The following is a 240,834-nucleotide window of genomic DNA, read 5'->3' as shown; positions in this document are numbered from 1 at the left end:
ATAATTACACTCTTTCCTGGTCCAACTTAACTAGAGTGTAATTTCACTCTTCCCTGGTCCAACTTAACTAGAATGTAATTTCACTCTTCCCTGGTCCAACTTAACTAGAATGTAATTTCACTCTTCCCTGGTCTAACTTAAAACTAGAGTGTAATTTCACTCTTCCCTGGTATAACTTAAGTAGGGTGCAATTTCACTCTTCCCTTGTCTAACTTAACTAGAGTGTAATTTCACTCTTCCCTTGTCCAACTTAACTAGAGTGTAATTTCACTCTTCCCTGGTCCAACTTAACTAGAATGTAATTTCACTCTTCCCTGGTCCAACTTAACTAGAATGTAATTTAACTCTTCCCTGGTTCAACTTAACTAGAGTGTAATTTCACTCTTCCCTGGTCCAACTTAACTAGAGTGTAATTTCACTCTTCCCTGGTCCAAATTAACTAGAGCGTAATTTCACTCTTCTCTGGTCTAACTTAACTAGAGTGTAATTTCACTCTTCCCTGGTCCAACTTAACTAGAGTGTAATTTCACTCTTCTCTGGTCCAACTTAACTAGAGTGTAATTTTACTCTTCCCTGGTCCAACATAACTAGAGTGTAATTTCACTCTTCCCTGGTCCAAATTAACTTGAGGATAATTTCACTCTTCCCTGGTCTAACTTAACTAGAGTGTAATTTCACTCTTTCCTGGTCCAACTTAACTAGAGTGTAATTTCACTCTTCCCTGGTTTAACTTAACTAGAGTGTAATTTCACTCTTCCCTGGTCCAACTTAACTAGAGCATAATTTCACTCTTTCCTGGTCCAACTTAACTAGAGCGTAATTTCACTCTTCCCTGGTCCAACTTAACTAGAGCATAATTTCACTCTTTCCTGGTCCAACTTAACTAGAGCGTAATTTCACTCTTCCCTGGTCCAACTTAACTAGAATGTAATTTCACTCTTCCCTGGTCCAACTTAACTAGAGTGTAATTTCACTCTTCCCTGGTCCAACTTAACTAGAGCATAATTTCACTCTTCCCTGGTCCAACTTAAAACTAGAGTGTAATTTCACTCTTCCCTTGTATAACTTTAAACTAGTGTGTAATTTCACTCTTCCCTTGTCTAACTTTAAACTAGTGTGTAATTTCACTCTTCCCTGGTATAACTTTAAACTAGTGTGTGATTTTACTCTTCCCTTGTCTAACTTTAAAGAAGGTGGCACTATAGCCTGGTGATTAGCATTCTTGCCTTACAATCCTAGGGGTAGGTCTATCAACGAGTGATCTAGTGCATGGAACAAACAACTGTTTTCTCTACCACTTTTGGCTTGAACAGAGCTTAGTTCAATTTGCGATGATCTAGAACCTACAGATATTGTGTCATTTGTTTATAATTTGCCAAAAATGAGGGATCAAGTGAGAAAGCACAACCCAATGTCGTTGCATGGGCACAATAAACATGACATAAAAACTGTCTCAAGTTACTACTAGGGTACATTATATACAGCATCATCTGCATCAAGTATTGGTCATCTTTGAAATAAATAAACTATTTGTAAAGAAAAACACTATTATATCTGTACAGAAGAATAGACAACATATTATTTAGACCTACTATTTGTATCACATCATCACATTCTGTTCACCTTATGGCTGCCTGCTGTAGTTGATTACTGTACGCTCATAACACAGTTTCCGATGTGATTTTAATGTGATATTGAGCTGCATACAGAAAGTAATATCTATTCTAAAACTTATTTGTTATAAGTATCTGTTTTCATCTTCACCGAAGCAGGAATAATCTAATTATTCGTACAGCGTTTCATATTTTATAGCTGCTATTTTTCTTGTATCATGTTTCGTCCTGTTCCCAATGGTATTAATACATACGGTACATTGTTACTAAAAATATTTTTAAGATCTACATAATTTATACATAAAGCACAGGATAATATAATGCCATCTCTCAACCATTTTTAAGTAGAAATTAAACGTGGGAAACACACACACACAACTTTCATATTCTAACCAAAATTTAAGAAAAGTTCTTTTTACTTCCAAAATTGTGTGTAGGCCCTACAATACATAGTGTGTAAAATGTGTGAGCACGGTAGAATGAAAATGTCTACCAATACATATTCCTAATCTGCAAAAGAATAATTTCAGATTATTAACATCATCTGATTAAACATAATAAATTAAACACATTTGTATGGCCTACAACATTTGCAATGTAACCTTCATTGCTAATGAATTAATATAATTTACAACATCAGCTGCCCTTACATCTTTCTGAAGTAACTGATTAAATTTATAGAGTTCCTATCCCATGGAGAAAACAAACATCATGTATGGTCTCAATGTTGTATATGCCTACTACTACTGTACATTGCTTATTCATAAGTCATTTGATAATAAAAACAAAGAAATGTTTATCCTTTTACATTGCCTATTTCTTGAGGCTTATTATTGAATTAAATTTCATCTTAAGTTATACAGAGTTTCATAAAAAATGCTTTCAATATAAATACAGTATCATGCTTTTTTTGTTCATCCCATTAAGGATCATTTCTGTTTAATTAAACAAAAGTATTCAATATGCAAATATGACCTATAATTATATAATTTATTTATTAATCAGGAATTAAATATAAGAAAATAAATAATAGAGAAATATAGCGGTAGTTTGGGGCCATAAAGGGTAAATGATTGGGGACAAATGCAATAGGTGTTGTTCGTTGAAGCTTATAATACTCACCTACGAATTCCAAGGAGCCAGGTTCAAATCTTGTAAAAGTACTACAATATGTTGTCAAACATTACAAACAACTTCACTCTCAAGATATTTTATGAGATTTCAGTTTAAGTAGAGGATCTTGTAAGATTGTCCTACATGTACAATTACCACCTGTCAGGGAATTGATTAAAATCATTATTGGTAATGTCATTTGGCAATGTGCCTAGACAACAATAAAATAATGGAAAATATATTCAAAATGAGGTGATTTATTGGTGTATGGTAATAGGATATTAGGCATACATACATTGGGATAATTCAGCAATTATTCACTCTTATCATAATCTATACCTACGGTAGACTATTACAAGTAAATCTTCAAATGGTTTTATGAGATTTTATTCCCAATGTTGCTATCAATAATAAGTTGCCTCCAGGTACAATGTGACCCTCTCCTGAACTTAAAAGTTACATTTAATTCTGGCTTTCCAACAACCTTTTCTTCTCTTCTTTTTTTTTCATTATCAACAATGGATCCCTTATACAAGACTAAATAGCCAAATACTATGACACAACAAATAATAATTTGATTGTCTTGAATTGAATAAGAAAGTTTGCTTTTATTGTATACTTTAATTCTTTTAAACAGTGGAACCCTTTCTTCTAGAATAATTGCCTAAGGAGATAATCTATATACTGTACAGTATTTTGTCTTCACAATCGGTGCCGTAGCCACAATCAAAGGACAAAGCAACAGGGTTGTCAAAGACCATGTGAAGTGGTCAGGCTGAAACATTACCAATCGTTCTGGTGGCTACGGCCCTGTCAATTGAATCAATTCTCTGTTCCGAATAAAGATCAATATTTGTCTCACAAGAATAATTTCAGTTTATACAGTTAGTAGTAACAATTAGGTTCTCTGGTTCAATATAATGAAAATATTTATGAAAACGGTACTTAATTGGTTTTTTTTTCATTTCATCCCAACAGCTAGTTACTCATTAATTACAGGATAGATAAACTATTTTATAATTTATCATGTTTATTAAGTCTTAAATCGGAGACCATCTGGGAATATCGGGTGCTGTATGGAGCTGGGGTCCCATTAGGCATTTGAAATAAGCATTTCTGGCTTTGTTTGTATCAAACCTATTAGTGGCGGTAATTATCGCTGTTGGTTTTGATTGAATATAATAAAATAAAAATATTTTAGGAGTTGAAAGTTGTGAGTTACAACCCTGGCACTAGGTCATGATTGAACCCTGGACCTGACCTGGGGGTTGGAAGGCAAGCATTTACAAGCTACAGTAGGCCTACAGCTCTACTATGGTAGAATATAGCATAAAGGTCCCTTCATTTTGAGTATTTACGAGGAGTTGGGCTGATGGTTTACTTACAGCAAATTATTGTGCAATGATATTAAAGATGAGTGTCATGTTGATGATGTCACCGTAGCTAAACTCAGTTCGCACTAGGATGTACTGCAAGTAATAGACTATCCAAACTATCTCACATGTTTTTGTCAACTTGCTTGCATTGCACATCAGTGCAGTATCCAAATGGAAACCAAACTAAAGACAGATTTCTATTATTGCAATGAACTGAGGGAAAACTCATCTTTGTATAATTTATAATTTTGTATGTTGCAATTTTTGTATATTTCTGATGGTACATGCATGTAAAAGTTACCCACAATCTGGCCTTTGGCCACTAGTGGTAACTTGTTGCATGGTGGTTTTTGCCTCTTTTAATGTTTTATATGAAATAAAGAAAGAATGAATTTATTAGTAACTCATTATTCAGTGGGCCCTGCCTTACCCCGCCCAAAATCTCAGTCTTTTAAATTTGTAGTTTTTGTTGTTTAATATTAAAATAAATTCTAAATAAAGGCTGGTTTCAATATAAGAGTGGTATTGTATTATACTATCCTATATGTTATCACAGAAATTATCAATTTATATTACTTTAGTTAAATAACAAAAAAATTAATAGAAATGCATCATTTCTCCTATAATTCCTATCAAATCTTTAAATAAGATCCATACAAATCCAAACGATGCTATACAAAAATAATAGCCAATTTCTAAACCAAGTACTGTATTGCAAAATGTCAGTAAACCCGTATAAAGCAATTAAATTTAATATATTTCTTGTCCTCGATTTAAAAAACAGTATAATTTTATTTCTGCTACGAAAAATAAATCTTGTACTTATAAATGTCTCATAAATTAAGATGGCCACCAAGTTGGCGCTATTACTATCATCAGGATGTTTACATTCTGATTGGATTGTTTAATGTTTTTAGTTTGTTTAAGCCAATCTGAACATAAATTAGATTTTGTTAATTATTATTAATGTATACAATTGGTGTGGTCTCTTAATTAAATCCACTTTCATTAAAATGTTTATAATAAAATAGTGAGTATTTCTTAAAATGTAGCAGAATAAAAACTTGAACTTTACACCAAGCAAACAAACAAAATGTTGATTCTCCTCAAACTGCAATAATTATTCTAAAACTTTTTTATGTCTTTAGGCAATGTGGCCAAGGATTACCAATAGTGAATTAATCACTGTCCTATCAGATAGGTGGTAATCCCCCTGATACAGGGGCTATTTTGTAAACCAGTTCACCGGGGTAACCCCCTACATAATAAATAACAAAACATTTAGGCAGGACCAACTGAACTAACCAACAGACAGACTATCCAACAAGGTAGCAGAACCTTGATAATAAATGAAAAGATGTTTTTTGATAAATTATTTTCTCACTAATAATTAATTATGGTAATTATTTAAAAGGCTTATTATGTAAGGGGCCTTATTAATCATCATAGCTGATTGTTCCCTGCTTTTAACTGTTAATCCCCAAAGGTTGAGGGCATATTCTTGATAATTGTGTATGCAATTATTATTTCTACCATTATTGCTATTGTTAATAGTAATCCTGTATAATCCTCAGACTACAGTGGCAGATATTACTTGCACATGGTTCTAATTCGGCAAGAGATTTAAGACAGCTGCTACCAGATAAGTAAAAAACCTGCAAGCATAGTTTCAAAAAGTAAACAACAATTTTGTTTGCATGTTATGTCCGTGCATATTTTAACGTGTATGTGTGCACTGTGTGTGATAACACGGATAATCCAAACATCAAGATTAAAATCTAGTTTCCATTGTCATTGGTCCTCAACATCCCAAACAACCTTCAGATATCTGTCTATACAATACTACCACTTATATACTGAAAATTAAATAATTAATTCATAAACAGTAAAGAAGAGGAAATCTATATGAATAAAAAAGCCCTCCAAACTGAGATTCTAACCCAAAAATGTCTGCTGGATTGCAGACATCCAATAGTAGAAACGAACTGCAAAATTACAAAATATCAAACAGAACATTTACTAGATATTTAATTTAGTCATTTATTGTTAAAGCATGCAGACAATACCTGATTTGTATTTTAAAAGAAAGCGGTTTAACTTTCAACTCATGGAGAGTCCCCCAAGAACAATTATAAATAAAACAACGTAGATTTCATTGTTACTCTTCTTTTCTATGTTTAAAGTTGATGGTACATTAGTAATATAATAAAACTCCAAATTTGAATTTTAAAGAAACAATGCTTTAAACCGACACAATTAAAGAATTCATTAATCCAAGCAAACAATCAATGATGTTATGGCAATTATATATTATCTATACTATAAAAATATATTAATTTACCGTCATAGAAGAAATTCTAAACCGCCCGGTTAATCAATTAATTAAGAAACAATAAAGTAAATGAGGAAATCTGTGAGAATGAACAAAATCCGCCCCGATTTTAAATATAAAGTTCATCTTAAAATAGGACAGACATCAGTATCAATGATTTGATTAGCTTAAAGCTATTATAGTATATTGATGCATGTCATGAAGATGCATTACCGTACTCTATCTACTTTACATATATATTTTAAATGTAATATATCCAATGTCTATAAACATGATCTTAACTGATACTATGATAAAATTTACAACATAATGATTTGTACTGAAATTGTATTCGCTCATTTTCAGATTTTGTTTCCTTTGTCTTCAATATATCGTTGTCTACCTTTACGTTTTAATTTAATTTAAATTACCAGCAAAAAAAAACAGAACATTGATGAGGGAAAATTGAATGGTCATTGCAGAATCTTAAAAAAAGCACAGGCTACTATATTTAAACTATAAGTGAATAACAGCTTAAACAATTCTATTTTTATGCATTTTGAAATGTTGTTGATCCATATTTCATCCTAGTACTATACTTCATTCAAATAGAAAGCAACAAAAAACAGATTACATTGTACGAACATTACAAAAATTATGCTAATTATTAAGCATATCTTTGGTATTATGACGGAGCGAGGATGTTAGATTTGACATTTTGATTCCAAAATCCTACATGCATATTATGAAACCAATTAATATGATAAATGAGCCACATCAACCGTAAGGCAGTCAAACATTGCTGCACAATGATAACAAACATTCAAATTGAAAAAATATATTACTAATACACTATACAACAAACCTCCCAAGTCACCCGATAATCGCAAGAGATTCCATATATTTTGAACCATCCTCCCATGGAAATTTCCTGATAATTTTTGAGGAGGGAAAAAAACAATACATTCTTAAGGCTCTACTACTAGGCGCTAGATTGGTTTTTTTTAAATCGTAATTTATATATTTAGGCAAATTGCCAAGGATAACCATAAGCAAATTCATTCACTATCCTTCTTAAATGTGGCAATCCTGTTCACAAGACAAACATAAGATGCTCTACATAAACAAAGTCTTATTACGAGTAATACTGTTAATACAGTAGAATGGTAAAAAGACAACAAAACATCAGGATAGAGATTATCTATTAAAAGTGCATAGGGAATTCATATTTGTTTGATTCATCAGTGTCTGAAGAATTAAATTATGTTTTGTCACAACTGACGTGGCACTCCCAAAAAGTGTATATTTAAGGAAAACTTGACATCCATCTTACATCAATTAAAGATTATGTAAATTGCAGACCCTCAATTTGAAATCAAATGTAACAGACGTGAGATGTGTATCTGTCAGTTCACAATCAACTTGTTTTTATAGTGACCAGCTCAATCGTCTTGCTTGCGGTTAGTGAGCACATATCAATCATTAACGATATCTGGTGCGTGAAATTGACTGAAAAGAATTCAAGGTGAGGGATGTAGACAATAACAGCTGACAACAATGCTAATTGTATTTTACCAAATACAGTGCTAAATAGTTTGTATACCTCTATGTTTTGTATAAGAACAATCTAGTATATACAATGGATACTTACTTCGTGGGGATGCCAATACTTGATAGTTGTCAAAAAGTGTTTAGTTTTATTAATGCTCAGTATATTATAATGAACTTTCGCACAGCAAAAAAAAATGTAAACACTATTGTAGTATTGATAAGTAATTTGTTATGATTTAACAATGTACAAAAGATTCTTCATGGGGATGTCAATGCCTTGTATGTAAACTGTTTTTAAATAATGAACATTTCAACTGTAGAAAAAATTAATAATAGTAATACTGGGATGCTAAATAATTATTACGAAAAAGATTCTTTGTGGGGGTGTTCGTGGGGAGCATTTACAAAGTATAAAAGAGATTTCTTTATAAAGTTGCAAATAAATTTAAATGCAGAACCAGAAATAGGCCGTAAGCAGTAGCTAAAAAACGTTCAGTGTCTAGATTTTGAGAGTATTAATTCTTAGGCTCTTTTATATTTCAAGTGGAAATATACTGGAGTTGATTGCATAGCCTTGATTACATGTTATTACATTTTGTGAATTTTTACAATTTAGGAAAATTTAACTTCAATTTACATCTAAGATGAAGAAGTTGAACCGTAACTTATTTCATGCTTCAACACGATAAGAAAACTTTATAGTTCAAAACAGCGTACCATAACCTATTCTTTAGTAGCCTACATCAAGGTAAACTTCCGCTCATTTACACCATAATCAAAGTTCAATGTATTCAGAATGTCATGCATCATCTGGTACAACAACCTCACTTCTTTCATTATATTTAAGTATACTTGTGCTTTGATAGTTCAATGCTTTGCGGATAAAAGGCCGTCAATTCGTTGAATCCTAACCAAAAAAGTACATTTATACTTTATGTTTGTAGGGCCACTGTCCTTCTCAATTGTTTATTTCCGAAGCCATTGAGCTTCAAAGCCCCTCAAGCACTGTCGACAGTTACTACAGCTGGACCAGAACTAAAAATGAGACGACCTTCACAAGTTTGGGGTCTTAAATTGTGGTTGCACAGCAGTTGCAATCTTGAAGGGGGGTCTGGATAATTGATACACTGGAGAAATAACGCTAAAATGTCCTGGTGATTGACAGAGACCACCACTGCTTTCCAGCCTGAGTCCCTTTTTTCTGCTTTTAGATTAAATTTCTTCAATTAACAGAGAGGAAGTTATCAATTATAAACAATTGGAAAGTTAGCAATGGAATAATTGTCTAAATACTCTAGGGTTTTCTTGAATTGTTTTCCTATTATTCATTGCTTATACAGTACTAGTTATAGACCACCCACCTCCTTACACAACCATTCACACTTATAATATCAAAAGTTTAAATTTCTTCTGAAAAAAAAAATTAAAATACAGATAAACATAAGGTCCACTAAATTTGACTTTATTTTATCGGACCACGATGGAAACTACTTCTTTTTTTAGAATTAATTGGGTTGTCCTGAATTCATCAAATCCTTATTTTTTTCTCTGATGTTTTCATTTGACTGTTTTTTTTTGTATGATGTATGAGATGGATTCGAAATAAAAACAAACAAACAAGGCGACAATCAAAGAATGAACAAAGGTTCAAGTATGGCGTGCCAAGCAGTCATTTATTCTTGAAATAGAGATATTTCGGCCCTTCAGGAATAATGATACTACAGTACCATATTCAAAATATAGAATCACAACATTATGCTTGCCTAACTTTTTTCAGAGTTGCTTTTATACTGATATTTATTTAGGCCTCTGTATTTTCATTTTGGATTCATTTTCAAGAATATATTTTCTACTTTACTATACTGCTGAATTGACTACATGTTTACGATACAGTAGGCAGAACAATCCTTCACATTACAACTGCACTCCAAGTGGGCAATTAATAAGTAATCGCAGAATTACCTACTTTAGATCCAAATACATAGAGCACAAGAGACATTGAGGCAAGAAGTAAATAGTCTGAGAGAAGGTGTATTTTTCCTGGAGGGATTAGCTTATACATTAGGCAGCCAACCTCGACCTATATCTTACTAATTAACATTCCTAGTTGTGGTTAATATCCATGGCAAAACAACCAGTGAGCTGGTCCAAAAAAAATATGCCCACACATTAGTTTGAGCATTTCCTCATACTTACATTGGAAAACTTTATAACCCCATAATATCCAAATGACTTACGGTACGTATTTCCTTGTCTGGTAATATACCGTGTTGATCACCCTGTGTGCAGTGACAGCCTCTTAAATTTCAAACCTCTGGCAAATATTCATAGAGGTATATTACATCAGTAAGCCCAGGATTCTTCCCCTTTGGGACACCACTATTCAAGAGACACCTAAAGGAACACGCAATGGATGGACCCAAAGGTGTTCTCCTAAAGGTTCTACTGTATCATGCAACATCTAAACAGACCACTAGGGTTTAGTACGGAATTTTAGTGTTGATGGGTGAGGAGGCCTTCAATTTTCATAAATTTGATAGAACTGATAAATTGTGTCCCATCATAAAACAAAAGTTTACATGTTGGATAACTTTCACTATCTTCCTTCAAATATTAATTTCTATTAAATTCAAATAAGTCTTTATGCTTTGTTCTAATTAAATGAAACTACAACATGGATTGGTAAGCAGCATGTACAGTATATTAATATTAATAATAATGTAAACTTTTTATGCGCCTGTTCCAGAAAGAGAAAAGATGATAGTTCACTGACACAGAAAATTAATTCTTAGAATAGGCTGATAAATTCATCAAGCTACAAAATAATAATGCCTTTTCTTTTCCAAAAAAAAATGTTGATTAAAATACTCTAAATTAAAAAAATAATTTTTTCATACATGATTTAGTTGGATAAAGCTTTGTTCTTGCAATCTTGGAAAAAAGAACAGATTAGAAAATGAAGAATAGAGAGTTTGATTTATTGCTGTGACAACAGCGGGAATGAATCAAGATTAAGAAGATACAGCTACGGAATAATGAGCATTGTACGATCGCAACTCACGCTACTTTACTAGTAACGATTTGGCTTTGAATTACTTTTCTTACTGAAACTCTTTAACTGCCTGAGATAATCTGACGATTTTCATCAATAATATTAATTAATTTTTTAATAAAAATATCACATTTAGAAGTAAGATGCATTCCTGTAATATTTTATCTTTGTACATTACAGTAAACAACCAATAAACACTGCAGTTAAATGTGCCTTGCAGTCAAATAAACGCAGCAGTCATGAGTTGGTATAAAAGCACTGTCGTAAATGTTCAAGTTTCAGACATAGACATTTAACAAATATAATGTTAACAATTTTAATCACATCATTTATTCTGCTCTTTACTTTCTTTTGTAAATGCATAAACACGCTCATCAAGAAATACATTTTGTGTTGTTTTTTTATTAGAGTTGCTCAATAAAATGTGAATTATTATTGTTAATATTACTGTCTGTAACTTTGTATAGTCCCAAGGTACAAATTCAGGGGGTAAATACGGTATTACGGTATTATTGAAAACAGCACAACTTCCCAGACAAGGAAAGCCACACTGAAAATGTTGCATTGAATGAAAACACATACAAATTCTTCATTGCCCAATTTCTCGTTCTACCTGATCTCATAATAATAGCATATCCCAGCTGTGAATGAGTAATTTTAAAGGGTGTGTGTCTTACCCTACCACATTAGCCTACTTTTGACTCAATTTTGATCTTTGTACTCAAATAAAAATGATGTAACTCAAGAACAGGTGTGAAGTGGTGCTTAGCCGAGCTATTTTAGGAAATTGACTATTGTTGTCTGAAAAGATATTACCTACATTCACTTTCAGGTGTGTAAATGAGAACCTTCTCCAGACATATTGTTTGTTTTTTACATAATAGATAGGACTAAACAAATCTTGCTTTTTGTTGATCCACTGGTATTTGTTTTCTTAAACAATGAAACCATGGATAAATATTATTTCTCCATGATGAAACAAATAAACATTTGCATTAGAATATCATATATGTGTTGATTTGAAATTTCTGTAATTTAATCTTGCATAAATATGTGTACCTAAATGAAAGTTGAGGCCCACTGTGTGTGTATGCTAATTAACATTCTTTTCAGGGAAGTTTTCAAATGCGTAGTTTAAAACATTGCCAGTATAATTCTGGAAAGCTCTGATGCCTTATGTTTGTGGATGTGTGCAATAACCACATTGTATAATGTACAAACATCCAGAGTCCTTAACAAAAATACTTCTGATTGCAGTTCTTTGGTTTTTTTTAACTTCATGTGGTTTGTTATTATCCTTCAGTGACTGCGGTTTGACGTGCATTCAAGCATGATGAGTCAGCCAAAGCCTAATTAACCATTGTTTACATTTTCTAAATTTACTTTCAACTTAATTATCAGGGATAGGTTTCATCTTAACTTTAAATTAATTCTATAGAGTTTCATAAATCGGACAAATTGAAAACAACGATCCAACATAGATACGTGTTATACGCCCTTCAGCTGAATGTACGTGCTAGCCAATAGCTACCCCCCACTGTAGGTTCAACTATAGTTGTTTATCTGTCATTAGCAGGGCCTGTTTAAGATGTGGTCATTGCTACTGCAGGTTCACATAAAGTTGATGATGATCAACACAGAATGTGAATGAACCTAGAAATGTGTTTGTTCGCACTATTTAAATGACTACAGTAATGTTGAATTTGTAATAACCAAAATACAAACTTACCATTACTGTGTGATAGATCCTATTTGAATGCTGACATGTAGTTTTTTTTAAATTAAAAAATTACACATTCATTTTTGTAAACACAATTTATTTCATTATTGTTTAGTAGCTATGAAAGTGTAAATTTTCCAAAATGATATCTAAAATTGCCATTTTCTACACTTTATTTAGATAACACCTAAAACCAGGTCTAAGGTTATATAAAAGAACATTCATCTAGCATCCTCATCTTTGCAAAAGTACATATAATTGGGTCATATGTACTTTATTGCAAAGTACATATCTAACTAAATTATATTACTTAACCATAGTAAAATATCAGATGATCAGTTGTACAAATAAGAATAGCAGACAGTGCTCTTGCTGCTGCTGTAAGTTATATGGAATAACAACAAGTATGCCTAGTAATATTATCATCTTTTTTGTTCTCATCGTACCTCGTTTCTCATCTTTTTCTGTACTTTCCCTGTTTCTTTTACATCATATTTTTGTTTGTTTTTATAATTGCTATATCATTAACTACTTTTTTTTTTTTAATTGTGTGATTTTCTGACTTTTTAAAAAAATCACAATTTTTTATGTAACTTATAAATTAAAACATCAGTCAAAATGTAAATTTATATGACTAACAATGAAAAACCTGTGTATCTTTCTGGACTAGAGGCTTGGTAGCTGGTATGGGGCTACAGAAAATCCAGGGGAACACCACCCTATGAAAGACATTTTGTATTCATTAAAGAGAACATGATAGAATATAATTATAAAGTAATTATTAAATTCTTCTATGTCTATTTTAATCTCACTATACCTTATTGCCATTGGGTAGAAAAATGTCAAAATGTCGTTTAAAATGATTGGTGTTGACAGTTTTATTCAACTACGCGACAGTGTCAATCAACTTAGTGTGTACTTAGTTATAGAGATGTTGTTATTAATTTTCTAATGGCTAGTTGATGAGTAAAGTTAGAAGAGGGAGGTGCTAAGGTTAGACTTGTGGACTAGGTTTGCCTTGTTGAAATACCAATACATTCACTTTCAATGCATTTGGTTTAACTTCAGATTGAAATAGCATTATTAATATATCCCTACTGTATTTATGGGGACACTTTTCTGTGAAACAACCAATGTGCAATTTAGAATTTAACACCAAAAGCCAAACCCTCTGTGTATTCCAGACAATTCAATATTTTCTTTCTTATCTTGCCAATTTTCATAAATAAATTTACATTTTATAATCAATAAAGTTAATCTACGTCAAACCTAAAGTGAGATCTTAGTTATTATTTCTTCACAATCACATACTGTAGCATACTACAATATTTTACAATGAAGAGCTTTCCCTTTGCCAGTCACACAGGTGAAGGGACTGTTATGGTACACCACATTATTTAGATCAAGTAATTTACTAAATTACAAATACGAGCAGTTTCATTATCGGTCGATGATAGCATGTTATGTTTCCATAGCAATATGTCTCATCTTTCTCAATATAGCTCTAATTAGAGTGTCTCTAAGTCTTTGTCTTTGTTGCATTTTGCACATTTCCCAAGAAACTATTCAAATGCACATTGGAAAGCAAACGCAATCTGTTCAAACATTTCTACGATTCACAAAACTCATTTCCAAAAAAACCGATTTACAATCAATACTATACGTCTGGTCAATGTTTTGTTAAATTAGCAAATTATATGTTCAAATTCCAAAGACATTTATATTTAATTTCTTCCATATTGTGTAATGAACAAAAAAGAAGAGTGAAAGACAAAGAATGCATGATCTCAAGAGGAAAGGTCATTGTGGTGGGTATAGTGCATCTCCGTACCATATTATTTTTAAATATATTATACTGATCTATTCTAGTAAATATCTAATTACAGGGGACCTGGGGATTTCCCAGGGTATTCAACTTTCTTTGTTGGCAATTTTGTCACAGGGAAAGATTACATTGTTTTGTATGTCGTTAAATTATGTTAACAGTACATTGTGTTTTCATCAAAATGGAATATCCATTAAATATCCATTCTCAAACCCCCAAAAATGTTGCAAAAAGATTTTTAGTTTAAATATATATTAGAAGCAGAGAAATTTAAAGTTTTGGAAGACTTTGCTTGTTTTCAGAATCTGGTATCGGTTGACTCTTCAAGAACACTGCACAATGCTTATATATTATCAGATTAATACTAATTCGTCCATGGTTTAGTGAGCAAGAAAAACTATAAACCTATATTAATTAACTCCCGGACCCTGGTTTGTTTGGTGTTCTATATTTTTGTTACTGCATTATTAATATTCTATACAATTATGATCTACTGATTTAGGAATTAATGATTAAAACAAGCTGCATAAGACCTTCCAAATCCTGGTTTAAAAAGCACTATTTAATTGAAAAGCGATATTTAATATTTACACAATTTTAATCAAGTTCAGTGTTGCTATAGTCTATGGTAATTGACCAGCTATAAGACAGGTATACGAAGCAGCTGTACAAAAACCTTTGCCTGACAATTATCATTAAACCATTCAACCCTTACAAGATGATAATAAAACCTTACCCGTTCAAAAACTTGTCGTATTGTGTCCGAGAATTGATGCGGTAAATTGACACAAACGGTATGAAGCCAGCCAATCAGAGTGAAATATCTTTAATCAACTGTACAACTGGGAACGAAATAAAACATTGTATTAAATGAGATACAAATGGTTAATAGGGTTGAGTACAAAAGAGACAGTCATGTTTACATACATTAGTCTATTTTCTAAAATTCATGACATTTATTTCCTTAAATTCACTATATCATATTGTCATGGTTTCAAATTCTGTCCAGATTTTGTAGTCTACTCACCTTCCCCTCCTCTCCCCATCCACAGTACATTTTCAATGTTTTACTTACAATTTTTAGAAACATTCATCAATTTTAATGATAAAATTGCAAAAACTAGAATGCCAGAGGTTTCAAAGTTACCGATTGACTGGTGTGGGTAGTAGACAACGTCAACCATTGCATCAAAATGAACCTTTAATTTAAGGCAAGAAGTGAGCAGGTAGCCAAATACAGTTTAAACTCTCCCAATACCGAACATCTCTGGACTGACTTAATATGTCTGATTTTCTTGTCTGGTCTGGTGGTATTGAAAATGTGTTTTTAATGGTAAAAATGAATTTAGAACCTTTTGTACCTCAAGCAAAGTCTGGTTTTAGGAAAGTTTCTGGTTTTCAAAGAGTTCAGTTGGAAGTTTTGACTGTACTACTACAGTAGTACTGTTTCCTTCACTCAGTCAGGACTCCAGCCCATCCCCAGACAAGTCTGTAGGCCTACACCTTTGAGGTGACATGATTACTCTATATGGTAAAACAAGGGTTTAAAAACAACATCTTTGTAACAGACTTGTTTACAGCCATTTGTTGAAAGTTAATTGCTTATTCTAAGCCATATAATGTGAATAAAATCTTGGTACAAAGAAACCTAAAAACAAGCAGATTTAGTATGATTACCATATATCCCATTTAAGTTTGTTTATCGATTGTTAACAATAAGCAATCTAAATGATGATTTATTTCTACGGTAGACTTTACTAGAGTTCTGGATCGGAGAATGATAATAAAACTATAGAGGGCACTATTTCTGCATACCGATAATACACAGATGTACATTTTATGCTTTTCTTAAACATTCTTTTTTGCAGAATCAAGTGCGCATTCTGTTTGACAAATCCTTGATGTTTTTTTATTTATTCAGACTTAATTTTAGTAATTTAAGTACGAAATGAAATGACATAAGTATGATAAATAGAAGATAGAATGGATTTATATTAAAGCTCAAATAACTAATGTGTTATTCATTGCAGCTAAAAGATGAAAAACATCAAACAAAATACTCAAACATGCTTAGACAGATTACACTAAGTATCAATAATACTTAAGTTCTTTAACGTATCTTATTATCGGTTTTAATTTATCTTATTTCATCAAATTTATGCAGATAATAAATGTTTATGAGTAGTATAAGCAGAAAATGTCAGGAGTCAGTAAACAGTCAGAAAGTCTTTGAATGAATCAAAATACTCTCCCCATTCGCATTAGTGTTTTATTTTACATGAAATAGAACCATTTAATAAACCCATTAAATATTCCTTGTACCGTGCAATAGTGCCATTTGATACAAATCAGATCATAGTATGATGTACTCGGTGGGCATTTATAAGTTTAATCATTTCAGGAAGGACACTTAGAAACAAGAGTTGCCCTATGCTTTATTGTACTGTACAATATTATGTAATTATGCAATTTGATAAGCATTCCAAAATTCAAATGCTCTGCTGCCAAAAAGACTGACTCATAAATGTTTGCAATTGAAGGAAGCAGAGATGGATGGGAAATGTTTGCATCTACAACTCTTCTCTCAAAAGTCTACTTTTCTAAAAAAAAAATGCAAGGTAGAAAATAATAAGAGAAATATTGTGATTTGTGATAGCTAACAAACATATGTGAGTGCTTAACTATTTTTTAATTAACAGAATATTCAATATACTTTGCTTCAAGCAGATGGCCATTCTTAATTAAAACGAATAAATTCTGTTTATTTCTGTTTTCAATAACTACTGCATGACGTAAATACAATAGGATAAAATTAACTGCCGTGGGAATAATAAACAATTTGATATGTGCTTGACAAGATATTTGTAGACATTGAAAAATTGATATGGAAAAGCTAAGTGATATAATTTTTCATTAAAAACTACCTGACATGATGAAACAACAATAGCTTACAACACAATATCTAATTGCACCCATTTTCCTGGGACCCAAAAAAAGTGTTCTTAACTTTAAGAGGGATTGGCTGTAGTGTTACATATATTTCTACTTTTCACAAAGTACAGTATCCCCTAATAGAGTTATTACCATATCATCATGTATAATCCCTCTTTGCTTCTAATCACCCCCTACTTTATGTCTGATTTCACAAACGGGCATATATATCCGGGTATAGTTCCAGTATTGACTTTTGGTTTTTACAAGAAATGCTTATCAATCATTTTTTTCCTAAACCAGGCTTTGCCCAGGTATAGTCCCACCCGACCAAAGTCTGCCCAATTTCAGGTTTTAGTGGGGTGAGATTATACCAGACGATATATGATACATAGTGTACTGTATATACTGTAATTTATTACTAGGGTTCAGTCACTGTGTGCCATTCTTTTATGGGCCACCAGGTAAAATAATGTAAATAAATAAATCATTGTAAAATATGTCTGCTGCAAGAGAATGAGCAATGCAACAAGAATGTTATTACCTGTGTGGAGTGTAGGTCCCTGGTTACAGTGCACTTTATATTGAACATTTTTCCCAATGCATTTCAATTATAGGTACAGTACATGACTACAAATTACAATTATTTAAAATGCTTAAGAATTAGGCCAACAAACTTAAATTTCTACTCAGAACAAAAACCATATATCTGAAAAGCATGGCTTCTAAAATCCTGTGCTTCTGCTCAGTATTCAGTATTTATTGGTACTCACTTTAGAATCAGTGGCACACACCTTTCGGTGGTGCGTCCATACAAATATAAACAACAACATATAAAAGGTAAATGATGATAAAACTTACATAATTAACTTACATTGAAACCCCTCCCCCCCCCCAAAAAAAAAATAAATAAATAAATAAAAAAAAAACATAAACAAAAAACAAATGTACAGTAGTAATTGCACACTTGAATAGATACTTAAAAACAATTGTATAACGAGCAAATCAATATATCGAAGCAATAGGTCAGTAGTAAATAGGCCTACACATTAGGGCCTACTTACAAAATGTCTGACAGAAAAAAAAACTTATACATAGTAAATAAAATTAAAAAACAATTGAATAACAGTATAAAGATACAATAGGTCAACTACTGATAACTTTTATTATAGAGAAACTGATGGGTAGGGAGAGCATTATAGTTTAGACAATTCAACAATATGTAACACACAAAAAAAACATAAACTATAGCAACATTTTACCAACAAAATGTTTATTTTCTCTTTATGTTTTTTTTTTCAACAAAATTCTTGTTATTGAAATTGAATATTATACAAAGAATTGCATTGTCTATAGTTCAAATAATATTTGGTTTTTCCAGGGTAGAAATGATGCACAGTAGCTATTAAGGAATTAGAGGTGCATAACAGTATTATTAGGTTTCTTAATAGTAGGGTTTGTCAAATATTTAAAGAAAAAAGAGTAGACTAGAAGGAAGGCCTTTATAAGATTAGAATAGAAGATGATGTTTAGGCTATGCCCTCATCACCTTGCTAGATGATGAATGATTATACTTATGCCCATTTGTACATTTTGTTGATGATGAACTAATAGGTAAACCATTGATGTCTATCCTACCATCAAAATACTGTAAATGAAACCAAATCTATAAACATATTATGTACAACTGTCTCACCTGGGACAAGATCAATCATTTTCCAACAAATGCAGCCTAATTAGCTATGTACAGGTCATTCTGCTGTTAATTTAATTGCAAATCAATCAGTCAACAAATAGCTTTATGGATATATAAGGAAAAGTATTTATATGAAATGCATTATGGCCTCTCAATTAATAAACTGTAAAAATAAATGGTTATAGTATACTAAAAACCTAAATGATTGCTTGTTGAAATTCCATTTATAGTCAGTTATTATTATGCTGTACTGCCCAGTGAGTGGCAGATCCAGGATTTTGAAATGTAGTGCGTCCATGGCCTAAAAATTGTAAAATGAGGCATTGAATTTAACCTAATCGTTTGCATTCCAATTGTTAAAATTTAGAGGGGGAGACATCTCTCCCTCTTGAAAATGCATATGGCTGTAGTGTAATTCTTAGCTTCAATTTTTCTGGTTGAACTTGGAATTATAATATTTCAGCCTTTGTTCTTAATAGTTTATTTTTACCATGAAGGAAGTAAAACTGCAGTAGAAAGGGTTTAGTTGATGCATAAACCAAATAAAACTGGTGATTTGGCTTTCTTTACAGAATCAGAGCAATGATAATTCTGCAGCCTAATGGTTTATTTTACTGGCAGTAACCCTGCTGCTTGCACTCACTGCTGACCAGTTGACCAGGGTCCTACTTAGGGGAGTAACAAAACAAATCCCTAGTGAACCTAACAGCTTTACCTACAAACAAAATCACCTGTTTGAGGTTTATAAAAGGGTTAAATTGCACCCCTCAAGCAAGGTGGATAGCAGGTCAACCTGTAATAGCCTTTTTTACACTGTTTATCAACATTCTGAATTCCAGTGATGTATGATTGCTGGAATTCTGTAGGGATCAGTAAAAAAACTTTCTAGATGAACAAAAGATTGTTATGATAGTGTGTTTTTGTTAAGTAACTCAAAATAACCAGTTTCATTTTTAGTCGAAAACCCAGAGCATTTCTTCTTCACATTTTGCTCCCCAAATACATGTTTATGTCAAAAAAAGTTATTTAATATTAAGAAGTGAAACTAACAATCTTTTACCTTTCTTTTGCAACGCAACTTGTTTTTATCAGTATACTTGCAAAATGCATTTACAAATTTAAAGAAAGATTGATTGATTGATTGATTGATTCTTTTATTTTTCACACAACATTCATAAAAATATTAATAAAAAATTAAGTACAATAAAGTGTGAAAAACAGGGTAACCACAAGCAAGCAAATTATTTGCACTAATAATATTTGCCAATTTTTAAGAAGAATTTCTATTGTTATTTTATTAAGTATTTACTAAATTAAGAGTTGTGATGAACTGGTGTGTATCTGTGTAGTACATGTCTATTTGTTTTTTCATTGTGTTATATTGATATGGAAGTTATTTTCTGAACTAAAGTTGATCATCATAACAACTAAAATGATGCAGTATTGGAATGCAAAATCTGGTCATTATTATTCATTGTTTTCTACTACTAGAGTGCTTGATAATAATTTAGCCCATCAAGATGCTAAGTAGGTTTAAGATTCAAAAGCATTTAACCTTAATCTCCTCAAGAGAGGATCTTCAAGATTACTACCTGTTTCGAATCAAAGGATTATGTTATTGCATTTTAACCTTGAATTTGGTCATCAATTATCTAGTCTAAGTAATTTTTGTAAAAATGACAGTTTATTAGAAATTGATAAAAGCTCTCCCAGGGTTAAGATGCTGCATTAAATTCAAAGCTTTGTGAAATATTTATTCAAAATTTAAGTCTTCTGTAATTTATAAATCATAGAAAATATTTCAATCTTCATCAAATGAAATTGTCAACGGACATATACAGTAGGGTTATCGGCGAATGGTGGACAAAAGCATCAAATTGGGGGATCAAGGATTTTGAAATTGGCAGAAAGAGGCCCGGGCTTAGTATCATAATGTTAAAAATTTATTGGGAACAGGCAGGCTTTTCTCTTCCTCTCCTTGGATCTGTCTATATCAGTAGTGCCAAGATTGTTTTTGGCGGGGTGACATGGCGGACAAAAGCATCAAAGTGGTGGTCCAGGATTTTTAAATAGACAGTGCAGTGGGCTTAAAAAGTACTACAGTTTAAATATGTCCTATCTTTTGGATCGTAATGTTATAAATTGTTGCAAAGTGAGGACAGGCAGGCTTGGCTTCTTCCCTCTTCCCCTCTTTAAATCTGCCTATGAGTGGTGCCAGGATTTGCTGTTTTATTGGCCTGATAGACCAATATCACCTTAGTGTTACACCAATGCAAGTATCTGGATTTTCTTTCCCCTGCCAATAAATGCCTAAACGTAAGAAGTGTTTGAGAATTTCAAGCATTTAAATTAGATGAAAGAAAACAATATTCTACAAGAGAATTATCAATAATTAATGACAGATTAAGCAAGTGTTATTCATTACAGAATAAAGCTATTATACCCCAAATATTTGTACATTGTCCATAACAAATCAAAGGAATATAACTCTACTATATTTACTGTTTTCATCCACTTAATAACAATACATACAACAATGCAATTATATTGAAAATAACAAGCTCCCTATGTTTCACACCTTCGGGGCACGTAACCTGTTAAATTTGATATTCAACTTGGGAATAAATATATTTACACTTATAAAATGTGTCAATGTTTTCAAGCCTATTAAGAATGTATGGACAAAGAATGTTTGATAAATTCAGGGATATAAAAACCTGATATCTGAAAGCCATTAAACAAGTTATTCACTTTGCACATGCCTGGTGATTTAGAGAGGCCGTCCCCATCACTACCTACACCCACACTTAAGTTTTGTTCACACACACTAGAGTTAAGCATGCGTCCGAGTATCTTCTGGGTGCATACGGATTGCAAGATTGACTGTGTGGGATAGACAAAAGGGTGTAATCTACATGCATCATCCTCTTTTTGGTTGGTTTTCTCACACTTATCCTTAACCCACACACTAGTTTAAATATTTATTATATTTCCAAAACATGTTCTACTGTAAACCATATCGTCTTTCAATATTTATATTTTCAAGAAATAGTCTTAACCCTATGAAAATGTTGGGTTCACGTTGTTGTATCAAACCTGATATTCTGCATATAAATAGGCATACACTGGTGCAGTGATAATATGCCATCAAATGTAAAGATGCAAAATATGCCTACTCCATTTAAAATATAAAATATTGAAAACTTAGAGAAATAATATATGGAAGAGACAATGCTCGAAACTATGTGGCACTAAAAAGCACATGGTCATTGAAGTGAAGGATTATAGAAGCTGATAAATATTATTTTAAAATTGGTGATCCTTAAATTAGTCATTCCTCGTACCAGCAATAAAGAGTTAGCTAGAATCTTTTTAAAACTTGAGCAATCAAAATTATGAATATAAATGAACAATCAACTTGATCCAAGGTTTCAAATATGGCGTACAGTACCTGGGAAAAAGAATCTGTAACCAGTCAAAGAGAAGGACATCACGAGTGCTGTGAATTATCTTAGGAGTGTGATACATGGACAGTAAAGTCCTGAATTCAAACATATCTCACAATGGTTCTACAAAATCGTATAGAAGAAGCCTGTAGCCAGAAGGGTTTCAAGGGTTCCTAAAGTGCCCTTTTCAAAGTACTAGAAATTACCAGTTATAAAAGTATGGTTAAATAGGCCTCTGATGAACTTCATCAGTGTGTTGGATGTTGGACTACTGATCGTGAGATCGAGGTTCGAATCCTACTCTTACTGCATTGCTTGTATTCTTAGGCAAGACACTTTACTTGCGTTTGCCTCTCTCCACCCAGGTGTATAAATGGGTACCCGGTTAGATCAAGACACAATTTGTGCTGGTTACTAGCTGCAATATGGGAGTATGTTTCCAAAAAAATGACTGAGGTAATACTGTTCAGCGCTTAGAGTTTCACAACATTAGGCGCTATATAAATCCAGGATATTATTATTATTTTAAATTTTGCCTTTTTAGTGGAAAAAACGAACCTCACTGTAAAAATCATGGCTACAGGCTTGCTGTAAGACTTTAGATCTTTCTAATACCACAGCTTCCATTCCATCAAATTATTTAATTTATTTATTTATTTTAATATTAAGTTCAATTAACTCTTTTTGGGGGGATTAAAGGCCAAATTATTATATGGGATGAATTGTTATTTTTGACACACATGGACTTTTAATACGTTCAAGTGGGCTTAATTGAGTAGATCATAGAGATTAATGAAAATACCACCACTTCAGTGAATACAACACAGGGGATTAATACAGATTAAATCATACTAACTAGCCTGGTTACATGGCTTTGTGACAGGGATGTACGGTGGTGACATTGGCCTTAATATCAAAGTGCCGACAAAGACATGGATTATCAACCTAACCATCAAATTTGCTAGAAGAAAATTTAAATCAATATAATATTTTAAACTAAACTGGAAAAGAAATTTCAGTAATTTAATTTTCAATATTAAATTAGAACCCTTTCTACATGACCCTCCTATTCAGGGACACTTTCCTGTAAAACAAACATATATGTTTTGATAGTAGGGTCAAACCCTATTCAAGGGACGACAATCCTACTAAGATGACATTTTTTAGGGTCCCAAAGGTGTCCCCTTAATAGGGGTTTTACTATAACAGGTCTATATAGATCTTTTGAAATGTGAACAAATGGGAGAAAGGGGCGGACTATTGGGAAGAAACCTTACATCCCTTGTTCCCCTTCATGCCCACCCCCTCCCACCTCAACATTCTGGATCTACCCTGTTAATAGTTGCCATGCGTGAAACCAAAACTCCTAACACTGGCATTACATACGATTAATATAAATATTAGTCATTCTATAATAAAAATTTACTACCTATATTAACAGATCAAATAAAGATTTATAGTGAAATGAATATAAATAGTAAACATGATATCATCAATTGGTTACTAGCCAAACATTTATTGCAAGAAAAAGTATTAAAATTGTGCAATATTAGAATATTATACGAGTGTTGATTGCATTATGTATCGCATCAGTTCATATTGACATAATAATAAATACTGCCATGAGGTCTATATGCAATGTATTCATAAAACAGAAATACTGTATAATGTTTATACAATATGTTTTCAAATTGAATACAGTAGATCTGAATCCTTCTTTTGGAACATCCTTATTCAGACATAGGTAAATCACTGGTTACTTCAGTACTTTTATATTGTTGGAACAGGTCACAAATGGGCACATTTGGAGGAAAAGATAGTCTAAGGTTTTGAATAATATTGAAGGAGAAACCTGAAAATAGAGATTCAAGATTTCAGTTTCTATCAATTTCTTAATCTCTTGTTAGGGTCCGGACACCTCTATTTAGACATAGGTGAATTACTGGCTACTTCAGTATTTATGTCGGAACAAGTCACAACCAAATGGGCACTAACATAGCTTTAAGATAAGATAGTTTTTGAATAATATTGCAGGAAATGATAGGCGACAAACACTAAACAATATACAGACCCAAGATTTCAGTTTCTATCAATTTCAAAATTGTAAAATGAATTAGTCGACTGCAAGACTAGGCCGACCGTGGTAAGATTTAGCAGCAGAATTCTAGGCCAATGTCATTAAATGTTACTGCAACATTTAAATTCATCAAGAGTGAAATTTGACCTTTTCTAATGACCTAAAGCCAAACTTAATTGCTTTTAAGATGTACAAATCTTGACATATCATTTTAGGATGTGTATAATTCAAACAATTTATAGACTCTGTGGAAACAACATCTTCAGATTAGAAAAAAAAATATGTTGAGAATATTATGGAGAAATTAAAGTTTTATCAAATTCCATAAAATGCATATACAGTATAATCTTAAAACATGTCAATGCTCAAAAGCTCCAGATCCAACTTCCGATATCTGTTAATATAATAATCCAAGTCTCAGCTCAATTCTCTTTTCTTTTTTTTTTTTGCTTTATCTTTCATTTCTTTGCACATGGTTGTGGTTTAAGTGCATAGAGAAAAATGCGGCGCTATGTGTATTGCTACTATCATATACATAAAATAATGTATTTCTAAAAGTATTATTGCACACAAAAACTACAATCATCATCCATATTCATTTTTAGCAGATGTTCATATATTACAACAGTAGTTACAATTAAGTTCACTTCCTTACAAGAAGCTTTGCCTTTACAAATTTACAGATTTATGTGCATCAAATTCTAGAAGAAATACAGTGATGATACAGAGAACAATGTAGTTCATTGAGATAGGCAGGTGTTAGATGTGAGAAACGCCCTGAATGCTATAAAAAATGTCCAATGACTAAAGGATGGACCGTTCACTATTTCTTATACTGTATTTTATAGTATATCTTTCTGCTTTCCTAGTTTACTTTATGGAGGTTTCCTATTTATTTATTGTTGTTGTTGATATCTGATTGGTTAAAGATAAGGAAAGACCTTTACCTCATCAAACCTTTCCGGAGGTGTTATTAGACTTTCTACTCTTCTTTCCATTTCTACTTTTTATATATTATATTTGCTTTCCTGTTAGATGTGTATAAAATAGGAAATCTTGAACCTTCTACAAAATCAAAGAACATTCTATCAAAGGTAGTCATTTTCCTTAAATCAGTTATTCTAATAAACAATCTATTTGTTGTCATAGACCACTTTGTTTGTTGGATACATTACAATAGACTATCTGCAGCAATCCAAAACATAAAATTGGGCCTGTAGTAAAAAGCATAGGGAGAATTGCTATACTTGAGGGTGACAAACTATTGACAGCAGAAACCTAATGGAAGACCTCACTGTTTACTTGCTTTGGAGAAACGTGTAAAGAATTGATATGGTCTGGATACTGACAAACTGTCAATCTCCTGAATGCCAATGTTAGGATAAACCAAAACTCTCCTCAGGGATACGCTTACTCCACTGATACTGCAAGAACACCCGTCTTGAGGGCGCTATTACTGCATGGCTACTGTACCTGCAAGACAAAAAAGATATCAATCAAAAATATTGTTAATAACTCCACTCCCAAAGACTTGTAGTAAGACTGTTTGTGTGTTTGTCTTGTGAACACAATTGCCACCTTCAAGAAGAATTGTGAATGAACTTGCTTAGAGTTATCTTTGGCAATTTGATTAAATATAGAGAAGAGAAGAGAGCACCAGTGGATCTCATACTAGAGATCATTGTAATGAAAGTTATTCACAGATCTATTATTTCCATTTTACTGGGATAAATTCAAGATCAAGTTGCCTTGATATTGTGAGAGTTGATAAGAATATACTGTAGGTCTACTTACAGACTTTTTTATTTGGACTCGTCCAACTAACTGGTATAGTAAAATCCATTGGCTCTGCAAAACAAATAACAGAATTAGTAACAATTCTCTGAAATAAAAGAGTTTAGTTATTTTAAATGTTGTAATACGCATTTCATGTTATACAAAACTTAGAGAGAGAAACAGTAACATTTTTCAAAATAGCCTTTTATTTACAACAAAAAACAGAAACATTGTGTTCTCATGAACTAAAAACAATTTCTTTACAATTTATAAACTATAATATTTTGATTCGTAATAAACTCTTGATGTATAAAAACACTCATCATTTTTTAATCACATCACTTTATGATGATGTCATCACCATATTATGATGTCATCATGATCATCTTATTATGATGTCATCATCTGTAACCATTTCACATGCAAGAGATTCAATAAATCCCACAATGCAACTTAGCTAAAATGTTAATGCAAGTATAATTATTTACGGCCTAGTTCATGTCTAGCACAAAAATACCCTGGGTTTTTAATGTGTGTACCGTAAATGATCGAATAAGCATCACCATCAAATGAATTACCCTTTGGTATAAAACATTTCAATACAAACATTGTTACATGCTTAACACCATTTTAAATAATTAAACTTAAACTTAAATTTAGGCAAAAATTATGGACTAGGCTTGAGCACCATCAACATATGTGCAGAATTCCCACACCATGATTTTAATAAACTTTGAAACACATATTTAATCATTTACAGTACGGTACGGCAAACTGTTTCTGTAAGCTGGGTAATAAGTTGGTGTTTTTTTTTTGCATTTGCAGTTTAGCAATACCACTAATTTCTTTAACCAGAATAAGAATTGTCTATAAACAATGGCAATCAAATGACTCTGTATAGATAACATGCACATGGTCTATGTTGACCAAACTCTATTTAAGTATTTAAACTTTTCAATAATGTGATTTGACCAGGTTCTGAAATGATAGCTATAAACTATATAAACTTGATAAGCCTATGTATTTCAGTAACATTTTAAGTTGAAATAACATATTAATTAAAAATCAATTTCATAATGATCTTAATCTATATATTTCAATACAATTATATACATATTATATTTGTACAGAAAATGGCAGGAGATATACAAAGAGTAAAAACAATAAGACACTCAATAGTCTGCATACAGCATGGGGGCGCCCTTCTTACGTATAAATGAAACAACAATTCTCTAAAAATATACCATGCTCGCTTCTTTTATCAATTTTTCTAATTTCCACAAACATAATTTCCATATAAAAAAAGCTTAAATTTCTACAATAAAACTGTTTTTATTTTAAAATAGTATCCTTCCAAATACAATTTGAGAATTTTGCAAATAATACTGTATAAAAAAATAAAATAAATTTTGTTTAAAGATTATTATTGACAACACAATAATAACAGTTTAGTAGAGAAATAAAAAAGTAATATTAACAAAATTAATCTTACTGTATTTTAAATTGTGGTTTAACACTATCGTACACATGTACCGATGAATGTTGTAAAACAACAATAATGGAATGATCTTCGATGGGAGAGATAAATGAAAATCAAAGCTACCAACATTATTATCTTTCTCAATAAGCTGTACATAAAATACTATTCAAAACTCTTTATTAGATTTTAATGTTCTATATATAATATCTATTTTTTAAATATTTACATTATATATTTCTTATAAGCGGAGAACAAAACCATTGGAGGGCTATCCTTGGTTTCTAAAAATTAGCAAAAGTATTTAATTTGGCTTTTCACAATTCACACAATCACAAACAAAATACCTAGATACTATTTTATATGTGTTTGCAAAATGTATCCTATATCTAGGGTTACAAAGCCAAAATGTCATTAGTTTAAGTTTAAAACGGATAAACACAAAACTAGATCATCATGATTATTATTCAATAGATTGTCTTCCATGCAATATGCCTACGGACATAATATTCTTGTTGTTTAAATATATAGCTTTTGTATATTTTCAAATAAGAAAAGTTTTTTATATACGTTGTGCTATGCGACTTTAATATGTGCGGTATTAATGAAAATGTCAAGGCTTTTTTTTATATTATACTTAATATACTTGTGATACAGAAGTTATGACACATCACTTTAAAAGGCTGATGTGGTAACCTTGAAAACTCTACTAAATAAATGATTTTTATGCCATATTGACAGAAGATATATAAATATTTATACCAATCCAGTTGAATGATCATATACAGTAGAATCTCTATTAGGAGGACAACCTTTGGGACCCAACAAAGAGTCTCCTCCTTAACACAAGTGTCTTATGAATACTGTGATTGACATTTGGCTCTCATATCACATAAAAGTGTTCCCTAAATAAGGGGCGTAGCAAAGGAGAGGACTTCTACTCTATTTTCATTCATTTTCATAAAATATGACTTATAATCTACAATATGTAATAAAGTTAATAGAAACATTTTAATTGCACAGCACCAAGGACTTCAAAGCAATAGAGTGTAACGAACATCTATTATGGCTTAGCACTTTCTAACTGTGACACTGGTACCAAGTGACCATTGGTTGGATCATACGTTCCAGCAAAGTAATATGCATCTTCGACAACCTTTCCATTGTTCTCCTTAACCTTTTGATTGTATTCATCAACTGAGAGCACGTCACACTTGTGTGATATTGTTTGGACGTCATTCTCATCAACATGAGGGGATAGGTATAATGCCATCTAAAAATAAAGCAAAAGGAAAAATATTAGAAAATGCAATTTTGCTTTGACCAACAAACAAATATTCGTCCTTATGATAATTCAGAATTAAAGAAAAAATGTTGTGTGTGTCTAAGTAGCAAGGCAATCTAACAAGAGGATGTTGAGGTCCAGGGATCAAACAGTTTATCTGTGGCTGCGACACAATCAGTTATACGCCCCTTACAGAACCATGCGCCGCGGAGAATATGTACTATACATAGTACAGTACTGTTGGTATTTGTTGCAGCCAGACATAAGATCAAAGGACTGTTACAAGTTTCTATCTTGGCAAGGCGAGCTCAGTGTCCTGTTGTTAAATGCCTTGATAGTAGTAACATAAATGAAGGATAAAATAAAATAAAATCGATTTTGAGGTACCATAATATACATAAAAGAAAATAGAATTTAAATAAATGTAACGGAAAACAAAATTAAAGTTGTGTTGATACCTCGTGTGGGCTGCCTACCTTGCCATCATGAGGGCGGCGGCCTCCTTTAGTTTCTTCTGGATGATAAAACCACTTAACACGAACTACCATGTTACCTCCCCACGATTCCCATATACTTTCTATCCTACCAATGTAGGGCAAATGGGGGCGACCTGTAGACAGGAAAACTGCACACTCTCCAACCTGTCAGAAATAAAAAGTATTAATAACAGCAAATGCTTAGATCCCTGACAGCAGATGTTTGTGGATGACCTGTTAAATCAAACAGAACCTGTCCAAAATCCTTACAGAATCATTATCAGAACCCAGAATCTTGCAACTATTTGTTATCAGGAGCAGATCCAGGACGAGTGCTTAACATACAACATAGAATGATAGATACAGTATTATTAGCTTTAGGGCGAGCATGCACCCCTAATGCTACCTGTCCTTGGTTATTTCCATATGGTTTCAGCAGTACTTACTCTTATAACCTCCTCTCCACGTGAAATTGCTTTGTAAAACAGTTTCTTGGCTTTGCCTTTAATTCCGCGACGCTGGGTACTTTTTCCTGACCACTGCCAAAAGCGCCTGTGGAAGCCTATAGTAAAACAAAGAAATGTCTTAGAATGAATACACTGACCAAATAAATACATTGAAATATGTATGTTGCTTTGTAATTCGTCATTGTGTTGTGTCCTTGAGGGAAATCATACCTTCATTCTTCGATGAAGACTGCACTCTATAGTGGCGGCGTTTGCTCTCTGCTATCATGATTCTCATTTCTGGGTCTTCAGCACTACTGTCTGAGAAATTGTTATCGCTGTCAGTCTCTGGAAAGATCTCCATGTCAATATTGTCACCGTCTGTAACCGAGTCTACCGTGTCACTACTGTCCACAAACGGAGAAACAAATAACGAGTCAATGCTTGACGCTACGTTAGATTGTCCTGGTTTCTGCTTCTTTTCTTCTTTATTCTTATGTTTTTTAACATCATCGTTTCCCTGTTCATTCTCCATCTGTTTCTTAAGTTTAATTTTCTTACTTTTCTTTTTCAACTTCAATTTGGGACTCTTACCGCTATCGGATTCTGATTTGTTGTTAAAAAGCTTACGTCTTTTAGTATCATCCTTAAGTTTCCGGTGTTCTTTGTTTTTCTTCTTTTTGTGTAGCTTCTCAGTTGACTTTGTTTTCTTTTTCGGTGATTTCAAGGGAGACTTTTCTTTAATGAAAACATCATCATCGCCTTCACATTCAGAAAGAAGACGCATTTCACAATCACTTTTCTCTGAAAATGCAATTAACAATTGTTAATAACTTAAATATTATGAATAATGAATCTTCATAAATACAAAATAGCAAATGATTTAATAAAGAAATAAGAATCCTAATTCTATTCTATTCTATAATTACCTGTTTTGGTTGACTTTTGTTTTGTAAGAGATTTGCCAACTCCATTAGCTGAAATGCTTGAAGTCTTTCGTCGCCTTCTTCTTTCGTGAAGAACAGTTGATGGTTCGATGTCTAAAATTGGATAGTCAGGTGGTAGGAGTCTAATATCATCTATCAAGATCTTTCCAGAGTCTCCATCGTCAAACTCAACACTTACACTGTGTGTATTTACAGTAGGGTTTGGACTACCCTTGACGACTGTTCCAGGATATAAACACCTGTACTGCTGACTCCAGTACGCACAAATGCGAGAACCTTCAGGAAGATATCGAACAGACTTTGGTTTAGCATCTAGAATGGCTTCTTTCAGAATCTGCTCTTGTGAAAATACATGTGGTCTGTTTCCACGCTGGCCATCGATAATAACACCATAAACGTCTGGTGGTTGTATTGGTCTCACGTATCCTGGATAAAACAAGTTATCGATGGGAATCAGGACACGTAGACCATGGCAGAGTTCTTCTGGTGAAATGGCACAAGACCTTTGTGCCGCAGATGCAGGTTTTTCTCGTAATAAACTCAATGGTAAATTCTCACTGTCACTATCACAATTTTCTTCATCATCGTTGTCATCATCATCAGAATATATTTCTTTAACTTTAACAGGTGATTTCGTTTTTGTAGTCTCTTCATTATTCCCACTCCCTGACAACCGTTCCAACTTCTTACGCATCTTTAGAGGATCTGTTGTAAGAGCATCCAGTACATTAACCAGTTGTTCAGTAGGTAACCCCATCTCTAATTTGGTAGTAGAGGTTGACCCTTTGTGAGCCTCTGACTGCTTCCTGTTGACTGGACTGACATCTCTTGAAGCAACTGGACTAGTATCATTTAAAAATATCCTTTCACTTCTTCGTCTCTTTGACCAAACTTCTTCATCAAATAGAGGTTCATTCTTTTCTTCAGTTAAAGTTTGCTTTGAACTTTTGTGATCTTCAACTGACTTTGACTTTTTCTTCTTAGAATCTATCTTATCAGAGGATAATTTAGATCCATCTTTTCTTTTCTTCTTTTTCTTAACAACTGCATCTGTATAAATAAACAAATACAAATATTTTACAAACAAGTACAAAAAGATTACCTACTCGTTGCTAGTCTCACTAGTTGATTCTCACAAGACAAACATACACACAAAATGCAATGACCTACATACAGAGTCTTTGAGATTGTCTTTTTTGTCAAAAAGATACTGACACCAGACTGGATTTAAACTCAGAAGACTACATTTTACAAGGCAAACTTCATAGCCCCCACTACCATTCCAATAAGTAACCTTAATCAAGCACTTTATTTGTCATTTCTGATTGATGAAAACTATAGCTACCTTTACCATCAGTTGAATGTGAACGCTTCTTCTTTTTAGTTTTTGGTAGCTTTGGCTTTTCTGCTGGTAACGTTTCTACAGCCAAATTCTTTTTACTGCTTGTAAAGCAACCCACTTGTGCCAAAGTAAGAGACTCTTCTTGAGACACCTCTGAATCCGTATCAGTATCTCCTATTACACAAATAAAAGCATCCAAGTAAATAGAAGCAGTGGCATAACGCAAAAGGAACCCTCCAACACTGGGTCATTGCATTGAGGCTTAGCCAGTGAGCAAGAAACAATAATCATTTACTGTACAAACAATACTAATTGAAAATGCAAGTGACAAAAGGAGGAACCTCATCAAGGAAACAGCTGAAGGTGACTTCTCAGCGAAACAAGTAAGTTAGTTAATATAGATGAGAGAAATTCAATACAGTAGAACAACTTCTCAAGGGATATGTATTCATGGGACACCCTTCTTAAAGTGACAATTTCCTCTGAAACCATCAGCACATGGCTAACGCCTATTCAGGAGAGCACTTAGTTTTGTTCCAACGGTATCCCCTAAAATAGATGCTATATATGTACATTGAGAAAAGGCGCACACTAAATATAAAGTTTTTTTGCTGTTAAATAATCAAATTAAAACAATTTCTTACCATAAACTTGAGAATATTGCACTTCTGGTTTTTTAACTGGTATAGCCGAGATGTTGGACTTTGACAAAACATGATTGATGGCAGACTTCTGTACAGCTCTCTTAATCGCGTCTAAGACTACTTGATTGTCTTCTTTTACTTCTTGTGCTGTTGATGACGTTGTTGGTTCCACCGTCGTTTCCTTGGTGGAGTTACTCTTGTGCGGTAATCGTTTTGATTTGGCTAAAAGAGGATGGGAAAGAAATACACTAGGTAAACAAAATATAAGAGAAATGATAGTGAGAAATGGGCTTTGGAAAATAGGAACAACTATGTATGGAATGATTTAATAAGTGTCACCAACTTATCTCACCTTTCTCATGTGAATCTTTATAATGAAATTTATCTTTCTTTTTCTTTTTGGATTTTTGACATAAATTTGGTCCTACTGAAAAAGAAGAAGCAGGGTTAAACATCATTTATTTTTCATTTTTAAATTTGTTTTAGTAGTGTTAAATAGTAACAATACTTGGCTAATTTTTCTTCTTTAATTGCATGCGCAATATTGCCGAGACTGATTTCATGTGGTTAATGCTGATAAAGCTCTATAAGATCTTTAAAAATGATTCAGTATACACCTTTAGTAAATGTTTTTAGTTATATTACCTTTTTCTTTATCTTTAGTCAAAACCTTTTTCTTTGATTCACTTCCTGTTTTATTTAATTTGCTCTTCTTTTTCTATATAAAAACATGAAAGAGAGAATTTCATTGCTGTTATGAATCCAAAAAGTTGCTTAATGTGGAAATACAAACATTAAGACATCTGAAAAATCACCTACCAGTAATTTGGATTTGAAACATTGAGGTGCGAGGTCAAGGGACATTTGCAGTTCACGTTTGACGTCTTCAGCTGTTGAAAGGTATAGTTCAGTGGATTTTGACTTTTTTAGTCTGCAAAAAATAACAAAAATATAAAGGCTCTTCATGGAGGAGGAGTTTCTTTTTAAGTCTCGCACACTTTATTACAATATTAATAATACTGTATATATAATATTAATAGGAAAAAGTTGGCATTTACTCTGCAATCGGGAATGTGACAATTTTAGCTGCATGTTGTGAACTCGATCTTCTTTTCCTTGGTCGTCCTGGGCTCTTCTTGCTATCAACTTTCTTAATTCTAAAGACAATAGAACATCTTTGAATCTCATTTGTGTATGTAATGAGAGGACCAGTTTTAACAGTACTATACAATAATATGTGTTGGACATTTCATCACATTGCTTGTGTCCTTAGGCAAAACACTCACATTTGCCTCTCTCCACCCAGGTGTACAAATGGGTAACTGCTGGTAAGGTCAAACACAACTGTGCTAAGGCTGCATTATGGGAGTATGTTTCCATTCATGTTTAACCCAAAAATAATCAAGGTAATAAAGCACAAGGCATATGACATATTGTTATACTTCCTCATTCAGAAGTTTTGGTGAATTCTAGATCCAGGCCACGACCAAAGACGCAATATGCATAGGTCCCAAGTTGTTGCAAAGCAAAAAGCTCCCTAATATTAAAGTAGCTTTTATCAATTGCTGAAAAATCTTACTTTTTTAACTTTCTTCGTTGCAGTCTGTCCCATTCTTGTTTACGTTCTTTATATTTTCTTTGAATCTCAGCCATTTTCATCCTCATCTCGAGTTCATTTGGGTTCATGACTTCACTAGAGACATTCAGGTCATCATTGCCTAGTATTTCTATAAAATTATTAACAAATGTTAATTTCTAAAATGCATTCAATTATCAGTGAACGTTTGTAGACTAATTCAATACGTAAACCGGTTAGTCAATAAGTCAGCTGGGCATCAAGTAATCAAATCAAACAATCAATGTTATTAATTTTATAATAATACAATATTATTTGTTTATGATAAAATTACAATGAAATTAATCTCTGTATATGGTAATTGTTGTTTCTTACTTTCTTCCTCCTTTTTTAACTTTGCCATTCTCTGTTTGTAGAGTAGTTCATGGGCAGACTGTGAATCAGCTGAACTGACAGTATTACCAGTAAGCTTTTCAATTGGTTCTTCATCTTGAAAAGCTTCAGCACCTTTGGAGTTAAGAGAGAAAACTTTGCAAATAGAAAACATACAATGTTCATGGCTGATTGTTTTAATACAAGTTTCACACAACTGGTCAAAGGTCAAATAGTTTTGAGTTGAGTTCCAGGAAAGTATTTTTTTTTCACTTACTGTTCATTAACCAAGAAATTGTCTACAATATCTGAATATTTATACATCAACCATGTTAATTTTATCACAAGTTTAGTGGTCTGAAGTACGGTTCTCAATAAGTGTTTAAAATTGGAGATAGATACAATTGTTATACATAATCAAATAACATAATATTAATAATTTAAATATTTTCTTACAAAAATCAATAAACGCCTTTTGTTGTGCAACTGCACTTAAAAGTGCGATTCCTCCGAGAGAAGCCAACTGACTGGTGTTATCATTTGGTACATCTGGGGCAACCTCTGGTATGGGGACATCACTCACAGCGGCTGTTACCACATTTGTCGTGGTTTCAATATTTGGTATGCAAGCAGTAAGGTTAAGGAGGGCTTGCATAGCACACGTAACATCCTCAGATCTATCACAATCAATTTTGGTCGATTCTTGTGGAGCTACCTCTACAGGAGTTTCTTTATCAGATAAACTTTCTGAATTATTATTGTCTAATGATTTAAGTTTGTCCGATTCTGATTGATTCTCTGATTTCATGCTTAAATCTAAAGCTTGTCCAACTTGAACATTAGTTCCATCATGTACATGTGTGGACTCGGACAACGGAGATTTATGATCAGCTTGACTCAGTGAAGTATGGGTTGGTGTTCCGCCAACGTCAATGACTTCACAGTCAGAATTATCGCTCTGTTCTTTAGCAGACTTAATGTCCACCTCGACTTTGTCTTCATCCTCTGTAATAATCATTTCTGGTTCTAAATCCTTTACAGGAGTTTCTGTTGATGTCTGAACACTAATGCTTTTTACATCTGCCATGTTTTGGATACATGGTTTTCCTTTTGTCTCAGATTTAACAGAATGAGAAACTGATTTTGGAGAGGCAAGTTCGGATGCGCTGGAACCACGTGAAGAAGAAGGTTTTGGTCGATGTTTCTCATCAACAGAGATAGATGGTGATGGCACTGGTATAAATGCTCTAGTAGCTGGATCAAAGACATACTGGGTCGCTCCATGTCCTGGGTACATTGAAGGTAGGCCTAAGTGTCCAATGCCTGGTAAATAAGGATGACAATGCGTAACCTCTGCAGCTTGTTCTGGCCTATGCTCATAATCAGTTGCAAGATGGCTTCTTGATGTGTCACGTTTGTGCTGCTCTTGCCTTTCGTGAGCCTGCCTCACATACTCTAAATAGGCCTGTTGCTGGTGTTGTATAGCTACTTGGTATTCCCGATTTGCCTGTTCATGGCGTTCATGTTGTCTCATACCGTACATGTGCTGGTTCATCAGCAGAGAATGACTTGGATGTTGCATGTGTGGTGGAACAAGGTAAGGAAATGCTGTCAAAATACAATGTATAACAGTAATAATAAAAACATTAACCAGTATCAATGAAAATAAACATGGAATACACTTTATAAAATGTTTAGCTATCAAATTAATTATATTTTTTTTAACATACCACCGGCATCGATTGCTGGTACCCATAATAGCTGACCAGTCGTTGGATCTTTAGCAAGTTGCCATCCAGGTGGAGGAAGAGGAACTGGGCCCTGTGTTGAATCTCCACCAGATGGGTTGTAAGTGGCTGGGTGGGTGGATGGTAGTCCATAGGCACCCCCGGGAAGGTAGGTAGGCCGTGTAGCTGCCATTCTGGAGTACCAGTGGTGATCTGCTGTCAATGAAGGTGTTGAAGCATCTGATTTTACCAATGAACTTCGCCTATAATCCTCACCACCTTTCAGTTAGAAAAGAGGAGAGTTAAAAAATGTGATAGATGGACGTAAATGAATTAATTGTAAATCTTAACTAAAAATAATTTGTAAGAAATAATAAATAATTTTACCTGTTATAACTAAGTTTGATCCCAGTCTGTTGTTTGAGTGCGGTCTGAAAAAGTCAACATTATCATGCCGTAAACAGTCAAATTCATATAATAAAAATAAATTTTATTTAAGAATGTTCCTATTTACAAGGGTTAAAGAACCCCTGAGTAAAGTTGAGTAACTATACAACAGACAATCTTGTCAATATTTAAATCATTAGGGCATAGCTATTGATAGCTGGTGATAGGTATGGCAGGATATATACTTATTCATATAAGAAGAAAGGATAATTAATTTTATACACTTTGGTCAACAATACAATTGAGAACTTACTTAGAAGAAGGTCTTTCATTCTTTCTACTATCAGCACTGATTGAGTCAACACTGGATGGTCTTGATCCCAGAAGTAAGTTGTATTTTGCTGAAAATAGTAAAGTCAAATGTTTAGAGAATGTTTATTTCAAAGTAAATGATTGAAAAATATCACAAAAGAAATTGCAGAAGACTACTAGGCATTGGAGAGAATTTCTGTAACAAGCTACACCATGCCAAATAGAACAAAAAATGTATACCTCTAGATCGTGAGCTACCAGATTCAGAATCTTTGCTGCCATGCCTCTTCTGTGCAACAGCTATTCCAACAGGAGGTGGTGCCTTGCCACTGGGTGTAGACCTGCCTTGTTGTGAACATTCTAAGCTTTTTGGTCCAATTTTAACACCAGCAAACTCATTTTTTCTACTAGGATAGTCCTCCAGGATGTTTTTGGAAGTTTTGCTAGAGTTATCGTCACCAGACTGGTGGTGAATCCTGCCACTAACTTGTTTCGAGTTTTTAATGTGTTGGTCCTTTGGCGAGTGTTTGGTAACTTCTAGTGTTGTTGGCTCTTCAATCTTGTCAATTTTAACAGTTTGCTTTTCTGTCGATGCCGTTGGTTCTGTACAGAGATTTATAACATTGGCATGTGGACCAGTTTTTTCAACTTTTACAGAATGTTTTGACTGTTCATTCCCTGTCTGCTTTGGAAATAACTGTGAGTCACTTTTAGTATCATTTTTCTGTTCAACTTGGTTCAAACTATCTTTGGTTTCAGTAAACAAAGTCTTACAAGGATTTCCTTTTTCTCTTTTAACAGTTACCTTGTTTTGATCAACTCCAGAAACAAATGAATTAGGTTTTGGTTTGCCTTGTATTGAACCAGAGCCAAACGATGGAATGTAATCACCCATTGCAGGAATGAATGTTGTGGCATGCACCTTGGTTCCGTCTTTGACAACTCCGCGATGGGATTCTCGTTGGACAGTTAAACAACCTGTGCCATTAACGTAAAGAGGAAGACTTGTGAGGGAAGAAGATTGAGAGGGATTGGCTGTAGATAATTTATTTTGACCAGAAGAAACTAAAATGAATGAAAATAAAATAATTAAAATGATAATAAAACATCAAAGGAAAATAATAAAGAAGAACTTTTAAAAAGTTTTAAAAAGAAAACCATACAAAAATCCAACAAGACATTTACAAATTTGTTGTTGATAATTTAGCTAGTAATTGCTCTGATGATACCTCTATATTTCAAATATATACATCTGATAATATGGCAAACATATTTACCTGTATATTTTGAAGTTTTATAGCAAGCTGATGAGTTTGAGTTGTGTATGTGTTTTGATAAACACTCCATAGAAGAACATGTTGAAGTTGAAATACTTGATTTATCTTCTTTTACAGGATTTTGAGAAAGTTGTTTGTTAAGCACAGATTCAGGATTGAAACCAGCATCAACTGGTGATATAGTTGAAGCACAGAGCGTGGTCGGCAAAGGCTTATCACCTTTAGACGTTGGTATTACGGCTACAAATTTAATAGGTTCTGTCATAGCCACTGTTTCTTGCGTTGATGTATGTGACTTTTCATTTGTTGAAAGTTCAACAGAATTAACTGCTTCCTTTTGCTCACTGCAATCCTTTGCTACGTTTTCAACAAACTGCATATTCTTTTGAACCACTTCAGGAACATATTCTGAAATCTTATCTTTTTTCTGTACACAATCTTTGGCAAACATTTTCTTACTATCTATTGACACTTGTTTAACTATTTTTATATCTTCTGTTATATCTTTATGAATACAATCCATTTTTTCCATATTTTTATCATGTATCGTTTCTGATACAGTGATTGTTTCACCTTCTTTGGTTGTGCTTATATTCTCTATAATTTGGTTTGATACCTTATTTGCATCTTTTGAAACATTCGGTGCTTTCTGTTCAGTTTGAACAATTTCCCTCAGCTGCATATCGATGTGTTCGCTTACTTCTTGCGACGACTTAGTTTTTTCTTGACTTAATTTCAACTTTTGCTTTTGATTACCCTGTGCTTTTGAAGTGTTTTCTTTTGGTTCAGTTTTATCACTTTTCTTTTTATTACATTCATTTGCCTTTTTATTTCTCTGTTCAGTTTTACCGATATGTCCTTTAGTTTGCTCTTTGTGACGTTCATCTTTTGATTTGTCATCGTGGTGGTAAAATGGCAGGAGATCTCCATGTGACGGTGGTCGTATTAAGGACGGAAGATTGGACTCAGTTCCTTAAAAAGTGAAACAAAACACAGAAGAAAAATTAGTTTGAATACTTACTAAAATAGATTTAAAAAGAAAAAAGAAATGTTGCCTGTAAGTGGAAAGTCTTTCCTAAACAAAGTACTATAGGCCTCTTTCTGTTTTTAATTTTTTTGTGATCTTACCAATTCTTGCCGGAACATGTGCTAGAGAAGAAAGAGCATCTGGAGCTGGTGGGTGAAGTGCTGTCAGAGGAAGGTATGGATGGTAAAACGGTGGATGAAATGGGTGCAAACCTGAAATAAAATAGACACAGTATCCAAAGATAAACAAATCATCAAACAACAACAAATCACTTTTCTTTATAGATATTATTATCATAACATCAAAATTCTACAGCTACTATTCTTAACAGCATCAACATTATTACAATTAACCATGGTTACCGTCATCATCACAGCAGCATTTTTTAGTTTTCAACTCTATCATTTTCTTAAAGAAATTAAAGAAAACAAAAAACAAACCTTCTGGAGCATGAGGCCAATAGTGTGATGTCAGGGGTAAGGAATGTGGTGATGGTTGTCCAGACTCTGTTTGGTGGTTTTTAAATGCTTCAGGTGATCGACTATGCGGTAGAAAACTAGAAAGACATGATGCATAGCTACTACCTATAGACGTAAATTAAGAAAATTACTTGTAGTTTAGTGCAATGTTATTTTAAAGATAGTAGTGGTAATGTTTCAGTTTTATTATACGGACTGTCATATTCTGTGCTTGTTGAAGAGAAGAAGACACTCAATGGTGTTATCTTACCACATACAAAAAACGAAATGTCATTAAGTCATCTGAAACTTTTCTCAGTGGGCTTCAAACATTCTAACTTTTTTTTTAAATCAATGATTTTGCCATGTCTATGATTCTGCTTAAGTCAGTTTTTAAAATTATCTAACTTTTTTTTCTTAAATAGTGACGTCATTTTATAAGATAAAAACAACTAGTGTGATAAATAAACATTCAAACAACATAATAAAAATGCTATAGAATTGACTATGTTTGCAATAGTCCAAGTGAAATTTTGTGAGACTTTTAGAGTCAAGTATACCAACGAATAGAGGGCGCTAGCCTATTTAAAAAACACTATACCACCAGCTCACCAGCTTTATAACCGTTACAATTGGACAATGAATAGAGGGCGCTAGCCTATTTAAAAAACAATATACAGTACCAGCTTTATAATTAATTATAATATCTGGAATGAATTTTCAAACTCAACTATCAATAATAAACTGTATTATGTTTTAGTATCAACAGCTATTCCTCTACCTAATGAAGTAGAGCAGATTTTTGATAGATGTTGTAAACTTTATGTCAAGAGAGCTTGGAAGAAAAGATCAGAAATTAAGCATGTTCAATCTTTATAGTAGATTAAGACCTGTATTACTGAATATTACCAGTTAAATTGTTATTTTGGTGGAGACTTTAGTTAGTTAATGTTTATGAATTTTTTTTTTTTTTTTTACCATATTTGTTTAGTTAAGTTTATGAATTTGTAACTTTACTTAAGAACGCACCAATTGTCATTGATTTAGTGCCACCGATTTAAAGGTGTAAGTTCAAATAAATAAATAAATAACCATTACAATTAGATAGAGGGCGCTATATAAAAATATCTCTTTTGTGTCTCTACTGCTTATTGCTTATTGTTGATAAATTACTGAAAAAAATGACAATGCTGTGGGTATCAGTGGCTGGATGGATCTCAATGGAGATATATTCTGTGCTTGTTGAAGAGAAGAAGTAATAATATATGTATTATTTTTACAAAACGTCAACAATATCTGAATATCATCGACAGAAATAGAGTACAGTAACTCCGATCTGCACACTGCAAACATGCATCCATCACAGTGCGTTTTGCAAGTATGACATCTTAAGCTCAGGCATGCATCATGAATATTCATGATATATGCACGCCCTCTATAGTTCTGCCTTAACCTAATAGGAAATATAATGCGACCCGGAGTACCGATGATCTTATGCGTTTTTTTGTTTTGTTTTTTTTTTTAGTGTGTGTGTGTGTGTTTTTTTTCTCCCAAAAATGCGACCACGACTGTCGTAAGGATTATGATTGATCATACCAGATATTCTGATTCATGTAGCCTGCTGACAACCATTCAATTCAAGTCGTCCATTAAATGTCGCGATTAACACTGATCATCATTATATGAACTGACAAGTGACGAATCCTGTTTAAATAAAACACTGCAAGCCTGTCGTCATGTTGTAAAATAATGAATAGACTTTGATAAATCACATCCCCTTTTGGTGTTTATAGAAGACGGTGAGTCATTGGTTGTTTAAACACAGCATGTTTTTAAAGGGAAAATCTGGTTCGCCGTATGACAATAATTAAGAGGTATAGAGCAACTTTAAGTTATGTATAGGCCTACCCACCTGAACTTGCTCCTGGCAGAGTCTGCGGTGGAGCAGGGAAACATTTCCCTGGGCCTTGAAAATGTCCAGGTAAACCAGACATCTGACTTTGAACCGCTGCGGGATGCGTTGGTGGTAGAGGCGAAGAACGCATGCACCGATGAGACGAACCTAGGTTGTGGTATATTGCACCTAGGTGGTGCTGGAGACCTCCAGTTCCATGAGTTGATGGGGGTGCTGCCATGGACACAGGCGGATTAAAATGTGAATTTGGCCCCAGATAAACCCCCCTATCATCAAGTACTGGACGTGTGTCCATTTCTACACCTGCTACGTCCACATTGCTATTCTGAAAATAGAAAGCAACGGTAAATGAGAAGAGATTACGAATATAAATATCAGTATTGTTACTAACAATATTTTAATAACATAAAATTAACACATAAAATGAATGTAAACATCGCTAAGTATTAGTTTTATGAAACAAAAATGCACGGCAACGTCACTACTGCTGTATTTGTTTTTATTTAGATGTGTTTTGCAATAGGAAAGTTGATTTTCTTTCCTAATTCAGCTTAGTTTTCTGGATTTATTTGCAATATTTGACGCATTTCTTAATATAATATTAAAACCCCGTTTGCAGGAAAACTATACGAATAGCGATACAGTTGATTTCAAGTACAAATTAGGTCACACCCGGTCATTGACATAAGCCACAGTCTTATCCAATCAAAATGTGATTATCATTTCCCGTTTACACCGTCTGGTCTATATTTTTCTGAACGATTTTGAAAATAAATAAGACTATCAAAGAAATATTATTAACGATGAGAAAAATGAACGAAAAAAGGCCTAATATAGATTAGTGTAACATTTTAAGCGATTAAAAAAGATCTTCTTGCACGCGATAAACCACGTGTAGAGTTGATTGAAACACATTAAATATAATGGCCTCCGATGTGAAGGGATAAAAACTAGGATGCTGGAAAAGAATAAAAGTCTTCAATTCAAGTTTACCAAAATTTCGTTGACAATTGTAGTTATTTTTAAAATATTCTTAAAATAATGTTTGTTGCACAACTAAACACCAGCTTCAGAGATTATCTTTTCGTTCATCGAGTTAACTCATGGAGGTATCTCCATGGTTAACTTGTCGTTAGCGGGTTGAAATATGACGTATACGACATGTGTAAAAATTAAGTATAAAATAGTGTCAACGCTCGATAATTTCTATATGTTGACCTCTAGACAATTTTATACTCATACTGTCCTCTGTCGGATGGCGTACATATTTTAGTTACAAGAAATTATCGTTGTGCCTGGTCGACGTATGTTTAGGCCTAACTCGTTTATTGCTTATACTGTACTGTATTTTAAAAGAGACACATGGTTGATAAATTAATACGCCTACGGATATCGTTAATGGATGGATGTAAAATGCTGGTTATGACACCCAAATTGAACTTTCTCTTATGGCGTGCCAATTGACGTTTTTAGTTTGGAAAGAAATAAAGAGTCGCATGCAGGAAACAGAAAGATACATAAATTATGATTCAAAAACACGTCTTCTAAATTTTACGACATCTAAGTATAGTATTTCTCTTTCATTGATTTAATCAGTGAGATATAAATCTCCCTGGTTTAATTATAAGCCATTATTTCCTATTGTAAATCAGGGGGCATACACTCGTGATTGTTGTCATTTGTCCGCGTCTCATACTTATATATTGTATGATTTGATTTGAATTGAATTGAGGTCTACTTATTTCCTAATGTGACTCCGCAGGACACCCACTCTCGTGATTGTTGTCATCGAATGTGCTTTGGCGTCCCATACTTGTATTAATGTATGATTTAATGTGAACACTAATTGCCCTGTAACTCGGTAGGACACACACTCGTGATTGTCGTCATCGAATGTGCTTTGGCGTCCCGTACTTGTATTAATGTATGATTTAATAAAACACTTGTTTGCCTTGTAACTCTGTAGGCCACACAGTCGTCATTATTGTCATCAATGTAAATACACTTCAGTTGTGCCCGTATGCTGCCAATATGAAACAGAAGCAGAATGTCATATCGACTAGGCCTACTTATACGACTTTAACTTACTTATACACATTATTCACATTAGGCCTAGAAACAGTCCCAACATATTTGCTTCAGACTTGAACGCTATTCTTTATTCGTTCTTTTTTATGTTGGATAGATACTATACAGAACATATACGGTAATACTAATATATTACAAATTTCGACAGATTATTCTACAATTAATTATTACAAAATAATTCCACGATCATATGTGCGACAGTACATACGATCGACGTATACCCTATATACACAGTGCACACTGTATGCCTGCACTGGGATGGAAATATTAAACATAAAACCGTCATTTTGCCAAATGTGTAGATTTCCAAAACTTAAATTTAATATTGTTATCAATTTTGCTTCCTCATAAAGAGATAACAAGTAGCCTAGAGAAATGATGAACAGAACCAAATTTGTTCAGAAAATAAACTAATATATAAATTAGATTATATTTTGCAAATGGGTAAGCTCAAATAATTATTATTTAAGGAATGTGAGATAGATAAACGGAATAGAAATGTTATGTTATCGGTTTTTATCAATATTGATTCATTCGTAAAGAATGCAGAATAATCAAACATCATCACGCTCTGGTGAGGCGATTAATAATGTTTCTGTGTCAGGATATTTTTCATTTCTATGATCTTAAAGCAATGGCGTTTAGGCCTAAGTCCTTTCTTAACCATACCTTCAATTATAAGCCAGGGAAGAATGATACCCATAGGTTCGTTCCCGATACGAAGTGAATGGGCCATGACTCGCATTATTGTTTTAAAATAATAAATAATGTTTCAAACAAGTTCAGCCATAACATTCTTCTTATTTTCATCTTCTTTCCACATTTAAATGTTGTTGAAGTTGAAAGATACACACACAGGTTACTTAATGCAGTCTGGTGATTTCCAATATTAATTTAAATTATGTACAATCTGGTCGTTTTAAGATGAAAGTATATAATAGCAAATTCTTATCATTTCCGTTTTACTCAAAATTAGATACAACGTAATGTTCAAACATACAGTACGAATGATCCATTTATTATAAGATAATTGTCAACAGTCAAGTTAATTCCAAATTCATTTGAGTAATCCAAACAAATTGTCTGATTACTGATAATGAGATCTTTCGAGAAAGCGCTCTAAATAGAATATATCATTTGAATTTCTTAACTAAAAACAATGTGTTTATCTAAAGTTTTTAAAAACATATATTCAAGAAAAGTATACGATTAATTGAAAAAGATAATTATTCTTTTATACAAAAGAACTGATCGGGATCGCGAAGATCTGCGCGCTTTTTCAAGTTTAGAAGTTTTTAAACTGAAAATACAAAATCATTGTTGCGGTTATATTCAATAGTTTTGGGACTTAGTTCGAATGCAAATGACTAACTTACAGAAAAGGTACTAGATCATTTGACCATACTTTTATAATCCCGAACACCAAAGCTGGATAAATCGATACAGAATCGTTTCAACGTCTGCTTTAGTAAATGCCGCCTGTTCAAAATAAATTGAGCAGAAGCATTGCGAGCGGAAATACCAAAGTTGTTTCCTTTCTTACCGAGTGTTTCGATTTCGATTCAGAAATGAGCATCAAAATATAATGGTTTTAATATAATTCTAGTTATTCTGTCGGACGGATTATAATATTAACATATTATAGCATACTCATGTTTTACAATAATGTATAATATAAAATGAGTCATCAGTAATATCATAAATAAATATTAAATATTAGAAACTATGTTTCTATAATTACTTTACCATTTTCCACAATTCTTCACAATCATCAAATGATAACTGAATCCGACTATAAAATATTCATAACTACTAAACAATTTATAATCATAAAAGGATGCTTAAACTGAAATTAATAAGCACAGTAATCAACAATCGATTTGCAAGTGGGTTATTTATTTTCATTTACTTACAGTAAAACAGACTAAACATAATCATCTACAAAGAGTTTTCCAGTTTGCTCGTTATACACATTTTTGCTATTGTAGGTACCGTACTGTGTTGTACAGAGAAAATTGTAAACTACAACCTTGAACGGAGTGTTTATGCTTGTTAATACTCAATGTTATAATATTATTATATAAACAAAAAATGAATAATTATTAATTTTTTAGCTGTTCAAATTCCGAAAAGTACTTAATTATAAATAAACGGACAGCAACTTACCTTGTTTTAGCATGGACTGACTAATTCCTAAATTGTAGAAGTTCCTAAAATAAGAGAAACAAACATGTTAAACAGTGGCATACTGTACATTAATTAATTATAATAACATTAATTAAATTATTATGTATAGCTGACTTTACAGGTTACAAATATCAATAGTAAATGTATTGGTAGATAAAAATGGAAACAATCTAATAATAATATTAATAATTATTAATACCATTTTGAAGATAATCCTTCAGAATTCAAATTTCCAATTCAAACTACAGGTAACGCACATAGTTTCAAAATGTATTCAATTTATTAACAACATTGTGGAGATTGTTCTTAATATGACTGTTCGCTTTGAAGAAAATTCAGTAGTATATTTAACATTTCCAAATTTGTGTTAAAATTACATCTGAAGCAACATACATATTAACATGGAAAATTGTATTTTGTCGATTTGGTCATTGACATTGACTATACATGTGCTGCCGATAAACAACACAGACGTAGCCTACTTATTATACATTATAAATAATGCCTTGGTCACGAATACACACATCAAATAGTATAGAGTACTCAAAATGTACGCATAACTCGTATATTATTAAAGATGAGCCGAAATGGAATATCGTGACAAATGCATCATATATTTTGTGGCGCCTCGGCTGTAGATTTACACACAATACGATGCACTTGGGAGAGGTGAGGGTTTCCAATACGCTGAATACACAAGGCTGCAGATTTACATGTTTATGCTGACGTTAAAAACCTGCTGATCTAATTCGAATACAAAATATGTACTGTTTTAATACGCTAAAAATACTGCATAATTATTCGTCAGACAATCACGCGTTTAAACTCTGAAAAGGGGGCCGGCACTTTTTTCACGACGCGTCTAATCGTGCCATTTCTGTCCCTGTGTGACGCATATACGTGTTATAAGTATGATGTAGATGAACCGGTACGTAGGAATGTGGGGACGAGAGTGACTAGGCCTACTGACCGTACAAGGCCCCAGGTCACAGCTGGTATGACAAAAAACTTCCGTTAAGGGACGGGGCTCATCCGCGAGGGATGATTTAAGCATTTGATGGATCACGTATCTTATTTAACTAAAGTAGGTAAGTGGTGAGTAAGTTGTCGATTGTTAAATCTTTTCGCGCGTGCGCTATGCTCATATCTCTCAAAGATGAAAATAACATGTCACGACGTTGTATTGAGTGTTTTCTATTCCAAGTTAATAAAGAATTGTTGTACAACCTTTTGAAGTTTAATGTTCTGCAGATAGTATTATATACTAAAAAAATATGCCTACTTCAATAAATGACATAATTTTGGCTTAATCTCAAAATAAAGATGACGTAATTTGTATTCTATTCACGATCCCACATGTGATAATTCCCAATTGTCGACTTATAATATACAGTAGGTATTGTTCTCAATCTCCACTAACGATAATACATGATGAAAGTGGACTAATTACAATAAATGACGTTATCAGGCATAGGCCTAGACCTGTGAGGAAATATGAATGGAGACCATCTGAGTATTATACACAAGTAAAACCATGCAGTGAATTCCTTTTGACATCCGTTATCAGTGAAATCGAATCTAAATTGAATTTGTATGCGTTGATTGAGGAAAATAATGTTTTAGAAAATTGATTTCAAGTCAACGATTATAAAAATCAGAAATTGTGTTGTTTATTATTGATTCCCTTTGTAGGCCTATCTGGATTGGATGTGATTCCGAGCCGAGCGACCGTAACATTTTATACAACATTATATGTTGCTTCATGTGAACGTTATCTTTGTCGAAGAAAAGGTTTCTTAAAATAGGCCTATTAATGTTAATAATAAAATCTCTGTACAAAAACGAAAGGATGATCGTTTACTGTGGTTTTCCGATTATTATTTTATACAATTGAATCATATAAAGGCGCGTTGTCTCTTCCATTAACTTACTGGGGTACTTTAATTGGTCAAAACATGTCGAACAACCGATATAATATCTAGGTGATAAATTCCATGTCAAACATTGCCTCATTCAAGTACTATACTAACAAGGTAATTCAAAATGAAATCAGGAACTCTGAAGTTCAATCAAATAACCAAATCAACATGCGTTATCGTAAACTAGTAAACCGGCATTATTAGAAACATATTTTGTAATAAATAAACATACGTGATTCAATGGTCGTGATGGTTTATGAAAATTTCAGAGGTCCCCTGAGCATGCTCAGCTGTACGCTAATGTTTATTCATATCGCCAAGGGTACACGCTAACTGATTCGGAGGGAATCGAGCAGGCAAGTTCAAATATTGTGGTTATACAACAAAATTAATAACATTACAGTAAAGTCCTTTTAATTTCTCCAATAACAGACAGCCCCGCCTACCTGATGACACAAACGGGACTATGTCAACTATAAGCGTGTTTATAATTAGGATTATGAATACTACCTACAGTATAACGCCACTCCAAATTGTTTCTCTGGAGATATTGGTTATTGGTTAATTAATTGCCTTGTTAAGTTTTAAAAGAACATTTTCCATAACGTTGGCGTTCGGGTATTGCTTTGGCAAGCGAAATAAACGATAAATCAATTCTGTATGTATTGAAAATAGTACCGTACTGTGTATAGGCCTATACATACTTAGATATATTAGAAAGAAACTGAATGTAGGCCTACAAAATGTATCCATGAGTTACTTCAATTCACGTTGAGACACAGTACTGATGTTTAATCTAAGTATCCGAAATTATTAGGGCTTACCTATCCATTTTTAACATACAACTATTTCTGTCTTGTTATGTATTTTAAGCGGGTTTTTTCTAGCGTAATTATATATCTTTCTTGAATGTTCTTTTAATAATATTTTGCAAGCGTTCCACCATACGTAAGACCTACCTCAATGTTTAATGAATAAATAATTGAGTAGCAACTAACAACTGGCTTTCCATGGTGGTATCTACGCTTTATATTCATTGCATTATGATCATATAATCTTCAAACGTGTTCCGATACTAGCTTAGTCACGAACGTAATCTCAATAGGTAATTTCTTCTCTGCAATTGGTGTGTTTGAAATAACACGTTTTAAACTCTGTGGTATAGAGGTATGAACGCCAGGCTTGTGCTCTGGAGGTTGTAGGTTCGATCCGACCCCAGAGTTACTTGCGAAATGTACTCATAATTTCAATTACGTCAGAGTAGGATAAACATCTGACTAATTAACATTATGAGTGACTTATTCTTTATAATCGAATTTTGATCAACTTATTAAATACCGGTAATTAATAATAAAATGCTAAATGTATACGTATTTAATATTATAACGTAGTGTTATTATCAATATAATATTATATTATCGTTTTCCATTTTAAAAACCTTTATCATTACACATGCGGTTCTAGGTTCTGGCCCCCTTCAACTAGTTCGAATGTTTACACAAAATCCTCTTATTTTACATGTTACCTTTGAAATCTTAACACGAACCCTGTCACCCTACATTTAAAAGAAATGGTATACTAAGGCTCTGTGTTTGGAGCACTATTCTGTACACTTATTATTTTATTTATGATCAGAATTTGATTTTATAAATTGTTTATATGAAGACGAACGGAAACCGGTTTCAATAATGTATATTTGAACGTCATACAAATATAAATTGTTAAAGGCGATGGCCTTGTTTGACTTCCAGCCGTTTTTTCAATGTAAAGTATACAACAGTTCCATTTTAACTGATTCGTGTATGACGCAAATTGAGATCTCTGCTGTATTTGAAGAGAATTTAGCGTAGCGTTGTTTAATTTCGCATAAATACATAATAAATACATCTATGGTCGTTGGAGTAATCCATACAGTTGCATCGATAGTAATTTACTATATATACATTTTGTGTGTAAATTTCGTTTTAATAGCGGATATTATTAAGGCTTGTTAAACCATGGAGAAAAATCCTATCCTATCGGGATGTTGTGTATAGCTCCTAGCATCAAGTACAAACAGTCGATGAAAACAAAGGTTCCTAAGTACATTTTAGGTTTCATAATATTCTGGAATAGCGTATACTCTATTTTTTTTAAAGCATCATGACAAACAATTACAATAGGCCTACACAAAATAACATATCTTAATAACCTTTTAAAAAATATATAGGGCCTAAGTTAACCTAATCTAAATGTTGTGTTTTTTAAGAAACCAATGGCCCTCATTTCTAAACTTAAGTATATAGCCTAATATACTAATAATAAATATTTTCGTGCGTGAGAAGATTTTTATAAAGCTGAAAAAGGGTTCTATCACACGATTGATTAATAGTCTTTTTAATCAAACACCATGTGACCCACAATCGTCCAATCAAATTACAAAAATATATTTATTTAGGCGTGTTATAAAACACTTTAATCCTAAGTATATCAATCTTCGTTTCTAAAATAGATTTTATTTTTTATATTGCATTCTTAAATGGGCAAATGAGCCGAGTCTAATAACATCTGTAGGCAAATTTACTAGTGTTCAACATCCATGGAGACTGGAAGTAAACACATCCGCCTACAAAAGCTAACATTGAAAACGTGTGACATTACGTGTGTATGGTCTGCTTATTACGTCTTACTCGACGCATACACGAACGCATGTACAATATACATGAAATAATAGTTGTACTGTACAAAACATGTCAATAATTATTACCTGAAGCTTTGTCGGAGCCTGGGGTTACATGAATGATACAATACTGAACAACAATTGGATCTAAATGATTAAATGTGTTTACAACGAACAAACGCAAATAATTTAGCTGCTTCTACCGACAAGGATAAAACAGATTGACTATTATTATGATAAATACAATGCAATAAAAGTTGCATTGTTAACAAGACAATTGAAGATTGATGACAACGCATGGCTCCTCACAATCGTCTATTCGCGTTGGTAGTACGACGCATTTTGTCGACGGCCATTTGCCTCAATTTACATTACATCAAATTGTACGCTTTAATTCTCTTGGTTGTTCAAGGTATGGCACATGGCAATCACAAAGATTTTAATGACGATTTCCAGAACCGATAGCTAACGTTGGAAGAGATGTCCCAAGTCTGTAGTTAGTGTCTTTTATGTTTTTTCAGCGTTTCAATTAGTGTCTGAAACTAAGATTAAGTATTATACTATGAAACGTCAGATGTGCCAAAAAAGTTACATTTTAACCACTATTAAGTCAAAATGCAATCTAGAACATAGACTAGATATATCATCAGCTCAGTCACTAAACGCTACAAGGTTGACCATCCCAAAGTTTGTTGAATGCTGTGTCCAGACAGCCTACATTTCTTAGGTCCAGGAGGTCGTGAAATACAAGACGATATCACTGTCCCCGAGAGAAGCAAATCGGATGAAAATGAAGGCATTTATAGACACTATCTCTATCACCAAAAATGTATATCACAATTTTGAAGGCACGGAACATTCAAATCATACTTATATCATGACTACAAAATAAACTTCGACTTTTTAAAATCAATCATATTTTAAAGTATTCATAAAAATAGAAACACAACTACTGTAATTATGTGTTGAATAATATTAACAGGTGTGTTTTATTATCGTAATTATTATCAATTCACCTTTCGCTTCTCAATAATAACAACTTGGATATGTCGGTATATATTGCCTGGACCGCTTGTTACAGATATATGATAAAATAACACATTTAATAGGCTAGGTTTGTTGTTTATTTAAATTGCATATTTTCAGTGTACTATCAAGTTTGTCATATCCGTCCATGTAAACTGTTTATATTTTTAAACATACAGTGGCCTACTGAATATAAAAGCATGCACAGATACCTCCATTTTCACATACAGTAGACCTTATTATTTGCTCTATAGGCCTATTCATTACTCAAACATCCTTTGTAACAAGATGTCCAATCGCTATACACAATAAAACGTATACATATATATTTATATGCAGTGTCACAGAAGGTTTAAAATAACTTGTACTTATAGCATGGTACGGTCACGCACTGTACGCTAGGTTTTAAAAACTTTGACTTATTTGTATATATTATTTTCAATTGAAAAAATATATATTTCAGAGAATTGTTCATCAAATTATATTCGGGTAACATAACCTTTGACCGTTAACAAACACGTTCAATGAAAAACAGAGAATAAATATAAAATATTGAGACCTCATAAATATAACGAGCATTCGAATTGTTTAATAATCGAGGCTTCCGTTTTAGTTTTAAAATACCGATATTAGATTACTTGATATAATAGATTTCCTAATTACAATAATAACAACTACAGACTGCCATGGATATACAATATTAAATTTGAATTCACAAGGTAAAATATTGCATTCACAATTATGAAATGCCTCAGTGTATAAGACCCCGTATTGCGTCTGTAATTCCATTCTAAGATTATATACATTAATATCGTTAATGAAATATAAATCTTTTTACACTTGTCACGTACAGTGACAACAATATATGCATGTGCATATAATCCTTGAAATAGGAGGGGGAATAGGAATTGTGATAGGTGTTGAGAAGCCTTTAAATAATATATAACATAATATTTCAGGGCCTTCCAAAAAGATTCACCCACCCGGAGATTACGAAGCTGCTTCTTTCTATAATTTAAAAGACTCAACCACAAAGTTGAATCATGGTGAGACGACAATATAATATTACTGTACGTCATACATAAATATATATTACAATAACCACTAGATGAATGGGACAGTATCTTAGGGCATGAGAAATTAAATTCTATGAACTCAAGTCAGTTGTAACCTTTATGGAAGTCATTTTCTTTTGCTTCTGTTCTCTTTATCCATCTACGATCTTGTGAAAGTGAAATGGTTGTGAATACAAAACAATTAATAATTGAATGGCATAGTGGTAATTATACAATTATCCAGTAAAACCCTTCCTTCGGAATCATATTTAAGAGGACATATTTCCGTGAAACGAAGGATGGCCATATCATGTTTTAACACGGCCACCCCTATTCAGACACCCATGCATTTTCTGGGGTCTCGAAGATGTCCATTAATAATAATAGGGGCCCTACTTATATCTTTCATCACGAGCCAGCTGACGATTGCCATAATTCAGTGTGTTTTAAATAGCTTGCACGTATTTTCAGCTCTTACACGAGTATGTCCAGTGATATACAGTACAAATAAAACGTCAACAATGTAAACAAAGTGCAGAAAAGCAAGTTCTACGTGTAAAGAATGTCAAACCATTAAAATGTCTTCGTGTTTGACATTTACTGCAATGTATTATCGGTAAGCTTTAATATTCGTAAGTGTCGAAAACAATACAAAAAAAAACTGTTTTTACCGGAATGTTATTTCTGCGTTTTTACTGTAAAATGTTAGCCAAAAGAAAGACATGTAATTTACCTAGGTTTCGATGTTCTTATTTTACTAAAAATTTCAAACGATATTAATTAATAACTACCCTTATAAAATAATGCATTATCTCACCATGAGTTTCGGTCCTGTTTGGGATCTACTATGACCGTTCGTGCATGGTCTCACTGTATCAAAACGATTCCCTTGAGCCTAACTTGCATACTGTCATTTATAGAAATGATGTGTTAAGGTGTGTGTGATTAGGTACAAATTAGTCCTGAACAAATCCCCAACGGTATAATTAGTTCGGTTCACTAGAACTTTTAGAATCCAGCCATTGTCCACAGGATGCAACCAGAACAACACCGCAGGATTTCAAGCAGCCTTCCAAGTAAACTAATAATGTCATTATTTCAATCAGCCAAGCTAAAGATACTGAACACGATGTGTAAGCACTTACAATAAACCGACAAAGGCAGGCGTTAATATTGTTTAATACATAGAAAGTCGGCTCTTGTAGGCCTAGAATGCTCAGAATTTAGCTTAAATTCCAGAATTAGTTTTTAAGCCTAACAGACACGAAAAATACCGTATACAAACAAGATGACGATTTAGTTTCTAAAAACAAAACACCTTATATCGATTGAATCCTTAGTCTAATTATTACGTAATTTCTAAAAAAAGAAGTCAGTAGCCGAATCTGAACTAGTAAATCATGAAAACACGTGACTGGTCGATTATTCTTATTATTTATTCATAATATCTACGCTAACGAACACTAGAACCATTTCATAAATAGGGCCTAGCCAACAGTAATGGTTTAACAGCAACTTTTCACGCAAGTCGAGATATTACGAGGAAAAGCATCAGAATTGCACTACAGTACTGTATACCGAAAATAGACTGTATGTAGACTTGCTATTGGAAAAAAGATAATATTTTGCCATACATCACGGCGTTTCATAGGTATACAATGCATGCGCTTTGTTGGGGCAAGTCTATGGCCAGAGTCGGAACTCTTTCATTCTTTCTTTTTTCGTGTAATAAAGTATGGTTCGCGCGAATTGGAATCCCTCAATATTGATTTGGTCAGTTTGGTTTGTGAGACCAAACGCAACAGAACAAAACAATATAACAAGTCGGTGTTGTAGTTGTGCACCTACACTTTTTTAACGAAATATTAACAGCAACAATAATAAACAATAAGCAGTCTTGTGACATCATCAAGGTTTGTTCCAATTCTGAAACATCACGAGGTATTAGGAAAGGTGTTGACTGTTGGGCAAAACATGGGGGATCAATGTTTTAGGACACATTTGATTTTGTTTTCATATCGAGCGGAACTAAGAACATTTCGATTTTGCAGTGATTCCGTTAGGACCAAATGAAAAACTGAAATACGCCTTCATTTTCAGAGAAATTGGCTTGTGTCTATAAATAATTAATCCAGATAACCTAAATTACAATATTTTATAAAAGAAAACCATGACACTAAGTATTTATGTAAGTATAGGTACATTGCATCCATCGAACCGAGTTAATGGAACATCTGTACTGTATACAGTCTTTCTTTACAAAATGCAAATGCAATAATTTAAATTGGCCTCCAAATGTAAAGTGTGTGCAATAGATCGGATACACAGGACGAATATAACCAATTTGAATGCTTTTCCAAGGAATAGTGCAACGTCCATTAATGAAATACTCAAAATGTACAAGGATCTAAGGAATAATTTAAAAGAAAAAATATAATTTTGAAATATATAATACATATATCATTGAAAGCGATCTTATATAAAAAGTGGCAGCCCACGTAACCGGATTATCATATGACTAGAGTATGCGTGATATCGGCATCAAATGGGAATGAACAAGCAGCGATTTAGATACGGAGTGTTTAAACATTACAACGATAATGGCCGATATAAAACACAGCAACAATGTACAAGTACAAATAATCTTGCTATCATACAGTACGATATGATATAAATGATACTATACGCCTAACATTGAAATATAATCTTGCTAATTAAATAAAGTAGAGTACGGTTAGGTTTATTTCGTTATGTATTAATTATATCATATTTATAGAGCCACTCATGTTGCGTGATTTTATCTGAATATGAACCATATCAAAATGGTGGCGGTGGCCTCTTTAAGCTCAGGTACAGGCATGAATTTTAAATATAATATTTGGTTAATTGTACATAAATCAAATATTTGTAACAGAAATCAAGACGAAAAAACATGAATTTTCCTTAATATGGTCAAATACAAAATTTGGCCAAATTCTTCCATAAAAACCAGGAAGACTTTTTTTCAGTAGTTAGGTAGTTAACCTAATGTAATAACATGTCTGGTCACTCCCTAGAAGGTGAAAAAAGATGGTGGATATACAGTGGATAATTTTTGATATAGCATGAAAATAAAAATCTGAAGTTGAATAAAAATACCAGAAATGTAATATTCAAGTTATATTACCTATATTTAGTCATCTGATAACATTTTTTACCACACTATTTATTTTTCATAGCTTTTAAAATGCCTCTCTATTTACAAAATTTGTGTACAAAAGAATAGAGATTTCACTGTGTAATTTGAACTATCCCCTCACTGATAAGAAAGTGCTTATTTTCAACAAGCTCGTGTAACACAAATAAAATCCCAAAAATTATGAAACATAGGGGAAACTATAGATCGATAATTATTGGAATGTATGATCAATAGAAATTTTTTGACCGCACCTGGCCTTTAAAACCCATCGCGCACGGAACGAGACAGTGTTTATGGACAAAAGCTAGAAATCCGAATGAACGAAGGAAAGCTAAGCCAACTGACAAAAAATCAACGTATGGCAATAATACTTTCTTATATTTGCTTAATATGAAGTTCGGCATGTTATTAGAATTCCCTTTTCAGGACGATCCTCATTTCCGAGCGTTTTGTAATTGGGTGAAAAAAAGGAAAATACCGTTACAGTCAACTAAACATATATGTTTACATGTACTTCACATATAAACACACTGACATGACACCATTCTCATGATGATCAATAAGATAATCTTCCCAAAAAAATCTCAATGTTTTTTATAGGACGCGGTATACCGCAAACATACACAACACGTGATATACGGTGCTTTGGTATGTTCCGGGATATGATAATACATACGATATGACACATCTGTATTGAATTCTGTCGTTTAAATGACTTTACTAACATTTCATTGGACCGATTTTAAATAAAGACGAACCGAAATCATCAAGACGTTTTATTTGAGGTTATTATGCATATCCAATACTGCCATTTGTCTGTACCAACAACAATAAATTTGGATTGTATTGTATGAGGATCTACTGAACATGCGTAATAAACACGGTAGAGAGCGATCCCCTTTACATGGTCGTGGGTTCGATTCTTTCATGCCAGTGACAAGGTAGACTTCACGTCATACAAACCTGGTTGTTGACAGTACATCTCTCATCGGCGTTTCCGTCATAACCGATACATCATTCAAACATTATTCGATAAATTCAGCAGCAAGCTTGTTTGCACATTAATAGACAGGCAACTCATTCAACGACCTCAGTCTTTCCCATAATGCTCCCTCTCAAGTATGATTACTTGCAATAAAAGCACCGCTCTCAAATAAACGCAACTAAAGCCTACAAAATCTTCTACGTGTTGCCGCACTTAATCTATCATTTTACGATATTGTTTTCCATAAAATTATATTTCGTAAAATTATATGGGGCGACTTTTTCTCATTCTCACAGATTTCCTCATCTTTATCGTTTCAAATTAATTAATTAAATTTCAGTATATTACCGGGCGGTTTAGAATTAATGTTCTTTGCCTGATTTGTTTATATATATAAAAGTATATATTGCATGCGCAAATGAGCGTAGTTTTTTTTCTAATAACGGGGGCAGCATAATATCAGTACCAATCGTCTTAGCTATAAAGACTGCGTATAACAATGTGTTCATTTTTATATTGACTGTATATAACAGTAAGTATGACCAAAACAATAGACAGTTATAAGATAAACATTGACAAACGTGTTTGACATAAGATAATAACAATATGGTAATTCATTTTACTTTTTATAGGCCTACATGTTAAATAATTTACCTACACTTCTATAGTTTTCCAACATGAACGAATTCAACAGGCACTGTGATTCAATTCAATGGACAACTATTTTACTCCGGCTCCGGCATTTTTACGAGTTGTGAATGTTGAGTGGCCTCAAACGGAAATTTCAGATTTGTTATTACGATTCATTAATTACACTTATGCTTTGCTCTGACAGTAAATATCCTAAAAACAGAGGCGATTCACATTCTTCTATGCAAAAACATGTTAAAGTGTATAATGAAACGTATAACTTTATAAGCATTGTTAAAAACTGCAATTGCATAGTTAAAAACTGCAATTGCAGTGCATACGGTAGGCCTACATACTTCAACACAAATGCTCTTTTATAAATGTGATGTTTAGTGAAGTTATTTATGTTTTAATATTGATTACTTTATGTTTTATAATAGGCCTATTAAATTGTTCATTGCGAGAAATCAATAAAACGAAACGAATGTATATACGAATTGGGTTGATGGTAATGATATGAATAACACGGCTATTATAGCATTTGTGACAGATGTATTGCTTAAATATTTATACTTGTAGGTAAACATAGGCCTACGCAATAGTGTTACTGAAATTATTTTTTTTAAATAATAATTTTAGTAAAAATTTAGTCAATATTTAAAAATATTAACGTACAATACAACAGATAATTAATTGTTGAATTAATTGCGGCTAATTATGGAAACATTTTTATATAACATGTAGGCCTACAATAAACATGATTAAAAAACATTAGGCCTAAATCGATAACTGGAGGCGTTTAATGTCAAATCATACTACACAAAATATGCACGCTAACGACGTCAATGTTTATCAAAGATGTTTTTAAGACATTAGAATTACAACATTGTGAATATCCACCGCCCCTATGTTATACTAACATTAAACATTCGATTACTAGCACAGTAGGCCTACCAGCAATTACTAGCAACTGCGACCTAAATTTTGGGTAAAGTTTATTACAATGATATTCTTATATATTATTTATCATAGAATATGAATTTGTGTCGTTAAGCAGATTTTGTTTGAAACAGTAAACCAAGCAGCCTCAATTTCTGGAATGACAAACACTAATATCAATAATAATATTTTATTATCTATAGCATATGCCTAATTATTAGGCCTTTTTGAATGCGAACTCGTTGGCTTTATAGAAACGAAAACTATAGCCTGGAGAGTGTACAACGTTTGGGCTATTACTAAATCGAGTATACGTTATAGGTGTACATACAATTATAGGTACGACTAAATTATGTTAAGTGATAAGAACAACGAGCTAAAATCCTTAGTGAATCACCGGATTAAGTTCTGTTTATTAGGCCTGGCTATAATAGGTTTTTTGGCAAAATCTTGCAATTATGATTAACGATTCTGCACTTGTTCAATTTGAATAATAAACATAATTTGTTTTTTTTAACATTTGGCAGATCCTTGACATTGCTTATAATAAAACATCGAACTGGTGATAGTAGATTGTTCTGCCGTAAGCAGGCCGACGACGTGTCGGTGAATCAGAATTATACCACGCGATTGGTGCATGCCCCGTAGCAGGTACTGTGTCTACAGTATGCAACTTTGCATTTACTTCAGTACTATACCGTCGTATAGAGGCCTACTATTATTTAACTTACACTGTACTTTTTACGGGTATTTGAGTTGGCTACCTGTAATTATTTTTTTTGTACATTCATCACTTTCCATAAATAGATCTACGATTATCTAGATTATACGGAAACAACCAAGGAGTAATACTCAAGCATTGTCATCAGTTATCATCGTAATAAAATCTTCAAGTTTTCATAGAAGAATTTAAATTTTAATATATGCATTTACAGCATGTTTGAATACAAAAGGTTTACAATTTCTAGTAATATAATTGATTTTACTGATTCAGTCATCAACAGCCAACAAACTTTACGTCTCGTCGCATTGCATTGTTAATTTGCTTTTAATACTTAAAACTGTATTTAGTTTCCACAATACGGTTTTAGCGTATAATGTACATTGCATATGGCTTGTTGTTGTAAAAGGTTCATCCATCAACAAGTTTAACAGCGTTGGTCTGTATACCGTAATAAAATATCCCGATTGAAAGAAATAGAATTGCATTGTTATGGCTATCTTTTTGGTTAATTACACTGCTTAATTTTACCATCTATTCCGTATAACACACTGTTTTCGGACGGACTATAATCAATTAAGCTCATCAGTATAACAATATACCATGATTAACTAACAATTTCAACTGAAGCTCACATAATAAATTGTATAGAAAGAATACATATAATAATTGTACATTTACATGGTGTACAGTAATACAGTATACTGTACACCAACTTGTACATTTACATGGTGTACAGTAATACAGTATACTGTACACAAACTTGTACATTTACATGGTGTACAGTAATACAGTATACTGTACACCAACTTGTACATTTACATGGTGTACAGTAATACAGTATACTGTACACCAACTTGTACATTTACATGGTGTACAGTAATACAGTATACTGTACACCAACTTGTACATTTACATGGTGTACAGTAATACAGTATACTGTACACCAACTTGTACATTTACATGGTGTACAGTAATACAGTATACTGTACACCAACTTGTACATTTACATGGTGTACAGTAATACAGTATACTGTACACCAACTTTTTAAATTAATAACCATTCAATTTTCAAAGACTCCGATATTTTTCGCTGATTACGTGCACGTTTTGGCAATTTTCCGACAAAACGTATTTTGGTTACTGTACTGCATAGTGGTATAAATTACTAGTACAGTATTTTTAACTTTTCTTATGATTTGTTGTGTAGGGTCTGTACGTTTATCAAACTATGTATTGTTGTGTCAGCAAATGCTGTAGTGTTATTATGGCCTAATAAAATTAATACTTATTTTAGTCCAAGTGTGCTTGACTTTTGTAGGCCTATACTATCTATTCGTATTGTACAGTAACAGTACAGCAATAATGCCTGCCTTTGGTGTAATACTTAGCTGCTGTGATTCAGCCATCAACAAGTTTAACAACGTGTGTTTTTCAACGGTACATTTGACTTGAATGAGAACCTTTAATAGGTAGTAAAAACCGCCCGAGGCCAGTCTATATGAATTTCTATTATATTTACTCTATGAAGCATGTGAATGCAGGGATGAGAGTAGATATGAAAACCATGTGTCCGGTGTTACAATAGGCCTACGGTATCCTGACACGACCGCTTCATTGACCGCGGCACTCGTATGATATCTGGGCGTTACAAGTTGCGACCGCTGCTGAGCTGATGCCTACAAAGGCTACGTTCGTTCGTATAGGCCTAGAATGTTCAATCGCTGAGAGGTTAAACCACAGACTAAACCCTCCCTGGGTTCCAAATTATTTTTACTATTACTTGCATGTGACATTAAACAATACCAAACAGAAAGTAAAATCTTAATAAAAATATTAATAATAAGAATATAGGCCTATTTATAAAAATATAAATGTACAGTATTTCTTATTTCGTATGGGGATAGGCCTCTGTGTGAATTTAAAATCACGATCATGGAGAGATGGTTTTTATAATTAGTAACATTTTTAATGCCAATAATTAATATGATTTTAAAAACACTGTCCCATCCGTATTTCGTACTAAGCCTACTGTTGCTAATTTACCATTTTGAAAACTTGTATCAGGGACGCTTAGAAGGAACACTTCAGCAACGGTAGGCCTATCATTAGCAAAATTAGACTACAGGTGAATGTTCTACTTAATGTAATAATCGATACTAATTGAATGATTATGAATTAAACAACAAAACTCAACTCCTGAGAAACAGATCATGGCCAAAGAACTACAATAGTTAATTAAACTTCATTGATAATTTTATAATAGCCTACCCAAAAAAAATCAAATAGGCCTAAAGGGAAATGACGTTGAGAATGCAACGTTTCGATCAAAATTCTGTAACGCCTAGTTAAAATTGCAGTAGTCAGGTGTACCGACCATTCAATTTTAAGCTAATGTTAGAGTAAAAAACTACGAAAAAAACTGCCCCGATTCCAAATCCTTCTTCCAAACAAAAACTATAGAATTGCAAGAAGAGACTGATATACAGTGATACAATGCAGGTAAACTAATATGCAACCAATCGGCAAAAAATAATCTACGAAAGGAAAGATCAGACTGTTATAAGGCTACTATAAAAGATACAGGCCTACCTGTATATTCAACCAAATACGCCTCGTTAAAATAAAGCCACTCACGTGTTTACAGTCAGAGGCCTATATCCTGCAGGTGTACCGACGATCTTCCAATTTGAAGTCATGGATGAAAAGAGACTAAATTACTGCGACAAAATCAATTCGCTTTTTTTGTGTGTCCGACTCAAAATCCTCCTTCAACCCAACCGTCGGCGTTTTCACAGACTGTAACAGGCGTTAAGCCACGAGTTTGGATTCAATATCCTTGCCCCTATTTACTCAATAATTAAGTTTGATAAACACGAGATTTACAGGACAAGCAAACGATTTTTTTATTTCTTGTTTAATAATAACTTAAAACTGCGTATACTAATAAACTACAGTAGAACAGTAACAACATGACATTTCAAGACTAAAAAATGGCAAAATTAAGAACACCTGAAAAGCAGTCTCACGCCACATTTTGAAAACATTTACGCAAATCACTGTACTAAGCAAAAAAATCCTACCAGAGAATTGAATCGTGTCAAAACTGGTAACGCCCACCTATCTTGCTAAAAAAGCATAATTAAAGACAAACAAGCACGATACATAAATCACAATGAACCAACCGATAATGACTTTGGTAAATATAAACACATCTGCTTCGTATGATTTACGGACCGTAGGCCTATGTGACAGCTTTCTCAACATTCATGAAATCTCAAATCCAACGACACGTACAGTATCATCCCAGAATTGGGCATCAAAAAGTGCAAATAAAACTGGAATCTATTATTTATTGTAGCTACCTGTACACATTCGTATCTAACGTGGAATGAATGAAATGTATGAACTGAAAGTACTGTAGGCCTATAATGAAATTTCAGGACAGAAAATACATCGAAGCCAGTGGAAAATGTAGTGGTACCGGTATACACACACTTATTTATCTAAATACCGTCAAAATTACGATATAGGCCTAAAGCAAATTATAAGAAATAGCATATATTATATATTGTTATTGTTAGTGCTTGGTAGAATAACTAGCGTAAAAGTGTACGAATTCAATACAAACACTATTCTAAACAATTTAAAAACACACAATCCATCGAAGCCTACTAAAAAATATAAAGTATTACAGGATATATATTGTATTTGTATAGGCCTAAGTCAAAAATAAGTAAATTAAATAAATAGGCATCCGCAAATAATTTATGATATCTAAAAGTCGTACAATATTCCAGAAAGTATATGCGTGATTTTTAATATTCATAATCTATGGTTTAAATTATATAAATTCTTCCCAAAGGCCCAGATTTTATCCGGGATTACTGTTTTTCTATAGAAATTCTGGCTTTATGTAGGGCCTATTATATAAAACATCGTTTTAGTTAAATTTAAGCTTCAAATACAGGAAGAAGAATGAGATAAACCGTTGCAAGCTCTCTACACTGACAGGTCTATTCATAATCTACAGTAAATAAATAATGCGAAAGTAGTCCAATCAAAAGCTGATCAAACGTTGTGGTTAAGTTATTAAATGCCAGGCCTAGAGAATTCACCGTACTGTACCAGCGTACTGTACTTACCGCGTGATCGAGAAAGTGAGTCGTATCGCAAACCCACATTATTAATATTAATTATTATAAGAGACAAATAGACAAAAGTCAACAACAAATTGAAAGCATGGTACAGTACAGTACATGTAACGTATGCTGCGTCATTTCATCTAGTAATACGTGGTTACGAGATTATTTCGATTATGCCGGTGCAGTTACCGCATTTACAAAATACCGATTTTGTACAATTAAGTACCGGTACGGTACCGATATATACAAATATACCGATTTTATAAAAACAAATTTCGATTTTATTCTAAGTACTGTAGCCTATTACAGTAGATTAAATATTTAAGTACGGAATTTATACGGTACTAAATACCGCCAATCTTATACAAAATAGCGGTATCCACCGGTTTACTAATACATTAATGTATAGGCCTATTTTCAGTAAACTATATAAAAGCAGAAATAGTGGCCTAGTAAAACGACAGAAAAATCTGTAGGCCTATACAGTATAGGCCTATACAGTATCGGCCTATATATAGTTTGAGATATTCTACAACAATACATAATAATTGATAGAATCTCATGTTTCATGTATGGTCTTACTCTTACAAATGGTCGGATTCGTTATCGTCTCGTGACCCATGGTTTTCCTAACGAACCGAATAAAATCTGATTTCGAACTCAAATGAATATTAAAATTGTGAAATAGTATAATGACTGCAGAAAAGCAGTATAACAAATCTTATCTAAATATCATACGTGATAGAATTCATTGTAAAGTAAGAATAGAACTCTGTACAGAACCGATGAAATCGGTTATTTATACGGACAGTTTATTTCAACCAACCTGATTGGGAATTATTAAGTTAGACTTGGCCTTATAGACAAGGTATACAAAGATACAGATTCACCAATAATGTGACAAAGCGTTAACTCATCATATCACGGCAAACAATTTGGAAAAATGCACCATTTTAAGCGGGGATACCAAATGACAAGAAATACATTGTGAATAAAGACGATTTAGGCTATAAAGGTTGCTAATGTGACCACTGTTGCTGTAACCAACTTTAATCACGCCTCTCTCATAGGCCTTGCTGTTTTTATAACTGACCATTGGTCAAATAAACAATTCCAATAATGATGTACAGTATATCGTATAGATGCACTGTTTGTAGTAACACATCATAAACAAATCTCGACTAAGTATCACTTGGCCAATTACAGTAGTATTTATACCAAATTAACGAACATTTTGTTCTTTCCTTATTATAAGACGATTTCTTAGCCTGATACTTATTTACAGTCAATTCACATCCCGCTTGATACAATCGATCTACGTAAGAGATGAATTTATTCATATTGTAATCAATATTACACAGGCTCATACGTATATTGTTGTCACAACCGTTGCTCTGATCTCAATATCCAATGATTTAGGTTTTACTTCACATTACACTCTTGAGCCTATCAGGTATGTTACGTTAACAATACCTTGTGAAAGTCATTAATTTAAAGCGTAACAATCCAAAGTAACAATCCAAATGTATTGACAATATGCCTAGTTTTTAATTTAATCTAGACAATGCACTTCTAATAAATATTATTTTCACAAATTATATTCGCTTCCGTATTATATTAATATATTAATATTCAAATGATTTGTTCAATATTATAGGTCAAACGTTAACATTCCGTATTATAAACGTGTGGTCCATTATTACGTTGAAATTCCGTATTAATATTTTGTTAAATGATTTAATGGTGTTGTTCAATATTACGTCACGTTAAAATTCCGTATTATATTATGTCAAATTATTTAAACGTACATGTGGTTCAGTAGGCCTATTGCTTTAACATTATTCAGGCTGTTTATTATATTCTTAGGAAATAAAATGTACATCAGTGGTCTCTGTACAATATTTAATATTAATTACCGTACTTTATTGTAAACTACATTATGAAAATCTGGTTTTTGCAATCAATCAATTCACACTGTGCATTTTAATGCATTGGCTCCAAGCTTCGCCATTTGGCTTTTACGGAGAGGTTTGCTTATTATCATCATATCCGTCATTCAACATTTAGTTGGTAAACTGACTTTGAAGGAAATATTCCGTTTTTTATAGAAATAACTCATAAATATTACCGAAAACATACAGTATTTTAATACATATTGTTTTACTATAATGTACGTTACAATATTTATAAATTTTAAATTCTCATCAACACATTATTTTTTTTCTACTTCTTCTTATCTTTTGTGGGAGAATACACCCATCTTTCTGGTTCCTGTTTTTTTTTTCTGGTTGTACGTTTATTTTGTAATTTACAATCTTCTTCCACGTACAATGGGCTATTAGTACTGTATAGACTATTTTAAAAATCTGTGTACAATCTTTAAAATATGTTTTTAAATAATTTATTTCTGTTGCACAATTGCATATCATATTTTTTATTTCATGGTCTATTTAATGTTTTCAATGGCCTACAGTATAACAACCAAATTTAACAGATTTTAAATTACGCTGTGTAACACTAAAGTAAAGCTATCGCTGTCTTATTATTCGAGTATCGAAAATCTAACCGACTAGAATTCAAATGATTTAATAATACAATGCAGGCGATAATAATTAGAAAATACAATTCAAGGCTAGGCCAAGCAGGTCTACTAATAACGCCATGCTATGCGTCTAGGAAAACAACAAGCTGTCCGTAAAGCACTCAGTCGGGGATTGGCTTACGTCTTTCCTTTTGACTATTAATAATGCAGGCCTAACAGTGAATATATTGACTAGCTAATCTCAACATGTTTCTGCAGCACAGCGGAAATGTTATGTATACAATTATTTACAAATATCAGAGTTTCAGTATAAATTGTGGAAATATATACAAATTAAATCAACATTTATAGAGGTAAATACGGTATTACTACTCTCTATACATTTGTTGTGCAGGATATATCTCGCTTATTACCACCACCACCTATGCGGTTGTTTCTAGAAGGCATAATTCATAGGCATACTCTGTTACTTAGGCCTAAATTCTAAAGGCTAATACTAGACACAGTTCAAACCGGCCTGTCTAAACCGCACATAATAACATAAAATCAGCATATTTAAGTAACTATTTAAATTCAATAGGCCTATAATTTTAAAAGTGTTTTACATCTTCCAATATCGCGCGTATACGGTACTCATATATTTTGAACTTATACTATACATCAGTATTACTCTTCTTTCTTACATTCCTCAAATACATGCATAATGATACGAATCGATTTCTTTAGGTTATATATCATTTATATTGTCAATGATTGTAAAATTAAAATTTAATCAACTTAAGAGTCATGCGGTTTACAACATGATGAACTAATATTAATAGGCCTAAGTACGTGTGAAGTAATATAATATTTAACCATTTTTAAATTCAAATAAAAAATAAAACAATTTACAGTTTATTTAATACAACACAGAATATACAGTATGTTATTTTACTCACCTATTTTGAATATATCCTTATAAATCCAATGTTGCCGACTAAGTTTAACCGTAGCCTGCTAGTCTGTCTGGTGAGACGTGGGAATTTTTTCAGTCAGCGGTCTTGAACACCGTCAGCAACGGTGACTGTAATGGTCGCGTGGTATAGTAGTAGGCCTAACTTGATTCAAATCTGACCAAAAAATACGACTTGTTTACACATTAAAACTATTTTCCCCTGGTTCTCACTTTAATGCAGACTACAGTTGTTCAGTTGTCATGAAAAATATCTACGTAAGTTACACAAAAACTAGATGTTTCTATAGCTGCCTGCCTGGATACTGAGAAGTGTGTACCGTATAAGTACGTGTGCAAAACCGGGTATTAAACGGTTTATAAGGAAAACACAATCGCTTATAGGTTGAATATGTTGGTTGGTTTCGTACGTGTCTCATTCGATTTTAGTGGATAGAAATCCGACGTGTAGCGAAAGAAAGAGGCTGTACTGTTTGCTGTAAGCAGGCCTACCGTGTTATGATCCTAAAACAACGAAAGCAAAGCCGCTTCGAAAAATATGAGAATCGGCTGTCTGTCAGACCTATCGACCCTTGCATCTGATTGGTTCAGCAGCAGTACCTATCAATCTAACAAATACTCAATTACACGTTAGCGGCTCAGCAGTTTGCAGAATACTGCATTTTGTATACACTCACTCGTTATACTTCCGTGTATAAATAACACCATAGTAATGTGTACCGGTTGTCAATACAAAATCGACGCTTTTGTAAGCTCCCTTGTGAAATGTGAATAGGAAAACGGACTGAAAAGAGAAGCGGACTTAATGCATAACGATCACGTTATGAACCTGTTTTTACACTCGCTTTAGCCCAGACCAATCAGTAGAAATATCGTAAACGGGATTAATAATATGCGTGTATTGGAAATATCAGGCGTATGGTAAAAGTAATGATATGAAATCGTGCTTGTGTTTCATCCAGTATAGCAGTTCATGCATAAATCTCACGTCTGCAGCTAGTTGTTTCGTTTTCTTGTCACAAACACTCTTTCGGTGGTGATTTCGAGTTTATAATCCCAAGGTCATCGCTTGTTCTTTAAGTTGCTTCTGGCAGTTCGCCATAATTGGACGAAGCTAACTTCTGGTTCACGCAACTGTCGCTTAAAAATGTGTTTTACTTCAATGACTTATTTTTATGTCCTTAAATTTAGTATTTTTAGAACCACCAAATACAGTAGTTAATATCCTCACCTGTCTGCCTAAAATTAGGTTAAGTTATAATAATGTAAATATTGGCTCTCCTTTTTTTATTTTCAGAATATACTTATTATTAATGCGTTATTTGAAGCGTAGTACCTGCTTGTAATCGATATTATAGCTAGCTGTTGGGAGATTTTCCTGATTAAGTGGCCCGTATGAATTTATGAATTACTTTTATAATGAGTCAGACGTTATATTTAAATTATAACACTAGTTTTGTCAAAACGTTAAGTGCAAGGATTCCATTGAATTTTCTTTAAAATTCATTTCTTCACATTCATATAAAGAAGTACTGTCTCGAAAATTTCATGCAGCTAACAGGCATCGATATTTAACCGAAATGGTCGTATGAGGAGGAGATTATGGCATGTACACACATTTTGTAAAAGAAAGTTTAAGATTGCATAAATTGTTTGAAGCCAACACACATATATTAATTAATTATACAAAACGGGCTGACGTACGGTACGCTACAAGCTATTGCATTGGAAGATAATATATTGTCTATTTCTATAATGTTTGTTTTCTCTGAAAGATGTGCACGTACGTGCGTTTATATGAATAGGAATAACGCCTATGGCCGGCAGAGGATGGCATGAGAATTACATGCGAAGGAAAACTAGAGCTTACTAACCTCAGTACTATCACGTCGTTTTTTTTTAAATCGGCATGCGTGAGCATATACCAATACCCAGTGCCTAGTGAACATTTATCAAAATATAACAACACCATAAATCATTCAAATAAAAACATAATATTTTATAATAACGCATCCTGTTTGATAAAATAGATCTTAAATCAATCAAATAATTGAAATAAAAAGAATATGGAAACATCCGGATGTTGATACGGGTATCTATAGGCATAGGTCTATATATCCATGGTATATTTCACTGAACTTCGGGAGGCCTAATTGAATTATAACCAACCCTGTGCTGTTTCCTAGTTTGCAGAGACAATACAGTGACACAGTAGAGAGCCAAACGCACATTATTGTTTTCAAATTAGCGTGCTAAGATGATACTTTCCTCAAACAATCCTTAATAGGATGTAGAAATCAAATTAGCTCACTGATCATCTCATGCATAATATAATTAATCAAGCTATTTCCTGTAGCTTTGACCTTGATGACCTTCACACTTTTACGCAATACAGTAACTCTAACGACGATAAATGACGTAAGAAAATTGGTACATGACTGAAAAAATTACACTAATAATGGATAAATTACATAAATTATATAACTGTATAATTGATATGTAAATTTGATATATCTTATAATCTCAGCACTTTTCAGGTCATTAAATATCATTAGCATGTCACCTTTTAACGCAATTACATGCGTGTGACGTCATGCGGGAATGTTATCACATATCCATCAGTTACTTCTTTAAAACTAAAAGTAGGTTATTCATTTATTTTATTACACAGTCACTTGCTTACTCGCTATGCTGTCCTAGTTTAAGTTTTTTAATGGTAACTTGATAGAAAGGTTACGCAACACCATATCCTACATTCTCACTTCTAACGTACGTTTTTAACATCTAAAGAATACGATTTTATGAGACCTACGGGTAGGTAGAAGAGGTCTATTATATTCCACACTCAAACCTGCTCAAACTAACATTTCATAATATCTATCTCAGACTGACGAACATATGTGACGTCAGAAAAGACTTGAACCCAGACTAAGACAACTGATATACAGTATATTATAAAAATAGTAAAATCAAAGTATTATTTATTTTTTGTTTGATACAGTATGAGGCCTTATGCAATTTTATTTTTAAAATATTACGCATTTCATCATTCAATTTCAAACGTTACAACAGAAGCATCTGGTAAATTGATTTGTACATCCGTAAGTCTAGAGTTCCATGGTCTGATACACTGTCATAAGAGAGCCATCCTCGGGTAAAAACCTGCTCAAAATACTCGTATATAAGTAGATTATAATCTTGAAATTAATTTGTGAACGCTATAGATAATTATGGTATATTAATATCCAAAGGCTCATCCTTCCGTCGAGTCATTATCACAAAAACAGATGACATTGTTCAAGACTAATTCGAAGACAAATTTTCCTTTTGAATATTGACGGGGACAACACATTATTTTTATTACGTAGCAAAACAAATAATATTCATTAATTTGGTTAAAATCATGTCAACAACATACAAGGCAATTACTAGAAAAAAGAGAGTAATCAATATTATACACTAAGGCTAAAGGATTTTAAAGTGAACTAAAGTTGATTGCCTCCCCTATGCGCAATTCTTTCTGAGATGAGGCCTAATATTGGTAAACCAATAAATATTTTGGCATGCATGGCGTGTCATACGTACACTTGCACGGACAAAAAAAACGAAGAAGACTTGGGGCAAGTCTTAGATAACACCTACAAATGTAGGTCTATGAAGCGGGCTATGAAGGAAGCTTATTTTCTGTGAAATATAAATAAATAGGATCTACACATCATTCAACAAAATTACCTCAACTATTCTGTTCTGTTTATATAAAGCTTCCAAATGTGCATGCCATAAAATTGTGTTTATAGATCTAACACGCTGAGTTATATAGTAACATAAATCTACATTAAAATAGTGAATGAAAAGAGGATTGTTCATAATTTTGTAATTTAGTGCATTTACGTGACCACGAACTAGCCCTAGTTGTTAATATTTCAGGAATTTTATTCTGCAAGATAGTAATTTAAAAGGGGAATATGGTACAATAGGGAGAATTTATTTTATTACCAATTATGCATTTAGTCTATGATGATTTTTCCTTATGGTATAATCAGAAATCGGCACATTAATAATATGTATTTGACCGTAGCTTTTCTGCGGCACACTTCATATGAAGCTGAGTTTATTATGTGAGCCACTGAGCGTTTTGAAAAGGAAGATCTAAGAAATTATCTCCCGGGACTCCAGTTAAATAGGCCGGGTACACTCTAGAAATAATGTTTAGATCTTAAAAATCTATTTTGTACGACTTTTTCCACACATTTTAAACACTTAGTTACATGTTTAGCGTGTTTAAACCTAAACTTGTTTATAGGTATGTTGTTTTCCTCCACTCGTTTAGAGCCAACATGTTACTATTATGTTCGTCAGCATGTTTAGGTACGTAGCGTTGCGTGCAGGTTACTGTGACGGAAAAAAGCTCCACATGAGCTCCACACGTGCCAAATTAAACACGTTTAAAACCTAAACTTGTCTTTATATTGCTCCACATGTTTAACAATCAACATGTCATTGACGTTTTGAGTTGGATACAGACTATGTTTAGAATGTATTTAGAACCTAAACATGTTCATATTTAAACATGTTTAAGGCTAAATGTGTGGAAACATTTTTACAGTGTAGGGAACGCACTTAAGTTCTACACAAATAAATAAATAGCGGCATTAGATATTTCTTTTCTTTTCTCTCTAATCATTTCATCGTGATCAGTTTTTTCTGTAACTTGTTTGATAGATAAGTAATTGGATTTGTCCTAATTGTTTCCGAATGTTTACCTAACACAATCTCTACACCAATCATATCTCGCTGGAAATAATGAACGGACATTTATTACCAGGCGCTCGTAGAGCTCAGCAGAAAAACGGCGCCAAATTAAATTGATCTTTTTAATAAAGACAAGCCAAGAGCATCAATCTTAAGTACTTAATTGAGAAGGAACCAATATTATTTGTAGATATACGCCTAATGACATAGAGTATAAACATGCTTTTCCGGAGTCATTTGTTTTATGTAGTTCAACATTATTTACGGTAGATAGGCCTAACGATATGTAGCCTAATTAAATTGTCAATAATAATATTATCACATTCAGTGTAACCACACACAATTCAAATTAATATTGTTATATAATCGTGCTCAAGGTTCCAAACAAAATGTGATTCGTAATTTAAAGGAATAACATGTTAACAGAAATGGGCTTTAGAATTGAACATAATTATGATAGGATCAATGGATTGTCCAGATCAGATGACATAAGTTGTCACAGGGGGTTTTCCTGTTCTGTGGTGGTAGACACAGCTAGCTAAAACCTGCAACTAAAGCTGAGGAAATTAAATAACGAAGGGTGTCAAGATCAGGAAAACGAAAGTAAACACAAAAATGAAAAATAGTTTTTAAAATTGTCACTCGACGAATCACAGGTTTGGATGTTGTATGATGGGGTGATTGATTGACCTTGGAATGATCAAGACCTCTTGAGTAAAAATTAACGAACTAATAAGTATTTAACCTTCGTTAGATATGCCTGGCTTTTATGTTTTCACAATATTTGTTTTATTTTAAAATTATGTAAATGGAGTCTGTCTTGAGTGGAGGTATAGGCCTAGTAGCCTACAATAATGGAGGAAAATAAAAAAATTGGATAGCTCTATTGCTGAATTAGCCTAACTGGCTGGCGTTATGATAAAACCGAATCTATATTTTGAAAATTTATATTTCTATAATAAACAACAGGTAAAAAATACCAAGTCATCATAAATGATATCAAAATAGATAAGTGCTCATCAACATAAAAATGTCGATAAAGTTGATAAGATTGTTCCTCTCATCGGATCGTCGATAACCGATAACCTAAATTGACGACACAGTAAGTAATTTCTGTTGTAAAGCAGATATGGAATTTAAAACATTCGATTTTTTAATAACTATGCCGAGTTCAAATCAAGATAATCTAGGCCTACTGTAGTGTGATTAGTTAAATACTGATAGGTAACAATGCGGCCTCACACACAGCTGACGCTTCCTGATGAAGCAGTTAGTTGCTTCAATGACGTCAATTTGATTCGATGACTTGATTTAGGGTTAATATTTTAAAAATACCATTGATAATCTACATTATATATCAAACTAATTTAATGTCATTACCGAATCAATGTAGACATTGCAGTCCAGCGCACATTTGCGGCAGAGACGACACTACTTAGCCTTTTACTAAGCCTTTAGGCTTTAGCTAATACAGTAGGCCTACCCTAGGCCTAAGTCTAGGCTCAAGCTGCGATTTGAAAGTTTTTGCAACTAAAACTTGAGTAAAAATAAAATGCGAACTCTTTAAAACAATACCAATCAAGAGCCCAATCTCAATCTCATGCTATACGTACGGTATTGAGTTTAGGCTTTAAGCTTATCTAGGCCTAAGTACGCTACAAACTACTACTGTAAACTCACGCGAACAAAAATAGGGCCTACTCACCTCCATATAATTCCACACGTAGGACGGCCTAGCCTAGGCAATAAAAAGTAATAGAACCAGCTTTAGTTTAATCATCTTTTCGTAGACTTGTCATATTCCTGATGCGTTGAAAGCTAAGCACTTAATCTTATCGTAAAATTAGACATTTTAGAATTCAATTGATGTTCAAACTTAAAATCGTCTTTCAAATTTGTATTTCGCTGTCGTCTGATCTGTCGCACGATGATCGCTGGTGGTGGTTGATGGGAAAAATGATAATAACTTTTTCTGATTGGTCAGTAGTTCATTATGAATACTTTAAATGGAACAACCCGTTTTAGTTTCTGCTGCCTGTTTTGGTCCAAGTCGGTGGTGGTGGTGTTACAGGGTCTTTGGACTATAATCAAGCTTTACTATAATTAATACCTTAGAGAGCAAAATAGCAGTTGCAAATCTTTGGTTAAACACTGTTTTATAAAAACACACACAGTAGACATCAAATACTAATATCAAATACTTTATGTGACACACAGTGCAACTGAAATGGGTAAAAACTCAATTTAATTTTGTACTTTATAAATATTTGAACATAGTGTGTATTAAATTCAAAACGTTAAAAATCAATTCACAAATAATCTAAAATATCTACAAACAATCTACACACATAAACATTTATTTTCAAAATATATAAATCACTGCAATATACTGTATTTTTTAATACAATATAATGTTGGTAGTATAAATACATATGTACATAATTTGCATAGAAAAGGGAAAAAACGGTGGGAATTAAGCAAAACTGTGACTCATTTGTTATTTTTGGGATTGTGTTTGTGTTTATAATGACTGTATTTAGTTTATTGCATATATAACTGTTTATTGAAGTATTAAAAATTGAGAAATTGTGCTAGTTGGGGAAAATATCCAAATGCCATTTTTTAGATTCCATTTACAGATGGGACCCACTTAATATAAGTTCTTGTAATAAAAAAAACTGTACATTTTGACATCTCTAAAGTTAATAAATAAATAATAATTCTATAGCTTCATATTCTAAAGTGGTGCATCATTTAAGTTTAAAGTCTATAAAGTTGATAATTGTTAAAATTTAACAATAAATATTTGTGGAATTCATAAAATTATAAAACCTTTCCAAGAAGGATACATCATACTTTTACTTCCCAAACAAATATTTCATTAAAAGCAACGGAGAATAGAAGCTTGCCAGAAGGGGTGAAAGCAACAAGTTGAACAGCATCGTTGTGTCCAATGAAATCTTGGAAACTGCCCTCATGGTAATCCATCAACTTGACCAGTCGCTCTGAAAGAAATTTCAATTCCAAAAACAATATTTAAATTTGATTGGCCAGTAAAATTGTCTGACTATTATGGTAAAAGACCACATTATTTTTTTTCTAGATTTCCTGATCCACGTATTAGATATTACATAGAGAAACCTAGGCTTACCTGTTGAGCCTGTAGCTATGACATGTCCAGCAGGAGATACATCCATACTGGTTGGCCAGTGAGTTATAGCAGTTCTACGAGCAGACTAAAATAACAACATTTAAAAAATCATTTATTTTAATTTTATAGTTTTTGCATATAATGATAATATTTTGAATTTATAAAGCCCCTAATGTTGCGAAACCTCTAAGTGATGTACATATTATGGAAATGCATATGGATTTATGTTACTGTAAGGTATAGCCTACCTTCTCATTATGCGCAATACAGTAAATACGAGGAAGAAACCAATGAGTAGCTTACCTTTTTCTGATTCAAACTATAGAATTGAATCTGTTTCTGCATACCATAACCTGTGTATATCACAGTATCTGGATCCACAGATGAAAACTGTACCAAACTGGGAGGTAGCAAGTCATACTCATTCTATAGAATTAAGAAAAGATTGAATTAGCCTATATATTTGATAAAACATTGTATTTTACACTATAGGGTGATAATCTTTTGTTGTTTGTGAAGTAAAATTACCATGAAATATTTGGGATTTTGATAATTCAGACAACACAATGTCACATCCTTTTTTCATTGAAATACAAAAATTATTTAACGCAATTAATGTTGTTTGTTAACTAGAAAGAATCATTTGGTGCTGTAGATTTTCATAATGTATGATCACTGAATTTAATTGTTTTATAAAACGTATATAATATGTCAGATATTATTAAATATAGCTATACATTACCGTTTCACCCTTATTTATAATGGTTCCATCCGGTGCAAAGGCTGGTGCTGGGAACGATAACCAATCTACCATTTCACATTTATCACTTGACCAATCAGCTGTCCAGACACTGACGCGTCGGTCAGCACTAGCGGCCATCCATAACAAGGGAGTTCTAAATCCAATATCATCTGCATCCTGTAATATGAAAAGGAGAACATATGAAAATAAAAGCATGGTAACCGGGATTTTTACGTAGGCATCATAACAAAACGTAAATGTTTATTACTTATATTGAAACATAACTTACCTTTTTAATGTTGACTTTTATATCAGTGATAGGGGCACCTTTATGGTCATTGATGACCCGCACTGTCATACCAGTGGCTGGACTACTGACCGCAATCAGGCCATCTTGACCACCAGACAAAATGACACGACCTGTTTACATAATACATGAAATAAAGTCATAAACCAAATGCTTGGATATTGTAGTGTGGTTATTATGACATGACTGTTCAACCCTTCAACTTTGAATTGGAAACAAATGAATATGAATAGATCAACCAGATAAACTTTACCCATCTTACCATCTGCAGAGGTTGCAATAGCAGTGACAGCTACAGCATGTGGATGCATCTTAAGAACAAGTTCCACCTTGGCGAGGTCAAACACTCTCAGAGTGCCATCACTGTACCCTGCCATCAATTTAGGTAAGGTTGCCTTTTGTGTGCTTTCACATGGCTGATCATTGAAGGTAATGCAGTTACAAGACTGAAATTGAAATCAGTTTTACATAAGTAATGTACTGATACATCTAAGCCTATGTTCACATGAACGGTGTAAGGCTGGCGTGGCAAGTTGTAGATACTTGGATTAAAATCAATGGTTTATTGTACCTGATCTTGTATTTGAAACTGAATTGTCTGTTCCATTTCCGACATTGACCAGACACGAATACTGCCATCTTGTGATGACGTTGCAAACAAATCTTGACAACCAAACGCAATATCTGTGACCTGGTTTAAAAAGATGAATGAGAATCTTAATAATCAAAAGTAAAATAAGGTTAAATGTGATTTTATACTTTATCCTCATTTATTGAAAACACTGTACAACTCAATTGAAAAATGTTTGAAATCAGAGATAAAAAAATAATCCATAATCTTTACCTTTTGTGAGTGGGTACTAACAAGTCTAACACATGATCGTTCAACCCAATTGATGTACCAAAGCGTTCCACCATCAGTTCCAACAACTCCAATATCCATGGTGTCATCAAATGATGCACTTACAATAGCGCCATCTAGAGGCATTTCATCCTCCATCACTAATCCTTTTCCAGGTGGCCTATTAAAATTGCATGTAGATAGTAAATAATCAAGTAAGCAATTTGCCTCTGAACCCATATGACACCGAAGACTGGGTTAAATTTTTGTTTACATGTTAATTATGTTGTATCTAAGGCAAATAGAATGCTGGGTTTGTTATGGAGGAACTGTAGATTCATGGGCAATGGCGGAGCATTAACATCATTGTACCGTTCAGTCGTGCGCCCCCACCTGGAATACTGTTCAGTCATTTTTTATTCAATTTCTTGTACTCAATCTCAGCGTATTTATAATGTTCAGAACAAATTCATTAGATTCCTTACTCGCACTTGTCCTAATTATTATGTTTCTCTTATTTCTCTTGAAAATCGTAGAGTTGTTTTTGATATGGTTTTTTTATACAACTCATTCAATTCCGTTAATGATTGTCCTATTGTTGCTTTGTTTAAGTTGAATATACCAACTCGTACTCGCAGCAAGTGTTTGCTTCACGTTCCTTGTGGTCGTGTTGAATGCACAAAACGAGGTATTTTTCAGCGGTTACCTAACACATTTAATAGGTTACTTGTTAGGATATTGATTTATTTTATGATAGTTTAAATGTATTTAAGGGTAAAATTGTTTAATCTCTTTAATGTTGTGATCTTTGTTTATGTTTTTGTTGTTTATTTGAATACATTTTATAGTTTATTATGTTTAGATTCAACCTGTTAGTGGCGGTTTCATCGCTGTTGGTTGACAACTGAATAAAATAAAATTTCAAAAAATAAAAATACTCATAGTTAAAAGCAGGGTTTCACTCTTCCCTGGTTTAAAGTGAATACAAATTTTTCATTACTTCTTTTAGTAGAAAATGTAATGTGAATCTGCAAAATAATTTTTTTTTAAATCTTACTGATTTGGAAAGTTATTAGCATCAAGTCGTAACTCTCCAACTCCGTAGACTGACCACAAACGCAGATTTCGGGAACAACCTCCAGTTATAAGGCGACTGCTACCAAACCGACAAACCAACACTCCTGTATAATTATAAGTTTTGAATGATATGATATGTTTGTCTCTCTCTGTATGTAAGGTACCAAATAATCTTATTGTAATCTATAATGTCTTACCTATTTCTGAAGTTTCAGCTTCCCAGTGCATAAAGCAAGTATTGTGACGAGTGTCCCAGGCCGACAGAACTCCTGTACTAGTGCCAACAAACAGCACACTGTCACCACCATAGTGAAGACTAGTAAGAGACACGTCACTGTGAACCTATCAACAATGATTGATTATACGTTATTGAGGTTCAGAATGGAATATTGGACCAATCAGAGGAATATTGGACCAATCAGAGGAATAGTGGACCCATCAGGAATAATGTTTGAAAAGGTATACAATATTTTTTTTTTTTATTTAATCGAAACCAACAGCGATAATTACCACCACTAACAGGTTTGATACAAACAAATCCAGGACTGTTTAAAGCACCTTGATTGGTCATAACATTGATCAAGGGCTTCTCTCGTCCAGTGCCCACCTTGACCAGAGGTCTGAGACAGATACCAGATACAGGGGCTGCCATAAGAGTCAGCAGTGCTGATTTCAAATGCCTAACGGGACCCCAGCTCCGTATACAGCACCCGTTATTCCCAGATGGTCTCCCATCCAAGCTCTAACCAGGCCCAACGTCGCTTAACTTCGGTGATCTGACGAGAACCGGTGTTTCAACGTGGTAAAGCCGTATATTAGACCAATCAGAGGAATAGTGGACTCATCAGGAATATTGTTTGACCAATAAAAGGTATACAATATTAGACCAATCAGAGAAATAAGATATTGGACTATCCAAAGGTATAATATATTGGACCAATCAGAAAATATAATATTTGACCAATCAGAGGAATAAAATATTGGATCAATCAAGGGATTTAAATGTACCACCAATCAAAGAAATAGGATATTTGATCAATCAGAAGAATAGGATATTAGACCAATCAGAGGAATAGGTTTTGGACCAATCAGAAGAATACAAAAGGAATTAAATAATAAAATTAGTAAAATACAATATAAGTATTACTTTTTGTCTTGAAGTTAGTAATTCCTCTGGTATAGTAGCCTCATGTACATTTAAGTTATATCGTTCTTGAGTTTCATCTAAGAGCCAAAACAGCATCGTGCTCTTTTCACCAACTGTTGCAAATTCATTTGTAGCATAAGGATCCCATTGTACAGCATGCACTGGTAACGCTGTTTTTGATGCAGTGATTACGCTGTAGTCCATCATATTCCAGATGACAATTGCACGTTCACGATAGTCACCTAAACAATTAAATAATATTATAATTGGTCAGATGTTTACACTACTACGTAATTTCTTTAAGAAAATTGAGAACACAAAACACGAACAAAATTTGCAAGTAGTTCTTGAGTGGGACTGCATTCATATCTCCAGACAACCAAGCTTGCGCTGATGGCTAAGGTTAGATTCAAGCCCAAGTAAGCAGTGGCTACTGCACCAACAGGATGAAACAACATTACATAGACTTCAATGTCATACACAAACGAAAGTAATTCTTCTTCATTATCTTAATGCAGTTAATAATATTCAGCAAATCATTGAATTTAAACACCTAGCATCAATTAATCTAAATATACTAATCTAAAAAAAAATACTTACCCACTGATAATAGAAACCTATCATCTCTAGAGAAAGCTAGGCACACTATATCATATTCATGGTAAGAAAGCACCTTCTTGCACACTGCTCCTTGCACATCCCACAGGCATATCTGGCTACTTGTTAAGCCACTTGCACCAGAAGCTGAGGCTAGCAATTGGCTATCATTCTGTAAAGCTAGGGTGGAAATCTCGCTAACATGGCCTATAGATATATAATACAAGAGGTTTATTAAAAAATTCTATTATGGTGATGGAGACAAACATAACTTTCTATGGGAGCGTTCAGGTAAATTTACCAGCTAAGTTGGCTTATGGACCAATTATTGATAATTTGATGGGTAGGTAACCAACTTAACCGGGTAAAAATAATACGCCCTAAAATCTGAACATGCTGTAACATTACCTATCAAATGCCTCTGAGATCCGGTGTTTAAATCCTCTAAGATCACGACACACCCGCTAGTGTATGCAAACAGTCCAGTATCAGCTTGCCAGACCATGTTGCCACGCCCATTACCATTGTACCCAATCACAGATTTTAATTTTAAGCCTGCCTGATTGGGAGGAGCTATGTATCTTCGCTAAAATTTAAAGTAAAAACATTAATTTGGTTTATTGTTATGTATCAAAACAAGGTTCAAACCATTTAGATATGTTCAAGTGATTGCTGATAAATATGTAATAGGATTGTCCAAAAGAAGTGTACTACTGTATTTAATTTCTGCCACCAAAATTACCTGAGCAAGTACAGAATCATTCTCTCTTCGTATAAAGTGCCTATGTGCAGGTGGTAATTTCTCCATTTTCAAAACAGTGACATCTGGACGTGGTCTTGCATCTTTCACAACATTATTTTTCATCTTTTTCTTCTCTTTACTTTCTAGGCACACAAGTACCAAATCATCTTCATCTTCTGTAGTTGTTGGGTGTTTTGATATTCTACTATGACCTAGTGTTTCAGCTATTAGATCTTCCTAAAAGACAAAAATAATCAATAGTAATGTACTTATTTCCTTCAAAATTTAAAATTAATAAATAATATTAATTTATAGTATTTATTTAAAGTTATGTATGTACTCAAACAGGCCTAATAACTATGTTATATTTTCTCTACGAAATATTTTAGTAGAAAAAGTGAAAGTCCTGGAGACATTGCTGGGTAAAATCTCATTTGGAAAAGTGTTTAAACTTGAACTTACATTTTCTGTTCTTGAAAATTCTTCTTCTGTCCTGCTTTCCAATTCTGCTCCAAACAGAACCTCTACAGACTGTCCAGTGTCACTTTCTTCTATTTTAAAAAAGCACAAAATAAATACAGTAGAAGTCCTTATTTGGAGCCTTTCTCATGAAATGATTGAGAGGTAATATTATTTTAACACTAGGGCCAACACCTACCAACAACTCTACTTTCCTGGGGCACAAAAGTGTCTCCTTAATAGGAGTTCTACTGTACCATGTAACATGCTCTGCGAGATAGTTGATTTGAGAAACATACGATTTCACATTCAGATATTTAAATTAAAAGCTATATTCAAGATGACAGATTCTAAAAACGTAAAAATTCATACCAGTATTTTCTATCATGTGCATTGCACTGAAGTCATCCAACTTATCTGGCTTTGTTGGTTTGGGGGCGCCCTTTCTTGGTACTAGACTGTTTCCAAGATTTAGACTTCTTCGTACAGGACTTTGAAATGAAATACTACCTGTAATAAATAAGTTGGAACAATTCTGATAATACTACAGTATACTATCAAGGTTAGCAGATTTTTGTACTACTCTGAATGTAAATTGTACTTTATACTCAGTCCATTCAATACTCAAGTAATTCTCTGGTGGGACTCCAGTTCACTAGCCTGTCAATCATACCTCTAGACCATAGAGGTTATCCTTCAAACACTATTATTCTTTACTCTTATCAAACACTTTCTGGTAGTCTATTTAATTTCATTCACAAAATTGAAAAAAAAATCTGTACATATTATTGAATATGAAATTAGAAATAATTTTGCTTACCTGCATCAACACTTTGCGGAAGAAGGTTCTTGGTTGGTGTTCTTCCTCTTTAAAAAAATTATAAATATTTTTATAAAATTAAGTATTAACAAAATGTAGATTTAATATTACTGCCTGAATAGATATTAAAGGTACATACTCTTTAGGTGATGCCTCTCTACCATAACCAAAGAAGTCCCAGACAAAAATAGCTTCACCAACGCTGATAAGTGACAGAGCATCTGGTGAGAACATCAACTTCTTAATATCTTCTGAATGTCCAATAAACACCTGAAAGCAATGCAGTAATAGTTTTTAAAATGTTCACTATCAACTTCAAGTACGGAAGCAAGTGCTACAAGAAATGAAACACATGCTATCATGTTAGGATTAAATTTCTTGACAATAACTGTGTCATCAAGAATGATTATGACATCATCAAGAATGATTATGACATCATCAAGAATTACTGTATGCCATCATCAAGAATGATTATGACATCAAGAATGATTTAATTATAACATCATCAAGAATTATTACTGTATGCCATCATCAAGAATGATTATGACATCAGGAATTATTACTGTATGCCATCATCAAGAATGATTATGACATCAAGAATGATTTAATTATAACATCATCAAGAATTATTACTGTATGCCATCATCAAGAATGATTATGACATCATCAGGAATTATTACTGTATGCCATCATCAAGAATAATTATGACATCAAGAATGATTACAGTATGCCATCATCAAGAATTATTACTGTATGCCATCATCAAGAATGATTATGACATCATCAGGAATTATTACTGTATAACATCATCAAGAATAATTATGACATCAAGAATGATTACAGTATGCCATCATCAAGAATTATTACAGTATGCCATCATCAAGAATTATTACTGTATGCCATCATCAAGAATGATTATGACATCATCAGGAATTATTACTTTATGCCATCATCAAGAATGATGACATCATCACGAATGATTATGTCATAAAACATGACGCTCACTTGAAAGTTAATGTCCAATCGCATGTGATAATCCCAGATCTTTATGACCTTGTCACCTGCTGTTGCTAGGTGACGACAATTAGAAATAACATCAATTGAGGAACATCCTGATCTATGGATATGGGAAATCTGAAAGTGAAAAAAATTAAGAATCTCATAATCTTACAAAGAAAGTATAGCTTATAAAATATTTGTTTGGATTAAGAATTAGTAACCAGAATAACAGCTTGCTCCCATAGGCCGGGTTTTTTAACCAATAAAATGCACATTACCAAACAACCAAAGGACCAATCACATCGAAACAATTTGTCTTTCAGGTCAAAGGTTAAAATTTATCACAATTATCCGATAATTATCTGATTTGAATGAGATAATTTTCGGTTAATTTTTCTCGAGTGGAATCGGTTAAACTCCATTTCCACAGGCAGTTTATCAGTTAATTATCGATTATGCTGCGGAAAGTGTAGGTACAGTGTACACATCCAGCTCATGTGCACTTTAAAAAACCTAGTACATCTTTCGAGACGAGTAGGGGGTTACTCCGGTGTACTAGCACATCACAGTCACTGTATGACACATATAGGCACAACTCAGCAGCACTATAAGCGTACATGCATCAGGTCATATGATGGCGTACATCAACGTTTTGCGCTCATATTTTAACATATTTCATCAAATTTAATGTCAGTAAAATTATCAATTTGACATTATTTATATATTTTTTTCATCCATACCTCATTCATAAGTCGACCTGATCTTGAATCGAGTCTCAATAATCTATTGGTAGATGTCATCACTAAAAGCTGACATGCTTTCAATGGTGAAAAATGTACACAAACTGCAGTGTCTATAATGGCTTGGTCTATTTCTGGACCCATTGATGTGATATCTATACGAAGCATCTGTAAAATATTATTCAATAATTATTTTAGTATGTAGCATTTCAATTTGTTTGTCACTATTCCTAGTAATAAAAATCTTTGCTTTATACTTTAGTATAAGTATAGGAATTTTAGTTTTGTAATTAGTTTTAAATTTAAATACCTCCAAAATATCTAAAATAAGAGAGTTTGTCCAGTTGTCCATCATACAATTTTTTGCTATTGAATGAGCAAAATTACTAACCTCATCTAATGATTTACCATCTGCGACTGTAACAGTAAATTCGGAGGGACCAACATACGCAACATATTTGCTATCCTCACTGACAGAAAGCATGTCTGGGCCATACTGGTTTCCTTTAGCAACAGCATTGCCTAGCAACCTCATCACTTGGTAGCCCTCTTGCGAGGCATCATAGAGGGCGATAGAGCCCATGGAACAACAACTGTAGAGATACATGGCATTTGGAGAGTACACAAGACCAGTCACCTTACCACGATGCTCCCTGAAATGAAAACAAATAGGTTTGCATAGGTACAACATTCATTTCAATTTTTATTTTAAAATGTCTGTAACTTACATTTATATCTTGTTAAATTACATTCACTATTTAAAAAAAATTAATTTGATAAATTCAGAATGACTTTTAATCAACTTGAAAATAATTGGGGAGAGGGCACGAAACCCATCAATTACTGGATGAATGCTATAGATGCACTTCCAGTGCTCAATTTGAAAAAAAAATGTAGTATATTGGCTTGATTTTTACACAAGAAAATAAAGATACTAAAATGTTTTTTTGTGAATAATCGAATTTATTGGTAATAATAGCAGTTTGAATTTTTTTTGCATGGTAAATGTTAATAGATTGTTTGATGGCTTACTTTATACCGAAGATGGCGCATGCCAGAAAGTTTTTGAGTTAAGTCCCCTTTATATTGCATACAGTGTAACTCACCTGTACTCAGCTACAAGACTGGTAGAAGCAATGTTAAACACCCTGACACACCCACTGTCAAATCCACAGGCAAAGCACTGCAGGCTAGGGTGATATTTTATTGCACAAGGACACTCCTGAGGTGTACTGAAATCATAAAGCTATAAAAGAAAATATTATTAGCATGCTTTAACATAATCTTTGTGGGAATCAAGATTTAGAGTTTGTTATAAAGGGTCATATCTTGGGAAATTAGACTATTATTAAATTTTAATTTGTATTACATACCATAAAGAAAGCTCCGTTCCCATTAGGACGCAATGCAAGGACGTAACGCAATGCAAACGAGTTGACAAATCAAACGCGACTGTTGAAATAATTCATCGCTTGAGATCAATCAAATCACTTTGCATTACGTCCTTGTCTTGCGTCCAAGTGGGAACCAAGCTTTAGTGAGAGAGGTTGTAATTTATGTTATCTAGTTGTAAGAAATTTTTTCAAAAATCTTTTGTTGCTAGAGGGAGAAAATTGACTTGAATAACGATGATCGACATTGCAATTTCCAAAACCATCTTGGTTAGCGCATTTGAGATAATAAGGCATACAATAGCTTATTAGATAATGGAAATAAGGGTAAACGTCCTAGCTGAGATTTCACGCACCTGTTGTAATGTCTGCACATCCCATACACGAATGGTATGGTCATGTGATACAGTGGCTATGTTCCGATGCAAAGGGTCAAAGGCAAAACTCAACACCTGATCCGTGTGTGATCGCATAAGAGTTGTATAACTACGTGTTGATACATCAAGTACACCAATATTGCCGGTAGCTGTCCCGGCTAAAATGCGTAAACCGTTACTTGATATTGATACAGCGGTTACTGGTCCCTCATGCTCTGTGACAAAATAGAATACAGTATATTTTAAAATATGATATAAAATATTTTCTCATATTACATAATTTACTTACATTTTATATAGTGTTGTGTTTTATGCGATATGAAATGGTTTCCATTGCTTATACTTATTTAAGAATTTATACTACTGTTAACTTCCTAATACTGGACGCAATTATGAGACAAATGTTTGGTTTTCCAGAAATTCCAGTATTCCAATGTGCGTTTAACGATAAAAAAAATTTTAGACCTCTTAGACCTCAAGGTTTTATACAAGTTTCTAATTTTCAGAGATTCCGGTATTGGGAGAGTCAAGTTTTTAGTTCTTATGTACATACCTGCTTCAAGATACACACTAGAGAAGTCCAATGGCCACAGGCGTAGCATACCATCATCAGATCCAGTTGCACAGAATGTGTCATTTACATACATACAGTTTAAAGGTATTCCTGATCCTGGAAAATTTTATGAAAAGGTGTAACAAATGTGTTTATATACTGTAAATGTATAACTTGTCATAAATAAAAAATACATATCATTGGTTGATGTTTTTAAAGAATGTCATGAAGTTAGTATATTCATATACCGTACCGTACCGTACCTGCATAAACCAGATTTTTCTGGATGGAATTTTCTCATATCATACGTTCCATGAAAAGATTAATTTGATTTTCATTCCATTGCTAAAAATAACAAACCTGAACGAAAAGTGCTCTTGTCTTCTTTAGACTTTACAACTGGAAGAAGTCGACGAACATGAGCTACTGAAACTCTTGCGTGATCTATCTCAAATATGTGGCCAGACCTTGTGCATGCTAAACTGTGTAACAAAACAACAATGTATGATGTATTTTTTTGAGGGTCCCTAATGATCAGCTGGATGGATGGACCACCCTCGTAAAATATTATTGAAATAAATGATAAATAAAATATCTTCTTTACCAAAAAATGGAAGAAAAAAAAGCGATTTCGTTGGCGTACATTTTGAATTGATAATATGATTGTTCACAATGAAAGGATACCTATTGATATTGTGTTTAGGACATCATGCCGCAGAATAGTCTAAAGCTGATTGGACAATCAGACAGTAGGTTACAAGGAAAGTGCCAAACAATGATGAGAAAATAGAAAAATGTTTGCTGTTTTTGTTTCTCGAAGAAGAAACATTAACTCACATTAACCTGTCTGCTGGATCGCGACTTGGATGATGGGTAGTTTCAAAACATATATCAGTGAACTCGGCAACATTGTAATCACCAAGGCTGACCGGTGCGGACCGCAACTGTCCATTTCTTACACGCCATAAACGAACATTGTCTCGTCCACATGTTGCTAGTCTTTAAAGAAACTAGTAGTAGTGAGTCATCGTAAAAAGCTTTATTTAACATACAGTATATTTTAGCATATCAGTCTGCATTAAATTAAAAATTGGTGCAAATAACAACATAGGCCTAAGTTCATTACTTCAATGGCTGTGTTTCCGAAGCCATAACAAAAATGATTAATTTTTAACCAATCAGATAATCAATAAAAAATCAAGTGCACAGGATCAACGCAATTTGTCCTACATGTCAAAAGTTAAATATTATCATATTTATCAGATAAGTATCTGATTTGAATGAGTTAATTATCATTTCAATTTGAAATCGGTTAAATCCTGGTTTCCACAGGAACTTCATCGGCTAATTATCTTGAAACCTTCAGGGACAGTTTTTTATATAAAGCACCGTCTTTGCTGAATGCACTACCCATCGAAATTCAAAACTCAACATCATTTGATATTTTTAAAGTTCGACTAAAAAAATATCTCACCCTCTAAATATGCTATGGCTAGGCACTGTCCCTGAGGGTTTCAAAATGTTCATATATATATGAATATATTTTTATTGGTCTATTTTTTTCTCTTTTTTTTTATTCTTTTTCTCGTTTTTTCGTATTTGTATCTCATGCATGTCAGCCTCGGCTGTTTTAAGTCACCCTCATTAAACAAAGTTTAATAAAAAATAAATAAATCTGTCAATAAAAATGCCTATAATAACTAAGCAATACTTACCTCATATCATCAAATGGGGCAATTCGTACTCTCACAATATCAACATCTGTATGAGCTTTAGCAAGGACTTCAACATCTCCATTTCGTTTTAGTTTTGAGGTGTTCCACACAACAATCATCTAAAATAATACACAGTCATATTTTACCAAGTGACTAGGACTTAAAATTTGTCAGAATTATAAGTAATTAAAAAATATGTATAAAATAAATAACTACAAACATTCAGTAAATAATAAATTCATACAATTGAAACGTCTTCGTTTATTTTATTATTTTTTTAGGTTATTCAGGCTCTGCTATTATATAGAATATTTGAATGTCTTGCTATGGAAGACATCTTGAATTTATGACAAAAAAACTCACAGTAAGCGGTAAAAAAATAACATAAATAAAAAAATACCATAGGGTTTCAAAACATCTATTTATTAAAAAAATCGTAACTCCAGAACATACGAGAAACAAATGATGACACTGATACTACCATATTTGATTAATATTTTTATTTAATTTACACGTCAACTAACGATCAAATAATAGTTTTCTCATCGCAACTTGTACAAAGTAATTTAAAAAATACAACAATTTTCAATAAACATATACATCATAAATTTCTATCCTAACAAATTTGTCAAAACTTTCTATTATTTAAAGGTCGAAAAAAAGTCACATTGACTTCTTTATCAGTACTTCTATGAATGGATGATTAGTTGGGAACATGAATGCTAGTTGATCATACCCAGTACCGTTTTGATCGTGCGAACATTCGGGAAACCACCTCATGACGTATACACTATCTTAATACACTAAGTAAACATACAGTAAATGCTCTGTCTACACTATCAAACATGTGACAAAAAAAATGTGATGTATGGACACGATGATGTCATATCACTACCATATTTAAGCATATCACTGCCATATTTGGGCACATCACACTTTTTTTGTCAAACTAGTTTGATAGCATAGACAGAGCTTAAGTCATTGTTGATACAAAAAATAGCAGTAATCCCACTTGTGGAATACCTACTTATGATCATGCTTAAATACACTGTTTGACACATGTTTGTATTTATAAAATAAAACGTTTGATTTATAAAATCAATTCTTTTATTTGTTTGTACATTTGTTTTCACAGAAAATATTATTCTATAAAATGTGTTATACACCCTCAATTTATTTTTTTCCTTTATTACTTATTCAATAAAGTAAATTTAATAAATAAAAAATAATTTTACATATTTCTACACTAGCTGTAAAAGATGAAGTAATAAATCTAGATTTTTTGTCCAAATGTAAATACTGTTTCAAAGGACAGTCTCTCCAACTATGTCATTTTCAACTTCAATAATTAAATATTTTAATGTTGCTGCCATTGTAATTAGCTACAGAAATTCTACGTGGGTGATATGAAATGATACATAACTGACATGGATTGTTGATTCCATCTTCTTCCTGATCAATTCTTTTGATAAAATGTCCATCACTACTGAATAGTTGTAGTTTGTGGTGACTTGATACAATGATGTTATCATCCTCATCAACTACAACTCCATGTGGATGCATCACCATACCATCTTTCTCACCTTTATTAACAAGTACTTTAAATGACTTGTCTTCATTATCATAAGATACAATTTGATCATTTCCATAATCTGCTACAAGCACTTTCCCAGATTTTGTAAGTGTTACATCAGGATATATAATGCGTCCTTCTCTTTGTGATCTTATCCTCATCAGTTCCTTACCACTATTAATGTCAAACATGCACACACATTCAGTGTTCCGTTCTGTTACATAAATAACATTTGTTGCCTCATCTATGTGAATCCCACGTGGATTTGTCAATACACCTTCACCAATGGATTTAATCACATGACCATTCATATCACATACTTTAATGCAGCTTTTATCACTGAATGCTATGTTGTTATTCTTCATTTTGTACATTCTGTAAACTTTCACACCTTTTGGTAGTGTTATCTTGCTGATGCATTCTCCTGATTGTTTGTACTTGTGAATTTCATTTGTACAAAATGAAACCAACAAGCAATCATCATCACACTTTACTACTACTGTAGGCTTCTTATGAACTTTAAAATCATTCACCAATCCTTTCTTCTCTATCTTGATAGTAAGTGGTGATTGTCTGATTGGCTTCCCATTGAAATACACATTCAATCTACAGATTCCTGGATTCTTACATACTCCTCTTGTAACATAATCATTATTATATTCTTCAACAAAACCATTAGTGGTTTCTCCTGTTGGTTGTGTCCATGTTGCTTTCAGTTGACTTAAACCAATTTTATGTGGTATAATAATTCTGGCAACAATTGATTGTTCTTGGGTCACACATTGAGGACCTTTTAAAATAAGATCATCAGCTGTAATGGGGGTAACATATCCAATATCACATTGTTTCAACAATTCAATTGTAAGTTTGTTTCCAAAGAAGTTAATTTGTTCATTGTCATATTGCTTGATTTCATCTGAACTATTTATGTGATCCTTCAGTGTATTCAATGCAATCTCACTTGACATCATAGCAGTTGCTGGCTCACTCTTTAGTGACTGATTAAGGAAACTTACATTTGTATCTAAACCTGAAGTGATTGTTCTTAATTCTTTCAGTTGCATGTCATTTATTTTCTTTTCATTTGTGTATTTTTCTTCCACTTTCTTCTTTAGTTTGTCTGTTTTTTCTTTCATTATTTTCACCATTTCTTCAAACTGCTCATTGATACTTTTCAAACTTGCATTTTTACTTTCTTCTAATTTCATAGAATTTTTTTTAACTACTCTGATTCTATTTTCTAGTTTTTCAAGGCATTCATTGGCAGTGTCCTTCAATTTGTCAGCAGTTCCCTTAAATATTTTGAATGCCGAGACAATGTCAGTTGGTTCATGTTCTGCTCCCTTTGCATGGTCCACTATTGCACATTTCCAGCATATTGGTACTTTACATTTTGTACAATACAACTCCAGTGGTTTTTTATGAGTGGAACATGATGGTGGATGTAAATTAATAAATTGTTGTGGCGTCATTGATTGCACTTCCTCTGCAGCAAGTAGCGTATGACCTGCAGACATTGGCAACATTTTGTGATGTTTTCTACACATGGAACACAGGTAATGTCTGCATTCCTTACAGTAGTATGTCACCTGTTCTGTTGCTCCACAAACGCATTTCACTTGTTCTTTCTTCTTAAATTGCTCAGTGATTTCTAGCAGGTTATTAACAAACGTATTGGGTGGAAGCTTTTCAAGCCCGCCATCAGGAATGGGATGTAGTTTGCGACAAATCGGGCATGATAGCTTTCCATGATTTGATTTTAGCCAGTTTTCTAGACATGCTAAACAGAAGCTGTGCAGGCAGGCAAGTGATCTTGGATTACGTAGTGTGGCACTGCATATGCTGCATTCTAACAGCTTCTCATCTATGTTTTCCAGAAGACTTAAATCTCTACCAGTAGCCATAGTGAAATCTGAAATGACAATTAAGTATTTTTATAAATATGATGTGGGGAGGATGTCATTAGCTCTATTGTAAAGAAATATTTCATTTAAGTTCTAGTATTCTCTTTCAATTATGATTCTACATCTGTGTGTAATTATAAAGTTACTTAACTACTGCAAGCAATATGAAATTAAGATCCAGGTGTATATGGATACTGTGCTTGCAATTCCTATATTATTAACAGTTAATCAAACAAGTCTTGGTAAAACCTCTCTGCAAGAGTATTAAAGCCAACTTAGGGCTGTTACATTTCACATTGTTACAAATTATTACTAGAAGTTTTATCTATAAATATTAATGTAGATCTAGGTGAGGCTGAGACAACATTCTAAAAATATTCTTACCTTTTGAAGAATGATTAACTCCTTCTTTGGTAAAACTTTTTAAACTCTTGTTGACGTGGCCGTTGTCAAATATAAAGTAAGCAGTTTTTCAGTCATGAGACCACTGTGTCATCACACTAAGTTGAACTTTAACAATTTTATCTGATATCAAACATTGATTTTGTATTTGCTTTTCTAAATATTTTATTAGCTCCATGGACTTTGATCCAATGACAAAGCAGTTGCTTGAATTAATTAGTGTACTTAGAACAAATATAGCAGTATGGTTTTCCCCCTAAAACGTCAAAGCCTAGGGCCTGTTGTTTTCTAGTTGAGCATATACAGTAATTTGTATTATATAACACCTAAATAAATTCCTGTCATGACAGGAATCTATTTGGATGTTATATAAAACAAATAATAAATGTTTAATATTCATGTAATGGTACAAATAATGGCATTTGGTGAATGATGAAAGGTTAAATATCAACCTCGTTGATATATTTTTTAAATTTTATTATAATAATAATAATTACAGAGGTTTCAAGATTCATTCTCCAGCTATTGGTGCAATGTTTTGTGATTGTTTTGGATATTGAAAAAAATCAATCTCAACAGCTGGCACACGGACCAGATCCCGGCTGTGCATACATTTCATATGATAAGTACAAAAATCACAAATAAACTTTAAAAAAAAAGGGTTGATGCCCTTTAAACACTTAGGACCCCCAATTGGGGCCCCTTGAAGATGCTCCGGTCTATCTGGTCCGCAAGGTTATTGAATATACCGTACTGACGTGGGTATAAGCCCACCCCCCTTGAACATGAAATCACGTCAAGTTTGGGGGGGTGGGCTTATACCCGAGGATCCAAAAATGCAGATCGTCAAAAACAGCACATGTACACTGTGTATTCCACCATGCGAGCGAGCGCCCTCACGTGTACGACGTTGCCTCTAAATACACGAGGTGTAGAGTGTCGGAAATTAAAGAATAATTAAGCTTATAGGCTAGGCCTAGTTCGTGTAATTTATTGTAGAATATCTTATTTTAAACATCAATTGAACAAGAATTTATCAAGCAGAAAAGCAAGTATACAATGTTCGTTAAATAGAAATGTACCAAAGAAATTTAATAAGCTTGTTTATGGCAGCCGATACCAAATAGTGGGTTTTCCGTTTTGGCGACTTGTAGCATCGTGTGTGAAGCGATCTTCGACCGCGATGGAGTGTAAACAAAACAGGACCGCTAGGCCTCATGGCCTAGCGTATATTAGCCTAGCTTGGTTATGATCAAAGGTAGGTGTATTCGGTGCATGGACATCGCCAAATACAAAATAATGTATTACGACACACAATGTAAATCTTCGAATTAATGGGTGGGCTTATACCCGAGTGCCTCATTTTTCATGAAAATTAGTCAAAAGTCGGGGGGTGGGCTTATACCCGAGTATGGGCTTATACCCGCGTCAGGACGGTATATAAATTACAATCATACTAAAAACTGTTGAGAACCCCGGCCCTGTAGTATAGTCTCACGATCACTATACCACTATATTAAAAACACAAAGAATACTTCTCCTGGCCATGATGGTATAAGTGCCCAACTCATAAAATCTGCTTCCCCGTTTATTTTAAAACCTTTATTGCATATTATTAATACGTCATTATCATCGGGCTGTGTCCCGGCTGATATAAAAATTGCTAAAGTTATCCCGGTATTTAAGAATGGTGACATCTCCGATATAAATAATTATCGGCCTATTTCCATTTTACCCTTTTTTTCCAAAATATTTGAGAGGATTGTGTATGATCAAACGATTTGTTACCTCTCAAAATATAACGTACTGAGTAAAACACAGTATGGATTTAGACAACACCATTCAACTAGTCATGCTTTAATACAATCGATTGAAAAAATCACAAACGCTATTGAGAATAAAGAGTTCACACTAGGAGTTTTCCTTGATTTATCAAAAGCGTTTGATACAATCGATCATGATGTATTATTAGATAAGTTAAGATTTTATGGTATAAGAGGAGTTCCGCTAAACTGGTTCTCAAACTATCTTAAAAAAAGACTACAATACACATTTATTGTTAATACTGCATCTAGTAAAATGACAGTAAACACTGGAGTTCCTCAGGGATCCATATTGGGTCCATTATTATTTCTTATATTCATTAATGATATTAGTCTAGCATGTAACCATGTAGACATGATTATGTATGCAGATGACACAAATGTGTTTTATAGTCACAATGATATTACTCAAGCTTTTGATACAATGAACCAGGAGTTATCTATACTTTCGGACTGGTTTATTGCTAACAAATTAACGCTAAATGTAAACAAATCAAAATATGTTATATTTAAGGCTAGAAATAAGTCAGCTGACACTACCTCACTAGAATTGAGGATGGGAAATGAATGTATAGTAAAAGCTACTGAAGTTAAATTTCTAGGCTTATTTCTGGATGAAACTTTATCGTTTAATTTTCATGTAAATGAGGTAGCAAACAGTATTTCTAGAATAATTGGTGTCTTAAACAAAGTGAAGTCTATGTTATCAAGTAAAATCTTGTTAACGGTATACAATGCACTTATATTACCTAGAATAACGTATGCTATCACAGTATGGGGTGCTACTTCTGCTACAAACTTAAACCGTATACATATTCTCCAGAAAAAAGCACTTAGAAATATTTGTCATGTTCATTTTATGCATCCTTCTCATCCACTTTTTATTTCAACCCAAACATTAAATATTTTTGACCTTTATACGAAACACACTGCTATATTTATGTATCAATATAAACATAATCTATTACCTGAATCATTTAATAACTTATTTAGTACATCTGCCTCATTCCATAATTACTCAACTAGAAACAGGTCAAACTACTGTCCACAACTAAAACGCACCAAAGTCGGACAGCAATGTATTTCCTACCAAGGAACACATATTTGGAACAATTTAACAGACTATATAAAACAATCCCCCACTTTAAGTTTGTTTAAACAGAGATTAAAGCAATATTATAACAATAGAAATATTTAAGTTAAGTAAATCACATTATGTTATTTTGGTTTGTTCTTTTTGTTTGTACTAATTGTTTGATCTTTTTGTTAGGGTTACATGCTTAAAGCACTTGTGCTTATTTTGTATCCCATTCCATTATCTTATTATTTGTATTGTATTTGTATATGTTTTTATTTTGATTATGGAATAAAAATGTCGATGAATTGAATTGACTTTAAGCCATATTTAGAACCATACCCTTCACCCCAGTCAATATTTACATACTGTAAAAGATTATAGCTTTGTTCAAATTATCAGTTATCTGACAATTCCATTGTGTATTACTATTATATTACTACTCACTAAATGACATGTATGCAGTTTATAATCAATAAATAAACATTAACAAAATATCTGGTAGGGCATGGTATAGTCAATTGCGGGGCAGTCTATTGCGGGGCTGTCTATATATATTTTTTTAACCTTAACTCTAAACAGTATTTGCTGACAATGAAGTGGTCTTTCATATAAACACATAAAACAATATAATGTAGCAAATCACAAAAAACAGACGAAAAAGAAACAAAACCAAAAATCAAAGATAACAGGTAATAAAAGGTAATTTTACATTTCAGATAAATTATTTGTATTATTTCTCTAAATGGAATATACCTGATAGATAAAACAATAAAACGATTGAAGCTTTTGTATTACATCTACTACATTATAAACATGTTTATACATGACCAGTCAGCCATGCAAACAGGAGGAGTCAACAGCGACACCCTTCCAAATAGCCATTCTTCTGTCCTATTCTAATTGACTATCATCAAATAAATTTATATTTTTTTATATTAAATGGCTTAATCTAAGCTACTTACATTTTTGCCATGTCCATCTTTTCCAACTCCACACAGAGTTCTTCCTGAGACTGAAAAGCTACGGAAGAGAAGCATGTATTTATTGAGTTTTGTTTCAAATTCCTATATTTTTTTATTTTTTTTTATTTCATACGCATCAAATATATTTGGTTGTAAAGATCTGTCTACACTATCAAACTGTTTGTGATTTTGTGAAGTACCCATATATGGTCATGATGATGTCATATCACTACTTTATTTGGGCACATCACTACCATATTTGGGCATATCACACTTTTTGCCAAACTAGTTTCATAGTGTAGACAGGGCTTAAGAAAAATTTCAAGTACGTATTCCACTTACCCTGAATATCACTATTTGATAGTGCAGACAGAAATTTAGATGGGTAAAATAATAAAAATAAAATTTCAATATTAATTTTTTTTTACCTGAGAGCAAACAAAGAGTGGACATGTGTTTTAAACATAGCAAGACACTGTCCACTATGAAAGTTCCACACTCGGACAACACTTAAACGTCCAGTTTGACCAGATGCCAAAAGTTGACCATTCCCATTCAAGGAGAGAGATGAAATCTATAAATATTACGACGAATATTATAAATACCACAATAAAAAACTACAATATGGTTTTTATGTTGAATAATTCTAATCTTATTTATAATTCTATATCCAAATTGACTTGTTTCACACAAAAACTAGTCTATCGGTCAAAGGCATGCTGATATGATGACACTGGCTAGCCACCTCCACATCGTCTCGATATTGTTATTTAAACCATTACCTTTTCTTTCTTATTTATTTACACAATTTAAATCATAAAAATGGTAAACATAAATAAATATAATAGTATATATATCACGAGAAGGGCTAAAAATGATAGAAACTAACAGTTTTATTTCAGTTAGGTCAAATTTATTCTAAAGCTTTCATCATGGACCTATAAATTAGATAGGTTCATGCTTTCACAAAGCTTTATTTTAACCCAGAACTGATGGTACAAAGATCTCTTGATAAATACTATCTTGTTTTTTGGGCCTCATAATAATTACAACTTGTTTTTTTACTGTACCTTATCTGTGTGACCAATGAAAAATCTCTGCACGCCATTACTAGCATCCATTGATACAACCACAGCATGGCAAGGGTAGATAATATGAGTGCCATCCTTTGACCAAATTGCCTAGGGTTTAACGAAACAAAACTTTAAAAAAATATCGGATGTAGAAGTAAGAAAGAACACAAGATATAAATTTTAATTACGTACGTTCAGCTGGTTAAATAGTTAGTCTTTAACTCATAAAATATTCTCCCCATTCAAATAAAAAATATCATCTAATAATATATGTATTGTTAAAAAACAAACCTCTGTAGTAGAGTAACCACCAAAGCCCACAATTCTTCGCAATGCTAAAATGGGATCTGGTTTCAAAGTCTAAAAATAAAAATGTCAAAAATTCAGTTTATGCTTCATTAAATCTTTGTCAGAGGTCCCCCTGGCTTTGGAGTCACATACTTGTATGCCACCAGTGAAACAATTTGAACAGCAAATGCTAAGCACTATTATGAAATCACTTGTATGATGATAGATGGTTGAATTACAATCAATTCACCTTTACCTTGTTAAATTGTTTGGAAACCGGAGAAGCGCTGGAAACCACCTTTGTAGAGGTACTCTATAAAAAAGAGGTCTTAATTAATATTCAACACAAACTAAGTGTATGCATGGTTTGTAATGCTAATAAGAGCTAAATTTAGTATTTTTTTTTTGCCATTATGTCTGGCAAAACCATGTAGGTAATAACAGTATACAAACTGAAACTGAAATAGGGTCTAAATGGGTAACAATGCTTTGATAAAACTTGTAGACAACAAGGGATGTCAATCTCAGGCTCAAGCTAGCATACACCTTTCTGTGGTACAGTACTTCATAGCATGTTGTACCTCCAAACAAATGTTTAAATTCTTCACATAACATTGTTTTATGCCTGTATATTATATATATTATTATGTATATTGTTTGTTTTTGTGAGTAATTAAATGTCAAAAGGAATTTTCTTTTGAAATTGAACTATGAACTATATGCAAATGAGATAATGGAATCAAAAGTTTCTGCTTTATATATACTCACCAATCCTGATACAGCATCATGCCTATGCAAATGAGATAATGTACCCACCAATCCTGATACAGCATCATGCCTATGCAAATGAGATAATGTACCCACCAATCCTGATACAGCATCATGCCTATGCAAATGAGATAATGTACTCACCAATCCTGATACAGCATCATGCCTATATAAATGAGATAATGTACTCACCAATCCTGATACAGCATCATGCCTATGCAAATGAGATAATGTACTCACCAATCCTGATACAGCATCATGCCTATGTAAATGAGATAATGTACTCGCCAATCCTGATACAGCATCATGCCTATGCAAATGAGATAATGTACTCGACAATCCTGATACAGCATTATGCCTATTAAATGAGATAATGTACTCACCAATCCTGATACAGTATTATGCCTATGTAAATGAGATAATGTACTCACCAATCCTGATACAGCATCATGCCTATGTAAATGAGATAATGTACTCACCAATCCTGATGCAGCATCATGCCTATGTAAATGACATAATGTACCCACCAATCCTGATGCAGCATCATGCCTATGCAAATGAGATAATGTACTCACTAATCCTGATACAGCATCATGCCTATGTAAATGAGATAATGTACTCACCAATCCTGATGCAGCATCATGCCTATGTAAATGACATAATGTACCCACCAATCCTGATGCAGCATCATGCCTATGCAAATGAGATAATGTACTCACCAATCCTGATACAGCATCATGCCTATGTAAATGAGATAATGTACTCACCAATCCTGATACAGCATCATGCCTATATAAATGAGATAATGTACTCACCAATCCTGATACAGCATCATGCCTATGCAAATGAGATAATGTACCCACCAATCCTGATACAGCATCATGCCTATGCAAATGAGATAATGTACTCACCAATCCTGATACAGCATCATGCCTATGCAAATGAGATAATGTACTCACCAATCCTGATGCAGCATCATGCCTATGCAAATGAGATAATATACTCACTAATCCTGATACAGCATCATGCCTATGTAAATGAGATAATGTACTCACCAATCCTGATACAGCATCATGCCTATGCAAATGAGATAATATACTCACCAATCCTGATACAGCATCATGCCTATGTAAATGAGATAATGTACTCAGTAATCCTGATGCAGCATCATGCCTATGCAAATGAGATAATGTACTCACCAATCCTGATACAGCATCATGCCTATGTAAATGAGATAATGTACTCACCAATCCTGATACAGCATCATGCCTATGCAAATGAGATAATGTACTCACCAATCCTGATACAGCATCATGCCTATGTAAATGAGATAATGTACTCACCAATCCTGATACAGCATCATGCCTATGCAAATGAGATAATATACTCACCAATCCTGATACAGCATCATGCCTATGCAAATGAGATAATATACTCACTAATCCTGGTGCAACATCATGCCTATGTAAATGAGATAATGTACTCACCAATCCTGATGCAGCATTATGCCTATGTAAATGAGATAATATACTCACCAATCCTGATACAGCATTATGCCTATGTAAATGAGATAATGTACTCACCAATCCTGATGCAGCATTATGCCTATGTAAATGACATAATGTACCCACCAATCCTGATGCAGTATCATGCCTATGTAAATGAGATAATGTACTCACCAATCCTGATACAGCATCATGCCTATATAAATGAGATAATGTATTCACCAATCCTGATACAGCATCATGCCTATGTAAATGAGATAATGTACTCACCAATCCTGATACAGCATCATGCCTATGCAAATGAGATAATGTACTCACCAATCCTGATACAGCATCATGCCTATGTAAATGAGATAATGTACTCGCCAATCCTGATACAGCATCATGCCTATGCAAATGAGATAATGTACTCGCCAATCCTGATACAGCATTATGCCTATTAAATGAGATAATGTACTCACCAATCCTGATACAGTATTATGCCTATGTAAATGAGATAATGTACTCACCAATCCTGATACAGCATCATGCCTATGTAAATGAGATAATGTACTCACCAATCCTGATGCAGCATCATGCCTATGTAAATGACATAATGTACCCACCAATCCTGATGCAGCATCATGCCTATGCAAATGAGATAATGTACTCACTAATCCTGATACAGCATCATGCCTATGTAAATGAGATAATGTACTCACCAATCCTGATGCAGCATCATGCCTATGTAAATGACATAATGTACCCACCAATCCTGATGCAGCATCATGCCTATGCAAATGAGATAATGTACTCACCAATCCTGATACAGCATCATGCCTATGTAAATGAGATAATGTACTCACCAATCCTGATACAGCATCATGCCTATGTAAATGAGATAATGTACTCACTAATCCTGATGCAGCATCATGCCTATGTAAAGTGACATTATCCTGATCCTTAGCAAACACATGCACTTCTCCTTGTTCTCCTACATGAACCGATGGGTCTTTACTCGATAAGTTCACGGTAGGTAGTTGAGCGGTCACCTTGGGACGGCGTTTCCGCTCTTTCTTTGGCTTGGTAAGATTATCCATTTGAGTAACACGTTCATCAGTTTTCTTGTCAACCTGTAATGGAATAGAAACAAGAACAATTCTATAAAAAAAATAGTGATTTTGATGACTTATTACTTGATACTTGATAACTGTATACATACAGTAAAAGGTTTGCATTGTAAATAAGTGAATAAGTATGGTTTGTGGTACATCATGTGTTTCCACAAAGAAATAAAATATGGTTGAGAATTTCTCTATGTTTCCACCGGAGAACCTTCTGGAGAACCTTAAGCCTATTCTCCATGGTAGTGGTAGCATAACAATAGAGACAGCCTTACTTTATTTCCTTTTTTTTGGAAACACACAGTGTACTACAAACCTTACTTTAAGTAGTGTATATACGCATACACATCTAAAATTATTGTCTGATGTTCTTTATTATAAAAAGGTAGATGTACCATTTTCAAACTTATTTTTAAAATATAGATAAATTATCTCATATCTTACATGCACTTGCTTAGATTCTACTCGTTGTGGACTGAGAGTTCCTAGTGGAGGAGGCTGCTTTTGTGGGCTAGAGGCAATCCTTGTGCTGGCAGCTACTTGTATGGAGTCAAATGGTACTTTTGATGCTGATACTGGGAACCTACAACAAATTGTAACATACTTGTTAATAAGCGTTCACATACTGCATTAACACTTGTCAATGCCTGATGGCTACACATCTTGTATAACATTTATTCCAAATGTTGAGTGTGATCTATTAAAGTTGTTAGAATAACATTAATATAATAAAATACTCCTTTACACATATTATGATTGAATAACCTTTGTTAAATATTTCTTTAGAAGTTTACATCAAATGCAAGGCACACAATTTGTTACCACATTGTTTTACAAAGAATTGTTACATTTTATTTATTTGTGAACATAAATAATAAATACTGTACATATATACAGTAATCATATATTTTCATAGTCTATCACACAATTTCACTATTGTCAGGATAATGAATTTTTATTGAAAAATTTAATAAAAATACTGAGAAAACGACATACCTTATATAATCATAGAGGTCATACCAATTTTGACCTTTTGGAACATGAAACATCATGTCTCTTGGTATTGGGGCAACCCCATGGGCTAGTAGCCCAGCATCCTTTGCCTTCTTCAGTGTTATACCTGGTTCATACTGCATGTCGCTCGTAAACATGTTCTTCACAGCGAGGTTAGCACAAAGCCGAATGTTCTTGAGGTATGCATATTTGCGATTTAGGTACATGGAAAGAATGTACTGGAAATCAAGTACGAGTACTGTCCATTTGGTGGTATTAGGTGCTGGACCATGTCTCACTGTAATTAAAAGTATTATTTTGATTGAATCATTTGTATTATAAGGATTGTATTTGATTGATATTCACTTATTTAAGTGGTTGCAGTTTTGTGTGTGTAAAGTCAGTATGTGTGATAAAACTAAAGCATAAACATCTTTCCTATACTGTATAAATCTTTTCCCAGGCATTAAGCGTATTTCACACCTGCTTCGCTCGGAGTCCTGCTCGAGTTCAGATTCGCCCGTAAAGTATTAGTGACTTTTTGGTTTTATGACGTGCCACGCAGCTATCAAGTAAAAAGATAATTCTGCGCATTCAGAAACACATGAGCATGCTTAGAATGATCTTTTTACTCAATTGGCACATTTTGCTAAGAAACATTGACACACATTTTATTTGCAGTGCTGCCGCTGGAACCGGAGCAGGCCCTCTACAGGACTTAATCTGCCTTTTTACGGTTTCTTGTAAATTGAGACCCATAAATAGAATTTACATTTTGTCTCTAACCTTGCTTATCTGCAGGTGCTGTGTAGTGGTCAATAGAATCCTTTCCTGCATTGCAAACAAACGGAAGCTGTAGCCAAGTTGAAGAACTCTTAAACTCCTTGAAAAGATTTGAAAAAGAAATCCGGACAACAAGATCATCATCTGTCACCACATCCAGATGGACTACAAAATATTTTCCACCAGCTGGTCGGAAAAGTAGGTAGAGGTAGCGACCGGTCAATCCCAATGACTGGGTGGATGTCTGTGGAAGTTGGATGTAGTTGCCTGCAGGGATTGAACCAGTTATGCGGTATACAGTGCATTTCAAAGTTTTGTCCTGTGTTGAAAAAAAGGAAATATTATGTGTTTTAGAGCCGAAATTTACTTTTAAGTTAGAAAAGAAAATAAATAAAACAAGAATTAGGCTATCTACCAAATAAATAATGTACATAACTTTTGCAATTTCTGTTTATTCATTTTTATTTATAAAATTTTTTCTCTTGTTATTTCAATTCACACTCAGTAGCCTGCCACTTACAAAATGGAACATATGTAGCAACACAAGACAGCAAGAACAATTCAAAGTACTTTAAACTTCTTAATTTTAGATTTAAATAAAGGTAAGCTATCAATTCTAAGGCAATAAATTTATTAAATAATAATTACAATTTTCATGACAATGTACATCTTAAAATTTAAAACAAAACATCACACTGTAATCCAGTCAATCTGATTATTGTTATTGGGGAGGGGTTTTGGTTTAAAACAGTACCTGGTGCCATTACAGCAAGGGTTGCCTTACCATTACTGATATCACCTCTCCTTCTTTGCTTGACTTTTTCCATTCTTCGATATGATAGTGCTTAAAAATATTTACAAATGGATGCTGCCAAACTATAAACATCAAAACACATAATTTAATATGGTATGGTATAAATACAGTAATACTGTATTAACATTCAGGTTAGGTTAGCTAGCTAGGAGGGGCCTCTTAGATTTAGATATACGCCCTCTGCTCTGGCCGGCTAATTCTATAGAATAGGGCCTAGCTATCCTAGCTAATTATTAGGCTAAGCTAGACTAGCTAGGCGGTTTTAGCTGGCCTCCTTCCTTAAAGTTAAACTAACTGCTTCTAATCTATATATAAATTTATGTAAGGGCAAAACTTGGTAAATCGTGCGTTACTTCTAGAATTTGTATTCAATGGTGTATATATTATGTTGGTTTATACTTTCAGTACTGATTTTAATCATATGATGTAACACTGTTTACTAAATTAAAGATGTATTGTCCCTTTGACTAATTTCCAAAAAAATAAAATATTTCAAAAAAAAAAGTTGGTCATTTTAAAGTAAAAAATCATTTAACTGTAAATACAGACGTTTTTTTGTTAAAAAAATAACTTTGACTTCCAGTCAAAGTTTTCGATCAAAATATATCTCATAATGCAACGTGCTTGTTTGGCTACTCTGTATGCATAATCATAAAACTTCCTCACAATCTGTGTGAAAACACCTTCTCAACCGTGACGAGTTGTAAACAATCCTATAACTCGTGGTTTGAAATCTTTGTTTACTTTTTTTTTTGGCTCGAATTTTCGACTTAAAGTGAATAACTTTAATATTACTTTGATATGGCCAATTTAAATTTAGAATATTTTGTTCTTAATTTTCTAAGTTTAAAGGGACAATACATCTTTAAGTTTTGCTAGATAATTAATTTAGTGCACACAGATTATAACAGGTGTACATTGGACCTACAGTTTATAGTCCTTATCTGAGAAGACTTCCACTACCAGAACTGGGAGCGAGTCAGCGAGTCAGCCTCGAACCCATGCTGATATTGTTTTCTCTTTAGGTATGTTATGCGCGATTTGAACGATTTGCGCAATTTGAAATTGCGCAAAAAAAATCCTTGCGCAATTTGAATTGAAACATGTGTTTCAAATTGCGCAAGCAACGTATTAAATTGCGCAAGTAATCTGCAAATTGCGCAAGGTTTTTCGACAGATTGTGAAATCATGCACACCCATATTTTTATAGTAATTTCTAAGAATGATTCAAACTTAAAGATAAATATCGCATTTCCTTATTTTAGTACTGCAAATATTGTTATAAGTTAGCATACCGTCGAAGAACCGACGAAGGGAAACGAAGCGGTGGTGTTCCACCAGGCGGGCGCGGCGCGGGCGGCCGTCTATACTACTCTAGCCTAGCTAGGGTCTGGACTACTGATACTGACTAGGTTACATGGCCTAGCTTAAACTAATATTAAAAACTTAAAAAGTGAGTTTTAAACATTATCTTCATTGAAATGGTCTTATTTATATAATAAAATACTAAATTTTAAACTCCTCTGCCTAGGCCTAGCCTAGCCATGTATGGGAAAATTTACAGTTCGTTTTCAAATTGCGCAAAGGTGTCATATTGCGCAAGAACTATCTTGCGCAATTTACAAATTGTGCAGCGCAATTTAAAATTGCGCAAAGATTTTCTTGCGCAATTTGAAATTGCGCAAGTTGATTGCGCAATTTGAAATTGCGCAAAAAAATCCTTGCGCAATTTTAAATTGCGCAAGAATTCTTTGCGCAATTTCAAATTGCGCAATCAACTTGCGCAATTTCAAATTGCGCAAATCGTTCAAATCGCGCATAACAGGTACAGTAAACGGCGCCCCTGCCTTAACCGCTCGACCATTTCTATTTTCGTTCCTGCAAACACGTATTAGGCCTATACTATATTCCTACGGTACGGTACGTTTACATTTAAAATCGCCAGTTTTTTACGTTGAAATTAGGCCTAGGCCTACACTTTGTATTTGAGAACCACATGTGGGCACAACCTAGGCTAGGCCCTAGATGGTACACGAGCGAAGCGATCGGACCCAGCAGATGGTACAGGAGTGATCAATCGATCGGATCTAGGCCTAGGCTAAATCTAAATGGTACGCTCGCGTACCACCAATCTAACCTAGCTAGGCCTAATAGGTAGGCTAGCTAGGGCCTAGCCCAGTAGCTAGCTTGGTCAGCCTAGGCCCTAGCTAGCCTAGGGAGGGCCTAGGGCTAGCCGCTAGGGCTAGGCCTAGCCCTAACTAGCTAGCCCTCCCCTCCCCTCCCTGCCTGCTGCCTCTAGGTAGTAGGGCCTACAATTATTAAATTACAAAAATGTAATGCTTTACATACTTTTCGACATAGTTAAGGTTTCAGTGTATATCGTTATATATGTTGTCAACAAGTTTAAAGCATATTCTTTATTATATTGTTAATAACGCATTTCTATTTTGTTTACAAGAAAACGGTAGGCCTAGTTAGGGTCTACACTAGTTCACCGTTCACACCGCCATGTACCGTATTCAAAAAGTTATCATTTACAACAGCGCCCTCAATAATACATCTACTTTATACAGAGCTCCAGGAGCTATATTCGGACCGTCAAAATGAAGACATGAACATGCTCATGGACATTGATTATTAACAACTTAGGGAGTTTTAAAGGAAGATGTGATTGGATATTGAGGGAGAGCGTCATTTCGACAATCGAGCATTCTCTACTCTCTATCAAGTAGTGGAAACATGTTTTTTTTCCCTTCGTAATTGATAGTGTTTTATAGTAAAGTTTAAAGGGATCAGTGCTTATCAATTCAGTTACAGTATTATTTGTTTACATTTTCTGCAAAGTAGATGTGTTAATCCAATTCACTTCCATGATTTCCTCTAAAAGTTTTCTTTTGTATGAAGTGTAGAAACATTTCTTGAATTTGCGTTTTATTAATGTGTATCATTTTCATTTAGTTTTGTAGAACTTTTGTGAACCACTTTGGAAATCAATATATTTGTATTAATAAAGATTAAGTAAAATTAAGTAACCATAGTGAAATTAAAGTACTGTGTTCCTGTGGTATCATTTTGGGTATATGGAACACAATGCATTATATATGATGAATAAACCACTGTAATATGAGGCCGTTTTCCTATGTTAAAGCATTGTGTTCATGGGGTATCATTTTGGGTATATGGAACACAATGCATTATATATAATGAATAAACCACTGTAATAAGCAATGAGGCCGTTTTCCTATGTTAAAGCATTGTGTTCCTGTGGTATCATTTTGGGTATATGGAACACAATGCATTATATATAATGAATAAACCACTGTAATAAGCAATGAGGCCGTTTTCCTATGTTAAAGCATTGTGTTCATGTGGTATCATTTTGGGTATATGGAACACGATGCATTATATATAATGAATAAACCACTGTAATAAGCAATGAGGCCGTTTTCCTATGTTAAAGCATTGTGTTCCTGGGGTATCATTTTGGGTATATGGAACACAATGCATTATATATGATGAATAAACCACTGTAATATGAGGCCGTTTTCCTATGTTAAAGCATTGTGTTCATGGGGTATCATTTTGGGTATATGGAACACAATGCATTATATATAATGAATAAACCACTGTAATAAGCAATGAGGCCGTTTTCCTATGTTAAAGCATTGTGTTCCTGTGGTATCATTTTGGGTATATGGAACACAATGCATTATATATAATGAATAAACCACTGTAATAAGCAATGAGGCCGTTTTCCTATGTTAAAGCATTGTGTTCATGTGGTATCATTTTGGGTATATGGAACACGATGCATTATATATAATGAATAAACCACTGTAATAAGCAATGAGGCCGTTTTCCTATGTTAAAGCATTGTGTTCCTGGGGTATCATTTTGGGTATATGGAACACAATGCATTATATATGATGAATAAACCACTGTAAGCAATGAGGCCGTTTTCCTATGTTAAAGCATTGTGTTCCTTGGGTATCATTTTGGGTATATGGAACACAATGCATTATATATGATGAATAAACCACTGTAATAAGCAATGAGGCCGTTTTTCTATGTTAAAGCATTGTGTTCCTGTGGTATCATTTTGGGTATATGGAACACAATGCATTATATATAATGAATAAACCACTGTAATAAGCAATGAGGCCGTTTTCCTATGTTAAAGCATTGTGTTCCTGGGGTATCATTTTGGGTACATGGAACACAATGCATTATATATAATTAATAAACCACTGTAATAAGCAATGAGGCCGTTTTCCTATGAGTATTGTGTTCCTGGGGTATCATTTTGGGTATATGGAACACAATGCATTATATAATGAATAAACCACTGTAATAAGCAATGAGGCCGTTTTCCTATGTTAAAGCATTGTGTTCCTGGGGTATCATTTTGAGTATATGGAACACAATGCATTATAGGCTAATGAATAAACCACTGTAATATGAGGCCCTTTTCCTATGTTAAAGCATTGTGTTCCTGGGGTATCATTTTGGGTATATGGAACACAATGCATTATATATGATGAATAAACCACTGTAATATGAGGCCGTTTTCCTATGTTAAAGCATTGTGTTCCTGGAGTATCATTTTGGGTATATGGAACACAATGCATTATATATGATGAATAAACCACTGTAATATGAGGCCGTTTTCCTATGTTAAAGCATTGTGTTCCTGGAGTATCGGGGTATGGAACACAATGCATTATATACACTATAATGAATAAACTACTGTAATATGAGGCCGTTTTCCTATGTTAAAGCATTGTGTTCCTGGGGTATCATTTTGGGTATATGGAGCACAATGCATTATATATGATGAATAAACCACTGTAATAAGCAATGAGGCCGTTTTCCTCGTTAAAGTATTGTGTTCCTGGGGTATCATTTTGGGTATATGGAACACAATGCATTATATATAATGAATAAACCACTGTAATAAGCAATGAGGCCGTTTTCCTATGTTAAAGCATTGTGTTCCTGGGGTATCATTTTGAGTATATGGAACACAATGCATTATATACAGTATAATGAATAAACCACTTCAATAAGCAATGAGGTAGTTTTCCTATGTTAAAGCATTGTGTTCCTGGGGTATCATTTTGGGTATATGGAACACAATGCATTATAGATAATGAATTAACCACTGTAATAAGCAATGAGGCCGTTTTCCTATGTTAAAGCATTGTGTTCCTGGGGTATCATTTTGAGTATGTAACACAATGCATTTATACAGTAATAAATAAACCACTTCAATAAGCAAAGAGGCCGTTTTCCTATGCCTAATAATGCCATATTTAGAAACATAATTCATTGATTTCTGATATTCTGTACTTGTGTATGCATTACTAAAATAGTAGTTATTTTATTTCATTTATAATGTATGTATAAACATTTATTCAGTTGTTTTTTTGTTTACATTTTTAAATTTAAAAATTATAAAAATACCTATCTACCTTTCTGTTATTGTTACTATTATAATATTTTTTGAGGCAGATTGATTTCAATAAAAAAAATGTAAAACAATTAATTTGACTTATACTGTACTATGTTAGTTCAGGAGATGAAGTGTGTGTGGGCAAAATCTGGTTTATTTTTGTCACTTTAAGACCTAAATTAGATGTTTTCTGAAGAAAAGAAGTAAGCGGATAGGCTTTCAAACAACTCCAAGAAGATTCACACAAAAATAATTACTTCCCAATAAAATAGTATGTAACAGTGTATATTACAGTACATTGAATAAACTCGAGCGGAAAAATAACACACATAAAAAAACATTCATTTCCTTGTCGAAAAGCGCCCTCTCTAGTTTTCTATTAATTTATTAATAATTATTATTAATTAATGAGTAATATAAACATATTTTTAACATTTAATGCTGGAAGCTGATTCTACTCCTAACAAAGTTTCATACCTCCAAATTTCATCAGCGTATTCAAAGCACTTCAATAAATATCACATTGAACATTAAAAATTAGGTTATGGATAGAATTTTGCTTAAAAACATATACAAAAAACATCGATAAAAAATACTTTTCGAATTTAAAAACATTTGAAACTTCTTTTATATGTTCAATATAGGTTGCTCTATTCACAGAAACAAAATTTCATTCATGAACGTTTTTTGTTGGTTTTTTTTTCAAAATCTTTATTAGGTTTAAAAAATGCTTTGGAATTGTATGGTCTTTCATAAGTGTACATTTTGTAAAAACGTAAATTTAAAAAATCAGTGATATGGCTCGATAGTTATTTTTTTTTTGCAATATGGATGGAGCAACCTATATGGAACATTTATATGGAACAAAATGCTTTAACATAGGAAAACGGCCTCATATTACAGTGGTTTATTTATTATATATAATGCATTGTGTTCCATATAACCAAAATGATACCCCAGGAACACAATGCTATAACATAGCAAAACGGCCTCATTGCTCTTTATTGTTATATAGTGGTTTAAACATTATATATAATGCATTGTGTTTCATATACCCAAAATGATACCCCAGGAACACAATGCTTTAATATAGAAAAACGGCCTCATATTACAGTGGTTTATTCATTATATATAATGCATTGTGTTCCATATACCCAAAATGATACCACAGGACCACAATTCTATAATATAGGAAAACGGCCTCATTGCTTATTACAGTGGTTTATTCATCAAATATAATGCATTGTGTTCCATATACCCAAAATGATACCCCAGGAACACAATGCTTTAACATAGGAAAACGGCCTCATTGCTTATTACTGTGGTTAATTCATTATCTATAATGCATTGTGTTCCATATACCCAAAATGATACCCCAGGAACACAATGCTTTAACATAGGAAAACGGCCTCATATTACAGTGGTTTATTCATTATATATAATGCATTGTGTTCCATTAACCAAAATGATACCCAAGGAACACAATTCTATAATATAGGAAAACGGCCTCATTGCTTATTACAGTGGTTTATTCATCAAATATAATGCATTGTGTTCCATATACCCAAAATGATACCCCAGGAACACAATGCTTTAACATAGGAAAACGGCCTCATATTACAGTGGTTTATTCATTATATAATGCATTGTGTTCCATATACCCAAAATGATACCCCAGGAACACAATGCTTTAACATAGGAAAACGGCCTCATATTACAGTGGTTTTTTCATTAGCCTATAATGCATTGTGTTCCATATACCCAAAATGATACCACAGGAACACAATGCTTTAACATAGGAAAACGGCCTCTTTGCTTATTGAAGTGGTTTATTCATTACTGTATAAATGCATTGTGTTACATACTCAAAATGATACCACATGAACACAATGCTTTAACATAGGAAAACGGCCTCATTGCTTATTACAGTGGTTTATTCATTATATATAATGCATTGTGTTCCATATACCCAAAATGATACCACATGAACACAATGCTTTAACATAGAAAACGGCCTCATTGCTTATTACAGTGGTTTATTCATCAAATATAATGCATTGTGTTCCATATACCCAAAATGATACCCCAGGAACACAATGCTTTAACATAGGAAAACGGCCTCATATTACAGTGGTTTATTCATTATATATAATGCATTGTGTTCCATATACCCAAAATGATACCCCAGGAACACAATGCTTTAACATAGGAAAACGGCCTCATTACAGTGGTTTATTCATTAGCCTATAATGCATTGTGTTCCATATACCCAAAATGATACCACAGGAACACAATGCTTTAACATAGGAAAACGGCCTCATTGCTTATTGAAGTGGTTTATTCATTACTGTATAAATGCATTGTGTTACATACTCAAAATGATACCACATGAACACAATGCTTTAACATAGAAAAACGGCCTCATTGCTTATTACAGTGGTTAATTCATTATCTATAATGCATTGTGTTCCATATACCCAAAATGATACCCCAGGAACACAATGCTTTAACATAGGAAAACGGCCTCATTACAGTGGTTAATTCATTATCTATAATGCATTGTGTTCCATATACCCAAAATGATACCCCAGGAACACAATGCTTTAACATAGGAAAACGGCCTCATTGCTTATTACAGTGGTTTATTCATTATATATAATGCATTGTGTTCCATATACCCAAAATGATACCACATGAACACAATGCTTTAACATAGAAAACGGCCTCATTGCTTATTACAGTGGTTTATTCATCATATATAATACATTGTGTTTCATATACCCAAAATGATACCCCAGGAACACAATACTTTAACATAGGAAAACGGCCTCATTGCTTATTACAGTGGTTTATTCATTATATATAATGCATTGTGTTCCATATACCCAAAATGATACCACATGAACACAATGCTTTAACATAGAAAACGGCCTCATTGCTTATTACAGTGGTTTATTTATCATATATAATGCATTGTGTTCCATATACCCAAAATGATACCACAGGAACACAATGCTTTAACATAGGAAAACGGCCTCATTGCTTATAGTGGTTTATTCATCATATATAATGCATTGTGTTTCATATACCCAAAATGATACCCCAGGAACACAATGCTTTAACATAGGAAAACGGCCTCATTGCTTATTACAATGGTTTATTTATCATTATAATGCATTGTGTTCCATATACCCAAAATGATAACCCCAGCAGGAACACAATGCTTTAACATAGGAAAACGGCCTCATATTACAGTGGTTTATTCATCATATATAATGCATTGTGTTCCATATACCCAAAATGATACCACATGAACACAATGCTTTAATATAGGAAGTGGAGCTGTAGCTTGGTGGTTAACGTGCTTGCCTTCCAATCCCAAGGTCCCGGGTTCAATCCTGACCTAGTGCAGGGTTGTAACTCATGACTCTTTCAACTCCACTCCCTAAGCCTCAAATGAGACTTAGTTTATAAGCACGATAAATTATTAAATAGTTTATCCATCCTGTAATTGGCGAGTTACTCGCTGTTGGATGAGTATGAATAAAAAAAAAAAAAAAAAGAAAAAAAAAACGGCCTCATTGCTCATTATATAATAATTATCATATATAATGCATTGTGTTCCATATACCCAAAATGATGGTATATTTGGCTGCAAGTAACAAATATTCAGATACAAGTACTGTACATACACAAAATAAAAAATCTTTTATTAATTAGAAAAATATAATTACACAAAAAATACGGGATATTGAATGATAAAGACAATTACCATCCCATCGGCTTTTTACTGCAACGCAGGACTTTCCACAGAAAAAAACTTATTTTGAAATCTGTAGTGTCAGAGCGAAAGAAATGAAATTTTAAACATTTAGTGTTGTAAACATGTACGACAGGCAATTTCTTTAGGTTGCTAGACAAAACAATGATTGGTGCTCCATAGTTTTGATCATATTATTTATTCATTAATCCGTCATTCTCTAAATAGAGAGTAGAGAATGATCGATCGTCGAAATGACGCTCTCCCTCAATATCCAATCACATCTTCCTTTCAAACTCCCTAAGTTGTTAATAATCAATGTACATGAACATGCTCCTGTCTTCATTTTGGGGGTCCGAACATATCTGGCTCCAGACAGGACCTGTTTTGGAAATTCCCGAACGCGCTATCCATACAACAAAAAGAGCCGAGAGAGAAAATTAAAGAAGCTATTTAGTTTTAATTATTAAGATAAAGAACTTGTTAAAAAGAATTGTGTGTCGTAAAGTTGATTGGTTTGGCAAGTACTTTAGTCAATATACAATAGTTGAATTTAAGTTATACAAGTTTGGCTTGGCCTCAGGGAGAAGGGCTGATGACGGTTTTTGCAATCAACAGTATTTTCCTATTTGCTATTATTGGCACAAAATATTTCCACTACAGCCCAGTATAAAAAATAATAAATTACACACACCTGATTTCTTTATTTAAGATTCCCAACAATTAAAAGTAGTATTATTTTATTAGAATAATATAATCCTAATTGATTTTTTTTATTAATTATCATTTTAGAAAAAACAAAAGATGTCATATTATTATTACAGAGAAGATTCTATTGGACCAGTCCAATGTGGAAACCCATTGCTCTCGAAGCTTAGATCATTCTACTACAAACATGCTGTTATCGATGAATCTGAACAAGAGGCAGCTAGGCGTGTATTGGAAAAGATCATAGAAAAGTTTGAAATGTACACAAGTACAAGCACGAAGTACACATTTGGTGAATTGATTTGCCAGGGCAGTAGCTTTGAAGGTCTGAGGGTAACTAAGCCTATTGAGTTTGATCTACTTTTGCCTATAAAGCTGGATGGTCACACTTTTCTTAAAGAGATGAAGGAGGCACCAGGCTACTATTACATATATTACAGCGGTCACGTGTGGAAGAAGGTTGATACTGATGGTATACAAGTACTGAGTCCAGTAAAAATGCAGCATACGATGCAGGCAGTGGTAAATGAAGCAGTTAAATTTATGGAAAAAGAATTGCCACGATATGAAATCAGGATGCGAGATCATGGTGCAGCAAAGCTACTTAATGTAAAATGTACAGATGTCACTATTGATATTGATTTGGTTCCTGCTGTTGGTTATGAAGGAAATTATTATGTTGCTAAACGTCATAACCAAGCTGACCCTTACCATTCCCCAAAGGACCCTGCTGATAATAAATTCAACCATGTCTGGCGAAAGAGTTACTCTGAACAAGAAAAGAAAGCTGTTGATAATATGGATGAAGTTCATCGTGCATGTCTTAAGATTTTGAAGGCAATGGCAGATTCAGACCAGCAGCATCGTTCACAATTTGGAAAGTTGAAATCATACCATCTCAAAACATGCCTGCTTCACCTAAATGAAAGAAGTGAAAAATCATGGCATAAAGATGATCTTGATAGTTGGTTCAAAAAACTTGTAGAAATTTTAATACACTCTTTAGATAAATGCACACTGCATTGCTTCTTTGATAGACGCATTAATTTGTTTGATTCAATCAATCCAATCACATTGGGTAATTTTAAAAACTGGTTGCAACGCATAAGCAAAAACGAAGAATCCCTTATTAAAGTCTTAAATAGGTAATATGCTATTAAAACCATAAATTCAATAATATTTATATTAATAAACTTTATTAAGAGTGTTAGTCTATTTAACTCGAGTATATTGTTTAGCACTAGGTATATGCAAATTGCATATACTAATTTTTAGCAAAAAGGGAAGGGAATTAAACTGTTAACCAGCATAAGAATTATATTGTTAAATCTACATTTCTAAATTTTATTTAGTATACCAGACGATGATGGCAAGGATGATGATGAATTAGTCTTTGCCGCACCTGTAGCAAATGGTAAGTAAAGCTTGCTTTTTGTAATTTGTGCATTATTCAAAAAGAGTATGGGATCTTCTGGTTATGGTAGACACTGTACTGAGGTTTTTATGAGTTTTTTTGTAGGATATGATACTTGAATATATATTGTCAGTTTCCAGTAACGACCACAAGCCCATGATTAGTCGAAAGCTTAACTATAAAATGAAGAGCTGAACTGAATTCATTTGTACCAATTTTTTCATTGTATAGCAAGGGAGGATGAACAAGCTAGAGGTGGACTAGGATGGCTTGGAATTGCTGCTGTGGGTGCAGCAGTTGGTTTGACTGCAGCATTTTCCTATCTCAGTACAAGGTACGTGGACAATTATTCCATGAGAGGTGGCAAGTAATTGTAAACTATTTGTCATTAATTTAAATAAAAATATATAGCAGTACTATATTTTAATATAGTACTGCTATATATTTACACTATATTAAAAACAGAAATGTAATGTTTTATTCTAAAAGACATCTGCACTTGGTGTACCTCAAGGACCATCTCTCGACCCACTCCAAAGTTATTCCTTACAAACGTCACCAGACTACCAGTACACCTTACTGTACTACCAATCCCCTACACACCCAACGATATTTCTATTCTATTTTTGTAATTTCATTCCAGCAGTGATTTTAAAATTAAGGTGTACTCCATCGACTCACGAACACAAGCAACATACACGAACTTGTCTTCTTCATCCACTGTCAGAGAGTTGAAGACAAAGATATTCAGCAGGCAAGGAATACCTGTGTATCTCCAACGACTTACTTACAATGGTAGAGTATTAGAAAATTCACAAACACTTGGTGAATATGGTATTAAAGAAGGTTCAACAGTGAAATTACACTAGCTGGTACCTGTCCAATGGACAGGCACCAATTGAGTTATACAATGTGTAAAGAATTTGTTGTTAATTTAATAGAATAGTATGCACATTTTACAATGTACAGTTGAATGAATGATGTGGTGATTTTATTGAATAATGACCAAAGCAGGTGGTTTTAATTGATGACAAAAACATTGATTTTAATTAATATTGACTAATGAACAATGATTTTAATAATTAATGTTGAAGTTATTTTAAAGAATATTTTCCAAAACAATGATTTTATAACAGTTAGTATTGTGACCTTTATTTGTTTTTCATGAATTGCATTTCTGAATTAAACTAAATCAATAAAATAATATTCTTTTCTATTACATTAATGAACAAAATTTCAAATATAATTATTTGCTGCTGGTGATTTCACTTTTACTTAAATGTAGTTAATGTTTTGTTTTAAGGTTTGCATGGTGGATAAACACCGGTAAAGTTAGGTTTGCGGTACACTATGTGTTCCCAAAAGTACCCCAATGTGGTACATATTAATTTAAAGACCCCTTCCCTGCAATTTTGGACGTTTTTTGGAAAATAATACATATATATCACTTTAAAAACATTAAACCATGTCATTCCTTGTCTTAAATGTACGTTTTATGGTAAATTATGATAAAAAGTGAGAAACAATGCACTACCTAAGTAGCTCGCGGCGATCGACCTCTCGTGGACGGTCTTAGGCCTAGCCTAGCTAGGCTTAGTTTTGTAGGCCTAGCTGGTAAACATCGATAACGTACGAACATCGTACGCTAGCTATATACCTAGCCTGACGTTGTATAGTTGCTGCATTAATTGTCTTTCTATTTTTGCCAGACTCCGTTGATACAAATTGGGTAAAACCCGGTATTTTCGCTGAAAAGTTAGGAGTCTTCCATTTGTTTTGGCTTCACGATCGATCGAAAAGTGGGCGAATTACATGTGAAAAACAAAAATATCAATCCGCGCGCAATGCATTTTGGGATTTATAGCGGGCCGCTATAATTATTAGAATCGATTTATTTTTCACATTTTTAACCGTTTAAAGACGAAAAAAGTTATCGCAATAGGACCATATAGTATTATTTTTACATTAAATATAGTTTGTGATTTTAAATTAGATCTAAAAAAACGTAGGGAATGGGGCTTTAATTTAAGCAAAATAATTTTATACAATTGTTCATATAATATTTGATCTGTTCTGTATTATTAACTTGTTAATAAATTAAATATAATCATGGTATCAATATATAAATGTCTTTCCTGGCATCAGATAACTCAATCTTTGTGTGTGTCCTCATAGTAGAGATTCATTGACAGAATAGAATCCATCATTTCACCTAAAAATTGAAAGAAAATGAAAATTGTAAATATGTGCATGCAGATCCAGATTTCCAATGCTGACATGCTTTTGTTGAAGGCTTCTATGTTTGCAATTATTGGCTAAATGTAGACAGACCTGTAAAGTTTTTTTTTTTGGTGATAATTGGATAATCTGAAATGATAGACCTTACCATAATACTACGTTTTCTGTGATTATTACAGACCATTAGATAATAATCCAGTCCTCAGGTGGCTTAGGACAGTCTTTTGGCACAGTGAAGAAAGTGCCTGGATCATCAATATTTGGTACAAAGTCAGCAAAGGTGTTTGTTGTGAGTGTCAAACCTGAAAATTTAGGATTCAGAAATTGAAATTGTTTCACTGTTTAGAATTGTTTTAATACCCTTATTTACGTTATCTCGAAACCATGGAATACAATAGCCTAAACTATCCAACAAGGATTGGTTTAATTAATCAAAGACACTGAGCTCGCCTTGCCAAGATAGGAACTTGTAATGTAAGTCGTGGAATTGACCATGTCACAGCCACAGATAAACCCTTTGATCTCTGGAGCTCAGTATCCTGTTGTTAAATTGCTCTATTACAACTGTATGCATGACTTGCCCCAAGTCTGTAGTTATTATCTTTAAATGTTAGTCCACCAGTTGACGTTTAAATTTTTGTTGAGTAAGAGCTCACGTATTACACATATTAAATGTCATGTGTGCCAAAATATTGATCTTTTGAACAATATTAAGTTGAAATGCAGTCAAGACAACTATATGCCCCACATACCTTCTTTACTGTATGTGTATGTTGTTATATCTATTGGAATACACTTGTCAGTAACGGTGTAGCTAGAGTTTATAGCTCCAGACTTCACTATCCATTGGTGGCCATTTAACACTCCTCCAATCACAAGGCTGCCGAGATAGGTCGCATCATCTAACAAGAGCAAGAATATAAATGCATTGCTTAAGTTACTGTATAGATAATATGCTTTTAGCAATTGTTATAGGTGTAATAAAGTATTCTACGCACCTGAAATGCAAGGAGATGACATGTTTTGTGTCAGTTTTTCCACTGTGCATTTGTTGTTAACAATTGTCCATTTTGCAGACTACGAAATAAAGCATAGTATATAATAGTATTTTACAAACTTTAATACAGTATAGTGGACATCTTAGCGACCCAACAAATTGTCCCTGCAGGAAAGTGTCCCCTTAATATGAGTGTTTAGTATCCTTTCTAACTCATGTTTCAATATTGGTCTTAATTTTATAGTTTAAAGCAAGACAAAGAAGATAAACATAATACATACCAATTTGTAGTCACTAATGGTGTGACTTTTAACAGGGAACACACCCACTGATGTAGTCACGTTTAAACTGTTAAACGATCCAACTAGTTTACTGGTAAAGTCATATGCGAAAGTTTCCCTTCCCACCGATAAGGTTCCCACAGCTGTCGATGTATTCATATTCATCACACTCACTATCGTTTGACCTGTAAATACAGTCAGTTTTATGGAAAGACAAGAAAAAAGATAATTCATACCTTTGCTTAAGTGATAGTTTTCCATTTTGCTTAATGGCCCAGTAAATCAAATTGAATTTTAAGAAACTAATAAAAACACATGTATCTATTATTTTAAACATATGCATAGAGTATAACTGTTTAGAAAGAAAATAGTTAGACTTAACCAGCAAATTGGTATTATTATATGATGAATCACAGATCAATTTTAACAGAATGCCATTATTAAGGTAGGACGTATTAACAGCAATATAGAGGCCCAAATTCTTCACTCACACCTCTGACGGTATGCTTACCCAATGAGGCTTGATATTGGTTCGGCAAACAGCATGGCTTTTGAGCATTTGCAACATAAACTACTGAAATCAACAAGAAAAGAAATTTCACTAGAGTATGACGCACTGATGACATCTTTGATCAAAGTATTATTGTTTCTGCTGTCTTTACCATGCAATTAAGTCTACTGTACAAGTTCACACAAGTTTTTGTCCCAGATTTATTGCAAATATACCTATGTGATATGGGCTAAGTAAGCAATATTTTAGAACTTATTTACAGTAGATACCGTTTGTTTTGTAAACGCACTTTAAGTGTGTACTAAATTCAAAGTTCATAATGGTAGTGCTGATATCACTACCTAAAACCAATCAATGAACTTAATTCATTTCAACAAGGGACAAAGTTAGTAAATAGTAGTTTAAATTCATGAAAGGAACAAAGGATATGCTAACTGTATATTGTCTTTAATGCCCAAATGGCGTTCCATACAATAACATTTCTTACTACGCTCGAGTAATCGTAAACGCTCGAGTTAAGGTTTTGCAGCACGCTGTTTATCGAAAAATGGCTGTCAGGATAAAGTTAATATTTGACGGCGTTGATATCAAGAAATGTATGTTCCTTGTTGATTCAAAACATGTGATAATTAAAGACTTAGAAAAGGGTATTAAAAAACGTTTCCCTATTGAGAAATCATCAAAAGTGTCTTTATTTATTGATGACTTTATTCTACCCTCAAAGGACGGTATTGAGTTGATACACGATAACGACATTGTCGTCGTGAGGTAAGCTACAATAAATCTGCAATTGACTGTTTCAAAAGGGCCTAGCTTTTATATAGTTATCTTTTTGCGTAGTTAGGCTTTTATGGATAGTTTTATCATGCTAATTAATTATTTTACCTTCCTTCTACACTCTCTCTTCTATTTGTGAGGCTTAGTTAGGTAGCTAGGTAGGTTAATAGTCTATTCTTATTTTTCACGCTGCTGCTCTAGCCCGCTACGTCCCATTAGGACTACTCAATCAGAAGCTAAAGCAAGCAGCAGTTATAGTTCTAAGGACAGACAGTTTTGTTAAAATGGAAACTCCACTATGATTTATTGATTCCAGCTGCTACAGTAGACCCAAAAAACGTCTGGGAAAGAGTCTATTAGGACATGTCATGCTAAAATTACAAATCCCTAAGCATTTCAGGTACTGTATATTCACTGTCAGATATTCATTGAATTATTATCGAAACAGTCCATTAAAGTTTGTGTTTGTAATAGGATACTTCACAATTGAAATATCTAGGGTGATGAAGTGACCCCCAGATTTGACCTTAGCAATAAAATTAACTAAAGTGACAGAAATTGAGTATTCACTTCTGTAACAAAAAAATAATATTTATTCACATATATAAAAAAAGAAAAGAAACCCAAAAACCATTGTCTGACAGACAATTTAAGTATTTGTTGCTTTAAATTACATTTTTTCAGGTAAAATAACTATTATGTGACAATAAAATATTTTTCAATAAGCGAGCAGCGTTTTTTGTAAAAAAATATTTCTTGTTTATACTGTACACAAAATACAAATTACAAACAATAATATAATATTTTCAGTTGGTACACAAGGCTATGAAACAAGTTTACATGATGCTATTAATATCCTAACAACATTGTTTTTTTCAATTGATAATTTTTCAGGGTTCGATTGAAACCAGATATTTCTGTTTGTTTAGACGAATGTGAAACTAAAAAAGAGAAAATTAAGAAACGAAAAAGGAAATCTTCAGGAACTGCTGAAAACAGTCAGCTAACAGCTAGTACGCCAAGCGAGAATGACCGTGACAAAAAACAATTATTAGTGAATGAATCAGTAAATAAAAAGAAAAAGGTAGAAGAAGTAAATGATACAGAAAGTGCGAAGAAGAATAAAAAAATTGATAAGAAAAAGAAACACAAATTTAAAAAAAGTATTAGTGAAAAAAGTTTGGATAGAATACAGTGTAATTCACAAACAAACACTAACGATGAAACTGAAGTAATTAGTAAAAAACAAGCAAAATCATCTCAATTGGAAAAGGTGCTTGATAAAGACAATGTATTGAAAGAATCTAAAAAGAAAAAGCAAACAGCAACAATGGACGTACAGAGTAGTAGTAGTAGCGATAGCTCTAGTTCCGATACTTCATCTTCAGATGGTAACAAAAGACCAAGAATTAAATGGAACACTGAGCTAAGTAAAACTAAAAACAACATTACCACCAATAAGCAAGGGACTAAAAATGCTGTTGAAGTACCGACGGCCAGCGTAGGTAACAAAACAAAGGTCAAGGTTCGTCGGGTCAAGGAGAACGGCGACAAAAAACACATATTCTTCGAGTCTGATCCAGATAGTAGTAGCAGCGACGATGATGATACTGATCTTGGAAATATTCAAGAGGAGACTGGGAATGAAGTGGGAATAAAATCAACAGAAGTGAATGATAAAAATAAGGAAGACAGATGGGAGGGGGAAGAAATTCAGGAAATGAATATCGAGGTTTTAAGGAATCAGGAGATACAGAAGGAAGTGGTTGAGAAGGTAAAAATATTTTTATCTTGACAACAAAAATAACTGAGAATCAGCAAGATTTTTGTATGGGTAGGTATACTGTACAACTATTACATTTGTTTACGAATAACATTTTTTATTTTAGCAGCCTACCAATTTGCCACCACCTCCATCAAGAGACTACAGCAAATTAAATCCACTTATAGGACCACCAAGAGTAGGAGATGTTATTTGTTATAAGGTAAAGTTTAAAATATTTTTTTAATTCTATTGCTACTACCAATTAAAAATGAAAGAACGACAGATATTAAAAAAAAAATCTGTATTAATGTAACCATACAGTAGAAGTAAGTGTAACCCTACTATAGAGTGACATTTAGGTCAGGGAGAGACCTCATGGGTTGAGGAGAGACTCGTGGTGTTGAGGCAGGTTCCCCCTACTATAGAGTGACATTTAGGTCAGGGAGAGACCTCATGGGTTGAGGAGAGACTCGTGGTGTTGAGGCAGGTTCCCCCTACTATAGAGTGACATTTAAGGTCAGGGAGAGACCTCATGGGTTGAGGAGAGACTCGTGGTGTTGAAGCAGGTTCCCTCTACTATAGAGTGACATTTAGGTCAGGGAGAGACCTCATGGGTTGAGGAGAGACTCGTGTTGTTGAGGAGAGACTCGTGGTGTTGAGGAGAGACCTCATGGGTTGAGGAGAGACCTCATGGGTTGAGGAGAGGATCGTGGTGTTGAGGAGAAACCTCATGGGTTGAGGCGAGACTCGTGTTGTTGAGGCAGGTTGTGTCGGAACAACCCAATAAAGTCTCTTGATAACTTCTACTATATGATCTGTCTTGTTAGATTTTGGAACTTTCAGCAAGTTACATGCCAGAAGTGTCTGCATATAAGGTAAATATCATACATGATCTAAATCAAGAAATTGACAATTAGTAAAGTATTCAAATGGGAAACCTTACCTTAATATTGAAATGTGGAGAACAGACTGTTAACTGAGATTTTCTGCCTGAACTGCCCTTATGTCGACATGGAACTCACCTCAACTGTGTTGACATAAGTGCTCCGAGCAACTGAACACTGACAGGCACAACAAAACTTTGAATCAAGCCACACGACTAATAGGGATCAGTTCAATTTTAATTTAAAAGCGCTCACGCATACTGGTTCCTATACAAATGCGCACGTAAGGTAACCACAACTAGTTACAATCAGTTCCAGTGTTGACATATGTGCTCGCACACCGATTCCTTTCAGTTCCATTGCTCAAAATTTCGACATATGCGTGCTCTCTAGTTCCTTTTAGTTGAGTAGGGTTGAGTTTAGTTCCGTGTCGACATAAGGGCCCCCTTAAACTAAGTCATCTAGTTTTTTAATCCAACATATTATTTGATTTCTTTCTCTAGGAAGGAAAGGTAATTGAATATGATGCGACCTCACAATCTGTAACACTAGAATTATGTGAAGGATTCACATCAAGTGAAAATATGAAACGTGAGGGACGGTTTGAGATGGAACTAGATGAAGAATACATACAAGATAAAACAGAACATGAGAATGTGGTATGTATAAATATGTTGATTTTGCCACAAAAAATATACAAATGTGGAGAAAGAATTTGTTAGAATTGTAGTAGTATAATATTAAAATTACCTTGCAGGTTTCCGTGCAGTGGTCAGCAGTTATGGCTCCAAGACTTATCACATAGAAAATGGAATTCTAGGTTTGACCAACTTGCAAGGTATCCGCAAAAACATCAACATTGGTTTTGCTGCCATAATTATTGACAGGGTAGTGTCACGCAAATGAAGAATCATGTATTAAAAGGCAAGATACTGTACAGTACATGAATATGCACTTTAAATGCTTTATTTTAACTTAGCTTGGACACCTGTTCCGGCATATCAAATCAAACATCAATGTTTCTTTTTCATGCTGCTACCAGCATATCCATCCGCGCATAGCCATGTGGAGCATCATGAAAACGGAACATTGACGTTCAATTTGCCGTCGCACCAGAATCGTGATGGAATGGGTGTGAAAGACCCTTTATTCAATAAAAACAAATTTTAGCAAGTTATTTTATTGTAACCAAAAAAAGGACCTAAAAAGAATAAAAGTCAACTATTGGAATAATTAATCATTGTTCTCATGTGTCTTTTTTTTTTATTGGGCAACAAGAACAAACCCTGTTCAGAATGTTCTAAAACCAATCAAACAAGTGCTGGGTTAGAAATTCATCATATCAGAGCATACAAGAGCATACTGGTTATCGTAATAATGAATTAGGTGTTACAGTATATGTTTTCTCTGCGGCAAATAAAACACACAATAAATAACGTAACATTTCTCCACTTTATTTTCGTTGTTCATATTTTCACATAATTCAAAATAGTGCAAGGATTTGCTTAAATAACTGATCACGGTTTAACGTCTTATTTAACATATTTACAAAGTTACACCATCATCGGGTGTAAAAATACAATTAAAAAAAAGTTTGGTGAAGTGGTATGGTGACAACATTTAGGGCCCTACACATATGGTACACAGTTGGTTTGTAAAGGTAAGTAAGAAATAGAAATACATGAATATACTGTAATACAGTACTAATATTACTGGGTTGTATATCAGTAAGGTCAACCAGTAAAATGATACATTTTTGTTTATGTGAAATAGTTGTTTTGTCCCTTGTGTCTCCCCATACCAACCCAGCTCAACCTTACAAAAGCAACCATTAAGAACACATGTGGTTAAACAGGTAAGACTGTTCAGCAACATTAATCCAATAGGCAATATTAATAAAACATTCACTTGAAATTAATACATTTCTTTTCAACTTTTGGGAACAATTTTGTAACTGTATTTATTCATTGTTATGCACAAGAAACCAAGGTTTAACATGTGTATGTGAACAAAACAATACAATTTTACCATTTTTCACATTTTGTCAATTTTACAGTACACTATACATAATTTGTGAGAAAAAGACCTTATTCATACACATACCTTATTCTATAATGTGTATGAATGTATATGAATACAAAATCTTATCCACCTGTTTCTATACATATTTCCTACACTAATATTTTATTTTACATTTGTACAAACTAATACAGTATATCTTTATATGTATTTTTTTCTCAAAAATTAGAAGACATTTGTCGGTATAAAACAAATTTGTATTTATAAACAATAAAATAAAAAATTACTTTGATAAAATTAAAGTAAAAATACTGTTTAGACAGAAAGAGCAATTTTAAATTACATCTTCGTAAGTAATTTGTGCAAAAACTATAGTATAAATGTACAATATTACAATAATGTAAAGCAATAATTTACCCATATTCAAACTGCCGTTTTTTTTATAGTATCTACTGTTTTAAATATACACCTTTGAATACAATACATAAGGTATGTTTTAGATATAGACATACTATTAAATTACTAGAGGGTCAACAAGCAGCAGCAAAATGACATCAAACAGGACTCCTCAAAATGGTCCTGTATTTTAATGTTCAAAATAATAACTTAAATATTTTTGTCAATGACAGTACGTAACAGTTTTTATTAAATTATTATTAATGGCAATTGTCTTTTTTTTTGCATACAAAGTTTGTATAAGAATATTCTCAGATATAGTGGTGCGTGACTAAGTAGTGGGTTAACTTTGAACTGGCGTATGAGATTTGGCTTATTTAATGGTCCCTCTCCATTGTGGAACGCTTTTTTGATCTGTGACTGGAGTTGACAAATTTACAAAATACTGTAGTCTTTAACAAATATTTATTGGTCTGGATGAATGAGACTATTCTTAATAAAAAGTGTTTTGGTCTGGATTAAAAAGACGACGACAACTTAAATATTGAATCGGACAACAATTTGTTCCATATTAACAAATGAGCAAAGTATCAATCAATTTAAAAGCACCTCAAATTTGGACTGCATAGTTGACCATTTTCAAATCAATTAGCAAAGAAATTTCATTGACATCGACACAAATAAACTCTCTTGATTAGAAAACTATAAACTTTAAAAGGTAAGTGGAATTGCCTTAAAAGATTCTTGGCGCAGACCCAAATGATGTTTTATACCGGTTTTTGAAACAAGAGATTGCTTGGTTATGAATGAATTTGTTTTGATACAAATGTGATATGTTTTTTTCAACATATTTGTAGTCTGTCTGAAGTCAATAGAGACTTTTAGATTTTCAAGTCGACTACTGTATGTCAACCGCTATTAATTTTTATGATATGCGCTAGGCAACTGGTGCGCTTGTTCAGTGGCATTTTGACATTCTCTCTCGAACATGAGTACCAGTGGACGTATGATGTAATAAATGACGCTGCAAATGCTTACCCAAAATCATGCCCGAGAATCTCGGGATGATTTTCTGAGAATGTAGTAAGGTGAATTTCAATCAAATTATATTTGCAAATTATTGATTTGTATTCTTTATTTTAAATAAAGCTTTCAATAATACAGGTTATGGCCTGCGTCTTATCACTAGGACGCCAGCCTTCGTTCAGAAAATTAAGAATCTTGGCTAGGACTAAGCTACACACTTAGCCTGGCCTAAGACTGTACTTCCATTACGTCATAAGTTGACTGGCATGTCATTGTAAATGTCCACTTAATCTAAAAGTTTTTATATCTGTCGACGAGAAAAGTTGTCTACCTTTGTGTGCACATTCACTCAATCTAAAAGTCCCTACTGTTTACTGTATGAGAGACTTTGAGATCGTTTAATCCAAGTTAAATTGCTATTAGTCACCTACTTCCAATAGCAACCGTCATGATAAATATAAGATATTTTCATTTTAAAAATTGCACTGGTTATAATATAATTTTACAATGCCTTCTGCAACTAACTATAACCATAACATAAAATATTTTTTTCTCAAACAGAAACAATTTCTGAAGTTTCTCTTGCAGATTATTAGTACATGTTGCTTCCTTGATCTTGTATCCACAAATTATTTTGGCTTGTAATAAAAACATAGTAAAATAGACACATGTTGACTGAATCTTTCTGGTCATGCCATAAGGTCAGTAACAAATACTTTTAATGTTTCCTTGTGATGGCGAACTTCTCCACTAACTAAGAATGTGGAGAAAGAAACTAGTGGATGCTACTGGTCTCCCAAAGTCTGACTGGTTCACCAAGTCTTTCATCATGGTAGTAACATTTTCTGTTCATCAGGTCAGTATTTATTCAGCAATTGATATCATTTTAATTATCATAAATTCTACATTCTTTCCACTTACAAAGGTTTGCTGTGTGACTGCTTGTAGCAGTCACACAGAACCACACCCACAGTATGGCATGCACTTGGCAACCATGACATGCACTTCCAGTAGTCATGGCATTTACTTGGTAACCATGACATGCACTTCCAGTAGTCATGGCATGTACTTGGCAACCATGACATGCACTTCTAGTAGTCATGGCATGTACTTGGCAACCATGACATGCACTTCCAGCAGCATGGTGTATGGAAGTTTATGGCACAAATACAGGCAGTTTATGGCACCAATATTGGCACATATTCCACTTAGTTTTGCACTGTTATTTCATCATACTTGCTAAATCCTCTGCTAAGTTTGTAAACATTGACTGAATGTCATCGAACACATCATCTTGTTCAGGTCCTGCTGCACCAGGACTAAACAAAGAAAACCAAACATTTAAAATAAACAAATAAAGGAGAAAAACAATACTTCAATAAAGCAACAACAACATTATAATCTTAAGCATCTCTTCCTATCAGCAACACCAACAATACTTGCTAGGTGCATACATTTTTCTTTTCTCTCTCCTAATCATTTTTTTTGTAACTCTTATTTTAACTGGCGACCATGCCTTAAAGTTTTTTAAACTTAGTATGGCCTCCATCCACACACTTACTTTTTTTATATCATTATTATTATAGTTATTACAGTATTACCTCAGGTCACTTAAGTTTATTATACAGTAAAAAAAAATTGAAAGAAATGAAGATACTTACACAGGAGGAAGAAGATGTGACGGTGGTGGAGGTAGAGGCAGGTCATCATCAGGTATATTCAAGTCTGAATAATCAATAATATCTGAAGGTGGAGGTGGAAAATCTAACGACGATATTGACACATTCTGGCTGCTGTTTTCTCCTCGTAGTAGTAGAGTTTCAAGATCTTCAAGATCTAGAAATAGCAATACAAAATTAATTTTAGCTTACAAATTCCATAACATAAAGCTCTATCTACACAAAATGAGCTGTGTTATGTTATGAGCTCAAATATGGTAGTGATATGCCCAAATATTGTAGTGATATGACATGATCATGTCCATATGGGCACATCACATTTTGTTGTGACAAAGTTTGATAGTGTAGACAAGCTTAAAAAGTGTGATAGATTTGATGAAAAATGATCATTTTCTTTATAGAAATTAAGAATAATATAATTTAGCGAATGCTGAAATGTAGTGGAATGGAATGAAATTGACTGAAATGGAATAAAATGAAATGGAGTAAAATGAAATAAAAATGAAATGAAATACAATGGAATATAATAAAAAGGAGTAAAATGGGAGAGAAGGAGGCAACATTAGGCTGACATTCTATGAAAACACAAGTGAAAAGCAAGTTACCTGCACCAACAGAATGTCCGGATTGTATGTCTCCTGGTGAATCCTCAAATGGAATATCTTTTATAACCTGTTTTGTTGGCTGTTTCTTGATTGTATCAGTGTTTTCATTCTCAAAACCTGACAAAAGATCCACATTATCACTACTATCTGATTCCACTGCATCATCCATGCCATCCAACTGGTCAAAGTCTGCAGAGTACAAATCTACACTTGGTTCTCTGACAAGTAATTTTGTTTGATCCTGGTCACCAGTTTTAGCTGGTGAGGCAATTGCCGGTACAAATGGTGGTTTGGGCACTTCTGGAATGAAGCTCTTTTTGGAGCTTGCATCAGAATAATGTCGATGTTTAGGTGAATGTAAACGTAAAACAGTGTCTGTATCATTAGCACCAAGGTTAGCAGTCTTAGGTCTGTGAATACCTTCCTCGTCATCACTAGACAAGTTGCATTTATTATCAGGTTTCAATGTCTTTTTGGGTGATGATTTCGATTTATTTTTATCCCCATGTTTTTTAACTGCTTCTACATTTTGCCGATGTGTTGAGTCATCACTTCTGGATATATTTCTTATTTCATTATACTGTTGTGCAGGTGAAGTCCTTTGTTTAACAAACGGCTTATGCAAATTAGCACCTATGTTAGGTTGAACATTATTCATATGAGCCTGCTCTTTTTCCTTATCATAATTCAAGATGTTTGAATCCATTGGTTGCTGGTTAGGTTTATGCAAATGTAATGGTTGACTATGCAAATCTGTTGGATTACTTTTATGTTCATTATGCAAATGTTTTGGCCTATTTGCATATTGGTCACTTGGGCTATGATTAACCTGAACAAGTGTAGGTTTTGGTGGAACTGTACTTGGTGCAGTCACTAATTCCAGACGTAGAGAATTATTACGAGTTGGTTTCTTTGGTGGGTTAGTGTTTTTTCCAAATGATGACACACGGAATCCAGGTACTTTTCTTGTTTGATTTGTTTCAACCTGGTCTGAAATGTGTTTCTGTATTTGTTGTTGTTTTTCTATATTTTGTTGATGTTGCTGCATTTGCTGATGCTGTGTATATTGCGGATGACTTTGTACATTTTGTTGTTGCTTATGTATCTGTTGATCTTTGTGTTGTTTTTCTAAATGCTGTTCATGTTGCATTTGTTGTTGATGTTGCTGTTGCAAGTAATGTTTATGGCTCTGTTGCTGTGATTCTCTATGTTGTTGATGTTGCTGGTGCAAGTGTTGATGACTCTGTTGCTGTGATTCTTTATGTTGCTGTTGTGCTCTTTGTTGTTGTTGTTGTTGATCTTTCTGTAATTGTTGTTGATGCCTTTGCTGAAGAAACTCTTGATGTTGTCGCTTTTGTTGTTCATGTTGCTGTTGTATTTGTTGTTGTTTTTGCTGAATATGATGGTGTTGCACATGCTGCTGATGCTGCATTTGTTGTTGTATTTGCTTTTGTTGCTGTTGTATCTGCTGTTGCATCTGTTGCTGATGTTGTATCTGTTGTTGCTTTATATGTTGTTGTTGCTGATTTTGTATCTGTTGTTGTTTCAGCATATGTTGTTGCTGTTCCATCTGTTGCTGATGTTTTATCTGTTGTTGTTGCTGTATATGTTGTTGCTGTTGCTGTATATCTTGCTGTTTCAGCATATGTTGCTGTTGTTGATGTTGCACCTGTTGTTCCTGCTGTTGCTGATATTGCATTTGTTGCTGTTGGTGCATTTGTTGTATCTTTTGTTGCTGCTGTTCTTTTTGTTGCTGTAATTGTTGCTGTTGTTTTTCCAACTTCTGCTGCTGTTGCTTTATTGCATTATTAATTTGTTTCTGTTTAAGGTTTATCCCCATTGCCGCAATGGGTGGCTTTGATTGACTACTTTGCTGTTCTCTTGACCCGTTCAAAGGAGGTGATGGTTGTTTGGATTGATCACTGCACTCAACATTGTTGGCAATAGTTTGAGTTTGATGTTGTACAGGTTTTAAGGCAATAGGTGGCGGTGGGAATGGTTTTTTAAATGGAGAATCATTGTTTGGAACTTTCTGTTCTTCTGCTGAAACATTCTTTTGTGTGTGAAAACTATGTTGTTGTTCCTCTCTGTTTAATTGGTTTTTATCGATTCCTTCGCTTGATGATGGTCTAAAAGAGACCGGTGGACTCTTTCTGACTGGAGACTGCATGTGTTCATCATTGTCTGTAAAAGAACGAGATCGAGGACGGAAATCATCAGCAAGTGGCTGAGGCTTTCTGGGAGGTCTTCTTAATGTTTGATAATAATTTGGAAGTGATCCTTTTGCATTAGTATGATCGTGGTATTGTTGTTTGGCAGAGTGAAAGCTTGCTGGGACAATGCTGCTGCCATCACCAATATTAAGGTCACCATTACTTAAGGTTCTGTTCAATGTATGAACAGGACTTCCTCTAATATTTCCATCACCCTCTCCAGATTGTGTTACATCTGGAAGACTACTGTTGTCAAGTGATGCATTGTCTGATTGATCTATTACTATGTCACTAGTCAAACTTCCACTAGATGGTGGCCTGTGAAGATTTTGGTCATCTCTTTCTTGAGATAAGTGCCGATGTAATCTTACAGGATCAGTTCGTCTAGAGGGTGTTCGTTTGATTGTGGCATAGCCTGGTACTTGCGTTGATCGCAAAGCATCAATTGCAGTTCCATTATCAAGTGCAGCTTTAAATTGTTTTAAAGATTTTCTGCGACCTATTGTTGCAGTCATCAGAGGTTTGTCGGATATTGAGTGCATAGAGTTGCCACGTTTTGGGATTGCATATGGATTTTCTTTCAAGTTTTTCAAAGAACCTTGATCAGAAGCACCAGATGATGTGCTACTACTGCCAAAAGAATTTCTGTGAACCATGTCAGGACTATCCATACTAGAAGATCTTGGAGGTACTGGAGTTGCTACTGCTTTTGGAGATCCACCGCTTGATTGCTTGAATGTAGAGAATGACACATTTTGATAAACACTCTCTGCATCATGTTCCTCTGGGATGTCTTTCTCAGGTGGTCCTGTAAACACCTTTGTTGGAGATGATTTGACTGTTGTCATACAAGGAACATAAGAAGAGACTACTTGATTGTTCGCAGCCATGTTTGGATTTCTTTGTAGCATTAATTTACGAGGATAACTGTCATTTGACCCTTTAGATCCAAGAGATCCACCAGATATATTTGAGATATCACTCCCAATGCTTTCCAGACTTCCTTGGATTGCTGACTTTTGTCGAACAGTAATTGTCACATTTTCAAAAGAAGGTGAGCTGGTGAGTTTCTGTGCTGTTGGTGTATCCATGGTTAAGTCTTCAAAAGATGCAGCATCCAGTGCATGCTTCTCATGCTTCTTGATCTCCCGTAGACGTCTCAGTGCCAGCATGAACTTCTTCTGGTGACCCAGTCTGATGATACCAATCTCTTGAAGGTCTTCCCATGTCATGTCATGCAGGTACTCAACCTGGTCATAACCATTTGATATTAGTGTGTTGTAGTAGGCTTGGAGATCAAGAATTCGAAGCCACGATTGCACATCAGGCTAGAAAAAAAAATAGTATATAGGATTTACAATACATTTTAATGATACATGTAATTTAAAGACATTATTAGTAAGGTATGTCTGCGGTACTCAAAAAGAAACATCAAAACGTCAAGATATTCTCAAACACAATTATTTGCTTTTGGAGACACATGGTGACATTTATAGTGTTTATTCATTCATTTCATTCATTCAGGCTTATCGCCTGACTTTATTTACTTTAGGCCTCTGGCCCCTAGTAATTAACAAAATAATAATTACATTGAAAAATAAAGCAATTTATGGTCACAAGATAAATGAATTAATTAATTTTGTTCTCTAAGCAAACGTATATCTTAACTTAAGCATGATAAATATATTTAGATAGATTATCAATAATTATTGGATCCTGTGATGACATTAAACAGCAGAATTTAAAAGTATTTGGATTTTCAAAAAACAAAGAAGGTATACATTTTTTTCTGATTTCCTTGTAATAGTTTTTTTTTTAATAGTGTTTATTCAACATGAGACCCTTTAAACAATTATGAAATATTTATACTGAAACTGAATTGCTGTTTCCCTTCCATTAAAATCGTTATGTAATATTTTTCATTTTTGTTTTGGATAAGACTGGAAATTTCTTTCCATATAAAATACTGTAGTTACTGGTTTAAAATTTGGAGCTACATCTGGTTCCTTCATTTGCCCTATCATGGCAAACATTTTTTTTCGGTGGCCTGGCACTGTGACACCAACCGCAGTTAAATCCTGAAAAATCAAGTCAAATCCATTTTTAATGATTTCTCTTTAGTTATATACTTAAAATCAATAAAAGAATGAAATAATAAAAGAATGAATGGAGTAATGAATAAATGATAAATTAAATAATACAAAAGAATGAATGTATAAGTTATGTATCATATGTGTGTCACAGAGAATTAAGCAGAAAAGAAGAGTTCAGATTTTCTGGGGCATCTATATCTTTTATCATTTACTAACATTTGGTTCCTTTTTATTAATACAACAGTAATACATTTTGAAAGAATATAAAAAAAGGATGTCTATTTGTCTAGAAAACAAATTAATTCTGCAAAGGTGTATGTAAAATAACATAAAACATGTATCACAATGTTAAAATTTAATGCGAAAACCCTACAATAACAAGAAAAATATTGTGTAATTATGGTTGTACCTCTGGGGTCATCTTGGCAATGGTTGGCATGTCATATCCTGCCTTTGTGAAGTTGTTTGTGTATTCTGGTAATCGTAGTCTCTTTAACCACTCATATATTCTATCAGCATCCTTAGAATAAGACGAAGAATAATAATAAATAATCATAAAAATTAATTTTAAATATGACAACAATACAGGACAAATGACTGGATGGAAAACAAATGATGGATACTATGAGAAAAATATAAATTACAATTAATTATAAACAAAAAAAGCACATAATATATGCTAATTAAAGGTAGTTATTATCGTGCGTCAATAGACTCACAGCAGCAGCTGCCCTGATTAAATAAATAGTATGTAAAACTCTTTTGTTTTCAAATTTTTAAAATCTATTGCATAATGCATGTGTGTGTGTGTTCTACCTTAGCATCTAATGATGGTATTTCATTTTCAATTTTCTTCAGTGGCGGACAATCACTGTGCGGTCGTTGTGGAGCTGTGGAGGATAATAAACACATGTTGATCTATACAAATTGTTATGGATCATTATCATTACAATAATTATCTTGAAATGAATTTAAATAAATTGTTCATTTCATTTAAATGATACTGTACTAGTCAAATTTATATAATCTTATTTTGGATATTTCATATTTAGTTTTATATGTATTGTAAATATCCAAAATGCCAGAATACTACAGACTACAGACAAGAGATATTATGTGTAAGCCTATAATTCGATTGCTTGTATTAATACCTGGAACTATACAGTTTTCATTAAGTACATTCTCACAACTTCTGCTTGGTTTAGGGTTAATACCACGGTGTGATGAAGGTGAAGAATTGACCATTTCATGGTGATTTCCAACCACCTAAAGAAAAAAAAAATACAATACATGTAATATTTATTTAGAGTGCATAGCTGTTGCTTTCAGATAGCATGGTATTGCACTAACTTACTTAAGTGCTTTCGGTAGTGTGCTGAAATTATTTAACTTGTAAGTATTTACCTGGTTTGTTTTCTTTTCCATACTTTCTGTGGATGAGTTGACATCAACTCCACTCTCCTCTTCTGATGTGTTACCATTCTGAATTGGTCTCCTTGGCCAGACATCTTGGTTAAAATGTTGAGGTAAGGCATTCTGTCTGTGGGTGGAGGCTAGCAAAGGATCCTTTGAATGAGTACCTAATATAAGTTAAATGAAATTGTTTTAATGGATTGCTGGCAATAGATAAGTAGGTGGTGGTGGTGTTTCTAAATTGTATATAGGTTTTTTAATAATTAATTTAGTTTGTTAAGTTACTGGCAGTACGGTCTTGTAACAAATGTTATTCAGTATAAAGAAGAAATACGTAAAAAGAAATCAAATAACTAAAAGAAATTATTACTTCTATATATTAAAATAAAGTAGACTAAAAAACATTTTCAGTGTTGCAGATTCTATAGTCAGTGAATTGCTTCGCAATATCATTTGTAATGATTATACAATAATGTAATATATTTTTAGATTTTACCTGGTGAAATTCTTGAATTTGCCATGGAAACTACAGGCGGCACAGGTGAGTTTCTACTGGTTGCTAACATCTCATGACTTCCTTGACTACCACCTTGATACTTTCTTTGCAATGCCTCTGTTGCATGCTATGAAAATATAATACAAATACAGTACAAGAATCAATGTAACATACTGTACCACACTATACTTTTTCGAGCACAATATTTGAATCGTAAAGGGTCTTCCACACCTGTTCCGGCACAGTTCTGGTCCGGCACATCAAATATCAATGTTTGTTGCCACAACGCTCCAATAGATATACTCGTAGCCGCGTGAAAACAAAACATTGACGTTGATTTCCGGCACCGGACCGGATTCGTGCCGGAACAGGTGTGAAACATCCTTAATACAGTAAATCCATCGTTTGGGACACTATATATATTCAGTCAACACCCATATGAAGAGAGGAACAATTTGTATGAAACGCCCAAGAGGAAGTATATGTTCCCTATTCAGGGGAGAGAGCCTATAAAGAGGACACTATGCTGGGTCCTAGGGTTCTACTGTAATCCTTTTGACTTGCAATAATATCTGTTGGTCATCAAGCAACAGCATAGTCACTTAATACTCCAATATCCTATTTGCAGTTGTATGTGTGCTTCAGCATTTGGCCTACGGAGCCATATGACAGTTCATCATTGAATACATACAAGCAACATTATTGTCGGCAATGACGGACAACACATATAAAATATGTAACATCTAATTGTACTTTTCAAACACTTTATCCAGTGTTATTATGGATCGTAAACAATGAGTAATTCCTATTCCACAACCACCCACTTAATCCGAAGGATGAGAAATTAGATAAAACAAGCAAAGATTAATGTGTGTCTGGATATAGCCAACAGCTAAATGTCAAATCAGATGGATGACGAATCAGATGAAAGAGTATACATGAAATTTATAGTCTGTTTCTTGGTTTTTACAAAGATAAGTTATGGGTGTATGACCTGAAGGACAAAGTCAATTAACAGAAAGTGCAAACCCATATAACACACCATTCATTAAAGACAGTTTACAATTAAACTTCATTAAAAGGCTAGATGATTGCTAGAAAATATTTATGTGTTAAATTAATTATCTATTTATTACATACATACATAGACTATTTATATTGCGCCTTATCAAAAAATGTCAAGGCGCATTAGAGATAATTAAAACTAAATGTTAATGTTAAGCAATGTTATGAAAAATGTTATTCTAATCTTCCTTTTAACTGGATTGCAATTTCAGTAAACACAGTACTGCTCTGTCCACACTATCAACTTTATGTGATAAAAAAATGTGATGTGCCCATATATGGACATGATGATATCATATCACTACCATGTTTGGGCATATCACTATCATGTTTGGGCATATCACACTTTTTGCCAAACAAGTTTGATAGTGTAGACTTAAGACAAACTTCAAGTACTACATGCCACTTACCCTGTAAGTTGGAGATCCACTATATGACTGTTGGTAGTTTACGGTTGCTATGGGCATGGGAGCCATGTTGGAAGGTGGTAAGGGTTGTTGGGGTGATGAATCCTGTTTTGTTTGTTGCATATAATCAGACAATTCTAAAAAAAAAAACAAGATAAAATAGATTTATTTATTTTAAGGAAGAGGAATGGAATAGAATATTTCTACAGTAATTTATATATAGATGATGAAATAAGTAATGATTAGAATAGAACCTCTTCTTTAGGACATCCCTCTTTCAATGAAATGAACAAGGGGAAATATTTATTTTACACTATGGTCAACATCTAATTAGGAGACATCCCTATAAAAGGGGACACTTTGCTTGGTCCCAAAGGTGTCCCCTTAATAGAAGCTTTACTGTAATCAAAGAGTGACATCAATGATGCGAGATACATTATAATATAAGTTTTAACACTATGGCAAACATCTGATTAGGAGAGACCCCTATTAAGGGGACAATTTGCTTGGTGTCCTCTTAATAGGAGTTCTACTGTAATCAAGAATCGACATCGACGATGTGATACATCATAACATGTTATAGAGCTTTTAGCACATTTCTTCAGGTGATATTTTTCACTCTCCTGAATTTTCGTTTACACATTATTACTTTACTTCAGCATTATCACATTATTTTTCTCTCTTCTGTTAAAATTCACATTACATACTTGTATAAATACCATGATTCAAGTAGCATTAAGTGACAATTATGTTGAGTGAGTCTACTAAAGCAGTGAAGAATGTTGGATAATGCTGTTACTCGTATATTAATCACATAGCGCAACAGATATTGTAACTAGGTCTAACTACAGACCCAACTACATCAATTTGTCTGTTTCTTTTATACTGCATGTGTATGTGTAACAAAACAAATGCAAAGAACATTACTAAACAAGTCAAATAGAAAGAAATGTACTGTAACAAAAAAGGAAAAAAATATATTGTATTTAAGATAGAATAAAGGTAAAAGCAGTGAATTAAAGGAGTGAATGAAATGGGTGGAACGTTTGATGCATAGGAACTGCAACTATAGAGTAAATAAATTTAAAAAAAATATCAAACATCAAATACCATTATAAATATTACACTGTATAATAGGACCATTAAAATAATTTTAATAAAGCTGTACAAATTTACTAGGTACTGAATTATTTATGATGTTTTGGTGAGTCAATTGAAAAATATTGGTGATTGCACAATTTTTTATATTAAAATAATGTATCACTTATATAAAAGATGTTAAAGCTTGGTATCGGTGGTGACATAAACATTTCCTTATGGTCATTTCACGATTTTGGTTTGATTTCCAAAATTCAGTCTTTTTGTTTTGAATTGTTCCTGCAATTTGTTATATTTAGCTTCATGGTTCGATTATGTTTTGTTATGTAATTTATGGCCCAAACAGATAACCATGTTAGTTTTGTGAGCCAAAGTGCCTTCAGTTTTATATAAACTGTGATGGATAAACTAGAATTAGAAAAACCAAGCGTCATGGTTAGCCACAGTGATACCAAATATACTAACCTTTACTTGACCAATTTCCAGAGGAACTGGCCGAAGCGATGGAATCTGTGGACCGTCGGTCGCCCAGGTTACAAGTCAATATTTCCAACGAGTGACTAGGATAAAGGTCAGCGTACGAGCCAATCGACACGGATCGGCACATGCCATACAGGGGGTTAGCTGGTAGACCTACAAGTTTGTTAGTGACAAGAAGGGAACACCATGGAGCATTGGTTAAAAACGACGACGAATATCAACAAGCAAGAATACAATAATAAAGGATGATAAATGACAAGAAAGCAAAATTGATACTTCAGACAGATCCAGAAGTAAAATACAAATCGTTGTTTCTTTTTGAAAGGTTAGGGTTAGGGTCTTGAAAAGTCTCCCCTACTCTCCATCACCCTCTCTCCCCCTACTCTCCATCACCCTCTCTCCCCCTACTCTTTATCACCCTCTCTCCCCCTACTCTTCATCACCCTCTCTCCCCCTACTCTTCATCACCCTCTCTCCCCTACTCTCCATCACCCTCTCTCTCCCCTACTCTCCATCACCCTCCCTTCCTCTACTCTCCATCACCCTCCCTTCCTCTACTCTCCATCACCCTCCCTCCCCCTACTCACCATCATTCTCCCTCCCTCTACTCTCCATCACACTCCCTCCCCCTACTCACCATCACCCTCCCTCTCCCTACTCACCATCACCCTCCCTCCCCCTACTCTCCATCTCCCCCTACTCTCCATCTCCCCCTACTCTCCATCTCCCCTACTCTCCATCTCCCCCTACTCTCCATCTCCCCCTACTCTCCATCTCCCCCTACTCTCCATCATCTCATCCCCTTACTCTCTTTATCTCCCCTACTCTCCATCTCCACTACTCTCCTTCACCCTCCCCTACTCTCCATCACCCTCCCTCTCCCTACTCTCCATCTCCCCCTCCTCTCCATCTCCCCCTCCTCTCCATCTCCCCCTACTCTCCATCTCACCCTACTCTCCATCTCACCCTACTCTCCATTTCCCCCTACTCTCCATTTCCCCCTACTCTCCATTTCCCCCTACTCTCCATCTCCCCCTACTCTCCATCTCCCCCTACTCTCCAACCCATCGCTGGATCTGTCTTAGTATTCAGTAAAAATACATGCATTTAAAATGCTAGCAATGACGCCCACTATTAATGCAAAGCAGAACCCACATATTGCAGTTGGAAGCAACATTAAATTCAGTTTATTTATTTTTAAAATTTATTTTGACCAAAATCAAACATCAACAAATGTACATTTACTAAACATTGACATTTCTTTATTACGTTTATATTAGGTTTTTCACTGTAATTTAATAGCTTCAGGGGCACTATTTTTCATAGTGCCTTTAGCTAGTTGTCTATTGCTTTCCAACCAAAATACATGTAGTATCCAGCTAAAGAAATTATAATTATATTAAGTCTAACCCATAAAGCATCTGTATACTATTAATAAGCAAATATGTATGATAGATATTGATATCTGCATTGTATAATATATAGATGTAATAAGAACCAATTAATGTAATTGCTTACCATGAGGTTTAGTGCTGGCACTTCGATTTGGTAATGTTATTGATTTTTTCCCTAAAAAAAATAACATTTTTAAAAAATTACTATTATTTGAGAATAGCTAGTAGTAATAGTACAGTAGCATGGCATATGGAGGGAAAAAAAATATTTATTTTCATAATTACTTATATAATTTGAAGTCTAAATAAGGCGTATACCTTTTTCCTTATTACACTATTTCTAATATTTGTTTGGTTAGGGGTCTGATTGAGACAAGTTTAATACTTCTAAACCAGATACCAGCCAAAAAAAACAAAAAACCAAAAACAAAAATAAGTAGAAATATTATGTTAAAATGTTTAATATTTATGTTAAATAATATAGTTTTTTGGTTGAATAAATATTACGAAACGAAACGAGGTTGGAACATATAAGAAAAGTTAAATCATTTTCAAAACTGATACACTGGTATGTGTCATATGTATATAATAATTTTGGATGCATAAAGCCTCTATGTGCTTCACATTAGAAGTAACAAGTTTTCAATAATCTTTTTACATTCATATTTGAATAGGAATATTGTGATTAATATCTCTATAACTTAATATTTCAACTACTCTCAGTTGAATCATGTTTAGTTAATTGAAATCAAATTCTGTACATATTGTCATAAGCATATAAATAAAATAGATGTAAATCAGAATTTTTCATTTGTTGAACTCCATGGCAACACAGGTGTAAACAGGCTGTATTTCCGTGCCCTAAGCAATCTCCTGCTTTTAAAAGTTAAGCAATAACAACAACAAAACGTTTAATAACAATACACCCTGCAGGCATTAAGTAACACACACATTTATCCACCATTTACGCAAATAATAAAAGAATATATTAACCAAACAATCGTTGATTAGACATGTTTCTTTAATTGGATTTAACAGCTAATTAACAAAGAAGCAGGTGCTTGTCAAGTTCTGTAGGTTTTAATTTTGTTCAATTACATATAATGGTACAATAGTCACTTTAAAAAAAAAGTAGTACTCTTTAATAGTGTCCCGTTAATAGAGGTTGGCCATAACTCATTCATTTCCTTTATTTCAGATAGTACGTACATCCATACAAAACATGCAAAACAGAAACAACAAGTTTCACCAGGAAATTAACAATAGTATCTTCCACAAAAACATGTTGAAAGATACAGTAACTTCCTATAGTACACCCAACAAATACTTAACACTACAGGCCGCTGACCCTTGAATAGGGATGTCCTGAAGGAGGGTCCTACTGTAATTGTAATCATAATCCCGGATTAAATCTGTAGTTGGTCCATAATGTTGATATGCTAATAGTGATCAATACATCACAATTTGCCAATTTTATTTAATAGACAAATTAAATGGAAGAAACTTTAAATGGATAATACTATATATAGTTCACAGTTCAATTCTCAATCATGTCCTGTTTTATACCATAAAACACATTAATGACCTCAAACCACAGGCAAACTTTAACAAATCATCTTTTCACTGAATGATTGTATTACATAATATTATTGATTATGGCAATCCTGGCTAGTTTAACTGGCGTCTTAACATCTTGCCCTACATTCTATATGTTAACTGAATTGAAGAAGCTTTATTGATTATTCTAGTATCTTTACAGTTTAATACCTTAGGGATTTGTTATTGAATAAAGAAACTTGTTTGTACTCATAAACAGAAGAATGTACTATAATGTATCCTCTTACATAATAATGGCGTTAAATGCAAAATCATTAGTTTTATTTATATCGGCAATTTTATTTAATTTCATTTATTTGACCAAAAAACAACAATAAAAACAGGTTCAGGAAAAACAAAAGCGACCTAGGCCAATAGTGACTGAATGAGTCAGTAATTCCTTTATACAATATATAAATTTGGTAATTATGAATAAACACTATTTACCATAAAATTCAATTACAATATATACAAATTTTATTTTATATCAAAGATTACAGTACAATAAAATATAAAATTAAAAAAACACAGCATTATTTCTAATCAATGTGGACTGATTGTTTGAATCACGACTCATTGAAATTTGCACTATTTTTTTAAGTAAAACTATTACTGACATTATTGATGGGCCTGTAGTAGGTTATCCAGAATACTGATTTCCTAGGAATTAAGTAATTAAATCAAGTACAGTATATATTTATGTAAATACAAATTCTTCTCTGGTAACTGGCGAGATTGTAAAAAAAAATGGTGGTTGGGGTCACAAATAAAACAAGGAGTTACGCAAAATCTTTTGTGTCATTGTATCAGTGTTTGGGGTTTTTTTTTTGTGTTTCACCCAAAGACTATAGTACTAGAAAAGTGTATGATAATGAACACCTAAAGTGTTTTTATTTGTTTTTAAAATATATTACCAGAAACATTTTAATGTCACATAATAGTTATTCCCTTTGACCGAAAATTAAAAAAAAAATATATTTACCTGAAAAAATGTATTTTAAAGTAAAAAATAGTCAAATTGACAATGGGTTTTTGGTTTAACTATGAACAGTTTATTTCTATAATTGTAAACATTATGTTTAGTTTTTTTTTTCTACGAAAGGACTTTTTTCTGCTGCTCATAAAATTGAGATGAAGATTGATGACAAAATAGATAACTACTGTATAATGTATTAATGGAGAAAATTCTATTCCACTAGAATTGTAATTATTTTCAGCTTTAATGTTGAATACAAGACAATGCTGTAACGTGATGTTTATTTCACTAATAAACAAAGCATCAGCATTTTGTTAAACCTTTAATTGCTTGTCATGGTACAACAACTGACTTTAATTTGCTAATACACTATTTTTATCATTCATCTTTTAAACAAGAGAAATATAGTACATACATGTCATCATGATTCATACATAAATACATACATAATAGATGATTTCTACATTAATCTATGTTCACACTGAGCCACGAGTTTGGTTTGGTGGCCAGAAAAAAATAATCATGATAATTGGTATAGTGTTAAGAATAGAACCAGCTCATTTCACATTCTGTACAAAACATTACTGTGTGTGAAATATATCTAGTTGTTTCAGGACGCAAGACCAAGGACTCAGTGTGGACAACAGTTTAATAAAAAGAAACCAACTTGCAAGAAATACATTTGCTGATATTCAATTGATTTTTTAAAGAATTTGAATGTTATTGTTATAGTAAAATATATTCTAAATTTCCCAAACATTGTAAATACTTAATTATATTGGGTACAGTATGCAAACAATCAAAAACCATATTAATACATTTTTTCAATCATTCTTTTATTTCAAATGAAAAGAAAAATAGTCATTTTAACAATACATATATACATATATCATTTTACTCTCTGGAAACGAAGATAAAACTTAAAAGAATATTTGAATACATTAGGATTATTGGCTGTCTGTTTTGACCGACAGATCTGCATTGGGCATTGAACTTAGCCTAAGGCTTGTTGACATTACTAAATCGGCTTAGTCTGAAAGGAATAAGAAATCCATAATTGCTAGATTACGTCTTCTACTTTAAACCATCACTGGGTATACAGAGGTTATTCAGCAGTGAACTAATATATTATTATAAGTAGACCATTTGGCCTACAATGCAATAATCAACATCAGAAACTGAAAAATGATGGTTTGCATTTATTTTTTTTTAAACTTTCATTTATACCCTGAAGTATAAAAACAGAAAAGCAATTAGTTTGTGGTTATAAAAAAAAGATAATTGTACTCCTGAGATGTTTGGTGTTCTAAAACTATTAAGAAACATCTGATTGATTGACTTGTAGAAAGATTTATAAGAACTAGGAACCTATTTGTGCAATTGCATAAACTTGCGCTAACTTATATCACTTGCTTTCTTTCTACTATAGTATTGTAAATTTGTTATTGATTATAAATTTTTCACCGATTATATTTTCTGCCTACAGTATGAATATGATATTTTTAAATATTCTTTGATACTTTTTCAGTAGAAGATTGAATATCTACGGATGGGTAGGTATGTGAACAAAAACAAGATTTCTTTATGCTTTAGCACAGTCTCTACAAGTAGTGAGGATTTATTAGTTGGTTAACATATCAAATTACATGCAGAGGTGCAGTTTCATGGTTAATACGATATTAAAATCTCGTAAAATGTACAGGAAAGTGATAATACAATTTCTGCCGCAAATTGACCGACAAATTGCATTTTGTCGTAGTTATAAATAGTTGGATAGAAATTATAAAACAAGTCAAAGACTTCTTTTCACATTGGTTGAGAGTTTGATAATTAATGTTTCTTTATTAAATCTGTTTTTTAGGATATAAATAAGTCACTTGAAATATTTGGAATAAGAATGTAGAGTGTTTTACAAATACAGTACCACAACCAATGATTAACAAATGTTCAGATTGTACAGTCAGTAGTAGGCCTATATTGTGTATAAATAATTGAATAGAGTATTGTTTTTGAATAAATATGGATTCAACCAAAGCAACGCAAATACTAAGTAATAATATATCATATACATTTATGTAATAAATATAAATCTTATATTGTAAAACTCAAAACTAAGGATAAATTACAACCCAGTATCACATATCACTTGCAAGATAATTCCAATATAGGAAAAATTACCATAATAAATTGTTTTAATTGCCAACATCAACTTGTAATTGGAAGGTAAATGAAAGGTACCTAGAGTAGAATGCGGTGCGAGTTCTATAAGGTAGTAGCATAGATTTCTTCAATCAGTACCAGTGTTTATACACCTGGCCTGGGGAGGGATGGCTTGTAGGCTGAGGTGAAGAGACCTTGGACTAGTTTAGGTCATTACCCAATCATCAAAGGGATGGGCTTAAACTGTGGATATATTGTTGAAAAAAAGCTATTATTTTATTAGAAACATCTTTCCTTTAGTTTTGGTGTAGAGAAGGAGGATGAGGAGGTTGAGGGGAAAGGAGGATTGGTAGTAGGTGCATGGAGGTTTATTTTTACCTCCATGGTAGGTGGATGGAAGTTATTTGATTTAATTTGTTGTTTTTTTATTCTATTTCTTAAAGATGTAAAATAGAAATAAATAAAGTAAATTGTGTAGCTGTAACATAACAGTATGTGAACCATTTAATTTACTTGAGACTTCAAACAAAATGAGTTAAATGGTTAAAAAAGTCAACAAACTCAAAATTAAGAACACACTGTTGTGTTGAATAAATAATAGTGTGCACAACTGTCGCTTCCATTCTATGCAATGCTATAACTCAATTGAAAGAAAATGTTCTAAAATAAACAAATTGAATTCTAATCTGAATAATGTACAGGATTCACAAATGTTAAATTTACATCACGTCAAACCAACCAGAAACTTGTTTAAAATTAAATCTCTAGGGCTTGCCATTAATAAACAAGTCTAGAAAAGTTTAATTATACTCTTTTTAGACCTACTTATGAATACAGGATACCATTCTTCTTACACCTGTGGAAAAGTCTTTTGTTGCTGATGGATGTAGTATTAGGGTGAGGAAGGTGAGCATGTGTTACCTAGCCTATGTCTTCTAGCTAGAAACAGGTGAGGTAACCCTGCATATGTCTGCTTCTACCCTATAGGCAGATAAGTAACTGCTACACACTGCACATCTCCTTGTCGGCAGGCAAGTGAGCTAACCCTGTCTTATGTAGATATAAAGTTTACAGTACACCATGTATATTTCTGAAAAGAACTGTTGAGTTTCTCGACTTTTCACTCTAATGGTGTACGGCAATCTTTATGCCTTCATATTGATTTCGCCATGCAAAACTTCAAATATATAACCTTGTTTTCTATTCTAGAGGCAGGCAAATGTAACACTTCCAAGAAGATTAATTTTATTTCTTTCAGTATTTTTATTTTATTTTAACATCGAACACATCTTATCATGCACCAAGTCCAAGCCAGTTTGTTGGCACAAGGCAGTCAGTCAACTACTTATCTATATTTCATATTTAAAGTAAAGAAAATCCAGAAGAACACAATTTATCTAAATGTTCTCCTATAACATAATATTGGCTTCCCAAAGTATTTGTTAAAAAACACTAACAACTGCACTAAAGTATGATAGAAATACATTGAATTTAGCATACTGTACCTACTGTACATGTTCTACTGTACTCAAAACTAAATTAAGAAACTTAATATAAGTGAAGATGGTTGAAACTTAATATAAGTGAAGATGGTTTAAACTTTCCATGACACTACTTTTCCATGGGGAACAAAGATGCATATATTCTGGTGCTGGATTTCTGTTAGGTGACAAGAGCTCTTATTAGTGGCAATCTCTGGAGAGCATCAGTGATTTATTGGAGCTGCCACCTCTGATCTTTTGCAAGCTTTTAAAAGAAGCAACAACTAACAATGAATTCTTTTACAACTTGTCTAGGGTCAAATACATGTAATTTGATTATCATGCTATAATTATGATACAAGATGATTTAGAAATAAATCATTTAAAATTGGTATAGTAGGGCACTTTGTACTAGTTTATCAATAAATAAACGGGACTGAAATCCAGATAATATGTACATCCTCAAACTGTTGCCAATTTAAAAGCTCTTACGACAAACAAAACAAGGAACAAATTGCCAAAGTAAACAAACCTAATCCTGCGATTACTGTAGCTAAACAACCTTATTATTAGTTCATTACTGCATATAGGTATAAGGCAGAACTAAATGAAAATGGTGCACAGATTTATAAATAAACTGGACTTAAGCTCTCTCTACACTATCAAACTAGTTGTGATGTGCCCAAATATGGTAGTGATGATATACCAAAATATAGTAGTGATATATAAGTTACATCATCATGTCCGTACTGTATAGGGGCACATCACATTTTTTTTGTCACATAAATTTTGATAGTGCAGACAGAGCTTAAAATCCAGATATTCAGTCTGCCAAACTGTTGCTAATTTAACAGGTTTTAGAACGGATGTAACGCCAAAGAATGAACTGAAAATCACAAAAGTACACAAAACCTACCGTTCTATTAGCTAACAATCGTTTAATTTGTTCATTATTGCATATCAAATTAGCCTTCATTAAAAGGAAAAGAAACCGTCTTAAGTAACACTATTGTAGTTTAATTCAAGCGTACTAAAAGACAGTGTTTAACTCAAGTAATCACAACGGCGGCGGCAGGCCATATTATTTAGTAGACTGTCTCCAGTTAATGAGTGAGTCTTTTACTTGATAGGTCTACACTAAAGATAAACTACAGCTGAACAAATTTAATGATTAAATTCAATGTCAAAGGTATAAACAAGATTAAGCAAACACATTTCTTGTGTGTTTTTTCACACATTTTCATTACTAATGAGCTTACAACTCTGTGTGTCGAGAAACTGTCTTCGCATCAACATTTTAAAATTGTAAAATGTCATGTTAAATTACTCTTTATCTGTTTCTTTGTGATTTTTGTCATTTTTGACTTGAACTAGCCATGCCCTTTAAATGCCTAGCAGGTGAAATAATCAAACTCTTTTTGTAAAGAACTGCAATACAGGCCTAACAAAAAATAGTATATCACAGAAAACTAGGCTCTGTATCTAAAACTACAATCAAATTGAACTATTTAATAATTAAAGATTTATAAAAACCACATCAAAAGACTTTTTCTAAACTTACAAGGTTTCCAGAATTATGAACACAATCAAGTACAACTTTAGATTGTCAGTCATGTCATTCAACCAGAGGACCTTGGCGGGTAAAATTGTGGTGAAAACTTTGAATACAGCTTGTTAACAGGTAAATCGTCCTGTGTAATTCTTTTATATCCCTAGGCTCTGTAAACTTTTGTTAAGACCCTCAGAATTAAACTCCAATAAAACATAAAAAAAACTCTATAATTTGAAACTTCAAAAATGAAGAGACAACATCAAAGTATTCACTTCAACAAGTACCTATGACAAGTTTCTAAACCTTACTTCAAGTAATATCAAGAGGCTTCTTATGTATATAAAAAGGAAGTAGGTAAAGTTAAAGCCCCCTTCCCTACGTTTTTTAGATCTAAATTTAAGATCACAAACTATATTTAATGTAAAAATAATACTATATGGTCCTATTGCGATAACTTTTTTCGTCTTTAAACGGTTAAAAATGTGAAAAATAAATCGATTTTAATAATTATAGCGGCCCGCTATAAATCCCAAAATGCATTGCGCGCGGATTGATATTTTTGTTTTTCACCTGTAATTCGCCCACTTTTCGATCGATCGTGAAGCCAAAACAAATGGAAGACTCCTAACTTTTCAGCGAAAATACCGGGTTTTCCCCAATTTGTATCAACGGAGTCTGGCAAAAATAGAAAGACAATTAATGCAGCAACTATACAACGTCAGGCTAGGTATATAGCTAGCGTACGATGTTCGTACGTTACCGATGTTTACCAGCTAGGCCTACAAAACTAAGCCTAGCTAGGCTAGGCCTGAGACCGTCCACGAGAGGTCGATCGCCGCGAGCTACTTAGGTAGTGCATTGTTTCTCACTTTTTATCATAATTTACCATAAAACGTACATTTAAGACAAGGAATGACATGGTTTAATGTTTTTAAAGTGATATATATCTATTATTTTCCAAAAAACGTCCAAAATTGCAGGGAAGGGGTCTTTAAGAATATCTTGATTGTTTAGCTCTGCAATCATCTTCTGGATTAATAATCAGATGCTCCTTAGAACGTTTCTGATCCATTAAATGCTAAAAACCGTTTTATTTAAAAATAGATTAAATGTTCTAATTGAGCAGGTTTTAACCATTATTTTGAGAATTCTATTTAACAGGTTACTTAAAATTTGTCCGGTTTATGCTGCAAAGAAATTGGGAATAATTTATTCGCACAGTATGACAGCAAAAAAACAGACCCACATATAGTAACAGGTTACAGCATCAGGATACACAGGTACCAGGTTAGTTCCCATATCACCATTGGCAGTGAAGACAGTTTACTCCCAATCACAAGTGGGCTGACCCTTTAAAGCACAAGTGGGGGAGGGAAGGGGAGAAAATGCAGGTCACAGGAAACGCGTGTTTATTAATTACATTGTTGTAATAATTTGTAACACACCTAAAACCCTAACTGTCACGGAAAATGTTATCAGAATAAACATTACAATGTAATGTTAAGTATACATGTTTATGTACTGACGTGTTCTTGAAGTGTAGAGAAAAAATTATTAAGCCCTCAGGAACTTAGTGAAATACTCTGCAAAATACAGAGCGTCTGTTTAATACTTCAGCTCATATTGAATCAAGACTTTAGTACTAACAAGTAACAAGTAGCTAAAATCTACGAAAAAGTAAATTAATGTATACAACACTATTTTAGTTTATACTACGCTATTTTTATACTCATTATGTACAAAAATAAATTAAACAATAAATTAAAACAGATCCTCAACAAAGACATTTCCAACACCTACCTATAACTTATAAGGATAGTGAATTCCAACTAGTAGTAAACACAAACATTATTTTCATGGGCTAGGAGTAGTTGCTACATATACCTGACAGGTGATAAGTACAGCTTTTCTACTTCAATGTTTTCTTGAATCTAAAAGGTGATCCATTCACCTGGGCAGAAATAATCTGTGCTTTGACTATTCCATTATTACAAAGGGTAGATTAAATCTTGGAATCTATACTTTAATCCTGACGGGACTCATTACTTTAATACTATTACAAAATACAATAGAAGAACAATATATCACTATATATAGCAGTACTTGATTGCATTTAAAAGAAATCAATGAAAAGTTTATTTTACCGATTTGGTTTCTCATTTAAAGCATCAATTTAAGGGAATTGAAATTTATTAGTAAAACCAAATCATTCAATATATTTAAGTGTCAAAATAATGTATATATTATAAAGTAAAATCATTAGTGTTTGTTACATTATTTTTCATCATTTATATTTAATTTCTAGCTTAATCTATGAATGTACTATTACAGTGCAGAGTGAAATTGGAAGTATGGCATTATCTTTCCAGTATCAAATCATAGACCAATTCTGTAATACAGTGTCCAATAAGTATCACCTGTGATGCCTGTATTGTGTTATGGTTAAGATAGGCAATATACTGAGGACTCCATGGTTAAATGGTTGATGTGTGGCGCGATAGGTTGGTGGTTAACATGCCTGTCTTCCAATTACAAGATCCAGGGTTCAATCCTGATCTTGTGCCAGGGTTGTAACTCACGACTCTTTCAACTCCACTCCCTAAGACTCAAATGAGACTTTATAAGCATGATAAGTTAAAAATAGTTTTATCCATCTTGTAATTGGCGACTTACTGATAACTTAATATAAATGAATACATTTTTAAAAATTGAAAGCGTAAAAAAAAGTCTTAAAGCGCTATGATAATATAAGTACAAATATGGCAATACTATTGCTTGATAGTTTGCTATATATCTCATAATTAAATGGAGAGAGACAATCATGGCATATGCATGCATAAACAAACAGTATTCTGTTTAATGGTTTATATAATATATGGTAATGATGCATCACAAGTTAAAGCTAAGCATAATTAAGCACAGGCTAAAGAGTCCAATCATACTACACTAATTATTTGAAGGACACATTTCTGATACATATAAGGACAAAAAAGAAAAAGAACGATGCCACTATGCCATTTTGTGCTGGTTTTTCTCAACAAGTGTGTCGGTAAACTCTCACGTGGACAACTAGATAATGGCAGCTGTTTCTTAGTCCGACATTTAACAAAATAATTATTCAAATAAAACAGTATGATCATGAAGGAATTAGTTTAGAATTCCTCTGTGATATACCAAATGTTATAATAAAACAAAACTTGGATAAATGTCAGGGAAAAAAAGGTGGTATGATAATTCAATAATTTTGTAGCCTGTATGTTCAGTCGGACAAACTTGATTTCATAACCTTTTATTTGAAGTGTCCTACATTGGTGTATACAGTCCCCATGGTGGGAGGGGGAGGTAGGCTTGGGAAGGGGAGATAGGCCTGGTAGGGGGATGTAGGCCTGGTAGGGCCGGTAGGGGGAGGTAGGGTTGGTAGGGCTGGTACGGGGAGATAGGGCTGGTATGGGGAAGTAGGGCTGGTACGGGGAAGTAGGGCTGGTACAGGGAGGTAGAGCTGGTGGGAGTAGGTAGGGGTGGTGGGAGGAGGTAGGGCTGGTGGGAGGAGGTAGGGCTGGTGGAAGGAGGTAGGGCTGGTGTGAGGAGGTAGGGCTGGTAGGAGGAGGTAGGGCTGGTGGGAGGAGGTAAGGCTGGTATGGAAGATAGGGCTGGTAGGAGGAGGTAGGGATGGTGGGATGAGGTAGGGCTGGTATGGAAGATAGGGCTGGTAGGGGAGGTAGGGATGCAAGGATTTGAACTCTCCTTTTCTATGAAGTGCCATTTTCATTCAAACTTGCACGTAACATTTAACATAGTTATTGGGTAGGCCTACCCGTAAAATTGTAGGAGACCTGGGAACTTTAAGGCTTTAGTTCACCAAGTTTCAATTTTTTGGCTAACTAAAGATTTGACATAAGAATGCCAGCTTTCTAAATAGTTTTTTTAAAGCAATAATGTATTCTAAATACTCTGAACTCTAGATGGAACTATACTGTACTATAAATAGTATGCAGTACTGTACTACTACTAATAAAATAACTCAAATAAAATTAACAAGATAAAGGGATTATTTGATAGCCTGTCAATGACCTTATTGATAGTAGCTGTCATACATATGTCAATCATCTCCTATGTTGTCATTTACCTTCACATGTCATACACATACAAAATTCCTTGTTTGTATAAAATGGTGAAAACAATGGTTTCATCTTTTCCATATTTAACTTCTTTAATGCTATACTTGTTCACTCTACAATGCACATTCATGATTGAAAAATAAAGGTTCTGAAATATAGTTACTAAAACTTTTATCAATTCTGCAGACAAATGTCAAATAAGTATATGAAACAAGATCTGTAGGATATTGCTCCGTACAGACTAATTTTTCTGTAGTAAATGTTAATTAACTGTTTAATAAAAGTACAAAGTCCTATTCAAACCACTTGTGTAAGAATTCACGTATTGAAATGCGTCAACAAAGTAGTAGGGGAGCAATAATGACACCATTTAAATTTAACTATCCATAAAACATGATGCTAACTTGTGTACGTATGGAACAGATTAGATTGTATAATAGCCTTGTTGACAAGATCCATGTTATCACCAAAATCTAATAATTTTAATTATTAAAGGTAGGTGGGAGAGGGCCTAAAAATGGTGAAAGTGCTGAACTTAACCAATAAATGTCCTATCTTTTGCATTGTAATTTACCACCCCTTGATTGGATAAGCCGATTGGTAACTCTCCAACTATCTTTGCAAAAAGTAAAAATAAATTGAAAAGGTTCGAAAAGTATTCACTCACAGCATAACATAAGGGGTTTTTTTTCTTTATAAAACAAATCTCAAAACTAATTTAATAATGCACAAGGCGATCAAATATTTACCAGTATTCTCAGAAAACATTTGGTATGAACATTAAACTTTAAAAGCATGTAATGTAGACCTAGAGGGTATGAGAATTACGTCAAAAGGCTAATAAGTAATAGGTTCAGTCTCTCAACCTTATTACATATAGTTATATATCGTTAACCTAATAAAACGAAACAGCAATAAAAAAAAATATGAATTTGTATATTTTAAACGTTATTTGAAGTTTCCTTTCCTTCCTAATTTGTTATATTTTTGTATTTAAAATTAAATGACTTTATTATGTTTATTTTTTATTAGCGCTAATGCGTGGTTCCCACTGGCGACGCAACACAAGGACGTAACGCAACGCAAGTGAATTGACCAATCACAAGTGATGGCTTATTCGCTTGTGATTGCTAACTGTCTATAACTTCGCTTGTCATTGGTTAAAACCCTTGCGTTGCATTTACGTCCTTGCGTTACGTTCAAGTGGGAACCAAGCTTTAGAGGCCGTCTACAGTTTGCGCTATATTAAATTAAACTTTATTATTGTCTTAAATTTTCCTTTTTTTAGCAAATTTACAGTCCACCACAGTAATTTACAAGTAACATTACTAATATCATCAATAAACAGCTTTAATAATTGATGTGTATTCTTAGCTAAAAATAGGACTAAAATTTAATAACTCTTCTCACACAAAAGTACTATAACATTTAAAAACAAACAGCTGGTTAAAAGTACAATGAACAAGACAGTTCATAGGTATTTCTTAAAAATCTGTTGTATGACAAAGTCATGATGGTCAGCTACTTCAGGTATTGCAAACACCGTAGACACCATCCTATAAGGGACTTTTCAGGACCAAAGTATCCACTGAATAGAGGTTGTCCGTATATAGTATATATCGCCCTTCGTATATAGTATATATAACCCTATGTATACAGAATATATCACCCTCCCTCCGTATACAGTATATCACCCTCCCATCTGTATACAGTATATATCACCCTCCCTCCGTATACAGTATATATCACCCTCCCTCCGTATACAGTATATATCACCCTCCCTCCGTATACAGTATATATCACCCTCCCTCCGTATACAGTATATATCACCCTCCCTCCGTATACAGTATATATCACCCTCCCTCCGTATACAGTATATATCACCCTCCCTCCGTATACAGTATATATCACCCTCCCTCCGTATACAGTATATATCACCCTCCCTCCGTATACAGTATATATCACCCTCCCTCCGTATACAGTATATATCACCCTCCCTCCGTATACAGTATATATCACCCTCTCCCTCCGTATACAGTATAACCCTCTGTATAGAGTATATATCCCCCTTCGTTAATTTTATTTCTTCAACTTCTAGCATACCAACATTTGACACAGCAAGATTGAGTAGTAAAACGAGATAGATAAGAAAAGTATTTACCTTGCATAGTTAAATCATCAATAATCTCCACAAGGTTTGCTGGGAAATACCCAATAGTCTTCTGTTTGTCCGCTTCTTTTGTACCTTTCCATTGGCCATTCGGATGTTGTTCTAGAATCTGAAATCAACAAAAAACCATATTTTGTTTACTCTTATACAAAGTTGGTTGAGTATAAATAATATTGCTATAATTTTCTCATACAGAATTTTTCGCGATTTACCATTTACTTGACGACGTTTTCGCGGACGACATTTTGGTTAAAACACTAATTCTAGCCTAAACCTATAACGTACCTTTAAATTACAATCTTTTTATATTACAAAGGTCAAATAGCAGGCTGTTTTACTTGGTAAGTCTAGGCGCCGTAGGCTAGGCTTAACAAGAGTATGAACATCTACAAAACCTAGGCCTACCTACTAGACATTTATAGCAGTAGGCCTACTGTAGTATTAATGTTTCTATACTGTATATCGTTTTATTTGTACCACAAACCTTCCACTGCGAAACTGACACAATGGAAGCTTCCATGTTTTCCCTTTTCTATCAGAGGCTGTTTTCTATAAATGTAGATGATTTTTCGCGTTAAGGTTCACAAAATTAAACCACTGCGAAAGCAATGGCATATACAGTATTGTATTTGTTTGATTGTAGTATATATATACAGTATGTATAATAAGAATGTATGAGTCTAGAAAATGATTCTTTCTTGTTTGTGTAAAACACAAACAAGTCAATAGATTGTTTGATAAGATTAACCTAAATAACAAAATCTTGATACTATCAATGAAGAATTCAACACTCACTGTATTACGAAAATATTTAGATTAGCGCATTCTATGTTACACTGTGTTAAAGCATTCAAGTTGGCTTAACAATCTACGTCATGTGCTAAGCTATATAATACCTATCTTGCATATGTAATTAAGTTCAATTTGAAGTATTTAATTTCCTACTCTGAGATCAATACCTCTCAGACCAACGTGACAACAAACCTGTACAAGAATATGCAAAGAATATCAATAACGAAATCCTTCTCAAATCCAAGATAAGTTTAGATTGTTTTTGTTAATAGTATAATACAGTGCTAAAATAAACATCATCATTTTCATGAGCATTCTAAAAAACATTTCAAATTGATTTCCAAATTTATCATTATATTTTTTTTATCAAATTTGGTAAATTCATAAAGTCATTAATATTGATAAATCAAATTTTTTCATTAAATTATAAATTAAATCAAACCATTGATATACAACATTACAATTTCAAAGTATATAATACTATACAACATAATCATAACCAAATCAACAACCTACTCACCTAATGACCTCAAACTAGAAGGACCTACTTGTCTATTTACACTTTAATCAATTAAAGTACAAATAACACATGCAATAACATGTATCAGTTACAATAAATATTGATTACTTGAAGCACAGTTCATGCCAAATAGTTAGATACATATTATTATGTTAGATGTATTAGTCAATGCAATAAAACAAGTATTATAGATGGCAGTATACTGTACCCTACTGGCTCATTTATAAGACAAACAAGATGTTTGGGAAGTAGGATTATACCACAGGAAAAATACTTTTTATGACGGGACTGTTCTACTAAACACACACCACATATGTTATACATAATAGTAGTACCACACACGTTACAGCACTAACTTGGGTTAGGCTTAGTTATATCTAGTTGATTATTAGGTCCAATTGATTATTTAGAGATTATGTTGAGTATAGCCTGTATAGTGCCTAGGTCGAATTTAGTAGAGGAAAAAGACGGTCTTACTAATTATCACACACACACACATACCACATACATTACAGTATCATATGTCCATAGGTTAAAACACTAACTTAGAGAGTTAGGTTCAGTTATATTTAGGAGTCCGGTTGATTATTTTGGGGTTATGTTGAGTATAGGTGTATAGTGCCTAGGTGTAGTAGTAGTATAGTATTAGTAGATCCTTTTAGTAATTTAATAGACAATGTGCACATTCTAAATAAGCACTGTGTTGCACAATCTCACTGATTTTAGGTTAACATGTAGACATCACAGATTTATCCTCAGAATAACAGATTATATTGAATTACTATTGGGTAACTATTTGCTTTTATAGGACCTTTAGATAGATAGAAAGGTAGGGGAAAATAGTTTAGCTAAAAAACAATACAACATAAATCTATTGAATTGTGTATTTTGAATCTTAAATAATCTTCAGCGTACATTTTTATGTTTCTAAAGTACTGAATTTATTGAATTTCAACAGACACTTTTCTGTCATCGGTTCATTCTGGAGGTCATAATATGCCTACACAGTTCAGACTGAAAAACAATGTCATGTTACCTGGAGAGTGGTAGAGACTCCAAATCCAATCAAATTGAAACATTTAAAGTAAACTTTTACCCATAACATTTTTTACAATCTGTCAACTATGTTAGAACATGAATTTAGAGACTTATTGTTGGGTAGCAGATGGAAAATCATATTTAGAAATGCCAATGACAATTTCTCAGATAATCAAATTGTACCATGTGAAGTTGAGAAAAGAAACCCAATTTATAAAAATAAATATTGTGGTTTTAAACTCGCCGCCATTACAGGTTTTTTTGTGTTGAAATAAGCCCCCCCTTTGGATCCGCCTTTGTCATACCACTTAGCAAAACACTCAACGGCAATGGCGACCTTTAAAAAAGAGTAAATTAGCACGGTGCTGAAACAATGTGTTTTAATCATAAGTGAATAATAAGTGAAAGTACTTTACTCTTATGCTTTTTTCCTTTATGGTAGAATAATTTTTTTTCTCCAGATTTATAGGGGAAGGTTCAGAGGGTCACACCCCTCCCCCACCCTCTGGATCCGCCACTGCATAGTATAAGTTTATAAATACCAGCTACAAACAATATTATATTTATCTCAAACAATAACAGAAATTTGGTCAATTATTTTTCAGATATATAATAACCCAATAAATGAAGAATCTGAGCTACAAAATAAATTCATCACCTACAGTAGGTTTATGAATACAAACAGCTGACAACAATATCATATTTATCTCAACACAGGCAAGACTATCCTAACCACTTTGTATATGCCAGATGGTATCAGTAGACTCTGTTTCAGAATTATCTATCATCCTATTTCCACTAATGATGAGGTATTATCATTTGTAAAATCCTTCAAAGTGGGAGGCAAGATAAATAGCATTATTTGTCATTCTGGTTCTGGACATGGATTGATTAATATCTTGAGTTGAATTTTTGCAATTATTTCTATCTATAATAAATCTTATAATAAAGGTAGAAACATTATGTGGATACTTTCCTATGAAATGAACAAGGGGAAATAATATGTTATTAAAACAATATGGCCAACTCCTATGTGATACACCTAAGATAATAACTTTGTTGGGTCCTGAAGTCCCAGTCCCTTTTATAGGAGATCTACTGTATTAATCAATAGGAAAATAAAAGAAAAGTGAGCGAGGATGAACAACTAACTTTACATGGGCATGTGGCTTGGATATTTGTAATAAATTTGTATTTCAGTACCTTAAGCTCTGTCTGCACTATCAAACTAATTTGACAAGAAATGTGATGTGCCCATATATGGACACATTGATGTCATATCACTACCATATTTTGGGCACATCACACTTATTTGTCAAACTAGTTACTGTAGATAGTCTTGACAGAGCTTTACTCTACAGAGCTTTACTCTACAGAGCTTTACTCTACAGAGCTTTACTCTACAGAGCTTTACTCTACAGAGCTTTACTCTACAGAGCTTTACTCTACAGAGCTTTACTCTACAGAGCTTTACTCTACAACATATTGACATATTTTCAACTAAAAACCAGTAGTATACCATACCGCATTTCTTACAACTTACCAAAATTATATCACCTGCTTTGAATGATAAACATTTGCGATCATGAATCTTACAGTAGTCTTGCAGAGCCCTAGCTCGAAAACCACCTATAACTTCTGAAAATAAAAAGTAAAAGAACTATTTATTATACACCTTTTTTGGAAATAGTAAGAATCAATTCTGAGAATACGAATAACAAAGCATCATGAGCCAGTGCCTAGAGCCAGAGGTAGTCTCAGATTGTCTATCGGCCAATGACAGGCCTCTATATCTCTGCCCTGACCAGTATACAGGTTGTCTACAGGTCCATGGCAGGCCTCTATATCTCTGCCCTCACCAGTATACAGGTTGTCTACAGGCCCATGGTAAGCCTCTATATCTGTGCCCTGACCATTATACAGGTTGTCTACAGGCTCATGGCAGGCCTCTATATCTCTGCCCTGACCAGTATACAGGTTGTCTACAGGCCCATGACAGGCCTCTGTATCTATGCCCTGACCAGTATACAGGTTGTCTACAGGTCCATGACAGGCCTCTATATCTCTGCCCTGACCAGTATACAGGTTGTCTACAGGCCCATGATAGGCCTCTGTATCTATGCCCTGAAAAGTATACAGGTTGTCTACAGGCCTATGGCAAACTTCTATATCTCTGCCCTGAAAAGTATATAGGTTATCTACAGGTCAATGACAGGCCTCTATATCTATGCCCTGACCAGTATACAGGTTGTCTACAGGCTCATGGCAGGCCTCTATATCTCTGCCCTGACCAGTATACAGGTTGTCTACAGGCCCATGACAGGCCTCTGTATCTATGCCCTGAAAAGTATACAGGTTGTCTACAGGCCCATGGCAAGCTTCTATATCTCTGGCCTGAAAAGTATACAGGTTGTCTACAGGCCCATGGCAAGCTTCTATATCTCTGGCCTGAAAAGTATATAGGTTGTCTACAGTTCAATGACAGGTCTCTATATCTCTGCCCTGACCGGTATACAGGTTGTCTACAGGCTCATGGTAGGCCTCTGTATCTATGCCCTGACCAGTATACAGATTGTCTACAAGCCCATGGCAAGCTTCTATATCTCTGCCCTGACCAGTATACAGGTTGTCTACAGGCCCATAGCAGGCCTCTATATCTCTGCCCTGACCAGTATACAGATTGTCTACAGGACCATGGCAAGCCTCTGTATCTCTGCCATGACCAGTATACAGATTGTTTACATGCCCTGGCATGCCTCTATATCTCTGCCCTGACCAGCATACAGTAACTTATAATACATCAACTTAAAATAAAGAGAAACTGTTGTCCATTAATACAGTACCTCTCAACATCTGCTTGACATCTTGAGCTGCTTTGGTGGATGTAAACTTGTTGACTATATCTAAAGCTGTTTGTCCATGTGAGTTCTTCTGACGTACATTGATTCCATACTGGAAAGAAAATATCAAAATTATTCCAATATAGGTATAGATATTGTCATTCATCTAGGTTTAGAAGGATAAATCAGGACTTGTTGACGGGTCACTGACAAAACGGCACAATTCCATTATTCAGCCTGATGGTACGACCCGGATAGGTCGTGAAACGTTTCTGTTATATTAATAACAAGTCCAGTTGAATAGATTTATCGTAAATCTATAGTCAATATAAATATTATATTTAAAGCTATGCTGTTGTTTACTTTTATGGAGTATCCATTGCCATGTGTTCCATGAAAACAGAGACTTTTTATAGGAATATTAATTTCTCTATTTCACCTTATAAATGTTCATAAGTAAAAATAAGGTTAAATTAATTTTTACATTTTGTATGCTCTTAAAGTAAATGAAATTGATTTTGTAAAATATTCTACACACTGATATAAGTTAATTTGTGAAGTAGCTTTAAAATGTTAAGGTTAAGACATGCCTAAGAGGCTATGTAGTTCATAATTATTAATTATACAACAGGGAAAAGCCCTATCTTTAATTACATAACAGGGAAATCCCCTACTCTTATGGAAGAAGTGTTTAATCACAGATGTGAAGTCAATTTAATAGGTTCAGTGTACACTTCATGTGTGCTCTTTAATTTAAAGAACCCCGTTCGTCAGGAATGAAGGTACACCCAAGTGTCCTGGTCAATCACAGCCCCTGTGGACAGAAGAATGAGCACGTCATCTGGTGACACCCGAAAGGCACTCTTAGGGGATGTAAAAGTTTATTGTCTCGTTGTCTAGTGTTCCTCCAACATTATACATTTAGGTTCTACTTCCTCTTTCTCTATTTAAATTGCCTGAAAGTACATAATAATCAAATATTGACGAGGAACTTACACTTATTAATAGCCTTACAACTTCTGATTTACCAAATAAGGAAGCCTCATGTAGTGCTGTACCATTATGTGTCTCCATGTTGATGTCAACTCCTGCTTCTACCAAAACTCTAAAGAAAAAACATCAATAAAAATCGATCAGAAATAACTTTTGATAGGAAAGACGTTTATGAAATTTGATGAAATTGTAATGTAAGATATTACAAAGTATCATCTGACAATGTCATCTGACCAACGGCTAAATTCGTACTTAGATAAAAAATCAATCTAAGAGAAACAGACATTTGATTATAATTCATATGTTAAAAGTAAAAGTAACTCTACATGTAAATTACCATTATTAAATAAAAGATGTCTCCAAGAAAAAATTTACAAAAATTGTGTAAAAAAAAAATATTTAACCATTAATAGAGCAATTATGAAATTATTATATTTAATATTTATAAACTTCACAATATGATTACTTCGATAAACCTTTCTCAATTTAAATGTATTTTTAACAAAGAAACTGATTAAATATTATTTTAATGTGTACAATTTTTATATTAGATGATATTTTTATATTCAATTCAATGTTATTGGTATAAACACTGTTTGAAATACAAGAATAGAGAATAAGAATAAGTAAAATATTATAATCATTCAAATGCAAACAAATTTTAATTTTCCATAATAAAATTGTCAAATAAAATAATATTAATAAATATTGCAGTACAAATGTCCAAATTATAAACCACGCAATAATTGAATGTAATGCTATTCTTACTATTGCTGCTTTTTTATAATAAATTATTATGAAAATAGCATAATGTAACATAAAATCAATAATTATTGTTAAACACATCTAAGATAAATAGGCAGGGAGGAAATAATTGCTTTATCAATTTTTTAAATAAATGACAGAAGTATTAATAGATTAAATGTTATATTCAATCCTCAATAATATATATTATTAGAGTATAAACAGACAAACCATTTATTTTATTAATTACAGTAACTTATTGGGATGGGTAATTATAATGTATCTTAGAACTAACCAAGACATGTACTGTAGACAATTTTGTTTTTAAATTGCTATATTTTTTGGATAATAAAATTACCATATATGTATAGAACAAATCAAATGTTGATCTGCCTATGGCTGTATCATCAATATAAAATGATTTTATTTATAGAATTACCAGACATAGTAAAAAAACCAAGATTGTAAAATAATCAAATTAATAGCCATTTCGTCTAATGCATTTGTTTCGATCAATATTAGCAGACATTTGCAAACTTTAATACAAATAGTCTGCCTAAAGTCTAGCTATTAAAAGTCACGAATCAGTTAAACTAAGCAAGGGTTGAATTCAGTTAAGATAACTTTCTTTCCTGTTTCTTTCTTACTGAGTTTGATAAAAAAAAGTGTGATGTGCCCAAATATGGTAGAGATATGCCTAAATCATGGTAGTGATATGACATCATTATGTCCATATATGAGCAAATCACTTTTTTTTTTTTTTAAGTTTATTACTGCAGACAGAGCTTTATCATTCAAAGAACCAAAAAATGGATTTTCTGATATAAAAAGATCTTTATCACCTGCTTCAACGGGTTTTGAATGTTAGGAAGTATTCTATGACGAGAATGTTACAGGTTCACAGACATATTTAATGCCAACTTGACATAAATAAATCATTTAAAATGATTTAACCTAAATTTATACCTATGTTGTTTATTCCATCACCTACACAGGTGTAGACAACCAGACTGAACGTTATGTTATATTTAGGCACATGGGAAAGGTTCGATAGCGAGATTGAAAGTGTTGATATTTCACTAAATAGTAAATAGCAGTAAAGTTAGGTTGACGGTATATCATGTGTTTCCAAAAGAAGGAAAGTAGAGTTGTGAATATCTTGATGTTTCTGTTTTCTCTTCCATCTTGAGTTGTTTTAGCGCACAAACAACCAATTCAACAAGGCTGTAGTACAAATTAGGTCATAAATTGCTTAAACAATAAAAAACACATTTGAATTTCTATTCATGTTTTTGTGTACTGTGAGTGGTAAGAACAGCCATTGCAGAAAAAAAAACCTGATAGAAACTGCATAAATTGCAGGATTAAAATGCGCGAGAAAAGCCTGCAGCCACTGCAATCTCCCTGTGTACCAGTAAATGTGTGTACGAATCAATTATAACATCACTTTTCATGATACATCAGATCAATTGATTAATAAATCAACCCATAAAATGTTCAATCCTGCCTACTAACATCGGAATAAATGTACAATATAAATCAACAACCAATTACGAAGTCAACAGAAGCGTGTGTATTATAGTATTATTAACTGGCTTTTGACTACTTTTAATGCTCCATCATGGGGCTGTAAAAGGGGTGTTACACAGACACACTATTCATTCTGAGGCTGCTAGTATAAGGCCTGTTACAAAATAATCTGTTATCCCCATAAATGTATTCTCATATAGCAACTAATTATCTGCCTTTAAATGCTCTTTTATTCTTACTAGAGCAGTATGGCATAATGGTAAGAGATCGGACTAATATCTGAGCATGGGTGCGAGACATGTCTGTGCCATTGATTGTAACCTATTTACTCTCATTACCTCATCCTTTGGATGGGACATAAAACCATTGATCCATGTTTACACACATTGCATGATAGAGAACTTGGTACAATATTCAAAAAGAGTATGGGTGTGATAATCATAGTCCAGTACAAAGAAGAAATAAACAAGATAATGCTAGGAATAGAATGTGTAGGTTGTACACTAAAAACGATTACACAATATAGATAAAATCTGTATAGAAAACTATTGTTCAAAGTAGTGGCAGAATAAGTAACAGATTCATCACTCTCTGTAGTTCTTCAATGAACTAGATCGTCAAACAACTGTGCTTTTTGTCAAGTGTAAGTTATACATTTGGGGAATGAAAGGAACGATACATCAATATCAAACCAGTTTTTAGAGATTATGAATTGTTACAATTTGAATGAGAATTTTCACTTTTAAAATGTATAAATATAAAATTGTTTGGTTCACTGCTGTTGTCAATGAACTAAATCATTTTAGTTGAGGATCGTACTATTGAAAAATATTTTATTTTTCTTTTGGGAACTAACGATGGCCTTGTTCTTACTGAGTGGATAGTAGATTTACTTTCGTAAACAATTTGTTAGCAAAATTAAAAGCCTAACTCATCATCTCATCCATTGTCAAACAAAATCAAATCACTGAAACTAGTGAATTGATACTAAGAAAACATATCCATTACAAAATCAATATGTTAGTATTTTATTCCAACACATACAAATCACTCGTCCCATTTTTTACACCACTGTCAATAGGATATTCACACGCGAGATGCCTACAACAATATCATCACATTGACTTATCTCACACAAGCTCGCAATGATCTAGAGATATGTCTCACATTTGGTGGTCTCATGTCTCGCAAATTATACTGTAAAGAATCAATGATGTGGCAAGAAATGTCTAGTATATCTTTACAGTTTTGCAGCACACACAGGAAGTTTTATGAATGATTTCATAGGCTTTACAATTCCTCTTCTCTCTTTCCATACAGTTGTTCACAGTTGGATGTCATGACTCATTGTATCTTACAGTTTTTTACAGTTCTGTACACACTAAGGAATCAACCAAACACAAATTCCTGAATCTAGTTATAATGAGTATCTCTAATACTCCTTTCACATTGAGCGCTAGTAAAACTCTTTAGTGTACACACATTGGGGCATCAACAACAGTGTTTTAAAAGTCAAAAAACTTTGGAGTTCAAAACGTTCTGGTGTTACAGATTTGATGTGGTGTTGTTTTTAGTCACTGTGAGTTACAATTTCGAGATATTTAGGACTTTCACAGTGTTTAAATATAATATAGTACAGAACAGTTCTTATAGAACGACATCCAAAAATTAGGGAAACTAAATCCAATAAGTTATTCACTACTGTAGAAGTGTGTGGGTTTTAATAACAATTATCACTGATCAAAATCATCTTGAAAATATATTTGTTTGCGGAAAAAGTACTGTATGTAATGGTACTATGAAAATGGCTAAAAACGCAGGAGGACTCCAGCGTTGGAGGGCAACTTAGGGTTCCTAATCCAGGGGCCTCAAGTCTCTATGTTACGCCAGAGTAATTGACAGCCATTATGGAAAATTATATAGAATTTTATAAACCTAGCAATAGGAGCAGTTTACATTTTTTTTGTTCAAATTGTAATATCTAGATAGGTATTCATTTATCAGCCGATAATAAGCAGCCGTCTAATAGGACAGCTTGTAGCGACAGCTTCTGATCCAGTTCTATCTGTGAGCTTACTCGAGGCTGTGAATGGGTAATAAGGCTAGCTGGGAGGTTTAGCTCATTGCTATCTTGAAGCTTACTTAAAAAGGTTCTGTGAATGGGTAATAAGGATAGCTGGGAGGCTTAGCTCATTGCTATCTTGAAGCTTACTTAAAAAGGTTCTGTGAATGGGTAATAAGGATAGCTGGGAGGCTTAGCTCATTGCTATCTTGAAGCTTACTTAAAAAGGTTCTGTGAATGGGTAATAAGGATAGCTAAATGGGCTTAGCTTGCTGTATAGTTTATATGAATGTTAAATTGGGTGATCTAAAAGTGCAAAGTAAATTAGAAAAATTCCATCACTATAATATTTAAAGTGGAATTCCATAATTGCATTGATAAACTTTAATCAGATATATTTAATTTATTTATAAATTAATATTTTACTATAAAAATAATTTTAGTAATACTGTACACGCCCATAAAACTGTCAACATTTGAAAATGAAAAAGCTGTGTGATGAGCTTCATAAAACTTAAGCAAACCATACTTTGAAGTCTCTATGTCTGCATGATATATTATAATATTTTACATTGTGGAATAATCTTATATTCTTGTTCCTTTTAATGTTTATCTCATGTCAAGATGACAGTATGCACAGTAATAACATTGTACAGTGTATGATTATTATACTTTATTGCTAGAGATGCATGATGAAGATGAATATTAGGTAAATCAGTCTTTGAATAGGTTATTTTGTATAAATTTCACTTCCATAGAAAAAAATAATGTTTTCACTTATAAAATGGTTAAATTCAACCAAAAACCCAATGGCTGGCAGCCATTTTGACTATTTTGCTTTAAATTACAGTTTTTATGGTAAATAATTTGTTTTCGATCCAATTTTTAGTCAAAGCGGATAATTATTATTGACAATAAAAATGGTATTATCAAAAGAAATTTTTTCAGGGGGACAATACACCTTTAAGTAAAAATTATACTTTGTACCTAAATCATATATCATTTTCAAAGGTTGACTGTCCATAACTTTCTACACAGCAATTTATCAATAATTTTTTCATCATGGACGCTTCTTCCCTGAAGCACTGTCTCGTCTCGTCGGAAACTTTCAGAAGCTATTCTACGGTAAACTACATGCTATTACAATCAACAGCATGTAAGCCAGCACCGATGACTAATGACACACACTGGGACCATCAAGCATGTCATACATGGTCTCATCTCAGTGGTAGGCTAAGTAACTTAACAGCTTTTGGTATAATAGCGTGTGACAGTTTGTGAAGCTATATAGGAAGATAGCACGTATTATTTTGGATTCTACTGATTTTTTAGAGGCGGTCACCATATAAAAAAAGATTAGACAATGGTTAATGTGTATTATAATCAAGTAGGACAAATTGCTGGGGTCAGTTAGTCATCCACAGATGTCGTAAAATTTGTATTTTATATTCACATGAATATATTCTAAAATGTTAATAAAAAAATCATAAAATTATGTGTATGATACTTTATGTGATGATAAAAGTGATGATTTGATAATGATCTGATGATATGAAAATCCGGAATGAATCGAATGATGAAGAAGATGGCGAAATGTGTATTTCACTTATGTTGGATGTATGAATCTTATCAGCTTAAGCGTGCATAGAAAAGACAGCTAACAGCTAATGACAATACTATCATCTTGAGATGACTAGTATGCCTACAGGTATAAATCATAGGCTGCGAAGTGACCAGATTATTCTGAAATTCAAAATGATAAATTCATCTGCATCGTTCAAATAAATTGTAAATGGCCAATATAGACAGCGACACATGATAATACTCTGCTCATCTTCCTATGAATAAATCTCAACTGAAAATGACCATTTGAAAATAGATGATTCCTTTATTGCCTTATTTGGTATGAAGTTGAATATGAGTTAAATACCGAACAAAGTAGTATCTACAAATTATATACATTAATTTGTTTGAATATTATTTTTAAAATGTATTAAAAAACTACTGTACCTAGAAAGCAAACAATAGTATTTTTTGCACTACAGTTTTTGTTCGTTCCACTGTTCTAAAGGTGAAGTGTCCGAAATAAATAACTAAATAAATAGTATACATGTACAGTAGTAGTCCTGGTAACGGTGATGATTCAATTTAAAGACAAGATGTAGCTAAAATTAAGAAAACAAGAAGAAACAGATTTGATTGGTTGCCAGTAGAAACAAAACCTACATTCATCTCTAATTATTTCTACATCTGTAGGACTGACACAAGTAGTGTAAACTGACCTCTAAATGAACTCAGTGTTATTTTTGTTTTTCAGTGTTTGTGTTATTAATCAGATTTTGTTTAAACTATGTATAAATCATAATAAATCACGATCAAATCATACAAACATGTTAAGGGATTAAAATGTTCTGCAGGGGGTACTGTAGGTAAACTTGGAGGTGAACTTTGATGTATTATCCCCAAAAAGCATGAGAAATGAAGATGAATAAAATCAGATTTTGAATAGGCCATTTTAATGGAATTTATCACGTCTGAAGTTAAAAAAAAGAAAAATGTTTTCAGTTACCGGTACAAAAAGGCAAAAAAAAAAAAAGGTTAAATTCTACCAAAGACTATTTTTTGCTTTAAAGTTTTTTTCAGGTAAATATATAATTTTTAGATGCAACTTTTTCAGGGGGAAAATATTATTTGAACGGGAAAGAATGATGCAATAGCGTATGATTTTAGTTTCATTCGGTGTAAAAATATATGATGCATTTGCTGCATATATATTTTCTCTAATTCTTTAAATGTTTAGTTCAGAATTTGTATATTTAGTAGTATACTGTAAGACTAGTATTAGCAGAGCTAGCAAAAAAGAGTACATGCTACTGATTACTAATACTGATTCAATATCAAGAATAAAGCAGGATTTGCAGTCTATTCTATACTCAATTCAGGACAGTTCAAATAGCAATTATTTAGGTCTTGTGTTTTTTTGTATTTTATTGTTATCTACAGGTAGCTAAGCTTCTCATCATGTTGTATAATGGAACGGACAAAGCCATCTCTACAGATACTCTTCCTTAAGTTAATAACAAATAGACCGTAAAAGACTTTAAATGGTTGTTTAGTTCCGTATAACAGTCACTAATTCTATTATTAGAATACTGACAACTCTGACTTACAGAACACTTTATTGGGTTGTTAGGTGTCTCCTTAGTAGTTGTTCCTACTGATTATGCTCTGTCTACACTATCAAACTTTATGTTATGTGCCCATATATGGGCATGATGATGTCATATCACTACCATATTTGGGCACATCACACTTTTTTTTGTCAAACTAGTTTGATAGTGTACTGTAGACAAAGGTTTAAACTGGTTCCTTCCATTAAATTTGATTCTAAAATGTCAGTAAATTGTAACCAAAGAAACAAAATGTCCAATGAAAACTAATCTTAAACTAATACCTAGATTTTGTTTCTTGATTAAATAGTATAGTCTCTTTAACTCTAGAATTGTTCAAGTTGATTGATATTTGGCCTCTCCTCATTAAAGATATTGACAACTGAAATCACTTAATCAATTCACAACTGGAAAATTCTTGGGTTACCTCTCTATCTCAATAGGAATTCAGCTATCGGCATGTAACGAATAAATAAATCGTGACTTGAGGTACAGTACTATAATACTCAATGATAATGTAAAATATAGATTTTGAGCAGAATTTCAAAGAGCTTGGTTAGTTGTGCTATATAACCATATTAGTATTACATGTAAAGTTTTTAAACTTTATATGGAACATAGAAAGTAATCTCAAACTCTGTATTAGATTTCAAGTAATTGATCAATTTACTTTATTGTGTAACCTAAAATACACAAACCCAAAGTTAAGCATATTTCTCAAAAGAGATATAATTTGAAAATTAGATAATTCATTGAACACCCCTCTCCGTAAATGGTACTGTCTTGTTCTTCAAGTAGAATAGGCTAATGGGGTTATCCTGGCAAACCAATCATAAAATAGGCCATGCCAGAGTTTTTCCCCATAATTATAGGGAGCTTTTATAATGTAATAGGGAAGTTTTTAATTTTTAACAACCTATAGGATTTGCATTGTGGGTTGTTGCCTGGACCTAGAAGGAACCAAGTTATGAAATATGCCTCAATGTCAATGAATTAGCACGATGTACTGTAACTAATTCCTAGAAATTATCAATAAACTTACTTGATAACGTCACTGTGTCCATTTTTCGCAGCTAAATGTAGCGGAGTATGCATACTGACGTTCATATGTGTTTTAGGTGAAATTAAGTCCATACTTTGTGGGCTTCTTAGTAGAAGGTTCACTACTTCTAACTTTCCAAATTCTGCAGCTAAATCTAAAGAGGTTTTTCCAGCTTTGTTTTTTACTGTTGGGTCAGCGTAAAATTGCAATAAGACTTCGGCCTAAAGAAAAGGTAATAGCAAAATTGTTGCACCACACGAGCCAATAGAGAGCTTTCATTTCACACAGTATGGTATACCTCAAATTAAAATAACAATTAATAAAACATGTTAAATACAAGTTCACAACATACCAAAAAAGACAATTAAATATAAAGTATTCTGATAAAAGCACTATGAATCATGTGTTTACAAGTATTAAACATTATCTGTTGATTTAGTATGTTTTTATAATATCTTTCATTTATTTCACCATGAGTATCTCAATACTTACAACTCGATAACTACCATACTGGCTAGCCTGATGAAGTGGTGTGTCACCCTCCAACGAAACCTCATTCGGGCTAGCACCAGCCTTTAACAGAAGCACCACAGGCTCAAGTTTACCCTGCCAAGCAGCATAGTGTAGCGGTCTCATTCCTAAAAAAGAATGACTTGAAATGATCAATATTAAGGCTACAATAGTGTTCAGCTTTCTCTACTACAGTAAACTGATTGCTTGGGAAATTAGATACATATTAGTGTAACAGAATAATTCATTCAATGCTGTAATTCAAGCCAAAACCATTTAAAGATTCTATTTTGCCATTAGAAAACAAAAAAAAATAATAATTTTAGTAGGCCTGTAGTTTTAATAGTATACCAACACTTCACAATATCATCCTAAAAATACTAGAGATACTGTAATACAGTATAGGTCTCGATTTAGGACCAAATTGTCGATGGCTAGTGAACATTTGCACGCAATTGTACAGTATAACCATGGAACTATAAGATAGTTCCATGGTATAACTAGGTCTACATTTACATGTTATGGGCTAGTACTACAAAAGAAAGTCTCCCGATAATCGGGAGTTTCCAAATAATAGCACCCTCTATTTTTTGGTGCATTAAAAAAATATATAGCACCCTCTGTGGTTTGGCCATGCTTTTAAGTCTTCCAAGATTTGAATAGGGAGAATAATAAAGACTAGAGTAGTACTGTGTATGAATATAATTATCTTACTATGATACAAGATATATTTATTGTCACTTTTGGAAATACAAAAATAAAATTCTTTTTCCTAATGCTAAAACAAGTAATATAATATATATAACTTCGGTAAAAACAGACAAAAACTTAAAAGATTAGGTATTGCACTCTAAGAAATCACCATCAATATTAGCATTTACATACTGCACTAGTTGTGAGTGAATAAGTTTAATATTAATCTACACTTTTAAATGACTACAGTACTATTGAAAGGGTATAGAATCTTGCTTTTGTCTTTGTATTGTCTTTGTATTATTTAACTGAAAGCACTGCACACTGGTAAAGTTTAACATTTCCACAGCTTGTTCGGAAATATCAGGAAGCAATTGGCATTAATAGATCTTACAGAATCACTTCCTGAGATTGCTGTCAATTACCCATTGATGACAATGGTACAAAATAATGTAATACTTTCTACATGAGTATACTGTATTTCATAATGGTATTCCGTGTTCCAGCTAATAGAAGTGAAAGTAAGGATAATGTTATTGTTCGGTAGTTTCAAAGAAAGAAGTTTCAACCCATTATTGTCATTGCCCAATAAAAAAAGAAATACTGCTGTTAATAATTACTGTTATAATATCATACTCATGTATAATCCCATCCAATACTCAAGTATAATCCCATCCCATACTCAAGTGTAATCCCATACCATACTCAAGTATAATCCCATCTAATACTCAAATCCCATACTCAAGTATAATCCATCCCCTTGAGTACTCTTAAAGTATAATCCCATCTCCTACTCTTAAAGTATAATCCCATACCACACTCAACTACAATCCTATCCCATACTCAAGTATAATCTTATCCCATACTCAAGCATAATCCCATACCATACTCAAGTATAATCCCATCTCATACTCAAATCCCATACTCAAGTTTAATCCCATCCCCTACTCTTAAAGTATAATCTCATCTCCTACTCTTAAAGTATAATCCCATGATTTGATTTGATTTGATTTATTTCGGCATCAGTACTATATAATCCCATCCTATATGCAAGTATAATCCCATCCCCACAAAATTATGTTCACTTTTTCAGACACAATGCTATATTCCATACAATATATACAGTACAGTGCCACCATCAAATACTATACTCCGACATACATGTTAAATCTATAGATATTGATAAATTACACATTTAGCAACAACTACCAACTAATAGCTTAAAATTGTGTATTGTATACATTGTGTTTTTTAAGCTTCCGTTGAATTTGACTGGAAAAAGCTAACCTGTAGTGTGCATAAATGGGAGGAACAAGAAAAAAAAAACAGGAAATAAATTAACATACCTATCAAGAATGTAGATTCAAAATTACAATTGATGAAATAAAAGACCTCAGACTTTCTATTCGTCTTCTACAACTCTCCGAATACACGTTCATAATCAGTAAATTTATTAGTACGTGATTTATGCACGCAAACATAACATTCATTTGTGTGCGAGTGTACGTGTAATTTGTTTTGGATATCAGATGAAAAGCTGAACATTTTTTTCTTTCATTTCAAAAGTAAATTCTAATTTGTGGACCTCACGATGTTCTTTTATAACAGTAGCTATTACATACTGTAGGCTAACATATGATTTTAAGCCTATTTAAACCGTAATTTATATTCATGTCAGCACAGTAACTAGATCTATTTGTGCTTAGTATTACTTCATTTTATAGTTGACATCATGTACCGTACCTAGGATATTGTGTACATAAGTGACCTACTTTCATGTTCGCCAAAGAAAATGAAATTGAGGTTACAGGGATTTTTTGAAATAACATTTTTCAAATTTTCAAACGGAAGTTACCATGTTTTTCTAAAATTCTAAGTTTATTTTTAACTAACTGTACATAATAATCAAAATAATCATTTTAATTTAAAAATGTCTTAAAAGATGCAATGAATGTACTATAAATATCATATGACCCAGTCTCAGTCTTCATACTGGTATGAAATTTAGTGACAATTATGGGAATGGGGAAATACTCGGATTGTATAACAATTACATGGGGTAGGATTATACTCAATCATAATAAATATATTAGTTCAAACTTTAAATACATTGTCCTTACCATAGCCTTTCTATGTTATTTCTTAGCTCCAAACAGTAGTTTTTTTTTATAGTGATTCAAATATATTGTAAATAAATTATGCTAATTTAACAGGAATTTTTAATCTATCCTTGTAGCATCAAAATCACAGAAATCTGCATAGAATAAAAATGCTACAATGTGAACCAGGAAGATGATCGATTAGACATCTAAAATGCTTTAATATGCGCCAAGCATGATAAAGATTTAAATGTTAACGACCTCCAAGCATAATAAAATCACCAGTTAATAATTTGATTAAAAGCATCTTTTATTTTTTTATTAAGAAGACTTTCTCTTCATCAATTAACAGAAGCAGCTGTGGTAACACTGCCAGCTGCTCATCATTCTCATCCATTGAACCAATTACCATAAGGTGCGAAACATCCAAACTTATTAAAGATAATACAAGATAAGTATTAGTAAGAACCCTGTGAGTCTTGCTAAGTTAAAGCCTATAGTTAGCTACTGTAGGTCACTTCACTAATGCTAGCCATGGTTTAATGTTGTCCCTCAAGGAATTAAGTGAACCTCTTCAGAGTTGTTCCAACAAGTCAGATAACTATATCTTTTTAAGCCTATGGTCATGTCTAAAACCAATGGTAGCCATGGCTAATATTATCCCTCAAGGAGAGAATAAGTATTGAACTCCTGAAGAGTCTTCCGAGTCAGACCTCCGATTAGATCTTTTTATAAGCCTAGCTAATATTCACCTATTACTTAAACAGTATGTCTACCCATAAAATGCTTTGCACCAGTGGTAATAGGAACAGTAAGGCTTCTGAATATTAATAATATAAGAAGTTAAATAAGTTTATAAAGTGAGATCTCCTGATGAGTCCTGCTGTGCAGGTCTGATAGGTCATCCTTTAATAGGGCTTATAAGAAAATCCCTAAAATTATAATTAGAAGGAAGTAGTCAGGTGCGAACAGTAATGGGTTCTACTGCCTGTTGCCCTGCACTATTATATGATTATTCATCACGCACTATAACGAAATGACCAATTATTAAATTAATGTGTATTCAATCTGAGGGCACAAGAGGTATAGAACTAAAGTTTTTTAAAGTACTAATAAACTTTGCCATGTACAGTATTATCTTTTAGAAACATACCCTTGGATTCTTCGCTAAATGCTTTTAAGACCATGTTAAGTTTTACTTGGCAGGCAATATTAACAGTTGGGCTTGGTTACTTTTAGACTGTACAGAGAGAATTGATTTGTAATAATGGTTTGGATTAGATCATTATATTATCAATTTTTCCGACAAATTAATAAAATCGACTGAGTTCAGTACGATTAAAGCTGTAACGTGGCACATTGGTTCAATCATTAGTTCCTGCACATTTCTTTTAAATTCGTCATAGAATTTATTTTTTTAATACATTATCTATAAAATGAAATTGTATGTCAGGGGCATTAAGTAAGTCAAGGACACGCAACTTTAAACTTGTGTCCTACTTTTAATGGTAAGTCACTTATCCAGGATGGGACCTCTTTTCATCTTTCATTCTCATTACAAGTGTAATCATCTAGACATTCCTCTTACCGTCTAATGGAACTATTTAGTAATAGACCTCGTAATAGAATATTTAGATGAATTCATGTGCGCTTCAGTTACACAGAGACAGAGATTATCGATTACATAACAACCAAATTCTGATAAAAAATAAATGAGCGATATTGGCATTTTGCATCAGGGAGAATTAAGGACGGAGTGAATTTGTCTGAGTCAATGTATAAAATGTTCTGAATATAAAGTACAAATGAGAATGTTCATGAAAATATTTCAAGTTTTCTTTTGGGTGGGGCCGACTAAAACCTTCACAAATTACCAACAAAATTTTGCTTTGGAAATAAATCAGTATTTCTACCTAAATTTTTGTCTATTATTTATACTTTATATTTCCATGCAATAAAAAGTTTGATGAATAAAGCCCCCAGTTTTACCATGGAGTAAAGATACTCCATGGTTTTACACTTAAGTACTTCTTGACTTTCTTGACTTAAGCAAAAAGATTGATATTCCCGAACAAGGGAATAATTACAGTAATTTGTTGCAGTCAGATGCATTTAATATGGCAGTACTACAGGCAAAAGATGGAGAAATATTACAGCATAAGTTTTAAAGGCATTGATTATACTGTATTACTGTATGCCAGATAACAGTGAAAATGTTGCCAAGACCCATAAGTAGAGTATAGTACTTAAATAGATGTACTAAGTTCGCATCAGATATGTGTAGTAGAATTAACAGAGAGTTGTAATCTTATAATCTGAAGAAACGGTCGTAATGGGATCATCTTGCAGTGTGGTGACGTGTTTGCAACGTATTCAAATAAACATCTCAGCATGAGTGTAGACAAACTACAAATATACCATCCATCAACACTGTGTTTGCTTATAAGCCATTTCTTATTTAAAACAAACTATACTGTATATATGGAATCTGTTGATATGACAAGGTATCACTATTATTGGGTTATATCTTTGCACATATTGTACGATACGATAATGTCTAGCCTGTCAATATTTCTCAATTACAATCACAATTTGTGTGTGGTACTCGTAGGTAGTGATGTTGATAAAAAAATAGACTACAAACAACCTTTGAATTCATATTTGTATGCAGATACCTAATTGGACAACATAACACAGGAGGATACTCAAGATAAAGATACAAACACTCTCATTGCACTACGAATGAAACTGCAACTTATATGTTAAGAAGAGACTTCATAAATAATATTATAAATAAATCTAATAATTTAACATGGCAATTCTTTAACACCAAATAAATTTCAAAATTTATCTAAAAATTGTTTTGTATTTCCTCACTGAGAAACATCAGGTAATACAAATGTAAACATAGTTCTATTTACAATTTGTGCCTAAAATCTACAAAATCAAGCTTTGTAAACACATGGATTAACTGGAGCATTGTCACTGGAAAGGGTAACCCCTTTCATGACCAGTTTATTTGGTTAATGAATCAGAGAAAGTATTATGAGTAACACGAGGAAATACGCAAATACTTTGGGTAAACAGCGCCATTGAATGTTTGCATAATGCATTATTAAATCAGACATATTGTAAAATTATTTTAATTGTGTATTTGAAGAAAATGCTTGATGTATTGTAGCCTTATAAACTAGTTGTTTCTGGTTTGTAAAACTCTTTCTGATCTTTTCATTCAGTTTGTAAAATGAGACAACAATGGTTATGAACGTTAATGGTTTCTAACAGGAACTGACTGACTAGTCTAAACCATTCTTTTAAGGTTGTCAACGGGTCTGTTTCTGCTGCATAGCGCCGAATAAACCGATTATTTCAAAAATGGAATTTTTATATTTTCTGCTCAATTTTTGCTCCAAAATAACTGTTTAAATTAGTGGGTGGTCGTTGACAAATATCGTTAGAATTACCCAAAATGCAATTGGTTCTGACGGTTAATTTAAATGTTGCTGCAGTTTAATTGACATGAGGTCAGCAGCTGTCAATCAAATAACCGTTATTTTGTGTTGCAGCTAAAATTTACCCAGCAATAACCGGTTAAATGGCGTTCTAACACTTCAATATACAGTATTCGCTTTTTGTACAAAAATACAAACTATAAAATACAACATTTTTCAGTTGAATGTTTTATTATAGAAAGTTGTTCATTCCTTCAAAACATCCCTGTATTGAAAATAGTCCCGGAAGCAGCACATGGATCATAGCTGTAAACAGTTTATTAGAATTAAGCGATAATGGAAATAAAATAGATATGAAAATAAATGATATCCATGACTCGCAATGTGTTACTCGTTAACAACACAGAACAACACCTGCAAGGAGTCTACAATATCAATCATCATTTTCTTCTACGATAAAATGTATTATTATTATAATACAGTTAGTATAGATATATGCATATTGTATTGTTTTGTTTCTGTTTCAAGGTTTTTACCTAAAAATGTATTAATATTTAAAACCAATTAATTTTGTACTATTTTCTAAGTATTTTCGTATTATTTGTGTTACTGTAATGGTGGAATAATAGCAGCTTTTCTGTTATTTGGGCTCATGCCTAATTACATGTACTTGAAAAATTATCCCTTTTTAAACTTGCTGAATAAAATATCTTATTATTTAAAATTGTCTCTCCAATATTACAGTTTTCATCTTTATTAAAACGGTGTAATATAATTATGTAGTAACAGATGCAAGTACGAATTAATGTATTTAACAAAATATTCTACTAAAGACAATTTCCTTTGCAACTATAAATTATGGTTTAATGTCATTCGTAGATCACAATATTTTTGATAGGCCGTATCAGAAAATTGTTTCACATAATTTTATTGTAACTACCTATCTTGGAATGTGTTTAATTTGATATTGATGGTATTTCACTGACATCAAGTTCTATTTTAGGTTTCTTATCTTAATATTTCATTCATTTCATCAATGATCAGTACATTCCGTGCATAATTTACTTTAAATTGCATATTTTGTCATTACTAAGATTATCCATCTATAAATACTATCGAATGCCAAACATAAGTTTGAGTTCTTCTCATAGAATATTCTATCTGGTACTTGGTACTTGGTCCAGTGATGCTGTTGCATACCACTTGTCTTGGAGGGCTCCTTAAGGTTTTTATTATGTTCTTCTCTCAAAGGGAAAAAGGCCTATGTCGGTTTATCCAGGTAAGTTTGGCACAAAAGCTATACTGGGACCTCGGTATATAGCCAAATTATTGTACATACGGTAAGTACATGGCGCTATCACTAAGGACATGTCCAAGTCTATTGAAAAGGTACAAAAGAGAGCATTGCGTATCATGCTAGGTAACAACTATTTGTGCTATGATCATGCATTGTCTGTTACTGGTTTACCTACTCTTGTAGAGAGAAGAAACAAACTTGTGTTGTCTTTCGGGGAAGGCTTATTAAAATCCGAGCTGTTTAGAGAAATACTTCCCCCTCTTCATAAGCCAGCTCGGTCTCTCAGAGTCAACCGCTTTCTAGAAGTACCTCATTGTAAAACCAGCAGACTTAGGTCGTCTCCAGTTCCCACCATGGTGGATATAATTAATAGGCACCACTAGCTCTTTTTTAGATATGTAATAAGTGAATGTTTTAAGGTTTTTATTCATGTATGTTTTTAATTGTTTGGTACGATATCTAATTTTATTAAGATGTTTCTATTTTTATAGCAATTTTAACTAATTTTTAGTCATTTGTAATATATTTCATTTCAGTCCTTGACTGTCGTTTTGTAATATATTTTTATATACCAAATAAATAAATAAATAAAAATAAAATAGAGAGCTGAAGAAAATGAGGTTATTACATTGGCTACCAATGTACCATACTATACTAGTCTATATAGATAGATCATACCTCACATTAATATTAGTTAAATCACATTTGGTTGTTGGCCTTTATTTAGGCAGCAATTGCACCCCATAGATAGGTATACAGAATAGAAACTCATCACAAAAAAAATGAAAGTTGAAAGCCTTTATTCAGCCCACAAGAGAACCAAGTGGGCGTAGTCAAGATGAGTAAACAAGAATCTATTCTCACCTTTATTGTCTTTGATGTCCACAATGACGAGGTTACTTTCCAATAGACAATGTAGCACATTAATGTTTCCCGATAATGCAGCATGGTGTAGGGCTGAAAATCTGCAAAAGAAATTTAAAATATATAGATGTTTTAGAGTTCAAATACTTTGTGGGTACTGTACAGTGAGTTTGTATTGTATACTATACAGTATGTCCAATATTTAACTGGTCACATATGTGCAGGTTTTTGTTCAATATGTGGCGCTGACTTAATGCAAATGGCTTCAATCAAGTCGCAATGTCACAAAATTCAATATATAGAATCACTTAATTACTAATTTCTCTTCTGACAATTTTTTACTCGGAGTACCCAAGTCTAGTACTCTCTCATCTTCTCCTCCCATCTGGACACTATTGAATAAAAAGTGTGATTTATAAAGTACTACTCCTCCCTTATTCGTTGTAGTATTGGGCTGGGATTTGGCATGAATATACTACAGGGACATATCCTCAAAGCTATAGAGCCGGTTTTTTTTATAAATTTCAAACCGGATGCAGCCATATGACGTCTCGAAAATGGTACCGTATAGCCGTATTTGGTAGCGAGGTTATTGATGTGTATGTGATGTGTCACATCCGGTCTTATGACGTCATGACAGCTTCTTTTGCTGTATCCTGAATATTGCACATTCGTGCTTGTTTTCAATATTGTGTTGTTTGTGCAGTTTTAACAAATCTGGTGTTCTTATAATGTAAGAAAATGTTGTTTACAGTTAGGTTTTATCTGGGATGTATCTTGTTTGTTTCAGTGTGATTCAAGAGGTATATAACAAGTGAAATGAAATCAAACGGATGATCTTCAATTGTTAAGGAGCGTTGAGTTGTATGGACATAAAAAACACCTTCCGTTTGTACAGTTGTGAATGTCGTTGGATGTACTACGAGTGCATTGATTGAACAAAGGCTGGACAGGTGCAAGACCATTAAAAATAACACTTATCTCTGAACATGCAGTAAGTAAACATAATAATAAAATGTGCTAATTTGAACATATGTCAAGTAGATTTAAACAAGTAATTTTAACAACAACAATGCAATTTTTCTTCTTTCATGATAATGTAGAGTAACAATACTAACAATTATTTCATCATACAAAACTTACAAAAAAAAAACATTCATAGAAAAACCATAATCGCATAAATCACCTTTTCTAACTGCTGCAACTTTGATACTGGTAATCCTATCCTGGAATAGTCACCATTTCTGATATATTTAGCCCATAATATTGGGAAAATGTTGTGTTTAGAGTACAATAGTCTGCCTATTACAGTACTGTAGGTCTGACAAATATTTGGTATTCAAGTGGTTTCGAAGTGTACAGTAGTTGGCTTGTATGTAACAATAATATCTATCCAAGCACTGTGTGTAGTGCGGTATACATTTAAACTAATTCAATGCTTGCTTAACAAATTTAAAGTATTTACTAATACTATTTGTTTGGTTGATGAATCACAGTACATGCTTGAAACAGACTCGTTCAATTCACTTTGGAATTAATTAATGCCAAAAGCTAGCAAAGTTATGATATAAAGCGCATACTAGATTAACCGCACATGGTATCTAGTTACGCAAACATGATAAGGGCAACGACCTTGGATAACAGGACGCACTTCATTGACACGATAACACACATTTCTAAATGGTGATTATTGATGTGAAATTGTCTTTCTTTCCAAATAGTAATAGGCCCTATGTTATTTTTATTCTTATGGTAGTTACATTTCATGGGATACAGCTTATTAGAAATGTTCACACAACAGTTTTGTGTGCCAGTGTAAACATTAGGCCTACTATTGTTCTTCTTGGCATTATTATACTGTAGCAAAATCCTAAAATATGTTAATATTGTAATTCTAAAGTTTAGGACTATGAAATAGATACACGGCGCTGAGGATGAAGGAAAGGAATTGAACAAGGCTTACTGTGTAATACTCAATGAGATATATCTACTGTAATATGTATCATTAACAAAGCTGATGTCCTATATCGTGGATTTGTAGTACGTTGTTATAGTAAACTCACACAAGCCTCTTGTAAATTAGTCTCCATTGATAGTAAAGTAATGTCATTCATGACTCCAGCTTGCATAATCGGTGTGGTAATAAATCTAATATCATAATTAATTTATTAGTCTATTGATGCCCACTATCAATTTAGTTAATGTATGTACTTCAAAACACAATTTAGTAGCAGAAATTAAATTTTTAAAATGAAAAGTCTGCGAAAGTATAGTCGCACCACATACTGTAGCAAGTTTAACACAGTAATCACTACAAGAGACAAGGAATGATTGACTTAAAATAGACTGTTGTTACACATAATAAACATACATGGTGCACAGCAAGAAAAGTTGTAACGCTGTCAAAATAAATAAGAAGTCATTCTACCAAGCTTATAAGTTATAGAATGTGAATCACTTTCTTAGACATGCTGACTGTATGTTGTACTATGGATATATTTACTGTGCTAATACCTGATGTAGTATGCCTCTAGATACTGTAGTTTTTTAGCCTAAGTAGTAAGATTAAGATTTAGGCCTATAGAAATTGATACTTTTCCATTTAAATACTGTACTAAACAAATTTGTTACAAATCTTCAAATCAAGCAATACAGTATTTCTAAAATTCATGTTCAATATGTATGACACGGACCTTGGTCTCATTTGGCGTAATCAATCGGGGACCGTTAGAGTACCATTTGAACAAAGAAGTATGCAACAAATTTCCTGTTTAGAGCAAAAAGGTTTACCATTGACTACACCAATTAACTACTGGAAGAACAAGTCCATTTGTGCAACTTTTTATCAAAAAAGAAATTAATATACTGTAGATAGTTGAATAACAACCAAGAAAATCAAAGAAATCTACAACTCGATTCTACGAATATCTCTTTCAACCTTTATGCTTATAAATTTATGATGACTGTGTTGAACAATGATGAAGAAGTGTGAACGTTGCCTCAATTCCACACATTAAAGCCACATTACCACAGCCACATAATTTAAATAAATCGTTAAATGTCAAGTAAGTTTGACAGTCTACCCTTTTCGATTAATTCTCTTCGATTTTCCCCGCAGAGCGCCTTTCAAGATCGACAGGTTTGCATATTGCGGTGGCTTTAACACGCGGTAATGATTCTTTTGAACTCATAGTATTTTCAACAATTTATCGGCTGATTAAGCACGACAAAGTTGTGAGTCTAGTGGCAAATAATATATCAAATTGTAATGAATATAAGCTTTAGGTTCAAGAATATAATATAATAGTTTCATGTCTAGATTAGCTGGATAAACCAAAATGGGCCTTGCTTTTAAAGGAAAAGAGCTAAAACACTTTACACATTTGTGAATAACCCTGCAAATAAGTGGTATTTTCTGCTGATATTGCTAATTACACCATCATTGGGAGATCTATTTATGTCTACAGTTGGGTTACCGTATGTGGTATCATTTATGGAGGGATGTACAATGAACTGACACATTAATTCAACATTAAGATTTGTATTGAGAGTTTAGTCGTTTCCAATAAAAATATAATTTTGTTGAGCTGCTACTTAACTTTAATAATTAAAAATCATGCACATGCATTTGTGCTGGCAAATTTTGGATAGCTCAAAGATATAGCCTAGTGTAAAAACTGTAGAAAAAAATACTATGCTTTAATTTCACACAGAATTTGCATCTTTTTGGTTCTAGAGGAAAATCACGAAACCTAAGATCCAAGACCTAAGATTACCAAAAGTTGTCTATAAATAGTACTGATGTGTTTCTTTGATGACAAGGTGCATGCTAGCAAGATGTTAACACAGTAGGATGCACGAGATAGGTTAAGGAGTTGAGTTAAGGTATTACTTGTGATGGAATTTAAGGTCAGTTGCGTTTCACCTTGAGCTATGAAAAGTGAAGATTCACAAGCTTTGTAATATATTGATCTAAAATTGCATTTTATCATGGGTGATTGTAATGACAATGAAACAATGCACAAGATTTACAGGTTAATAAATAACACTAAATGGGTTGGGTACATTCTCCCTCTCCTCGTGAATTGTTGGCGATAGGGGTACATTCGCCCTCTCCTCTTGAAGGGTTAGGGGATGGGGTACAATACATTTTTCCTCTCCTCTTGAATGGTTGGTGATAGGGATACATTTTCTCTCTCATGAATTGTTGGGGAATGGGGGTACAGTAATTCTCTCACCATTAAATGGTTAGGAAGGAATGAGCTCTAAAATGGGGAAGTGTACTATCTCAATTATTTACTTTTTTTAAGTGGTTTATTTTTGGTGACAATTATACTGTGTATGGAAACTACATGATGAATGTCTTGATATAAAAAAATGAGTAATCTGTGTATGGCACTTTGTTTCCTTTAGCACGAAAAAAAACTGTGTATATTAAAATATTGCAGATAAATACTAGTCAAATATGCCTTTGGAGTCATGAAAGTAGAAGAAAAGCTTGTCAGTAGTAATTGGTTAGTCAACAGTTCTCCTATTATGATGACGAATCAATAACTAGGCATCTTCTGAACACATACCAGAATATCTACACCTGTTGTATACAGATAGAATACTTGACAATTCATAAATGGATGAACTACAATACAAAGACTCTATTCACTATGGGGAAGTGAACTAGAAAAAGTCATTCTCTTGTACAGTAGGCTTCATTTTCTTGCAGGCTATTATCTCTTGTATTTGTAGCTATTATTTTACACACTGAAGCCTCTGGGTTTTACCACTCAGCATAGCAACACTGTAGGATTCATTAACCTGATTGGGTGCTTAATTAAGTAATACGATCCATAGTACTTTATATGCATGAAGAAGGTTGAATTTAAATAAAAATGAGAGGAACTCATTGTAAGTCTACACATTTATTTTATGTAATATTTACACAAGTAACTTTTTTTTTTATGTCTTGTTCATCATCATGTTTTTATGTTCACTGCAATTTTCACTCTAATGGAAGCTGAACTTGACCTAATAAAGAGTAAAAGTCTCATACATTTTTATTATTATTTTCACTGTTTTATACTCGCTGTGGCACAAAAAGCAAAACATAAATGGAAAACAACAATCTTACCCATCTGTATCTTGGTTATTAAGAGCAATTTTCTTTGTAGGTCCACCTTTTTCTGAAAAATACAAATTTGCATAATTGATTACCATATTTTGTTTCACTATCAAGAATAGGAAGTTCAACAGTAAGGTTTTAAATAATAATATGACAATATTATATCTGTACCAGACTTTGTTCGGAAAAGGGGAAGGGGATGGGGGAAGGTTGTAACAATGTTAAGGTAGGCATGTCTATGAAAAACAAATGTATGATCAATGCATGACTTTAGTTGACTGTGATACTGTATTAGAACTATTTTATTTGAAAAGTATACCATGTAGTAACCTTATATTTTAATTTGAGATAATGTTACCTTTAATTTACATAATGAAAGAGGTTATAGGGTCTATTCAATAAGTAATAATAATAGTTCATTCACATTATTACCCCGGTCATTTTTTGGGATTAAACAATATTATTAATTAATTATGTTAATTCATTATTAAAATATGATGGTGCAACTTTAATAAATAAATGATAAACAACTTTTACAAATAAAATTCACTTAAAACCTGGTTATTCAGGTAGTGTTTAAACCAACCCCCACATTTTGGAGTAATTTTCATTCAAAATCACTGTTGTATGACTAGTACAGGTTGAACCACTACTTTCGTCCTTGGATATTGTATTGTGGCCCACCTCCAAACTTAAATGTAGTGTGGGTGGGCTTATACACAATAATGGTAAAATAAATTTATGTAGGCCTATGTATATATTTCTTCCTATTTTCAGGAGAATTCTATTCAAGTTGCATTATTAGGGTTTTTCAATTACAGATGTCATCATCAGATAAAAATTCTGTATTAATCTTGCATCAAAGCTAAATAGGTCAAAACTTGATTTACTGATCTACTTTTACACTATCACGACTACAAGATCATTAATAACAACAATATGATCTTATATCCAATTTATCCATAATGCATGGGTTGTCATAAGTTATTATGGAATAGCTGATGATAGATGACTATCAGTATTTCAGGTAATCAGTACCTGTAAAAGTTGTAATGCCATTATTACTACATGTATAGCAATAAAAAGTTGCTCTATGCTTAACATGAAGGCAAACAAACCATGATTTTATCAAAAGATTAGATTTTGCATCTACCTCAATTTTGAAATGAAAATATACTGTACTCTATTGATTTGTTTATGATCATTGTGGGTGTTGATATGTTTTCTGTGTAAAATAATTTATATCTTCAGAAATTTACAGAATGGGATTCATGAAATACAATTTTTGTTTATAGATTGTACGTATTGTTAATGATTACAAAACAAGTACAACAAGAGAGAGGAAGTGACTTATCATGGGTAAGATTCCATTCTCTTAAAAAAACAGTTGATCTTATGTCTAGATTTTATAATGCTTTACAATGTTTTTACACTGTTTTACCTGATTCTTAAGAGTGTGAGATACTTGAAAAACACAGAAGAGAATAAACTAGTATTGCAAGACAAACACAAACCTAGAGGTCTTTTAAAGTTGTCAAAACACAGTAAACAAGTTAAAAGTTACTGTCTGACAAAAATAGGTAACAAGGTTTAGGTAAACTTAATAAATAAACAATAACACAACAATAATACTGAATCTCAAAGGTAATAAAGTTTAAACCTGAGTGACGTGAATCAGCTGTGAATATATTTCATTCAGCAACTTAACAACTTTTGTTAAGATAGGTGTCTGTAAACTGTCACTCTTTTATTATTCAATAAACTGGGAACGCATAAATAAGCAGGCAACTTTGTTTAGTCATTGTACTATTGCTACGATACATACAAAACATGCAGTGTGTTCACCTCTGTGATAATTTTTGCGTTCACATTAAGTTGTATGAGTTTACAAGTAGATCATGATCAAACTGACATGTCAAGTCCGTAGCCAGAAGGAGAGTTTGTTTGAAACTGGCCAACGTCCCTTTTTTTTCTGAAGCCCCCTTTTAAAACAAGAGACCAGCAGCGGACATTATAACAAATAGGCCTAACTGTAGTCTTGCTCATAGTACTGTAAAAAAACAAACCCTCTTATAAAAATCCTGTCAACATTGACTTTCACTGTTTCAGACGTCCTGTGACTTTACCTTAGTCTAAGAAAAATTCTTTCCCTGCTCGTCAAATACCCTATAAAAGCTGTAGTTATTTCACTGGCTTTTTTATATTGAGTAACACAGAAACTACTGAGATACTGTCTTTGAATGGAAAGACAAAAATGGCATATACAGTACAGTATATCATATTAATGAAAAACAAGCTATCAATCTTTATATACAATAATTAAAGTAATAAGAGAAAGAATATTTTATTTCAACAATTATTTAAAATCAATTTAAAAATAGAAATTTATCACCCTTCAAAAATGTTGAATCGTTTGTTGATTAAGCATTTAATTACAGTATAATATCATGGTCAATGCAAATTTCTTCTACAGCATTATAAACAGCCAAGATGTCAGGGTGGCAAATCAATAAATCACACACAAGAAATGAATTGATGGCGTTATAATGCGAGGGAATGCGAAACGGTACAAAAAAAAAACGTAGCGCTTAATAGAAATAATTGATAGGAAAAGCAAAGCTGTCAAATGTATGATCAACACAAGTTTAATGAGCTGAATAGATCAATAAAGTTGATGTGGAATTAGTGGATAAAAACTAAAATCCACAAATTCTTTGGATAGATTACCTCTCTGATGTAATTTGGATGTACAGTACAGTATATTTTGATTACATAGATGCATACACTTGTAAGAGATGAATACAATAATTCTATTTAACCTCTTAAAAACAATATCACAATACAGAATTCACATGTGATGTTTGTGATGTATGTTTTACTGTATCATGGAATTTGCCTATGATACTGGGCTAATAAAACTTGACAGTACTGAAACCAGATGGAGGCTCTTGACATGACAAGCAAATCTGTAATTTATCAATAGTTTCAGATTTATAAGAAGAGACAGTCTTTAATTATAGGTAGATGTAAAATTGGAATGTGTTGAATAGGTAATGAAAAATTAGTGTGTATATCAAAAATTAATTGAAAAATGCAATGTATGTGATAGTTTGTTGGAAAGCAATATGTCAACATTATTATGTCATCAGAAAATGTTGTAATATGAAAATCTCAATATAATGACATGCGTTCTATTTGTAAAGGTGGAACTTTCAGTATTAAAGAAGTTCAGAATTTTGTAAATTGGATTACCATTAAATGGTAATCCAATTTACAAAATTCTGAACTTCTTTTTGAAGTTATCAAAATTATCAGAGGGATCTTATTCAACGGAAGATCCTGTGGTCATACAGTATTCACCAATCTCACTTTAATTCCCTTTTTATCTATTTCCCATAGTGTAGTGAGACAGGTAAAGACCAATAATGCCAAGTGAGCAAGTCTTATTTATTATATTGTTGATATTTGTGCTACACTTGCCATGCTGAAATTTGGCAGCAAGATTAATATTTTCAGGATTAAACATACATAATTTCCTTTTAAGAATCTGTCACTGTCAGAATAACATTGAAAGTTTCTCAAGACCAGATTACCTTTGTAAACAAGCAGCGTACATGCACTTGTCCCACAACATACATCCTTAAGGCAGTCGACTAATTATCCTACAATTCAATTATTTCAATATGCCTCAAGTGAAACCTTCATCAACTAGGACGCAAGTTTTTAGTTACAACGTCATTTTATGTACAGGTTATTGGTGAACAATATACAAGTTTTGGTTACACTTACTTTAGTTTAAACCATCTCCATCAAATTTGATTAAAACAAACATTAACCTACAGTAACTGTATGTAATTGTAAAGATTAAGAAGAAGTGTACATCACATCATCTTTGTACAAACTTGAGTACTGTAAAAGTCTAGAGACTGCTTAGGTCACCATGTTGATGTCAAGTTGGGAACTCAATTAGAATACAATAGTATATATGCATTTCAACACTAGTGTAGTAGCAGAATTTACAGTACGGTAGTATAAACATTGATATAATAAATACTGTACTGACTGGTAAGACCACCCTGGGGTTTTAGCCCATTTTGCAATTAAAGCCTACACATTTAAAATGGACCTGAAATGGATTTTCTATTTTTTTCATTTTAGAATGATGTTTTGGGGGCTATTAGGTGTTGCTAGAATGTATATTGTTACAAAATATAAATTGGCCCTTTTGGGGAAAGCCCCATTTGAAAATCAAAAAAATTCGCGGGTGACGTCACTTTGCGAATATATTCCTATCCCTCCAATGGACAATTTGCAGTTTTTTGGCTATAACTCTTGAAATCTATGGAGTATTTTCTAAAAAATGCCTGTGCATTTGCAGAAACGTATTTAGAATTTTTTTAGATAAAATTATTACCGTATAAACGGTTATTCATCGAGTAAATGACGATTTAAAATCTTAAAATCAACGGTTTTTTTCTGGCAATACCGAAGTTGGCCTGGCAACGTTGTCCGGGATACAGCTCCGTGCGCAATGATGCGTATCCATATTTTCCGTTCGTGTATTTTGTATCGTTCGTAATTTATACTGCTAAAAATGTGTTAGTTTCTTTAGTTTTTAGTTTAGCAGAATTAAATTAGTAATATATGAGATGATAATTTATTTGTCACGAATCAGGCAGTTCGAAAACGAATTTTATTCATATTTTACTTTGGCTTGACAATGAGCGCAGCAAGTTGTTGATATCGCTTTGGTCCTTAGATGCACATGAAACGGAGCCTCGCCGCATGATGTGGGTGGTGGATCGACTCCGCGCACTGGATTGGGGGCCTAGGCCTAGTAAAGGTTTGGGAGGTAGACCTTCTAAATTCGGGTTTTAGAACAAACGAAGTACATTTTAGGGACCTATATTTCAACAACATTAGATATTGAATAAATTAGTATGAGTGTCAACGCTTCGCGTATCTTTCCAGGCCGTCGATCATTCACTGACTATCGGGCGGCATACACGCTCTCGATATCATCGGTGACTACTTCTTCGCATGCAGCTAAAGTAAAATGACGTCACGTTAAAGTGGGTCGTCACAGTCTCATGCATATTAATGAAGCAAACTTGCTGAGAGTTTTTTCACAGACGCGACGCGAGATTTATCGAAAAATAATAATTGTTTTCACTGCTGAGGATAATAAATAATATACTTTAATTTTAACATGACAGGAGAGCCTAGATACTTCCAGTGCGAATAAAAAATAATAATAATGTACAATATTAGTCACGTATTTTCAAATGCTGCAAGACATGAGACCCGAAATAGGCTAGGCCTAGGCCTCCTACTGTAGTGGCAGCGCAGTGCATACCTGTTAGGGTGGGTGGGAAGTTAGCTAGTATGCCGGGTTAGTGTACATCTGCACGATGCCACGCGGTAACGATGAAGGAGAGGATATGGATGGCCTGATAGTGGGCAGTGTATAGGCCTACTGTATTTTACTTTAGTTAGGCTGCTAGTGAGTAGGTATCATAGAAAGTCTGTCTAGGCCTAGGCATCTAAGCCAAATGGGTCGAATTCGTTCGTAATTTATACTGCTAAAAATGTGTTAGTTTCTTTAGTTTTTAGTTTAGCAGAATTAAATTAGTAATATATGAGATGATAATTTATTTGTCACGAATCAGGCAGTTCGAAAACGAATTTTATTCATATTTTACTTTGGCTTGACAATGAGCGCAGCAAGTTGTTGATATCGCTTTGGTCCTTAGATGCACATGAAACGGAGCCTCGCCGCATGATGTGGGTGGTGGATCGACTCCGCGCACTGGATTGGGGGCCTAGGCCTAGTAAAGGTTTGGGAGGTAGACCTTCTAAATTCGGGTTTTAGAACAAACGAAGTACATTTTAGGGACCTATATTTCAACAACATTAGATATTGAATAAATTAGTATGAGTGTCAACGCTTCGCGTATCTTTCCAGGCCGTCGATCATTCACTGACTATCGGGCGGCATACACGCTCTCGATATCATCGGTGACTACTTCTTCGCATGCAGCTAAAGTAAAATGACGTCACGTTAAAGTGGGTCGTCACAGTCTCATGCATATTAATGAAGCAAACTTGCTGAGAGTTTTTTCACAGACGCGACGCGAGATTTATCGAAAAATAATAATTGTTTTCACTGCTGAGGATAATAAATAATATACTTTAATTTTAACATGACAGGAGAGCCTAGATACTTCCAGTGCGAATAAAAAATAATAATAATGTACAATATTAGTCACGTATTTTCAAATGCTGCAAGACATGAGACCCGAAATAGGCTAGGCCTAGGCCTCCTACTGTAGTGGCAGCGCAGTGCATACCTGTTAGGGTGGGTGGGAAGTTAGCTAGTATGCCGGGTTAGTGTACATCTGCACGATGCCACGCGGTAACGATGAAGGAGAGGATATGGATGGCCTGATAGTGGGCAGTGTATAGGCCTACTGTATTTTACTTTAGTTAGGCTGCTAGTGAGTAGGTATCATAGAAAGTCTGTCTAGGCCTAGGCATCTAAGCCAAATGGGTCGAATAAACAACTATATTTAATCTGCTTCTTTGTTATCAGGAACAATATCGGATTATTTTCTGTACCACCGATCGCACCATCATTAATATCACTCTGAAAACATTTTGTAAAATCATGATGAGCGCACAAGAAGCAGAGACAAAACATCCTTTTGCATATGCATAAGACTCTGTGACGACACGCTTTAACGTGACGTCATTTTACTTTAGCTGCATGCGAAGAAGTAATCACCGATATCATCGTGTGTATATGTGACGTCGTGAATATAGAGGCTTCCGACGGCCGTTGAAATAGAATATTGCAATGGCGTGAGTAATTTTCGCTAATTTACCATGGTATCTTAAAATTTCGTTTTTACTCAAAATACTATATATTTTGTTTTTATTTGTATGGGTTTGTGTTAATTTGATACATTTAAATAACATGTGTGAATTTCTTGAAAATCGAAATTCCATTTCAGGTCCATTTTAAAGAATACCGTATATAGACACACTACTGTACCCATATATTCACTCTACCCACATAAGCATTGGTGTTAAACGTCATATGGATGATAAAATGAATAAAAAAGTTAGTTGGATGGATGGATGGATGGATGGAAAATTACACTGGCATATTCTGGATTTTCCGAAATAGTGGTGACCCTGGGCTTAACAATTGTATTTGAAGTGTTGAACTTAACCCAGAGTAGTGTTCTACCTTTTGTGTTTATATTATATCTGTTTATGGATAGTTACAGTAGTTTTACTGTAGGCTATAAAGTTTTGTGCTTTATGTAGGTAAAAAGTGGATGCAACTATTACGATACAACGATGTCCCACCATCACAACATGAACTCTAGAAAACACACTCAATCAAATACTAAATTAAATGAAAAGCTTTACTTTAAACATAAATTGATTACTTCACCATTTAAAATCCATTAATAAAACATTTTCTAATCGTGAAATATAGCTATGAATACAATTTAATAGATTTTGTGCCTGGGTTAACAACACTGTATGCAAACAACATGAGTTTAAATCATTTGGACACCAACATCTTTGAAAATGATGACCTAGATTAGTTGACACAAATCTAAAGTTGGTCATGTTTACAACTGCTCCAATTTGTGGGAAAAGTTAATATTAATCTACACGTACAAAAGTATGCAGCTGAGCGTGCTTAGAAGAAAGCTTAAATACGAGGTCAATTTGAGGGTATTAAGGATTGATTACCAAACAAGAATAAAAGCATGGATAGTAGTAATCACAAACATGAAACCATTATTAATGTCATTGTTGGTTTGGTGTCATGCTAAATTCTAAGAATCTTGGTTCAAATCTGCTCTACCACCAGTTTTCCTGTAGTATTTAAGAATGAAATTTTTTTTTAATATTGAAAGGATTAGTTAACAATAAAAAGGAGGCTTAAATTAGCTTAATTAAATGCTGTTCGTTAAAATGTTTTTATGATATGCCAAGCTTTGACTGGGTGCTACTGTTAAGTCTACGTTTTGTCCCAACTGTTAGTGATATTATCATAACATTCTATTTTATGTACCTTTTGCCAATTCCATACATACAGTCATCTGACAATTTGGCACACTACACAGTAGCAAACAGTACTTTACGATGTTAATTTAAGTAGCCTTATAATTGATTTGAACAAAATGGCAATCCCCTCAAGATTTTACAAGTCATTTACCCTTCTGAAACAAGCAGCACTTTGTGTTACAATGACCTAATGTCACCTTACATCATTGGCTGTCAAAATAACACCTAGTTAGAAAGCCTTTTCCTCCCCTTCAGATTAGAAAATGTCTGCTTCATTGATATCAATATCAGGCCTAAAGGGATGAGTCAGCGATTGAACAGAAAAAGTGCCAATACATTTTACAGTTCGGTCAAAGGTCAACTAAATCATTCATCTTTTTAAAAGCATAGTAACTATGGGAATTAATTTGTCTTTCGCACCTTAAGACATAATACAAGGATTTATAAACACTTTAAATTGTCGTCATCATCATAGTATTTGAGTGCAAAAACTAAATTTTAATATAAATGATATGATATAATTTATAATTTAACTTCGCTATTAAAAATTAAATTTTTCAATTTGTTTTCGTATACAACTGGTGCTGGCCAGGGTCCAATTAGACCGACACTATAAATTGTGCTTCTTCTTATTTAAATTCTGTAAATTTAAGTTTAGAAATAAAGCAAGTTTCCTAAACCATAAATTCATAATGTTATTTTATTTCATAAATTTCTTCTTCTGAAGTAGTATACTTTAGGAATTTCCCTTTAGCATTATATCCCTATAAATAGTTAATACTAGTGATTTATTGAGCCAATGATATGGAACAAATCAATTAACACATAATTTTTCCATAATAGTCAGTGAATATGCAGACCAGAGTGGTCAGCTAATAACCGGACCATGACCTTTAGCGCTTATAGCAAGTAAACAGCTTGAACTATGTTTGTAGAGTGGTTACGGTGTTGCTATCATCACATATGTGCAATATTCTACTATTAGGTTTTATGTAATGCAGATTTCAGTTTTAATGGGTTAGGGTGAAAGGTTGATGTATTGTAGTCATTACAACAGAGAAACAATAGAAATTATATAATAAAATTAAGACTGCCAAAATCATTAAAGTAAAGTAACCCAGTAAAAATACAGTCTTGCGGTAAAATACTGGCCTCATAAAATGCTGAATGTTTACAATATTATTACTGTATTAAACTTAGTTCCCATGTAATGAAACTATTAAATAATTGTATAGTTTTACTGTATACCAATTGTATTGACAGCTTCCAAAAGAATTGGTCCAATAGGAATTTAAAACTTCAATCATAATTTGATTAGATGTGATATTATTAACAGTAATAAAATTGACTTTAAAAAAATCAATATTTAAGTACATAATATACTGAGATGTTTTGAAATGATTCAAAATTTAGACTACAGTTAGTAAGTACAGTGAAACGTCTATTTTACGTATCCCACGGTACCAAGGGTTGTAAACTGAAAATTTGTAAACTAGATCGTTAACATAATTCGTATCTTTTTGCTGTATGAGCATACGTCAACACTACAGTGCACGTACACGTCAGTAAACTTCTACAGTATAGTTACGATTGAATTTCCGATTCTTAATACTTTCGCCTGGAAATTTGAACTTTAAATTCAAGTCAGAAATCAATTATTTAAACATTTAATTTGTTCGTTGATAATGTCATCGATGTCACAACCCATTCGTACAGTAACATCGACGATCCGTAAACTGAACATTCGTAAAATACATGTTTTACTGTACATATTTAAGAAAATTTACTTAAACTTTAAAAAATACCAATCACAATAGAACCATAGATCACCACCTTCTCTATAATGCCCAACAAGGTCAACGACTGAATAACATTTGGGCAGAGTTAGTGCATTATGAATAGATTATGGTATTACATGGTAAAGACTGCTGTGAAGGTGACAGTACTGGGTAGCATGCTGAGTAATATATGGTCAGATCCTACTCAAGTTAACTTATGAACACACTTTAGCATTTAACAATTTTTTGATGACGAAGCAGAGAATGACCTGATATAGTATGTTAATGGTGTAAATGTGTATTATCTCGTAAAATATGTTATCTCAACCCCTAGAAATGTATTAATATTACTGTATTCAATTGGATTTTTTCACTTTGTTGATTTAGCAGATTTCTCATTTCATATAAGCATAATTATAGCTGGTTCCTGTGTTTGACCACTAGTTTCACATCATATAAAACACCAGAGTGTGTGTAAACTCCATATCGATTATAACAGTTCTGAGTCAAGGAATTTTAAATAAGGACAAGGGGATGATTAATGGCCTAAAAATATGTCCTATTTTTTTTAGCATTTTAAGTTTCTAAAATTTAACTGGATCCGCATAGTGGATAAATAAAAATTGTCATTGTATTACAAGTACAGTCATCCTTTGACATGAAATCCACATTAGATAAATGTACAGTATGGATTGCTAACAGTGAAACAAAGGCAGTTAATAGTAATACAGCAGTAGCATTAAAAGTAAGTAATAGTATAATTAGGTGAAGGTAACTGCGATTATTGCACTTACCGTATGCTAACACTGTTCACACATTAATAATATATTAACTTATTTCAACTAGTCGCATTCACTTTGAAACCATTAATTATTCTGGTTAAAATCAGTCACAATTTTATTGTGTTGGATAGCCTAGGTCACCTTTGCCTCCCCAGTCTTCCATCCTTCTTAACCACCCCTTTATCAAAACTCATCCTTCCATCAAAGTAATCATTTTTTTAAGGCCAATCTCAAGTTTCTTGACAATATCAGCATACATTAGTCATTTTAATGAACAGTATGTTGGATAAGTAAATAATATAAATTGTGACATCCTAGGTTTGACATCACTGAAAAACTTGTAGTGTAGCTGTAGATTGGTGGTTAACATGCTTGCCTTCCACTCCCAATGTCCAAGGTTCAATCCTGACTGGTGCCAGGATTGTAACTCACAACTCTTTCAAACTCCACTGCCTTTGCCTCAAATGAGACTTACAGTAGTTTATAAGCATGATAAGTTATAAAATACTATAGGTTTTATCCATCCTGTAAATGGCAGAGAGTTTCTCGCTGTTGGATGGATACATATGAAATTTTAAAATATACAAAAAACAGTGTAGGCCTCATTATAGGCAGTATGGTACAGTAGTTGTAGGAACAAAATAACATGAAACAAAATTCATTCAGTATACAAATTTGCAACCCACTAACAATACATGCCCAGCGCCTTTGATTTTGTACCTCGGTCTTTGAATTGACGCTTTATAAATATTGATATAATAATATTAATAATAATAATAATAATAATAATAATAATAATAAAATATCAAAACATGATATAAAAATTATGATATTTCAAGTTGTAAAACATTCAAAATATGCTAACACATATTTGACAGAAAAGTAGTGTATTCTTGATTTTATGATCAAGGATTGAAATGTTTTGTGGCAATTAAACAACGATTTTCTATACAATGTCAGTTAGGCAGCTTGTCTTTTAAAGTGTGCTTTCTTTGATATTTAATTAATATAATTTTGTACAGAATAAGAGCAAAGGAATTTATATAATTATATAATAATTATATATTATTTTTTTATACTGAAAGATCCATCATTAAACTATCATTAAATACTATCATCATCTGAAATGTACACTTAGTGAAAACAACATGATTTCATCATTTAAATCTTAAAGGCATTCCATCAGACTGAAATCACTTTATAAAGCAATCATCTGCAAAATTAGTCTTCAGTAATTGCAGAAGATGATTTGATTATTACTTACCAGAGTGGAACTAAATGAGTGATAATGAGAACTGCTTAATAATGGCATTAACACAGCACTGTATGGAGAAATAAGAGTGCAGAGCATTCTCAATGGGTTGTATGAAGTACACATACAGTGGTTTTGGCATCACATACAGGCATATGGCTGTAAAAACCCTGTTCTGGGATACCCTACTATTCATCGGACACACAACCCTACTATTAATCGGACACACAACCCTACTATTCATCGGACACACAACCCTACTATTCATCGGACACACAACCCTACTATTCATCGGACACACACCCCTACTATTTAGGGGACACACACCCCTACTATTTAGGGGACACACACCCCTACTATTTAGGGGACACACACCCCTACTATTCATCGGACACACACCCCTACTATTTAGGGAACACTTTCATGTGAAACGAAAGAGCTACTGTAAATGTTTTAAATCAAGGCCATCCCCTATTCAGAGGTATCCTCTATTAAAGGGGCACACTTTGTTTGATCCCGAAGATGTCACCTTAAATTAAATGAAAGGATTCAACTGTTTTAATATTGAATCTCATCACAATGAATAGATGTGTATTTCATTGTTTAGAGTACGTATAAAACAGTATTTATTAATTATACAAAATATTTTAAATACTATTTGTAGTACAAGGTATTGTAGACACAGTTGAGTATTAGGACAGTTATAATTTGTGTGGCATTTTTACTGGATAAGACAAATGCCTGTAAAGCTCCCCAAAGTAAAGAGTTCACTGCAGGTTGCAACCATCATCATTCCTTAACAGAAGAACATAATAATAAATTATAGCCAGTCTGTCAGTCTATGATATATCCTTAATGATTTATAGATGTAAATTAAAGTTATTACTACTATGAAGTAGTACCATTACCAGCATGCTCACACCCAATGTTTCAGATCATTTGGGGACTTTTGTGGGTCACGGCCAATTATGCACATTAGTGCAATAGCTGATGGATCAGATTTTATAAATTATATTATCAACTGGAGCTCAACTTACTGATTAATGTACTGTAGTGGCTTTACAGTGTACAACGTCTACTGTACAGTGGCTTAACGGCTATGAGCACTTGTAAACCCCAGAGCTTATGGGACCCCTGAGCAGTGCCAAGAGGAAAAAACAGGCATTGAAATATGTCAACAACAAAAAAAGAAAAAGGCTAAAAATGCCCAACGCCTCCAGCATTGGAGGGCCACCTAGAGTTCCTAACTAAACCAGGGACTCAGGCCTCTGCGTTACGCCACTGCTACTGTCCAGTTACCAAGACACATTAAATGAATCATTTTAAATTTCTCATGCTGTTCTGTTTCCTTTTTAATGAAAGAAACTCTGAAAAAATCAAAGTAAACTGATTCTATATTTCGGCTGAATAAAAGTTTTTTCAACATTTGTTTTAACATCATGGTACCTGTGTAGTGTATATCAAACCTATTGGTAGACCCTTTAGTTTCTCATTGGTATTTTTATCTCCTTTTTTTTTTAAACCAAATTAAGGATACTAACAAAATCTTTTTCACAAATTCTTTTGTTTGAAATAACCTGAAATTCAGAAAGATAAAATGCGATGTCGGAAGTATACAGTACAGTTGTACATTACTTACTAATAATTAATATAAAAGCTTTCACTGCGGCATTAAGTAGCAACTTAATGTGAATAAATGAAAACAAATCAAAGGAATTCATGCAACATTAATATTTGTTACAATAACAATACATGCCATCATCTTTTTTTAAACATTTTTTTGTAGAGTATTTCACTTTCATGATGATTTCACCTACACCCAAAGTACATTACATTATCCCTTGATTTTGCAATTGCATGCTTAATAATTAATTTTGTTTAAAATATTTTGGAAAGCTGATTAAAAAAGATCATTATACGTGGCGGTTTGGCAGGGGGAGGGAAAAGACATTGCAAAATTTTGCTGACATTTCCATAATTCATTAAATTGTGCATGTTTTTCATGTTAATACATTATTGTTATTATTAATAAATATATTGTTTACTACGTGGAATTTCTGTATCCATCACTGATTGGTCTTGTTGACATTGCAACTTCTACTTAAATGTACAAATTGCATCATCAATTAATAATTAATAGTTTTACTAAACAAAATTGTGGTCGATGATAGTTGTCGATTTTGAAAAATATATGTACAGTATAGCATAACATTATATTACCTGCCTATAGTACTGTTCAGGATTATGTTAATAACATAATTTAAAAATATTAAACAACCTTGACTATTGTCAAATACAAACAAGTGCAAAATTGAATATTTCTTACAATAGAGAACACCATATGAATTATGGTTATTGATATTAATATAGCCAGAGGAAGGATTGTATAGGATTTTCATAAAAATTAATTACCTTCCGTTTGTTAACATACAACATATAACAATAGCTTATTGGGCGGGGTTTTTATTTATGCATTTGGATATTAATGGTAAAAATAGTAATTTGACAAACGTAAATAATCTAATAACAATAGCTTATTGGGCGGGGTTTTTATTTATGCATTTGGATATTAATGGTAAAAATAGTAATTTGACAAACGTGAATAATCTCAGGAGAATCTAGATTTTTGTAGATTTACTGTACCTATTTTCATCCCAGCATAATGACATTGAATAAAATTACAAATAATTTGTATTTTTCCCCCTTCTTTCTGTACTGTAAAACAGTTACAGACAGTAAACAATCGTACTGTTTACTTAACAAGTACTTACTCAACCAGAAGGGTGTATCTGTGTAGCCCTGTTTTACTAAGGTACCAGAGCAGAGGTGAATTGGGAGTCTTTTATCAGCCATGCATGAGACAGTACTACTAGCAGTACTACTACTAGCATGGCAATTAAAAATAGTTTATGTAATGATTTTGTACTACCACCAGTACCAGTACATTTGTTGCTAGGCTTAATTTTGTTGCTGATTTTTTGTGCATTTTTTTACTACTGTAGTTCACTGTGTCGGTGGGACGGTCAGCCGGTAAATACTAACTCAAATTTGAGCATGCGACTGCAGTCTTGTCAGTTAGAATCCTGTAGCTGTTACAGTATTTCTACAGTTTAATAGCACATCCACATTCTTTTTATTCTAATCTTACAATACTGTACATTTCTCAATATTCCACCCTCAAGATGGTTTAATTTACAGAATATTTTTCTATGATAATGGTTTTTTTTAAAGTTCTTCTACATAAAACAATAAAATTCATTTAGAAAAACATTGGCATGCCATTCATTTACAGCTAAACTTTATGAATGGACTTTATAACAATGGCTTATTTAAGGTCAGCTGGTAAGGTCATTATAAAGGTCATGTGATAAGGATTACTGATATTGATCCTTGGTAATCATTCACCTACTGTAATTATACAAATTGTTTTAATTAAGAACCAAGTTTGTTAAAACAATCTTCCAAGATCCATGGACTATTTTTAGATAAAGCGAAAACAGTTAAAAGTCTGTGGTACTGTTGTACAGTATCTACTACTACTACTATATTACTATTCTGGTGAATCCCGTATTCATTCTGAATGTAGGGGAATGAGCTGTTAGGAGCTCATTGTACTAAGCCTTGGCATTATGTGGTAGGGTGGCCAGTTCCTTTCCACGCCGCCTTTTTTCTCCCTAGTATTTTCAACCAGGTACTCATTTACAGCTGAGTGGACTGGTAGTTGTTGGGAATTGAACCCGGGTCTATATTCTGTATGACAGTCAAGTGTCCAAACCACTCGGCTATCCAACTCCATAAGTATAACTACTACTCTACCTAACTGTAACTCTGGTCTGCAGCTTAAAACCATACTGTAATTACACTGAAACTATCAAAATGTTTAGTTTTGACAGTTTTGAGTAGTCTGATGGGGGAAGGGGGGGGGGGATGTTTTTAAAATTGTGCAAAAAGTAGAGGTGCGGTTACCATCAGATTGAAGTCTTTTCTCTTTGGCTTTAGCCTAAATTAGGGGTAGGATTATTCGAGCATGGAGTTAGACTTGGTCATACTGATATAATAATTAGTATGATATTAAAGCCATGCAACTATTCCATAATTGGTAATAAAAACCTTAAATCTCAAATACCAATAGAAACAAAATGGTGCCTTACCTTTCTCTGGAACTGAAAGTTTTAATCGTTTTAAATAGTTTCTATAGCTCATAAATAGCTTTTATAATCTGTTTCCTTTCATACCTGAACATCAGCGGTTTCTTTAGCTGCTCTAAATTTGAACAACTTTGAGCTTTTAATTTAATAATGGGTCTATACTGCACCCTGAACATTGTACAAAAGTCGGCCAAATTAGATCTTTAAAACCACATTGTGGTTTCAAAGGAAGTATTACTATCATTAATACACATGATTAGGTTTAAAGGAACACCATCCATTTAAGTTCAATATATCGTATGGATTTACCTTTTCTAAACAACATAATTTTTTGTTATAGTAATAGTATTGCATATGTTTTTGGTTTCAATACAGTTTGAATGGTATCTAGGTATCTAGCAAAATCTTTGAATTGAACAAGCTGACAGTTGATTATTTTTTTATTTATGCTTTACTAAATAAAATACATTTCATCAAATAATATGGTACTTTTTTTCCTCAAAATGAAATCACAATTTGAGTAAAAAATAAATTTCCTTCTTTCAAAACATGCAGAAAGTTAAATTTGCTCAGTGACTAAGTTCTATTCCATATTTACCTAATCTAAATTTATTTCAGGCAAACCACAGTTTAAATGGGTACCAGATAATTCTCCACTTCTCCTTGTACAAAAGCAGTACACTATTGGTTTAAACTTTGACCTGGACACCAAAGCTTCAAAGCACACTAGATTGGCTGTTTTGTGACATAACAATAGTAAGCAAGCCTATTGTTATCCTAAACAATTGCAAAGCATTCTTTTAGATATCCCTGTGTTCCCACACTTTCCAGCATGATACATCAGGGAAAATTTTCATTTAAAAATTTTGTTTAGCAATATTGCTAATCAAACTGATTTTTAAGTCCAGAAACATAGTTTTGTATTGTATTTTTTGCTACACAATTTTCAAAATGTGTAGCAATAAGGTTGTTTTGTATAGCTTTTTGCTACGCTACACTGGCGAAAATGTTCCCTGCACATACCTCACAAAAACACTCAACAGACGTTTGGTTAGGACTATGTCCTATGAGAATACAAATAAATATTGATGCAAAAAAGGAAAAAAGAACATTAATAAATAATAGTTAATATGACTTAAAAAAGAACATTAATCTTTAAGTATTCAATTTTAGTTTTAATTGTTCGACAAACAGATTTTAATTATTACACAGCTGCAGACCAGAACACCCTTATGACGCTAAAACAATAAAAGATAATCTCCAACCTTGGTCTTTCATTCCCCATTTGCAAATTTGTGTGTCACCAAAGTGGGGTTGATTCCGAAAGTGCACATCTACTTTTTTTATTTCTAATAAAAAACACACTATTCAGGAAAAATCTTGATAAATGTGTAACTAACACTGTATTATACTATAGTAATAGTAAACTAGCGAAAATGTTTACATTATTAATTTAATGAATATGAAGTGTTTTGCATTTTACCTATATAATTAGTATTTGTAGTTACCAACAGCCATCAACAATGTACAGTACTTTTCTTAATCTTTCTACCCAGAGTTACTGTACTTTAGACTTTCATTAAGAGGGATTTAACCTTTCAAAATTGCAATAAGATTTGAAATTAATGAGAAACATGGCAGGTTCATACACTTTACATTTAACAAGGTTAGTTAGTGTTTTTTTAATGCAATCTAGCATTAAACATAACAAACACTGCAACTACAAACAATAACTATCCACAAAGTTGAAACTCGAGGTAAAATGGAGTAACTGTACATTTATCCCGAGTTCTAATTGTGGTATTGAGTAAGTATGAATTTTCCTCATAAGAAATACAATCAGCGGCGTAACGCAGAGGTCTGAGGACCCTGGTTAAATGGCCCTCAAATGCTGGAGGTCTTGGGTACGGTGTTTTAGCCTTTTTTGACATATTTTAATGTCTGTTTTTTCTTCTTAGTCCTGCTTAAGGGCCCCCATAAGCTCCGGGGCTCTTGGATTTAGCCAGTGAGCACTCATAGCCGTTACGACACTGAATACAATACTCTGAAGTATTGCAAACACTGAGTGAGATGGCAATTTCCAAATTCAACAAGAAGAGTTTGGGGTAAGCGCCAATGAGAAGTAAAAATCCACATTGTCATGTGTCAATAAATTGTAAAAACAAATAGGGAACTAGTAAAAACCAATTATATTTTAATGATCATTTAGAGTCAACTTGTGTAAACCAAAATTTAGATAAAATACCAGAACATAGGTTTACAGCTTACCCACTAATTGTATTTGCAATGGATATGGTTGAATATTAATGAGTTTCAACTGTAACTATGCGATTATGATTTTTACAGTTTATACTAAATGACAAACATTGGTCGACTTTGTATAGTGCTATTATAAACAATGTAATGAGATAAAATACCAGAGCATAAATTATGTTCTAACAAAACAAAAAAATTGGTCTTCCTTGTCAAAGATCCCTTTTATATGTGCCAACTTCATGGTTTTGTAATAATTATTATAAATAATGGCCGAATAGTATACCCTATTTAGGACACCACTATTCATGGGACACTTCTTTATATCGGGACACTTTCCCTCAAATGACAAGAGGAAATGTAACACTACAGCCAACCCCTTTTCAGGAGATATCATTAAGGGACACTGTTGGGTAATTTCTTTTGTGCCACAGTACTAAATCTCTGTCTACACTATCAAACTAGTCTGACAAAAAAAAGTTTGATGTGCCCAAATATGGTAGAGATATGCCCAAATATGGTAGAGATATGCCCAAATATGGTAGGGATATGATATCATCATCTCCATATATATGTAAATCACATTTTGTCACATAAAAGTTTGATAGTGTAGAAAGAGATTTCACCACTGGATAGGCTTTTTCAATGTAGACTGTATTGTATCTGGAGCAAAGTACTGAAACTAGAAAGGCAGCATTTTGCAAAGTCAGTAGTTTCACTTTATGGGTAATTAATAAGCAAGATACTTAGCCTTTAAATTAAATACTTCCTACATTCTTGCTTTAAATTATTGACCAATGAGTAATAATTCTGATAAAATAAGACTTAAATACTAATCCATACCACCACTCCCAGATAGACTCCACATCTTTAAGTAAGTCAGTGGATTAGGATTAAGATCTACAATGTCAAGGTCACTGGTGTACACATCATTTTTATATCAGAAATTAATAAATCTTTATTACCAAACTAGATTACTGCTTCCCTGCAGATGGATATTTTTTCCACATGTTGTTAGTGCAATATTTTAAATCCTGCAACATAGTAATGGATCAATATTGACTACATTAAAGTCTGAGGAATTTAATAGTTTTAGTTTCAGGTTAGAGAAGAGAATTAAATTAAGTAAATATCTTTTTGTGATGAGAACAACTTTTATATAACACTTTCTCAGGTGAACGTCAGCATGTGATTTGTAACATATTATGATGAATAATTTTAATACTGTAATTTGAAAACACTTACTTGACTTTGACTTGGTGAATTTTGCAACAATCTTCATTACCATGGCAACATCTTCTTGACGGATGGCCTGTAATAGATCTGTATCCTTCCCCATTACTTTTAAATTAGCACCGTTTAATTATTTTTAATTCCGATAAAATTCCCTCAAGACATTGGCTGAAATTAAAATTTAAAAAAAAAAGATAATTTATTTGTATTAATTAATAATTAATACAGTATAATTCATTGGACTTTCATCATCTATACGTAAACATGCAGTGGGTAGGCCTATACAGTAATGCAACAGCGGAACCCGAGAAGTTGGCGGGTGGGGGACTGCTGCACACAAAAATCTATTGTTACCATCCATCATTCATACTTACTAGCCTATCAAATGATAAACAAATTGAACAAAAAAAAACTTCCATACAATTGCAAATTACAATATTAATTCTGACTTGTCAATTTTCAATTTTAGCCAGGATATTATTTCCTGAAACTACAGTACCGACATTCCTGTAGTGTAAACAATTTTCTTTTTTAATAAAATAAAACAAAATTAGCCTATTCTCCTAGGCCCTACACTTTTGGGTTGGCTTGCCAGATGTGTTGAGTTACAGTAGACAACACACCCCCATTTTGTCATAGCTCCACAGTGTTGTGTGGATGTGTTAAACTCTCTGTGTACCTCTCATCAGCAGCAACAGACGATCGTCCACAAACAGCTACACCACATACACAACAGGGGCACAACAGGCAGACTAAAAAAAAACACACACAATTCATTTAATAATTGACTTACCACACCATCAGAAAGTAGTTACTGTGTAAACTTAATATCAAAACACGTTCAATACAGGATGAAAGAAGTCATAATTATCCAAGAAAAGACTGAGCCTTACTTCTAAAGTGGAAAGTTTACTTCTCAATATCAGCTCGAACTCGAATCGCAGATGATCAAAAACATTTTGTGACACCCCGTGTTATTTGTGATAGCGCCCTCTACCAATTTAAATTGCCACATTCTTTCGCGCGAAACCGGTTGCTTCGTGAGACTCCGCTAATTATAATACTACAATTGTAAACAAAAACTTTCTTTGAAGAAATTATTGTAAAGTAGAGCTTTAAGTGCAAAAAATGGAACGAGAAAGCTTGAAGAAATATAGGTCACCACTAGTGGCTCGTTATGCTAGTGAGGAAATGGCTTTTAATTTTAGTGAACAGAAGAAGTTTACGACATGGCGTAGGCTATGGCTGTACTTGGCGAAGGCTCAGCAGGTTGGTAGTCAGACCCATGTGTAACGGCATCACTGCAATGTCTAGGCTCGATAACATATGTTTATTGTTGTGCGCATTTTGCAAATTGCACAAGAATTTACTTGTGCAATTGTTAATTAAACAAGAAAACACTTTCGCAATTGATTTTTTGTTCAAATTGTGCAAGAAAATCATTCTGCTTAATTTAAAAAAAAATTTAATCAAGATATTTTTTTTAATAAAAAAAAAAGGTTTTTTAATATAGATAGTTGTAATTATTAATTATAAACATTATGTATGTAGCTTTTTGGTTTTTTTTTTACTAACTTTTTTAGTCTAGGCCTACTGTAGATAGATGTGAATCAATTTTACACTTTTATTGCTAAGAAAAGAAATGGGTGTGTGTATATTTTGTCCTGGTAGTAACTAAGTTTAATAGTGTCGGGCACAGTATGGTTAGACCTTTTTGTTCTCACAGCATTATTTCACAATCATGGCAGATTCATTCGTTCATGAAATTTATATCAAATCTACAGTATTTATTAAAACTTTATTTCAGAAATTAAGTCATAGACTTAATGCAGTACAAAAACAGAACACACACATTTTAGACTGCAGCCTGGCAGCTAATTCCAAATGTGTGTGTTTAGTAGACCCTGTACCATTTTAGACTGCAGCCTGGCAGCTAATTCCAAATGTGTGTGTTTAGTAGACCCTGTACCATTTTAGACCCCTGGGACTTTTATGTTGTGTCCAAATCCAATTTGAAATTGTCACCCTTAAATTTTTTATTGGTTTATTATTATGAATTATTATTTTTTATTTTTGTTTAGACCTTAGGTTTGAATATTACGGATGAACAGACCTCGGAGATGCAGGCAAACATCGAAAATATTGATTGGGATATGGCGGAAGAAGAAGAAAAAAGACGGCGCCATGATGTCATGGCTCATGTCCATACATTTGGTCAATGTTGTCCGAAAGCATCAGGAATAATCCACCTTGGAGCAACATCTTGTTATGTAGGAGACAACACTGTAAGCCAAGTGCTTAAATAAGCATGTCATCTGCACTCATCATAGTCAAATGAACCTCCATTTTTCCCAAAGTGCCCTTTTCAAACTAAAGACAGCAGTAGAAGTGATGGTAAGACCTACTGGTCTAGCCTGTGCTGAAAACGAAACCCCATGGCTATGGGCTTGTCAACAAATAATTCTAGGTTTATAATTCAATTTATTAGGCCTACTGAAACAAAAATAGTAATTTTGAATCAGAATCTTAATTACAAATGCATATTTATAGACATTTGAAGTATATATATTTCTTTACTACTGTATTTAGTATACTGTAATTTTCTGACTTAAATTTTATTTTATGAGGCTTCATGGTATATTAAAATATGGTAACAACTTTGTATCAACATCTAAATTATGTTATCCAACTCAATATTATATTTAAAGGACTTGATAGTTTTGCGTGATGCGTTCAATATAGTGTTACCACGCCTAGCAAGATGCATTCAACGGCTGTCAGTATTTGCCGAGAAAAATAAGAATCTTGCAACTTTGGGTTTCACGCATTATCAGTGAGTAACGAAACTTGTTTGCAAAATAATACCAAATTTTTTAGTACTCAACTTGCCGAAAAAAATGTTGGTTAATGAATACTCAGCTTGTCAAAAAAAAAGTTGGGTTTTTTTTGTAAGTTTATTTAAATGTGTACTTTTTTTTACAAATAGGCCAGCTCAATTAACCACTGTCGGGAAGCGAGCTTGTCTTTGGATCAGTGATCTTTGCATGGACTTACGAAATTTGACTCGTGCAAGGGATGACCTTAAGTTCCGTGGTGTGAAGGGAACGACAGGAACGCAAGCAAGTTTCTTAGCGCTTTTTGAAAACAATTCGGAGAAAGTAGAAATGCTGGATAGACTTGTTACTGAAATGGCTGGATTTAAACAGTTAGTACTATTATTTTAAAGTTGTGTTCTCATTTTCAGATGCTTTCTAAACAAAATTGTGAATGAATGATTTTTATTTATTTTTGTTTGTTTGTAGAGCTTACATAGTGACTGGTCAAACATACAGTCGGAAGGTGGATGTTGATATTCTTTCAGTGTTAGCAGGGCTGGGAGCAACTGTTCATAAGGTAAGTATAATGTTGAGATCTTCTTCTTTCTTCAGCCCATACTGCTGGGCAAAGGCCTCTCCCAACTGGTGACAGATGTTCCTGTCTTTCGTAAATCTTGGCCATGCTGTGGTGATACCGATCCGTCTAACGAGCTCATCCCTCCATCTCAAATTTGTCCATATAATAATTGTCACTCCGTTGTCATCGTGTATCCTTCCTACCAACCTCCATTTTACACATTTTGCTGTCTTTACTCCATCATTCACTTCTTTTTCTGTCCCTCTTCGTATACCCAAGCATCATTTCTAGATCACTCTACATTTTCAGTATTAACCACTGCTATACAAGCGTTACCTTTTTAACATGGTAAAACATCCAATGTATGTAATACTATGGTGTATTCAAGTAGCAATAAATAAGTAAATCATTATTATTATTGTTAGATTTGCTCTGATATTCGACTACTAGCCAATCTAAAGGAACTTGAAGAACCATTTGAGAAGGAACAAATAGGATCCAGTGCCATGCCTTATAAAAGGAACCCAATGCGTAGTGAACGTTGCTGCTCCCTGGCTAGGCATTTGATCACTCTTATAATGGATCCCCTGCAGACACATTCTGTTCAATGGTTTGAACGCACGTTGGATGACAGTGCAAATAGGTAAGGAGAAAATATTCAAACACAAATATAATATTATACAAGTATTTAATTAAGTTTCCCTTGTCTGTTATATTACTGTACAATTTTATTTTGTTATTGTTTTAGGAGGATTTGCCTTGCGGAAGCATTTCTCACAGCAGATATTCTTTTGAGCACATTACAGAATATCTCAGAGGGTCTTGTTGTGTATCCAAAGGTATGTAGTATTCACATTACCATCAGTGTATCTCTACCAGCATTAATATTGAAAGCAAAGCTTACCAGACTGTTCTAGGAGAAGATGTGATGGTCATGGTTCAATTATTTCCGGATTTTTTTTTGTCTTTTGAAAAACAAATATGTATAATCTTTTGTACTCTCTAGGTAATTGAGAGACGGATCAAACAGGAGCTACCTTTTATGGCTACTGAGAATATTATCATGGCCATGGTTAAGTCTGGTGCAAGTAGGCAGGTAAGGGATTGTTTATTCACAATTTATTCTTTATACTGGGTAGCCTCTTCAATCTAAGACTGTTCTCTCAGAGGGCCCAGTGTATGATGAGTTTGTGTTCGTGGAGGTAACCCCCTACTTGTCTCGAAAGATGTACTAGGTTCTTTAAAGTGATTTGATATGAAAAATCAACTCTGAAAAGAATCAAATCTTTCATGTGTTGGCACAGTAAACTGTTTGCTTGTTTTTTATATTCCCACTTGTAGAGAGTTAAAAGCTTTCAAATATCTATATAACCATGGAGGAATTACTTAGAAATAAATAATTACCTCATGATATAACCATAGAGATATTACTATAATATGTATATGATATAACTTTCTCAAGACCAGACCTTTGGATTAGGTACAAAAGGTCCTAAATAATTTCTGTGGCAGCTGAAAGCTGTTCAGTTTCCCAGAGTGTACTATTTGTCTTCCTACAGGAATGTCATGAGGAGATAAGGAAACTTTCCCAAGAAGCAGCTGCAGTAGTCAAGCAACAAGGTGGTGAAAATGACCTAGTTACCCGCATCAAGGCCTCGTCATATTTCACCCCCATCCACAATAGTCTTGACCAGATGCTGGATCCATCATCATTTGTTGGCAGGTCACCAGAACAGGTTAGATGACTATATTTTAGAGCACTACTACTCATTTTTGTAAAAAGCTTATATATACAGTCTCTCCCAAAACCAGACTCTCTGAAAACCAGAAACTCTCCCAATACCAAACAGTCCCAAATTCATTTTTACTATTAAAAACACATTCCGAATACCATATTTTCCGGACACCAGACATATTTGGCCAGCCCAACGGTGTCCAGAATTAGGAAAGTTAACTGTATATATATTGCACCACAAGGCATAGAAGCAACCTGTTTTTATTAAGAACATTTACCATTCAGAATTGATTAGATTACGTGTAAAATTAATCAAAATTTTATTATAATGTACGATAATACTGACTGATCTCTTTATTCCAGGTTACAAAGTTCCTAGCAGAAGAGGTTCAACCAGCATTGAAACCTTTTGCGAGTTTCCTTGATAAGATATCCGAGCTAAACTTGTAAGTCCTAGGCCTACATTCAAAGCATGGTAGGGACCCACAGGGTTTATCTTTCAGGCTGGGTTGCCTGGTGCAGCACACCTCTTGGAGGAATAAACAAGGTTGGAGGATATGTCATAAAACGTAATGGTTCAGTATATAGTATCAAACAAAACAAATGTTTGTTGAAAGATCAAAATTATAAACATACTTTTATCTTATATTCATTAGATCAGTACTCTTATTTATAGTACCGTTTTTAAAAGATATTTTGACTAAATCAACATTTAGGTGTTAATAGTGAAGTATAAATATGCATTAATCATCAATTCATTTCCTTGCAACTCATTAGTGGAATACAGTATATACATCTTTTTTCTGTTCTACATCCCAATGTCATGCCGTTGCAGATTATGGGATCCAATTTCCCAATAAGTAGTCTGCTATTCAAATCGATTGTTGGAATACTTTATTTTTATAAAAGTGTTAATTTGCTATACAAGTACAGGGTGTTGTAATTGTAATAAATAGCTGAATGCTTCTGTATTAAACTGTTAATCTAAATATACATTCAATTAATAAATGTATCGAATGTAACCTGTGTGAATGTTCCTTTAGCACGATATACATATATGTTAACACGGAAATCAACTGTATTGCGCAAATATATATTGACAAACATATGTTGATATAAAGTTTGCGGTACACCACGTAAATTAGTTCTGAAAAGAGCTGTTGAGTTTCTTGATGTTTCGATAAATATGCTTTGATTGTCCTCACTCCCGAGTGCCGCAAACTTTAATAAAAATTATCAAACACTTGATTTTGCCATGCAAACCTTCAAACGACATAAACGCAGAACTGGAAGAAACTAAATGCAACTGAAAATTTTGACCAGTATCAACAAATTCAATATTACCATGGGTGCTAATTCTGTTCAGTTGCTTTCCAGTCAACAGTGGCGGATCCAGGATTTTGAAATAGGGGGACCAGGGCCTAAAAATGGCCCCTCCTTGTATCCTTCCCTGGTCAGGTTAACATATGCCACTGCATATGAACTTTATCAATTACAAACTCTACACATAAATGGAAGGTACTATTGTATAGTACTATTTTACTATTCAATAAATGAACATTAACAATTGTGAATACATCTTTCATACAGATATGAGATATGGAAAATCTTATAAAAAATCTTAGAATGATAATATATTGCATACTCAATTGCATACATACATAACTATACAGTACAAGCTTAGTTTAAATAATCTAAAACAATATTTCAAGGTGTTATACACCACAATAAGATATATTTACCCAACACCTTTTACATTAATTAACAACTTTTCGGTGAAATGTAACAATAGCTCTCTTTAAAAACAGTGCACAATGTATGTTAGTATAAAAAAAACATTTAACAACATGATTTTCATTAAGTGATTTCAAATCAACATTGAAAATGAATGTAAAATCACATTTGAATACAGAAATACATTTAATGAATTAATCAACTAAATAGTACTGTATAAAACATTTGATTAATTTTAAACAAATATTGGTTAATCCATTAAACATAAAAGTGCTTATTTTTTTGGTCAGATGTTTTGCTCTACCTTAATATTATTTCAGGTATAAATAAAATATTTGATCAAAATTTAGGTACTGAAAATAAAATGCTCCATAAAAAAAATTGCATTTTACCATTCATGTAAAAAAGTGGTAGTGATATGATGTCATCATGTCCATATATGGATTTGATAGTGTAGACAGAGCTTTAGTCAACATAGCTAGAGCCAATCTGTGGTTTTACACAAGGAATTTATTCTAGTCTTGTTCAGATTCATGGATCTTCCTTTTCATCTATTCATTCATAATCACTTTTCCAATTGAAAAGGATAATGTATGTGCCCATATATGGACATGATGATGTCATATCACTACCATATTTGGGCACATCACACTTTTTTTGTCAAACTAGTTTAATAGTGTAGACAAAGCTTTAAAGTACATAGACTGCTTGTCATTCACAATACAAATGTCCACAATTGTTGCTATATGTACCAATTTAATACCACCTTGGTATACTGAACATTTGTAGCATTACACAAGCACCTGGTATGACTGATGCCCGTTCTTCCTAGCCACCACTTTTAAGCATCTGCATATTACATACATGCTTCACCAGCAAAAGGTGGTGTCTGACAGCTTTCCTCTAGTCTCTGACCGTTTCCTCTTTCTCCATGGCTCAAGACAATCCATATGATTTCAGAAGAGCATCTGGAGATGGCTCACGACCTCTGAACTGTTTAAAGACTTCTGTGGGATGTGTTCCACCACCTAGTGCCAGGACAGTGTTTCTAAATCTAAATAAACAATTTTAATAGAATAAAAAAAAAAAAAAAAAAATGAATGATGCTATTATGAAATTCAATAAAAGTGATATGGCACAATGGTAAAGGGTATTGGACTAGCATGCAAGTGACATGGGTTCAAAGCCTGTTTGTGTTTATTCTCATTGCCTTTACTGAAGAGGTCATCCAGTATAAAGAAGAAATAATCCAAAAATCAAATTCATTGTTCGTCATTATTTATCGAGTTGAATAACTAAACCTCTGTCTACACTATCAAACTTTATGTGACCAAAAATGTGATGTGCCCATATGTGGACATGATGTCATATCACTACCATATTTGGGCATATCACTACTATATTTGGGCACATCACACTTTTTTTTTGTCAAACTAGTTTGATAGCGTACGCATAGCTTTAAGAAGCTGAATTAATAGTCAGCATATTCCCTTACCTTAAGCCTGTCACTGCTAATGCATCCCTATTTTGCAAGCCAACTTCTTCAAATGCTTCAAAGGCATCCGCAGACATGACCTCGGCCCACTTGTAAGAGTAGTATCCAGCGGCATATCCAGAGGCAAAGATGTGTTGGAATGAGCACGGAAAGCGATCCTCCTATAAGAAAAATAATTGTCAGTGTTTAGTAGGATTTGATTTGATTTATTTCGATACCATACCATACATGAACCAACAGGCAATCATTTTGTATGGTGCCAGGGATAGCCCTCTAAATCTTAAAAGGGAATTTACATCCTGAGGTGTCCCCCATATGGATATTTAAATTACTGGGCATTTATGGTTCACTGCACAAAATCGTGAATATGCTTACTGTACTGAAATCTGTATAACTAATAAATATGTTGGCTTACCTGAAGTGGTTTTATTACTGTGTATTCGTCAGCTACTCTATTCATTACATCTTGCCACGGATCAGTGCTAATAGCAGAAACAAAAATCAAGTTATTATTTGTGTTGTCAGAGAAATAACAAGAGGCCCTTTACTGTTTTAACTGTTTTAACTATTCTGTTTTAACTGTTCTGTATTAACTGTTCTCTTTTAACTATTCTGTTTTAACTATTCTGTATTAACTGTTCTCTTTTAACTGTTCTGTTTCAACTGTTCTCTTTTAACTGTTCTCTTGTAACTGTTCTGTTTCCACTGTTCTCGTTTAACTGTTCTCTTTTAACTGTTCTGTTTCAACTGTTCTGTTTCAACTGTTCCTTGGTTTGTTTCATGTTAATCAACAACTTTAATGATTTAGCAAATTGCAAATTATGCTGGATAAGGTTTCCAAGTCTTCTGCCCTTTAGGAACAGATAACTAAAGTATATCATTCCTGCTAAAAACTTTTCCCTCAATCATTGTATATATATATGTATTGAATTTAAGCTCTAGCAAGCTCATATTGCTGAAATATTGAACTAGTTAATACCTTGTATGTAACTCCATATCAAGTCCAGAAAAGTACAGTTGGCGTAGCATCCCTGACCCAGCCATGTACTTACGAGCTGAAGAAAGAAAAATCATATTAAAAAAAACTGTGGAAAAGATTGCCCCAATTGATTTATTTTACAAATTGGAAACAATTTGATATTGTGAGGTGTAGAAAACTTAAAGCTCTGTCTAGACGGACGAATAAAGTGTCCACATTAGGCAGTGATATGTCATCATGTCCATATATGGGCACATCACATTTTTTTTTGTCACATAACATTTGATAGTGTAGACAGAGATATGTTTGTTTACCTTTGATAAGCTGATCAAATAGATGCCTAGGCAATGGTTCCCCTGTTCGATAATGTCCACTTATTAACTTCATTGTATCCTCATCATAAACCCAATTCTCCATGAACTGTGATGGAAACTCAACAGCATCCCATTCTATGTTGTGAATACCAGCTGCAGATGCATATGGAACCTTGGTTAGCATGTGCTGTAGACCATGACCAAACTAAACAATAAAAGAAATATACAAGGATTAAAATTGCAAACAAACTTTAAGCTGTATAGAACAATGGAGGAATTATAATTTCTCCATGATTTAACCTTTGACCATCAGTTACTAGTATTATACGACAAAGGAACTGGTTAAATCATGGAGGAATTCCATCTTCCTGTGTCGAATAGACTAACTAGTAACTTTGATTTGCCACAAAGGAACTCCTTTGGGACACTTCTATTCGGGGAAAACTCCTATTAAGGGAACACTTTTCCGAGAAACAAACAACTAGACAATGTATCATTTAACACTACAACCTTTTCAGAAGACACCCATATTAAAGGGAAACTAGTATTAAAGGGACACCCATATTAAAGGGACACCACTATAAAAGAGACACCCATATTAAAAAGACAACCATATTAAAGGGACAATCATAAAGGTCACACTGTTTGGTCCTAAAAGTTTCCCTTTAATAACAGTAATATAACGAAAGTTCTTACAAACCTCATGGAAAAGAGTCTCCACTTCCCTGAATGTCATCAAAGAAGTCCTGCCATCCACTGGTGGCGACTGATTACAGATCAAGTAAGCTACTGGTCGCTGATTTAGCAGTTCACTTTTATCTATAAAATCAACAGACTTTTTATTCTCATCTTAATCATAATATCTATATAATAATGCTATAGATTTTTTTAAATAAAATATCACCAAAAAATGCATTATTAGGTCCTGTGCCTCACATTTATGCAGAAGGCAAGGATACAGTTAATGAATAAACTAATACTAAATTTTACAAGAAACATTCTATAAGAAATATATACCAAGACAGGTGTCCATCCAGGCTCCACCCCTTTTCTCAGCTGGTCGACTGAAAGGATCCAGAAAAAAGGATGCTACACGATTACCTGAAACAAATTATACTCATAATCATATTTTCTATTTTCACGCAATCCAACAGCAAGTAATAAATCCAAGTCTAATATCAATCTTCTGCCGCTTTATTGGGGTAAAAAAAGTACAGGATTTAACCAAAGACCCTAGAATTTGCAAGCAAGCACCAAGCCATAGTGCCATATATTTATGCAAATATTAAGATATTGAATACATACTCGCTCTTAAATAAATTATTTTTGATCATTGTTATGACCAGTGTACTGTTTAATTGAAAGTTTTTTTTTACCTTGTTTCTACTATTATTGTTTAAGTTGATCATATATCTGTCTTAAGTCAAATAATAACTGCATTTGTTAAGTTAAATGTCTTTTTATGTTCATTATCATATATTATATATATTTCTTACCTTACCTTATTTTTAATTATGTTGCCAGGACCCCACAATTTAAAGCTTAAGCTTCCAGTGGGGTACCCCTTTTTCTCATTTATTATCTATTATTTTTAGAAAATGTTAACTGTATTTTGTTTTTATTTGAGAAATAAAAATTATTGATTGATTGATTGATAAGTAAAGAAAAACATGCCAATTAAAGTAATTGAGAGTCACGAATCAGTATCATACCATTTTCGTCATTGATGTTAAAGAATTTGACATCAGGATGCCAAGTCTCCACAGATTCATCAAAATCGGGCTGTAAATTAATATTGAAGAAAGTGCTAGTTAATCTCTGTCTACATTATCAAACTTTATGTGGCGAAAAAAGTTAAAGAATCATTATATATCTAAATATTATACTGCTTAGTTAATATGCTTATTATCATTATTTATACTCATATACTATTTATGTCTTACACAAAATATTAGTTGTTGTTTATTATTGCAATCTTTAATCTATACTATATATAATGTATATAGTATATACTATATATATACTGGAATTATAATTTATGTATACATATTTTTTTTTCATTTACCAATATCGGTAGTTATTTCATTTATAATTATCATGAAACTATTGAAATATAATTTAAATAATTTTTATAAAGAAGATGTTAGTTATGTTATTATACTGTAATTTTTTATCCTAAATTATATAATTATATATTCTAGGTTATTTTTATTTTTTTAGTAATGTGTTTTGTTATGGGTCCCTACGAGACAAGTTTTTAACTTCTAGAAGGGATCCATGATAATAATGACTACCAATTACTGCTTTATCTATGTTCACTTTAATATCTTTTTTCTATTTTGTATATATTCATTCATTATTATCTAAATAAATATTATCTATCTATCTGATCTGAAAATATTACGTGATGTGCCTATATATGGACATGTTGATGTCATATCACTACCATATTTGGGCATATCACTACCATATTTGGGCATATCACTACCAAATTTGGGCACATCACACTTAAGAAATTAAAAATATAGTAGATGAAGACAATGGATCATGGGGTAAATTTATTTGTAGTGTATTTTTATACTCATGTATGATGTACAGTAACTATGCTGAAACATTCAGATATTAAAGAAACTTTACTTACTATAATTTGAACATTAAACAGGAAAGATGTTAAGTTGAAAAGCCCATGTAGAACTTTTGGTAGAGGAAAATATGGCCTCAAGATTTCATCATTCATTCTAAAAATAAAAATTATGTCATTAGAAACAATGAGATTTCACAAATGTAAGTTTAGCAATCTGAGGAAGGGGGTTTGTGCCAGCATTCAATTGAGTCATATCCTTAGTTAAATTGTGCACAATTTTAATCATAAAACACTATACATAATTCATAATGCTCATACTTGAATAAGTGCTCTCTGCGTCTTTCCGACCAATACGCCATATCCCACAACTGCAGCTTACCCTGGAAGCCATTCTCATTTGCAAAACTTTGCAACTCAGAATACTCTCTAAAATAAAATCAGGAAAATAATTTACACAGTTACACCGACTAATAATTTATGTAGGTAATAATTTATTTTGTACATGGAAAGAAAGAGTTAGCAATTTAATTATTTTACACCAAATCTGATGCGTCTGTGTGAAGAATGACTCTTAAAACATACTTTAAATTCGGGTGCATTTTCTAAATGGGAATTTAGATGCATATTTAGACACAGAGTTACTACAATAGGTCATACATGAAACCTGTTTTACCCACTTACAATCCAGGAACTTGTTATCCTTGTTATATAACATACAAAGTATGGTACTTACTTTTCTGATGCTATTTTACTTTTGTCCTTCAAACTATTAATAAGCTTCCAAACATTGTCAACATTGGAAGCCATTTTCATTTCTAAAGACAGGGCTGCAAAATTGTCATATCCCAGCAGGCCTGCTTTCTCTTTTCTATTAAATAAAAGGAAATATTTGGGTTTTTTTTTACAGCAGTAAGTAAGCTTTCTAGTACCTTCAATAAGGCCTACAAAATGTTTGTTTTGACTTAAGTTCAGAAGTTCATCAGGCTAGGACAACATAACAATGTGCGTGCCCTCAATCAATCAACCACTAGCGACAATTAATTTTTAACACAAAACTTAATCTTTCTCATAATTTTTAACTTGTTAAAAAATCTCACCTAAGCTTTCTAATGTCTTCAATAACCTGTGTGTTGTCGTGATCGCCCTCAGAGGCTCGTTTTATGAATGACCGATATAGAGATTCACGCAAGGCCGGATTCTTTGAGTGCTTCATAAAAGGTTCAAAGCATGGCATGTCTAGGGTCACCTTCCAAGGCCCGCTTTTATAATCACTAATGCATAAGAAAAAAGGTTAAACTTTATAAATGATTATAACACATTTTCTAGACAATACAGTATACCCCATTAATATTTTGATCATTTAATTTATATGATCCCTGCATTGCTACACATTAGATAACTTGAAATTGCGACATTTGTGCCTAAGTGCATCTCCATGAATAACTAATTTAATATGTATAAAGCTTTGTCTACACTATCTAGTTTGACAAAAAAATGTGTGTGCCCAAATATTGTAGTAATATGCCAAAATATGGTAGTGATATGACATCATCATGTCCATATACAAATTGTTTTGTCGCATAAAGTTTGATAGAGTAGACTGAGCTTTAGGAGAAAACAATCATAAGGTGGTCAAATGTTTCTTTAAACTGGTATTTGGCATAATCAAGGGCTTTAGAAAAGGCATACCCCTGATGTCAGTTACCTTGGTTTCTCTTCTGCGTTGCTGGCCATTAACTGTAGCAAAGTATCTGGAAGTCCTTCAACATCTTTCTTGTCTGTCAATTTTAGATCAAAGGCTTTTGTAGAGTCCAATACATTATTACTGATAAAATGAAACATAAGAACAGATAAATTTAACTTCTTTTTTTAGTCCTAAATATTGTGCTTTGTTTTATCTCAGAGGACCTCTCAGGATGTAAATTCCTCTTCATACAAAATGATTGCGTTTTCTGTTTCGTTTTTATCTATATCAAAATATATCAAAATAAATCTTAGTTATTGTTTTAAATGTATTTATATTGTGTACATTGTATTAAATATTAATATCAGGTAAATCCTCTCTTAATGGTTAATAATGACTTTACTGAGAGACCAAATCAAAGTGCACCTCTTGAATTGTCCTAAAAATATTACAAATTCTTTGAGGAAAAAAACCTCAATAGTCTGCCTTTTCCTTTCAGTCGGTCCCAACATCCAAGTATCTCTCTCTACCCAAAAATACATTTATTTTTCTTTGTTTTGCAACATCAGCGTTTCATACTTACCTAAATGTGTTACCCAGAACAGCTAAATCTTGACTAATCTTGTTAAACCTGTCTTTATCTGAACCAGTTAACTCAGCTCCTCCTAGTCTAGAACCAAGGACGGCAGAACTGATGATTCGTACCTGTGCCCTATCCAGGCCGCCACTGTTCTTATTAAGCTCCTGAAAAATGATAATCAATCTAATAATAAGATCATTTTTTATATATTCTTGATATCAATAAGATAAGCAGTAGTGGCACTTAAAATTGGTAAGGAAGGGAGGAATAGTAAATACCTTAGAAGCCTAAGTCTATTCTAATAATAAAGAAGGATGAAGAGTATTTCAAAACTAATTACTAAGTATAGTTGCACACCATATCTTCATTTCAGAAGAGTTCGACCTATGCCCCCTTTCACACCGTCTAGAAAAGAGTTAACTGGAGTTTACCGACTCCCTGAGACATTGACATCATGTCACTCACTGGTCAACAGTCAACATTAGCAAAACTCTGTTCACACACACATTGCATCAACACCAGCATTTTGTTTGGTGTGCTTGGTGTTTTGAAAGTGGCAAAAGACTGTTTTCCACCTACTTTCATAGCATTATAAACATGTTGGCTCTGTGCAACTGAACTGGAGATTTTGACCACATCTGGTTGAGCATCTTGGTGTGCTTTCCTCAGCTTGTCACTATTCTTTACACCATTTAAGTGACTGATCACACTCCATGCATAGGAAAGTCGAGAGCCAAGCAATTCTAGCGGTTCTCCCACTGATTGCCATGTCTTGACTTTGGTATCATCTATAAAGAACAAATCAAGTTAATAATACAATGTAAAACAATTTTTCATTTAAAGCCATTTGCTTGATTTATAGTTACTAGAGTATTACAGATTAAAGGCTAGCCCACACTCAAGCAAATTCACTAAACATTTGTTTGCAAACTCTGTGTTTTTTATTCTTGTCCAAGGATAGTTGTCTTTGTGTCCTATTTGGAAGATCACATGACTGCAAGGCACCCAAAGATTGTTATTTGAATCGCTGTTCACAAACCTAAGCAAACTAGTTTATCAAGAAGGTGCATTTTCAAACTTCTGCAAACTAGTTTACCATACAAACTTTGGAAAACTTTTGTTGTCAAACTCGGCGTTTGAAAACTAGTATGCTAGGGTACACTAGGTTGTGCTAAACTCCACTTCTAAAAACCTGTTATCAAACTAAACTTTATGAAACATTTTTATGTGTACATTTCCTTGTAAATGGAACCATAGTGACTACATTAATAATTGATGTACTTAAAAAAAAATAAACCACCTTTCAGTCCAGCTTCTAACTTTTTCAAATCAGTCTCAGTTTCTTGTACAAGGTGTTTCACTGCAGGTACAACATGATCTGGTGCAATAGCCTTGAACCTAGGCAAGCCTTTCTGATCTAGTAGAGGATTGTCACGGACATCATAGGCAGGTGAAGAACACATAAACCTGGAGATGGGTAGATATGTGAGTGCAGCACATGATGATGCTGGCGACGCAAGATGTGTTATGATTACGATTGTTATTATAACAAACAGAACTTGCAGTCTGTGAAAAATGGACGTGGCATGTCAAAATGGCAGGTATTGAAATGTGTGGAGTGGGAGATGTAACAAATTATGGATGACACAATTGGTACTGCGGCGTCAATATAAGTGTAAATTTACATTTCTTACTTGTTTATTGTACATAATAATAAAGAAAATAATAAATTACATACTAATCAGTCAGTATTCTACTATTCCGACCCAGTGCTTATCACTTCCAAAAATAATAAGTTTAAACTTCAAACTTATAAATTTTGTTATTAAAAATGTACAAATTGCGCAAAAAAAAAATTAGGCCTCCTTATCTGTAGTGAAATACCCCTCCTCAAAATGGTTCAGTCTACCGAGTATTCCGAGGTCATGTGCGTCGTAACCGAAGAGAGCAGCGGTCTGAACTGATCAATATACACCACGCACATGATTTTGGGACTGTGTGTTTACCATGCATTATAAAATAAGAGATCAATGTATGATAGGGAAAGAAAAGATTTGTATTTTTGTATTTGTATTAATATTTGTCCTCAGTGAGGAAATTCGGATTAGGCCCTCCACGGACCCACGGCAGCCAGCAGTGCAGCGCCTACCAGATTAGGCAATGAGAGTAAAGCATCTTGCCTAAGGATGCAATTAGTATGGTACAGATAACCTCGAACCCATGCCTATCACATGCTAGTCCGATATTACCATTACACCATCACTCTCCAGTATATACAGCACCCGCCACGATTTCTAGACGGTCTCCCATCCAGAACGCAACCGGACACAACGTTCCTTAACTTCGGTGATCTGACGAGAACCGGTGTTTCAACGCAGTATGGCCGTATATAGCTTCTATAAAACACAGCAGACTCCAGACTCTTATGAACCTTGTTATGATCATAGGAAATCAATAGATAGGAGATTTCAACCCTCCACAAGGCATGCCTCTAGCTTCCACAAGGCATGCCTCTAGAGGTGAACCTCAGACTACACATGTTGGCTGGGCCTGGGAGGATGACTCTTAGTGAAAGTGAGCATGATGAATATTTCGCTGACTTGTGGACTACCGAGTGCAGAGCTCTTAGGTAGATATTAGATATTCCCAAAAGTCTATTATTTATTAGGGAAAGACAATTGGGTTTTCATGGATGGAAGCAGTCGAACGTCAATTTGGTCAACTGAACACGAATGTTGACCAGTTGATGACCAACGTCGGCCAGTTGATGACCCGGTTCAACAGTCTATTAACTGCATTGCAGCCATCGCCGTGTAGACAGTATTCAACCTCACCCCTGAGACTGAGAGTGTGTGATGAATGTTGAGAACCAGGCCACTTCAGGAAGGACTGTCCGAAGTTAGCCCAACAAGTTGAGGCAGCCGTCACGTCTGAATAATAGAGTATGATCCAAACTAGCCATATACACTACGGTCTACATAAACCAGACTGAGGTAACAGCTGATGTGGACACGGCCGCGGACCGGACAAGACAATACTTAAAGAAAAAGTATATTCCGTCTAGTTCCTAAACCACCTATTGTGGCCAACTTGACTTTACCATAGCGGGTAGAGGGACATCGATACCTGGTTACAAAGTGAGACCTATTCATTTTAGGCTAGAGTCGAATTCCTACACACCAAGGACCGCTCGTGTTCTTGTCGCCAAGCGTAGAGTGATACCCCCTCACTCTGTAGCACACGTCCCATGTCAACTTTCACCTAACCATTTACCTTTACCAGACTTTTTTATAGATCCAGATCAATGCATCTGTGGCAATTCCAGCTACCACACATCAAGGTTTGCGCACTCCGCACCTGTGTGTGGTCGACATGTACGTCACCATGAAGCAGGGAAGAGACATTGCTAGAGCCACAGAAGTCGACCTGGAGAGTGAAATCAACGCCGCAGAAGTATGTTCCTTAACCAGTCATAATGAACCTGTTTCAGCGGTACCCAGTAATCTGGTGGACATGCTAGAAGCGTCCCGTGCTGATCTCTCCGACTTCAAATTCATACCGTTGTCTTCTCTCATCATCCAGCATCAAGTTTTTGCTTCGCATCAGTTTGATATTGGCACTTTCGAAGATATCGAGTATGCCATAGATACAGGCAAGGCCTCAGCTATCAAGCAACGGCTCCAACCAATGCCGCTTCGCTTTCCTCATGAAGAGGAGAAGGAGATAATAAAAAAGATGTTTTGAGCTGGTGTGATTACGGTAAACCATCCATCTCAGAGTAAGCATCAGCACCAGTCCTGGTACGGAAGAGTGACAGCTCCGTGCCCTTCTGCATAGACTATCGGGCATTGAATAATCACCACCAAGGATGCCTATCTGTTGCCGTTAGTAAAGGATTACTGGTACTGCAGGTACTGGTTCAAATAACCGTCTCACAGAGACATCTGGTAGCCATTGACTTAAAGTTGGCATTTGGATGTGTTACTTTTAAATGTACAGTATGAGAGTGCTTACTACTAAATTGCACAGTCACAAAACAACTTATAAAACAGTTTATATATACAGTTAAAACATTGCTGGGAATTATAAATTTCTGTTGAAGCAGGCTCCAATGAAGTTGCATCTAGTAAGTTGACTTTGTTGTACAACTCTATCAAGTACTGATGGTATCTTCCGACCTCTTCGTTTACTTTGTGTTGTGTGAAAAGTAAGAATTTTTTAAGGATCTTCATTTTCTTTTTTAATTACATGTCCGATCCAGTTGAATTGTTGCTTGTAGACATATTCTTCTAGCAGTTGACAGCCAGTAATTTTTTTTTTTGGATTGCAGGATTGGAAACATCTGGTTCTCCAAGCTTGACACCCTATAAGAGTAGATCCCAATGAAGGAGGAGGACCAGAGGAAAACTGTGTTCATCACCAAGCATGTTTTTTTTATAAATTCGTCAAAATGCCATTTGGCCTGCTACGTCCTGTGTCATGGGGTTAGTACTACAAGGATTGATATATGGAACATCGTATTAGCATTTCTGGATGATATTGTCGTTCTGGGAAAAACCTTTGAAGACAATGAACTGAATAACTTAACCACTGTCCTGGGAAGATTTAGGAATTCCAACCTTAAACTAAAACCCAAAAAGTGTGTTTTTTTACAGAGAAGGGTAGAATGTTGTGTGTCGCCGGCGATCTCCAACAATCTCCGACACAGATGTAGAAGCTGGCCTACGCCAACCAACCTGTGAGAGGTAAAAAAAAACGCGGCAACAGCGGATCCACGACCCCGGCTGAAGAACCTGTGTGTTTTCCCAGGATGCGTGTACGAGTCGGTACACCACATGAGGAGGCATATGTGGTCTCACCATCTTCGCATGCTTCAAGCTGCCATCCACCCCAAAGAAGACAAGAACCAAACTATGCCAGTTGCGGAAGTACGCCGCTATGATTATGGGGAGACCGGAGTCCGCCTTGGACGACCTGGTCACCCAACTAAACAACGAAAAGACCTTCTGTCCACATGTACAGTAGGCAGCATCGCACAGAAGACCCTGGACCTGATGTTCGACCTACAAGCGCCGATAGGTGAACCGCCGGAGGCCATAATCTACTGGCGCTATATGGTCACGATGGCCCAGCGAATGGATCTTGCAAGGATGAGAAACCCCAGCCACCCGTCGAAGCTGAGGCCGAGAATTCCAGCCTCCACCCAGCCTAAAGGCCAATTTACACAGAAAGAGGTGTAGCTGAGAGGCAGTCGCAACGATCCAACAGCAGAGACGTGCTACCAGAAGTGCCTGAACATCTAGCACGGATTCCAAGTAGTGTTCGCATCCTGCTCCACAACTTCCCTTTGACTATGTTGATGGTCGATAGGTTCAGAGTGTTTTCCCCTAACCTATTTCAACGCTGAGCAGGGGGACGCGTGCAGACATATCTTTAAACTGATGACCGCCGCCTGTTGTTGGAGTCTGATGGGCCCTACTTCGCTCCACCGGGGCAACGAGTGGGTGCACCACAGCTGCTATACCCAACCGCAGAGGCAGTCGGGAGAATCTTGGGCCAGGATGACGAGTAAGTCGTAGACTTGACCCGGAAGAATGGCCAGGATCTCTTCCTGAAGGTGTAGAGCCAACCACTACGGCACAAATATTAAGCATGGTATTCCAGAATTGGTAGATCATAGTGGAGTGTCTGTGTCTTCAAGTAAAATGAAAGCAGAAATTTTTAATGAGGCATTTGTTAAAGTGTATACCAAAGAGAATTCTACCCAACCCCAACATTTTGATTCAGAGGAACGCAATAAATAAATAAAAAAACAGATAATAGAGTCGATTCAGTTTTCTTTGAGGTGGAAGACGTTGTGAAGCATTTGAAGGGTTTAGATGTAAGTAAATCTCCTGGCCCTGATATGATAAATTCTTAAAGATGTATTGTCCCTTGAAACACAAAAAAATGAAGGTCAAAATATTCTAAATTTAAAGTTGCCATATCAAAGTAATATTAAAGTTACTCATTTTAAGTCGAAAATTTAAGCCAAAAACACCAAGTTTACGTAATTAACAGGTAAATTAGTTTGATTACATTTCATCTGGAAAATCGTCACGAGCGAAAGTAAACAAAGATTTCAAGCCATGAGTACGCATTATGCATATGCTAAATTAGGATTGTTTACAACTCGTCACGGTTAAGAAGGTATTTTCACACAGATCATGAGGAAGTTTTATGATTATGCATACAGAGTAGCCAAACAAGCGCATTTCATTATGGGATATGTTTGGATTGAAAACTTTGACTGGAAGTCAAAGTTATTTTTTTTAACACAAAAACGTCTGTATTTCAGTAAAAAAATTTTTGGTGATAGTTAAAGCCCCCTTCCCTACGTTTTTTAGATCTAATTTAAGATCACAAACTATATTTAATTTAAAAATAATACTATATGGTCCTATTGCGATAACTTTTTTTGTCTTTAAACGGTTAAAAATGTGAAAAATAAGTCGATTCTAGTAATTATAACGGCCCGCTTTAAATCCCAAAATGCATTGCGTGCGGATTGATATTTTTGTTTTTCAGCTGTAATTCGCCCACTTTTCGATTTTTTTTTCCCCAATTGGTATCAACGGAGTCTGGCAAAAATAGAAAGACAATTAATGCAGCAACTATACAACGTCAGGCTAGGTATATAGCTAGCGTACGATGTTCGTACGTTACCGATGTTTACCAGCTAGGCCTACAAAACTAAGCCTAGCTAGGCTAGGCCTAAGACCGTCCACGAGAGGTCGATCGCCGCAAGCTACTTAGGTAGTGCATTGTTTTTCACTTTTTATCATAATTTACCATAAAACGTACATTTAAGACAAGGAATGACATGCTTTAATGTTTTTAAAGTGATATATATGTATTATTTTCCAAAAAACGTCCAAAATTGCAGGGAAGGGGTCTTCTATTATGATACTTCAAAATGACCCACCTTTTTTCGAAATCTTTTATTTTTTATTTTTTTGGAATTAGTCAAAGGGACAATACATCTTTAAAGAAACTGCTGACGTTATTGAAGGAGTAATTACTTTATTATTTAACAAATTAATGGCTGTAGGAGAAGTCCCTGACTCTTGGAAGAGAGCTGAAGTAGTACCTCTGTTTAAAAAGGGTAATAAAAGTGAACCATTGAATTACAGACCTGTAAGCCTAACTTCCACTATGCAAAACGATGGAGAAATTTGTGAAAGATAAAATCTATGATCATTTGGAAACTTGTAACCTGCTTAAAGAACAACAGCATGGCTTCCATTCTGGTAAGTCATGTGTTACTCAGTTAATTAAGTCATAGATTTGTGGACATCATGGTTGGATAAAGGTCTTTCATTTGATTGCATTTACTTTGATTTTCAGAAGGCGTTTGATAAAGTTCCGCATGGAAGATTGCTGTTAAAATTAAAGTCTTATGGAGTTTCTGGAAATTTATTAGGATGGATCAAAGCTTTTTTGATTGATCGTAAGCAGAGGGTGGTTGTCAATGGAAAAAAGTCTGAATGGCGTGATGTAATTAGTGGAGTGCCCCAAGGCAGTATCCTGGGACCATTATTATTTGTTATATTTATAAATGACCTTCCAGATGTTATTTCTCATTCTGAAATCAAGTTTTTTGCCGACGATACAAAATTGTTTAGAGTTATCCAATCTGATTCTGATAGTGCCTTGCTTCAATGTGATGTGGATGCAATGTATAGATGGTCTACAGACTGGCAGTTGCCATTTAATTTAACAAAATGCAAAGTAATCCATTTTGGATATAGAAATGGTATGTCTAAGTATTTTATTGGAGAAGGTCCTTCGAAAGTGATCATTGAGAGTATAACACAAGAAACCGATTTGGGGATTTTAATAGATCATAAATTGAATTTTTCGGCTCATACTACAAAAGTTGCTAGATCTGCAAATATGATGCTGGGGATGATATGTAGGTCCTTCAAATATCTTGATAGCCCTGTTACATGTATCTGTATAAAGCTATGGTTAGACCCAAGATGGAATATGGAGGTAGCTCATGGATACCACTATATAAAAAAGATAAAGACAGACTGGAGAAAGTTCAACAGAGATCAACAAGGCTGGTGTCCGAATTAAGATACAAACCATACGAAGAGAGGTTGAAGGCTTTGGACCTACCTACGTTAGTATTTAGAAAGAAAAGGGCTGATGCATTACAAACATTTAAAATATTTAATAAGTATGAGAAAATAAATGATGAGAAGCTCTTTGCAAAATATAATTATAAACAAACTAGAGGACACAGTTTCAAAGTCTCTAAACCCAAGACAAAATTAAATGTTAGAAAGAGTGCATATTCGGTAAGAGTGGTAGATGATTGGAACTCATTACCCTCATGTAGTAGAGGCACAATCGGTCAATGAGTTCAAATCGGGCATTGCTAAATATTGGTCTGACCACCACATCAAGTTTCGCCCGTACGTTAATGAAGAGTTTGCAGTTATGATGATGGAGGGACAAATGAGCTAGTTCTCAATGTCCGAAGTTCAAGGTAAACAAGGTATATTCAATCTTACAACATCTGACTGGTAGTAACTGGTAGCCTGATCATGTAGAAGGGGAGTTCTAGCTAAAAAGCCTTCTCTAGAATCTAGTAGGCTGCCCTCTATATCCTACCTAGTAGCTAACTAGTTATTATATGATGATGCCTTGCCTGATGATACTACTATAATGTAGGCTAGAATAATTAATATTAAGTAAAGTAGCAGACACACACAGGCCAGGCTAAGAGTAAGAATAATGTTGTGAACGGCGCCCGCCGGGTAAACAGACCACCCCTCCGACCGGACAAGGGTGTCTCCCCGATAGCTTGATTTGCATACAGGGGGTATGCAAATGTTAACGTGGGACCTCGACGCCGCCCGAACCGGTCTATTCGAAGCAGGGAACCAAGCAAACAAGGCGGAAGATACCGATTATATATATTGACTTGGACTTGGACTGTGATTTAGGACAAGCGGGACTGTTAAGGTAAGCCTAGTAGCTTTAATTATCAGACCATTCCAGCACCAACCTAAAATCACAACATTGGCGCTGCGAGCAAAAGCTTGGAATATATTTTTTTTTTGGAGAGGTGGGAACCTTGATTGCTTTGCATTCTTAACGTGATCGGGTCGATCGCGAGGTATTTCGTCCTCCGAAACCTATTAACTTATTGTGCTTACGGTGCATTTGTTAGTTTATTGAAGTTGGTATATTTATTGAAGGTATAACATACCGGTAAAGTTAATCACGTAGTATTGTGGCATTTGGATACTTGCTGATTAGCGTATCGGCGGGGGAGTCGATACGGACCGGGAGTTGTATTTTTTTTCTATAGTTGAAGTATTAGTGGGCAGTTTATTAGGCCGTATCACCTAGTGGGATACTAGGCGTGGCCGTTGAGCTGAGTGGCACCACTAATTTTTATCTTGATTGTTTTTATTGATAACATCTTTTTCGTCCGTCAGTCAGGTTTTTATCTCACAGAAAGGAAGGTTTAGTGGTAAGTGTTGTTAACTGTATTGACGGGTTTTTTTTCATTGCAGGTTTGCTGGTGAAATATTTTATTATATTTGCATCTCCAACAGCCATTTTGCAATATTGTGTGTGTGTTACTGCATTGACAATATTTGATTCTACTGTTGGGCCTGTAATTTTTATTACGTCTGGCGGTATTTTAATTTGTATCGTACTCTTTGCGTAATAACATCTGTCATACACTGTAACTAGATTTAGAAGCATAACCATCAAATAGAAGAGAGACAATTTTTAGATCATGCCGTCTAATAAGGTTCTAGTTAACTTTTGCCAAGTGCAAGACCTTTATGGAGTCCCTAATGTAGGGAAGAAGCGAGCAACTAGAATGGTTAAATGGCAGGCTACCCATGACAACATTACGTCCTCTAATATTCACCAGATACACGGAGTAGCCGGTACTGCCAGGTTAGTTGACCACCTGGATTTTCAACCGAATCCGAGTTTAGGTGGAGGCGTAGGCCAAATGATAGATAATGTGGCACCTCTAGTGGAAAAACAAAATAGAGCGGCCAGAAGGGGGTCGCAGGTCTCACAATCTGTAGATATGGAAGGGGCATATCGGGTGCAAAATAACGGGGGCCATAGTGGTCGATACCACGTCCTCCCATCGCCCCAGGCTACTCCTCTATTAGACGTACCAGGTACGTATTATACTACAGGACCTGCTAGTGATCCTCGCTATCTCGAAGGTGGGCTTAGGGCTTATACAGGGATGTAATTGTGCAGGGCGGAGCCGGGCGGGGCCGCCCTGCCTAAAAGCCTCCCGCCCAGTCTAAAGCTAATTTTAAGGCCTTCCGCCCAGCGTCAGACGTACCTGTCCGCCCACCCTAAATTCCTTTTTTTTCCGCGAAATATCGGGCATATTCTAGCTAACACAAGCTCACATCGCACAATGCAGCTAGGTACTAGCCTAGCACAAAACACACAGCTTTGTTGAAAATCAACCAAGCAGAACTGTCATGTACTTAATGCTGATTGGACGGTACGCTCAAGTTCCACTTGAGTGAACATCACAACCTAGCATGCAGCTTGCTAGCTTTGCATGCTGTGCGCGATTTTCTTATCTCCTCTGTATGAATGAATCATGGAGAATATTTAAAAAAACCGGCGAATTAAACTGTAGGCTAATCAACCGTTCCACGCCGACTGCTTTGTGGAGTAACTTCCCGACTACGTGTATTTATTAAAAAACCATTGAATTGAAACATACTATATATCTTGTACTGTTATTATTTTTTATTTTGTGAATTACATCATTAGCGCGAGTATACTGTAGTATGGCTCGGATGATAGCCTAGATCATTCATCGCCCAGGCCGCAGACCTGGCGAAATGTACGTTCGTTCATGTAAGTACATCGTGATGTTTTTCTACGTGGTTGTTGTGCGGCATGAATATCAATAAGAGGTTTTTATCTTGAAAAAATATTCTCGGCTAAATCGAACAAATTTATTTAATTCATGCAAGCTAGCTAGGCCTAGGCGTTCTTCAGGGGCAAGGTAACCACAAAGGCAGTTATGTTTAGGTCCAAATGGCAGGCCTACACTTACACTGTCAAAGCATGGAGGTATAAACCGGGAGGTACGTATAATTACGTCCATGGTAAAAGTATTGTTTTGCTTTATTAAAATCATTCACCTGAACAATGATAATATTATTAATAAAAAAAAATGTAAAAAATTACACATATAAACCATCATTAAAATGAGTCTTATAAAGGTCAATATAGCAAATTTTTTCAGGGGCCTTCGGCCCCTGAACCCCGACCGGGGGCCCTTGCCGGCCCCCTGGCCCCCAGCCTAAGTTCCTCGCTTCGCTCGCAAGCTTAGTAAAAAACCACCCTCACAATTTTTTTTTCCACCCTCAACAATTCTTAGCTACAACCCTGCTTATATGCCGTCCACCTCCGCTGGGCGTTCTGACCAGGATAGAGGTAAGAGTAGGTCAACAAAACGTAGGAGCTACATCAAAAAGTCATCTCCAATAACCTTAGACTCGTGTTTTAGCTCTAGGGAGGACGAGGAGGAAAGACTCCCCAGGAGACTATCTAAAAACGCTAGGTCTAAAACTAGGACTCGCCGGCGATCTCCATCGACCAGCGATAGTGACCTTAGTAGGGATGGTACTGATACTGATAGTAGCAGGAGTAGAGAGTCGGATAGACATAGTGCAGGGGCTAGGACAGCAGTGGAGTGTCTCAGGACCACCTCGAGAATCTGGCACTATGAAGGCCGGCAGGGTCTTTTAGAACGTAGGAGAATGCGTAAAAAAGATATACCTGTCTCTAACGTTTAGGGGGAGGGGAGACAACTGATCCTTTTTTAAGCGACGATTGGCTTCATTTATAGATGAGCAGGAACTCACAAACCGTGAAAGTAAGGACGTCCTTACTTGGTGTTTAGACGGGGCGGCGGCTGAGTTCTATGTGAATCTAATAGAAATGAACGCTGATATCGGCTTTAGGCGGATTATTAGAGCTTTCAACCGACGCTTTAATGAGGACGAGCTCCCCGCGGTCCTCCAAGCTAAATTAGAGACTGCTACGCAAAATGAGGGAGAGACTATAGAGGAATGGGGAGATAGAGTGCTAACCTGACTAGGAAGGCGTTTAAGGATTTGCCCAAGGAGTGGATCCAGGAGCAAGCCGTAGTTAGGTTTTGTATTGGGTGCAGGGACGCAGAAGTGGGTAGACACGTCATGCACAAGCACTGTTCAACTATTCCCAGAGCTATTAGGGAGTTTGAAGAATATGATAGTTATAGGGGGCTATATAGTAAACGTAAGAGTAAGGTTAAGGATACCGTGAAACCTCATGTTAGGTCCACGGTCCGTACTTCTTTTGCACCCCCACTATCTTTTCAGCTACCTTCAGAGGACCAGGACGATACCGAGGGTGAAACTGGCGATGAGGTATCCATTAAGCAGGTGCGAGGGAGGCCTATGAGGGGAAACCGTGTAACGTTTCAGAGGCCAGCACCGGCTTGGGTTCCTCCGGAACCCGCACCTACTGGCGGCCAAAACCAGCCTCGAACTGTGACGCCGGTGCCACCAACCAACAATACTCCTACTAAGGAGGCCCGTTTGGCCGCTGTGGAGAGTAATTTCCAGACGTTGAATACCAATCTGGGATGGGTGGAGAGCACCGTGTACACGGAGATTGCAGCCATACGGGATCAATTGGATCAGCTCATGCGTTTCATGAGACAAGGCGAACTAGCTTGCTTTGAATGTAAGGAGGTGGGACATTTCCGCAGGGATTGTCAGAGGTTAGCGAGCCGTTTGCATCCGGTTAGTGGCAATGAGCAGGATCCGTTAAACGAGTAAGGGTTGGGTCAGAGGGCCGACGACCTAACCCGGTTCCGGAAGCAGGCCAGGAAGATGATGGCTTGTCAACTATCTCCAAGCCGGGCCCGATGGCCAAGCCTGCAAATACAGAGGAGGTAGCACCGGATCCTGTGACGATCATCGAGCCATCTACAATTATCTTGGGGCTGATTGAATCATCTACACCGACGACAACCAGAACTGAAGAGACTCAAACTCGGATTGTTATCAGCAGGGTTAAATCGAAAAATTGACGCAGTCGTGGACACTGCAGCGGATTTTACTATACTATCCGATAAAGTTTGAGTCTAGATCCACCCTGTCCTTTACTTTGGCAGGAAGGGGGACATCTATGCCATGTTCGAAGGTGGGGCCTCTAAAGTTTACATTGGGAACCAAAGAGTACCAGGAATTCTTTTATGTTGCCCCCATCAACGACGATACGCTCTTGGGCGGGGATTTCCTTCATCCACAGGGAGACGTTATCGATTGTGGAAATTTGCTTCTGGCAATTGGGGGCAGTACCATATCTCTAAGAGGGGATTCACCGGTGGAACCTAGGGTTGCCCAGGTAACAGTGGCTAAACGGAGAGTAATCCCTCCTCACTCAGCCGCTCATGTTAAATGTAAACTTGTGACTAACAATGTATCTATGCCTGATTTCTTTATAGAGCCAGTTCCAACTACTGACGATGTGGCGATACCGGCAACTTTACATCTACGCACTGATGCGCCATGCATCTGTGTCATCAACACATCTGATCACTATCTTACTATGAAAAAGGGTAGACAGATAGGTACGGCCAGGGAAGCTGAAGGGGTGAGTGTGTTCCAGACGGGGGTGACTCCGACCAATGATGCTTTGTTGAACCAAGCGGACGATGACGGTAACCAACCCGAGGGGGTGCCGGCGGCGATTTTTTTTTTCGTACATAAGTTGGGGACGCCTTAATGAAACGTCACAAAATAAACATGAATAATTCATCAGTTAAATTTTCTTGTTCCGTGTGCACCCAAGCGTATAACAACAAGAAGTGATTACGCGACACAACTGCGATACGATTCTAGGCCTATCTCCGCTGTGGTTGCGGCGTGCGATTTCATAAAAGAATAGCGGCGTTTTGTGTGGATTGTCGAAATAATCAGCCTTTAGTTTATGATAGTTTTTAATATAATTATTGTATTACTAAAGAATTACGTGTTAAAATTATAGTTTCTATTAATACTATTAGGCCTAATTATTATTCTAGTAGTCTGTGTGGGTGTGACGTGTGTGTTACTGTTAGGTATGACACAGTCCGAGTAATAAGTCAGCAAATTTAAACAATTACATTACACAAAAATAGATTTTTTATTCTCGTGGTTCTAATCTTTCCATCTCATGTGTTCATATACGCGCATTTTTAAAGTTCCTTTGAGTACATGCATATTGTTTGATAATAAAATAGCAGAATTAAAAAATTACAGTACACAAATTATAAACATTCTTCTTGTGGGTCTAAGCTTTCTATGGGCTATTTCTAATTACTACTTAGTTGAATGTGTCTTGCCTAGCTGTCGATTAGCCTCGACACATTTTGCATAGGTTGGTGTATGTGTGCAAATGTTAACGTGGGACCTCGACGCCGCCCGAACCGGTCTATTCGAAGCAGGAAACCAAGCAAACAAGGCGGAAGATACCAATTATATATATTGACTTGGACTTGCTCATTTACATTGTGTGTGATTTAGGACAAGCGGGACTGTTAAGGTAAGCCTAGTAGCTTTAAAGACCCCTTCCCTGCAATTTTGGACGTTTTTTGGAAAATAATACATATATATCACTTTAAAAACATTAAACCATGTCATTCCTTGTCTTAAATGTACGTTTTATGGTAAATTATGATAAAAAGTGAGAAACAATGCACTACCTAAGTAGCTCGCGGCGATCAACCTCTCGTGGACGGTCTTAGGCCTAGCCTAGCTAGGCTTAGTTTTGTAGGCCTAGCTGGTAAACATCGATAACGTACGAACATCGTACGCTAGCTATATACCTAGCCTGACGTTGTATAGTTGCTGTATTAATTGTCTTTCTATTTTTGCCAGACTCCGTTGATACAAATTGGGGAAAACCCGGTATTTTCGCTGAAAAGTTAGGAGTCTTCCATTTGTTTTGGCTTCACGATCGATCGAAAAGTGGGCGAATTACAGGTGAAAAACAAAAATATCAATCCGCGCGCAATGCATTTTGGGATTTATAGCGGGCCGCTATAATTATTAGAACGCTGTGGCTAAAGATACGGTACCGTATTCTAACTTCTGTTTACTAAAGGTACGGTAAAATTGCATTACGTCATAATCAGCCAATGGGGTGCTGGTACGTGTGTGACGTCATCGTATAAGAACTTGGGATTTTTTTTCATATCACGTCTGTTGTATTATATATGTAGAGAATTCCTATCGGCGGCGCCAGGCTGCGTGGATGTGTGTGCGCTGCAGATGAGGGTTTTATTTTTATTCCAAAATGGCCTATTTAGGCCTATATTTTTTATTAAACTTTGTTTACAATGGTGACGATAAACAACAAGCAAATGCGGACAATTAAGGGGCCCTCAAATACTATGATTTAGACAGTAGCCCCAGGGCTGACGAGTCACAGAAATCAGCTCACACATGCAGCTGGCCCCAGCCTGGCATCGCTTTTCCTCTACACAAACAAACTCATACAATGAGGTTATAGTATACGTAGTAAGTAGGCCTAGGCCTCTTTTGAAACGGTTTTCTGTATTCTAAAATTAAAATCAACATGTTTTGGCTTTTCAATAATAATAACAGACGTAGGCTACATTTAGTTTTTGTCACACACGACGGCGATAATAGCGATAAATAAAGCATCAAGAAAATGCGGTTGATCACTGTTTTCGCGATATGAAAAAAAATCCACAAAGTCCTTATACGATGACGTCACACACGTACCAGCACCCCATTGGCTGGTTATGACATAATGTAATTTTACCGTACCTTTAGTAAACAGAAGTTAGAATACGGTACCGTATCTTTAGCCACAGCGTTATTAGAATCGATTTATTTTTCACATTTTTAACCGTTTAAAGACGAAAAAAGTTATCGCAATAGGACCATGTAGTATTATTTTTACATTAAATATAGTTTGTGATCTTAAATTAGATCTAAAAAACGTAGGGAATGGGGCTTTAATTATCAATATCAGGCCATTCCAGCACCAACCTAAAATCACAACAATAATAAGATAGAGGAGAGATATATTAAGAAAGAGGCCTAGCCTAGTAGCCTCATAGTCTAGATAGGCCTATATATATTACTGAGTCTATAGATAATAAATACCTCCTCCAAGGACATCGTTTTAACTTTATAATCATTTCACGTGAACTGATTTTGCAATAATACAGTAAACCCCGTGCCATTTACAAAAAATGAATGCAATAACACGAAGTGAAGTTTTTACGCGACGTGTGTGAATTGAGGAGGATCAAAAGTTCACGGTCAAGATCTACCTATTTATTGGATCTACCAAAAGTTTATTTAACTTCTAAAATAATTATATTGTTATTAAAAATATAAAAACAAATATTTGAAAATTAAATATTAACCTAAATTATCTGTGTATATTATTTATTTATTTACGTATCTGAATTTAAATAGAAATAGATTTGTTGACCTTATTAAAATATCAACACAAACAACGAAAAATGGCGTCAATGGTTAGAGGACTGCAATTGCTAAAACTAAAGCAGTCTTTCTTCGGGTTTAAAGTAAAATTATCTATTGCTTTTAATTACCATTTCAAGTATAAGGATTTTAGATGTTTTTTTGTAAAATTATTTAGGTTTCGTTAAGCATATAGTAGATTAGTCACTATTATTAGTGTGACCGTAAATTAGTAGGCCTCCTGACGGATCACGTAACGGGGCGCGGATGATACGTGAAGAGTACAGATGGCCTTTTGGCGTGTGTCCATGTATTGTATTGGTAGGCCTGGCATCCAGACATGGACTGTACTAGGGCCTAGCCTATATTTTAACTAATTTATGATATAGGCCTAGGCCTAGTAAAGTTATAACTAGGCCTAGTAGTAGTCTAGACCTCAAAGTTTTTACAATTTTTTTACTAGCTACGCCTAACTTTAATCTAATTCTAGAGGGCTTACTGTAGGCTAGATAGTTGTTAGCTAGCTAGGTAGGATTATTAGGGTAGTAGTACTTGCTTTTTTTTGTTAGCACGATAACGCCTACAATCATTCATTTACGGTGTAAATCGGTGTACCGTGTATATATATACTTACTGTTACAGAATATGCCTATTCTATTGAAATTCAAGAAAATTAGTTAATTATAATATTATTATTCACAAATTAAAAATGAAAAATTTGTATTCTATTAACATAGGCCGAAATATCAACACGTAATGCACTTGTCAATTGTATAACTCACTATACGACCCCCGGGAGAGGTGCGTCATTTACAAATAATTACTGACGCAGGGGTGCGTCAAAAAACCTAGATGGTACGTCACATCAATGAACAAGGTGTGTCAATGTCCGTCACTTTACCACCCACCATATCATAAACAACATGGTCACAGTGCGTCAAAATGGGTGCGTCATGGTCACCTAAAGGTAAGTCACCTTTTTGACGCACGGGTGCGTCATGGTATTCAAAAGTATGACGCACATCGGACAAATGACGCACCTCTCCCGGGGGTCGTATAGTGGGTCATACAATTGACAAGTGCATAATTCACTCAGTTTCTGAGTGCTTTCATTTATATTTGTTATTTTTATAATTACAATAATGTAATGAATGTTCTACCAGATTACTGTATAATGTAAACATCAAGGATTTGAATTAATATTATTAATATTACACAACATTAACTATTTTTTCTCTTGAAGAGCAATCATGTTGCTAACCAGTTTGTTAGGAATGTTGTAACCAATACCAACGGTGCTATTCTGCCTGCTCCAAGCAGAGTGCGGTTCGGCCTGCCTATAGTCGCCATCGTAGTCGCACCATTCATGTATGTCGGTGCCACCATCAGTAAAGAAGGTGCCGCCTTCTTGGAAGAAAATGACATTTTCGTTCCTGAAGATGATGATTAAAAAGGTATTTACAATTGACTTGAAGGAAGTGGGTGCCTATACATTTTTCCATTTTATTTTCAGATAATGCACCTTCTTAATTTTCACATACCTAGCCTAAGATTATTTCTGCAAAAAGACCCTTCAAAATAACATTGTCCCCAAAAAACAAGAACACTGCAGATTCAAATAAAATAAATCTTTGAATAAACCATTTTATAGTTTTAATATTGAATAACTTCTGTTGAAAAAAAAAAAAAAACAACCATTAATTCAACTAAAATCACATTGCCTCTCAGCCAATTTGACCATTTTTTTTGCTTTATATTAATGATGAATAACTAATTATGGTACATTAAAATGGCATTTATTCAACAACAAAAGCAAGGTTTTTTTTCAGGGAGACAATATATCTTTAACATTTTGCCAGTACAGTACTCTATTATTTACCATTTAATTCATTGTTGTTTTTCACTTTACAGGAAAGCAAACCAATTGTGAATAGCCCCCTCAATTTCCAGTTACATCCCATCGTATAAATCTCGTGTGCAATAGCAGTGTTGTCCATTCAAGTCATATAATATTGTTAAAAATATTATCTCAATAAAGTTAATAGAGTTACCGAAAAAGGACATCATAAATATCGGACAAACATACTTATTAATATTAATGATTAATTGTATAATATTTGGCTATGTTAGGCTAACAAAATGTACAATTTCAAAGACAAATTTTTCTCTTAACACAATTCTTTAAAATGTAGCTTAGTTGGTTATTAAGTGTTTCTTAACGTCCCTAAAGCTCTGTCTACACTATCAAACTTTATGTGACAAAAACATGTGATGTGCCCATATATGGACATGTTGATGTCATATCACTACCATATTTGGGCACATCACACTTTTTTGTCAAACTAGTTTGATAGTGTAGATTTATTATTGATAGTGTCAATTTATGCACTTTTTATTTGAAAAGCTTGATTAGCAATAACTTATAGTAACCATAGTTTTGTTCTATACCATCTTATGAATGTTTAACAAAAGGTAGTTCTTCTGTTCAGCATTTGGCTACTCTACAAACATTCCCTGATATAGAGAATGTTTTTCTATATTCATCCATATTATTTTTACATTATTAGATTTGTTCTGAATGCACTGTTATTGATAGTATATCAGTTAAATTAACTTTCTTTTTTTAACAGCATTTTAATGATAAATGGTAAATAAATATTTCTGTTTAAGTCTAACTAAGCTACAAAATAAATGTACAGTAGATAGAAGTTATGAAATTAATATTAAATAAATTTTATCATAAAACAGATACCTTTATAAGCATAATAAAATACACAGTGTATTGATTATTGTTCAAAATTGTGAGTGAGCTTTTATTATTTTACCAAACAACAATCGACATGACAGTGTTGGTATTCATTGGTGGTGGCATACACAGAATATACAGTAACTGTATTATTTTCATTTATATTTTATCGATTTACCTTATTACACTAGGTAATATATAGCTTATGAATATTCATTAGATAGTCTTGAATACAATTTGTATTAAAATGTAAAAGTTATGAATAATAAATTATTAATGTAATGTATTTAATCATCTGTTTCATAATTTTTCTACATATTCTCTGTGCATTCGAAGTTTAATTTATTATATATAATAAGTCGAGGAAAAAAAGAAATGTATATCTAAAGCAGTTCCCACTATAACGCACTATAAGTGCTTTATTGCGTAATAAAGTGGGAACAACAGTGCTGCAAACATCGCAAAAAAATAATAAACATAAGTTAGCATTCTAACAACAGGATGATGAGGTCCGAAGATCAAAGGGTTTATCTGTGGCTGCGACATTATCAGTTCCAAGCTCATCCATTAACAAGGAGTTTTTAACAAACATCACCAGTGCCCATGCGTCGCGAAGACTTACATATAGTAGACCTACTGTTGATATTTGTCGCTGCTGGACAAAAGATCAAATGACTGTTACTATCTTGGTCAGGTGAGCTCAGTGTTCTGATACTAGGTTGGAGATACTAGGTTGAAGATACCAAATACAACTCTGAATTTGCAAGAAATATAGCTTCCCAGACAGTTTAAACTTTAGTAGCGTTTTACACGATTTCAATTGTTTTAGGCCTTTAATATAAATATTATGTCATTTGAATATTTAATATTTTATGTGTTGTACTGTGTGTATGTTTTATCGAGGGCCCTAAATTATCAGTTCTATTGGAACTGGATAGGCTACCCTCAGTAAAGATGGTAATAAATTAAATTAAATTAAATTGCTTAAACTTGACAAGAACGATTATGATAGAGACATACATCAAACATGCTTGACAAACACTTGAGGAGCAAACTAAATTATGCTATATTTTAGATGGTATTTAATGTGCATTAATAATACCAGACATAACTAGAAATTCGCTAGACAACTTAAACTTTACTGGAAACCACCCAAACGTTTAAGCTTATTGGTCGACAATCGCTAGAAAGACAACGTAAACTTTAACAACTTAAATAGGTAATACAAACATTAATTATGTCTATTGGAAATATTGTATGTTATCAGACAACTTAAAATTTACAACGCAAACATTGCTTATATTACATTACTACCATTACAACTTTTTACCGCGCAAACCGTATTACAAAATTAGAAAGATCTAGAAAGACCACAACCAGAGTTTTCGTCCGTATATTTGTGACTGTTAATTCAGACGTAGAACACTCAACTAAATTTAAAAGATGCCATTTCCATTTCCCATTCCATTAAACATAGCCAACGAATTATAAAGATCATTACTGGTTGTCGAAATAAGATGACAACGTATATGTAGTGGAGATGGTCACTGATTAACGTGCTTGCCAAGTTCCATTCACAATGTATAATTTTATTCATCATAGTTAATTGTTTTATTTTTTTTTTGTTTAGATGCTCGATTACCGATCTCTGTAAAATTTCAAATGTTGCCTGATTTTAAAATATTTGTCTTTTTTTCGTGTTCATCTCCACTCTCAAAGACTAAAGTGAAACGGATTTCCCCCTCTCTGGCAGTGGATTAACGGCCATGAGCGCTTACTGGCTAAACCCAGAGGTCCCGGGGCTTATGGAGAGTGGAGGAGGAGTACCTAAAGGAAAATTTACATTATGTCGAAGAAGGCTAAAAACATCCGAGGCCTCCAGCGTTGGAGGGCCACTTAGGGTTCCTAAAAACCAGGGGTATCAGGCCTCTGCGTTATGCCACTGCTCTCTGGAGATTGTCAATCCTTGTGTACTTATAGTAGGAATACACCGTACGTCAAAGGACGTACCCTGCACTGGTAATGGTATACCAGTACGAGGAGGTGGATTCGCACAGAGATATAATAAACCGGTAAACAAAACAGTTGACTTCTTGACCCTTAAGAATATTATATTGCTGGTAATCCAAAGCGGCGGCATAACTCAAAAGAAATTAATTAATACAGTAACACACTCCCATCACATATATTTTAATATTTAATTATTTCTATTTTATTTTCACAAAATATTCTTGAAAAAAAAATCAGGGGGAAAATACTATTATTATACAAATAGTTAATTATCCGGATAATAGTTGCTCGATTGTAAGTCATAAGTCAAATCTCTATTACGTATATCATAACATATGCCTAAACGTCCGGTGGCACCCCTTTTATATAGGAGTTTATTTCACATGCTCGTTCTATGTGTGACTACTGTCGAAAAATAGAAATAAAATTCACATTTATAATAAACAATAATAATAATAATAAGTATTTTTAAACCAAGACCTATACTTTTAATAACACTTTCTGATGAGCTTTTATCAACACGTAGGCTACTTCACTCAGTTTCTTAGTGCTTTCAATTATATTTGTTATTTTTAGTCGCGTGCAAACGCGACTTTACAGCTCATTATGTCGGTCGGTTGGTCGGTCGGTAAACACTAACCCAAATTTGCGTACGCGACTGCAGCCATATGGCCTTGTTTATCCTAACACTTGTAATGCTTTTATTTGGTATTTCAATACAACCGTCTCCTAAATTACAACATTATGCAATTCTTTTTCACGTTTATTTTGTTCCACGAATAACTACCAATATTATAACTGGGTATACAACTATACATCCATGATGAGCGACATAAATAAGCTTCGCAGCATCTACTTTACATTAAAAGGAAGATTTCTCACTTTATTCAGCAATATATGTATCTACATGTTACAATATTGAAGGGATCTCACATCAGAGATAACTTATTGTCATGATTTTGGTTTGTAAGCATATGAATCGAATAAATAGGCCTATGAAACGAAAACAAATATAGGCATAATATAATAAAAACAAATTTTCTCTAAATAAACATTATGGGTGGTTCCCTATTTTTATTCTTAATTTTTTCCTTTCTTTTGATTACAAAGAAAACACTGCCTAAAAATAGTCGTAAATGCAAGCATCACTAAAGAATACTAAAACATTATAGGTTTTCGGATAGCCCGAAACACGTGGCATTACTACCCAAAGCCGGCTTTATGCGGGCACAATTTCTTTGCAGTTTTTTCTCTTACGCCATTCACATGACTCTCAGTGGCGTACTTACTGGTAGTTTTGTACGCCATTGCTAGGACGACAGACGACTTGGGTACACCCTACATATTATATGAGCTATCTATACGCATTGTATTGGTTATATCTTTTTGAAGAACAGTTATTGTATATATGATCAATACAAAATGAAAAAGTTGTTATCTCGTATTTCAGCCTAATTAAGAATGTCCCACCAATCGGGCCAGAATTGCATGGCACCCGGAAACCCGGACTATTCCTACCAAATCCCTCTCATTGGAAGGAAAATATGACATGAAGGCTATATCATAATGGCTATAGACATTGATATTCAATTCAATCATTGTTATAACCAAACCACTTTCTTAACGTGGTTTATTAGTGTAGGCCAGTATCACTCTTAATTAACCTTTCGTATGCTATCTGCAGTAGGCCTACTATTGATGAAATAAAACGTACATGCGTTACCAATGGTTCTTTGAAATTATATTCTTTTAAACATATAATTAATAACAAATAACAACAATGGGCGATAATGGTACCAATTAATTTCCATACAATAAGCACGTTTCAATATAAGTACAATGGCCATCCGGCCGCCAGAAATTAGAAAACAAGGTTTTTATATTTAGAGCCGTCGATAAGACAGAACACAGTACAGTACAACCGTAACAACCCAAAGTACAAAGAAATATAGGTCAGTGAAAAGCCAGTGTAAGGTGTGAATGAGGTGCGAATTTCTATTTCAAGCTATTTTCAAGAGAACAGTCGACATTCAAACAAACATACAATTGATAAACAATTACAAATACTTTAAAGTGTATATGAAAATATGTAAAGAAAACGATACTAGTAAATGTGTTAAATTATTAGGTATATTATTATATAATAACATGTGTTTAAAAAAAACCAAAACAAAACAAATAAGTATGTATGTTAACGAATGCAAAATATGTTTTTAAAAATAAGAAATGTTGAAAATTATGTTATGAGTTAACATAAAAGAGAAAAAAAAATACATTAAAAGATGATAGGCCTATGTATAAATTATAAGAGAAAATGATGGTAAATAATGATTAAAAAAGGATTACAACAAAATCATGTATATAAAAACACATGATAATAAAAATACAACGTTAGAACAAATGTGTGATTGAAGTAAAAGTGGGATGAACCCAAATAAGACAAATACAAAATTATAAATATTATTACTATTAAGCTCCGTCTACACTATCAAACTAGTTTGACAAAAAGTGTCCAAATATGGTAGTGATATGCTTAAATATGGTAGTGATATGACATCAATTTGGGAGTATAACCATTTTGTGGGAACCCCAAGGCGACACTTTCGTGTCCCCTTAATAGACGTGTCTGTTAAAGATGTATTGTCCCTCAAAAACATGAAAAATGAAGATTAATTAAATCAGACTTTTAGTAGGTTATTTTGTAGTTTTAATAAAGTTAATCACTTCTGTAGAAAAAAAACAAAACAAATTATGTTTTCACTTATAAAATAACAAAATAAATTGTTAAATTCAACCAAAAATCAATTGGTTGGCAGCCAATTTAACCATTTTTTGCTTTAAATTAGTTTGTTCAGGTAAATATTTTTTTTAGATCCAATTTTTGATCAAAGTGGATAACTATTATGTGACATTAAAATGGCATATTTAGCCAAAACAATTAAAAAAAATATTTTTCAGGGGGACAATACATAGTTAATAGAAGTGTATATACTCCGATAGTATTGGCCGGATGTTAAAACATATTTCTCCTCGTTCGTTACATGGGGTGTCCCCTTAATAAATTACACTTTTCGTGAAAGTATCCTCCTTAATATCAGTGTCCTATGTGTGGTATTCTACTGTAGGGGCCTAATTAAGTATGGTAAAAATACGGTATAAAAAAAATTAGTTAACTATCAATAGGAATGTCATTAAATCATAAGTCATCGTATTTTTGAACAAATACAAAACTTTATCCAACCCATTCAAGTTGATTGAATTGTTATTAATATTAATTAATTCATAATGCAGCTGGTCCATTAACAAAGGACAAGATAATAAGAATGTCTTTTGTTGTAGTCCTATTTTACTTTTTCAATTCCTCGTAACAAACAAAATGTGAAACAAGTGAAAAGCAACCATTCACTATAAAACTAGTTTGACAAGGGAAGAGTGAAATCACAATTCTTCCTTTTCACTCTTCCCTCTGGTTTGACAAAAAAAAGCGATGTGCCCAAATATGGTAGTGATATAACATCATCATCTCCATATATGGGCACATCACATTTGTTGTCACATAGAGTTTGATAGTGTAGACAGAGCTTTATTGTAAACGAATGATACTGTTACCAGTTTGTTTTCATTCTAAAAAAGGTAAGGTTTCACACTGTAAACGTGGTTACATTTCCAATGTAATAATAATCTAACGTCTAAAATGATGTAACGTTTGAAAATCGTTAACCAGAGTTACTTTCAATCTTTTAAAACCTTGTCTACACTATCAAACTTTATGTGATATGTCATATCACTACCATATTTGGACATACCGAATTTGGGCACATCACACTTTTTTGTCAAATTAGGGAAGAGCGAAACAGAAGAATTGTAATTTCACTCTTCCCTTGTCAAACTAGTTTTAGTGTAGACAGAGTTTAAGAGTGATCATTTAAGTATACTCCTCACAACAATGACCATTCACTCAAAGATTGGATTTTTACAATTACACTCTTTAATTAACTGAATATTGTATTCTACCCCGTCTCAATTCAGCCATTGTAATTGCCAATAATCTCCAGTGTACAAGCGTTGTTTGTAAATAGGACTAATATTATTTTCGTCCAAAACCATATGCTTTATAAAGACTAAAAATTCAATAAAAATCACAGGTATATTTTGATTAATAATAATTTGCATACCACCATACTGTGTGTGTTTGTTGCTGCATAATACACTGTGAATTAATTGCAATATGGTGTTTCATTTTAATAGACATTAACGATATAAATGAATTGGCAACCTCCTCCATATGTTTTGGACAATTCATTATTTATTCAATTAAGTTGTATTATTTTCAATTTATCCATAGAATTACCCCCATGATTGTGGGAGAAACGCATAAAAAACAAATAAAAATATTTTTTTTTTAGGAATACAAAAGTATAATCATTATTCAAAATGACAAATAGATGATAAGAAATTAAACTTAAGTTACACAATAGGCCTAACAATTTCACGTTTTTATGTATACACTATTGCCAAACAGACAGCAGATTGTGACATTACATTTTCTAAAACTTTCCTAAATAAGAAACATCAAAGAGATCTCAACATCATAAGAAAGTAAACTTATGTTGTGCAGATTGTGACATTACATTTTCTAAAAGAAAGAGATCTCAACATCAAACTTAATTTAATGAAACTTCGTTCCCACATTAAATTAAATTGCCTCAGTTTTGCACCATTCTATGGTAAAGGGCGCCAATTTGCACCTTGTTGTTCTAGGTTTGTACCTTTTGGTTCCCATTATGTGACGCAATGCAATGACGTAAACGCAATGCAAACGATTTGACCAATGACAAACGACAGGA

General features: G+C 33.7%; 9 protein-coding genes, 1 long non-coding RNA gene and 1 pseudogene across 13 annotated transcripts; 3 read left to right on the top strand and 8 right to left on the bottom strand.

Annotated features, from left to right (window-relative positions):
- Positions 1-15,721: 15,721 nt before the first annotated feature.
- Positions 15,722-20,345, bottom strand: LOC140048315 (uncharacterized). The gene is made up of 3 exons (XR_011845070.1): positions 20,249-20,345; positions 19,189-19,289; positions 15,722-16,085 (listed from the first exon to the last, which is right to left on the bottom strand). It is a non-coding gene; the product is annotated as an uncharacterized lncRNA (long non-coding RNA).
- A 6,328-nt stretch (positions 20,346-26,673) lies between these two features.
- Positions 26,674-68,152, bottom strand: LOC140043231 (uncharacterized). Its single transcript, XM_072087750.1, has 24 exons — positions 67,168-68,152; positions 46,410-46,453; positions 42,153-42,480; positions 40,223-40,366; positions 39,884-39,994; positions 38,756-39,727; positions 37,719-38,543; positions 37,480-37,567; positions 37,167-37,210; positions 36,783-37,058; positions 35,509-36,660; positions 35,056-35,187; positions 34,684-34,831; positions 34,163-34,261; positions 33,924-34,035; positions 33,750-33,822; positions 33,457-33,531; positions 33,105-33,326; positions 32,464-32,634; positions 31,101-32,168; positions 30,403-30,975; positions 30,172-30,287; positions 29,726-29,890; positions 26,674-29,237 (listed from the first exon to the last, which is right to left on the bottom strand). Exons 3-24 carry the CDS (start codon positions 42,448-42,450, stop codon positions 29,028-29,030), a joined length of 7,074 nt encoding a protein of 2,357 aa, XP_071943851.1. The 5' UTR covers positions 42,451-42,480; positions 46,410-46,453; positions 67,168-68,152; the 3' UTR covers positions 26,674-29,027.
- Positions 68,153-74,103: 5,951 nt separating this feature from the next.
- On the bottom strand, positions 74,104-105,112 carry LOC140043215 (WD repeat-containing protein 90-like). Its single transcript, XM_072087749.1, has 40 exons — positions 105,010-105,112; positions 102,631-102,722; positions 101,850-102,165; positions 101,067-101,361; positions 100,515-100,653; positions 99,286-100,079; positions 97,703-99,163; positions 97,463-97,580; positions 96,951-97,007; positions 96,698-96,766; positions 96,404-96,514; positions 95,762-95,907; positions 95,334-95,391; positions 87,592-87,710; positions 86,714-86,875; positions 86,237-86,358; positions 85,877-85,993; positions 85,303-85,538; positions 84,662-84,801; positions 83,947-84,208; positions 83,556-83,723; positions 82,822-82,950; positions 81,956-82,086; positions 81,817-81,863; positions 81,369-81,506; positions 81,000-81,088; positions 80,538-80,774; positions 80,204-80,381; positions 79,799-80,002; positions 79,199-79,440; positions 78,249-78,393; positions 78,032-78,155; positions 76,978-77,155; positions 76,705-76,824; positions 76,396-76,579; positions 76,116-76,246; positions 75,827-76,003; positions 75,388-75,510; positions 75,085-75,169; positions 74,104-74,938 (listed from the first exon to the last, which is right to left on the bottom strand). The coding sequence occupies exons 1-40, from the start codon at positions 105,017-105,019 to the stop codon at positions 74,784-74,786; spliced, it is 7,809 nt and encodes a 2,602-aa protein (XP_071943850.1). The 5' UTR covers positions 105,020-105,112; the 3' UTR covers positions 74,104-74,783.
- On the bottom strand, positions 78,750-78,867 carry LOC140063735 (5S ribosomal RNA; annotated as a pseudogene).
- LOC140050482 (tripartite motif-containing protein 2-like) lies at positions 88,933-91,068 on the bottom strand. The gene has a single exon (XM_072095701.1). The coding sequence runs from the start codon at positions 91,066-91,068 to the stop codon at positions 88,933-88,935; it is 2,136 nt and encodes a 711-aa protein (XP_071951802.1).
- Positions 105,113-112,676: 7,564 nt separating the features above from the next.
- On the top strand, positions 112,677-113,515 carry LOC140043199 (cyclic GMP-AMP synthase-like receptor 3). Its single transcript, XM_072087748.1, has 2 exons — positions 112,677-113,417; positions 113,510-113,515. The coding sequence occupies exons 1-2, from the start codon at positions 112,677-112,679 to the stop codon at positions 113,513-113,515; spliced, it is 747 nt and encodes a 248-aa protein (XP_071943849.1).
- Positions 113,516-115,986: 2,471 nt separating this feature from the next.
- Positions 115,987-118,136, bottom strand: LOC140043182 (uncharacterized). The gene is made up of 6 exons (XM_072087747.1): positions 118,022-118,136; positions 117,511-117,695; positions 117,231-117,309; positions 116,985-117,134; positions 116,381-116,534; positions 115,987-116,206 (listed from the first exon to the last, which is right to left on the bottom strand). Exons 1-5 carry the CDS (start codon positions 118,134-118,136, stop codon positions 116,416-116,418), a joined length of 648 nt encoding a protein of 215 aa, XP_071943848.1. The 3' UTR covers positions 115,987-116,206; positions 116,381-116,415.
- A 417-nt stretch (positions 118,137-118,553) lies between these two features.
- On the top strand, positions 118,554-122,684 carry LOC140048279 (uncharacterized). Of its 3 annotated transcripts, none has more exons than XM_072093205.1 (6): positions 118,554-118,789; positions 119,693-120,572; positions 120,691-120,783; positions 121,391-121,438; positions 121,951-122,106; positions 122,205-122,684. In XM_072093205.1, the coding sequence occupies exons 1-6, from the start codon at positions 118,569-118,571 to the stop codon at positions 122,250-122,252; spliced, it is 1,446 nt and encodes a 481-aa protein (XP_071949306.1). In that variant the 5' UTR covers positions 118,554-118,568; the 3' UTR covers positions 122,253-122,684. The 3 variants fall into 3 exon arrangements, with proteins under 3 accessions (XP_071949306.1, XP_071949305.1, XP_071949307.1); XM_072093204.1 differs by having other exon boundaries at positions 120,688-120,783; XM_072093206.1 differs by lacking the exon at positions 118,554-118,789 and adding an exon at positions 119,005-119,198 and having other exon boundaries at positions 120,688-120,783.
- Positions 122,685-124,979: 2,295 nt separating this feature from the next.
- Positions 124,980-201,201, bottom strand: LOC140063491 (uncharacterized). The gene is made up of 21 exons (XM_072109833.1): positions 200,974-201,201; positions 200,193-200,348; positions 180,656-180,707; positions 175,531-175,631; positions 167,108-167,253; positions 166,616-166,836; positions 158,071-158,179; positions 157,078-157,186; positions 155,778-155,872; positions 151,876-151,993; positions 137,956-138,006; positions 134,863-134,996; positions 133,388-133,514; positions 132,883-133,058; positions 132,630-132,744; positions 132,295-132,368; positions 131,888-131,998; positions 131,362-131,463; positions 127,173-130,713; positions 126,550-126,724; positions 124,980-126,207 (listed from the first exon to the last, which is right to left on the bottom strand). The coding sequence occupies exons 2-21, from the start codon at positions 200,284-200,286 to the stop codon at positions 126,111-126,113; spliced, it is 5,748 nt and encodes a 1,915-aa protein (XP_071965934.1). The 5' UTR covers positions 200,287-200,348; positions 200,974-201,201; the 3' UTR covers positions 124,980-126,110.
- A 15-nt stretch (positions 201,202-201,216) lies between these two features.
- LOC140063493 (adenylosuccinate lyase-like) lies at positions 201,217-206,262 on the top strand. Its single transcript, XM_072109836.1, has 10 exons — positions 201,217-201,449; positions 202,262-202,465; positions 202,889-203,013; positions 203,167-203,385; positions 203,483-203,573; positions 203,999-204,216; positions 204,322-204,412; positions 204,580-204,669; positions 205,133-205,309; positions 205,672-206,262. The coding sequence occupies exons 1-10, from the start codon at positions 201,309-201,311 to the stop codon at positions 205,756-205,758; spliced, it is 1,443 nt and encodes a 480-aa protein (XP_071965937.1). The 5' UTR covers positions 201,217-201,308; the 3' UTR covers positions 205,759-206,262.
- On the bottom strand, positions 206,243-231,052 carry LOC140063492 (uncharacterized). 2 transcript variants are annotated; one of them, XM_072109834.1, is made up of 17 exons: positions 230,908-231,052; positions 215,979-216,244; positions 215,258-215,466; positions 214,682-214,842; positions 214,120-214,239; positions 213,512-213,685; positions 213,148-213,282; positions 212,733-212,840; positions 212,472-212,568; positions 211,543-211,612; positions 210,848-210,931; positions 210,531-210,649; positions 209,831-210,035; positions 209,517-209,592; positions 208,953-209,019; positions 208,538-208,698; positions 206,243-208,096 (listed from the first exon to the last, which is right to left on the bottom strand). In XM_072109834.1, the coding sequence occupies exons 1-17, from the start codon at positions 230,985-230,987 to the stop codon at positions 207,979-207,981; spliced, it is 2,250 nt and encodes a 749-aa protein (XP_071965935.1). In that variant the 5' UTR covers positions 230,988-231,052; the 3' UTR covers positions 206,243-207,978. The 2 variants fall into 2 exon arrangements, with proteins under 2 accessions (XP_071965935.1, XP_071965936.1); XM_072109835.1 differs by lacking the exon at positions 215,979-216,244 and having other exon boundaries at positions 230,908-231,044.
- Positions 231,053-240,834: the final 9,782 nt, after the last annotated feature.

The sequence above is a fragment of the Antedon mediterranea genome, chromosome 1 (genome assembly GCF_964355755.1).
Source record: "Antedon mediterranea chromosome 1, ecAntMedi1.1, whole genome shotgun sequence".
NCBI classification, from domain to species: domain Eukaryota; kingdom Metazoa; phylum Echinodermata; class Crinoidea; order Comatulida; family Antedonidae; genus Antedon; species Antedon mediterranea.
Note: the sequence above shows the minus strand (reverse complement) of the source record. Positions and strands in the feature narration are given on the sequence as shown.

Excerpts from the sequence above, each read along its gene's own strand:
- LOC140043231 (XM_072087750.1), bottom strand. The coding sequence starts at position 42,450 with ATGGACACACGTCCAGTACTTGATGATAGGGGGGTTTATCTGGGGCCA. Across the intron at positions 38,544-38,755 it reads TAAAACTTCAAAATATACAG|TTTCTTCTGGTCAAAATAAA; the intron begins GTAAATATGTTT and ends CATTCATTTTAG. Across the intron at positions 34,262-34,683 it reads CAACGAAGAAAGTTAAAAAA|AATTAAGAAAGTTGATAGCA; the intron begins GTAAGATTTTTC and ends TATTGTCTTTAG.
- LOC140050482 (XM_072095701.1), bottom strand. The coding sequence starts at position 91,068 with ATGGCTACTGGTAGAGATTTAAGTCTTCTGGAAAACATAGATGAGAAG.
- LOC140043215 (XM_072087749.1), bottom strand. Across the intron at positions 95,908-96,403 it reads TCATTGGTCACACAGATAAG|ATTTCATCTCTCTCCTTGAA; the intron begins GTACAGTAAAAA and ends TAATATTTATAG. Across the intron at positions 87,711-95,333 it reads AAGATGGACATGGCAAAAAT|ATGATTGTTGTGTGGAACAC; the intron begins GTAAGTAGCTTA and ends GTATTATTTTAG.
- LOC140043199 (XM_072087748.1), top strand. The coding sequence starts at position 112,677 with ATGTCATATTATTATTACAGAGAAGATTCTATTGGACCAGTCCAATGT.
- LOC140043182 (XM_072087747.1), bottom strand. The coding sequence starts at position 118,136 with ATGTCATCAGTGCGTCATACTCTAGTGAAATTTCTTTTCTTGTTGATT. Across the intron at positions 117,310-117,510 it reads CCATTAGTGACTACAAATTG|TCTGCAAAATGGACAATTGT; the intron begins GTATGTATTATG and ends TTTATTTCGTAG. Across the intron at positions 117,135-117,230 it reads GTCATCTCCTTGCATTTCAG|ATGATGCGACCTATCTCGGC; the intron begins GTGCGTAGAATA and ends TGCTCTTGTTAG.
- LOC140048279 (XM_072093204.1), top strand. The coding sequence starts at position 118,569 with ATGGCTGTCAGGATAAAGTTAATATTTGACGGCGTTGATATCAAGAAA. Across the intron at positions 120,784-121,390 it reads GAGATGTTATTTGTTATAAG|ATTTTGGAACTTTCAGCAAG; the intron begins GTAAAGTTTAAA and ends CTGTCTTGTTAG. Across the intron at positions 121,439-121,950 it reads CAGAAGTGTCTGCATATAAG|GAAGGAAAGGTAATTGAATA; the intron begins GTAAATATCATA and ends TTCTTTCTCTAG.
- LOC140063491 (XM_072109833.1), bottom strand. The coding sequence starts at position 200,286 with ATGGGGAAGGATACAGATCTATTACAGGCCATCCGTCAAGAAGATGTT. Across the intron at positions 157,187-158,070 it reads TTGTAAGGCTATTAATAAGT|TATGGAATCAATGTACGTCA; the intron begins GTAAGTTCCTCG and ends TTTTCTTTCCAG. Across the intron at positions 132,745-132,882 it reads TGGAAAAGAAAACAAACCAG|GTGGTTGGAAATCACCATGA; the intron begins GTAAATACTTAC and ends TTTTTTCTTTAG.
- LOC140063493 (XM_072109836.1), top strand. The coding sequence starts at position 201,309 with ATGGAACGAGAAAGCTTGAAGAAATATAGGTCACCACTAGTGGCTCGT. Across the intron at positions 203,386-203,482 it reads GAAATGGCTGGATTTAAACA|AGCTTACATAGTGACTGGTC; the intron begins GTTAGTACTATT and ends GTTTGTTTGTAG. Across the intron at positions 203,574-203,998 it reads TGGGAGCAACTGTTCATAAG|ATTTGCTCTGATATTCGACT; the intron begins GTAAGTATAATG and ends TATTATTGTTAG.
- LOC140063492 (XM_072109834.1), bottom strand. The coding sequence starts at position 230,987 with ATGGCACGGGGTTTACTGTATTATTGCAAAATCAGTTCACGTGAAATG. Across the intron at positions 213,686-214,119 it reads AACGCAGAAGAGAAACCAAG|TGATTATAAAAGCGGGCCTT; the intron begins GTAACTGACATC and ends CTTATGCATTAG. Across the intron at positions 209,593-209,830 it reads ATTTGATCAGCTTATCAAAG|CTCGTAAGTACATGGCTGGG; the intron begins GTAAACAAACAT and ends TTCTTTCTTCAG.